Genomic DNA, 223,181 nt, shown 5'->3' with positions numbered 1-223,181 from the left:
ATATATACCTATCATCATTATTTATCAATCGCATAAATCTGGTTCTTTTAGGACTCCTCTGCCTGGCTAGAGCCAATCCCCTGTGCCCTGGATCCACGGCGGTATATGAAACTCCTGCAGCCACCACCGTCTGCGAAACTACGCCAAGCATCGGCGTTGGAGGTCTGGGAGGTCTGGGCGGCCTCGGCGGCCTCGGTGGTCTATGGGGATCTTGTGGACGTGGACGCGGCTTTGGTCTTGGAGCTACAACTGTTTGTGAATCGACACCGAATCTTGGTTTAGGTTATGGAGGCTTGGGTGGAGTTGGCAGTACAACCGTCTGTGAGACCACCACACCTAGTATTGGAATAGGAGTAGGGCCTATAGGTGTTGGCATGGGTGGTACTACAATATGTGAAACTACACCGAGTATGAGCTTTGGGTACGGGTATAATCCGTACGGTATAAGTGGTGTCGGTTTAGGAGGCATTGGGGGCACTACGATATGTGAGACTGTACCTAACATAGGCATAGGCTCCGTAGGGATTGGTGGTACAACGGTTTGTGAGACTACACCTAATCTAGGATTTGGAGTAGGTTTTGGGGGTATGGGCATAGGTGGGCTTGGTGGTACTACCCGCTGTGAAACCATTCCGAACGTAGGTATAGGAATGGGCTATGGTATGGGTGGGATTGGTGGTACTACCGTCTGTGAAACCATTCCAAACGTAGGCTTAGGAATGGGCTACGGTATGGGTGGTCTAGGTATGGGTGGGATTGGTGGCACCACAGTCTGTGAAACCATCCCGAGCTTTGGAATGGGCTACGGTATGGGTGGGATTGGTGGTACCACCGTCTGCGAAACCATCCCGAGCTTAGGCATGGGCTACGGTATGGGTGGGATTGGTGGAGCTACCGTCTGTGAAACCATCCCGAACGTAGGCTTTGCAATGGGCTACGGTGGTCTAGGTATGGGTGGTCTTGGAGGGTCTACAGTCTGCGAAACTATTCCGACTGTATCTTACGGTTGTAATGCAGGTTTAGGTTACCCGTATGCCTTGGGTGGTATGCGCCCTGGTTATGGATCTTTCGGTTACGGAGGCCTGGGTGGTTTAGGTATGAGTCCTTTTTTATAAATAGCTCTTCTTCCCACAATTCTTTGAAGGTGGGGGGGAGATGTCCGTACCTGGAATACAATCAGTCATCAAACGAATACCAGCATTTGTCTATTGGCCTTTGATTATTTGGTCTCATTGTTTGTTTAGAGTTGTTTGCTATATTGATATATTTTCCTGGTAATTCCTCATTGTACAGAGGTTATTGTGACGGCCACCTAGCCTTGTCGGTAGTTACCCTGCCTACGAAGTAGGAGGTCCCGGGTTCGAGTCCTTGTGTGTATATTACAAATATTTGTTTCAGAGTTATGGATATACCTATTTATGTATATCTATATATTTGTACATATCGTCTAGTACCCGCAACACAAGGCTTACTGTGGGACTACTGTCCGCGCGCGAATTCCGTGCACGGCTGAGGAATGTTAGGAATGTTGGGCGTCATGACAAAGTAGTGTCATTTTGTACGTACGGGCGCGGCGCACACCCTCCCACTTCCTCGACCTCCGAATGCACGGAATTGGCGCGCGGACAGTAGGTCGATCTATGTACAATTATCCTAAAATATAATAATCGAGGTTCTAATGAACATTCATATCAACAGCAATTCAGTTGATTAAGTATCCTTGAATCAGCTGTTTAATCTGTACGACCATTAAACCGTTATTGGCAATGCTCTAAATTCCTATTAAATATTAATTAGCGCAAAACAATATCTGAACATCAAATTTTAGTTTTAGTTCAAGAAGCATGTTGAAAATACTTCAGATATACATGCAAAACACATTTTTCTAGCCATTACTAAAACATCGTACCTACACCGCTTTGAAACAATTTGTTGGGCTGAATTCTTTTGTGTGAATATTAAGAAGTGATATAAAACTTATTTTCGTGACATAATTATTTTAAATTGTCTACAATTATTTTGCATGTGTATTTGGATTGAAAAAAAATATTACAAAAATTAACTGTATTTATTTCATTGGCTATTAAAATATATATTACGATTTTTGTTTTATAATTACTTACCCTTATAATCCTTTCTGTTATGTGGTTGATTACATATTTCACAGAAAAAAAACAATTGTATATTATGCTGTTTATACCCGTAATATATTCAATTGCATTCACACTTACAAAAGTAGCCTTAAAATAATATATACCAATATTTATATATTCCCTGTTACAACTAATATCTCAATTATAGAATACAATTTCAAACATTTAACAAACTTCGGTGAAGGTACCAATACATCGCAAGTAGCTCTTAGTTGGTCCCTGTAGACAACTTGGAAACAATTTAGGTCCATTTGCACCAATTGATGTATCTGCTAAGTCCACTATCTACAAAGCATATCTTGCAGTTGATGTATCCAGATACCATACAGAACGCAGAATATACTCTAGGGAGAAGATGATACAGTCAATTCGAATTCGAGGAATTTATTTTCGCACCTTGACAAAGTGACAATCAAAATGACTATTGCCACTGTGACAAGATACGTAATGGTACCAAAATTAACTTGCTGGTTTATGCTGAATTTAGTATTAATTGTTATAAAGCAATTAGCAGACGCCTTCTGAAGAACTTGTTAATTTTTATTTAGCGATGTTTGAACGTCTTCTCGGTTTTTAGTTAATGCTGTAGTCATCTTAGTTCATGCAGGGGCAAGGTGATGGGCAGGGGGACGGGCTAGGTAGGGGGCAGGGGGAAGGGCTAGGAGAAGGGAACCAAGGTTCAGGGCAGGGTGAAGGGCTAGATGAAGGGAACCAAGGGCTCGGAGACGGACATGGACCCTGATTCCGTAGTGACCTCACGTCAGCGCAGCCTATAGTCCTGAAGATCTGGGGTGGGTCAGGTTGGAAGACGATGGTGGGGGGACTGGCTACTAAGACTCTTGGAGGAACGATGACTAATGGTGTCGGTAGTGGCGGTTGAACTGGGCTTGGGATGACCTGAAAATATAATAAAAGATAAATAACTGACAGAAAAGATAACATCATATTTATTTTTAGGGTTCTTTTCCTTTGTTTAAAATATATTGAGACTATGGCTTTTTCTAGATAAAAAACCAACAAGGCTTTGAAGTTTGTAGCCTAGAGAGAGGGATAAATCAAAGCCAATTTTGACCGACTTCACTATTCAAATATGTATTTTAGTGCTTCATCCTACGAATATAATCTTAGCCAAAGTTTTAGAATGTCATTTGACTTTATCCTCGTTTTCTTTCAAAAACTTATGATTGAGAGCCTTCTTCGGCAATGCTTGCTCATGAATGTTCAAAACACTAAAATAAACCTGAAGTGGAAGTCCCGACGCATTTGAAATCTATCGATCCAATTATGAACTTTTATGAAGCAGAAACGTCTGCGAGTGTTAGGTACTCCAAATTTTTAAATTAAATGAAGAATGGAAAAATTTACACTTCCGGCGGACACAGTTGGCAGAAGCGATTCGACCGGTGTTCCAAAGGTTCGAGTCCTGCTGCAGGTGATCCAATTATGACTTTCATAAGCAAGCTGCAGAGTTAGGTCGTCGGACTCTACATGCTACTCGTAATGAACAGTTGCATGATTTAGATTTAGATTTATTTATTCTCATTGAAAATGAATTGGATGAAAAATTGAAAATAAATATGAATTGGAATCTATGGATAAGATGGAAAAAAATGAGTTTTAAACGTGCTTGTCCTCACTCAGAATGGAAGCTAACCCTTCAGTAGCCATTCGCACTGCATAGAAGGAACAATGCTTTTGTTTAACAACATTTGCTATAACTGCTCTCAGGTGAGAGCTCGATTTATGCACAGTCGCCATCAGATATATCGGAGTGGCCGAGGTGCTTAAAAATTTCTAAATGCTCACTCTAACGTCTTAACAATATTGGCGTGTTCAGATATTTGTGAGCACCTTGGCCGCTCCGATATATCTGATGGCGACAGTACAACAGTCAGTAAATAACTCACCTTGATAGGACTAGGGCAAGGTACAGGTACGGGCTGCGGTCTAACCCAAATCGGTGGCAGCGCAGGTGGCATCACCGGCGGCACTCTCACGGTGAACGGGGGCTGCTGCGGCGGCTGCACCGGCGGAGGCCTGACGGTAGGGTTGTCATATGAAAAATCGGAATATCCTGACAAAAAATCTGATGGAACCTTAAAAAGCTGCGTGGTCCGATAGTCTTATCGGACATGTCGACGGAGGAGGAGGGATTTTAAGTTTTCGCCTTCCACGAAGAATTCTTGACGACTGGTCTGGCCAAGTGGGTAGTGACCCTGCCCATGAATCCGATGGTCCTGGGTTCGAACCCCGGTAAGGGCATTTATTTGTGTGATGAGCACTGATATTTGTTCCTGAGTCATGGGTGTTTTCTATGTATTTAAATAAGTATTTGTGTATATTATTTATACCGTTGTCTGAGTACGCACAACACAAGCCTTCTAGATATTACTGTGGGGCTTAGTCAATTTGTGTAAGAATGTCCTATAATATTTATTATTATTATTTATTATTAATTCTAAAATTCCCCATAGTTCGAACATCGAAACACGAGTAATTCTAAAATTCCACTTAGCTTGATCATCGGACCACAAGGAATTATAAAATTTCACTTAGTTCGACCATGAATTCAATTTTCAATTTCATCTATGCATTAGCGAGATGGTGCCTGGGCGCTAGCTGTTGAGTTTTCAAAAAAATCCTGACACGTCAATCCTGACAAACAACCAAAAATCCTAACATCTTCTATGGCTTATCTGACGGTAATAGGCGCTGGGGCGGGGGGATATATTGACTGGGGCTTCATCCAGATGGGCTGGGGTGCGGCAGTGAGATGGGGCCGGGGCGCTAGCAGTAATCCTGGGGGTCCCTTTGTTTGACATAATTATTGAAAGTCATAATGTAATGATTGTCATATTATCATTAGTCATAATTCTGAAACGGCTAACTTTTCAGGAATTTCCTTAGGTTATCCTATAGATAGGTTAGGTTAGGTTTGTTTTATGGCAATCCTGAAAAGTTACGCGTTTCTGAGAAAAACCAAATTATGACTAACGAAAATGTGGACAAACAATACATTATGACTTGAAACTATCTGAGAAACAATAGAGACCCGTAATCCTGACATGGCCTATGGCGTACCTGATAGTGATAGGTGCAGGGGCGGGGGGATAGACTGGCCGCGGCTTCACCCATATGGGCTGGGGGAGCGGCAGCGAGATGGGGCCCGGGCGCACGACCATGGGCGGCTGCTGTGGGAAGCGGATCTGGCCTGGCTTCACGGTTATTATTCCTAGAACATTTTACATATTTTAAGCGATCGTGCTTTCTATGCATGTGTTTTTGGGCACCGGTGTGATGACAGTATTATACTTATTATGTCTGGCTGTTCTTAGAATCAAGAAGTCCTTTACAGAGAGGAGTTTTAAGGATGACTCCCGAAAGAACGGCCCGTGCCCGAGGCTTCCAACACTTCGTTTTCTATGACTGGTGATCGGTTGTTCGTTGCGTGAGTCATCCTTTACAGGTGATTTTTGGTGCTGAGAGTTTTTTAATAGAACCAGAAATGAAATGTGACGTTTTCAACCAAAAGGTACCACATTGTCGCTTGTCGATAAGGTTGATTTCTAATTGAAGCTGTATAGAAATAGCGCCTTACTGACAAGCGACAATAAGTACCCTTTTGGTTGAAAATGGCACAAATAATAAAGTAATGTGCTGTTGTTTATGCAAATCAGTGACTTGTCAGCATGTCACTTAATCCTTCGAGCGCGTTTGGCTCGTAGCTATTGGACCAGCGTGGAGACTATAGCCCTAGGCTTCTCGCGTATGAGAAGAGGCCTGTGCCTAGCAGTGGTTCGTGTAAATTGAAGAAAGAAAGAAAGAAAGAAAGAAAATGCATTTATATAACGCCACGACATAGTACATAAAAAAGAAAGGCATGCAGACAAAAAATACAGTTGGACGGTAAAAAGGAAACCTCAGCATAATGCCGCGGCAAAGCGTGGCGCTGGTTATCTGTGGGGTTATATAACGCCACAACATAGTACTTAAAAAAGAAAGGCATGCAGACAAAAAAATACATTTATACGCTAAAAAGGATAACGCCGGCAAACCGTGGCGCTGGTTTTCTGTGGTAACTTAAAATTAATGGCCACACGTACGCCAACAACACACAAATAAATTAACATTGACATTTGCGGGCCTCAAGAGCTGCAAGGGGTGACGTCGATCGCGTCATCACACAGGCTGGGATAGCTCGGACACGGATCGGGACAGGGGCAGGGCTGGTCCAGTCCAGATTATCGACACTGTACTGTAGTACCTGGCTGAGACTGTCCATAACCGTAGTTGACCTGCGGGCCGCAAGGGTTGCAGGGGGCGACGTTGATCGCGCCCCCGTCACATGGGCTGGGACAGCTCGGACAGGCGCCGGGACAGGGTTCCGAACAAGGGCAAGGCTGGTCCAGCTGCAGCTCCGGTGCCGGCAGCGGCTGCGAGAGCGCCGACCCGAGGAGAACTGAAACATTATTTTTCACACTTGCTCGGGAGTTATAGCTTTTTTTTTATCATGTCACTAACTCATACGAACCAAGTAAGTTTTAAGTAAAATTCAAGGTATAAAATGAGTTTTATTCTTAAAATACTTTTTAAAAATAGTTAATTTGATTATTTAATAGCCGTATTAAAATATATTTACACATTTTTCAATCGTGGCTGAATGCCGGTTTGCTCTGTGCCTTCGATGTTTAATAAATAAATAAAAAATCTAATGAATGGGCATAGCTGTGGTTAATATTTTTGTATCATCAGGATTGAATATGCTAATGATTCTGAGTTGAAAGAACTCAAAAACACCAGGATCTGTGAGAATCAGGTTTTCAATATTTATTTCAGAAAACGGCCAACTGAGACAGGCTCAATCATGCGCAGCAGTTGCAAAAAATGCGATTTGCACTCAGACTGTGATTTGCATAATATGCATAACACGTGTCTGGTGACAAATGAACGGTGATTACGGAACAGGCTATTTGTGCGACAGGCGTTTGAGTGTTATAGGTATTTATCCCCAACACGGATTGGCTGATTTAGTGAAGATTATCTCTTTTTGACATATCGGCGTTGGAGTTTTAACACTTTTAACTCATCAGATGATACTGCTATAAGTATTCAAGTTCAAGTTTTGGAGACCCTTTACGACTCTAAGGATAATTTGATGATCGTTTTTTTTTATTATATATATTTTACCTCTGAAACCTAGAGACTTTTACATCTCTAGATTATTTTAGTACTTCTGTTGTTTGTATATTTTTTATTATAGTATTTCTGTGTAATCCGACATTTAGAGACTGGATACATCTCAAACAAAGTATCTAATATTTCATTGATTCCATATTTGTAATTGTTTTTGTAATTTTTGTTTAATTTTATTTCTTGCAAAATTTGACATGTAAAAGTGCCCCTGTGGCCTATTTGCTGAATAAATGTTTGATGTTTTGATGTTTTTGATGCTTGATTTACAGTTTTGAATTTGTAGTAATTAATTTAAATAATCATACTAACTAAATCATTCCAATTTAAACTGTCGTCGTGGGTCATACTATTGGGGCCCACTGATTACCAGTCCGCCGGACGATATCAGCCTGTCAGTTAGAACAAAAAGTTGACAGTTCCGAACAACTAACAGGCTGATATCGTCCGGGGAACTGGTTATCAGTGGGCTCCTTAAAATTAAACTAGTTTAGGGCGAGTGTCTAAAAATACTTGAGTCAAAACGTAAAGTTTGCCTAATTCAGTTATGGTATAAGTCTACCACTTCTAAATAAACAATTGTAATTTTCTAAACCCTAGAGATTCTACTAACATGTAGAGAAAATTTTAACTTATTTACCAGATATCCAGAGAACTTTGCCCATCGCTATCATCCGGCCGTCTGATAGAAACCTACAAAAACATAACCTTAAATACAAAAAAAAAACAAGGAATAACCCGAGATTTCAAAACCGTAGCCATATTGAAACCAAATATGCTATTCGAAAAACATATTTATGCGAAAAGAAATAGAGTTGCTAATGTGCACAAGAATTGGGTTTTGTTTTTAAACGAGCCTGTACCGTGAACAATATTTTAAATATTTTTTTAAATGCTTGGCGGTTGATTCGTTTTATTAAACATTTTTATATACCTAATGATATCTTTTGAAATGGTTTTGATAATCAAACAATATTAATCGAAACTTGTTGTTAATTCATTTAGTAATATTTTATATAACTTTGATAACTTTGTAACGACCCATAAAGGAGTTAAAAAAACAATGTTATCCTTATCTTTGCGAGGTACATAGGTGTATATGTTGCGAGGTACATAGGTGTATATGTGGAGCCATGGTTCAGGAGGACGGTCACCATGGCCTTAGTTGTCAGAGGTGCGCTGGGCGTTTTTCGCGTCACCATGCGATAAATGAGGTAGTTCGCAGGGCTTTGGTCTCAGCCAATGTTCCCTGTGTCCTGGAGCCTCCGGGATTGTGCCGGGCTGATGGCAAAAGGCCAGATGGTCTTACATTGGTTCCTTGGCAGAAGGGTCGGTGCCTCTTATGGGACGCAACGTGTGTTAGCACCTTTGCCTCGTCCCATCTGAGTCACACCATCGGTGCTGCTGGTTCAGCTGCGGAGTATCTCCGGATCGTACCTGGTCCAACAGATCTCCTTGGCAATTCAACGGGGCAACGCAGCCAGTGTCATGGGGACGTTTGGGCCGGATACGGTCCGGGGTGGACCATAGCCTAAATAGTTTAATTTAGTGGTTAAGCTAGACAAAGCCTGTTGCGGATTACATCATTTGTAAGTCGATGACGAAGCCTGTTGCTGATTTGCTTTTGTGTCCACTTGACGAAGCCTGCGTTGCCGATCACGATCTATGCATTGATGTTATTTACTGTTTTATTTATTGTGACGTGAAAATAAATCCTTATCTTAAAAGACACATATAGTACTTCTACTTTAAAATTGTTCATACACGAAATATGTACTTATGTACTGTTATTGTCAAATTATAGTTTAAACCAGGGATCGTTACAGGTATAACTTAAAAACAAAATATCACGTAGCATTCGAAATATTTCTTTGATATTGTAGAATGGTATTTAGGTAAGGACAATGAGATCAGATTACCTAAATGAATTGGAAAAATATACAAAAACAACCTAAGATACGAGATACCGAAATTGAATACCGGTTAATTTGTATGAAAAATATACCGGTATTCGATCCCTGGTTTAAACTCACCTATTACCTCTTCTTACACATGTTATATTAGTTTCGTTTTATTTTATTTATGTGTGTGTGTATGTCTTAGTTAGCCTAAACCCAGCGCCATGAAACTTGATAATCATTGGCATAAGCTGAGTGGCATTCATTTTGATGTCATGTATTAGAATAAGACAGATGTATTAAGTTAAGCTTGTCTTCAACACCAAATGAACTATTTCTGTTTCTAACTTATAATAAAATATTCCATTTTTCGCTTTTTGTTGAAAAATCCGTGACTAACGTAACCATACCGTACTGTGAAGCCATATTGCGATATATACCTACGCTTCATTATATTCTTAAAAATCTCTGTCGAAATTGGTGCCATCGTTTCGATAAATATAAATAAATCGCGTATATTAAATTTATAATACATCCCGACATTTCCAACCCTTTACAGCGTTCGTGGTCAACGGGTGACTGAGGAAAAGCTACAATGTGCAAAAATACTCACATACAAAAATATAATCCGTTTTCATAGTTTTATTTCATGAGTAACTCAAAATTCAAAATTGTTTATTGCATTCAAAAACATTACAAATATTACAGTGGCTGGTGTCTCCCTTTAAGTTATTTACAAAATAACCTGTATAATAATAATAATAATAAATTACAATTATTTAGTATTATACTATTCTTAAAGCTATGTTTCTTTATTAATTTTGTGTGTGTGTGTGTGTGTGTGTGTGTGTGTGTGTGTGTGTGTGTGTGTGTGTGTGTGTGTGTGTGTGTGTGTGTGTGTGTGTGTGTGTGTGTGTGTGTGGCTAGGCTAGGCTACATATCCTAGTAAGTCTTCCACCTGATCGTAGTTTTTATCTTCCAACCAATTTGTTATTTTAACCGAAGAAAATATTATATATTACCTGTGTTAAGTAAATAAAAATGAAACATACGAGTATGACCTAATTTTAGACCTATAACGTAGCTAGGTACAGTCGAGTTTATAAATATGTATACATTTTTTCCCCTTATTGCAATGGATTAAGGTGAAGAAATGTATACATATTTATGAACTCGACTGTACAGTGTAGGTATCTTCGACTAGAAAATCTCAACGCAACTTCTTTACAAACCGCCTGGTAGATCTATAGTTCTCAATAAAGTTAAAGTGGAGCACGCTACAGATTGAAACTATTAGAGACCCCCCATCGTTTAACTAAATGTATGCGATAGATAACTTTAAATTGTCTGATTGGCCGAAACGGTATGTCTTTGGCTCGCATCCACGCAAGATAGCGCGAACATTGTTTCTTTTATCGCCTAATACAGTCGGCAACAATAGTTGGGAATAGTAGCGGATAAGACTACGCATCTAAATTATAAAGATAGTTTTGACCCATTGTTTAGTCGATTTCCGTCCCCGAACGTACCCCGTATACCTATACCTACTTAGATGTATAGCTTCTCATTAGTCACAATAAATAATATAAAGAGACCAGACGCGTTTGCTTCAAATCTTCACCTGCAATCGATATTGAACCCTATTCCGCAAAAAACATGGTCCTTCGAACCGGATTGAACCAGTGACCTATGGATTAAAATGAAATAAAACTTGTCAAATTAGAAATCTGCGTATATCTTTTAATAGGCAGTACCAGCCAATAATATATCACCTCCGTGTTTTTAGTTTCTTTTTTTTTGTGAGTGACTTCCACCTTATTTTAGGTAGTCTAGTAGTATTCCTTTTTACTAGCGATTAGAAAAATTGGTCTCATGTAGTGGTTTTTGCATAGTTTTTTTTTAATGTACTGTTAACTTCATTTTTTTATTAGAGGTTTTTTAGTAATATGCTGAGTATCCTATTGTAATTCACAGTATTTCATTGCAATATTCATCATATATTTATATAAAATGTTTAGTAAAATATGCAATCTACAAACTAACCTATACAAGCTTACTCTATACAAGCTCATACAAAGACACTCAAAGGTGATATATGGGGCATTTTCTATAAAAAGGGACCTTATTGTCGATGGCGCTTACGCCGCACAGCGTCGCGCGGCATTGTTTTTATATCGGAGCATCGTTCATAATGACGTAAGCGCCATCGACAATAAGGTCCCTTTTTATAGAAAATACCACATATATTATTGGCCGGTACTGTATAACTACGTACGAACTGTATAACTATTGTATTAATAGGAAGCTAAAACAAATTACTGTATGAAAATATTTTGATGTGTGTTATTTCTATAGTAGAAAATTAGAAATATTTGTATAAATTATAACAGGAAAGAAAAAGTGACCAAGGCATCGAATGCCCACAAAGTTATCTTCTGAGTACTGGAAGCTATTTTTTCTATCGTATATGGGGCATTTTCTATAAAAAGGAACCTTATTGTCGATGGCGCTTACGCCGCACAGCGTCCCGCGGCATTGTATTTATTTCGGAGCATCGTTCATAATGGCGTAAGCGCCATCGACAATAAGGTCCCTTTTTATAGAAAATACCACATATATTATGGGCCGGTACTGTATAACTACGTACGAACTGTATAACTATTGTATTAATAGGAAGCTAAAACAAATTACTGTATGAAAATATTTTGATGTGTGTTATTTCTATAGTAGAAAATTAGAAATATTTGTATAAATTATAACAGGAAAGAAAAAGTGACCAAGGCATCGAATGCCCACAAAGTTATCTTCTGAGTACTGGAAGCTATTTTTTCTATCGTATATGGGGCATTTTCTATAAAAAGGAACCTTATTGTCGATGGCGCTTACGCCGCACAGCGTCCCGCGGCATTGTATTTATTTCGGAGCATCGTTTATAATGGCGTAAGCGCCATCGACAATAAGGTCCCTTTTTATAGAAAATAGCACATGACATCTATTTCAGTTTATAATTTATACACTTGTGGCTTCACCTCGCGACTATTTTCGTAGAATGATGGTTTTTTTTTTTTCTTTTTTTTTATTTATTGGGAAACAAACAGCTTACAATCTTACACAATATGAATGAATATTAATAAAACACAAACCAAAACAGTTTCCACTAATTAATTAAGGCAGAAAAGCTCAAAGGGAACTTAATGAAATACAAAATGTAGAAAAGTAATTATTCAAAGCAATCAGGCAAACCAAAAGCTATTAACTTGAATTTTAGCTGAGACTTATGCTTGTCAACTTATGTTTCTGTGATAAATACTATCTTATACCCGTTGGGACTCACACTATCTCCAAAACATATTTCATATAAATCGGTTCAGCGGTTTAAGCGTGAAGAGGTAAAATACAGTTAGATTTACTATCGCATTTATTACTAGTTGATGCCCGCAACTTCATCTGCGTAGACTAAGTACCTCCATATCGCAATTCCATAGTAAATTCCACGCCCTTTTCACCCCTTTAAGGAATAATTTCAGGGATGAAATAGCTTGTCTTATCTTTTGACATTAAATATTATTTTTAGCTTTAAGTAACAAATATTGTACGCCATTAAGATGGTAGGCTATGGCTTTACCTATGAAATGTAACAACTTTTTTGTATACAGTCACAATATAGTATTTTGTGCAATCGTGATATAATAGAGAGCTTTTCAGTCGAGTACCGTGTTTAAGCAACGAAGCTTGCTGAGTTGCTTAACTAAGGTACGAGATTGAAAAGCTTGATTATATCACTATTGTATTCAATACTTTTTCTACGAGACAAAAATAATAATACTTTCAACTAGTAGAATCATACCACCAAACCAAACCGAAACCAAAAGTTTAGTATACAGCTAAGATACCTTCATACTCTCGTACGCGCGCCGGCCGCCGGGCCCGGCGCCCCTGGCGGGTTGGTCAACGACACCTCCTCGTAACTCATGAGGCCCTGGTACCTGCTCCGCGCTAAATTCAATTTTAAGACAGTTTTTTTTCTCGATTTTGGCCACCGTGGCCGATGGAGACTAACAAGCAACGCTAAGCGGTTTTCGTAGGGTATGGATGTTGCTATATGAAGGGTGTCACATGCGCGTTTCTGACTTATGAAGCAATTGTTTCTACTACAACATAAAATAAAATGTTTTTGTTGGCCAGCCATAGACCTAGCATTACATAGACCAGCTATACGCGTGCGCCCGTAAGGGATAGACATAGATGACGTCATAAACGTGGGGATACCGTATTGGTAAAAATTACCCCAATATTTGATATCACGTTGGGGCGATTACCCTGGAGGCAAAGTTAGCTTGTTTGACGGTATTAAAAAATTGTTAAATAAAATGTCAATGGGCCGTTCTTTTTAGGCGTATAAACAATGAAATACCTCCTATAATTCGCGAAGGTGGTACAAAACTAAACATGTTTAGTAAATAAAACGTAAAATAAAATGTATTATGGGTTTTAATTTAAAGAAATCACAAATCGCAATCATACCAATTAATGTACACCACATTTAATCTTCACAACATTTGTTTATTTATTTTTTGGAATTAGAAGTACGAAAAAACTTCGAGGTCAAAATTACCCATAAAATTATGATATTTTCATCTGGTATCCCTAACATGATTGTTATGCAGCTAAATTAAGAAGAAGTTTAAAAATGGCTGACCTTAGACTCCTACCTACCTACGTAATTTGGGCGGATAATTTTACAAATAATGTTTTGTTAATTTGCGTAAATAATTGTGATATTTTTTATTGAAATCGTTTGATTCTACATTGCTTTGAGTGTAACGTAATTTTACGATGTTATTCTCACATATTGCGTTAAGAGGAAGGTGTAAAATACCGTACTTACGTGTGAAAGGTTATGATCTCATATTTTTGCTCAGAGCGGCTATTACAGCCGATTACAGAACAATTCACCAGTATTTTATCAAAGTTCAAGCATTCAAAACGCTAACCATCACTATATTTCATAAGAGAAAGCACAATTTCATACAAAACAACGATAATTAAACAAGCAACGAACAAACATGACATGTCACGTACTTATTTGTTTGCCACAACCTCGGTTGTGGCAGCGGTGGAAAAGTGAAACTATGACAAGGACAAACAATAACAGCGCTTTCTCTGCTACTCCTACTGAAAGATACATAAGACTATCCCGTTCGGTCATTTTCCCCCACCCCTCATGACCGATCCAGTTATAATAGATTCATGTGGCCAGCCAATCACAAAGCAGATGCGACGCAGCAGCGTGTTTAAGTAGGCTAATTTGCATTGAATCGAGTCTCCTTAAACAAGAAATATTTTATCGAAATGTATGAAGTTCCATTTTCAAAATTTTTATAATTGACTAAACCGTATCGATAAAATTCTTATGCTTGAGTCGGAAGTGCCATAGACTATCCAACGTTGAAAAGAGTAAGGTTGTAGTGTTGCATGTGAAGTTGTAATACACAGATTATACTCGACGAGTAGAAAAAATATATTATGATTATGATTGTCCTTTCCTAGGACTCAAAATAACTCCATACCATATTTCATCTCAATTTAACGATTTAAACTTGAAGACAAACAACAGACATACAGACAGACAACAAACAGACAAAAAGAGCTAATTTCGCATTTATAATATTAGGAGGGATTTGGAATATTCAAAGGATGGCAAACATTATTGGCGTGTTCCATTTTCTGCTTTTGGACCTGACTGTACTGGGCTGGGCGCCATTTTAGCGGTCTAACTGCCGTCATAAAAGTGCCGCTGTTGTTACACAATGCAGTTAATTGTAAATAATAGTTTCATTTCACTTCAATGTAGTCTCTTAAACTTATCGTGGCTGCCATAAATGTAACTAAATAAAGTGTTTACATTTTTCTACTTAAGTACTGAGGCAGAGTTGGGCAAAAATTATCTATTTACGAATAACCGGGAAGATAACTAAATCATCTTTTATTTGAAATAACTAAATAATCCGTCATTTGTTATTTTGAATTTATCTAGATCAGTTTAATTTTTATCTAGATAAATTAGTTGGGATAATACAAATACCGATTTGGCAAAGAATCTAGTGAGATCGAGAGGCCACTTGGAAGATAGAACATATGGATGGTATAGAAAGGATGCCAATCTCCTATGGCAGAATTGTTCCAAAAGTGACCGCTTTCAGCTTTAAATAATAGTTCCTAATCTCTCCGGTGGCGCTAGTTAGGCTCTGGGACATGAGTATAACATGAACCATATAAGGCAACAAATAACCCGACCAAATTACGTAGGTTGTTTATGGTAGTATTTCGGTGTATGGTGGCGCCGCCTAATTACTGTTTTTTGATGGACACTTTTCATACATAGAGATTTGGCTCCTTTATATAGTCTCCATGATAGAACACATCAAGTAGTTTTATTATCTGTATGTCGCGTGACATACAGATAATAAAACTACGATTTTAATTATTAAATTAAAAATAAATCTCATGTTACATTTAAAACTTTCGCGTTTTGAACACATATTAAATTACATTTAAAATCGGGTCTATCGTGAATTTATTCTGTTACCTTTATTTACCGACGTTTCGACACAGGTTTCACTGGTCGTGGTCCCGATTTTAAATGTGATTTAATAAATCTCACGTTTTTATAACAGTATTAAACTCGTATTTCTTATGGTAAAAACTATATAAATAACATACTTTCATAATTTAATTTTAATAGATGAATTTCCCCTATTATAGACAGGTTTCGGAACTCTTGAAATCGTTGACCATTTTCCGTAGCTACCTCTTAGTTTAGTAGAATTTCTTCACCTATGTATAAATAAAGCCCCCTAGTCACGTGTTAGGCGGTTCGTTACATTTTGTTTGCGTTCGTGTCTGTATTAACCAAGGAGAAGGATTTCAGATCGAATCATATATTATATTGACGGAGCAGGAAACACCTTTCCATCTCTACTATGCGTGAGTCGTCAAGACGAACGCAGGTACTAGTAATACCTAGGCACAGGCTTGCAAAAACAGGTCCAAATTATAGGCCCACGCATCTATAACAGGTTACCGTCTGATATAAAGGATGTTGCATCAGAGCCCATTTTTATAAGAAAACTCAAGTGTTTCATGATCCAAAAGGCGTATTACTCGGTTAAGGAATTTCTGGAAGGCTAATTGGGATCACTCCTAACGTATTGGAACGGGGTATGATTATTTTATTGACAATTGAATTATTATTTTTATTTTTTGTTATTCTCTTTATTTATCTTTCATCTTAGGCTAGGTTTTTATAATATTTATTTTTTGTTATTATTGTTATTCTAATGTTTAATGAAACCCAATTTTAATTGCACATATTTCTGAAATATCTATTGTAAATAATAATATTAATAATGTAAATTACGCATCCATGACAATGTCACATACAAACTATAAGGCCGATGTTTATTCAAATTTAATTATAACCAAATACTTATTAATAAAAAGGCCCCGTGAAAAGGTAAAGTGACATTATTCTTCTTTCGTGTCGAGGTTCCCTTAAGCAGTGGATGCCCAGAAAGCAGCGGCACAGGGCGGACACGCCATATATCAAAAATCATTTGCGTTTCTATGCGTATTTTTTTTTACCTGTCTTGGGCTCTATTGCACTAGGGCACTTAGAGCGGTAGGACTGTGTGGGGGGATGGTAGCCTGGGAAAATCCAGGACCATTCCGCATCACACGAGACGGTTTTGCTACGCTGAGACGGTTTTGCTACGCTGATCTATGCGTGAACGGCACGTCTGTGCACGCGTCATGCGTCATTGTGTAAGTTGCTTAAAAAGTTAAAAACCGAACTGAGCGTTCGCCACAAACTCGTCAATCTGCTGTTGCGGGGGGAGGTAATTCGAATCGGGGCGGGGCGGTGCGTGGCCGTTCTGTATGATAATACTATTACTTATTCTGTGGCAGCGGTGCTGACACCCCTGATCGTGGCATCCCTCAGGTCAGATTCCGAGCACGCGGGGCATGCCAGCAGGCAGTATTGGCCGAAACGTTAATGCAATTAACCATTAACCAGTAAACATTACGGCTTACTTTTGCAATTGCAATTGCAATTAACGTTCGGCCAACACTGCCAGCAGGTGCGCCATGGCTTGCGGTGCTGTGTTGCAAGCGCATTGAGTAAGAGTAGCCGCGAAGCATTCCCCATCCGGCCATGTTGTTTACAATGGCTGACCTGGGACCTGAGCCTGTTCAGCGCCATTAAGGACAGTGAGATTAAGGAGCCAGATTTGAAAGAGCCGAGCCACGCATCAATTATGTCACCTTTTTTCCCCTATTAGGATCGAAAAAACTACTGATGCAGTAGAAATAACATAAAAATTGCAAAATTATTACTATTACTATTAAACAAATGTGCAATGCCTCAAATAACTAAGCGGCCGATTATTCCTAAATTAACCGAGGTAATTTACGAAATTTGCCAGGGAATTTTTTGCTAAATAGCGGCTCTTTTTTTCTCTCATTTATTTACATACAAGATATATACAGTGGTACTACGTAAACGAAATTAATAACTAGCTTAAATCTAAAATAGGCCCTTGAGGCATTGTACCAAGGATGCTGGCGGCATTTCCCCGCGGTATCGCAATGCTGATACGTTGTGCGTGAAAGCCGCCAGCTCTTCGGTCACCCCAGTTACGTCAACCAGACGCTTCGCGATTTCTGCAAACAACTTATGCGCGCTGGGACCCCATGGACCTAGAGTCTCAACTCCAAATGGAACGAAATGATACTCTTTAGTAGGATTTATCCTTATTACTGAATATTCACAATGAACATTTGTTTTGACTCTAAAAAGTCTTTTATTCAATTAGGCTTGTGTAAAAAACTTTTGGATTATTTAACTAAGATCAAACTTTTAGCGATCATGATCTTTTAGGAACTTAAATCTGAATTTCGGGGGCAAAAATTAATGACAGTAGACATTAAACTTCATTACCGATGCTTCTCTCATATACTAGATCACTCCAAGTTTTGTTTGTATAAATCTAATATACAGGATTTACAGGATTATTTACAGGATCGGTCGGAGTGGCGAGCCAGCAGTGGACGTCTATCGGCTGACATGATGATGATGATGAAATCTAATATAATTTTGTTCAAATTATAAACATGAAACAAAATAAAAACTCAATTCAGTTGTTCTTTATTTTTAAGGGTTTTTGAAACTTCACTCGCCATTTTTTTATTACAATAGTTCTAACAGGAATAGTTGTCGATATGTAATATGATTTGTTTATAGTATTTTTCAAACACGATGGGTAGGGTGACAGATGACATATCCATATAATTTATAACCTAAAAACGCCAAATATAGTTAACTAGTATTGAGATGACATCTGTCAACGTACCCATCGTGTTTGAAAATAACTATAATGCATTTGTGCAAACTACACTACATACAAGAGATTAGCAAAGTTTTTTTTTACTTACAAATAAAAAGTAGGGAACATAAATGAAACAACACGTTATTTATGCATACTACATAATATTATTTATTAGTTAGATACATACACATAATAAACATAAATAACATACTTTACAATAAGGACTACTTTAGCAAACACACTGTCACAATAGAATACGTACGGCACTACTTAATAAAAGGCATATCGGAACCAGAAACATAGCAAAACCATTTGACCTTAGGGCAAAGAATAAACCATAGACAGGAGCACTGTACAAATAAAGTTTAATATATAATGAACTTATTTTTGTAAACGTAAAAAGTGACCAAGGCCTCCAGTGTTCAGGGCTGGAATCGAACCAGCGTCCTCTGCATTCGCGGCAGATGCCTAGACCGCTCGGTCACCCGAGCCGGGGCGGCATGAGTCGAAACAACTTTTGTCTCTCTGCTTTACATCAATCAGACCCTAAGTTTTGAGATCTTTTGATTAATTAACATCATATTTAAAACGTTACATTGAAATTAGCTGATAGTTATAATGTACTACTTTAATCTGGGACCCAGTGACGCCAGTGACGTTCATTGGGAGGGTAGGGGAAGGGGCCCAGGTAGCAAAATGACGTAAAATGACGTCAGCGACGTCATAATGACGGCATTATTACGTCATTACGACGTCGCTGACGTCATTTGACGTCATTTTGCTACCTGGGGGGGAGGGCATTATTAAGTGTAACCAAAGAACACGAATCAGCAAACATATTAGGTGCAATTTTACTTGTAAAATGCTACGATTTCAGCAGAATAATCAAATTTTATTTAACACAGTAAATTTTTATTAATATTTTTAATTTACTGATCGTAAATTAGTACGGGAGCGGTTTATGTGTGGTGACCTCGATTGTCTTGTGCTCAATCTTGTAGTTGAGGTTGCTGTGATTCAAAGCATAAGTAACTTCATTAATTTCAACATCTACCATCGAACAGATTAATTCGCTAGATATTTCACTGTAATTTAAATATGCGTATAACTTAGCGTTTTAATATAATGGGGGGCATGAATTGCACGGATCACACGGGCCACACGGAGGGTCGCATGGGCTCGGGCATGGATTGCTCGGTTCGCACGGACTCAGGTCGCTCGGGCTCTGGCATGGATTGCTCGGATCACACGGACTCGGGTATGGATTGCTCGGGTCGCACGGACTCGGGTACGGATTGCACGGGTCGCACGGACTCGGGAATGAGTTGCTCGGATCACAAGGACTCTGACTTGGGTTGCACGGACTTGGGCATGGATTGCTCGGGTCACTAGGACTCGTGCTTGGGTTGCACGTATCGCATGGGCTAAACGGGATAAAACGGTTACACGGATTATTTGTAAAACCGCTGATCGGCACACTGATTAGTGGAGGCTGAAGCATCGGTAGTCGCGGTACTCTAATAACAAATGGCGGCGGACGAATATCAGGAAGCTGTGGTGGATTAACCCTGATGGATTCTGGCTGTATTGCAGCAGGCCTAGGTGGTCGAACTACAATAGGTGGGGGGGATATTGGCGGTGGCTGTGGTGGTCTCACAGTGATTGGCGGTGGGGTGATTGCCGGTAGCCGTGGTGGTCGAACGACCACTGGCGGTGGGGTGACGGGGGGCTGGCGTGGTGGCCTGACTACGATCGGTGGCGGCTGAATCGGGCTTAACGATGACGGTTGCACGAGGATGGGTGGCAGCTGGATCACCACATTAGGTGATGGCTGTAAATAAACATTAATAGTTAGGATAGCTAAGAAACGTAAATTGCCCTAGGATAAGAAAAAATAACCAAGCCCTCCAGTGGCGGAGGCCGGATTAGAACCGTCGTCCAGCTAACGGGGCAAACACCCTGGACCTTGTTTTGTTAGGGTTCCGTATCCAAAGGGTAAAAACGGGACCCTATTACTAAGACTCCGCTGTCCGTCTGTCCGTCTGTCCATCTGTCCATCTGTCCATCTGTCCATCTGTTTGTCTGTCACCAGGCTGTATCTCATGGACCGTGATAACTAGACAGTTGAAATTTTCACAGATGATGTATTTCTGTTGCCGCTATAACAACAAATACTAAAAAGTACTTTTTTTTCTTTTGACACCTATTCCAATATATAATTTATATATGGTAATGTGACTTTAAGAAAAAAACAGAAATAAAAATATTTCTCACCTTTACAAAGAACGTGCCCCCTGGAACCCTCATGGCGCTGAAGCCCGCACTCTGCAGGGAACTGGGCACCTCGCTGCGGGGACTCGTCGCCCTTATGGGACCATCACCACACCTGGCTAACACAACAAAATACAATTACAAATATGGAGTTAATGAAATATTAGATACTTTATGAGAGACCTTTATAGTCTCTAAATGTCTAAAACAAAAAAAAGTATAAAACAAAAGAAAAAAACAGAAATCCTAAAATTGTTAGAGATGTAAAAGTCTAAAGGGGCCCACTGACTATCAGTCCGCCGGACGATATCGGCCTGTCAGTTAGAACAAAAATTTGACAGCTCCGAACAACTGACAGGCCGATATCGTCCGGCGGACTGATAGTCAGTGGGCCCCTTAAGTGTCACAAATAAAATATATGTAATACAAAAACGATCATCAAATTATCCTTAGAGATGTAAAGGGCCTCCAAGACTTGAATTCTTATATAAGTATGTAATTAAAAGACAAGAAATTAAATAATTAAAAGACAAACAGGCAAGGACCGTATGAAGTGTCTCACGTTAATGCCACTCAAAAGTAGTTACATACTTATAACATGTAGCCCATGTAATATTATCATTATTATCATAATATTACAAATACTCTAGGCACGTTATTCTATTCGCTATACCTACATAATTTTATTATGATACAAACTATTACATTTATAAGTAATTATTACTACTCGACGATATACTATTCTAATAGAAGCAGGTATGTAAGTATACTAAGGAATCAGAATAAATTACCTATGCCTCTCACTCACGTATCAAGATCCAAACCTGGAATTGCTATACAAACAAAGATTTCATTTTAGTCCTCAAAGCACGACTGCACCTATGATATGATACCGATCGTAGATGCAGTCGCTTCGCGAAATTATATTTGCCAAGCACCTCAACGTCCTGTTTAAGTAGAGGGTGGTTTTTTAACCATTGCCATGCTCTGAAAACTTTTGCTATGAAACATTCACCTAAAATGTACGCATTATTTCAGCTATTCAGGGGCTCAATATGAAAAAAAAAACAAGTGCGAGTCGGACTCGCGCACCGAGGGTTCCGTACTTTTTAGTATTTGTTGTTGTAGCGGCAACAGAAATACATCATCTGTGAAAATTTCAATTTTCTATCTATCACGGTTCATGAGAGACAGCCTGGTGACAGACGGACAGACGGACAGCGGAGTCTTAGTAATAGGGTCCAGTTTTTACCCTTTGGGTACGGAACCCTAACAAGGTGTTCAGTGTTATGAAGATCCCTAAATATTAATTGTACTTGGATTTATAGTACAAATCTTGAAGATTTTATAACAACCCGACCGATACAACCTTCAAAGAAAGAACGTACTCCCATTTTAAAGGCCGGCAACGCAGTTGGTGTTGCAGGTGTCTATCGGTCATTGTAATTCTTCCTATTTCATAAAAAAGTTGAGTTCAAGATGTCGACACTTTATACACAACAGGAATACAGACAGAAATTAGAAATAAACGAATGATATGGCGCGCCGCGCCGCGCGAAACTTGCGACGGAAGATATGGATGAATTAATGAATATTTTTATTTCGTGTAACACAGGACAGATATTTTTATTAGTAGAACTTACAAGCGGGGTTAGTAGGTACAGCGAACTTAAATTAAAACATAACAACACTGATGGGGGAATGCAATCGCTCACAGTGCGACAAGTAGGGAAAGTCAACCCTGTCCGCTATCATTCGTAGGATGCTGTTGGGACTGCCACGCACCCGGCGCACCAGGACCGAGATATGGCCGTGGTGCGATTTTTCACTTTTATCTCAATTACTCTGAAAATATACTTCCGTTTCAAATGTCGCTCATCAGATTCGTCGGCTATACCACTAGCTGTTTTAAGGGGCCCACTGACTGTCAGTCCGCCGGACGATATCGGCCTGTCAGTTGTTCGGAACTGTCAAATTTTTGTTCTAACTGACAGGCCGATATCGTCCGGCGGACTGATAGTCAGTGGGCTCCTTTATTATGCCCAAATTAGTGCTATAGTATGCAGGGTAACGATATACAATTGAAAACAAATGAAAATTAGACATGTTTTCGTTATATTTTTCTATCTAGCCAACTTTAACCTTTTAAGGTTTCGGTTAAAGTCTGCCGTTGTAAATATACTTAGTCTAATTTCCGTGTAAATATTTTCATGAAATTACATGGCAAATCGTGTAAAAATTCAATATAATAACTATAGCGGTAGCTACCTCTTAAGCTTTACACGTTTAACCATTTTTTGGGTTCCGTACCCAAAGGGTAAAAACGGGACCCTATTACTAAGACTCCGCTGTCCGTCTATCTGTCAGCAGGCTGTATCTCATGAACCGTGATAGCTAGACAGTTGAACTTTTAACAGATAATGTATTTCTGTTGCCGCTATAACAACAAATACTAAAAGTACGGAACCCTCGGTAGGCGAGTCCGACTCGCACTTGGCCGGTTTTTTATTATGGCTGATTTCTATTTCACGTGACTAAACATATATTATCTTTTCAGGTACGCTCTCATTCGAAACTTATTCATCGGTACTTAAGCACCTACTTGAGACATCGTTTCATGTAAGTAAATCACTAGACAAATATTGGATATCAATAAATTTACCATTCTCTACGATAATACAAGAAAATTTGTTAAAATTACGGCATAATTCATGGATTACGTTTTTCTCAATTACGATACACTTTGTAGACCGAAATATTTTTTCCCAGAAACGTAGTTTCTCTAAGTTTATAACGAATCGTTCAGGATACAGAAAAAGTTTCTAGGTAAATTTTGCAATACGTCGGCTGGAAATACGTTTGTGTCATATGTGTCCAATTTTGGACAATATCATTTTTTATAGATTTCTAAAATTTAATGTGACATATCCACATTTTACTATAGGATAATACCTATAACACTGTTAAGAGAAAATTATCACAAATTGTGACATACTCGCACCAAAAAGGATATAATAAGATAGAGCGGTACTGTATATATATATATTTTAGAATTGTCCAAATTAAAATATTATTAAGTAATACTAACTCATTTTAGTTGTAGTATCTTAGTTTTTTAGTATTTAGTATTAATAATTTTAGTTTTAATTTTTAGTTAAGAACTTACTAACAATGCTATGGACCTATGAGTTGTCTGAAAATAAACGAATTTTATTTATTTATTTATTTATTTATTATATATTTTTAATTTATATATTATATACATATTTATTTATTTAATATTTATTTAGTACTTTATATTTATGTATGCTAGTACATATTTATTTTATTGCATAATGCTATTGATGTATTTTAGTTATTCGTAGACGTTAATATTGTAGTTTTTCTTTTTAAATATTATTGTACGTTCTGTAAGTTTGTCTATCTATCTAATTCGAATTTTCCACTCATTTACTCTAAGGTTAGCTGGAAGAGATCCCTTATAGGGATAAGCTCGCCTTTGTACCTAAATTTATATGAATTTCATGTTAACAATTTTTGTTTTGTACAATAAAGTGATTTACTACTACTACTACTACTACTGTCATAGTAAATTTTGTAACCACTGTAAATTCACTACCATCTATCGACATAAGTTAAAACTTAAAATGAAGATTTATAAAAATACGTTAAAATATATTTAAATATGGATAAATGATTTTTTTATTTGCTTTTTTTATTTTTATATGATTTTGACCCATGTTCTTTCACTGATATGCGTTAAAATTATAAATAACAAACGAAATCGTGAACGCCCTTTATACGAGAGTAGGCCAAAACTAGTGGCGCCATCTGATCGAGAATCAAATTTTCGTGATTTTATATCTATCTTTGCTCGCACCTATCCAAAATTTTGTGTCATCTCATACATTGTACGTTTAACATTTACTCATCAAAAACGGATATGGCAATAATAAAAATGCCTTTATTTCATGATTACCACATGGTACCGTAAATAGTAAACATGTGCCTAAATGATAAATAAGTTCAATATTCCAAAAAGTAAAACTTTTTGAAAAATATTTTTTTCTGTTTCTTTTCACTCAAACTAACTGTAAGTGGCGTGTGGCACAAACGTATTCTCACCCGACGGTTAGCCACCTCTTAAAAGCATCCTGTATATCATTATAATATTATATATATATTCCTCGACCGTTATTCCCATTTACTTGGGGTCGGCCCTCCTTGTCCATCTTCTCCATTGCAAGCAAATCGAAATCGAACGAAATCGAAAACGAAATCGTGCTTTATAACGAGATACATTAGTTGTTATTTATAATATTATAACGAGATACATTATTTGTTATTTATAATATTATAACGAGATACATTAGTTGTTATTTATAATATTATAACGAGATACATTATTTGTTATTTATAATATTATAACGAGATACATTAGTTGTTATTTATAATATGTATTATAACGAGATACATTATTTGTTATTTATAATATTATAACGAGATACATTAGTTGTTATTTATAATATTATAACGAGATATATTAGTTGTTATTTATAATATTATAACGAGATATATTATTTGTTATTTATAATATTATAACGAGATACATTATTTGTTATTTATAATATTATAACGAGATACATTATTTGTTATTTATAATATTATAACGAGATACATTATTTGTTATTTATAAAATTATCATTATAATATTATAAATAACAAATAATGTATCTCGTTATGAAGCACGAATTCGTTTGTTCTTTTGGCTTGTTAGCTACGTAAATTAGTTCATGAGTTTGCATCGACTAATGAGCTCTGAAATTATGCAAGTTTACTTCGTATGCATTATAAAACGAGAATAATAATATAAATGCACAATGTTGAGATAAAAGGTTTCTCTCTTTTACATTCTCCAAGCTAACAAATATGGCAATTTTTGACCGAGCGTTAGCGAAGGTCTCCGTCTCAGAGGCAAAAAAGCTTCCTTATGTCCGGATATTCTCCTCTAAGTGTCGCAATTCTCAACCGATTCTCGTGAAATTATGTGAGCAGGTTCGATGATTTTTAATTTTTAATTTTAAGTTGCAAGGACCTTACTCTGATAGAAAGCCACATATACCTAGACATTTGATAAAAATTGCTCATCTTTCGTCCATTGTGTGAGCATATTCAAAAAATCCCAAAATGCTAAATCCTAAAACACATTTAAATTCTTAATACGATTTACATTCACATTATAATTAACAGGATTAAACGGAATTTTGACAGGCAAGTGTCATTCCCATTCTAATTTAACCCTTGTCAGAGTCATGTGAAATTATTAAATTTCCAGTGAAATTTATAAAAGACACCGGATTAGGTCGACGGACAGCCATTCTGAATTAAAGTCGCAATTAAAAAACAAATGAGTTACATTGGTTCTACAGTTACTTTTTAGGGTTCCGTGCCCAAAGGGTAAAAACGGGACCCTATTACTAAGACGCCGCCGTCTGTCTGTCCGTCTGTCTGTCCGTCATGAACCGTGATAGCTAGACAGTTGAAATTATCACAGATAATGTATTTCTGTTGCCGCTATAACAACAAATGCTAAACACAGAATAAAATAAATATTTAAGGGTCCCATACAACAAACGTGATTTTTTTGGCGTTTTTATAGATAATGGTCCGGAACCCTTCGTGCGCGAGTCCGACTCTCACTTGGCCGATTTCTTAAAGCTAAGCTGCATTCATGTAGGTAACCGCAGAATGGATATAATATTCACATCCACTAATTAGATAACATGTTTCAACAGTAGATACTGGTAAACTACAGACTATTACTTGTATCACGGTATATATAGGCACGAATATACATACTATCACTATACAGCTTGTATTTTTGATACGATAGAATATTTGTTTTAAGATTTCAAACACGCACATGTAATATTCATGAAATAAAACTATTAAAACGGATTATAACGCGTATATTGAATTGATAATACATCCCGACGTTTCGTTTTCATAGTTTTATTTCATGAGTAACTATCGCGGTAACCGAAGACAATATTACAATGTAATATTGTAACTGAATAAAATGATGATGATGATATAATTGGGTACATAATATATTTATTTATATATGTATGTATGCATGTTTGCATGTAGGTATAATATTGCTAATATTTTTATATGTGTACGTGTATAAAAAGAATATTGTTTAGAATAACTTGATTTGTGTTTCATATTTCCTTTCGTTGTCTACAATCCTGTACTAACTACAAGTTTCTGTTTGACCCAATGGTTGCCTGAAAGGGAATGCCTTAAGGCATTAAGTCCGCCATTTGTACAAATTTATGTCATGCAATCAAGTTTAAATAAATATTCTACGAGTCGTTAGTTTAGGCCCTAATGAATTAACTTACATAATGTTTTATTTAAAAATATACTTTTATTTTCCTCACAAAATAATTCAGCACGCAATAAAGATCACTACTTTGCTTTTTATTCGAAACATTGCACTTACTGACGCGATGTCACAATTGTTACAAAATTAACTAACCTCTTTTAATGGACCCGGGTATGTCCTTAAACTACGTCCAAAAGAGAGGTATGGGCACTGTGAATGACATCTCGCTTTGTGTGGTAGGGCACAGGACAGCGGATGTCATTCCAGATCTAGAGCAGAGCCCAACTGGGGGGTACCTCCACCTTACAGAAAACCGCAGCCAAATAACACTAGACCCTACTAATAGTGTTGTGTTCCTGCCGGTGAGTAAGGTTGCCAGAGCTCGAGGGAGAGGAGTGTTAGCTCAACGAGGGACGCGCATGTAACTCCTCTGGAGTTGCAGGCGTACATAGGCTACGGAGAATGATTAACATCAGGCGGGCTGTATGCTTGTTTGCCACCGACGTAGTATAAAAAAAAACCAAAAAAACTCGGCCCAAGCCCTCCTACAACTACACCTACAACTCATCTGGGCAGCTCTACTGTGCTTCGTGCTGTACTTTCAAAAACAAATTTGGATTTGCTAGTCACGCTCGCGCCCATGCGCGTAATAGTTAATAAAATCCCTTTTAGAAATAATAATATTAATAATATACAAATAAAACGCTTGTCGGGATATCGCTGTCGACGGATACGTCTGGGAGGACATCACCATCATAAAAAAAAATTAGGGCAAACATCTTTTACAATTATTTTATAGCACTAAACCGAGCTTTCGTTTCATTTTGTGATTGTTTTAAAATACACGCTGTATTATATGTATTAATTGTGATAATAAGAAACCTACCCCTTATATAATTTTACGGTTAGGTTAACTGTAAGAGATCCCTCTTAGGGATAAGTTCGCCTTTTTACTAATTTTATCTGATGTAACCATGATTCCTTTCTTTTTTGTACAATAAAGTGTTTACTTACTTCTTACTTACTGTTTGACTTACATATTTATAATATTGTATTTGGTTACCGCGATAGCTACTCATGAAATAAAACTATGAAAACGGATTATATCGCGTATATTGAATTTATAATACATCACGACGACCCCTCCCCTTCCGTCCTACAATTAAAGTTTATAGTCTATGATGGTTCATTATTTTTTGTATGTGGGTATTTTTGCACTATGTAACTACAGTTTCCTGTATATATATATATACGCATATATATATATATATATATATATATATATCTTTACTTGAAAAATTGTAGTGTATAAGTAGCCTTATGAACCGATTTTGCATGTACAACCAGCCTTAAAGTTTATAGTCTATGATTGTTCATTATTTTTAGTATGTGGGTATTTTTGCACTTTGTAATTTTTCCTCAGTCACCCGTTGACCACGAACGCTGTAAAGGGTTCGAAACGTCCGGATGTATAAATTCAATATACGCGATATAATCCGTTTTCATAGTTTTATTTACATATTCATGCTAATTAGTCATATGACGAGAGCTGGAGACGCCACATGTTTTTCTTATGATATAGGAGGCAAACGACCAGACATATCGCCTGATGGTAAGCGGTTACCATCACCCATGGACACCCGCAACACCAGAGTGGTTACCGCCTTTAAGTTGGCAATAGCTTCTTGGTCATATCGGTCCGAAAATACCGCAATCGATAATTTATGTAGACAGATCTGTCACTCCTTTCGAAAGTTATACATGTTTCCTGTAACAGGAGCAATAAATTAAACTGCGGTGTCAGCATGGTTGCATTTTTATCACCTGTCACTATGCTTGTCACTTTCGCACTTACATACTTGTTAGAACGTGACAGCCGACAGCCGGGCTAGCACATGATTGGCGCGAGAGTATCTCGCCTCGACATAGACTACCCGTCCCCCTTTAATTCATACAGTTAGTAAAAGACGGGATACTGTCGCGTCAATCATGTGCTCGGCCTACTGGGTATGGTGCTGGGTAAGCCCGCTGGAGGCTGTATCTACGCCTCAAACTGACCAACATTTGTTCAGCAACTTTTGAAAATTATGATATTTTCAGATTATACCATTTTCATAATAACTAAATATATTATTTTCAAAGTATGTTGCCATCTGTGTGTTTGACGTTGCTTGTCACGTTGTCACCCTTTACACGTAACAAATTTTGCAATACATTGCGTCTTATAATAAACTTTAACGTGTTATGAAAATCAAAATTATTTTTTAAAGTTGCTGAACAAATGTTGGTCAGTTTGAGGAGTACAGCCTACAGCTTAATTTAATGCTCCTGTTACAGGAAACACCCGGTATAAGGTATTGATTTATTCTCTTTATGTATTCTTTTTCTTACGTTAGGTTTTTTATAATATGCATATAAAAGTAAAATATAAAAACACTTACAAAACAATACAAAATACATATAAACAAATTATAAAAAACCTAACCTAGGGTGCCGCCAGCAGCGGGGCAGGGCCCAAGCTGCCGGTGGTCAGGGCCGCAGAGAGAGGAACCGGCGGACTATTCGCGCCGTGTCCAAGATCACCGCCTTCTGCTTCTGACCCTTGATCCAACCACCCAGCGAGAGTCTCTCAAGGTGTTGGTTGAGACTCTTCGCTATGAGACCGTTCGCTGAAACGACTATCGGGACAATGATCGTCGAATCAACATCTCACATGGCGGTTATCTCGTGAGAGTCGTGAGCCAAGTCTAGGTACTTACTGGACTTGTCCTTCTCGGCTTTCACGAGATTCTCATCATGGGGGATGGTGATGTCGACGAGCACGGCCCGGCGCTGCGATCGATCTATTATCACAATGTCAGATTGATTGATTGATTATTATGTATTATTTTGTCACGTCTATGCTATATCATTCATTCAATTTAAAAATATATATAAAAGTACGGAAATCAATTTTTTTACATGCAGATACGTTTGCGAGCGATACTCCAAATTTTATATTAAAGGAAAAAATGGAAAAAGTTACACTTCCGGCAGGATTTGAACCCGCAACCTCCGCAATCCGTGCGTTGCTCTTAAACAATTGAGCTACGGAAGCCTACTTCAACCTTGCAAATCTTTCCATTCCTTCCCTTATGTACACACGCCTTTGGGGTGGCGTAAAGCGACATCTACCGTAAGACGATTACATCTTTAAAAAAAAATTCTTCTTCTATAAAACCTCTAAACCTCTCTCTTTCTTCTTCATCTTTTATAAAAGTACGGATTTATAAAACAAACTAATATTTTAGAGTGAATCTTAGCTTCTTATATTCAAACAGAAAGTCCTAAAATAACCGATTTAAATATCGCTACTTAATTTTTCAGACTTCAGGGTAAATAGGATTGCTTCGAGCTTATGCAAAGTAAAGCCTAGAGGGATCTATGAAATATTCTTAATACTTTATTATTTAAGTCTTTCTTTACATTAATATTCAATAGAAAATGCCCCTGGGCTCATATTTTAAATAGGTATTTCAAGTTAGATACATTTTAAAGACTTTATTAGTCTTTAATTACGTCGACAGTTCGACACATTTTAAGCAGTAAATCTCTAGCCGCCCAAAAGCCTTTTAAAAGTTATCACGTTCCATTGTATTTTGAACTAATTTAAATCTTCATTTTGGCAAGTCAAAATAGCATTTATCTTGACAAGTAAATATTTGTGGGCGTCAAGAGGATAAAACAGAGATTATATAGATTCCAGCTGTCTTTTGTTTTAAAACAAATAATAGTTATTTGTTTAACAAGGGAGCAAAGTTGTTGTTTAACTGTTCGCGCTAATATTGATACCCGAGCAAGCGAAAGATTCCAAAATTGAACTACGAGTGTAGCGAGTGATTAGAAAAGTGGAATCTGGAGCGTTGCGAGGGTTTCAAGGCACGAGGATTAAACAAATTTTGCCACCGAGTGACACACAACCTTTTTCACCACACCAACGCGAGGGAGATACAAACGAACTGTAAAACATTAAAGAAAATGAAACCAAATGAAATGAGCATTATTAAATATTTATCGTTCAAAATCAAAATTTAAAATTCAATTATATCAGCCAACATGAGCAACCGACACAAAATTTGCATCAGATTACTTTGCCTCACACGTGGATAAATTGCAACTTTCTTATCAGTTTTTGAAGTACAATTTTTTTTAACTTCCAAATAGGAAAAAAATAATGGTACCATTCGATTCCTTACATTTTTTTTAAAGAACACACAGCAACAATATACATAAACGCAATATTTCACCGACAAAAATTGCAATTTCCTTGTTTTCCATACATCGAAACGGCTTCTAAGCAACAGCGACGTTACATGCTGACGTCACGATGTATTGTCATTTTGTTAGAAGCGTTTCGTCAGTAAAGTGCGGGTGTCAGACTTTGACCATCATTTGTGACTTTTGTATTGCTTTAAGACAATCGGTCCCATACAGACATTTGATCCTGAAAACAAACCTGATCGACTGACACCATTAAAACAATTTGTTAAATACCCTATCAATCAATCAATCAATCAATCAATCAATCATTTATTTGCACATAAAACATAGTATATAATGCATGCAAATACACTTATAAGACACATTACTCTACCAGTAATGTCGAAATTAATTACACAATCTCAAAGGAAATACATTACAAAAAAAAATATATATATATATATATATATGGTCAAAATAATAATACTATTAGATTATATGTATATTATATGTCAGTCAATTCATATTCGCATCAATGTCAGATATTAATATTAATCTAAAGCTCTAGCAAAATATTCTTTGATGGAATAATAGGGCTTACTAATAAAATATTGTTTCAGTTTTATTTCAAATGTTTTTAGATCCTGGCATTCCTTTATATCTTTATCTAATTTATTATACACCCTTACTGCGGTGTTGTGTAAACTCTTGTCAAAATATCTAAAATTACTTTTAATTACTAACATGTTATCCTTAATTCTAAAATTCCTACGAACATTCTGTCTGGCTGTTATAAATTGGTCTTTATTTTTAAAAACATATAGGCATATAGAGTAAAGGTAGAGAGAAATAGCAGTTAAAATGTTATGCTCTACAAATATATGTCTATGCGTGTCAGGTACACCAGAACATCCTACAAGAAACCGTAGAGCTTTTTTCTGTTTTATGAGGACATCTTGTATATTTATGCCATTACCCCAGACTTCTATGCAATACCTCATAATACTCTCAAAATATGCATAATAAACCATTTTTAGAGTCTCACTATCTGCACAACTGGATAGGCTTTTTAAAGCATAACAAGCACTGGCCAGCCGGTTGGAGACTTTTTCAGTTTGTTTGTGCCATCTTAAAAATGGGTCTAATTCGACACCTAGAAATGTAATGCAGTCTGATTTTGTAATAGGAATGTTACAAATAGGATCTGGGCTATTAAACCCACGACGAAACATCATATAAAAACTTTTATCACAGTTCATTTTTAAACAGTTTGCCGAGAACCACTGACACAAATCCGACCAGCATTTCTGCATTTTCATATTTAATTCATGTTCAGTGTGAGCTTTAATAATGATGCTGGTATCGTCAGCATAAAGATACGGCGTTCCAGTGGTAATACAGTGTGGTAAATCATTAATGAATATAATAAAAAGTAGAGGGCCTAACACAGATCCTTGTGGAACGCCGTATTTTATGATAGTTTCATCCGATTGAATTATACTCTGAGCTTTTCCGATCTCAACATACTGGGAACGTTTAGTGAGGTAAGAATTAAACAGATTCCAAGCTGTACCACGTACACCGTATGATTCCAGTTTTGTGAGGAGTATTTCGTGATCAACACAATCAAATGCCTTGGTAAGATCACAGAATACCCCTCCACAGTAGTACCCGCCATTAAGTGCCAGCACTAATGAGTAGTTTTATTTAAGTTTGTTGCTTAATTCAGTTTTAATTTATTTTATATTGTATGTTGTATTTTTGAGTGGTTGTTTATATTTGTAAATATATTTTTTGATTCAATAGAACTTAAATGTTTTTAGAAAATAATGTTCAATACTTACTTGGTGTAGGTCCGCTCCACAGCGGATAGGTGGGCCCATATGGATTGCCCGGGTTGCTCGGGTTATACGGGTTGCCCGGGTTATACGGGCAAGGTGACTGGTTGCCCAGGTTATACGGGCAAGGTGACGGAGAAGGATCGTAAGGGCAAGGCGACGGGCTAGGATCGTACGGGCAAGGCTGGGACGGGCAAGCCGGGCAAGAATTGCACGGGCATGGTGGTTGTCCCGACGCCTCGCATGGGCACTGGGGTTGCGGGGTTGGTAGAGCGTATGTTGACGCTATTAGAGCTGCAAAATAGTTATACGGTATAGTTATGACAGATATAGATATTCATTTGTAATATTTTAAATGTAACAAGTTATTGAACAGTATTTCTAGAGGTCACATTTAGGCCACGAACGTTGCTGAGTGAGTGATGTCAATTTAATGGGCTAGACTGAGGAGAAAATAGACACCCTAATTTAAATACGGATAATTGTGTCTTAATGCTGTGTTCATATTATGGATGGTATAGAAAGGATCGCAATCTCTTATGGCAGAATTGTTATAAAAGTGACCGCGTTAAGCTTTAAATAATAGTTCCTAATCTCTCCGGTGGCGCTAGTTAGGCTCTGGGACATGAGTATAACATGAACCATATAAGGCAACAAATAACCCGACCAAATTACGTAGGTTGTTTTTGGTAGTATTTCGGTGTATGGTGGCGCCGCCCAATTACTGTTTTTGATGGACACTTTTCATACATAGAGATTTGGCTCCTTTATACAGTCTCCATGGTTCATATATTTGTATTAAATATTTTTATACTCAAAATAGCTGCTATACTTACATGTCAGCCTGTCTTTATTTCTATTTATAGATATCGAATGGAATCTTAATTGTTTAATAAGGTTGTATGTATACATAATACAAATTATTTTATAATATACGACTTTTAATATGTTACGCATAGCCAGTTGACGAAAGATTATTAATATTTTGATTTTGACACAAAGTAATTTACTTCCTATTTTCATTTGCATACTAATTTTCATTCACTCCCAAACCTACCGGTTCGTCTTGAGAGCGCGACGAGATTGCGGAGTGTAGTTCATATTTTTTTGTTATAAACTATCTTGTAACACTTTAAAGTTAAAGTCTCGCGTTTTGTACACATATTGAATGATATTTAATCATGGCTGACCTCATGAAATAAAACTATGAAAACGGATTATATCGCGTATATTGAATTTATAATACATCCCGACGTTTCGAACTCTTTACAGCGTTCGTGGTCAACGGGTGACTGAGGAAAAATTACAAAATGCAAAAATACCCACATACTAAAATAATGAACAATCATAGACTACAAACTTTAAGGCTGGTTGTACATGCAAAATCGGTTCATAAGGCTAGTTATACACTATAATTATTTTTCAAGTAAAGATATATATATATACGCGATAAAAAACTATGCCGGCTCCAACCCTACACCACGGACCCGAGAAGATTTAATTCCCTCCTAAATTGTAGGAGGGTATCCCAATATGGGACCGGCAACAAACTCGGCGGGACACATCTTTTCAAAACATCAGAATGTCCAGCATCATCCAACACTACGGTCTCACAGTCTATGTCTCGCTTGCTCCTTTATCAGGTGGACTACAGGATCCCAAGCTGGTGGTAGAGAAAAGCCATCTTCCCTATTAAAGTTTGGATATTTCTTAATCTCAATGGCCTCGGTTATATCTTTACTTGAAAAATAATTATAGTGTATAACTAGCCTTATGAACCGATTTTGCATGTACAACCAGCCTTAAAGTTTGTAGTCTATGATTGTTCATTATTTTAGTATGTGGGTATTTTTGCATTTTGTAATTTTTCCTCAGTCACCCGTTGACCACGAACGCTGTAAAGAGTTCGAAACGTCGGGATGTATTATAAATTCAATATACGCGATATAATCCGTTTTCATAGTTTTATTTCATGAGTAACTATCGCGGTAACCGAAGACAATATCATGGCTGACCTATTAATATCATTAAACTATCTTGTGTCTTAGATACGTCATACTGTCGTTATTGAAAAACATATGTGACATTTTCAACCAAAAGGTACCACATTGTCGCTAGTCGATAAGTTTGATTTCAAATTGACCACACAATAAGTACCATTTTGGTTGAGAATGGCACATATCTACTCATTATTATTCACAACGGCGGGACTTAATCGCATAAAATCGGAGGAGGTAAATTTAAAACTTATTTTACGCGATTCACGGGCAAATTCGAACAATGATCTGGATATCCACTAGATATGAAACTGAAACGATAACGAGATATTTAAAAAGTCATGTCAAATTTGACATTTCCGCGATTCCGAATGTCCTCTTGAACGATCGCTTTAAGATTTGCTTAAGATATTACTTAGACATCTAATGGATATCTAATGGATATCCCAAAACGTCACAATTATTCCAGCGTGAAATGTAAATTGGTTTCTCGAATCGAACTGCAAAAGGTAACTAGTATCTATTAGATCTCGTATTGTTCTCGTATCTAGTAATGACCACGATGAGTAAAAACCGTGAAAGTTTAAATCAATTTTTACTCGATTAAGTCCCGTCGTTGTAAATAATAATGAGTAAAAATCGTGAAAGTTTAAATCAGAGTTTAAATCAGTGTCTAACATATCTACTGACAGAAAACCCTTATACATAGGTATATAAATTTCCGCCAGTACAAAAATTTGTTTTCCCCTCACTAGCTCGGAAAGTTGCCTTTTAACCTTCAAAACAAGCGGGGAAAAACGCGTTTTATCCACTAGTGGGGAAAGTAATTTGACCTTGGATGGAGCGTGTTTAAGTAGCTTGACAGGATAACAAAACGTAAAACGCTCATGATAATGGCTCGTTCGATATTAATTATCATTAAATAAATGGTTTGAGAATCTAATAAAAAATATCAAATTTAGCTTTATTTAATGATTTTAAGTCATAAACCTTAAAATTCCATAAGAACCGTTTGTTTTTTTTATAATGATGTTAAATATAATTCTGAACGCACAAGTTGAGTCGATGCAATTTCAAAACGCATCGTTGACATTTCATACGTCAGAAATGTCAACATTGTCAACAAATTTTTTACTTAAAAACTTTTCTCACCGACTCGACTCCGTAAAAATACACAACTTCCAGAGTTTTCTGTTATAATATCGTAAAAAAAATGAGTGATTCCAGTGATGAAGATGATCTAATGCCTGTGGATGTTGCACTTTCCTCGCTATAGTGAGGGGAAAAGTTTTGTGTTACACACGGGTGCAAATGTATTTTACTTCTCGTGTGTTGAAGCACTCGCTACGCTCAGGATTCTATTTTAGAACTCGCTTCGCTCGTGGTTCAACTATAGAATCCTTTCGCTTGCACGTGTTTCAATTCTACACTCGCGGGTAAAATACAACTTTGCACCCTTGTATAACAAATAACTATTCTGCAATTAAGAGCAAATGAACAAATAATATAATATATTACTCTGCTACTATTACTATTTTGATAGTTTACTATTGTAAAATTAAGTTAAATTAATGCATGTCACGTTTGTGGTTTCAAATTCGCATTGTTTAGTTCTTTAGCACTAGATCTAGAGATAGTTTAATTGAATTGTACAAACAAGTCTTGTCTGAGCAACCATAATTATTTAATTTCAGTAGTGGAAACTGTTTTGGCTTATGTATGTATTTAAGTGTAATCTATATGTGTCATTTTTCGCTGTTTGTTTCCTATTATCAATAAATAAAAAATTAACTTACCTAATATACCCAGAGCCTTAGATCGCCCCATATTTTGCCCGTAACTGTCATCAAATCCATCTTATCCCATTATATATTCCCCATATTTGTTTAAAATCATAATTATCATCGCTATTGGATTTTAAATTGTGTCTTTCAACGTCGATGGAGCGTTACGGTAAATTTGATGCGCGTGAATTAATTTTGTCAATGTTTTATTACCATGCATCCAAAAACGTATGTTTTATTACACACGTTTTTGGATGCATGGTTGTGTAATGAAATTAGCGCTGTATATTTTGGAACGAATCAATTACTTCATAAAATTTCATTAAAAATCCTATAGTAGCAGTAGTAATAACCTCTTTATTGTACAAAATACATATTAAAAATTACATGGTACAAATAATAAGATGTACAAAGGCGAACTTATCCCTTTGAGGGATCTCTTCCAGTTAACCTTTGAGATGAGAGGAGAGAGTGAAAAGAGGGTGATATATGTAGCAAAATGTACAACAAGGTACCAGAAAGACAAAGGATATAAATACATACATAATTAATAGGATAAACATATATTATACAAAAAGGAATAGGGAAAATACACTAAAAATTGGAAAGAAGTAGAAAAGGAACTATACAATACAAATATAGGCAAATTAATCAGTCGGATAACCATAGCTTCTTTAACCTCTCTTTAGTTTTAAAAAATTGAAATATATGAGCGAGATTTGCTTTGATAAAAAGTAAAACCTCGTGGCATGTTCGGAAAAGTAATTTTCCCAAAAATGGACCTAGCTGCGGGTAGTATCCAGAATTTTATTGTGTAACGTAATAACAGTTTGTTTTTTTTTATACCACGTCGGTGGCAATCAAGCATACGGTCCGCCTGATGGTAAGCAGTTACCGTAGCCTATGGACGCCTGCAACACCGCAGATATTACACGCGCGTTGCCGACCCTTTAAAAACCTGTACACTCCTTTTTTGAAGAACCCCATACTGTAGCCCCTCGGGAGAACCGGGATTCTTTTTAATTTGGAAATCTCGCCTCGAGCTCCATATGGTTGAATGTGGAAAAAACCAACTTTTCAGTAGATCAAAACAAAGTTATCAAATTTGCTTCCCAATATTTCGTGAACTATGTGTGCTAAACAGACTATTCTTTTTTTAGGGTTCCGTACCCAAAGGGTAAAAACGGGACCCTGTTACTAAGACTCCACTGTCCCTCTGTCTCTCTGTCTGTCTGTCCATCTGTCTGTCACCAGGCTGTATCTCATGAACCGTTGATATATTTCTGTTGCCGGTATAACAACAAATACCAAAAAGTACGGAACCCTAGGTGGGCGAGTCCGACTCGCACTTGTCCGGTTTTTTTTATATTGAGCTAGGCCTTTTTGCCTTCTTGGATTTTTTTACCTGCCTACCTACCTTTTACCTACCAGGACTGAAAGATCCGAGTTTTTCCTTACATTCTAAACTTTAAATATATTAGGCCTCAAGTTATAATCCCATACGTAGTTATGTTACTAAATTTAAAATCATAATGCCGTATCTACTGATAGGTACACATCTCACAATACACCAGCATTTTAGATGCATAAAGTTTCAAGTCACTTACCGAAATCCACAAAAATTAAACATTTGAGAGGAAAAACTATGGGAAAGACGGATGTGAAAATAATACTTTATACTTCACGGAAATAAAGAGTCATCAAAAATTCACATCCGACGTTATGGAATTCGAGTCAAGAAACATATGTAAAAATGGAAATAGCAAATTGTAGAAAAATTAAAATAAAAGTAGGTACAAGTATAATAATTCTCTCAACTTGGGTTTAGCGTTTAACAACATTTATTTACATACAAGATATATACAGTGGTACTACGTAAACGAAATTAATAACTAGCTTAAATCTAAAATAGGCCCTTGAGGCATTGTACCAAGGATGCTGGCGGCATTTCCCCGCTGTATCGCAATGCTGATACGTTGTGCGAGAAAGCCGCCAGCTCTTCGGTCACCAGTTACGTCAACCAGACGCTTCGCGATTTCTGCAAACAACTTATGCGCGCTGGGACCCCATGGACCTAGAGTTTAGCGTTAGTTTTGGAAGTGTCAGATAATTCTTTAAAGCTTTTACAATTCCGCTCGATAATTTTTTGAATAAATAAGTGTTTTTGGAACATGTCTCCTCGAAATCCATTTGTCGATGTTAAAACAATGGCGTTTAAATCACCAGATGACCATTTGTTATAAAAAAGGCAGACAGGCCAAATTCCCGTTGTAACATTTCGATTTCTAGTTCATGAGCTGACCAACATAACGTGGTCTTCGTAGAATAGCTAATCACTATTATACCACTTAGGGTAGACCGAGGCCAATCGGATCAAGATGAAAAAAAAAATAAAAAATAAAAAAAAGATCTAAAAATAAATATCTTTTATCTTTAAAAATCCCTTGATATTTAAAATATTGCATTGATATGAGCGCACTCCAATTGCGCCGTACGACTCTCCTCTTAGCCTGTGACGTCAGTCATTAATATTTTAAATATCAACAGATTTTTAGCCTGATCCGATTCGTACTGTGATCCAATTGGCCTACTATAGATCTAATAATTATATTTAATATTTATTTATTTATTGGAAACAATGTAAGTTTACAGTTTAAAACCAATTCACTTACATGCTAGGAATACAGATATAAATAGGAACATACAAACTAACCTTAACATAAATACTTATAAAACCATGCGCATAAAAATGTCAAAACAAATTCTAATTGCAAATTTACTTACACGCTAGTAAACAAAAAAAATCGGGAATAATATGAAACAATGTTAATAAAATATACAAAATAAAATGTCATGAGTCAATTAAAATTATAAAAATTCAAAAATTGCCTAGCAGTTCTGCACAAATGATGATGATGGTTGGCAGGCCTTAACTATGCGCTCCTCCAGAAACTTACAGCCTCGCAGAGCTAAACTGTGGAATGAACTGACGCCCGCGGACCGCTACGACCTTCGAACTTTCAAGAAACGAGCGTTCTCCCATTTTAAAGGTCCCTATGGTGTTGCAGGTGCACATGGGCGACGGTAGTTACTTTCCATTAAGCGATTTGTTTGCATGTCTGCCTCCTATATCATATAAAAAACACGCTTGTAGTACGGATCCAAAAACGGCCATTAATAGAAGACCTTAATAGCTGAGGATATCGCCGCTATACTTACTCAACCTCGTATCTGCAACACTTATTTGATGACTAAAACACCCGTATTCCGAATGAAAGAAAAGCGATATTTCCATCAAATGATTGTTGCAGATATGAGGTTGAGTAAGTATAGCGGCGATATATTCGACTAGCTCATGTTATGAGCTTGGAGGATATAGAATATAGACAAACTGAGCAGCCATTGACAGGCGTTCCCCTCTGTCAAAACTCAATGACCGCTGGTAATACACATTGTATGGATTGACGTTTATCTGACATGACTATTTTACACACTTTATTTGGCTTCACTGCGTATATACCTTTGTATATATAGTGCTTCAAATCTTGTAATTAAAATGTGAACCACTTCCCGGTATCTGATTCAGTTGAAATTTGGAGTACTGTAGTAATTCCGGTGACAATTCAATAATATGCTAACATGGAGGTGTTCTGATGATGCAGCCGGTAAGTAGCCAAAGGAACTCCTCGATGGAAAAACACAAACACATCAAGTTTAGGCCCATTAGAAAGCTCTCAAGAAGTACTCGATAGATATGCAAATGAGAAGAAATACAGTCGGAAATTAAAGTGTGTCACAAAAAAATTTTTTTGACAGTTACTTGTTTACGTTACGTATACATTTGAAACCGCTCCCCCGCAAAAATCGGCAGATTGTTTTGTACAGAAAGTTGCAGACAAGTCGTCTCCATTTGGTTATATCCTCTAAGGCTATGTGCGATTGCAATAACACCTACCGCAATAAATCATCGCACTGCCAACAGCTCTCCATACCCGTCAGGCATTTTGACAGCGCCTGTCATTTCGAGCGTGTTGAATTTGGCGCGGCGACTGCATTGTTTTGCATACAATATAGATGGATGGTTTGTGGTAAAATAAAAAGCGCTGGGGCCCATTTCTCGAACGGTATTGGACTAATATTATGCCATGACAACACACCAATAATATTAGACTAATATCGTTCGAGAAATGGGTCCCTGGTGGCCTAGCCATAAGAGCGTGCGAATTTCAATCCGGAGGTTGCGGGTTCAAACCCCGGCTCGTACCAATGAGTTTTTCGGAACTTATGTACGAAATACCAGTCGCTTTTTTGGTGAAGGAAAACATAAAACATCGTGAGGAAACCGGACTAATCCCAATAACGTCTAGTTTACCCTCTGGGTTGGAAGGTCAGATGGCAGTCGCTTTCGTAAAAACTAGTGCCTACGCCAATTCTCGGGAATAGTTGCCAAGCGGGGACCCCAAGCTCAAAGGAGCCGTGGCAAAAATGCCGGGACAACGCGAGGAAGATGATGATGATGGTTTTGTTGTGGTAGATGGATCGTTGTAAAGCGCTTGAGATTGTACAATTATTGGTGAAATAGAGTTTGAATGTTTAATATCCCATACAACCATTTTCGGTCGCCGTTACGACACAAATGTGTCGACACCGTTTTTTCCGGTCACAATTCCGGACAGTGTCGTCGCCGTTACGACACCCAGAAATGGGGAAGAGTCGACACATTGTTACCAGTTTTTTTCGGTCACAATGTTTAGTTACTACACTACTTTGGTGATTTCTGCGACCGGAATGGTTATATGGGATTTATGAGACTGATGAGCTTTTTAAATATATTATAGACTTTTACTATGGGACCAACCACGAAATCGCGAAAATAAAATTTACCCTCCCATAGAAAATGGACCAGCCAAAATGTATGAAACAGCCAAATTTTTTTCGCGAATTCGGGGTTGGTCCCATAGTAAAAGTTGCTCAGTATAATCCCAAAACCTCCCTGGCAACGGGAATGTACTTATTTTTTTGCCACCCTGTATATCAAATCTGGGAAAATTTAGGATTCGGGCCAGGGCTAGATAACACAGTAATCCCTTGTCGTCACGGTTTCGGAAAAGCTAGGTCATAAATCAAACGTAGTTGTTGAGGTAAGCCTAGCCCTAGTTAATACCTATGAAGAGGGTCGAATCCGAGCCCTTGAATATAGCGTTCATACATTAATGTCTATGGTTTAATTGCTTTTGCGTTGGACCGGTCTGAGAAGCGAACCAAAGGGCCTACCGCGAAATCCGAAGTTCGCAAATTGCAGGGCATCATTCTCTTTTACTCCAATTAAGACGTAATTAGAGTGACAGAGAAGGATGCCCGCAATTTGCTAACTTCGGTGTTCGCGGTAGGCCCTCTGACGGGGTATTCTTACGGGCCAATTCGAACAATGATCTAGATATGAAACGGAAACGATAACGAGATATTTAAGTCATGTCAAATTTGACATTTCCGCTATTCCGAATGTCCTCTTGAACAATTTGCTTAAGATATTACTTAGACATCCAATGGATATCTAATGGATATCCCAAAACGTCACAATAATTGAAGTTGAAATTGGTTTCTTGAATCGAGCTGCGAAAGAAGTTGAGAAATAAACTATAACATATCTATTAGATCTCGTATTGTTCTCGTATCTAGTAATTATCACGTTGTTCGAATTGATCGGTTAGTCTAGCCATATGCAGCGACGCTCCGCAGGGTGCGCGACAGCCGCCACAGTCTCCTGACTATGGATGGTATAGAAAGGATGCCAATCTCTTATGGCAGAATTGCTGCAAAAGTGACCGCTTTCAGCTTTAAATAATAGTTCCTAATCTCTCCGGTGGCGCTAGTTAGGCTCTGGGACGTGAGTATAACATGTAAGGCAACAAATAACCCGACCAAATTACGTAGGTTGTTTTTGGTAGTATTTTGGTGTATGGTGGCGCCGCCTAATTACTGTTTTTTGATGGACACTTTTCATACATAAAGATTTGGCTCCTTTATATAGTCTCCATGCTCCTGACCGTCGTGGATGACAGATGGGACAGTGGCCTGATAAGACACTGGTCCTCTCTGCATTTATCTTTAGCACCTAAGATAGTTATTTAAGTTTATTTTTAAGTTAACCGTAGTTATAAGTTTTAATTAACAACTAACAAAATATTATGGACCATGTTTGTCTGAAATAAATGAATTTTATTTTATTTATTTTATTTATATGCACAAAATAATATAAAGAAACCTTGTGACTCAGTCAATGGGTTATTATGGGCTCATTAGATTGTTCTCAAAAGTACTTGATATACATAAAGAAGAAAAAGTACACTCAACTATATTTATAAAATTTGACAAATGTGAATACTTGTAATTTTAATTGTAATAATTGTAATTTTAATTATTATTGAATTTTATTTATTGAATTTTTAATTTAAATTATTTAATTTGAATTGTATTGAATTGTATTGTGTTGAGTTTTAATTATTTGTTGCATTTTCTACTCAAAAATGATGATAATTTGTGGTGATATGTTAGATTTATAAGGCTCATCCGGTGTGTCCTAGCCCTAAGTTAGCTCCTAGTCATTAGTTAATTTGCATGTTAATTTGTTTTGTAATAGCACTAACATTATTTTTATTAGCTATGTAAGTTACTAACACATATGGGTGTATTAGGCCTGAAATAAATGACAATTTAATTTAATTTAATTTTATAGTCATACTCATACTCATTTATTAATAATATTGTTACATATTACACATCAAAAATTGAATTTAATTACATTTAATTACATGAGATAGATTACATTATTTTAAAGTTTTGGGTTGTGTAGGTACAAATATGTCAATTAATTTTACAATTGTGAGCCTTATCATATTAATTAGTATTGTTACATTAAAATAATTTTTTGGATGTCAATTAAATTATATATTGTAGAAGTCATTCAGACTGTAAAAGGCATGGGAGTGGAGCCATTTCTTTAATTCACGCGCAAATGAGTTGGGCAATTCTATCGTGGTGATGACTTTTGGCAATTTGTTAAAAACTGGGGCCCAGCACCTGCATGGTCTATAGATTTTTATATAAAAAAAACGAAATTAATAACTAATTAGCTTAAATCTAGAATAGGCCCCTGAGGCATTGTACCAAGGATGCTGGCGGCATTTCCTCGCTGTATCGCAATGCTGATACGTTGTGCGAGGAAGCCGCCAGCTCTTCGGTCACCAGTTACGTCAACCAGACGCTTCGCGATTTCAATTGTATCAATATTACTTTAATCAAGCTTGAATTTTAAACATTAAAATCGTCTATCAAAGTTTTGTTACGCATCGTTGGCCATAAGGTAATGTATATTTTAGTTTCAACTATGTAAGGTATATAAATTTGCCGATTTTTAATAATATTCGACACACAGCTATGATGTTTGGCCGGTGCTTTTTGTTACTAGGTAAGTAACACGAAAATAGGCGGCACCATATAATCTAAATCTAAGCTAATACGCTCTTATTTAAAACGTTTAAATTCCTACATGTAACTTGGTAAACTTACGTAACGTCTGATACTAGTTGCTTAAAATTTTTATACAAAGAAAATAGAGCTAAAAGTTATAATGTATTAAAAACTGTAATAGATGTCATATATTAAAGAAAAAGTGACGAAGCCCTCCAGTGGTGAAGGCCGGATTCGAACCGGCGTCTTTAGCTATCGCGGCTAACGCCATGAACCCCGAGGAGGGCTTCGTCACTTTTTCTTTAATATATGACATCTATTACAGTTTTTAATTTGTATATAGTAGTGTGACTACTTAAAAAAACAAATCAAAATATTTAATAAAATAATTTGATTTGTTCCCAAACTTGTTATAATGTATGTTAAACTTACTGTTGGCGACAAACCCGCCGCCGCATCAAATTAACTCCACAGAACCAGTGATGACGTACACCGTCACGTTACCGGACCGGTTATCCGGTGACGGACCTGGAGGCCGGACCGTAGGAGGACGGTCAGAATCGAAATAACGGCTCGCGAAACGCACACATCGCGTCTAAATTAATCATAAATTATAAGATTATCTTTGTAACTACTGCAATTAAAATTAGTGTAGTTTTATTCAGCTGTCTAGATCTCCTGGATTTAATACTAATACAAACTAAGCACTAGACGCAACACTTCCACTCGCTCTAATTTTGTCGTATTACAATTTGTAGCAAAGAAATCTAGTCACCTGAAATAATATGTTATACAACGAAGGCCGCAAAATATCTGACACTATCTTATTTATAGCGCAATAAGAGCTTGTTATATATTTTTGCGGCCTTTGTTGTGTAACATATTATTGCAGGTGACTGTACCAGACATAGATATTATGTTACTTGAATGTTCATGTCAAATTTCGCGTTATTTCAGAATGTCGTTTAAAATCAGAGCGTACATTTTTTCTAAACAACATTAGTACCCATGTACCCAATAGACATAATTACCCCACATTTTCCGCCTGTTGTTTACCTCCGCTTTTGCTTGTGTTTTCTTTTGTATTGTTTTTTTATTATTGAGGTGTGCAATAAAGAGTATTTGTATTGTATTGTATTTGTTTCTAGCCCTAACCGCCATCGCCGCATCCGCCCCCGCGGACTCAGGCTGGCGCTGCACCGGCGGCCTTGGCTCGCCCACCGTCTGCCTGGGCCCGTCCGGCGCGCCCCGCTACAGCCCACCCTCCATACAAATATTACCGCCTTTACCCCCGTGCTCTGGGCCGGCGGTCGTGCTTACCCCGCCTCCCAGTCCGTGTCCCGGCCCGCAACCGTGCCCGCAGCCGTGCCACTTGCCGTACCCGTCGCCGTGCCCGCAACCGTTCTCATCGCCTTGTCAATATTATGATAACTAAACGACCAAGGGATAATTACGACTTAAGTAGTCGAAATTCTTCGCAAATTCCACTAATATTCTTGTAAGATTGCGAAGTTTCAAATTATATAAACGACATTTTATATAAATCATGTTTTTAATTAACCCATAGTCGCATTATTCTATAATAAGAATTACTGGTAAGTTGCAAGATTTGACCCGTACATACATAGGTACATTGCAAGTTAATAAAAAGCTTGTAATAAAAGACAAAACTCAGTTTGTGTCATTACACAAACCCACATTTAGTTAGGTAGCTATTTAGTGTAATGGTTTTCCTTTGAGCCGCGCCAAAAAGATTATTTACCCACTCCAACCTCACCGACGAGTGTGAAAATAGAGAAAATGAATTCAAAGCACACAGACTGCTTTACACCGTATATCTTCCTGGTCCATTCAAAAGTGGATTCTATTTCATTCATGACTAGTTTGCTTTTCCATCAGTTGAGAGCGAGCTTAGAAATAAAGTCGACAGAGGAATAATTGGATTTGTTCTTAACCAAAGGAATTAATTGCTACTGCCAGTGGCTAGTGTAGAAAAGACTGACATCCTGCATACCACGCCGCGTTCTCAGCGTGCCCCATCCTTGCTGTGGGTGATGCTATTTTTTGAAGTAAAACTTCTTTAGTCGCGACTAGAGTGTAACTCAAATGTTTTTTCTGACGGAAGTAACGCTCAGTAGTGTCACAAGTACAATAGGACACACGTCAGTGCCAACATAGCGATAAACGTCATCGTCAAAGAAGTTGTACTTCTATCGCGCGTAAAGATTACACGCACACACTTTTTTAATAATAGGACAGTATTACACCAATTGACTAAGTCCCACAGTAAGCTCATAAGGCTGGTGTCGTGGGTACTTAGACAACGATATACATAATATATAAATATGTATAAATACTTACATACATAGAAAACACTCATGACTCAGAAACAAATATCCGTGCTCACCCATCACACTAATAAATACCCTTACCAGGATTTGAACCCGGGACTATTCGGCTTCACTGCCAGAGAGGTCGTCATTTTTACTATTACCTATTCTATTAAATTTTATCTACGTTTCAAATACGCTTTAAAATACTGGCATAAATGCACAACGAAAGCATAACCTCTAGTGCCCCATCTACAATACAATACAAATCCTCTTTATTGACCTTAAAAATAGTTTAGTGCTTAAATTCAAAATTGTACAACATTCAGCAATTTAATAAACTACCGATAGAGTATAAACAGATCTCTGACTGTAAGGTATTCAAGCGCAAATTAAAGGCTTTTCTTGTAGAAAAATGTTACTACTCTATCAATGAATTTGTAAATGACATATTTTAATTTGTATCGCAATAGTAACCTTTTTTATTAAGATTAATAATTATGTTTTTTTATTGACTATTTTATGCATTGTGAATGACATACCTATAATATCAATTGTTGACATTATTATTATTATTGTATTCGTAGAAGTAATTAATTTAGTATTAGAATATTTTTTTGTTGTTTTTTTACTGTGAATTTACTATTTTTAATGTGATTATTTCAAGTGTTTAATGTATGTAATCATTTTATATGCATGAATTAATATTCGACACAATGTATATTGTTAAGAATTAAATAAAAAAAAATAAAAAATTGCACAACCTCAGAATAAATGTACATGGAAACACAAATAATACATGAAGACAGAGGTAAACAACAGGCGGCCTTATCGCTAAAAAGCGATCTGTTCCAGACAACCTTTAGTGGAAAAATGACACACATAAATTAACCAATTAGGAGGGATTATCTACCTAATACTAGTAGGTACAAATTACCTCCAATGAAATTTAAATCATTATTAAATGAAACGGAGTTGTTTTTGTTTTACTTCTATGTATGGATATTGTATGGGGGGCCACGAGAAGATAATTAAAGCTTTTATTGTACTCCAGCGTTTTATAACCTGTCAGTTAAATAGCTTATTGAAAAAACTTTACGAATATTGCCTATGATATTCTATAACTCGCTTTGCTCGTTTCATAAAACCACACTTGTATTGTGAGGCCTCTCATTATGTATAATTTGCATAATAACTACTAGGCTATATTTATATTAAATGACGCCATCTACTGAATTCTTTGGAAATATTGTAGAAAAAGTGAAAAAATAATGGCCCCTAAGTATTTGTAACCTCTCTCTAACAGCGGTAAAGATAAAATTAATATAATAAAATAAAAATAATAGAATAGATTAGTTTTTATTCGTAAATGTCATAAATACATTAAAAGAACATCATCATCATCATCATCATGTCAGCCGATAGACGTCCACTGCTGGACATAGGCCTCCCCCAAGGCTCGCCACTCCGACCGATCCTGTGCCGATCGTGTGCTGTGTGTGTGTGGTTCTGGAGTGGCGTCCGCGTACCGGAAGACGAACTGCCGGTAGGCCTCCAACGAGATGGAGCGACGACCTGGTGAAGGTCGCGGGAATTCGGTGGTTGCGAGCGGCACAGGATTAAAAGAACATAGTGAAAATAAAGTGTCACGAAATGGATTCACGAATAATCAACATCAAGTTTCAAAGTCAAAAATATTAGTAACAGTTTTGACTTTTGACAGACCAATGACTTATTTGTAAAAAAAAACACATTTAGCTCCATCTACAAGTATAATTATCTTGGAGTTCTATGAAGGTTGTCGATCTTTTTTATTGACTAGCCTTTGCTACTGCTAACTGTGTTCTGGTATTCGTTTTAGTGATGCTAAAAAGAGCAGGCGTTATAAAAACCACAATGAGTTTAAACATGTGACTTTGTTAGTGTTTGCCATTTATTTGGCACGCCTTAGCCCAGACGACTGGACGGTTTTTGACATATGAGGTGTTGTTGAATTCGTCCGAATTGTGGTAGTGACATAGGCTGAATACATTTTGAAAATGGCGCCTACTTATGAAAAAGGGGAGGACGGGGATTATTGTTATTTTCTTACTATAGCAATATGGGTACCGAATGAAAGCTAGTGAAAAGACCATTTCAACAATATATATGTAAACAATCAGGTTTTTTGTTTGTTTTAATAATAGTTGCAGTTTAAGTTTAATGTAACACAAAATTATACCTTTTTCAACTTGATGTACTTTCTTATTTTTTAACATTATATAGAAGATATTCACAGTCACTTGGTATGTATTTTCGAATAATCCATTCAGTCATTTCCAATTTAGAGCATTTCAAAGTCAACTGTGGATTGTGAAATTTTTGAACGTTTTAATTAACGTATTAATTAGACCAAGTAGTAAAAATGTTACAGTATGTTATATATTTGTGATCTACTCACAAAGCCCTTTCATTTCGTATCCCATACGGCACATGGTATGTTTAAAAGAACTTTGTACTGCCGACTTTATGACGTCGCAGCAACTACCTCCACCACTTTCGCGCTTGTCATCTCATATATTTGTGTTCAGGACATCATACTGAATGTGACTGATACCAAATATACCCATGTCCGAGACGACATGAGCGCAAAGTAACCTTAAGCCTGTTCGGCCACCCTACTAGATGTGGTCTTGCTATGTACGAAAGTGGGTGAGGGAATTAAAAGCGAAAAAACATGGACCTTTAATAAGAGTGACAATAACCCTCTATACTATCTATTCTCTTTGGTCAGTGCTTATTAGCGAGCTGTGCTCACGGCACGGGATGTACGATAACTAAAGAACATGATTGAAATAATCACTCTGATGTCAGTCTTTTTTTTTATACCACGTCGGTGGCAATCAAGCATACGGCCCGCCTGATGGTAAGCAGTTACCGTAGCCTATGGACGCCTGCAACACCGGAGATATTACACGCGCGTTGCCGACCCTTTAAAAACCTGTACACACCTTTTTTGAAGAACCCCATACTGTAGCCCCTCGGGAAAACCTCGGCAGGGAGCTCATTCCACAGCCGAAGCGTCCGCGGGAGGAAATTCCTCTTAAACCGCATAGTACGCGACCGTTTAGGTTCTCGGGTGTGAGGATGAACACCCTGCCGATGGCGAGCGGTGCGGTAGTATAGAAAGCGGCCGTTGGCATCATTTCAAACAATTATTCAGAGCACAGCTCATTGTACAAGCGGTAGAACACAGACAACTAGGCGAAGTCTCTCCTTAGACTTAAAGGTTCAATACCGTCGACGATTCGTACAGCGCGCCTGAGTCGAAGGGTCTACGTTTGAATTGACCTGAATGTTAAATACGTCAAATACGCCGTTGTTTGTACAGTAATCATCAACAAATTCACTCATTTTATAGGAAAGCTTATTACAAAACCAGCGTTTACTGTCCAAAGTCCATATCACTTGTTCCGCTCCGTTGAACGCAAAATTCAAATGCGTTTGTGACTTTAAAGTAAAAAGTTCGCGATATTTGACAGGCACGCCACGTTCTAGAAGACCAGTATTTCTTGGTCTTGAAAGCTGTACGAGATATGAGTGAACTGAGTGATTATGTACTGGTTTGTTAAGCAACCAACTGGATTTCTCTCGCTAGGAGGTTGGAATAACGGTTTACGACCACAGATGACTTTCATTTACAAAAAAACATTGATTTTATTTTGTGTGTAATGTCTAAAAAAAAGTGTCACCAAGTATTGACGCCATATGCTTGTGATGGCTGAATAGGGGATATTACTGCAATGTTCTACCACCAGAGTGCAGCACTAGCCTTTTTAGTAAACCATAGAGTAATTTACACATAATGTACTTTTAACAGGTCTTTGACAAGTTTTCAAAGATAATAAAATATGACATTGATGCATCAAGGCGGTTTGTTTACAGAGGACCTACCGGGAAACCCGAATCCGTATTTACGCTATCTGCCTCTTTATCGCTCGAATACGCAAGAGTGACAGAGATAACAAAACTCGATTTTCTTGTTTCGCGATAGACCCTCAGATTGTGGTAGTGGCGCCCCCTGCGCATTAATATTCCCTATTGTCAAACTTCAACATTTGACAACCAGAGTTAGATAGTTACCTAGTTTAGTAAACGCAGAGGACATAAGACAAAAAATTCAAAGCGTTCAATTCCGACGCCTTCCCGTGAAAGGTCTAGGCCGAGCTGCAGGTAACCAGAGAGCTTGGAACCGAACTCCATCTGAAATCTGAAGTAAATTCGCCATATTGAGGACCGTAGTGATCTGTGGTTTGAACTAAATATACTTGGACATTTGCCCCGGAACAAAGTTTATGGAATCTTGGAGTTCATCTGACTTGAGGGGATCCGGCGTATTTTTAAAAATTTCTTTGACGCTTAACGTTATAAGGCGATATAGTCAAGCGATTTCACTGTTGACATCTAAAAGTGACCTTGCTTTAAAGCCTAATTTAATAAAATTAGATTAAAAACTTTTAAATTTCGTTCGGAGTAGTTTGTTTCAATCCAAATCGCTCAACTTTCTTCTGAGCCCAAAGTGCGTTAACAAAATCGACGATCTCCTTTGTATGATGAAATTCTAAGAAGATGTATCCAAATCGTTAACTTTTGTAATATCCGCTGAAAGGACGCCGGCTTTCCCGGACATTTTTGACCCTTAGGCATACGTACATAGCTGTGACAATTTATAATTAAGTACGTACGTTACGTAGATATCTGTTTTTGAGGCGTATTGTATGTACTCGTACGTACATAGCTGTGACAATTTATAATTAAGTACGTACGTTACGTAGATATCGGTTTTTGAGGCGTTTGGGATTGAAACGCTGCGCTGGGGCCGTGAGGACCAAGCGCGCGTCAGCTTTACAAGAACCTAGCAACGCGCCTTATAGACGCCACAGGTAACCAGAGGGCTGGCCAGTATTTTGCTCAAAGGAAAAGCATTGCCATCCAACGTGGCAATGCGGCCAGTGTGCCCGGGCACACTGCCCATCGGCAGTGACTTGGGGGACGTTTTTTATTTATAAAGCCTTTAGTTTAAGGTTATTTGTTGTTTATAACAATATTATTTTTACTGTTATGTCCTGTGAAATCTGGTTCTTCATTTTATAAAAAACATTTTAATAATAATTGATTTCCATGTAATCGAAAGTTAGTATATTATTTAAACATTAATTTCTCATAATATTATTGTAAAATATTAAAAACAATAAAACTATAAAAACCGATAATTAAAACAATTTAACGTCCATTGAAAATCCATTATTAAGTATAACAATATTTTTTGATCTTAAATATAAATAACTTGAACGTTTTTAATAAATTTATAAATTATTTTATTTTTAAAAAAACTATGCTCGATTGGCTGTGAAAAATACTTTTAATTAAAGATAAATTTATGTTTATTTAAGAAAATAAACATAAATTTTGCCCCGGGTATATAATTGGCGTTCTCTTGTTCTTTATTCATACACTGGCAAGATGGTTAGGTTAGCGGCATTGGGACTGTTGGGTAATATTCTATTTTTAATAGTATTATGTCTTACGTGACTGCTACATAATGTAACTCCCTTTTAGCTCATTGCATAAACCCACACTCGTATTATAACGCCTAATTATGTACAGTTATATATACTGCTTTATCTAATATCTACAAACATATCATTAGCTCTCTATCATGTATTCAGGAATCGCATATTACGATCGTCATTATTACGGCATTTGATCGCACTGTTTGCAATTGCCATTAAGTAATTTCATTTCGAATAAAATGATGTCACATCAAATTCCTTGGTTTTTCAAATATTAATGTCATTCATTATTAAATCTATATAATTAACTTTATTAATAAGCAATAATAACATGAAGTACTTAACAAATTACTTTTTCAGTGTTCTTGGCTTCGTCGTACGCGTTACCGGCACCTAAGGCTGAGCCGGGCTGCTGGTGCCCCCGTGTCGAATGTAAAAACTGCTGGAACCCTTGCCCGCTTAGCCTGCCTTGCCCCTGTGTGGATCCACTGCCCGCACCCTGCCTTTGCCCACGCATTGAACCGATTAGCCAGCCATGCCCTCGTCCTTGCCCGTATGTTGAACCGTCTAACCCCACACCCAGTCCGTGCCCTCGCCCGTGCCCATATGTTCAACCGTTTAACCCCACACCTAGTCCGTGCCCTCGCCCGTGTCCGGATGTTGAACCTTTTAACCCCACGCCCAGTCCATGCCCATATGTTGAGCCGATTAACCCGCCATGCCCACGACCCTGCCCATATTTTGAACCGATTAACCCGCCATGCCCACGACCCTCCCCGTATGCAGAACCACTTTGCCCATACCCACAACCGTGTCCTGAGCCAATTTACCCACGTCCGTGCCCGCCGCTTTACTCACAATACACATTTATTAAACCATTTCCGCGCCCATGCCCTGCCCTGATTTCCGCGTGCGCATCACCCTGCCCTCGCCCCTACCCGTGTGTGGAACCGATTAGCCCACCATGCCCTCGTCCTGAACCGATCTGCCCGTGCCCCACTCCTTGCCCACTACGCCCCATATGGCAACCTTGCGGCTTACATCTTCGTTGCTCATGTCAGTAACTTTTTCGAAGCGAGGTGTTTCTATTTCTATTCCTGCTACCCTGGACTGTCCAAAAAATATCCCAAATATGGGAAACAAGCACGTGATATACAAAATTGCAGATGCAACTTGCTTGGTTCGTTGCAAAATATGTTTGGCATTCTTCAAATCTTAAAATAAATAAGACCCCGGAAAAGAAGCTAAATCTTTCCTTGGAGAAAAATCGAGAAGAAAATGTACATAAACAAAGAAAAGCCGATCGGGAAAACACTCAGAAGCGCTCTCTTCTTAAATTTTCTAACACTACGACCGCTGTCTACAATGGGATGCCAAAACAAGCTTTTAACATATGATTCTATATTTGTTTTAAAATTACACGATTGGTTTCATAATACAATATTCATAAATACATTATCGTAATTTCGGAAAAGAAATTTAATAAATTGCTTGTTGTTTTTCTGAAAGTTAACTACCATATATATTCTTCGTAGGTATACTTGGCATTTACCCTTGCGTGGATGCGTAGCGAGGATGTGGAACATCGTAAATGTTTCCACCAGAGATGTGCGAGGTAGCTTAGTAGCTACGCGGTGCGAGGATGCCTACCGAGGATGTGTAGCGGGCTCTTGTCAAATAAGCGAGCAGGGTGCGGTGAGGCGGAAGCGGAGCTTTTTAAAGTTTTTCGCTAGCGTCCGTATACTTGACAACACATCCCTCTTAAAACACATTCCTTGCTCACATCCTTTACTTGTTTTGTATGTACAAAAACCTCCGCTGACTGCGATGTTTCCACTAGACCTGCGCTCAGCGATGATAGGTGAATGAAGTGTTTCTATTGGTCAAACAAATCCCTCGCAACGCATCCTCGCATAGCTTTGGTGGAAACGCAGCCTTATAACTTACAAATTATCTCAGCGGTCGGCAACATGCGGCCCGCGAACCTCTTATTTGCGGCCCGCGAGCCTCCCTGGCTATTTTGTATGTAATATTAACAAACGACAATATCTAATAAGTCATAAATATTATCAAAGTGCGCTAGCCTTGGCTGCTAAATGGTTGCCGACCGCTGATTTAGCTAAATGCACGAAATCTTGCATGATTTACTACTTCCCATGAAATTTAACTGCTGCTATCAAACCTGCTATCTACAAGCATACGGCCCGCCTGACCACTTGCTGGTCATCATAGCTTGCAGTTACGCGGTGGCGGACGTCACTTAAGGCGGTTCTCTGAGCCAGAAGGCGAAAAATCTCCTTATATGATCATGTTTTTCTAAGAGGCGTTGATATTCGTAGACGTGGAAAAAATATATGTAGTTCTTGACTATATTATCTTTAACAACAAAGCTTCCGATACACGAATTATGACTCTTCGCTCGATACAATTAATTCCCAAAGTAACCTCTAACTCGGACTTTTAATCCTACTTTACTCGGTTATTTATTATGTGATACTATAAACAAAAAAAGAAGAAAAAACAATCTTAACGTAAATAGTGATTTCATAGCTTTAGAATTTCGATATTGTAAGGTAACGTTTTTAAAATAAATAAAAACCGACAAAAATCGATCAAAATTGACACTTGGCGCGTATGTTTTTTCCCGTTCTTTCTTGCGAAATGTGACAAAGACAGCGGCAAACCGATGGAACGGCCTTAAGAAAATTTACAGATATAGAGTAGCGGCAATAACAATTAAGGTAAAGTTGCTGCATCTGCAATAATGTGGCAACAGTAATGCAGCCACCCAAACGTCACCTTGCGGGTGAACACGACGGCGGTGGCAGGAAGCGGCCATTATAAGTGTCCCGGCCGAATTTCACCTTCCCATACAAACGGAGTATCGTTCTCATTTTAAAACTACATGTTGGATTGTAATGAAACTTTGTACATGCAATGGCATAAGATATATCTAGGTCTGTCATTAGTTTATACAGGGTGTTTGGCACATGACCCGTCCCTTTCCGTCCTGATGTTTTCATATATTCAATTTATTTGTAATAAAAGAGGCCCATGTGTTTATTTTGTGGTGTATTTGTAACAAAAAACTAGTATTTAGAAGAAAACAGACATAATGTAAGACAATGAAACAAATTATGCATTTAAAACCATACACAAAAAGAAGTTATGAGGCTTCGAATATCAGATTTTGGGTAATTTAGGAAAAACATTTAAAAAATCGTATCTCTAGAACCGTGGCTCCAAGGACCAAGGTTCCAAGGACGGAAAGGTAGGAAATGACACCACCTATATGAATTAATATGTTTATTACAATATACCCCAAAAATTTTTGACGGGTCATGTGCCAAACACCCTGTATAGATCTAGTATATAAAACAAACGAAACAGAGCAAAAACGAGTTTTGTATGAAAAGCTTAAATTCGCTGTATTTTTTTAACTATTGTATCTGAACCTACATAAGCTAATTACAGACCTAGATATACCTTATCCTATTGTAACTACAAAGTTTCAGAGCAATCTAGCTAGTCGTTTTAAAATGAGAGCGTAACTACGTTTGTGTGGAGAACCGAGCTTGCCGGGGACTTTATACATAAACGTACCGATAAATACATAAAAACAGAACCATGAAAATATGAATAACTGGATTTAATGTAGTGTAATGGTAGTTTGCGGGTAATTAGTCTGAAAGTGGTTGAAGCGATAGTCATTAAAAAAAGCTGCATTTTTAATGCGCCTGGCAAATTGAATTTGAGTGGTCGTTCATTTTCTGTTCTAAAGTAGATTGTGGTTTTCAAATATGGTTTTAGAATCGTTTTTAACTACCAACTTATCACCATACAACTCGTAAAGGTTTTCTTTATTCTTCAAAACTGATGAGAAAGTTTAATTTATATCAAATAGGGCGGCAAAGTAAGTTGATGCCAATTTAGTGATTTCCTTATGCTGGCTGGTAGAATTGACTTTTAGCTGATATACCGGGTGTTTCCTGTAACAGGAGCAATAAATTAAATTGGAGGCTGTACGCCTCAAAATGACCAACATTTGTTCAGCAGCTTTTTAAAATTATGAAATTTGTAGATTATATCTTTTTCATACTAATTAAATGTTATTTTCAATGTACGCATGTGTATGTGTCTGTGTGTTTGACGTTGCTTGTCACCCTTTAAACATAACAAATTTTGCAATACATTGCGTCTTAGAATAAACTTTAAAGTGTAATGAAAATCAAAACACAAGATATTTTTAAAAGTTGCTGAACAAATGTTGGTAAGTTTGAGGAGTACAGCCTACAGTTTAATTTAATGCTCCTGTTACAGAAAACACCCGGTAGTTGGGCTGATAAAGGTGATATTGGTTGTTATTAATTGTTGCATTTAATATTTAACAATACAAATTAGATGAAATCTTAAGGTATATTATTTTATTTATATTTATAATGATAGCATGCAGCAGAGAATTTGGGACGTACCGCCGTGGCCGGGTGGTCTAATATTTAGTCAGGACGTGAGCCGCGTAAGCTGAAGACGCGGGTTCGATTCCCGCCTCGGCCACCGGTGGACTTGGTCACTTTTTCTTTGGTGTATGATATCTATTTCAGTTTATAATACAAATTTGATTAAATCTTAAGGTAAAAAATTTTCAATATTTTTAAGCATTTCCATGGGTATCTTGAGTAATGACCCCATGCCAAACATTGGGTCAAAACTCTGTTGACTCGGTTGGGACTGTGGTAGTTGCTGGTAGTGTTGAGGTTGTTGGAAACGTTGAAATGGACCTTGTGGGGCGGCAGTTATTAGAGGCATGGACACTGGAAAAAAAGTTGACTTGGTTGTAAATCATCGGAATCGTGGTATAGAAATAAGGCCATAGAATTGACATAATGACAGTGCACTGTCAATATATTTATGAGAATATTCTGTATGTACATAAAAACATTGCCAGTTTTAAAAAAACTGTGACATACATAACATTAATACTAGAAATAAGCATAAGCTTGCAGTACCCTTCACTCGGCTCCATAAAATTAAAAAATCATTCATGGGTAACTGTGTAAGATTTTATAATAAACTTCCAAATATCATCACTGAATTATCTGTTAATAAATTTAAAAAATTTGTAAAACGTAAACTTATCTCTAAAGCCTATTATAGCACACAAGACTACATGAATGATGAAACACCGTGGGATTGTGATTGAAAATAATTAATTATTTATTATTGTGTTAATAATGATGAAATTGATAATTCAATGAATACCTAGGTATATTAGGTAATCCGTATTTTTTGACATTTAGATTTTTATTCTAGAAAGTTTCTAGACTAGTATTTTTTATACAATTTTGGTGTTTGACGATCCTTTTGTGAATTCTTATTATTAAGTTTGACATATCTATAATAATTCAATGTTTTTATGAATAATACTAACTGCATCAATAAATTGCTCTGATATTTAGATTAAGGTAATATTTAAAACTTGACAATTTAAAAGTGCTTGTTGCTAGGCCTATTTGAATAAAGAATATATTGAATATTGAATATAAGGGACGCTACTCTCAACAGTAGTGAAGGAACCTGCCTGATTTTTATTGCCAAACACGCCACTTGGTGCTGTTGCGGCAAGTATAATGGCACTGTGAGCTGTAAACCTCGTAAACACACATGTCAAATGAAATGGCTGGCGTAGCATATGCTGTAGCATGGAGACTATATAAAGGAGCCAAATCTCTATGTATGAAAAGTGTCCATCAAAAAACAGTAATAGGCGGCGCCACCATACACCGAAATACTACCAAAAACAACCTACGTAATTTGGTCGGGTTATTTGTTGCCTTATATGGTTCATGTTATACCCATGTCCCAGAGCCTAACTAGCGCCACCGGAGAGATTAGGAACTATTATTTAAAGCTGAAAGCGGTCACTTTTGCAACAATTCTGCCATAAGAGATTGGCATCTTTTCTATACCATCCATATGCTGTAGGCCTAGCTCATGATTGGCGCGACACTATCTCGCCGCGAGATAGACTACCCGTCTTTTACTAACTGTATGAATTAAAGGGGGACGGGTAGTCTATCTCGCGGCGAGATACTGTCGCGCCAATCATGTGCTAGCCCGGCTGATCCCGTTCCTTTTTCGCGCATGCCAATTGTTAATGTTATTTGTAAATATATTCCTGTAAACTCTCTTATTTTTGTGTATCAATAAATAAAATTTGCCATACTTATGAAATAAAACTATGAAAACGGATTATATCGCGTATATTGAATTTATAATACATCCCGACGTTTCGAACCCTTTACAGCGTAAGCGTAATTTAGGAGGGAATTAAATCTTCTCGGGTTCGTGGTGTAGGGTTGGAGCCGGCGTAGTTTTTATCGCGTATATATATATATATATCTTTACTTGAAAATAATTGTAGTGTAGAACTAGCCTTATGAACCGATTTTGCATGTACAACCAGCCTTAAAGTTTATAGTCTATGATTGTTCATTATTTTAGTATGTGGGTATTTTTGCATTTTGTAATTTTTCCTCAGTCACCCGTTGACCACGAACGCTGTAAAGGGTTCGAAACGTCGGGATGTATTATAAATTCAATATACGCGATATAATCCGTTTTCGTAGTTTTATTTCATGAGTAACTATCGCGGTAACCGAAGACAATATTTTGCCATACTTATTTATAACAAAATATAAAAACTTACTTATCAAGACCAATATTCCGATACGTTTCATGTTCTGCAAAAATGTGGAGCTAATGAACTAATATGTTTCATGGTTGACTATTTACGTAGAATGTTGAATAATTGACTTACGAGTAATTTTTCTTTACGTTTGTGTTTTAGTAATTTCACGTTTTATATTCTGATTTTTCATTTGTTTATTTTTAGGGTTCCGTACCCAAAGGGTAAAAACGGAACCCTATTACTAAGACTCCGCTGTCCGTCTGTCACCAGGCTGTATCTCATGAACCGTGATAGCTAGACAGTTGAAATTTTCACAGATTATTTTTATTTCTGTTGCCGCTATAACAACAAATACTAAAAAGTGCGGAACCCTCGGTGCGCGAGTCCGACTTGCACTTGGCCGGTTTTATAAAGTTATAATGCATCATTTGACTGCGTTAAAGCATACTTAGTAGAAGCTCAAAAAAATATTAGCTCTGCAACATAAAAAAAAATAGTTTAGAGGTCTTATTTTCGTCAAAAAAAAACAATATAATTATCAAATCTGCTCATCAAAATTCACGAAAACCGATTGAAAAATACGACCTGTAGACATATAAAGAATTCTTTGCCCGAAGCTGAAACTGAAACCTTCGCTTTCGCTCGGCCAATTATTATTTAATAAATTCGAAATAAAGCATTTTTACACCAATATCGACCTTGCAAGATATACTGCTAAATAAATAAATAAATATTGGACATTCTTAATAAGCTCAAGACGGCTTGTGTTATGGGTATTTAGACAACGGTAAAAAAACCGGACAAGTTCGAGTCAGACTCGCTCACCGAGGGTTCCGTATTTTTTAGTATTTGTTGTTATAGCGGCAACAGAAATACATCATCTGTGAAAATTTCAACTGTCTAGCTATCACGGTTCATGAGATACAGCCTCGTGACAGACAGACGGACAGACAGACAGAAGGACAGACGGACAGTGGAGTCTTAGTAATAGGGTCCCGTTTTTACCCTTTGGGTACGGAACCCTAAAAACAAGGGTAGACAAAACATACTGTAAGCTTACTAAATGATATTCAACATAAAATGCTACTACTACCGTAATTAAACAGTTTGCTTATTTTGAATTAATTAAAATACCCAATAACGATCAAATTGAACCAATTGAGCATTTTAAATTACGCTAGTAAATTGAAACATTGCGGTGGAGCCATGAGAATACTGGTTAAATCATTTCAATGCTAAATAATTTACGATGTCACTCTATTTTAATAAAAGGTTATTGCCAATTAATTAAAATGTTAAGTTTTGCTCCCTTTATATTGCCGGTAATATCCGCCGTTACTTGACTCTGGGGACTTTTAAAAGATGTTTAAGGCCGTTCCATCGGTTTGCCGCTGTCTCTGTAACATGCATTTAGAGTGCGCTTTTCTTTATGCATAGGCTACGGTAACTGCTTACCATCAGGCGGGCCGTATGCTTGATTGCCACCCACGTGGTATAAAAAAAAAAACATTTCTCAAGAAAGAACGGGAAAGAACATACGCGCCAAGTGTCAATTTTGATAGATTTTTGTCGATTTTTTATTTATTTTAAAAACGTTACCCTACAATATCGAAATTCGATAGCTATGAAATTACTATTTAAGCTAAGATTGTTTTTTCTTCATTTTTTGTTTATAGTATCACATAATAAATAACCGAGTAAAGTTGGATTAAAATTCCGAGTTAGAGGTTACTTTGGGAATTAATTGTATCGAGCGAAGTGTCATAATTCGTGTATCGGAAGCTATGATGTTAAAGATAATATAGTCAAGAACTACATATATTTTTTCCATGTCTACGAATATCAACGCCTCTTAGAATAACATGATCATATAAGGAGATTTTTCGCCTTCTGGCTCAGGGAACCGCCTTAATGGTATTTTATATACCAGTGGCGGTATATATGTAGACGAAGACGAAGACGAAAAACGGTCCATATGACTGACACTTATTCACTTAAACTTTTTTTTTTTCGCCCGAAATGGGCAAACTGGTGAACTTTTTTGTATATTGACATGCGATCTCACCACGATCTCACTGTACAAAGTTTTGACAATAAATGAATCTTATCTTATCTGACATCACTGAAAGTTATCCCTTCTCCATAATAATGTACAGTCACCTGCAAAAATATGTTACACAACGAAGGCCGCAAAAATATACTACACGCTCTTATGGCTCTACAAATAAGATCGTATCTGATATTTTTGCGGCCTTCGTTGTGTAATATATTATTGCAAGCGACTGTACCTCGCCCTCAACTTTGAATGTTGAAATATTTTATCGACAATTAAATATATCGATGTTGCTGTCAACATCTAGATGTTAATTCAACATAAATAAATATTATAATTTTATCTGGATTTAAAAATAAATACACCTAACAAATTAAAATGTGTATTTTTTTAAATTGATTTCATAGTGTGATTATTTTGATTAAAATTACATCGGTTTACTTTCGGACATATCGAACCTCTTTTTAGTAATCGAGGATTTTTCAGTGAGCACATATGTAAATATATATCGACAATTCGACATCTAATTTATCGACATCAAATCCCTAGAACGTGCCCCAACATAGCACAGGTATGCTTATGATATAAATAAAACATATGATATTTAAAATACCTACACTCATGGACAATTTAAGACGATGCAAAAAAAAAAAAATTACAAAATTTTAAATTACTTTAGGTGATGTAATCCATTAATTAAACCTTTTTTGCGTTCCTCTAAATTGGTCTATGAGTATACACAGGTATATACAGGTTGAAAAAGTAGTGTATTGCAATGTTATTTATCGCAATTAACATTACTGTTAATAACCATTTTCAGTTTTACACTTAAATGGGCTAATTTCGCATAACCAAATGAGTATCGATAAAAAGGTAACTATTTCGCAACTTATGAAATCACTAATGTGGGAAAAATTAACACCTATATTATGATTCCATCAAAATTGGACTAGGTAAGGTACAGTCCGCGCGCGAATTCCGTGCACGGCTGAGGAATGTTAGGAATGTTGGGCGTCATGACAGAGTGGTGTCATTTTGTAAGTACGGGCTCGGCGCACATACCCCCACTTCCTCGACCACGCACGAAATTGGCGCGCGGACAGTACTACCTCTGTTACTAGCCAAAACTACGTACAATTATAACAAATGCGTGTTTCCGCTACGGCAGACGATGAGGTGGAATATGTTCGCAAGAAGACCCGTTACGAGCTGATTTAGCTACGTTCACACGGCGACTATACGATTCGATATTTTCTCGCATGCGGTTTTACCGTATACGAGACGACCTTTCACACAGCGCGAGGTCCATTCAGTGTACGTAAGTGACGTCACAACTGCCAGACCGTGCGCGTCTCGTATACGAGAAACGAAGAAACCAGTCTGTTCGTGTGAACGAAACAACGTAAAAACAAGCGACATCTAGCATCGCATTCTATAAAATAATTTCGAGAATCTCGCATCCTCGGTGGCAAGACCCTACTATACGGTAAAAAATATGTCTCGAACATGAGATTTTCACGCATACACGCCGTGTGAACGATTTTCTAAGTTGCCATACAAATTTTGATGTCACTACGACATTCGATAAAATCTCGTATACGGTATACGAGAAAGATTACGTACGCCACGAACGAACGTAGCCAAAGTGTTCCAGCTGCAATCGCGCCATTACGCGCACTTCAGCTCGATCGTTTAAAATTTTATTGAGAACATAATACAAATAATATAAATATTATAAAAATAAGCTATAAATCATTATCATTCAAGAACAACCAAATTTTATTATTTGTAAAAAATAACACTTAATTTCGCACAGCGTAATATTAGTATCGCCAAACAGCGAGGAAATATGGCTAGCCTTCTGGGCACCTTGCCCGTTGACGGCGATCTGGGCATTTTTTTTATCTGTGGGTTTTTTTTAAAACTTATTTATGTTTTATTATGTTTATTTATTTCTTTATTTTTATGAATAATATCATTTATAAAATAAACACCTATGAATGATCTTAAATGGAAAATGCCACCCCGCCCAACACCCGGTGTGAAGACCGGCCTACATGACTGACACTTATCCGATACATATCACTGAAAGTTATCCCTTCTTCGTAAATATACCCCGCCCGCGTATTATAATATTTATACATACATACATACATATAATCACGCCTATTGCCCGGAGGGGCAGGCAGTGACCACGGATTTCCACTTGCTACGATCCTGACATACCTCTCGCTTCCTTCACTTTCATAACATTCCTCATACACGCTCGCCGGTTTAGGGTGCTCTTGACCTGGCCTTTCTTCAGGAAATATAATAATACCAATATAATATATATTTATATATAATATACGTTATATATAGTTAAAAATAATTTCAAATGGGAATAAACCAAATGGTTCAATCTGCATGACCAAAGGACCCTAAACCGGGCCCAGGGACTGAGCCAGGACTCAGTTTATCGTTGTTTGCTTAGGCTTGTTTACGGGCCTTCAAAAAATAATCATTTTTCATCCATCTTTATCCTGAGTTAAAAAAAATAACAGGAAAGGACAGGGGTTATTGAACCGGTGTAAGTAATACATCTAAATATATGCGGGAAGCGATTCTGATTTATCAATATGTTATGGTTTTGAATTTTGATCTTATTTTGATACAAGTGTGACACGTGTCACGCATGAGTGCGCGAGTGACATGTCTATTGACTTGATTTTTAGTGCTTTTAGAGTATTTCGCTCGCACCAGTCAGCATGAGCTCGTAATATAAAAACCGGCCAAGTGCGAGTCAGACTCGCACACCGAGGGTTCCGTACTTTTTAGTATTTGTTGTTATAGCGGCAACAGAAATACATCATCTGTGAAAATTTCAACTGTCTAGCTATCACGGTTCATGAGATACAGCCTGGTGACAGACAGACGGACGGACAGACGGACAGCGGAGTCTTTTAGTAATAGGGTCCCGTTGTTACCCTTTGGGTACGGAACCGTAAAAAACATCAAAAGCGTAACAAATTTTAAATCAGAATTGGCTTCAAAATGTCGCTTTCATTACGAAAGAGAACCTAAAAGCAATAATTCTAATAAACAATATTCTCAAAACCAATGATCCCAACGAATTGATAACCTACTCCTTCTAAATTTTGAATACGCTTTACATATACACTTCACAGTTACTTCTAAATTTGTACAAAAAGCGCTGGTGGCCTAGCGGTAAAAGAGCGTGCGACTTTCAATCCGGAGGTCGCGGGTTCAAACCCCGGCTCGTATCATTGTGTTTTTCGTAACGTATATACGAAATATCGTGAAGAAGTAGGTGAAGGAAAACATCGTAAGGAACCGGTCTAATCCCAACAGGGCCTAGTTTCCCCCCTGGGTTGGAAGGTCAGATTGCAGTCGCTTTTGTAAAAACTAGTGTCTACGTCAATTCTTGGGATTCGTTGTCAAGCAGACCCCAGGTTCCCATGTAGGGTTGACATACGTCCGGATTCGTCCGGACATGTCAGGATTTTTGAACCTATGTCCGGATTGCGGCCGGACTTGGCAAGTGTCCGGATTTTTAGGAAAGACCTCACGATACAGTACACCGCAGAGCGCAGCGCGTCGCCGGGGCGTCGTTCAAGCTACGCCAAATCTCTGTTACAATAAATGTCCGGATTTTTAGGGTGATGTCAGGATTTTTATCAGGACATTAAATTTTTCCATATGGCAACCCTACTCCCATGAGCCGTGGCAAAAATGCCAAGCTAACCCGAGGAAGAAGAATACTTGCAAATCTGTACATCAAACCAACTTTGCACACTTAAAATACCAAAGACCAGCTTTTCCCTCGAGGCCCGGACGATTTGCATAAGTCGAAACTTTTTTTATTTCAACTTTCCCTTTGGGATTCTTTTCCATTATCATATTAAGGTCGCTTTGTGTGAAGTTAGTGCGGTGTGAGTAATACGGGACCTTTGATATATGTATAAGTATAGCGATTTCGGAGGCGCTAAAATTATACGTTTGGTAGTCTATGTTTTAGGGACACTAATGACACTAGCGTTGGATATGGGAGTGATGCGTGTGACCTAGCGAAAGGAGAGCAGGCTCTATACCTCGTCTTGTTAGCATTAGAAAAAACCGCGGCCAAGTGCGAGCCAAGAGCTCCGTACCATTACGCATTAACGGCAAATAAAATCACGTTTGTTGTATGGGTGCCCCACTTAAATATTTATTTTATTATGTTTTTAGTATTTGTTGTGATAGCAGCAACAGAGATACATCATCTGTGAAAATTTTAACTATCTAGCTATCACGGTTCATGAGATACAGCCTGGTGACAGACGGACAGACAGATGGACAGACGAACGGACAGCGGAGTTCTAGTAATAGGGTCCCATTTTGACCCTTTGGGTACGGAACCCTAATAAAAAGGTAAACAATCTTGAAGTCTTTTTATTCAAAAACTAATAGAAAATTACTTATGAGCCCAAAATAATGTCAATGATCTTGATCACATATGCTATTGTTACAATGTTAACCGTGACTTATTAGGTTTCCGTACCTAAAGGGTAAAAACGGGACCCTATTACTAAGACTTCGCTGTCCGTCTGCCCGTCTGTCTGTCTGTAACCAGGCTGTATCTCATGAACCGTGATAGCTAGACAATTAAAATTTTCACAGATGTATTTCTGTTGCCGCTATAACAACAAATATTAAAAATTACGGAACCCTCGGTGCGCGAGTCCGACTCGCACTTGGCCGGTTCTTTCTAAAAGGGTTTTTCAATGAAAAGACACGTCGTCACTATTGTTTACCCTTTTTCTAATGCTATAAAAACGAAGTATAGCCATGATCACAATCGTTGATAGAAAACTCCAATCAAAAGTTAAATAATGTATGAATTATATATACAACAATTATATTTTACTTACATCACAATTTGTGGTATTTTCTATAAAAAGGGACCTTATTGTCGATGGCGCTTACGCCATTATTAACGATGCCCCGATATAAATACAATGCCGCGCGACGCTGTGCGGCGTAAGCGCCATCGACAATAAGGTCCATTTTCATAGAAAATGCCCCATTTTAAGACGGCAGCAAACGCTGGCTATTATCTAGCTAGCCTGACACCAAATTAACAAACCGCCAGTTTCGCAACTACGAACTAAACCACATCGTTACAGTCATATAAATAGCTAAAGCTCTAACATATCTAAATATAAATTGTATAAAGAATTAACTGAGTTCTATTCTTTTCCTTTTGTATAGGTAGGTATATACATATTTTTCATATTATTATCATTTCATATTATATGTATATTAGAAATGTGTAGGTAATGCTCGTAATATCACAAATAAGATCTCTCGAATGCGTAATATGGCATTACGTATCACTATAACGTACGTACGTATTCGTTATTTTTTATAATATTTATTGTTTTTAATTATTATTGCGAATTATCTTTCTGATCTTATTTATTATTTTTGTAATTGATTTGACTAATAAAGCATGAATACTTTAGACTTGTGCATGTTTCATTTAGTTTATACAGGCTGTTTATAAACACCCTGTATATAAACAAATTCGTACGCCTAGTGGCAAAATATAGCGTTCGCGATATACTTTAACTTTAAGACCAATACGTTAATAACGAATAAATACATTCTGATTCTTATATAAATATATACGCCTTTCCCAATTCTAGATCCTTACTAATATTATAAATGCAAAAGCAACTGTCTATCTGTCAGTCTGTTACCTCTTTACGCTTAAACCGCTGAACCGATTTAGATGATGTATGGAGATAGTTTGAGGGTCAAGCATCATCATCATCTCTTACAGAAGATGTCGCGGGCAGGTGCTAGTATTAATTGGTATTAGTATAAAACTGCAAAACTGCCGCATGCATCCAGACAGATGGGCTAGCATAGCCACCAAATGGATGCCAGAAGAGGGGCGAGGACCCGGCAGGCCCAGACGGAGATGGCGGGACGACCTAGACACCTTTCTCAACAACTGGCCGGAGGAGGCACTATATCGGGAGTCGCGGAAGACAAGGGGAGAGGCCTTTGCCCAGCAGTGGGACACCATAATGGGCTAGTAAAAAAAAAAAAAATTAGTATAAAACTAGTATTTTAGACAGGAATAAATGCTATCTAGCTAGCCCGACATCTAATTAAGAAACAGTTTCACAACTACGAACTAAACCGCATCGTTACATATAAACAGCTAATGCGCTAACTACCGTATATATTCGCAAGTTGAGTGCTAAGCACATTACATAAGACAAATGGTCGGCTGCGCCATCTATCAACGCCGAGCAAAAACTGGGGACATTAAGCTGACGGCTGCAGCCACAGATTAAATAAGAAACATTTAGGAAGCCTATTGACTATGGATGGTATAGAAAGGATGCCAATCTCTTATGGCAGAATTGTTGCAAAAGTGACCGCTTTCAGCTTTAAAATCTTTAAATAATATATTCCTAATCTCTCCGGTGGCGCTAGTTAGGCTCTGGGACATGAGTATAACATGAACCATATAAGGCAACAAATAACCCGACCAAATTACGTAGGTTGTTTTTGGTAGTATTTCGGTGTATGGTGGCGCTGCCTAATTACTGTTTTTTGATGGACACTTTTAATACATAGAGATTTGGCTCTTTTATACAGTCTCCATGCTATTGACGTTGCATATATTGTCCATTGAATATTTTAAGGGAGGTTTGTTTGATAAAAGGGAAATGTCAAAAGGAAAAGACTAAACGAACTCAATAGGCAAACCACGAAATTTCTAGAGTTAAACCAAGATAAGTCTGTAACGAGTTTGATAGCACACGCAGTGCAAGTGTTATTTTAAACGTCAAACTTCTATGAAATTATGACATATAAATAACACTTGCACTGCGTATGCTATCGAAAAACGTTGCAGATTTTTCTTGGTCTTCAATTAGATAGGTCTACTGAATAGGCTGTTTGACTGACAAGTTAAATCGGCTTAATGGGGTTGGCAACTGTCAAAGGTTTGCAGAGATGGCGCCATCATAGCTTGCCCCTTTCTATGAGATTTGGCTTAAAGGGCTGGCATCCAGGGCATTAAAAAAACAAAAATTTTACACCTCTAGGGATTGACAGGGCAAGCTATGCTGGCGCCATCTGCTAATTATTTCGACCGGCCAACCCCATTCTGTTACCGAACTGTCAAAACAATCAGTCACTGTAGAATTTATTATGAAACACACAGGTGACCTTATGTTATGTTCATGTTACCTATTTTTTATAGTTTTTTTTATTATTATTTGGAAATTATGTCAAAAAATGCGAACTGCGTTTTACGTTTTCCCTATGATTGGAAAATCTCATCCACACAGAGAAATCAAATTGCCAATTTGATCAGAAAGTAAAATTTTGCGTCAATCTCATCCAGCGTCCATAGAGCACAATTATTTAATCACCAATTTTCGATTTTTGGTGACAGTCAAACGTTCGAAATTCAAAAATTACTCTCAAACGCTTGTATACTAGCATCATCGTCGAATATTGGCATTTTGCGTCCGTACGTCTGATTTGATCGGTTACAATAAAATCAAGTAGGATTGGCGAGCTAAATGTTCTTGAATTTAGTTTTTGCTTTCGCACCACACATTTAAATTGACAATTTAATCAAATCGTGCGTAACATTTCCGGGACATTTCCCGTGTGGACGGGGTAGGTATTAGAAACGAAGTTTTTGGTGTCACAAAATGATAGAAATTTTGTAGGTACACTTTTTTTATTATATGACTAATTCATCTAGTCTTTTTAATTACTTAAAAAGTCACACACTTATGTCACATAATATTAAATGTATTAAATTTCTATCACAGCAAAACATGACATGACAAGAGAAAATTAAATTTTTCTTACACTGAAATGTCTCCATTTCATGTAACGCGATAATATTTAAACCTATTTTTCCCCAATTATAAATAATTGGTTACGTGTTCTAACATTTTATATCTTAACCAACCTGAACCTGTCTCCTATAATGTAATAACTCCTTAAAGAAGTAAAACTATCAAAAAGGATTATATCGCGTATATTGAATTTATAATACATCCCGACGTTTCGAACCCTTTACAGCGTTCGTGGTCAACGGGTGGCCCCCCGGGGGAGGGCATCCGTTTTTTATGATTTATTTCATGAGTAACTATCGCGATAACCGAAGACAATATTATGTAACTCCTTAAAGATTTCATCCCATATTAAGACGAAGCAAATGCTATACTTATCCAGTTATCATCAACACACTTTTTGTATGAAAACCCAAAAAAGTTCTATTTCCGGCGGAAACAGCAATAAAATGGCATCCGATTGAACCAACAAAGGTGGGATGGAATTTAATTACTTACTCTTCGAGGTGGTCGGGTGCTAGAGGAAATTACCTATTGAAATTGTATTACACTTCAGATAATAGAAATTGCACTTTCGTGAGAATAACAAGAAACAAAATGAGCAGCAGTTAAACAAAGATTATTTGATTCAGGCATATTTTATGTAAAAATATTATTGCTAAGATATAGGGTATTTGACTGTACTTAATGCCTGCATGTATGGATGGTATAGAAAGGATGTAAAAGTGACCGCGTTAAGCTTTAAATAATAGTTCCTAATCTCTCCGGTGGCGCTAGTTAGGCTCTGGGACATGAGTATAACATGAACCATATAAGGCAACAAATAACCCGACCAAATTACGTAGGTTGTTTTTGGTAGTATTTCGGTGTATGGTGGCGCCGCCTAATTACTGTTTTTTGATGGACACTTTTCATACATAGAGATTTGGCTCCTTTATACAGTCTCCATGCCTGCATGCATGAAACAAAGCACCAGAAGATTACTCAAACTCAAACTCAAAATATTCTTTATTCAAATAGGCCTAACAACAAGCACTTTTAAATTGTCAAGTTTTAAATTAATAGAGAAACGTAGACAACAGTTGTTTTTAGACACAATTTCTATTTTAAAACCGGTATGAAACTATAAAGAGTAGGTAATTTGATTGTGACGTCCGTTGCTAGTGTTTCATATAAATTCCATAGTAGCAAAATCGTTTTGACAGTTCGAAAAAAAAACCGGACAAGTGCGAGTCGGACTCGCCCACCGAGGGTTCCGTACTTTTTAGTGTTTGTTGTTGTAGCGGCAACAGAAATACATCATCTGTGAAAATGTCAACTTTCTAGCTATCACGGTTCATGAAATACAGCCTGGTGACAGACAGACGGACAGCGGAGTCTTAGTAATAGGGTCCCCTTTGGGTACGGAACCCTAAAAATAAACTGATTTGACACTAGTCAAATACCCTATTGAGCCGCTTAAAGAGTACCTACTTAAAGGTTAATTATAAAAACATTGAAGTATACTATCTATCTAAGTTTGTGGACTGTGTGAACCTACCTACGTAAGGTAGTTATTTGAAGCTGTGGTGTTCGAGTGGATATGACGGCCGACTTTCAATCCAGAAGTCGCGGGTTCAAATCCTGGCTCGTACAAATTTAATAAATAAGTGTTAGGAAATGTTCACAGAATATCGTTTGATATTTACCACTAGCTGTTAGGTGAAGGAAAAATATCGTGGAGAAACCTGCATACAACTGCGAAGAAATTCAAAGATGTATAGGTACGTCAAGTCCCTAATACCAGTAATACCATAGAGTAACTTATACTGGAGCGGTACTGTCATAGTAAATTTTGTAACCCCAGTAAATTCACTGCCATCTGTCGACACAATTTAAAACCTAAAATGATATAAATCTTCAATAAAATGTATTTAAATATGGATAAATGTTTTTTTTTTATTTGCATTTATCCCATGTTCTTTCACTGATATGCGTTAAAATTGTTATTTAACAATCGAAACCGTCAACACCATCTATACGACAGTAGGTCAAAGCTAGTAGCGCCCTCTGAACGAGAATCAAATTTTCTTGATTTTCGAGGTACGTTTTTTCCTTAGACTGTATCCATCTATTGCGGAGTTATATCTTTTTTTTCTAATACGTATAGGGCCATTTATTACGTACGGTATGCTAAGTAGGTATCAATTTTATTTCAAGCTTAATTTTCAATAGAACCAAACATCCAAATATCCAAAGTTTCACATCTATAATTTACTTGGCACGCAGCTGCACTTAAAGGCCGCCTCTGCATTTAAGTATTAGCTTAAAGTGCCAAACAGAGTAGATTGCACCTACCTGTTGAGTGCTAAACGTTTACTACTCTCGCACCCAGAAAGAAAGAGTAAGCTAACCTTTGCGAGCGTTTAGTTTTCAACCCCTGACGCAAAAAGAGGGGTTGTTACCTATATGCTTAACGCCAATGTTTGTCTGTCTGTATCAGGCATTGTATAGTATGAATTATCTCAGATGAGTTTTTCGGGCTCGGGCCCTTATCTGTCAATGTCAATGTAGATTGTTAACCAAGGGATGAAATGATGCCTTTTACCCGAGTTAAACACTCTACGTTTCATGTCGAATACGAGGAAAGTAAAATGCATGTTTTTTTTATTACTAAGTATACATTTTACAGTATTTCTTGAGGGAACTTTCAATTAACAATTTAGGCAAAAGTATCGTTGTTAATGGAATGGGGAGTCAAATATCAGAATGGAAATTGTATAACAAATCCATTTAAACTCAAAATTTCATTGATAATCGTAAAAAAAAAAAAACGTACTTCGAACGTAAAATGCTCTAGTGCAGACACGTATCATTTTCTGCACATCTTTTGGTTTGGTTCAAAAGTTCAAATTCATAAAAAACAGCCCATTCGGAGATAACACGTTTTGTTATCTCCAAAAAAAACCCAACCTTATTGTTCTTTGAATGAGCTGTCACATAAATTTGAACCTAAATACTATCACGATAGTTGCTTTTTAAACGACAGGGCTGCTTTGGCGCGTGCTGGAGACCGCTCTTAAAAGAAACAAAGACTTTTTTAACAGATTAAGCCCGAAAAACTTCAAAAAATAATCTGAGAAAATTCATACTAGCTGTAGTATGAATTTTCTCAGATGATTTTTTGAATCTCCAACCGATGGACCGATTGCGATACGGTTTTTTTTTTACGTGAAAGCGAGTTATCTTGCGGTGGTTTTAGCTATGTTTCATAGAAATCGATCTAACAGTTTATAGAGTATCACCTCTTTTCCAAAATAGGAGTCCTTTTAATTTAATACAAAGCCAGCAAAATGTCATTACAGCCGAGTCGTGTATAGTATTTATCTCAAAATGGTGTAAAAATAAAAATAATATCGAAACAGGCGAAATAGCCTGCAAAGGCTAAACAAGTCCGTATATAAGAGCAGCGGTACTCATCCTTTTCAATTTTACAACTTATATTAAAAGCTAACACCCTTGACCCCTCTTAATTAAAAACTGAAAAACGACGCGGAACTGGCTTAAAGGACTCGCATCCAGGCCATAATTGTAAAAAAAAAATGTCACCCTCAATGAGAACAAACCATTAAAACACCCTTTTCATCCGATTGAAAAGTATCAGTTTGAAAAACCCCAGTTTCAAATTAAAAGTCTTCTATGGCAAGCAAAGTTTGCGTGGAGTTTAATGAAATGAAAAACCTCTCTGTAGTTAACGAGACGTTTTTCAGTGGAATTAAAAGAACAAGTTTGCCTGTGAGGCGTTTTTTATCGAGCTCAAACAGCTCTGTGTACATAGTTGATAGAATTGAGCGTTCAGGATGTTTGAGTTAATAAAAACTAACGTAAGATGCAATTGCTTTTTAAGTAGGTAGCACAATAGGGATTGTAATATATAGTTTGTCAAAGGACTGTCTCATTTCAAACATAGACAGAGAGAATTATACCATCTTTTTTTACACTAGTACTAGCACCCAAAAGAAAAGGATGAGTATAGTTTTTTTGTTCTTATTTACTGACAATTTGGTTTGACCATCTATACTTAAGACGAAAGGGGACGACCGCCTTGAAACCGGTTTTCCATACAAACGTATTCTCCAGTTTCCCCTCTGAATAATTAACATTACTGAAAATATTTTTAAATTATTTGATGTATTTTAATTATAGCATACAGTAAATAATACTAGAGCGGTACTGTCATAGTAAATTTTGTAACCCCAGTAAATTCACTGCCATCTGTCGACACACTTTAAAACTAAAAATGAAGATTTATAAAAATACGATTAGGGCCTATTTTAGATTTAAGCTAGTTATTAATTTCGTTTACGTAGTACCACTGTATATATCTTGTATGTAAATAAATGTATAATATACGATAGAATGTATTTAAATATAGATAAATGATTTTTTTTATTTGCATTAATAATTTTTATGATTTTGACCCATGTTCTTTCACTGATATGCGTTAAAATTGTTAAATAACAAACGAAACCGTCAACGCCATATATACGACTGTAGGCCAAAACTAGTAGCGCCCTCTGAACGAGAATCAAATTTTCTTGATTTTCGAGGCACGTTTTTTCCTTAGACTGTATCCATCTATTACGGAGTTATATCTATCTTTGATTATAGCTATTGGAAAAAAAAACAAACGGTCCGACGGTTCGATTTTTTTCGATTTTTACTTTATCCAAGGAGGAAAATGAGGATTATATACGTTCGTATGGAGAATTGATCGCCACTATCCTCTTAACCAGTACTGGTTGATAGAATCATTCTACTTTACATTTACTGGGGTGAGGTGCATTGGGATTTGGGGTAGTTTCGAAAACGGGGTAATTTGAAAAATACTTTCATCTACTAAACCTTAGTCTAGTGCAACGCTTACGAAGTTACCAGTAACCAAGGTCACAGGGCGGACACGCTATACATCAAAAATCACTTGCGTTTCTATGTGTGAACGGCACGTCTGTACACACGGCATGCGTCATTGTGTGAGTAAGTTGTTTAAAAACAGTACTGAGCGGCCGGCAAACGGCCGTCAATTTGCTGTCGCGGGGCGAGGTAATTCGAGTCGGGGCGGTGCGTGGCCGTTCTGTATGATAATACTATTACTTATTCTGTGCCAAGACATCTTGTTAACTGTTGCTACTTGGTTGCTACCCTGGCCCCCCTCCGCCGTTTGCATTGACTACAGATTTTTAATAATATTGGTCATTGCATGAACTAGAGAGACAGACAGACAGACAGACGAATATGGAAATGCATGAGGGATTTTAGAAATTCAGGATACCACATAGTTGTCTTGTACGGCAGTTTAAATTTGAAATGATATTTTGCGACATATGATTTTTTTCGTGAAAATATTAATGAGATGATTATACATAAGTTCCTTTAACCAGTTGAACCCATAAAATTTTATGTCTGCCATAATTCAGTGCTAATATCAGTGAGGTTGGCTACTGTCATAGGATTTTATAGATCGCGCTAGCCAGGAGTCGTAGCACGGTACGCTTATCACCATGCCTGTCACGTTCTAACAAGTATGTGAGTGCGAAAGTGACGGACTTAGTGATAGGGGAAACCATGCTGCGCGGGCAGGAGTCGTAGCACGGTACGCTTATCACCATGCCTGTCACGTTCTAACAAGTATGTGAGTGCGAAAGTGACGGACTTAGTAATAGGGGAAACCATGCTACGCGGGCAGGTCTTACCTCTCTCTAGATTTGGATTACAGGGCTAGCTACCACCATACAATTCCAAAAGAAAACAAGAACTCACAGGATTGACAGGTAAAACCTATGCTGGCGCCATCTGTAAAATACTTCTACCGACCAACCCCATTCATTCACACTAACGTCAAATTACTCTATGTACTTACCTAATTCTGTATGTATGAAATACTGTATCACTATGAAATTCTGAAAAAGGACCACTGTCAAGTTGTTCATTTATATAATTCATTTATTAATAACAAGGTATTTAGGCATCAAATAATACTTAACCCATTCATTGCCGAAGACGCGAATTCATGTGTTCACCGTGACACCTTTTGTATATATTACCTACCACAGTCTATATCCCGGTCAATATAACTCTAGTGAAACTAACCGTGAATCATTCAAAACTCTAATAAATGTGTTAATTGCCGCTCTCATGTTGACAGAAAACAAAGCAGTTCTATAGCAGTATTAAAATCTGTATTGAAATTACATCGCGTAAACACGACTGGAGCTGAAAACTTCCAGAACAGCTCTCGAATGTGCTCGAGTAGTGATGTGATGAAATTGGGAATTTTCCCGACCATTGTTACCGTGTTTGGAATACATTGAAACTTCTTCTTGCCGTGCCTTATCCCTTTATTTGGGGTCGGCCCTCCTCGTTTTACGGCGCCAAGACTTGTTGTCTGCTTGTCTAGTTGAGCTCGGCATTAGCAACGGTTGTCCACCACGTGGCGCACGGTCGTCCTCTACCTCTTCTCTTATCCGGGATAGCTAGGGCCTTCTTTACAGCGTTGTTCTCGTCCCGTCGCATTAGATGGCCGTACCATCGCATACGACTTTCCACCATCTTATCCACGATGGGAGCAACTTTAAAAGAGCCTTTGGAATACATTGAAACAAATTTATAAATGACGTATTCATTCGTAACACACACACAGATACGAGTCATCATCATTCGCTTGCCCTTATCCCATTCATTTGGGATCGGCGCTGCATGTCTTTTTCTTCCATACCTCTTTCTCGCCCGTCATGATTTACTTGCGTTCGTTTCATATTATCTCTCACACAGTCCATCTACCTTTTCCTCGGTTTTCCTCTCCCGTTACTTCCCTCTACATTCATTCGTAATATTCTCGTCACATGACTTACACAACACCACAGAATAAGTAATAGTATTATCATACAGAACGGCCACGCACCGCCCCGCCCCGACTCGAATTACCTCGCCCCGCGACATAAATCTGGCGGACTTCTGGTGTACTCTCAGTTCGGTTAGCGACGCGATGACAGAACAAACAAATGCCGGTGTATTGTGCTATGTACCCCACGTCCATACTAATTTACAGAACTTTGTATGCAGGGGGGGTGCCTTTTCTCTGCAGCTGACTGTTCGTTGTGCTGCTTATGTTATCGTATGTTCTTATCAATTTTTGCTAGGCTATTACTGAAACAGCCAGCCCATTCCCGAACGCTCCCACGATGGAGGGTCTGCCGTCTTGTGGTTTGAATCGAAAACATAAACATGTACAAACAAAGCAAGAGCTACCATCTACCGTTCTCGTACGTTTTCTTATGCATAGGTTCTGCCATCTTGTGGGCTACATCGGAAGCATAAACTTCACATTTACGCCTCGCGCCTAATATCTGAAGGCTCCTATGCTGTGTCCTAGTTCATGTGCAGTCGCCATCAGATATATCGGAGCGGCCGAGGTGTTCACAATATCTGAACACGCACTCTAACGCCTTGACAATAGAGGCGTGTTCAGATACTTATGAGCACCTTGGCCGCTCCGATATGGCGACTGTACGCTCCCTATTGCCCCGCCCCTTCTGCTAAGCCAGATGAAGTCGCACAGACGCTTAGCCCCATCAACAACAGTTCTGCTGCGTGCTTAGGTGGTATCCGTCCTTAGTTACATCTGAGGGAACTCTCTTCTGGCTCTGCCGGCGACAACGGGCCACCTTTCCTATTAAGGCGCTTGAGAGGAAAGGGGACGGCCGTTTCTCCATACAAACGTAGTCCCCATTTTCCTCTCTGGATATTATGGAATATCTTTTTACATAATTGATTGGATGTATATTAACCATAGCTATGTCCCTGCGTTTGACTTTTTTTCTATTTTTTGACAATGGTAAAAATTAGGAGCGAAAAACCGATTTCAATACAGATTTTTAAATGCAACTCTTAAATTATAAAAAAAATCGAAGCTAGCTAGCTAGCTAGCTAGTCCGAAATATGAAAATTACGATTTTTAAAAACACGATGGAAGAAAATCACGAATGTGCTATTTCCGAAAATTTAAAATCCGATTGTCTTTTGACCGAAAGCTTAAAGTTCCGATTTAACTCTTTTCCGAAAAAAATGTTTTTCGAATTCTTAAATTCCAAAAAAACATTGTCCGATCGGAAATAAAATAATTCGGAATTCAGAAATTCGGTATTTTGTAAGGTCGGAAAAATTAATTTCGTGATATTCAAATGATTATTACGGGTGCCTGTCGTGCCGCATCACGTTAAATTCGGCATTCTAAAATTTGGCATAAAATATTTTTGGCATAAAAATTCGGCATAAATAAATTCGGCTGAACTGCGACCCCCAAGAAAATGAACTGTTGCCAGAAAAGTGGGTTAGGTTAGGTTAGAACTACGACGCTCAATATAACGAATTGTTGCTAGAAAAGTGCGTTAGATTAGAACTGCGACCCTCAAGAAAACGAACTGTCGCCAGAAAAGTGCAGGGTTAGGTTAGGTTAGAACGGCGACCCCCACTGAAAAGAATTGTTTTAAGAGAAGTATAGGTTTAGGTTAGTTTAGAACTGCAACCCCCCACAGAAGGGACCTGCTTACAGAAAATGGGTGTGACAAAATGATATGGATTTGAAGGCTACCTTATTACTAATGTTTAAAGCGCATAATTGTGTAAAAAAATTGTGTTTGTGAGTGTCCATCTATTATATTATGTAAAATAGGAAATGTTAAAAGGCATTACTGCTTACTTTAATGACGTAGGTAGTAGGTAGGTAAGGACGTAGGCAGCCGACGTAGCTGTTGGTTGGTATACAACAAAATGTGTCAAAATATTTTTAATAATGTTAATATCCAGAGAGGAAAAGGAGGAGTTCTTTCGTATGAACTTTCGTCATAACAAAACTCAGAATAATATAAATGGGAACGGGAATGTTCCCATCTCTATTCCCGACACACGCGGGATAACTAAACAAAAGCCGTTCAACTTTGCTATCAATTGAACTAAATCTGCTTCCAGCGGTTGCAAAGTTGGTATACTGTGGTTTTATACCAGCTCAGTCGAAAAAGTTGCTCGTTTTAGCCTGCAAGCTTATCGTGTGATAATGACAAGATCATATGTTTTTGCGAAACAAGTGCGAAAAATAAGAAATTCGAAACAAGTGGCGATAAAGTGAAACACGTGTTAAGGATGACTCACGTTAGACCGGGCCGTGTCCGGCGCTTCGTTTTCTATGGAAAGCATCACGTGATCACCTGTCATGTCATAGAAAAGTAAGCGCCGGACGCTCCGGTCCGTCCCGGTGTAACTGAGTCATCCTATAAAACGACACGAGTTGCGAATTACCTAAATTCGCACATGGATCGAACGCTTTACATTACATATGGCTCTTTAAATTTACGACATATTTAGTCACGTAATGTGCCAATGCCAAGTGCCAACTAGTGCGGTAAAGTAGCACCATATGTACTGTAATAGTAGATTGTTCACCAAGGGATGAAAGGCACTCATTTCTGTCAATAATCCGAGGCTGAAATGATGCCTTTCACCCAAGTTAAACACTACTTTTCATTTCGAATACGAGAAAAGTAAAATGTGTTTTTTTAAAACAATGACAGTATAAATTTTACAGTATTTCTTGAGATCACTTTCAATTAACAATTTAGGCAAAATTATCGTTATTTATGGAATGGGGAGTCAAATAGTGTGCCCTAACAGGGTGTCATGAATTTACTTACTTTATTTGTAACACCTTATTTTATGTATCATGACTGTGCAATAAATGAAATATGAAATATCAGAATGGAAATTGTATAACATTTTAAACTTTCGCGGTTTAAACACATATTAAATCACATTTAGAAACGGGTCTATCGCGAATTTATTTTGTTACCTTTACCAGGGACACCTGTGTCGAAACGTCGGTAAATAAACGTAACAAAATAAATTCGCGATAGACCCGTTTCTAAATGTGATTTAATATAATTGTATAACAACTCCATTTAAACTCAAAATTTAATTGCTTATCGTAAATAAAATAAAAAAATCATACTTCTAACATAAAATGCTCTAGTGCAAACACGTATCATTTTCTGCACACCTTTTAGAACAACAATGACCCTCTTTCAGAGCATGAGTAATAAAAAATAGTATTACGCACTTATTCATACTTTTTTTACATGTGACATGTGATAAAACCCGCGCAGCATGGTTTCCCCTATCACTAAGTCCGTCACTTTCGCACTCTACATACTTGTTAGAACGTGACAGGCATGGTGATAAGAGTACCGTGCTACGACTCCTGGTCTTCCGCGATACAGGCCTAGCCTAGTGCGGGGACTCCTGAAATCTCCAAATGTCAAGTCAATTATGCACCAACTCTTTTCAGAAACTTGTGTTATGTACTAAATCTGTATTCTTTCTGTGAAATGAAAACATTTTTTATCTTATCTTATCTTCAATCAATCTTTAAGTAGTATGGCTCCATCGGTACTGTCGATGATTTCGCCAACGTCAAAGTGGGATCCACGTGGGATCGAATTAATAATTCTAGATTTTCTTCAGCCAGTGTACGGTTAATAAAATTATGGGCCTCTAGGGCTCTAGCCTGACACGGTTAGAGGTAGAAATACCAAATGCCGATACAGGCCTAGCCTAGTGCGGGGACTCCTGAAATCTCCAAATGTCAAGTCAATTATGCACCAACTCTTTTCAGAAACTTGTGTTATGTACTAAATCTGTATTCTTTCTGTGCAATGAAAACATTTTTTATCTTATCTTATCTTCAATCAATCTTTAAGTAGTATGGCTCCATCGGTACTGTCGATGATTTCGCCAACGTCAAAGTGGGATCCACGTGGGATCGAATTAATAATTCTAGATTTTCTTCAGCCAGTATACGGTTAATAAAATTATGGGCCTCTTAGGGCTCTAGCCTGACACGGTTAGAGGTAGAAATACCAAATGCTCTTAGAGCACGACGTTGTTCGGTAGTTATTGTTGTTGTTGTCTCGTAAAACCGATAGCTGGATTTTACGAGAAGCACGTGGACTACCGGCCGTTGACTCCAAAATGGTGGTTAAACACGCTTTGAGATTAATTTTCCATTCACTGCACACTACCAAATTAGATTACTGTATAATAAAGCTATCGATATTACATTTTAAACACTATTAATGAACAAAAAATAAAGGAATTAATCACGAGGCTACTATCAAGATGGCGTTCGAACCGGAAGTCCCCTATCTTATCTTTATGTTGTCCCTTTGTAACAAGCAAAAATGTCGAAATGACAGATGAGGACAAATTATTACCAAGGGGTTGTTAGACTTGACAGACGTTATTAATTATAAAACGGGACTTAATCGCGGATAACAAAGTTTTTAAATTACCTCCGACGTTTCCGGTGTTCCGAGACCACGGGGACAACGCCGTCGAGACCTCGGAGGTAATTCTATAACTTATAATTATACGCGATTAATTCGAAGAGTAAATAATCGTTAAAGTTTAAATCAGTGTTTGACAGGCGCTAATGAATAGGGTTGGCAACTGTCAAAGGTTTGCAGAGATGGCGCCATCGTAGCTTGCCCCTTTTTCTATGAGATTTGGCTTAAAGGGCTGGCATCCAGGGCATTAAAAAAACAAAAATTTGACACATTTCTAGGGTTTGACAGGGCGAGCTATGCTGGCGCCATCTGCTAATTATTTCGACCGGCCAACCCCATTAACGCCATTAATTTCTCTGCCTTGCCTAAAGGTTGACTGGTAGGAGAATGCCTCATGACATTAAGTCAGCCTTTTGTACTGTAAGGTTTTCTTTTGTGCAATAAAGGTTAAATAAATAAATTAGGTTACGTAAATAATATACTCACTGCAATTGAGACAAATGTTTAATTCACAAGTCCCGTCTAGGTATAATGGCACAATATTAGGCAAGTAGAAAGCATGCAAACATTAAAAAAAACTAAAAACTAGATAAGTACTTGGTAGTTTTACTTACTAACTAAAAACTATGTCGTGGAGAGTTTTGGTCGATCACATGCAACCAGCGGGCTTAGCATGGCAGCATTTTTATCGCCTGTCGCCATGCCTGTCACGTTCTAACAAGTATGTAAGTGCGAGTGACAGACATAGTGACAGGTGATAAAAATGCAACCATGCTGACACCGCAGAACTCCTAGTGTAAATTACATTCGATAGCGTGACGAGAGTTCGGGTTATGTCTATTCTTGTATGGGATTTACAACAGCGCGCCAAGCGGGACGTTTCGGAAACTCAAAATGACACTTAACGCAAACGCGTAAGTCACGACACGCTATCAAATGATATTTACACTAGGGTTACAGAAATCAGACAAGCAACTGAAAAATGTCTGTTTTCGTATCCCCATTGACTAAAGACTAAGCTACGTTTTATCCCAGAATGACAGTTTACTTTATTCACGCTATCAAATGATATTGACACTAGGGGTACAGAAATCAGACAAGCAACTGAAAAATGTCTGTTTTCGTATCTCCATTGACTAAAGACTAAGCTACGTTTTATCCCAGAATGACAGTTTACTTTATTCACGCTATCAAATGATATTGACACTAGGGGTACAGAAATCAGACAAGCAACTGGAAAATGTCTGTTTTCGTATCTCCATTGACTAAAGACTAAGCTACGTTTTATCCCAGAATGACTGTTTACTTTATTTAATTTCTGTAATCGTCTTGCTACCCTATCTTTGTACAGTGAAAAAATATGGGTGCACACATCATACTCAAAAATGTCCCATAGCTCTTATGTCAGCGAATTAAGAACTATAGGCCATATTTTTGAGTAAGTTATATTTTACACTTGGCTGAACTAAAATGCTAGTTGGTTTGTTCAGATTGGTCAGCAGATTCAATCACACTGTCAATCTAGTATGTAATATAAAAAAACATCTTGAAATAAAACTATGCAAACGGATCATAAACGGATTATACCTCGTTTGAAGAATTTAAAATATATCCCTATAATCCGTTCTCTTAGTTTTGTATCATGAGTGAGTTGCGGTAATCATTGAAGTATAACTACGGATACGGCACAGAGAACCATTATTTAAAGCAAACCCGTGTCATAGAAGCGGAGCATGAATCGCGTAAGCGCCATGATTTTTACGGCGCTTACGACGTTTTGGTCGCTTGGCACGGGTTGCGATTTCTACAATTTCATTGTTTGGTATTGCTTTTTTATAGTAGTAACCGAAGACAATATTAGTTTACTGTTGAACCTGGAACGTATAATCCCCCTCCATCATAGCTATATCCATTCCTGTAACCGCATTTTCTATTTTAAAATTAGAAGGCAATTTCTTGACCATTAACAGGCAAGAATGAGGAAATTCAGGGGTGTACTGTACATGTTTATGACGCTGGTACATTAATATTTGGTTATCGTTGGTTGGAAAGGTTTGAACAACGATCTTCTCGTAGTAAGGAGTGGTTTTGCAGGGGCACGTCGTACGATTTAAGCCGCCAGGGACCTCCACTTCTTCGGTTGTCAACTCGCAGCCTTTCACCTCTGATTTGTCGTCTTCGTTTACCTGGAAAAGTAATGACATCAGTGGCATAACATACTAAAGATACATAATTATTAATTATTTATTATTATTATTTTTTAATTTTTAATTTAGTTTTTTTTATTTAATTTTTTTTTTCATTTAGTTTAATTTTTTTTTTTTTTTAAGTTTCATTAATATTATTAATTAATTGAATCCCTAACTACGCTCAGGATTCAATGTACGCCCTCGCCGTAAACATGTCATTTTGCTCCCTTGTGACACAATCTAGTATTATTTACATACCACGATGGGGTACGTCCGGGCGACTTGTATTTTGCAATGACACTTGAACAGCGTTCCCTGCAGAATAGACGGTTTTTCGAACGTGACCCGGCGTGGCGGCGGCGGGGTCGGATTCGGCGGCCAGCTGTATACCACTTGCCATGCGCCGTAGATTGTACTCTAGAAAAAAATGTCATAGCGTGTGTATTCTCGAAGTTTTGCTTGAAGTTTACGTACAGAGGGCCTGGACAAGCCAATCGTCTGCGCCGTAAAAAAAAATAGTACATTTTACAACTAGTGTGAAAAGAATGTCTTTTTACCACTAGTATCGAGGTATCTTGCCACGAGCTGAAAGCGAGTGGCAAGACTCGGTACGAGTGGTAAAAAGACATTTCACACGTGTTGTAAACGACGTTTTTTAATACAATTGCGAAAAAATAATAAATTAATATATCATTAGTAGAATCATACCACCAAACCAAACCAAAACCAAAAGTACCTATACAGCTAAGATACGCGAGCTGCCGCAGCCCGCGATACCTTCATACTCGTGCGCGCCCCGGCCGCCACTACCACCACAGTACCACTTTTTGAGCAACTGTATTAAAAAAAATTTTTTAATACAGTTGCTCAAAAAGTGGTACTTTTTGTGGCTGCGTAGCGTGCGAGAAGCTCAATTTCTCGAACTAGTCCTTTTTACTTTTTAGTTCCAAACTATACTTTCGAAACGCAGTTAAAATGTAATTTAGCGCGGACCAGGTACCAGGGCCTCATGAGTTACTCGGAGGTGTCGTTGACCAACCCGCGCCGGGCCCGCGGCGGCCGCGGCCGGGGCGCGCACGAGTATGAAGGTATCGCGGGCTGCGGCAGCTCAAGTATCAAGGGCTGTATACGTACTTTTGGTTTTGGTTTGGTGGTATGATTCTACTAATGATATATTAATTTATTATTTTTTCGCAATTGTATTAAAAAACGTCGTTTACAACACGTGTGAAATGTCTTTTTACACTAGTTGTAAAATGTACTATTTTGTGTGATAGAGACATTAATCATTTCGTTCGCTACGGCGGCGACTATACGCGGCCACAGGGCGGATACGCTATACATCAAAAACCACTCGCGTTTCCATGTGTGAACGGCACGTCCGTACACGCGTCATGCGTCATAGTGAGTAAATTGCTTAAAAATAGTACTGAGAGCACGCCAGAAGTCCGCCAGATTTCTGTCGCGGGTCGAGGTAATTCGAGTCGGGGCGCCGGTGCGTGGCCGTTCTGTATGATAATATTACTTATTCTGTGACGCGGCTATATGGAATAAGGGCTTATAAGATCCACACTTTCGCCGGGTACTTGTGATCGGGACCCGGTGTCGGGCCCGATGACCTGCAAGAGTCGTTTTCCGTTTCACAAAACATCGGGACATCGTTAACAATGTTTGGAATGTAAAAAACCGGCCGTGCGAGTCGGACTCGCGTTCCAAAATTGTGTAATGTACGGATACATTACACAATTTTTAACAATGTATTTTTTTATGTGAAACGCGAGTTTTTAAAAACCCATAGGGTCGGATCAAAGCGGCAGCGCTGGTGGCCTAGCGGTAAGAGCGTGCGGCAGCGCTGGTGGCCTAGCGGTAAGAGCGTGCGACTTTCAATCCGGAGGTCGCGGGTTCAAACCCCGGCTCGTACCAATGAGTTTTTCGGAACTTATGTACGAAATATCATTTGATATTTACCAGTCGCTTTTCGGTGAAGGAAAACATCGTGAGGAAACCGGACTGATCCTAACAAGGCCTAGTTCCCCCTCTGGGTTGAAAGGTCAGATGGCAGTCGCTTTCGTAAAAACTAGTGCCTACGTCGATTCTTAGGATTAGTTGTCAAGCGGACCCCAGGCTCCCAGGAGCCGTGGTAAAATGCCGGGATAACGCGAGGAAGAAGAAGAGGGTCGGATCAAAAACCAAGTAATTAAGTCCGACTCACGCTTAACTGCATATTTCTAAAAGTTTAGACCCAGTAGTTTCGGAGATAGAGGGAATGGTATTTTGTTGGCTATTATCTTAAATAATTTCTAAACTGTTTATTTTAAAATTACAAAAAACATATTTGCGATTATCAAAATGAGCTCTTTTATTTGATATGTAACACGATATAGTTTGAAAAACTTTATCTTTTAATTTTCCCATTTACCCCCCAAAACTGGTCCCCATGTTGAAAATTCATTTGTTTACGTTACATGTCTGTCTTTGGGTTACAAACTTACATATGTGTACCAAATTTTAACTTAATTGGTCCAGTAGTTTTGGAGAAAATGGGCTGTGACAGACAAACAGTCAGACAGACGCACGAGTGATCCTATAAGGGTTCCGTTTTTTCCTATTGAGCACGAAACCATGAAAAAAAATTAATATTGTTTTTAATGTTGTTTTTATTATTGTTTTTACATAACAGCAACTTTTCTGGCACTTTTTATTAACACACCTTTAATGTTATTAACGATTCAAATCGATAATTCATATACATACTTTCAAATTAAATGTTTTAATGTTTAGGTTTACATAAATTTAATTAAGGAAACTGTAAGTACAATATTACTAACTACCCTTGTACCTAATGTTACATATACGACTGTTTGTTTCTTAATAAATAAAATAAAAATAAAATTAAAATAAAATACTTTATTTCAAATATTATTAACGATGTGCTGATATTTCATGAAACGGAAAACAAGTTTCGCATAATTATGACGTTTAAATAACACTCGCGCCGTCTGGGCTATCAAAATCGCTGCCAACTTAGCTTGGTCAAACTAACCGCTATGTCCGCTATAGTGCTACAGAGGGGTCTATATTTCTGAAAAAATATTTTTAAAAAAACCTAACCTAACCTATTCTACACAAACTATGCAAAATATTTACGAAAATACTTTTTGTTTCAGCTGGAGAAAAATTATGGGAAAAGAGTTTTATGCGTAACATTAAATTAGGACAAGGGACCTTATTGTCGATGGCGCTTACGCCGCGCAGCGTCGCGCGGCATTGTATTTATATCGGAGCATCGTTGATAATGGCGTAAGCGCCATCGACAATAAGGTCCCTTTTTTATAGAAAATACCAAATTTGTACTTCTTCTACTCATCATCATCTCAGCCGAAAGACGTTACGTCCACTGCTAGACAAAGGCCTTCCCCAAGGATCTCCACAACGAACGGTCATTCGCCGCCCTCAGGGGCGTAGCTAGAAGATATGGCGGCGCCAGTCACCAAATTTGCGCCCCCTGACGGCTGACAAAATTTTCCCTGCTGCTGCCTTTTGCCAATTTCCCCCCCCCCCCCCTCTTGGATGGCGACCGGGGCACTTACCCCCTCCCCCCCACCCCTAGTTACGCCTGGGTGCCCTCAACCAACGATTTCCCGCGACTTGAACTCGATCGTCGGTCCATCTAGTCTGGGGCCTTCCCACGCTGCGTCTTCTACGTGGTCGCTACTCGAGAACCTTTCTGCCCCATCGGCCATCGGTTCTGCGAGCAATGTGGCCCGCCTACTGCCACTACTTCTTCTACTATTAAAACAGAAGTGAACGACCATGGCGGAACGCTTTTCCATCCAAACTTAGTCCCCATTTTCCTCGTCGCAGTCCACATACGTATGGAGAAGCGGTCGCCCATTATCCTCTTAATATTTTTATTTCATATTTCATATTTGTATATATATTCATAATAATTCATATTACATGTCGTTTTTTATAATTACATTAAAAATTAAATAAAAAAATAAAAAATTACAATTTACATTAAAAGGAAATCGGGAGTCGTGGAAATCAAGGGGAGAGGCCTTTGCCCAGCAGTGGGACACTTAGTAGGCTTAAAAAAAAAATTAAATTAGAACTAGCGTTATCAATATGTCAAATAAAAGTATACCTACAATAACATTAGGTAATTACTTATTTAATAAAATCTGCAAAACTGTAGAAAGTGTGCTCGATGAGCCATGGTTTTAGCCTGGATTTAAAACTGTTTAGTGACGGCGCTTCTGTGACGTGTGGTGGCAGAATAATAGGTGCTTTACTAGTAAATAATAGTGTAAATAATACTCACAGTAGTGTTTTCAGGGTCATCGGTATAATTATCATTCAGTGTTGTGGGGAAGGAGACCGAAGGACCGGACGGGTTCATAGCTCTGAAAAATTATAACCATTATTTAAGAATAATCATCTTGAAACACAGGTTTCTTTTTTAAGTTTCGTGAGGTGAATATGTACTAAATGTAGGTCATACTGAGCAATTAAACTGAGGGCCTTCGTTTAACCTTCAGGGTTGGAAATGGATTTTGGTAAAAATAATTCAATTTGGAAGTAGGTAGATATGATATTTCATTTTATATAAGTACCTAAAATAGGACTAGCCGAACGGAGTAAGGAACTATGAAAAAAAAACTTAAAACCTTCTGTTTGTCATCAATCATCATAGTTCAATAGAAATCATTATCAGTTGAATAGAAAAAAATTAAACTGTTATTTTTCAACTACCTACAATACTTACCTAGTTAAGAAATATTTAAATATCATTTAAAAGAAAATAATATTTAGTATTATCAAATATGTTCTTAAAATTAGAAATATTTGGTTCAGTTAATCTTCAGACGGCTCACAAATTAATGACGTTATTCATAAACGCGTTACTTGCCTGAATTATTATAGCGTTTGTCTTTATCTGCATTATGACTAATGTATTTGTAAGAAAACATAATTTAAATAAATCGGGCCCGTAAATTTTTTTACAGTACATATGTTGCAATTTTCTCGCCCTAGTGCGTAAAGAGCACTTTTCGTGCATATGTCGAAAGTTTAAAGGAACATATGTACTGTAAAACATTATGAATAATCTCCTACCTGCACCTATTTGCATAGATATTTGCTAAAACTGTTTTTTACCTTTTTTGAATAATCATTTTGAAATTTCAATTGCTCAACTGCATACTGTCGACAGAAATACTTATTTTAATTATAATTTTCCATAAAGTCAAACCTTACAGTTCACTACATACCTGTACAAGTACATTATAATTTGCAAAGTCATTGTAAGAATTTACATTCTTATCCAAAAATATAATAAATATCATTTCTATTACCATAAACACATACATTTTGGATTATTTTTAGGTATTTATGATCACAAATCTGTATGTTCTTACCTGATTATAAATTAAAATTTTCAACACGACACCACGTATTCGCAATGAATTGTGAAAGAGAGATTTGAATTGGAAACGAAAGCAGGTAGTTTATGAAGAATTATTCTACCCTCTTTACCAAAGAGAATATATCCACTACGTTTAAAGAGACGGGACCTTCTTACTGGCCAATGGATTCAATTATGCACACGTCTAGTGACACACGCACAATAGGACGTCAAACGTCAAAGTTGAGTCAAGCAACGTGAGTGCCAACATAGCGAAACGAATAGTGCTGTACGCACGCATTCCCACTATTTATCAATTAATTATCCGTGGTACCTCTCGGATTATACATTAGAAGTTAGTTGGTCAAGCAAATCCTGTCAGTAGGAAAGGCGTCAAATTAAAAAAAATTAGGCGCAAATTATCCTCCCATAGATAAAAATATTTTCACGCCTTTTTCTACCGACAAGATTAGTTTGACCAACTATATCGTATTTATCGATAAAAATAAAACAAATAACCTTGCAGTCTAAGTATTTTATTAAGAAAAATTACAAACATTACAAAGCCGATTTTGCTTTGCCACCTTTCTCGGACTTTTTTTAATAAATTGGCAGTGTTATCTTCTCCAGAGAAAATGAGTTATTTTATCTACTACATTCATTGCGTAAAACAGAAAACATAATATAATTTGTGCCACTCTTGCAGATTATATTTGTCGCTCTTTCTTGTATGCTCATCGGCTTGAAATGCCGAACAGAATGTGTTGCAAGCGACACCGTTTCACCAACTGTCCGTAAATAAAAATTACAGTCGCCATCAGATATATCGGAGCGGCCGAGGCTCTCACAAATATCTGAACACGCCTCTATTGTCAAGCCGTTAGAGTGCGTGTTCAGATATTTTTGAGCACCTTGGCCGCTTCGATATATCTGATGGCGACTGTACCTAATTATCGATAGTTACCAAGAGCAGCACTAGTGTTACGAACAAACAATTTTTCCAATTTATTAACGAATAAAGCATACAGATATACAGATCTTTATTGGTAAAATAAAGTACATTTTACAAGTCACTCAATTCTTAAAAATAAAATAAAAATAAAATTTCATACATCAATACAATCGTGCTTTCATGTTACACGGGACACGGGACTAAATATATTATCCAATTTCTTGCTTACCGGCAAAGATAGATATAACTCCGTAATAGATGGATACAGTCTAAGGAAAAAACGTGCCTCGAAAATCAAGAAAATTTGATTCTCGTTCAGAGGGAGCTACTAGTTTTGGCCTACAGTCGTATAGATGGCGTTGACGGTTTCGTTTGTTATTTAACAATTTTAACGCATATCAGTGAAAGAACATGGGTCAAAATCATAAAAATAATTAATGCAAATAAAAAAAATCATTTATCTATATTTAAATACATTCTATCGTATTTTTATAAATCTTCATTTTTAGTTTTAAAGTGTGTCGACAGATGGCAGTGAATTTACTGGGGTTACAAAATTTACTATGACAGTACCGCTCTAGTATAAGTTACTCTATGCTTACCGGTCAGGATCCAAAGGCAATCTTGCCATAAATTTCCTTTCTTTATTTTCAGATCGGTGCGCAAGAATTCCACAAATAGCACAAGTTCTATATTGTTTCCTTGGTCGTATTTTTATTAATATGCACAATCCGTTTTAGTAAATGATTTTTATATAATGATAACACGAATTAAAACCAAAAATACGACGAAAAGCTCGAAAACTAACAGAAAAAAATTCTAAACACAATATGGCGACAGAGTAGATAAAAATGGCGACTATCCGATGAAGTAAGATGGATAAACTGAGAGAATGAGAGGGCAATATCCGCCATTAGTATTTTGCACAATTCCATGCATATTGTATTTTTGTTCCTACTTGCGCCAGGCTGCTCTTTACTTTTATTAGACTGTTTGAGAAATAATTATAAACACTATTTGTAAGCATGTTTAAAACTAATTTAGGTATACCTTAGTATATAGTATATGATATTGTAATCATGAAATAATTCTTTATAATGTATTTTTAATTTAATGAACATAATGTTTTATTGTAACTTTAATTCTAGACATAATTTGTTTTCATTCTCAATTATGTGATGATAATAATTTATTTTCTGATGTTTGACATGTAATATTTTAAGAATATTATCAAAGAGGATATAATAAGATAGAGCGGTACTGTCATAGTAAATTTTGTATCCGCTGTAAATTCACTGCCATCTATCGACATATTTTAAAACTAAAATTGAAGATTTATAAAAATACGTTAAAATATATTTAAATATGGATAAATGATTTTTTTTATTTGCATTAATTATTTTTATATGATTTTGAGCCATGATATGCGTTAAAATTATAAATAACAAACGAAACCGTCAACGCCCTCTATACGAGAGTAGGCCAAAACTAGTGGCGCCCTCTGATCGAGAATCAAATTTTAGTAATTTTCGAGGCACGTTTTTTCTTTAGACTGTATCCATCTATTACGGAGTTACGAGTTAATCTATCTTTGATATTATGGATAAATGAGTATGAGTATATAAAATATTTTAAACGAGTAAAAGGCTTCACTTACATTACAATATATTGCATGCTATTTAAGATATTTGATATAGTTGGTTGGTTGGTTGGTATAAAATAAAAATAAGATGTAAATATGTATAATAAAATTAACATTTAACTTTTGTTATGAATAAAGAAACTGAAACTGAAACTTAATGGTCAGTAAATAAGAACAAAAAACTATATAGGTAGTCATCTTTTTCTTTTGAGTGCCAGTACTATAGTGTAAGACAAAGATAGTATGATTCTCTCTGTCTGTTTGAAATGAGACAGCCCTTAGACAAACTATAGATAAGCAGGTGCAACGCAATACATTAGATTATTTTGCTTGTTTCAGATAACAGTAACAATCACAAAACCCACACCGGGAGAAATAATGAGGTAAAGTACATTTTCAACTATATTTCCCGAGAGCAATTATTTCTGTGTAATGTCTCAGATCATATTACAATAGGGAATATTACGCGAAACTGCGCAGGGGGCGCCACTACCACAATTTGAGGGTCAATCGCAAAATAAGAAAATTGAAATTTCGTTATCTAACATATCTGTCACTCTTGCATAATCGAGCGATACAGAGGCAGATAGCGAAATTTCGAATTCGCGTTTCCCGGTAGGTTCTCTGTAAACAAACCGCCTTGATGCATCAATGTCATATTGTATTATCTCTGAAAAGTCAAAAACCTGTTAAAGGAACAGTATGTATAAGTTACTCTATGGTTTACTAAAAAGTGCTGCACTCTAGTGGCAGAACATTGCAGTAATATCCCCTATTGTCTGCGCGTAAAGACAAACGTTGGGGCTTGATGGCCAGCATAGAGTAACTTATACTAGAGCGGTACTGTCATAGTAAATTTTATAACCCCAGTAAATTCACTGCCATCTGTCGACACACTTTAAAACTAAAAATAAATATTTATAAAAATACGATAAAATGTATTTAAATATGGATAAATGATTTTTTTAACAAACGAAACCGTCAACGCCCTCTATACGAGTGTAGGCCAAAACTAGTGGCACCCTCTGATCGAGAATCAACTTTTCTTGATTTTCGAGGCACGTTTTTTCCTTAGACTGTATCCATCTATTACGGAGTTATATCTATCTTTGATGGCCAGATTTAGCGCTGATGTGGATGGCAGGTTGATGAAATGACGAAGGCAACAGGTTCTTCGAATTAACTACATTTAATTTGGTATTTTTACATTGTTTTTAGGGTTCCGTATCCAAAGGGTAAAAACGGGACCCTATTACTAAGACTCCGCTGTCCGTCTGTCCGTCTGTCTGTCACCAGGCTGTATCTCATGAACCGTGATAGCTAGACAGTTGAAATTTTCACAGATGATGTATTTCTGTTGCCGCTATAACAACAAACACTAAAAACAGAATAAAATAAATATTTAAGTGGGGCTCCCATACGACAAACGTGATTTTTTGCCGTTTTTTGCGTAATGGTACGGAGCCCTTCGTGCGCGAGTCCGACTCGCACTTGGCCGTATTTTTACTTAATTAACTTTATATAAAAAAATTGCAAAACTGAAGTAGGTATAGGCTACGTGGTAGTTCGGTGAGAGATCAAATTGTAAGTGTCATCCTCTGTATGGTTTGCACGACGGATCCGAAATGTATGGAAAGATCCGCGGATCTGGATCCAGATCCGGATAATTTCATACATTTCGGATCCGGATTGCAAACCCTAATCCTCTGTCTTCATTGGTGCGCGAAGGGATGACGAGCCGCTACACCATTGGCTGCCGATCACGACATATCTGATGTATGCCTCTCATTGGCTGCTGCCTCATATGTGTGTGACGTCATGGTACTCGTGGTAGGTGCATCGCAGCCGGGGATGAGCGCGCGGGTGGCTACTGGCTAGGCGCATAGAGTAACTTATACTAGAGCGGTACTGTCATAGTAAATTTTGTAACCCCAGTAAATTCACTGCCATCTGTCGACACACTTTAAAACTAAAAATAAATATTTATAAAAATACGATAAAATGTATTTAAATATGGATAAATGATTTTTTTATTTGCATTAATTATTTTTATATGATTTTGACCCATGTTCTTTCACTGGTATGCGTTAAAATTATAAATAACAAACGAAACAGTCAACGCCCTCTATACGAGTGTAGGCCAAAACTAGTGGCGCCATCTGATCGAGAATCAAATTTTCGTGATTTTTCGAGGCACGTTTTTTCCTTAGACTGTATCCATCTATTACGGAGTTATATCTATCTTTGCTAGGCGCGAGCCGGGCGGTCACGGGCCGCCGCCAGTTTCTAATGTTTCTATGCGCTTTAGGTTTTGCCATAACAACAATCATGTGGTCGGAGGCTTTCTTATTTATTAGCCGAGGTGTATAGTGTAGGTATACTATTTTCATTTCTTATGCTCTGAAAGAGGGTCATTGTCAGTTTTGTAACGCATTTTCACATACATTTTGTATGAACCGTTACAAAACTGACACCCAAAATTTGTATGAAAAACTGGGGACACTTTTTTTCTTTGTCTCATTCAATAGTACCTACTCGTGATTGAGTCTAAATAACCCAAAAGTTGATTTTTCGAAAAAAAGTAAATGGTACCATTTTTTCTGAAAACCCCCATAAATAAATATAAATAGAAAAATACTTATCAATAGAAACTTTGTCCGTCTGCTACCTCTTCACGCTTAAGCTGTACCGCTGACCCGCTGTTGATGAAATTTGATATTGGAGAAAGTTTGGGTTTCGGTCAAGTATATACACTACCGCTCATAACTATTTAGGCACTCATAATTTTTTCCATACAATTGTATACAAAATCGACTTTCAGAATTATACCGCTAAGTCGCAGTCACGTAACAGTTTTTTTTGTGCAGTTTACTTTTTTTAATTCAACAGACATATCGAGCTTCAAAATGATGTGCAGAATATTCGTGTACATTGCCTTTTTACCAAATGGCAAGCGTAAAAAAATCCATAAATCGTTTTATTTTGTATGAACTAGTACATAAAAGTTTTTTAAATCGTTGCATATAGTAAACACGAAATTTTAAAGAATGTCTTTGGCAACAATTTGAGGCTCAATATATTTACCTAAATAAAAATACAATCCAACATGTAAGAGAGTCATTTGCGATCGAACAGTATGATTTTGAAAATAATTTTTGTATACAATTGCATGGTGAAAATTGCGGGTGCCTAAATACTTTTGAGCGGTAGTGTACTTATATCGAATCGTTTTTTTCACGAAAATCTTCATTCTACACGGGTGATGTCGCGGGCAGATGCTAGTACATATGTTACATTCCTTGGGTTAAGCTGTAATCGAATGCCTAAGGTTATTTATTAATGAAAATTCTTCAAACGCACTCCGCTTACCCTCAGTTCAAACAAATAATTTGTGATATCATCTACTATAAGGGATCTTGTTGTCAATGGCGCTTACTTACGCATTTCGCATATGTATGACTTTGTATTCCAGAATCTACACGGGTCTCTTTCCATTGTTTTGCAGTTTTATAGCATACTAGCTATTGCCCGCGACTTCGTCTGCGTGGAGTTAGTAATTTGAGTAGCTTATTTTTTATCCAATATGCTTTTTATCGATTTCCCATACAAACTTCCACCCCCATTTTCACCCCCTTAAAGGATGACTTCTGGGATAATAACTACTCTTTGTCCTTCCTCGGGACTCAAACTATCTCTATACCAAATTTCAACTAAATCGGTTCAGTGGTTTAAGCGTGAAGAGGTAACAGACAGTCAGACACTCTCATTTATAAAATTAATATGGATTATTGTGTCAGTTGTCGTTGTCAATTACATTAACTTGTTTATGTCAAGCTGATAAAATAGATAGAATAAATACATTACTTTTACGAGAACACTTTTCGTATTTTAATTTTCACAAAATAACGTGAATTTTTTTTTTACAAAATTCAGTAAAAATATTTATATCCATGGCTGACCAAATTTGAAAGTATAATTTGAAAAAAATCCCTCAACATGCATGCATGCAGTAACATGAGTTAAGCTGCAGTAAAAAAATTACCTGTGCACGTTCTTAATAAAGCCGTAAGCGCCATAAATACCAAGGTCCCTTTCGTAAAAGCTAGAAAACATTACATTTGTGTTAGGAATCTATTAGACAACACCCAGGAGACGTACAGCGGAGGGAGGAACCCTCCGTGAGGGTTACCTGATCCAAGTAATATGCTTTTTATACCGCAAAAAATGCCAGTTTTTACCCTGCAACTTGTCCGTCCGCCGTTCGTTCCTGCAACTTGTTTTCATACATTTTTCACTGTTAATACGTTTTTCACCTCAGCAGCTCGAACAAGCCTACTTTCGTCACTCCCTGGAGTGAGGAAACTGTGACTTTCCTCACTCCAAGGAGTGACGAAAGTGCGACTTTCCTCACTCCAGGGAGTGAAACAATGAAACAAAGTCGCTTATTATTTAGTGAACGCCATGAACTGCCACTTCATACTTCTATTACGTATTCGTTTTTTTTTGTTTCTCTGTATAATCTGTGTAATTCGAAATACATTTTAACCTTTAATATGTTCTCACTACTGAGGTGAAAAATTATATGTGCAACACGAAAGCAAAGTTATTACATCTCGTGTTTTTAAGTCCCCCGCTACGCTCAAGATTCTAACTTAAAATCTAGGTACGTTATAGGTAATGGATGATAATAGTGCATCCGAATCAATTCTAGTGTGTAACTTTGTATAAATTTAAAAAGTCGTACATCTTACGACGAGCTTCTAGTGTGGGGTGTGGGGATATTGAACTTGATTAGTCGACTAGTATACGATCTGTATGTACGTCCCAGTTTAAATCTAAACGCAAGAACTTTCAAAAATAGCTTCAGTACCGCCTCTATAGCGATGCTGTGTACACAGTAATGCGGGGTCCATATAGGGCAACCATACTCCAGTACACTCCTCACCAGGCTGAATTGACAGCTTTGTCCTTCGACTCGCTCGAATTTGTATAGCGATCGTAAAGACTGGCGTCCATTAAAGCCGAATCGCGTCGAATCGAGCCTCGTTGAATCGAGTCGCATTTTTTCCGTGTGCGTTCATCACAGACGAATCGAAGCGAGTCGAAGTCACGGGCGCCTGTGCTGAGGTCGTGCTTGTACAGTTTGTCTATGATGGATAGTTCGGACGAAGAAATGCTATTGTTTCAAATTCTTCTTGAAGAAGAAGAGTGCGAGAGAGTGCACAAACACTGGGTACACGATATAAACAAGAAGCGGAATATCTACCACCCCTATTCCTTTGCGTGCAGTACCCTCCTGCCCTTGGCATTGGTCGGACGCACCGCACAGCACCCTGCCTTTGTTCGTAATCTGGTATTTTTCTCGTTAATACTGATAGAAATATTTCTATAACAGTATCAAATTATTGGGACTTGCGAACTATGTGTTACCTGTTGAATCGGTTTTAGGATATTGAGCAAAAATTATTTGTTTAATACTTAAGTTTCGGCTAATATTTTTTTTCTATGAGTCTACTACATTTGAACCCAGTTTTTATTAAGATTAAAACTGTGCCTGCTACCACTTTATTTATTATTTATATGTCAATTATGTGACAAAGTTTTGGGACACTTTTGTGACTTTAAAATGCTAAATTCAATTCGAATTTTTGTTAGTTTCGTTTAATAATAAAGTTATAAGTTTTTGGAACTGAAGACTTTAAAAGTTAGTGAAGTGTTGTGAGTGAACTAAATACGAACGGATTTTTCAAATTTCGACTTTGTTGGGTAAGTTGGATTGTTGAATAGTTAAATAAGTATTTGTGCCTCGAGAGAGCAAAGTTTATTTTTGACTCGAGTGAGCGCGATAATGATAAGCGAAATATTCATAGGTGGCAATAACTTTTCACTTCATTACGAAGAATAAACACTAACTACTAATAACTTTAACTTTAATTAGTATAACTTTTTTTTTGGTTCTATTTCTCGTTATAATTTATGAATCTATCCTGCACCAAATGGTTTGACCTAATGGTTGACTGCTAGAGAATGCCTTTTGGCATTAAGTCCGCCATTTGTACATTTTTCTTTGCTTGTGCAATAAAGTTTAAATAAGTAAATAAAATAAATAAATAAACAACATTAAATAAAAGCACCTTTTTAGGGTTCCGTATCCAAAGGGTAAAAACGGGACCCTATTATAAGGTTCCACTGTCCGTTTGTCTGTCACCAGGCTGTATCTCATGAACCGTGAAAGCTAGACAGTTGAAATTTAAACAGATGATGTATTTCTGTTGCCGCTATAAAAACAAATACTAAAAATTTAATTTGTACTGAACCCTCGGTGGGCGAGTCCAACTCGCACTTGTCCATAGAGGAGGTGAACATATCAAAAGTCCCCGGCTGTAGCCCTGGTGACGGGGGTGAGAGGGAGGTTTGAAGGTCCCATTTTTCGCAGAATTAAAGCAGAAATGCTCAAAGGGAACTTAATTAAATTAAATTAAATTAAATTAAACTATGAAAACGGATTATATCGCGTATATTGAATTTATAATACACCGAACCGAACCGAACCGTAACCAACGTAACCGTAATCGTGTTGTAACCGAAGACAATATTAAATTAAATTAAATTTATTTAAGACCAACAAAGGATCAATTTGGTTAGTAACACATTTTAATCTTACAACTAATGTTAGTAGGTACACACACAAACTTATTAACTATCTACATATTTACATATCTATTTACTTAAAGCACATGTGGAGTGCACTACAGTGGTTCAGGTATGCCCCATCTAACCTGTCAGCATTCATGGCCAGGATGCTGTTGGTGCTGTCCCTCAAGCAACCATGAAGCGGCTCTTTTGCTCATGATGGCAGCAAAACTATCCACGCGCGCCTCCGCAAACATTGTTGATGCGCTGCAGTAGCGAGGGAGCCCCATCAGCACCCTAAACGAATTATTATACTGTACTCGCAGGGCGCTGTACTGTCTTTGCGTGTAGTTCACCCACAGGCTGCTGGTGTAAAAAGATGTACAAAAGGCTCGGAATAATGTTACCTTCACTGTCGGTGAGCTAGAATATATATCTAGCTTATAATAGCTTAATGAAATACAAAATATAAAAAGTATTATCCAAAGCAATAAAGTAAACCGAAAGTTATTTAACTGGTATTTTAGCTGACACTTATGTTTGATAAGTCGAGAGAAAAAAAGGTACAATACAATACTTACATAAGTGTGTTAGGTAGGTTGTTATTAAGTGCTAAGTTAGGGAGTTTTATTTAGGGGGTAAATAAACTAGTTTGTTAAGTTTTTATTAAAGACTCCATTCGTTTTTAGGGTTCCGTACCCAAAGGGTAAAAACGGGACCCTATTACTAAGGCTCCGCTGTCCGTCTGTCTGTCTGTCACAAGGCTGTATCTCATGAACCGTAATAGCTAGACAGTTGAAATTTTCACAGATGATGTATTTCTGTTGCCGCTATAACAACTATAATATAAATATTTAAATGGAGCTCCCATACAACAAACGTGATTTTTTTGCTGTTTTTTTCGTAATGGTACGGAACCCTTCGTGCGCGAGTCCGACTCGCACTTGGCCGGTTTTTTTTTTATGTCAAAGGATAGTTAATGTTTTCCCTACAGTTTATACAAATCAACATAAAACAATATCTGGCTCATTTTTAAGAGGTCATAAAATATCTGTTTTATGAGTTATGCCGTTTTAATACACCGTCGTCTTTCCGATTTTTTTATGATCTATTCTTTTACGAGTTAACAAGACGCGTTAAAATTATATGTCTACAACACAAAGTAGGTTAAGTTTAGTGTGGTCAAAGAGGATATAATATTATAGAGAGGTACTGTCATAGTAAATTCACTGCCATCTATCGACACACTTTAAAACTAAAAATGAAGATTTATAAAAACACGATAAAATGTATTTAAATATGGGTAAATGATTTTTTTAATTTGCATTAATTATTTTTATGATTTTGACCCATGTTCTTTCACTGATATGCGTTAAAATTGTTAAATAACAAACGTCAACGCCCTCTATACGAGAGTAGGCCAAAGGTACTGGCGCCATCTGATCGAAAGTCAAATTTTCGTGATTTTCGAGGCACGTTTTTTCCTTAAACTGTATCCATCTATTACGGAGTTATATCTATCTTTGGTGTTGTTAAGCAACATTTTAAGTGCTAAGAAATAAAAACAGTTTTTTTTTTATCAGATATACAGTTTTAAGATTCTTTTAAATTACATGTTTAAATTATATGAAGCTCGGTATGACCATTAACAGGGAGGTTCTGGGATTATATTGAGCAACTTTTACTATGGGACCAACCACGAAATCGCGAAAAAAAAATGACCGTCCCATAGAACATGGACCAGCCAAAATGTATGAAACAGCCAAATTTTTTTTCGCGATTACGGGGTTGGTCTCATAGTTAAAAGTTGCTCAGTATAATCCCAGAACCTCCCTGGCAACGGGAATGCACTTATTTTTTAACCACCGTGTAAATCTATGTCTGGTACAGTCGCCATCAGATATATTGGAGCGGCCGAGGCGCTCACAAATATCTGAACACGCCTCTATTGTCAAGGCGTTAGTGCGTGTTCAGATATTGTGACCACCTTGGCCGCTCCGATATATCTGATGGCGACTGTACACGCTATCCCTGTTTAAACTACTGACACTAAAATTATATCCGTGGCATATCCGAATTGTGGCACTATTAGTATGTTAAAATATCAATTATAATATTTAATGGCCTCCAAGTTATGGCGTCGGAGTTCGTAACTAGTTTGATTGAATTTTAATTAAAATTGCGGACGATATGATTGAATGCGTTAATTAGTATATAACGCCCGTGTTTAGCTTTACATTAGCTGTTGTAAATAGTATAATATGTTTAACGTGTTGAACTATAACAAGTTTTTTTTTAATGATGAATAGACAGGCGTTTGACACATGTTCTGCGATTTTGGCGGTCTCTCCAGTTTTGCTGCCATAGAACTCGATAGCGTTACATTGCCGGTCTGCTCCGACTTCAAGTACCTCGGTTCGCTCCTACAGTGCGATGGCGATATTGACCGTGACGTGAAAAACCGGATTAGCACAGGATGGATGAAATGGCGACAGGTTACGGGAACCATTTGTGACGCCCGTATGCCCCTTCGGTTGAAGGGTAAAATTTATAAAACGATCATAAGACCTGTCGTCATGTATGAATCAGAGTGTTGGGCCCTAAAGGTGAGGGATGAAAAGAGATTGCATGTAGCGGAGATGAGAATGTTAAGGTGGATGTGTGGCGTGACGAGAATGGATAGGATAAGGAATGAGTATATAAGAGGAAGCCTGAAAGTTGCACCCATAACAGAAAAAGTAAGGGCAAATCGCCTAACATGGTACGGGCATGTGATGCGGAGGGATGAAAGTCATGTGACAAGAAAGGTATTAAGAATGAATGTGGAGGGAAGTACGAGGAGAGGAAAACCGAGGAAAAGGTGGATGGACTGTGTGAAAGATGATATGAAACTAACGCAAGTGAATGATGAGATGACGGGTGACAGAAATGTATGGAAGAAAAAGACATGCTGCGCCGACCCCAAGTGAATGGGACAAGGGCAAGCGAATGATGATGAGACAGGCGTTTGACCACGATCCCATCTGATGGTAAGTGATAATGCGGTCTACGGTGGAGCACGCTTACCTATGAGATACCTATTAACTCTTGCCTTGAAGAGCCCCAGATTGTACTCATGCGGAAACACAGACTCGGGCAGGGCGTTCCACTCCTTGGCAGTTCGCATAAGAAATGTGGAAGCAAAACGCTTCGTGCGTATTTTTGTATTTTTGGAGTTCCTACCATGAAGCGATGCCGGAGTGCCGTTTGTCTTGTGGTGTGAGTTTTTTAATATTTATAATAATATGTCTTTAAAAGACAGTCTTTTAATATTTATAATAATGCGTCTAAAAGCGAGCTCTTGCAATTTAAATCAGGCAATAAAAGTTACCAAATTCAAGAGGTTAAACTTAATTACAAAAGTACCTTTAAACCAGTAAGATTTGTCTCGATATTCTTTCACCACAATAAACAATTACCGGTAAAACTAATATAGTCGCAACAGCGACCATCTGATACGAGTGACGTTGACAAATCGCAGCTCATTCTGCGATAATTAATTTATTTTTAATTTATTCGTGCGCTCCGGAATAGTGCCTGACTAACGGGACAGGGGCTAGTAAATATGAGACTGACAACCTTCACAGAACGTATGCCCCAACATGTGCCTCATTGTTACTTACCAGGATTCGCCCTGCTACGTAAGGAGGGACACTACCTCCTGGGCTAGGAGGCCGTTTTTTATTTATTTATATGGGGCTTATTTTTTTAAATGATACAAGATATATTTATTTATTTAATCTTTATTGCACAAAAGAAAATACAATCGTACAAAAGGCGGACTTAATGCTATGAGGCATTCTCTACCAGTCAACCTTCGGGCAAAGCAGATAATTTGTAGGCGGTGCAACATAGTGATTACATATATACAAGTATAGTTAAATAATGGATAGGCATAGACATACATACATATATCTGTATATATAATATTCATATAAATACATACAATATACATAAATACAAATACATAAGATATCAGATGAAACTTTCAAAACAGAAACACTAAGAATTCATCGTTCTGCCAGCAAAGTACTCACGTAAGGATTTTTTAAATGCAAATCTATTCGGACACTGTCTAATTTTAACAGGGAGACTATTCCAAAGGCGAGCTGCCTGAATAGAGAAAGAATAGGACATGAAACCTGTTCGGTGAGATGGTATGGACAAAGAAAGGTTGCCAGTAGAGCGAAGTTGACGGACACGAGAAACACCATAGTAGTTGAAGAAAGATTTGAGATATTCGGGAGATTGGGGATCATTAATAACAGAAAAGAGGGTGCAAAGCATGCGAATATTTCGACGAACACGTATAGGAAACCAGCCGAGTTTAGAGCGGAAAGAGGAGACATGGTCGTATTTACGAAGACAGAAAATGAAACGAATGCAGTTATTTAGTAAACGATCTAACTTGTTCAAGAGCTCTTCATTTAAGTCTGGGTAACACACATCACCGTAGTCAATTATGGGTAGGATTAATGTCTGTGCTAATAATATTTTTGTTTTAACGGGTAAAAAGTGTTTAAGTCTGTTAAGGGCATGTAGAGATCCAGTGACTTTTCGGCAAATTTCAGCTACCTGTATCTTCCAACTCAGGGTGCTGTCTAAATAGACGCCTAGGTCTTTTACACTCTGGCTGTAAGGAATCGGAGTGCCATATATATATATAGACTAATCCATTCAGCCATTTTCAATTTAGAGCAGTTCAAAATCAACTCAGGATGTTAGACTATGTTACATATTTGTAATCTACTCACAATGCCCTTTCATTTGGTACCCCACATGGTATGTTTAAAAGAAAAAAGTTAAAAACTGCCGATTTTGTGACGTCACATTTATCCCCCCCACACTCTTAGAAAATGACAAGTTCTTATTTCGTACTCTGTAGAGTCTACCGAACACAACGATACCACTTGTCGGTAGTATACTGTACAGTCACATCGAATAGTGTTTAAGGCCATCTGGCCGCTGTACTAATAGTAAAAGTTGAACATAGCAATGAGTTCAATGGCGTACATATTTTGTATAACCTAAAAATGTCATAGCAATGAGAACGGTCACGGACTTTAATTGTTGAGCCATTAAGGACCCACTTTACATTGGCCATTTCATACCGTTAGTATTGATAAATAAAGCGCAGGTGGTCCAGCGGTAAGAGTGTGCGCCTTTCAATACGGAGGTCGCGGGTTCAAACCCCGGCTCGTCCCAATGAGTTTTTCGGAACTTATGTACGAAATATCAATTGATATTTACCAGTCGCTTTTCGGTAAAGGAAAACATCGTGAGGAAACCGTAGTAATCCCAATAAGGCCTTAGTTTCCCCTCTGGGTTGGAAGGTCAGATGGCAGTCGCTTTCGTAAAAACTAGTGCCTACGCCAATTCTTAGGATTACTTGTCCCATGAGCCGTGGCAAAATGCCGGGATAACGCGAGGAAGATGATGAGTATTGACAACCAAATTAGATGGATAAGCAATTCAAGTCTGTGACCATACAATGGCGTACATATCTATGTCTTGTAAGAGCGAAGCGTATCACTGAGATGTGACCCTTCTGTACTGCTGCAACGCACACAGTTTGTACACAATTTTACACCATTTCTGTCTCATTTTTATTATGGTATTTTCGTTATAATTTTATTTATTTGTTAGTGTAAGTAGTAATTATTTTGTTTTTCGTTTCTGATGTGTTTGTAAATTTATACTGTGTGTAATTGCAGCTGCCAAATTAATCATTTATCTATATATCTATCTATCTATCTTGTATCGCTTAAAAATGTCACTGCAGTATTTTATATCGCCACCTACAACAATGACATAAAACTCGGCGTTGTATGGAGGTTAGCAGTCTTGATTATTTTACTACTCTCTGGTTCGGAAGTACTGTTCATAGTGTTCATTAATCTAACCATCGAGCATGTCTGAATTAACTCTAGCGTTTTTAGGGTTCCGTACCCGAAGGGTAAAAACGGGACCCTATTATTAAGACTCTGCTGTCCGTCTGTCTGTCTGTCACCAGGCTGTATCTCATGAACCGTGATAGCTAGACAGTTGAAATTTTCACAGATGATGTATTTCTGTTGCCGCTATAGCAACAAATACTATAAAGTACGGAACCGTCGGTGCGCGAGTTTGGCCGGTTTTTTTAAATAGATATTTTTATTTTACAAAATTAACCTTCCTTTTAAATTAAAGGCATAATTCATTGCTTATGGGCAAGATTCGAATTTGCGTCCTTTGGGAAACCGGTCCAATCGCTCTCAACCAGCTGAGCTACCGATGTAGTGTATAATTGTTCTCAATCGTATTTTTGTCTAATTATTGTTTTCGTAAAATTTCGATAAAATTTAGTCGGTAGATTTTGTTTCCTATGCTGTTATATATACGAAAACGTTGGGTGTTTGGGAGATTAGCGATTCAGGAGGTCTCAGGAACAGCAGGCGGGGCTCTTCAATGACGGCTTCTTATTTTGATTTTACAAAATTGTTTTTATTTTAAATTAATTAAATGCAAATTTACAGTGGTTGAAAGTAAGGCGATTTTTATATAAAAATGCAAATAATCGCGTGAGCGGCTTGTGTGTCGTGCCGTGTAGATGGTAAAGTGTGTGGCTATCGCCGCGCTCCCGCGCGGCCGTGGTTGGAACTCCGCCTCTTCTTGGGAAGCCCGCTAGGTGGCGTTAGGCTCGCGAACATGCCCCCGGCCTTGAAAGCACCCGCTTTCAAAGTGATTGTGGTGATGTGGATGGGGCTGGCGCAGCTTCACTCTCTGGCGGCATCAAGAGAGGGCAAAGCTTGGTAAATGCCCTGCGTATGACCCCGCTCGCTGTTTTTACGTCAGCGACGCGGGAAACTCTGTCGTGGCCTGTGAACAGAGCTACCACTCGTCCCAAACGCCATTTGAGGGGTGGTAGATTATCTTCTTTGACCAGAACTAAGGAGTTGTGAACGATATCCTGGCCGTGCGTCTGCCATTTCGTTCTGGTCTGCAGCTCAGAAATGTATTGTTTCGACCATCTCTGCCAAAAGTGTTGTCGCATTTTCTCCAGCATCTCGTAGCGTGGGAGCCGGCCCGTCTCTGCCGTCAAGTCCTTGTAGGGCGGCGCTGTCAGCGGTCGGCCAATAAGGAAATGAGCTGGGGTTAATGCGGAAAGGTCGTTTGGGTCTGTGGAAAGAGGATGCATGGGTCTGGAATTCAGTAGGGCCTCGGACTGAGCCAAAATCGTGCTAAATTCCTCAAAAGTTAAATTCGCGTTGCCAATAACGCGCTTCAGGTAATATTTGCAAGACTGTACAGCTCTCATACACAAACCTGACATATGTGGAGCATAAGGGGGGTTAAAATGCAAATTAATGTTATCATTAGCGGCACACTCAATGATATTATCCGCGTTGCCTTGTAGGAACGATGAAAGTTCTTTCATTGCCCCTACAAAGCACCGGCCATTGTCCGAATATATGACGTTAGGCTTACCACGGCGCGAAATAAAGCGTTTAAGTGCGAGTAGGTATCCTTCGGTACTAAGACTTGTGACCAAATCAAGATAAACCGCGCGCGTCGTGAAGCATACTATCAGACAGATGTAAGCCTTTTGAGGCTTCGCTCCCCTACCCCTACGGTTAAGTACATATACTGGCCCCGCGTAGTCTACCCCGCAGCTCATAAATGCGAACCCGGGTTCCAAACGTAGTGAAGGTAAGTTACCCATAATAGGCGCGAACGTCTTCGCCTTCATGCGAATGCAGGTTACACAGGTGCGTACCACTCGCTTTGCTAAATTAGTGCCTCCGAGAGGCCACCAGCAGTCTTTGATAGTAGCAAGCAGGAGACTAGGAGGCGCATGCAGTAATCGTATGTGCTCACTTTGAAACAATAGCTGTGTGAAACGATGTTTCGAACAAAGCAAAATCGGATGTTTTTTGTCGTATGAAAAACTAGTCGCATTACTAATACGACCACCGACCCTTATTAGTTTATCTGTGTCTAAAAAGACATTTAATTTATTGATCCCGCGCGTGTGTTTAACAGGTAAGTTATTTATCATCTTATCATACTCAACAGGAAAAGATTTCATTTGCGAAAGACGCGCCAGATGTTGCATTGATGCATTCAATTCGTCAACAGTCAGCGGGCCAGTTTTACGATTTATTTTGTTTGTAATGCGTGTGTTGTTTATAAATCGCAAAACATAAGCACCCGCGCGCCGTAAGCGGTTAAAAGACGAAAACCTGTCGAATTCGAATACATCGGTGTTAATTTGGCTTGTCATACTAATTGTATTTGTTTTTATTTCAGGTAAATCGTCCGGTATTATTTGGGAAGTGCGAGATAAAGTACTAGGTAACCAGTCGGATTCCGGTTCATGCAAAAAGGGCGGTCCATTGAACCAGAACGAATTATCAATAAGCGCGTCAAGTTCAAGGCCGCGGCTAACTAAATCAGCTGCGTTATTTTTGCTACTTACATGTAACCACTGCGCGCTCCCGGTTAACTCGTTTATCTCCGACACTCTGTTTTGAACAAAAGTTTTAAGCGTGTGGGGTGACATTCGGACCCACCCAAGAACAATTGTGCTATCACACCAAAAATACACAGAATCGAACTTCACTTTAAGCGATTTAATTACTTTCGAGTACAGCCTAGCAGCTAACAGCGCGCTTAATAATTCAAGTTTCGCGATACTGACGGATTTCAAGGGAGCGACCTTACTCTTCGAACACAACAGATGCACTGTTATGACCTCATTATTATTTCCCGAAAGCGTACGTACATATGCACAGGCTCCATAGGCCGCTTGACTAGCATCACAAAAAAAGTGCAGCTGTGTGCAATGCGCAGACGCATTCATTACATAACGAGGAATGCGGAGGCTATGTATGTGTTGTGTATGTATGAGTATGTATCTACGCCAGGCTGATGCGACATCCTCAGGTACTTCCGAGTCCCAATCTAAGCGGCAAAGCCATAGTTTTTGAAGTAAAATTTTGGCAATAATTATGGCCGGCGAAAGTAGCCCGAGAGGATCATACATTTGTGAAATTACAGATAATATTTTGCGTTTTGTTATCGGTTCGTTATTATTATCCATTTGTATTTTTGCCGTGTAATAAAATTCGTCAGTGTTGTTAGTCCATCCTAAGCCGAGTGTTTTACTTTGACAGTTGTCGCCTAAACATAATTCGCGTGACGTAATTTTTGACGAGGAAAATTCCGAAACGTCAAAGTTAAACACCCATTTTCGGAGTGGGAAACAACCTGACTGCAGTACGTCGGTGACCTTTTCACAGATATCAATTAAAGCGTGTTTATCATTATTTCCTGTAATTAGGTCATCCACGTAACAGTCTTCCAATATAGTGCGAGAGACCGCTTCGTCTGCACATTCCTTTGCCAGCTGATTGAGACAACGGATGGCTAAAAAGGCCCCAGAAGAAGTACCGAAAGTTACCGTATTAAGTTGGTAAACATTTAGCGGCGCCGAAGGGTTCTCTCGCCACAATATTAGTTGAAGGTTCCGTTGGTCGGGTTGAATAAGGACTTGTCTATACATTTTCGCCACGTCTGCGCAGGCGACGTATTTATGTTCGCGAAAACGTAACAATATAGAAAAAATATCGTTTTGTATGGTCGGCCCGACTAATTGCAAATCGTTCAGGGATTTCCCAGAACTAGTGGGCATTGATCCATTAAATACAACCCTTAAGCGTGTAGTGAGACTATCCTTTAATACAGAGTGGTGTACAAGAAAGCAGTAAGGCTTTGTGTATGTGTGTATAAGTGACATGTGCCCTAGCTCAATGTATTCACGCATAAAATCGGAGTACATCTTTTTGTGCTCGGGGAACCGCTCGAGTTTGCGTTCTAAAGATAAGAACCTACTCCTAGCTACATCGTAGGTATCGCCGAGCGCATCAGCTGATTCCTTTAGGGGTAAACGTACTAAAAAACGACCATGTTTATCGCGTTGCGTAGTCGAAGCGAACAGCTGTTCACAGGCGCGTTCGTCGTCTGTCAGTCCGTCTCCTATCTTCGAAACCTCCTCGAGCTCCCAAAACTGTTTTAATTGCGTGTCTAAAGTTTGCGTGAAATGACAAGTAGTCTTATTTAATTTAATGCGTTTATTATTTATCGGACCCACGACGATCCAACCAAGTTTAGTATCTTGTAAATAAGGCCCTTCTGCGAGAGGAAATCTATCCTTATTTAACAAGCCCCAGAAATAATCACCGCCTAACAATATATCAATATCTGATGATTTGAAATAATTAGGGTCCGCGAGTTGAATATTGTCTGGAATGCGAATGGAATGCGCGCTTATCACTGCTGACGGCAGTGGTTCCGTTAAGACAGGGAGTACCATGCAATTGATGCGTGTATGGTAGTCACCTTTAATAGAATGTAGAATAAGCTGACACGAGTGTGTGGTTTGCGTGACTAATTTACCTAACCCTGAAATATTGCAAGTGGACTGTACCAAAGGCGTATTTAATTTATCTATGAAAGATTGCGTGACATAACTGTGTTCTGAGCCATTATCGAGAAAAACTCTAGCCCTATGTAATTTATTGTTGCTATCGGCAACTTCTGCTATTGCAGTACTCATTAATACCGGTTTTAAAGGCGGTGAGAGTGTGTGCGAATTAAGTGTGAGAGTGTGATAAGTCGAGGTGGCGGGGACGGCACTCGCCGGTGGCTTATTGTTTACATTGCCAGCCGTAGCGGATGCACCGTCACTGTCACTACTCAGGCTATGGATCAAGCTATTATGTTTTTTCTGGCAGATCCTACACGGGCCAAAAAAGCAGTTGTCAACTGTGTGACCAGCGCGAAGACAATTGTGACATAGTTTCTTATCTTCAATTAATTTTACTCGATCGGGAACAGTTAAATCAAGGAAACTATTACACGAATAAAGCGGATGATTAGCGCTACACATTTGACAAATGCGAGGCGAAGTGCGTTTGGAACTGGATTTGTTTGTGTGTGATTGTGAAACCGTGGAGCTAGACGCATAACTATGCGTTGCGTGTAAATTGTGTGATTGCGACTGATTTGATGACTTTTTATTTTCATGCGTATTTGAGTGCGTATTTTTGGAATGATTAGCCGCAATAGATTCCAACATATCTGCACGGTTTTGTAAAAAAGTAATCAAATCAGTTAGCTTAATACGAGAGGTAGAATCCTGCCGATTAGAGTTGATCGAGCCCTTGTGTTCCTCCCACTCGCGCTCCGTAGCCGCGTCTAGTTTCGTGACAATTAAATAAATGACTAGCGTGTCCCAGGAGTCCGTAGGTTCTCCTAGGGTCTTCAGGGCACGAAGGGAACGGAACACCGAGTCAATCAGCTTTCTAATCTGTGTAGCAGATTCTTTGTTTAATGATTGCGTGTTGAAAAGTGACTTTACGTAATTGTGTGTTAGTAACCTATGATTATTGAAACGGTTTTCGAGAATCTCCCATGCGATCGTATAGTTCTCTGCTGAAAATTCCAAGGACTTGATTACTTCCAAAGCGGTACCGGTTAGGGCTGCGCGTAGGTAATGGAACTTTTGTATGGCACCCAGGTCCTTAGAATCGTGTATCAGAGAAGTATACGTGTCCCTAAACCCTAACCAATGCTCGTACGAACCGTCGAAGGTGGGGAGTGATATCGTAGGTAATTTAACCTTATAACCTACGGAATCTGCGCTGGCAGGGGCAGCGGCGCTGCCGTTAGCAACAGCGGGACTGTTGCCAACGTTAGCTAATTCGGACGCTGCGGCCACTGTCTGATAATATTTCCCCTCAAACTCTTCGCGGTATTCTAAATGGTTAAGGAGGTCACTCGACTCTGCTAACTCCTCGATTCTAGTTTGAACGACATCGAAATCTTGATAATAACTCGCGGCATTATTTATGCGTAATTGCAACTCGACTTTTTGAATATTCGTTAAATTAGCCTTATTAAGCGTAGCGACATATTTAGCGAACAACGTGAGTTTACCCTTGAGTGTGCCTCGTCTTTGCGTCAAGATACGCGGATCGTTTAAATCAATAGTTAAAGAAATTGGAGTCACTGATTTAGGAGTAGCCATGGTGTGTGAGAGAGAATGTAAAGCACTTACAGTTTATTCCCGAAACTCGTTGTCGGCACGTAATGGCGGCCGCGTGCACCACGCGACACGTGCTCGACGCTGGAAGGTTACAAATAGACACGATATTAGCACAATGCCGATTGAAGGGAAGAAGATGAAGAATGGATGGCCTGACCGTTTCTTGCTGATCCTGGCGCTGGTTGATAGCATCCGGTTCGAAGGACCAATGTTTGGGAGATTAGCGATTCAGGAGGTCTCAGGAACAGCAGGCGGGGCTCTTCAATGACGGCTTCTTATTTTGATTTTACAAAATTGTTTTTATTTTAAATTAATTAAATGCAAATTTACAGTGGTTGAAAGTAAGGCGATTTTTATATAAAAATGCAAATAATCGCGTGAGCGGCTTGTGTGTCGTGCCGTGTAGATGGTAAAGTGTGTGGCTATCGCCGCGCTCCCGCGCGGCCGTGGTTGGAACTCCGCCTCTTCTTGGGAAGCCCGCTAGGTGGCGTTAGGCTCGCGAACATTGGGTATTTACATAAATCACACATTTTGTTGTTATACAAATTGAGATTTTGTATGTATTTCGCCCAGAATGTAAAACATAATAAATAAGTCCTATAACCCGCCAAATACTATCAAAATTTAACGAAAACAAATCTACAACAAAATAAATATCACCAGGAATAATCATTTCATTTTTAGGGTTCCGTACTCAAAGGGTAAAAACGGGTCCCTATTACTAAGATTCCACTGTCCGTCTGTCTGTCCGTCGTGTCTGTCTCCAGCCGTGATAGCTAGACAGTTGGAATTCTCAGATGATGTATTTCTGTTGCCGCTATAACAACAAATACTAAAAAGTACGGAACCCTAGGTGGGCGAGTCCGACTCGCACTTGGCCGGTTTTTTATATATTTGCTATGTGTATAACTGTGACGCCGCTCTAGGATATATATCTACCTATATATAGGATATATTATTAAGAGTCACATGAACCTACCCGCCACTACACAATCGATGTCAGCCTCTGCTTCTTATTCAATTATTTAACTATTTTTTAGAGGCCCAATACTACTAGGTGGGCGAGTCCGACTCGCACTAGTCCGGTTTTTTTTTAGTTATACAAATACTTTAGTAGACTGTTAAATACGAGTACGTGGGCGTTAAATTCTTCTAACTAACTAACTTCTAACTTACTTAGCAATCTGAACGATGCAGCACTCCCTAACAATGCAGAATTAGGCAAACTTACCAACTTAGGCGAATTCTTCCTAACTCCGTGTTGATTTACGGTTTCGTAGATACGGAGGAATTTCTATATTAAAATCGCGAACTATTCGGGATGATAAATTTTAAGAGTTAAGTTAGGGCACGATGGAACATATTTTGAGTTATGGGGCCTTTTAAAACATTTATCGATGAGTAGGTGCTTAAGTCTCCGTTTGGTACTTAAGAGGATAACAGACGACAGGTTACCTATACAAACGTAGATGTCATTTTCCTCTCTGCATCTTGACATTATGGAAAATATCACAACGCAATCTACACAATTTGATGTATATTAGCTATTAACCACACATGCTATTGGGCCCAGGAAGAAAAATAGGATTTAATGCGTTTATTTTTTCACTAGCTTCTGTCCGCGACCGTTTGCGTGGAATGATGATGATAATAAAATAAATATCTTCTTTCTTCTTTTCTTGATGGACTTGAGGGCGGTGTTGCCCGTAGCCAATGTCACGTAAAAGGGTAGGAACAAAATAAATGCTCTTAGAGCACGACGCTGTTCGGTGGTTGTTGTAGTTGTCTCGTAAAACCGATAGCTGGATTTTACGAGAAGCACGTGGACTACCGGCCGTTGACTCCAAAATGGTGGTTAAACACGCTTTGAGATTAATTCTCCATTCACTGCACACTACCACATTAGATTATTGTATAATAAAGCTATCGATATTACACTTTAAACAATATTAATGAGCAAAAAACAAAGGAATTAATCACGAGGCTACTACCAAGATGGCGTTCGAACCGGAAGTCCAAAATAAATATCATTTATTTCAAATAACTACAGATACAGACTCATATTTTATGGTTAGTGTGTAGGTACTTACAGCTATGTTAGAATCTACATTTTGATAGAAATAAATAATTACTATGGCAATGTTTCTAGAAGTACCTCCTAAATAGTTGATAGTAGGTAATAATGATCGATAAATACCATCCTACCCTTCCTCAGGCTTAAACTATCTCTTTAAAAAAATAATAAGTTCATCTAAATCGGTTCAGCAGTTTAAACGTGAAGCGGTAACAGACAGACTGACAGAGTTACTTTCGCATTTATAATATTAGTAGGGTTGTCTACAGGTAAGGTGCATAACTTTTTTCGTAACGGTACGAAACGGAACCCTTCGTGTGCGACTCGAACTTGGCCGGTTTTTATTTTAAACATACCCATTATTGCAATATTTATCCCACGAATCACAAAATAAACGAACAGACTTTACTTGTACAAATAAAATTAACCCTTCCAAAAACAAATTGCAAAAAGTATCATTCGTACCCGTGGGAACTTTGAACCCGAAACTACCAACTAATAGGGCCGGCCAATTGCCCATTTATCAAGTCAAATAATCACTTAAACATACACCAAAACAAACCACCCTTATCACCATATCGTAACGACTATTTTCGTATAAAAATTCATGTTAACAAAGCTAACCTTTGATGCTTTAACACACTACACGCTCTTAAGCTTCGACCTGACTTACGTTTTTCTACCGAAAAATTATATCAATCTAAATTGCACTTTAAAACAATCACTTAAAGCACATTTTTACTTAACGGTTAATAACAATTGACAAACGTCAGTCACGATCGCGATTTAATCCCCAAAAAAGAATACTAAACGAATTTGTACCTTATTAGTAGTAACTAAGGTTGGTTTTATATTATCGTGTATAACAGTAGGGTGGGCACGATAACAATGGACACGCGACCGTCTCGTGCGCAGCGTTGGTCACGCGTGCGTGGGGTGACAAGGATATGGGGAATTGATGCAGTCGGCCGTTAAAGCGGATGGATTTCGGCTGTCGGAAGCGCAGTGATAAGAAAAAAATTAGGGTGACAGTTGTGATTATTATTTTCAGCGTTAGGTTGGTTTGATAATTAACGAGGATTAATGCTATATTCGTCAATGTCCATTGTAATCTCAGTAAAAATTAAGACCTTTAAACTACTACGGCCTACTTACACTTACATCTACAATAAAACATTTAAACATAAACCCGTAATAAATAAAATAAAAACCTGACTGGATATGGATATAAAATACTTTAGGTACGGTAAACTCGGGTAATAAACTTTACTAACTTTGTAATAGGGTCCCGTTTTTACCCTTTGAGTACGGAACCCTAAAAAGAGTATTGGGCCTCTAAAAAATAGTTAAATAATTGAATAAGAAGCAGAGGCTGACATCGATTGTGTAGTGGCGGTTAAGTTCATGTTACTCTTAATAATCTATCCTATATACCCGCAAGAGCGGCGTCACAGTTATACACACAGCAAATATATAAAAAACCGGCCAAGTGCGAGTCGGACTCGCCCACCGAGGGTTCCGTACTTTTTAGTATTTATTGTTATAGCGGCAACAGAAATAGATCATCTGTGAAAATTTCAACTGTCTAGCTATCACGGTTCATGAGATACAGCCTGGTGACAGACAGACGGACAGCGGAGTCTTAGTAATAGGGTCCCGTTTTTACCCTTTGGGTACGGAACCCTAAAAATACAAGCGACTCGCCCCGGCGTCGCACGAGTTACACAAACCTTAACAAATTTTACACCAACCTTTCTCAAGAATCACTACTTATTGATTAGTGAAAATCGCATGAAAATCCGTTCAGTAGTTTTTGGTTTATCGCGAACATACAGACACACAAACAGACAGACGCGGCGGAAGACTTTTTTTGTAAGGTGTAGTGCTGAAATCTAAATAAGTACCTACAAGAAATATAATCGATACACTAATTAGATGTCTCCCTTGGGGCCTGGGTCCCATCACATGACGTTTGATCTATGGGCCACGTGCCGGATATACCAGTCCCGAGGGATGTATACCAGTCGCGAGGGATGTATACCAGTCGCGAGGGGGGTAGGAAGATCTTTATATATAAAAAAAATAACAATACCATGCAGATATTTTTACTTAACGAAATAAGAAGAAATAAAATCATGGATATGGAACAACATTTGTTAAAAATATAACCCCCGCTCCGGGTCGTTCCTGGCGCAGAGGTTGTCCATCGCGGTTCAGCGCGGAAACGCGGCTAGCGTGATGGGCACCTTTTCGCCGGGAGCGATGCGGGGTGGGTTATTCGATTAGTTTTTAAAGATTAATTTAGTTTTAGTTTTATTAGTAGTACCTAAATTTCTTAGTTCTTAGGATTCTTGTTAGATTGTATAATTCTTAGATTTAAGGACCTAGATTTAAGGAACTTAGCATATAAGTAGAACAAACAATATATAAAAATAAATAGATGTCATATAAAGAACCCCCTTATAGGGATAAGTTCGCCCTTGTACCTCTATTTCTGTAAATTTTATGTAAACCTGTGTAAAGTGATTACTACTACTAGATACTTACTACCATAGAGTATAGAGTAACTTATACTAGAGCGGTACTGTCATAGTAAATTTTGTAACCCCAGTAAATTCACTGCCATCTGTCGACACACTTTAAAACTAAAAATAAATATTTATAAAAATACGATAAAATGTATTTAAATATGGATAAATGATTTTTTTTATTTGCATTAATTATTTTTATGATTTTGACCCATGTTCTTTCACTGATATGCGTTAAAATTATAAATAACAAACGAAACCGTCAACGCCCTCTATACGAGTGTAAGCCAAAACTAGTGGCGCCCTCTGATCGAGAATCAAATTTTCGTAATTTTCGAGGCACGTTTTTTCCTTAGACTGTATCCATCTATTACGGAGTTATATCTATCTTTGTTACTACTAAAAAGTGACCAAGCGATCCAGTGACGGAGACTGGCTCTCTCTCTCTTCCAAGCTATATAATATATCCCACATGGTGATGGGGTCAGCTTTCCTAATCTTTCTATTTCACTTCGCCCTATCCTCGACGTCGTCCTCGGACACTGCACCCAATCATATCTTTTAGCACTACGTCTTTGCATCTTGTTTTCGGTTTACCTTTGCCTCTTTTACTCTTCTTCTTTCTCCGTGCCTCTTCCCATTTACTTGGGGTCGGCCCTCTGAATATGTTTTCGCCATTTGGCTCTGTCAAAGTAGGTTGCTGGTATTTTTTGCGATTTCTTCTCTAGGTTTCTCCACCAGGTGGCTTTTGGGCGTCCTGGTCCTTTGCCTCTTTTACTGGGGATGGAAAATCGTAGTGCTAAATTTCCAACGTAGTCTGGTGGTCTCCTGATGACGACGGGTCTCCTGATGACGGAGACTGGCTATATATATATATATAAAGGGACCAGGCTGAAAATCAGCGCTGGATATATGTACACAAGTTACACAACATATCTAGCACAGGCTGAGACTGGTACCCATTGCCTATAACGGTATGAAATTTAAATGAATGTACCTACCTACTATGTTTAAGATCTACTTCTTCGTATTGTTATTACTTAATTAAGGTTTAAGGAATGTAAGATTTCTAGTTATGGCAATAAACTTTTTTTATCATTTTTATCTTTATCTTTTAAAAACAAAAAACAAAATATTGAATAAAATACAATATTATAATTTGATCTGTTCCCTAAGCTGTAGATCAAACAATTTATTGTTTTACAGACCCTCCGAAAACAAGTATTATGAGCGTACGTCATGTTTAATTCAATTTAGGTCCATTTCAAATACTTAACTCCGAAATATGTGACCCGGGCGGATACAATACGAACATTTATTTTAATAAAACGGTTTCAACAGATTATATGGCTTGTTTTGTTACATTTTTACAACCCATTACCACATAATATCAACGTTGCCGGTAAATATGACAGAATTATTAAGGAGCTACACGAAGACCTGATTATTAAATGAGTATGAGACCTCGGCGGACTTTCTCTGATCAGATCGGAGAAATCCTGAAGAAAGGCCAGGTCAAGAGCACCCTTAACCGGCGAGCGTGTATGAGGAATCTTATGAAAGTGAAGGAAGCGAAAGAGGTATGTCAGGATCGTAGCAAGTGGAAATCCGTGGTCTCTGCCTACCCCTCCGGGAAATAGACGTGATTATATGTATGTATGTATGTACACGAACATAGCCACAGCCATACAATCGATTTTATGCTCTCATTTTGAAAAGACATGCTATAAAATCATTAAACTTGGCATTAACATTTGTAAGATGTGTAGATATTTTCCGTTAATTTTGTGATATTTTCGTTTTGTTGATTATTTAAATTAAATAAAACCAGCATTTTAGATTTAGTTTCCACGCACTAACAAAGGCGAACTTATCCCTTAAAGGGATAAGTTCGCCTTTGTAATGCCTATTTCTGTGCCATATTTGTGTTCTATGTCTTTGTACAATAAAGAGTTTATACATACATACATACTTAATGTCGCTGCTTTGATTTTGTCGAGGATTGTTAATGTCAAAGATTATAAATAAAAGTTAATGTAAATAGATTAAAACAAGATGAATTAGTCAATGAATCATGTAATTATGTTTTCAAAAAGTATGAGTTTAAATTAAAGGTAAACTAGTTTTTTCTGTGTTACATACACTTTTTTAACTTTTATCGGTTAATGTTGAAGTGTATCTAGTAATAAAATGGAGGTCACTAGTTGCTCCATCATAATAATGTTGTAGATGGAGTCTTAATTTATTATGATAAGATATCAAAATGTTCCGCTTTTCAGTCCACCACAGAAAAGATAATCGTTAAAGTTTTTACATAAATTATTAATATTATACAAAATTAACTGTACGTCGTTACGTTGCCTCCAATTTTGGCGAATTTCCAAAATAAGATCGATTTTAAGATGTCGGATGCCAACAAATAGATTTGTTTTAAAATCAGAATGAGCAAGACTATGCGCTAAAACCCGCAACTAACCCCATAACCGCATAAACCGCATAAGAACTAGCAACCCGCCCCGGCTTCGCGCGGGTGCAATGCTTATGTAGGTAATATACATATAAACCTTCCTCTTGAATCACTATATCTATTTAAAAAACCGACCAATTGCGAGTCGGACTCGCGCACGAAGGGTTCCGTACCATTACGGAAAAAAACAGCAAAAAAATCACGTTTGTTGTATGGGAGCCCCATTTAAATATTTATATTATTCTGTTTTTAGTATTTGTTGTTATAGCGGCAACAGAAATACATCATCTGTGAAAATTTCAACTGTCTAGCTATCACGGCTCATGAGATACAGCCTGGTGACAGACAGACAGACGGACAGACGGACAGACGGACGGACAGACGGACAGCGGTTCCGTTTTTACCTTTGGGTACGGAACCCTAAAAACTGCATCAAAATCCGTTTTACAGATCTAAGCACATATAGGGACAGACATCCATCCAGACAGCAGAAAGCGATTTTATTTTATACTATGCGCACGCATGTTTGTTTTATTGTACGCAGTGCTATATTTGTCTACCGTTCTTCATCAATTCTCATCTACTCAAAGGTTAACTGGAAGAAATCCCTTAAAGGGATAAGTTCGCCTTTGTACTGCCTATTTCTGTGCCATATTTGTGTTCTGTGTTTTGTACAGTCAGCTGCAGAGAAAAGGCACCCCCCTGCATACAAAGTTCTGTAAATTAGTATAGACGTGGGGTACCTTTTCTCTGCAGCTGACTGTACAATAAAGAGTTTATACATACATACATATTATGTAGCGATAATACAAATTTCAAAATTCGCCTATCAATACTTATCGTTAAATTAAAACTTCTTAGACACATTACAATAATGAGATTTGCAGTATACCTTGATAACCTACTAGGAACATCAAAAACCGAAATTTCGTCATCTGCCTCTGTGTAGTCAAAGTCTTAAATATCGAATCAGAAATAGGAATAAAATATGTGAACACGAACCTTGTTTTCATGTACAAATGGGCGTAAGTGGTTATCATAGAGTAACTTATACTAGAGCGGTACTGTCATAGTAAATTTTGTAACCCCAGTAAATTCACTGCCATCTGTCGACACACTTTAAAACTAAAAATGAAGATTTATAAAAATACGATAGAATGTATTTAAATATAGATAAATGATTTTTTTTATTTGCATTAATTATTTTTATGATTTTGACCCATGTTCTTTCACTGATATGCGTTAAAATTGTTAAATAACAAACGAAACCGTCAACGCCATCTATACGACTGTAGGCCAAAACTAGTAGCGCCCTCTGAACGAGAATCAAATTTTCTTGATTTTCGAGGCACGTTTTTTCCTTAGACTGTATCTATCTATTACGGAGTTATATCTCTCTATCTATGGTGGTTATATATAAGTTTGTCCCTTCGGTGACGTGGTAGTTTCCCTTTTTAGGGTTCCGTACCCAAAGGGTAAAAACGGGACCCTATTACTAAGACTCCGCTGTCTGTCTGTCTGTCCGTCTGTCACCAGGCTGTATCTCATGAACCGTGATAGCTAGACAGTTAATTTTTTTTACAGATTATGTATTTATGTTGCCGGTATAACAAATACTAAAAACAGAATAAAATAAATATTTAAGTGGGGCTCCCATACAACAAACGTGATTTTGAGAGAGATGCCGTTTTTTGTGTAATGGTACTTCGTGCGCGAGTCGGACTCGCACTTGGCCGGTTTTTAGGGTTCGTACCTCAAAAGGAAAAAACGGAACCCTTATAGGATCACTCGTGCGTCTGTCTGTCTGTCTGTCTGTCCGTCCGTCTGTCACAGCCTATTTTCTCCGAAACTACTGACTTTGTGACCCAAAGACGGACATGTAACGTAAATAAATGAATTTTAAACACGGGGGCCACTTTTGGAGGGTAAATGAGAAAATAAAAAAATTAAGTTTTTCAAACTATATCGTGTTACATACAAAAAGAAAGAGCTCATTATGAGAAACCCAAATATATATATTTTTTTATAATTTTAGAATAAGCAGTTTAGAAGTTATTCAAGAAAATAGACAAAAAATTACCTTTCCCTCCCCCTTTATCTCCGAAACTATTGGGTCTAAAATTTTGAAAAAAATACACAAAATAGTTCTTTACCTATAGATTACAGGAACCCTACGGGTTTTTTAAAGACATTTCACTCACGCTTCACATAAAAAATACAATCAAAAGTCAAAAGTCAAAAACATTTATTTGTTCAACATAGGTATATATGTACATAAGTACAGGTCTCACAAACATTATCATTGTATCACTATGTTGTGCCGTAAGGCGTACAATTTTCCATTTAATTTTCCACATTGCTTAAATTGTGTAATGTACGGAGCCCTTGGAACGCGAGTCCGGCTCGCACTGGGCCGGTTTTTATTTTTTTAATGAATTATTTATTAAAATACAAACAAAGAAAAAATACAAATGGCGGACATAAACAATACAACATTCAAGAAAATAGCGCACTTGTAACCCCTCTGGTGTTGCAGGTGTCCATTGGCGATGGTAATCGCTTACCATTAGGCGACTGGTCTGCTCATTTGCCTCCTATATCATAACAAAAACACAAATTTCTAAATTGTGAATATTTTGATTGATAAAAAAATATTTAAATGAAATTCTTATTTATCCGCGATTCCGCGTTCACCACCCCACCAAACCTTGTTATTCATTTGATGTAAATAAATACCTACTTATTAACTCAAACATGTTAACACGCTAAATTATTAACACCCTATTGCATCTTACTTTTTTATACTTTTTTGTCAAAATCACGACCTTATTCTCTCTACAAGAGCGTACTTTTTAACTATTTACTACAATTAGTACATTCAGGAACCAGCGTAATATATTTATTTAAAGAAAAAGGTCTTAAGGATATCCCATATACGTTGCAGTTACGCCCTTTTAAAACAAACAGTTTGTATAACATATAAAGACGTAAGTGCAAAGGCAATTGACGTAATGTATGACTTTTTGCCCCGAGCGAAGCGAGGACGTATTGCGTGCAGTTCAAACGTCAAATTACTCGCCCTACGAGCCTTCGGGGCGTGATGGAGAATAAACGAAGCGTTTCCATTGTGTGTGACGAGACGAGAAACGAGAAGCTTAAATACATACTGGATATTTCATGTAAAAGTAAAATCGATTACGATTGACGTTTTCTTCAGGACGATTATCTTGAAATTAGGCACTACTGTAGACATTGTGACTTAAAAAAAAACCGGCTAAGCGCGAGTCGGACTCGCGCACGAAGGGTTCCGTACCATTACGAAAAAAAAACAGTAAAAAAATCACGTTTGTTGTATGGGAGCCCCATTTAAATATTTATATTATTCTGTTTTTAGTATTTGTTGTTATAGCGGCAACAGAAATACATCATCTGTGAAAATTTCAACTGTCTAGCTATTACGGTTCATGAGATACAGCCTTGTGACAGACAGACAGACGGACATCGGAGTCTTAGTAATAGGGTCCCGTTTTTACCCTTTGGGTACGGAACCCTAAAAAGTGAGTGTATCTCAGCTATCCCTACTTAATATCAAGCGAAAAATAAAGAAAAAGTAAATCTGTCTGTCTATTACCTCTTCACGCTTAAACCGCTAAACCGATTAAGATGAAATTTAATATGGAGATAGTTTTGCAATCATCATCATCATCCTTTCATGCTGAATTCACGGTGAGAAAATGTAGTCTTGAAATAAGGCACTAATATAGACTTCGTGACTGTTTAATAAATATATATCTCAACATCATCTTCCACGCGTTATCCCGGCATTTTGCCACGGCTATGGGAGCCTGGGGTCCGCTTGACAACTAATCCTAAGAATTGACGTAGGCACAAGTTTTTACGAAAGCGACTCCCATCTGACCTTCCAACCCAGAGGGGAACTAGGCCTTGTTAGGATTAGTCCGGTTTTCTCACGATGTTTACCTTCACCGAAAAGCGACTGGTAAATATCAAATGGTATTTCGTATACAAGTTCCGAAAAACTCATTGGTACGAGCCGGGGTTTAAACCCGCTACCTCCGGATTGAAACTCGCACGCTCTTACCGCTAGGCCACCAGCGCTTCCTTAAAAGATCTCAACAAGTAATATTAAAAATGCTGAAATAACTGTTTTCATTTCTCATGCTCTGAAAGAGGGTCATTGTTGTTCTAAAAGGTGTGCAGAAAATGATACATGTCTGCACTAGAGCATTTTACGTTCGAAGTACGATTTTGTGAATTTTATTGCGATAAGCAATTGAAATTTAAGTTTAAATGGATTTGTTATACAATTTCCATTCTGATATTTGACTCTCCATTCCATAAATAGAGACACTTTTGCCTAAATTGTTAACTGAAGGTACCCTTAAAAAATACTATTAAAATTATACTTGGTCATGTTTTAAAAAAACACATGCATTTTACTTTCCTCGTATTCGAAATGAAAAGTAGAGTGTTCAACTCGGGTGAAAGGCATCATTTCAGCCTCGGACTATTGGCGCTCTCACTGCGTTCTAGCGCCAAAATACCTCTGCAGAAATGAGTGCCTTTCATCCCTTGGTTAACAATCTACTATTGTCTGTTAACTACCTCTTCGTGTATAAATTGCTAAGCCGTGAAGGAGACAGTTTGAGGCCCGAGAAATGACATAGCCTCCCAAGTTTTTTTTAAACGTCATAGTCCTAGAGGCCTCTTGTTCATTTTTTTGCACATAATAAATATTTGTTGTCAGTCAGACTATTTACAACTCTATGGACTGTCAAAATACTCCGCGCGAGCATTCAAATTTGAAAGTGGGGGGCATCTAAACATTTTGTACCGAAATATTTACTATCGGTGTTTATTACTATAGTACTTTATTTATTGCTGGGACTGAAGGGTGACTTTTATTATGTACAAAATTTGGTACCGTAGGACTTAGGAGGATAGGGTAGTTTTTGTTACATATAAAAAGGAACCCTTATTTATGACTGTCCTCTGTCTGTCTATCATATTGCTAAATACCTTTTTTTATCATCTCAATTAATTATCTCTTAGCCCAGTTGAACGGAAACGCGCCCTCCCCTAACAAATGAGTCAACCCCTGTTTATTGTTTTACCTTTTACCGACTTGTCACAGAAGAGCGCTTAAGGGTCTATTAGACTAGCGTTGCTGCTAAAACAATAGTTTATGTTATAGTGCTATTTAGAAAGCGGCTTCTCAAAGTACGCATTAAGATTATTCCGTGTTGCATTTCAAAGAGGCTTAATCAAAGTGTTGGTTAATATTACTGCTAATAAATAGAATTTAAACAAACCCCTACTCATTATGCCAAAAAAACCGGCCATGTGCGAGTCGGACTCGCGCACAAAGGGTTCCCTGCCATTACGCAAAAACCGGCCAAAAAATCACGTTTGTTGTATGGTAGCCCCACTTAAATATTTATTTTATTCTGTTTTTAGTATTCGTTGTTATAGCGGTAACAGAAGCACATCATCTGTGAAAATTTCAACTGTCTAGCTATCACGGTGCATGAGATACAGCCTGGTGATAGACAGACGGACAGACGGACAGTGGAGTCTTAGTTTTTACCCTTTTACTCGGTTTAAGAGTGAAAAGGTAACAGACAGACAGATAGACAGACAGACAGACTCGCATTTATAATATTAGTAGATATAGATATGTATTATATTTTTAACCCCCGCCGCATAAACCCCTGTGTTATATGTTTCACGCCAATATCTGTCTGTCTATCTGTCTGTCTGTAGCGACGTAGCTCTCAAATGGATGGACCGATTTGGATGCGGTGTTTTACCGTGAAAGCGACTTTCCTTGCGATGGTTCTTAGCTATGTTTAACCTAAGCGATCTAGTAGTTTGAAGAATAGATCAGCTCTTTTCCAAAATAATGCAATAAATTGGATTTTTTAGGGTTCCGTACCCAAAAGGTAAAAACGGGACCCTATTACTAAGACTCTACTGTCCGTCTGTCCGTCTGTTCGTCTGTCTGTCTGTCGGTCTGTCTGTCATCAGGCTGTATCTCATGAACCGTGATAGCTATCACAGATGTATTTCTGTTGCCGCTATAACAACAAATACTAAAAAGTACGGAACCCTCGGTGGGCGAGTCCGACTCGCACTTGTCCGGTTTTTTTTAAATAATTAAGTTAAAACTTAAAAGCTAACTGTTCAACAAATTGTATATTATCTGGGAAGACATTATTTCTCGCTAAAGCTTTTTAAAACTACACATAAAATTACTATCGTAGCAAAGAGTATATAATAAGATAGAGCGGTACTGTCATAGTAAATTTTGTAACCACTGTAAATTCACTGCCATCTATCGACATACTTTGAAACTAAAAATGAAGATTTATAAAAATACGTTAAAATGTATTTAAATATAGATAAATGATTTTTTTATTCGCATTAATTATTTTTATATGATTTTGACCCATGTTCTTTCACTGATATGCGTTAAAATTATAAATAACAAACGAAACCGTCAACGCCCTCTATACGAGAGAAGGCCAAAACTAGTGGCGCCATCTGATCGAGAATAAAACTTTTGTGATTTTCGAGGCACGTTTTTTCCCTAGACTGTATCCATCTATTACGGAGTTATATCTATCTTTGATCGTAGGTACCAAATTAAATCGCGAATTAAAAAAGTAAACGTTTCTCACGCTAAAATTAAAAACGGGATTATCCTCCATAAATAAGCATTGTTCCCTTAAATATGGCCACCCTACAAATCCCCGGATTAAGGATGCAATTGACAAGGGAGTATGCAAATTCATTATTTTGGGGGCGTGATTTTAAATCTTTATGGTGTTGTGACCGTGATTTAATTACTTTTTAATTACATGTAATCTTTTTTATCCGCTAGTCTCTGTGTATGTGCCACAATTACTAATTTTTAGGGTTCCGTACCTCATCAGGAAAAAACGGAACCCTTATGGGATCACTCGTGCGTCTGTCTGTCTGTGTGTCTGTCCGTCTGTCACAGCCTATTGTCTCCGAAACTACTGGACCAATTTAGTTGAAATTTGGTACACATACGTAAGTTTGTGAAGAAAAAGGTAGCAAGGTGCCTCAGTAAAAACTATTATTTAAGATTTTTTTAGTCAAAATTAGTTGTTACTAAAAATTGACACTACTCATAGTGTTGTATTCCTGCCGGTAAGTAAGGTTGCCAGAGCTCAACGAGGGAGAGAGGAGTGTTAGGGTCGGCAACGCGCATGTAACTCCTCTGGAGTTGCAGGCGTACATAGGCTACGGAGACTGCTTAATATCAGGCGGGCCGTATGCTTGTTTGCCACCGACGTAGTATAAAAAAAAATCCAAATTTTTTGAGAAAATTAAACTAGTTTTCACGGCATTCTGCCTGAGACAAAAGACCACCTAAGCGTTTCGGAATACTAGTTTTGACTATACCTGGTTTTCTATTGGCATTAAAAAAAACCGGCCAAGTGCGAGTCGGACTCGCCCACCGAGAGTTCCGTACTTTTTAGTATTTGTTGTTATAGCGGCAATAGAAATACATCATCTGTGAAAATTTCAAGTGTCTATCACGGTCCATGAGATACAGCCTGCTGACAGACAGAAGGACAGCGGAGCGGAGTCTTAGTAATAGGGTCCCGTTTTTACCCTTTGGGTACGGATATTATGACATACAAATTTAATATGTAATATACTTATAGGTTTATGTATACTGTATTGTTTCAAATTTTAAGTAACCTTGACCTGTAACCTAATAATATTACTAAAATTTCTGTCTGTAACCAGGCTGTAGCTCATGAACCGTGATAGCTAGACAGTTGAAATTTTCACAGATGATGTATTTCTGTTGCCGCTATAACAACAAATACTAAGAAGTACGGAACCCTCGGTGGGCGAGTCCGACTCGCACTTGTCCGGTTTTATTATACTATGTAGTATGTAGTGATATTCCGTCGCTGATTTTAACCCTATATCATGTTGTGCTTCCAAAGCTGCAAAGGCCCGATAAAAAGGTGTACAGTACGGGGCGACAAGGACTAGTTTAATAAATTTGGGGCGGATGGAACAGGTGCCCGGGACGACTATAAATTGACAAATGTTGGGTACATACGAATCGGAATAGGGGTTATACACGCCGTGATTCTAATCTAACGCATGGAGCTTATGTCACAAGAACCGAGACTCCGCCATATTTCTTCTTTTTTCTTTATTTATTCACTAGCGACCCGCCCCGGCTTCGCACGGGTGCAATGCTAATGTATTATACTTATAAACCTTCCTCTTGAATCACACTATCCATTAAAAAAAACCGCATCAAAATCCGTTGCGTAGTTTTAAAGATCTAAGCATACATAGGAACAGACATCCATCCAGACAGCAGGAAGCGACTGTTTTATACTATGTAGTGATAACAATAAATTATTGTGTTTAAGATAAGCTTAAAATAAAAAAACCGGCCAAGTGCGAGTCGGACTCGGCAAAAAAATCACGTTTGTTGTATGGGTGCCCCACTTAAACATTTATTTTATTCTGTTTTTAGTATTTGTTGTTATAGCGGCAACAGAAATACATCACCTGTGAAAATTTCAACTGTGCTTTCACGGTTCATGAGATACAGCCTGGTGACAGACGAACAGACAGGCAGATAGACAGACAGCGGAGTTTTAGTAATAGGGTCCCGTTTTTACCCTTTGGATGAAATTAAAGTTTAATTAATGAGTGATCCCAAGCTGATACAATCAAGTTACGCTCTCATTTCACAACGACTTGTTGAAATTAGATATTTATTTCGGGTACTAGGTTTCGTTGCTAGAAATTTTAATACAAAAAAATTAGAGCCTGTATAAGTTTGACATAGATAAAGTATTTTATGTTAGCCAATCAAAACTTTTAATGATCAATCACAACTTTTTTTAATAGCGGGAAATTGAGTAATTATTGTGTAAACTCTGATTTATAATTAAATTCCAATAATCTAACCTCACTTTTTCTCTTTTCCGTATGTTTTAAGAAACTAAACAAAGCTAAAAGGATACATCTATATTTATTTTAAATGCTAGAGTAATAAAGAGTATGCAAAATGGAACTTTGAGTTTACTTCTTTACATATTTTCCATTATTACGAAAGAAAAAGGATCTGAGTGAGGTTAGTTATTTGGAATTTAATTACAAATCAGAGTATAATGTTCAAAGCTACAGGCTGGGTATGAATATTTCCATAAATATATTATATACCCAACAACAAAGGATAACTTTCAGTGACATAGGTATGTCAGAAAAAGGCTTCCTCTACTTATATATTCTGTCGCTTGTACACACAAGCATTTTGAACTTTCCTTCATCGCGTTGCTAACCGACATGAGATTTGATCAAATCAATGTGTGTAGATATCCATTCGGAGCGGAGCCGGGGTGTCCATTCTGCATGAAATACTATTATTTATCCCTGAGCTTGAGGTATGAAATATGGCCTTAAGTGACATTAAACGTTATTGTTCCGTCCTTTTAGGAGCTGGAGAAAAAAACCGGCCAAGTGCGAGTCGGACTCGCGCACCGAGGGTTCCGTACTTTTTAGTATTTGTTGTTATAGCGGCAACAGAAATACATCATCTGTGAAAATTTCAACTGGTTTTCAACAGACGGACAGCGGAGTCTTAGTAATAAGGTCCCGTGTTTACCCTTTGGGTACGGAACCCTAAAAAACGTGAGTTGTAAATACGAGAGTGTCGTAAATACTAGAAAATTAGCTTATTTAACATTCAAGGAACATATAATTTATCTCTGCTATTATTATTCGTTATTAGAAATTAATACACGTAACACGTAAGGCTTTTTTTTTGTAATTTGATCATTCACCCTGTCTGATTCTGTGCAATTTCCGTATAAAATAATACCGTACGCCATGAGAGATTGGAAATATGGGTAGTATATTTGAAGCAGCTTATTTTTTAGGGTTCCGTACCTCAAAGGAACAGAACTCCGTCTGTATGGGAAGGTGAAATTCGGCCGAGCTTGCTGGGGACTTCTACGATAACCACATCGTCCGTACGCATTTTTAAACCCCGTGTGTTTCCGCATTTCTCAATTTTAGCATACATTGCGGTGAACTACGTGATTTAGGGCGCGTGTAGTGCCTACATGATGTGCGAGTTTGGGGTTACTCGCGCTATTCATATATTTATGTACAAATATGTATATGTACATATATATTTGTACAAGGTGTGGCGATCGATACGGATCAAACCAAAGACTATGTCAAATAGCAAATAGATATTATAAACATATTAATAATGGTTCACTCACGTATCTTAAGTCGAAAACGCTCGACATGTCACCGTCGACGCAAGCTCCTGATGACGCTCCTCGGTACGGAGTGAAACATGTCGAGCGTTTTCGACTTAAAATACGTGAGTGACCCGTTATTAATATGTTTAATATGTCTGTGTCTCACGAAAGTTTTGTTATTAAAATAGATATTATAGTTTAGATGTAAGGTCTAAAAAAATGTGCCCCTGAGTTTGACAACTGAAGAATATGGCGTGGCGTTCCGCTCGTGCTGACGCGGGTGATCTGTTATATCCTCGTGAGTCTAAATGTACATATTCATTGCAATCTAATTTGAACCTTTTGATGAAACAAATAGAGTAGCATTTCTTTTGTTTCACTGTGTTGTAAAACAAACGAAATTCGTTCCAATTTACTTACAGAATAAGGTTCAAATTAAAAATTGAAAAACTTTATATGGTGGGTCTTACGAGGTTAAGTCTTAGCCGAATTTCACCTTCCCATACAAACGAAGTTCCGTTTTCGTTTTAAAATTACGTGTTGGATTGTAATGAAACTTTGCACATACAATGTCATGAGGTATATCTAGGTCTGAAATTAGTTTATATGCTCCAGTTTATAAAACAAACGAAATAGAGCAAAAACACGTTTTATATGAAAAACGTAAATTCTCTGTATTTTTTTAACTATAGTATCTGAAGCTACATAAACTAATTACAGACATAGATATACCTTATCCTATTGTAAGTACAATGTTTCAGAGCAAACTAGCTACTCTAAGCTACTTTTAATCCAACTTTACTCGGTTATTTATTATGTGAGACTATAAACAAAAAAAGAAGAAAAAACAATCTTAACTTAAATAGTAATTTCATAGCTTTCGAATTTCGATATTACGTTACGGTAACGTTTTTAAAATAAATAAAAATCGACAAAATTCGATCAAAATTTACACTTGGCGTGCATTATCTTTCCCGTTCTTTCTTGCGAAATGTGACAGTGACAGCGACAAACCGATGGAACGACCTTAAAATGAGAGCGGAACTATGTTTGTATGGAGAACCGAGCTTGCCGGAGACCATTAACCGCCCGGCCACGACATCGCGCGGCGGCGGCAGCGGCGAGCGGCGGCCATAGGTTGGAGCGAGACACAGCGATCGGACCTTTCGTTCCCACCTATGGCCGCCGCTCGCCGCTGCCGCCGCCCCGCGATGTCGTGGCCGGGCCGTAATATAATCTGTAGACCTAGTGAAAAACGGAGACCCTTAATATAATCTGTAGACCTAGTGAAAAAAGGTACACGTCTCGCGCAACTTAAGTGTGAAAGGGCATAAGTGTAACTTGGAACCTTTACCTTTTACACCTACGCTGAACGAGACTTATACAGGGCCACAGATATATATTATTTATGTTTTAATTGCTAAGCCCCCAGAGGTGTTACACACACGTTGTCGTCCCTTTAAAAACTATGATTCATCACACTACCAATCTAAACACGATGCATTTATTGATTGCAAAATTGCACAAACAAGCATACGGGTAAGTGCATAACCAGATGCATTTTGCTACGAACGCACCCCTTCATCCCCCCTCGCCCCCAACTGCGCTAAAAACTACACAAATCCGTTTAACCAAGGCAAAACCAATTTCACTCGACAATTCAATCGCAGTAATCCAATAGAGAAAGATTTTTATTCCAGCCGACTTGCTCCCCTCAAGAGTGTTGCCTAAATACACGAGAGCGTACGCCTCAACAAAATAGGAAGGCTGGTGAAAACTGGGTAATGTTGGTAGGAGTTGTATGGGCTGCTAGTGTCACATCACATACACCAATTGTATTACTGTTGGTTGCTTGACATAATGATAACTCACAATATTGCCGAAAATAAACACTTTATTGCTACTAAAATACTTTTAACTATAAAGGCGCGATATTATTAATGATATTGCTAATGAGGACACGCGTGATAGGTTCTAATGAACGTGTATTGACTCGTATTTTATTGCTTTACGCAATTGTAAGTAATTTCCCTGATATGGCAATGTGCGGTATGTAGACCTGAGTCTTGTGTAGAGTCTTTCTAATTTAAACTCAAAAGTTCGAGTGTGAACTCGAATCAATGAGTCTAAATTTGACTCGTTTTTACGAGACTCGGCACTTAACAAACTTCTAAATCTTTTAAGTCGCGAATCGAAGCCTAGTACTAGTACGATTCCCACCGAACGGGCGGAGTCAGCGCGCATTTCACATTTTTTGTACGGTTTTGATTTGTGTAATATAATAAAACACTTTCTTTTTTAAGGACATCGTTATCACGTTTCATTGTATACTGGTTTGCAAGAGACGAATGCTTTGAAAGAAAACAATAGCAAAGGAAAAAGTAGAACTGCAATCGGAATTTGACCGGTAGCGGTAAACTTCAAAAGAAAACTCCTTTTATGGTTATCTGGGCTATAACCGCGAAAATCGAAATTCGCAAATTGCGGGCATTTTTCTCTGTCAGTCTAATTACGCCTTCATTGGAGTAAAAGAGAAAGATCCCCACTCCCCGCCCCACTCATACTGAAATGACCTTTTGTTTGTCTGTTTAACCGTTTACGGCGAGGACAAAAGGTAGGTTATTATTTAAGCAGTCTGCGGATATATACCTTTATACTCAAAGGCGGATACAGGTTATTTTTCGATAAATAAATAAAAACCGGCCAAGTGCGAGTTGGACTTGCGTACCGAGGGTTCCGTACTTTTCAGTATTTTTTTATTTTTTTTTTTATTTATTTAAACTTTATTGCACAAGCAAAGAAAAATGTACAAATGGCGGACTTAATGCCAAAAGGCATTCTCTACCAGTCAACCATTAGGTCAAACAGAGACATAAATGTTGGTGCAGGATAGATTCATAAATTATAACGAGAAATAGAACCAAAAAAAAATCAAATATTATGTATATATATATAAACATAATAACGTAAACTAACAAAATTATGATTAAATACTAATACTTATATGATATACTAAAGATAAACTAATACATATTAGTACATACAAGATGGAGAACATTATTTAAATTCTTCTGACAGAAGATGCTTGCGGAGTAGACGCTTAAAAACAGGCTTGCTTGGGGCTTGTCGAATCGAGAGAGGGAGGGAATTCCAGAGACGGATTGCCTCAACGGCGAAAGAGTTGGACATAAAACCAGTACGGTGAGAAGGGATGGAGAGTTTGAGTGAGCGGGAGGAACGCAGTTCACAGCCTGGACGGGGGGCGACAAAAGTGAATTTACATTTAAGATATCCTGGTGTAGAAGGCTCGAACAAGATGGAAAATAATATACTCAGGATTCGAAGGGACCTACGCCGACGGATGGAAAGCCAGTTGAGCTGACGTCGATAAAAAGAAACATGGTCGTATTTGCGAAGGCCGAAAATAAAACGTATGCCATTATTAATGAGACGGTCAAGTTTATTGAGGTACTCCTGCGAGATATTAGTCATGCATACGTCCGCATAGTCAATGACTGGCAAAACTAGAGCCTGCACTAGGAGTTTTTTGGTACCTACTGGGAGAAAATTCTTAAATTTGTAGAGATTACGCAGCGTCCAACAGACTTTCCGACTAACTTCTGAGATTTGGTAACTCCAGGTAAGGCTTGGATCTAAAACAAGGCCGAGATCTTTCACTTGTTTAGATACTGGAATGATGGTGCCATCAAACAAGATCGACGCGATAGAAACCGCACCAAGCTTCACTAGTTGTTGTTGGCTTCCCAGAATAATAGCCTGACATTTCGATGGATTGACACTAATGCCAAAGCTACTGGACCATTCAGCTATGTGGACTAGGTCATCGTTGATGAGGGAAATGGCAGAATCTATATTTTCGACATAGTATTTGTTGTCATAGCGGCAACAGGAATACATCATCTGTGAAAATTTCAACTGTCTAGCTATCACGGTTCATGAGATAGAGCCTGGTGACAGACAGACAGACGGACAGCGGAGTCTTAGTAATAGGGTCTCGTTTTTACCCTTTGGGTACTGAACCGTGAATCCTAAAAACGGCCAAGAGCTTGTCGGGCCATGCTCAGTGTAGGGTTCCGTAGTTACCCGGCCGTAATAATTGAAGCCAAAAACGGGGGATATTTGTGGGTATAACAAGCAAAATGAAGTACCTTAGCAGCTCTTTTACTCAGAAGGGAAGGCTTTTGCAAAAACTCAAAAATAACCGATCATGTTCCTATAATTTTCATTGAAAGTATTTACTAAGGTTTACTTGTAAGTTTTTTTTATTTTTTTTTGGACCCATGGTTCAAAAGTTAGACTGGGGGATGTGGGTAGGCTTATGTATGAGATGTGGGTAGGGCAGATTATCAATAAACAGTCTTAGCTATGCACTCATTGCCTAAATACATCACCCGGCCCAAATAAGTACTTTACAGGGGGGGGGGGCACGTTTTTTTTTCGTAGTGATTATTTCCGAAAATATAATTATCAAATAAATATTTTTTGATGACCCCTATTCATTTTGAAAGACCTATCCAAAGACACACGCTAGGGCTGGAGCGAAAAAAAAATTCATCCCCACTGTACCCTAAAAAATTTTTTTTACTTTTATTTTACCACTCGCATTTATTTATTTATATATATATTCATGTCAAAATACAGCGTTCTAGCACTAACGACCAAGGAGCAAACAGACAGACAGACAGACAGACGGACATGGCAATACTATAAGGGTTGACTACGGAACCCTAAAAATTTACTCCCATAGAAACCATATACATCTCAGCCAAAATGTATTGAATCACCCTATTTTTTGTAATAAGTACCTGTAATTAATTATTCAATTTCAATAATAGAAAGTAAAGTAGAATAGATATTGTGGTAAAAAACTGGGAAATTTGAAAAGCTCGTTCTCAGAACTTCTAAAAGTTCCCTATCATTAGAAAATCCGAGGCAGGAAAGAAGCAAGAACACGCGCTTAATAAAAAAGATATTAAATTCTATTATGTGTCTGTGTATATCCTCTTTCCTTTATATCGATACGTCAAAGAGGATATAATAGGATAGAGCGGTACTGTCATAGTAAATTTTGTAGCCACAGTAAATTCAGTACCACTACTAATAATTTGACAAGTTAATTTAATCAGACATTAATATATCGGTTGCTATTGTTGAAGTTACTAAATTAATTTATGAGACTAACTAATAGGTTACTAAACCACTGATACGCTAATATGTTAATTTTATTATGTTACCTTAATTACAATACGTAGATTAGAATTAATAGAATAAGAAAAACTGTATTATTGTGTGCCCTTACAGGGTGTCATAAACTGGCTATATAAAATCAAAGATAGATATAACTCCGTAATAGATGTTTACAGTCTAAGGAAAAAACGTGCCTCGAAAATCAAGAAAATTTGATTCTCGTTCAGAGGGCGCCACTAGTTTTGGCCCACTGTCGTATAGATGGCGTTGACTGTTTCGTTTGTTATTTAACAATTTTAACGCATATATTGTGAAAGAACATGGGTCAAAATCATAAAAATAATTAATGCATTAAAAAAAATCATTTATCTATATTTAAATACATTTTATCGTATTTTTATAAATCTTAATTTTTAGTTTTAAAGTGTGTCGACAGATGGCAGTGAATTTACTGGGGTTACAAAATTTACTAAGAGAGTACCGCTCTAGTATAAGTTACTCTATGATAAAATGTAACACCTAATTATGTACATGACAATGCAATATTGAATAAATGACTAAATGACTGCCATCTATCGACACACGATTAAAAGTAAAAATTAAGATGTATAAAAATACCATAAAATGTAATTTATATATGGATATTTTTTATTTTATTTGCATTAATTATTTTTATATAATTTTGACCCATGTTCTTTCACTGTTATGCGTTAAAATTGTTAAATAACAAACGAAACCGTCAACGCTATCTATCCGAGAGTAGGCCAAAGGTAGTGGCGCCATCTGTTTGAGAATCAAATTTTCTTGATTTTCGTGGCACGTTTTTTCCTTATACTGTATCCATCTATTACGGAGTTATATCTATCTTTGCTTATACTGTATCCATCTATTACGGAGTTATATCTATCTTTGCTTATACTGTATCCATCTATTACGGAGTTATATCTATCTTTGCTTATACTGTATCCATCTATTACGGAGTTATATCTATCTTTGCTTATACTGTATCCATCTATTACGGAGTTATATCTATCTTTGCTTATACTGTATCCATCTATTACGGAGTTATATCTATCTTTGCTTATACTGTATCCATCTATTACGGAGTTATATCTATCTTTGCTTATACTGTATCCATCTATTACGGAGTTATATCTATCTTTGCTTATACTGTATCCATCTATTACGGAGTTATATCTATCTTTACTTATACTGTATCCATCTATTACGGAGTTATATCTATCTTTGCTTATACTGTATCCATCTATTACGGAGTTATATCTATCTTTGCTTATACTGTATCCATCTATTACGGAGTTATATCTATCTTTGCTTATACTGTATCCATCTATTACGGAGTTATATCTATCTTTGATACGTTACATACCTTTTTGTGAGAAGTTTTTTTGTCTTACAAATCGGCCTCCTCCTACCAAGCTCCTATTTCACCACAGATATAATGTTTTTTTTTAATGAGGGCTAACGCGTATGAATTCGCCGCTAGGGGCGCTAGTGTAGATGGTGGTCTTTTCCATAGTTCGAAATGTCAAATGTCACTTGTCACTTCAATGACTGACAGCTGTTCTTTAGTCTTTTGGACCACCATCAACAGAGGTGCCAACTGGTGAGCAAAAAAACGATAGCCCTCATTAAAATGTTGATGGCAAACAAGCACGCCACCCGTCCGATGGTAAGCGGTTAACGTAGCCTATGGAGACCTGTGACGTCAGCAACAGCAGGCGTACCTCAATCCACGATTTCGTCGCGTCGCTACAAGTACCTGCGGCCGCCTCAATTTTGAGGTTTTGCCATAGTAATTGCCGCACACCGCTATTGAACGGATGCCTGCACGCGCTTGCGCCGCCTTGCGCGTAGTAGTCGCGTTTTGTTAGGGAGTGAATCTTCTGTAACTAGTACTATTATATATTCTGTGGTAACAGTTATGTCGACGATTGTCGCACCTGTCACTTTGGTGAAATAGGGGCCAGTTTGACACTGACATATTCGCTAGCGTGTGCGTAACTAACTTTTTATGCATCTCACTCATATTAGTGCGAGCGAGATGTATAGGAAGTGATTTACGCAGACGCTAGCGAACATTATGTCAATTTGAACGTTAATTGCAATTAACCATTAACCAGTACAAATTAACGTAACGTAACCGTAACGGACGTTTACAGTTTACGGTCCTTTTAAAAGTACATCGGGACTAGAAAGTTAACTAAAATGTACTAAAATTATTTACCGTCCGCTCACGAACGTTGCTTTTTAGGGTTCCGTACCTCAAAAGGAAAAAACGGAACCCTTATAGGATCACTCGTGCGTCTGTCTGTCTGTCTGTCCGTCTGTCACAGCCTATTTTCTCCGAAACTTCACGACCAATTAAGTTTAAATTTGGTACACATATGTAAGTTTGTGACCCAAAGATGGACATGTAACGTAAACAAATTAATTTTAAACACGGGGGCCACTTTTGGGGGGTACATGAGATAATTAAAAAATAAAGTTTGTCAAAGTATATCATGTTACATATCAAATGAAAGAGCTCATTGTGAGAACCTCAAATATATTTTTTTTATAATTTTAAGATAAATAGTTTAGAAGTTATTCAAGAAAATAGGCAAAAAATTACCTTTCCCCCCTTTATCTCCGAAACTACTAGGTCAAAATTTTTGAATAAAATACACAAAATAGATCTTTACCGGAAAACCTATTAGAAATTTACAGTCAAGCGTGAGTCGGACTTAATTACTTAGTTTTTGATCCGACCCCTACGGGTTTTTTAAAGACATTTCACATAATTAATACATTGTTTAAATTGTGTAATATACGGAACCCTTGGAACGCGAGTCCGACTCGCACTTGGCCGGTTTTTTGATTATTATTTTGGCTCGGGCGAAAAATGCTAACTTTTGTTCTTTTGAAATAATCCAGAGCACAAAGTTTATCGCATGTGTTAGTTTTCAAAAAGTTACTGCATAGCGCGTGCTCGAAGTTTTCGTTTCGAATTACGGCAATATTCGACAACGATAGGAGACAGATTCCTGCACGTAATACAGGTCCTTTTCTAAATATTATCTGTCAAGGGCGGATCCGGCTTTATGGTCAGAGAAGGGGGGGGAATGAAACATTGCAACCTATTTATTGTAGACCCAGCCCAGGGGTCTACACACATATCGTTAACCCCCTGTGTGGTGTTCAAAAACCACAAATTACGGGCCAGTTTAGAGAGAAACTGTTTTGTTACAACAAATTTCTTATCTACGATAAGGTTATTATTGCGTAATAATAACATCGATTCCTAATTTAATGATGATATGAAATTAATATCGAACCTCGTGATGACGTTTTATTGAGTGTGTGATTAAATGCCACAATGGCGGTCGTGATATGCGGTTCCTGAACACATCATAGAGATCTTATACTATGTGTGTAGATAAATAAATGTATGTAATTAGACATTAAACCACTTGTGTGATATTTTTATGAAACTCGCTTTCAACTCGTTTCATAAACTCGTATTTTAATGCTATGTAGCAGTCACATAAACTACTATTTTGATGCAATCCTTTTGACCTTACGACTAAGAGTATAGACATCCCAACAGTTGTTCCACTTTGAATAGAGGCATAGACATCTGTCGGTCTAGCCCCGGGCTGAGGGGATAGTACAGAGGTTAGATCAATTGATACAACACAATGGGTAGTACAAGCATAACAAGCCGTTTGTGGCCATGATAATTAAGATGTCAGAATAGGGGGAGATCGGGAAACTTGCCCAGGCACTTGAACTAACCAAAACAGTGTTAAAATCAAAATATTAATCTTTTGGCGTTCATGTTGTAATTCATGTGGTCTCGTCAGACTTGTATGGTATTGGAGTGCTGAAATAGCTATTTATGCAACAAGTGCGGAAAGTGTATGATTTCCGACAAGTGGAATTTTATTCACGAGCGAGCAAAGCGAGCGAGTGTATAAAGGAATACGAGTCGGAAATCATCTTTACGCACGTGTATCATACAATGTTTTACTATGCATTGTGCGAGTAAAAAAAAACATATCATGGCAAATAAGTTTAATTATTAAAAGGAGTGTTTTAGACACGAGTTGCAAATTACCTATTCGCACGTGTATCGTACAACGTTTTACAGTACATATGGCCCTTTAAAATTTCGACATATGCACGAAAAGTGCTCTTTTCCGCATTAGTGCGAGAAAGTAGCACCATATGTACTGTAAAAAAAAATGAAAACAAAAAGCACTAGTGCGGAAAAGTAGTACTTTCCGCATGATATGGCTCCGTAGGAAACGCACTTTTCGAGCACATGCATTGTAAAAAATATTATATATATTAATATGTACTTTGTGTTAAGTCTCCCGTATCGTCTTAGAATCTTGATGGATAATAGATAGATATCGATACTAATACTATAAATGCGAAAGTGTGTCTGTCTGTTACCTCTTCACGCTTAAACCGCTGAACCAATTTAGTTGAAATTTGGTATAGAGATTTTGAGTCTCGGGCAATATATTACTTACCCCAAAAAATGTACGGCTCGACTAAACTAAAGACGGATCTTTTATTCAGCTAACGTGTTTATTGGCGGGATGATCTCGCTTACTCAGCAGATTTGTTCAGCTTTATAAACAGTGTTCCAATAAGGTTTTAAGACATTCTCATTTATCAAGATAAAGATTAAACGGCGAGTTTACTTAGATTAACGGGTTTTAACTCAGCCGGAGTGGGGTGTAAACATAATGAGGGCTATCGTTTTTTTGCTCACCAGTTGGCGCCTCTGTTGATGGTGGTCCAAAAGACTAAAGAACAGCTGTCAGTCATTGAAGTGACAAGTGACATTTGACATTTCGAACTATGGAAAAGACCTCCATCTACACTAGCGCCCCTAGCGGCGAATTCATACGCGTTAGCCCTCATTCGATTCTTACCGGCTTGCCAAATTTAAAGATCAAAATGCCGGTGACTTGCGCCTATGAGTGCTTGTAAATTCCAAGTAAATACATTATGTAGTGCATAATCATCAGTGATCGGAATATACATACATACATATAATCACGCCTATTTCCCGGAGGGGTAGGCAGAGACCACGGATTTCCACTTGCTACGATCCTGACATACTTCTTACGCTTCCTTCACTTTCATAACATTCCTCATACACGCTCGCCGGTTTAGGGTGATCGGAATATGCAGAGTATAAATACCTAAACTTGGTATAGAACAAAGTCATAAAGGGGAGACAGACTTGCGATAACATTTTTTTTTCGGGATTTAAGTCCCGGAAATGTCCTAAGTAAATAATGTTGTTATAAGTACAGTAAAAACAATGCATTCCTCGTTTTTGTCCAATACAATTAATAGGCGTAAAATAAAACAACCAATTTTTTTGTAACGTTCTATATATACTGCTCAAATGTAAATAGGGGCCACTAAGCGTTTTGAATTGAACGTTACCTACACTACCAAACTACCACTACGTTGCCAAAAAGAATTAAGTACAAATCGTTTATTTACCAATACAAATCGTTTATTTACCAAATATTTTACAAATTGACATCACAGGTTGAACTTAACAAAAAAAAATTAGATTTTACAATTAAGCTAATATCCATCGGCCCCAAACTAGGCGCAGCCTGTATCTCGGGAACCGGGTAAAAACAATTTACTGAGAAATTTTAACAATACTGAGTATGATGGCCGACGTTGTTTGAACGAGAGATAGCAAAGTAGTTGTTTTATTTAACGGCTATTGATTGTATTAGACAAAAACAATGAATGCATTGTTTTTTATCGTTTATATAACGATATTAGTACGTTTCCGAGAGCACTACAGTACACCTACTAAAAAACCGAATTTCAAATACAATGTCCCATGATTTATTGATAAATCCGACGAAAGCTCCCTTCATAAATGAATTTATTTACAAGTATTTTAACACGTTTTTTCGTCTCGGTCCACGAATTTGTATAATCCTAATCAATCATTCGGAAACAAGATATTAGGGTGGCATCACATCATCATTTATTTATTTATTTACGGAGGGTCGAGGGGCGTGGATTACCACGTATAGACTCCGTGTTATGTAGGATATCATCGGGTGACAACGACAACCAGAACTCACCTATCCCAAAAAAGGTATTAATTATTTACCTATTTATTTATTTTCAAACACATATCCGGCTCACAGCGGGGGCCAAACGCCAGGAGCAAAAATCAACCTACTTTTGGTACACTGTATCCAGAATAGTTTGAATTAGAATTAAAGTTATTTTATTCGTAAACACAAACAAACGAGACATTACATTAATATAAAAGGAAACATAGAATAAGATTAAAGTGCCACTTAATTACCTCAACGAAACGAATTGGTTTGCTTGGAGGTGAAAACTTTTCTCGGGGAGTCTTTTCTTCTACTCTGATTCACTTTTAAAATATTAAGAATCCTAAGAAAAAAAACTATAAATAAGCTTAAAAATAAAATACGAACTAGGTATAAATAAGCTTAAAATAAAGGCCCTATAAATAAAACACGTCCTCCAAGTCACTCCCGCAGTGGCCGCATTGCCACGTTGAATGGCAATCCTAATGCGTCGAGCAAAATACTGTCCAGCCTTGAAGCTCCCTTGTGGCGTCTATAAGGCCCGCCGCTAAATCCTTGTATATCCGGCGCGCGCTTGGTCCCCACGGCCCAGCGTTTCGACCCCAAACGCCTCAAAAATACAACTACTACCAAGGGTGGCATATTTTGCTGGAAATTTCAAAATTATCGGAAGAATTAGTATATGCTTATAAATTTTGATTTGTAATTTTAAAATATTTGAATTTTAATCCTTTTAATTTTTTTTTTTTTTTTTTATTTTTTTTTTTTTTTTTTTATTTTTTTTTTTTTTTTTTTTGATATAATTGTTCGTTTATTTATATTTATATTTTTTGACTTGGTTTATGAATTTTGTGATTGATTATTTTTAATTATTTTTAATTCTACTTGTAAATAGTGTGTAGGTACATAATATGGACTATTTGTCTGCAATAAACGATTACGATACGATACGATATTTATCTAGTAATTAGTGAGTTTTGGTTGTCACATGACGATGTGATCATTTCACGACAAGAGAGATGTCCGATGCACCATTTTATTACGTATTGCTTTTATTCATAATGCACATTGAATTTTAAATTACGTCTATTTAAGTGTTATTATTACCCCTACGTAAATATGTTAACCAAAGATAGATATAACTCCGTAATAGATGGATACAGTCTAAGGAAAAAACGTGCCTCGAAAATCACGAAAATTTGATTCTCGATCAGATGGCGCCACTAGTTTTGGCCTACTCTCGTATAGAGGGCGTTGACGGTTTCGTTTGTTATTTATAATTTTAACGCATACCAGTGAAAGAACATGGGTCAAAATCATATAAAAATAATTAATGCGAATAAAGAAATCATTTATCCATATTTAAATACATTTTAACGTATTTTTATACATCTTCATTTTTAGTTTTAAAGTATGTCGATAGATGGCAGTGAATTTACAGTGGTTACAAAATTTACTATGACAGTACCGCTCTATCTTATTATATCCTCTTTGATGTTAACCAATACCAATATTTTAATAATAATAATAAAATCACATCGTGACTCACATAACTATTTCATTGAATCGGTGTATCCCAGGACTAAGAAATGGATATGGATATTAACCAGTATTTCTTCGAGACAACAAGTGTCATTTTCAAGCTTAGTAACAATACTCCATCTATGTGTAAGTAATCTGGGAATGAGGGGCTTTGGGATTATTTCGGCGTTCTTGCACATTCAATAAAGGGAAAGAAACACTTCAAGAATGCATGGACTTCGGGGAGTTTGATAGTTTGTTTTTAGTTTGCAAGTTTTAGAGAACTGAACCTTTTTAGTGTTGCAAAGAACAGTGCGGCATTTGAGGTTTAAAACTACCAAAGAGAATATATGGGATAGAGGAGTACTGTCATAGTAAATTTTGTAGTCACAGTAAATTTACTGCCATTTATATGATTTTGACGCATGTTCTTTGACTGATATGTATTAAAATTGTCAAATAACAAACGAAACCGTCAACGCCATCTAGCCAAGAATAGGCCAAAGGTTGGTAGCGCCATCTGTGCGAGAATCAAATTATCTTGATTTCCGACGCACGTTTTTTCCTTAGACTGTATTCATCTTATGCGGAGTTACATAGGTCTGAAACTAATACTTACCTAAAAATTTACGATATATAAAGTTAAAATAAGTTAAATGGGTGGGACACGTCTGCTGTATGCCAGATGTTCTGTGGGCCAAAACAGCCACCCGTTGGGTCCCACAAATTGTAAGGTGTCACGGTAGACCTCGTCGGAGATGGCGGGACGAGCTTGACGCCTTTGACAGAGACTGGTGGGACACTTCAGGGGATAGGGATACGTGGAGAAAAAAAACCGGCCAAATGCGAGTCGGGCTCGCGTGCCAAGGTACATTACACAGTTTTTATATTCTACACCAATCCAGACGACGCAACGGAGCCACGCTGTTATGTTGTCGCCCAAATCTTAAATACTTAAATTTTTGTGTTTTCTCGTGATCTCGTATCTTTGTATTTTTATTTGTTTTGTAGTTCGCAGTGCCTTGGTAGTAATACTATAATGCTGTGTAACTAATTTGAATAATAAAATAAAATAAAATAAAAATGACAATGCATTTTTTATGTGAAACGTGAGTGGAATTGTCATTAAAAAACCCGTAGGGGTCGGATTAAAAACTTAGTAATTAAGTCCGACTCACGCTTGACTGCACATTTCGAATAGATTTTCCTGTCATCTATAGATAAAGAACTATTTTGTGTATTTTTTTTTTCAAAATTTTAGACCCAGTAGTTTCGGAGATAAAGGGGGAATGGTCATTTTTTGCCTATTTTCTTGAATAACTTCTAAACTGTCTATCCAAAAATTATAAAAAAAATATATTTGAGATACTCACAATAAGCTCTTTCATTTGATATGTAACACGATATACCTAATCGCACTTAAACTATCGTGAGACATATTTCAAAATATTTATCAGTACGGTTTTTACTCACTATTATTTTTAGTCGCTTTTGGCGACATGTTTCGGATTCTTTGGGAATCCATCCTCAGGCACGAGTGTCCGCGGCGGTCGTTCGTCGTGCACTGCCCGCGCCGCCCGCCTCGTCGCTCGTTGCGCACGCGCTGATAGTGAGTGCAGTGTGCTTGACTTCGTTCGATACAGCCGCCCTACCAGACCTTCACTTGACGACTCCATCTGCGGACTGCCCCGCGCCCCCCGCCCCCGCCCCATCAGCGCGTGCGCAACGAGCGACGAGGCGGGCGGCGCGGGCAGTGCACGACGAACAACCGCCGCGGACACTCGTGCCTGAGGATGGATTCCCAAAGAATCCGAAACATGTCGCCAAAAGCGACTAAAAATAATAGTGAGTAAAAACCGTACTGATAAATATTTTACGATATACCTAGTTTGATAAACTTTTTTTTCTTCATTTACCCCCCAAAAAAAGTGGCCCCAATTTTTAAAATTTATTTGTTTAGGTAACATGTACAGTCAGCTGCAGAGAAAAGGTACCCCACGTCAATACCAATTTACAGAACTTTGGGTCACAAACTTACATATGTGTACCTAATTTCAACTTAATTGGTCCAGTAGTTTCGGAGAAAATAGGATGTGACAGACAGACAGGCGCACAAGTGATCCTGTAAGGGTTCCGTTTTTTTCTTTTGAGGTACGGAACCCTTATAAGAGGGAGGCCTTTGCCCAGCAGTGGGACAATATGGGCTCATAATAATAATAATAATAATAATAATGTTGTGTTCCTGCCGGTGAGTACGGTTGCCAGAGCTCAACGAGGGAGAGGAGTGTTAGGGTCGGCAACGCGCATGTAACTCCTCTGGAGTTGCAGGCGTAGGCTACGGAGACTGCTTAACATCAGGCGGGCCGTAAGCTTGTTTGCCACCGACGTAGTATTAAAAAAATAAATCACAGATGATGTATTTCGGTTGCCGCTATTCATTCATTCATTCATTTATTCCTTAACAACAAATACTAAAAACAGAATAAAATAGAGATTTAAGTGTGGCTCCCATACAACAAACGTGATTTTTGACCGAGGTTAAGCAACGTCGGGCGGGGTCAGTACTTGGATGGGTGACCATTTTTATAGATAATGGTACGGAACCCTTCGTATGCGAGTCCGACTCGCACTTGGCCGGTTTTTTATAACATCATAATGATATTATTACGCGAAAATAACTAAAGCATTTCAAAAGAAGTTCCATAACTCATACCTGTGATAAACTACCAACAAATTGGCCAATGGCATTACAAAAATGAGATATCATCTTCAATGAATAAAATTGCGATAACGCCGACTCACACTTTACCAATTTCTCCACCAATTTCCCGCCATAAGTGATACCCGTCGATAATAGGTTTTACTGCCTGCAAATAGTGCATTTCATCCCCCTAACTATAGATTATATGTGTATGTATGTGTGTATGTATGAGTTACGCAGGGGAAGCGTAATGACGTCATATCGATGGTGATGGCGCGTGGCGTGTGGCTAGAATATACAAGATTGCACGTCAAACATTTACTATCAAAATGATCAAACTTCAAACTTCAAATATCAGATTTACTTGGAATTTTATACATACATAAGCATATACAATTTAATCTTATACATAAGCAAACATATACTTAGTTATAATTTATTTTGCTTAGCCAAATGTAATTATGTTAATATAGGTACTAATTATTATTATCTTTTGACAATAAATATTATTTTTAGCTTTAAGCATAGAGTAACTTATACTAGAGCGGTACTGTCATAGTAAATTTTGTAACCCCAGTAAATTCACTGCCATCTGTCGACACACTTTAAAACTAAAAATGAAGATTTATAAAAATACGATAAAATGTATTTAAATATGGATAAATGACTTTTTTTATTTGCATTAATTATTTTTATGATTTTGACCCATGTTCTTTCACTGATATGCGTTTAAATTGTTAAATAACAAACAAAACCGTCAACGCCATCTATCACGAGAATCAAATTTTCTTGATTTTCGAGGCACGTTTTTTCCTTAGACTGTATCCATCTATTACGGAGTTATATCTATCTTTGCTTTAAGTAACAAATATTGTACGCCATTAAGATGGTAGGCTATGGCTTTAGTACCTATGAAATGTAACACCTTTTTTGTATACCTATAGTAATCATAAATGTATTATATGATTACATAAGCACTGCACTGACATTCGAATAAAATTATTCATTAAAATGAATCAATAATAGTATTGTACAGTTTCAACTACTAGAATTTATTCAAAAGTGTGACCAAAAACGGAATGATGTCAAGTGTCCTTAGAAATCAGAAATAAGTATGTGATTCTAAATTTTTTTTTTAACAGTTAGGTACCTATACAATACCGAGATAAAATCGCGGCCGACTCCATAACACTGCGGGGTTATGTACATCGCAACCATAATGTGATTTGTAGTGTAGTGTAATTTTTTTTTCAACACACTTGCTCAAAACGACGTTTTTATTCCACCGATTTTTGGCTCATAATCCTAAATATTAACACGCGTGCTCTTTCAGTGTATTATTCCACTCGTGCTTTTTCATTATATTATCCGACTGAGTTAAGAAGGTAACTGATTGCTAATAATATGCATGGAAAGGGAGCCTTCTTTAATTGGTCGGACTGGCGGGCACCGGCGCGCCCGACCGCCTGCGCGGTGCGCGGCCCGCGGCCGGGGCGAGGGGCGGCCGGCAGTATGACAGATGCAACACACAATACTAACTGTTTTAACTAGATTAAAATTTGATTAATATGAGTTTCTTTTTTTTTCTTGCAAGTGTGTTGAAAAACGTCGTATGAAACGCGTGTGCATTGGTCATTACACACATCGGCTTTCTTATTGCGCGCTCGCTTACAGCTCGCGCCTATCGCCTCGTGTGTAATGACCAACTTAGCACACTTGTATCATAATGTACTATTACAATGCATGTGCTCGAAAAGTGCGTTTCCTACGGAGCCATATCATGCGGATAGTACTACTTTTTTCGCACTAGTGCTTTTTGTTTTAATTTTTTTTTTACAGTACATATGGTGCTACTTTCTCGCACTAGTGCGGAAAAGAGCACTTTTCGTGCATATGTCGAAAGTTTAAAGGGCCATATGTACTGTAAAATGTTGTACGAGACACGTGCGAATAGGTAATTTGCAACTCGTGTCGATTTAAAACACTCCTTTTAATGATTAAACGTATTTGCCATGATATGTTTTTTTATTTACTCGCACAATGCATAATAAAACATTGTATGATACACGTGCGTAAAGATGATTTCCGCACTTGTTGCATAATAGGTATTTACGATACAAGTGCGGAAAAGAGGAAATTCGAAACGAATGGCGATAAATTAAAACACGACCACAGGGAGTGTTTTAAATCGACACGAGTTGCGAATTACCTATTCGTACAACGTTTTACAGTACATATGGCCCTTTAAACTTTCGACATATGCACGAAAGGTGCTATTTGACGCACTAGTGCGAGAAAGTAGCACCATATGTACTGTAAATAGCTATTATACGTCAAAGTTTATACCTTATTTAAAGTTAACAAATATAAAAAAACATTAAAACTACATACAAAATAAACAAATTAAAACTAAAGACACTTCAAATGTGAAAATATCAAAAATATGACACAAGCTTTATTGAGTTTATTGTAGGTTGATTTTTGTTAATTGCCCTATAATATTCATTTGATAGTATAATAGTTATTTACGATACAAGTGCGGAAAAGAGGAAATTCGAAACGAGTGGCGACTGGCGATAAAAACACGACCGCAGGGAGTGTTTTAAATCGACACGAGTTGCGAATTACCTATTCGCACGTGTATCGTACAACGTTTTACAGTACATATGGCCCTTTAAACTTTCGACATATGCACGAAAGGTGCTATTTGACGAAATAGTGCGAGAAAGTAGCACCGTATGTACTGTAAATAGATAAATTACATCATTTATATCAACTAAAAGCGAAGGAATCAATTATCCTTCCATGTTGACTTTTTATCGTAATCTTCGTTGAAAAACTCGTTCTATTGTCAACCTTATCGTTATGCAATAAATTCCAAATTTGGGGATAATTCTAACACACACCCCTCACTCCCTATTCCCCGACCACAATATCCCCGCAACTCACGCGTGATATTTCAAGTATTTTTTCCCAATTAACATTTTCCACCCTCACTATTGCGTTCCGCAAAATCTATTTCTTCATGCCCCTCGATTGCACCCGAGCGATGATCGACTAACAAGGGTGGAACGCAAACATATAATATAGAAAGACTACGCATGTGCACCAAGTTTAGTTGCAGGCCACAATTTTAATAGTTATGATATCGCTTCTGTTTATTTCTGATGGGCGACTTTGTGTTTCTATACAGGGTTATTTTTTACCCCTAGCCATATTCCCCAAGCACATGTGTATTTCATAGTATCACAGATTATATAATTAGTATTAAACTACTGTTAGTTAGAAAACCATGAAATACTCCAAAAATTTGCTGTCCAATCCAATATTGTTTAAAACTGCACTTTTTTTAGGGTTCCGTACCCAAAGGATAAAACGGGACTGTAGACTCTAGTTCTTCATAACGTGAAATAAGAATTGAAACGCCGATTTGCAACACAATTATATTATTAATAAATTAATCGCGTATACATGTTATTTCTTTGAAGGATATTGCAAAAGTAAAAAAGCTTGACAATGACCGCGCTTATATAGGTCGCAGGAAACCCGTAGCGCGCGATATGTACAGCGCAGCGCCATCTACCATGAAATTGAGTATGCTTTCTTGCTTGCCGCAACAGGGACCCCTATTACTAAGACTCCGCTGGTCTGTCTGTCTACCTGTCCGTCTGTAACCAGGCTGTTATCTCATGAACAGCTAGTCCGTGATAGCTAGACAGTTGAAATTTTCACAGACTTGTAGTCCCCAACCCGCATTGTGCCGCAATGGACCAACGAGGCCTGTGGCCAGCAGTGGGCAAATTTAGGCAGAATTATTCTTATTTCAAACAAAGCTAAAATATCGTTATTTTACATTAGAGTGTGCACTGTGTCCAGTAAAGTGTATTTGTATTGCATTATATTAGTGTAGTGTGCGCTACGTACGTTACACACACCTTCACACTTTGTCTCTATATATTATTATTATTATGTGTATCTCCGTTTTAAAACTCTCGGGTCTTTCGATCCCGGTCATTTATAAGGCGTGCGTGGGGATATAGAGCCAACACGTAGAGGCCGTTTGGAGAGATTTGATGTCATGTAGAACGCCTGCTGGAACCCATTCATGGGTACATCAATAGATACCCGTGAACCGGTTTCAGCAGGCATTGGAAGCTATTGTAGAGAATATGGACAGAGTACTGGTCTATGGTTTAAGTTTGGGTGGAAAAAAGACTGGGCTATTGCAAAGAAGTCCGGACACCTGCCATAACATTGCTTGCACAAGTTATCGAGGCAGGCGGTGACTCGCCACTCGTTAGATGGGCACCTGATGTGCCATCGTAAAGACGGCCAGGCGCAACACCGGCGTGAGCGGCTCAGGGGTGTCGAGAGGTGTGCTGCGCTTTCTCCGAAGTTACTCGCGGCGTTATGCCCTTTAACACTTCCAACCCTGGAGCATATAGCTCTTACGACTCCCCTCTGGACATCCAATGAAGGCAAGCCAGAGCTGAGAGTCCTGCGGGTCCCCTTGGGGTCCACTCCGACCGACGAAGACACGCCGGAGACGGAGACCCTGACCGACTCTCTGGAGCACTCGGGTCCGTGGGGTCGTCACTCCCCAACAGCTCGCCACAAGCTGCCCTGCGAGCTTATTATTATTATTTGTAATGCAGGCAGGCAGTTTAAACAACTGATAATGCCTGTATCCAGAGTCATAAACCAAGTTCTCAGTGTTGAGTAGTAAACTTAAACTATACTTGCAACCAACAAGTTCTCAATTGACGCCACACCGCACATGGCGACCCTGCCAACCAATTATAAAATTAACTCGCTAAAGTATGTTGTACATTTGTACAATCATAGATTCCCATCATATTGGCTGAATGCTCGGCGTCGAAATGCAAGAATCCACACTAATTTTCGCCGAAATTTGCCTATCCCAAACAAATGCTAATTATCGCCGAAATATTCCTCTATCCCAAACAAATGCTTTCGCTAATCGCAATCAAATATTCTCTCATTACTGATACTTGCTTCTAAAAGGGTTTAAGGACCAATAGTGCCTATTTACTAAACGTTTAATAAATTTGCAATATTACGGAAAGTGGTCTTCACCGCGTTATCTTTTATTTGAAAATACTCTATTAAGAAGTGATTAAAGAGTCCCCGGCAAGCTCGGTTCTCCATACAAACGTAGTTACGCTCTCATTTTAAAACGACTAGCTAGATTGCTCTGAAACTTTGTACTTATCTATGTCTGTAATTAGTTTATGTAGCTTCAGATACCATAGTAAAAAAAACAGCAAATTTTAGTTTTTCATACAAAACTTGTTTTTGGCCTATTTCGTTTGTTTTATAAACTGGAGCTATATAAACTAATTACAGACCTAGATATACCTCATGTCATTGTATATGCAGTTTCGTTACAATCCAACACGTAAAATGAGAACAAAACCCGACCCGGATATGTCCTTAAACTACGTCAAAAAGAGAGGTATGGGCACTGTGAATGACATCTCGCTTTGTGTGGTAGGGCACAGGACAGCGGATGTCATTCCAAATCTAGAGCAGAGCCCAACTGGGGAAGTACCTCCACCTTACAGAAAACCAAATAACACTAGACCCTAATCATAGTGTTGTGTTCCTGCCGGTGAGTAGGGTTGCCAGAGCTCGAGGGAGAGGAGTGTTAGGGTCGGCAACGCGCGTGTAATATCTCCGGTGTTGCAGGCGTCCATATGCTACGGTAACTGCTTACCATCAGACGGGCCGTATGCTAGATTGCCACCGACGTGGTATAAAAAAAACTGTATGGGAAAGCGAAATTCGGCCGAGCTTGCTGGGGAATTCCACGATTGTAATGCTACACAACACATTGCACACATTCGTCTGCGGTCGCGGAACGTCATTCCAGAATTCTTAGATCAAGTTTGCCATACATTTACTACAGGCTTTTTAGTATTCGAACTTCAAATCCTTGTGATGTACCTACTTACGTCCATATAGAAGCACGGCAGTTCGTTATTAAAACGGATAACGCTTGGTATTCGATCATTCGTCGGTCTGTGCAGCTATTTGCTTATTATTAATTAATCAAATTATCTAACGGAAGAATTCGATGCATTAATGTAAAGCATTTGCACTAAAAGGACCTACTTACCTATTAGATGAGATTAGATTAGATGATTTATTTCATGAAAGACAATTTACATAATAAGTTTGCATTAATGTCAAAAATATAAGAATTTCTATCATGATCGTCAAAATAAAAATAAAAATGAAAATAATAACAATACTAATGCAGGGCAGCTTGTGGCGAGCTGTTGGGGAGTAACGACCCACGGACCCGAGTGCTCCCGAGAGTCGGTCAGGCTCTCCGTCTCCGGCGTGTCTTCGTCGGTCGGAGTGGACCCCAAGGGGACCCGCAGGACTCTCAGCTCTGGCTTGCCTTCATTGGCCGTCCAGAGGGGAGTCGTAAGAGCTATATGCTCCAGGGGTGGAAGTGAAAGATGCATAAGACGCGAGTTGGCACAGTGGCTGATAACAGCCACTGGGTAGAAAGCGGCGCACACCTCTCGACACCCCTGAGCCGCTCACACCGGTGTTGCTCCTGGTCGTCTTCACGACGGCAGTTTCAGGGGCCCATCTAGTCAGCGGCAAGTCACCACCTGCCTCGATAACGTGTTTTAACATTGTTATGGCAGGTGTCCGGAGTTCTTTACAATAGCCCAGTCTCATTGTCCACCCAAACTTCAATCCATAGACCGGTATACTGTTCACTTTTTCTGCAATAGTCCCAATGCCTGCTGCGACCGGTTCATGGGTGTCTATTGTTGTGCCTGTGAACGGGTTCCAGCAGGCGTTCTACATGACATTAAAGCTCTCCAAGGGGCCTCTACGTGTTGGATCTATATCCCCACGCAAGCCTATCAAAAGACCGGGATTTATAGGCCCGTGATATCGAAGGAGATACTAATGAAAATAAAATTATAGCTCCAATAAGGATTGTCAACATAATTACAATAAGAGTAAGTAGATAAATACTTACAAATCCAAAATATAAGTAAATTTACAATGTCAAAACTTACACTAAAACAATAAAAACACAACACACAAGAACAATAAAAGTAGAAACAATAAATAAATAAATAATATTATGTAATTAATATTATGCTTTGCTATATAACCTTTAAAACTTTTGCGTTTTGAACACATATTTATCGGGTCGGGTATTTTGTTACCTATATTTACCTGTGTCGAAACGTCGGTAAATAATGATAACAAAATAAATTCGCGATAGACCCGATTGTAAATGTGATTTAGTATTATCGCCTCGGTCAGTGGTATACGAAGGCTGCTCAATGTGTGCGAGGCTTATGCTGCCAATCACGGTCTGAAATATAATGTAAAAAACCGGCCAAGTGCGAGTCGGACTCGCGCACCGAGGGTTCCGTACATTACACAATTTAAACAATGTATTTTTTATGTGAAACGTGAGTGAAAGGTAAATTGAGGTTTATGATTTATGACGTATTAAAAAAACTACTTACTAGATCTCGTTCAAACCAATTTTTGGTGGAAGTTTGCATGGTAATGTACATCATATAATTTTTTTTAGTTTTATCATTCTCTTATTTTGGAAGTTACAGGGTTACACATTTTACCACTTTGTAAGTGTCTCTCGCGCAAACTATTCAGTTTAGAAAAAAATTATATTAGAAACCTCAATATCATTTTTGAACTCGTATCCATAGACGTATGGGTTTGATGAAAAAACAATTTTTGAGTTTCAGTTCTAAGACTTCCAAGTATGCGGAACCCCCAAAATTTATTGGTTTTTTTTCTATTTTTGTGTGAAAATCTTAATGCGGTTCACAGAATACATCTACTCACCAAGTTTCAACATTATAATTTTTATAGTTTCGGAAAAAAGTGGCTGTGATATACGGACGGACAGACAGACAGACAGACAGACAGACAGAGATGACGAATCCATAAGGGTTCCGTTTTTTGCCATTTGGCTACGGAACCCTAAAAACTGAACTGAACTTCCGATGTAGCCCACAAGATGGCAGGACCTACTATGCACATGAAAATGTACGAGAACAGTAGATGGTAGCACTTGCTTTGGCAATGTACATGTTTATAATTCCGATTCAGGCCACAAAATGGCTGACTCTCCAACGCGCACGGTCACTATACCTACCGATCTTCTTGGTGCTGTTTGAACAGTTGAAAAAAATATTCTCTGGACGACTTCGCCATTTTGAATTTCAACCGATAATCCGAGACCTTACTCCATCCAGGAAATTAACAGTGACTGCTGCAGTTGCCACGCAAGTTGAAAATGTTACATAATAATGAGAGATCCTTTTGTATACTAGTTCCAGGCGCCTGGCAGATGTTCATCGCTGGAGGAGATTTTGATTATTCATTGATTGGTGTTACTAACTTATGTATTACCAACTATCTGTTAGCTCATTTGGTATGAAGATAGTTTGAGGCCCGGGAAAGAACATAGGATAGTTAGATGAAGTCGCGGGCAGATGCTTGTTATAAAATCTAAAATCAGTGTAGTGTTTATACTTATGTGTTGTCTGTTTGTCCCCAGATGAGGCGTTGGGCGAGGCGGCGTGGCTGAGCGCGATGGAAGGCAGCTATCTCGTTCTCGCCGCGCTGCTCATCGCGGCGCGCGCGCAGAACACCAGAAGTAAGTTCAGACCCAAGGCCCCGTCTAGTAATACTGAATGAGGCATTGACTTAGATATAAAGACGGGCCTTACGGGCACTAAGAATGCTGCTAGTTCAGCAATCGTGCAGTGTAACGCAACCAGTTGCGACCAATCGCGCGCGTGATGCGAACTCATCAACCGGGTGCCATTGTAGGTAAAATCCATCGCACGCTCCATCCGTTGCTCATATTTGCAACAACGCCACCTAGTGGACGCCGTAACATAGGTAACGTACCATACATACACTGACATATGTCTTCTAACAGACAAGTCAGTAAAGGTTCTAGTTTATGACAGAACTATAAAAACGGGTAGGGCGACAATTTTTATCTAATTTCGATGGCCACAATAATGTATGTATGTATTTTAAATATCGTTCCGTTAACGAACACTAGTTTGCCATAGCCCGTTTCTATCTTAATATCGAGGATAAAATAGAATTTCTGTAATATGCGAATTAGATTTTAGACGATTTTATTCATTACTAAACTCAAATCCCGAGCCCCGTTTTTAGGCAAGGGAATTTTAAATCATTTATTTTATTCATTAAACGCTATTAATATAGATGTAATATGTCTTTCAGCGTTATTTAGGTCATATATCGTTGAAAAATTACAACTCCGTACATCTACCTCAATCTACCTACATTCTTTCACAAAGACTATCGAGCGATGACGTCACCGCCGCCATCTTGGCCGGAAGCGCCGCCGGCGACCGGAAGCAGTGTAAACGCGCTAGTGTTGCCAGTACGTGTCGGTATTATGTTGTTTTGTTATTAGGCCCGTTTCCGGTGTAGTTTTTGGTACGGGAAATGATTTCAGGGTTTCGCACATCTCGCTTGCCTATTGTGTATTTTTTATGAGCTTTTGCTGTCAATAGGGTTGTTGACACATGTTGAATTTTATAACTGAATCTATATAGTTAAATAGATAGAAAATGAGGAATTTATTACAATGAATTTGAAACTTAAAAAATATATGGAAAAATAAAAAATACAACTGTTTCAAAAGAAATTTTTTTAACAAAATAATTATGTTACCATTTAATTCCTTCAATTTTCTTTAAAAATATATATTGTTTAGAATAATTTGATTTGTGTTTCATATTTCCTCTCGCTTTCTACGATCCTGCACTAACTACACGTTTCTGTTTGACCCAATGGTTGACTGGTAGAGAATGCCTTAAAGCATTAAGTCCGCCTTTTGTACAATTTTATATCGTGCAATAAAGTTTAAATAAATAAAAAAATAAAAAAAATGTGTGGCAACTATACCTATATACATAAACGCAATATTTCACCGACATAATCGCAATTTCCTTGTTTTCCATACATCGTAACGGCTTCTGTTACATGCTGACGTCACGATGTATTGCCATTTTGTTAGGACCGTTTCGTCAGGTCAGTAAAGTGCGGGTGCCAGACTTTGACCATCATTTGTGACTTTTGTATTGCTTTAAGACAATGGGTCCCATACAGACATTTGATCGTAACAAACCTGATCGATTGATACCATTAATAATAGTTTATCAACTACTCTATTTTGCCTTATGGCACTGTTTGTCCGTCGAGAAAATATTGTTTAGTTTGTGATTCTTTATCTATTAGACTGTCCTTACTACCTATTGTTTGTGTCATTACCTGTTTTTACCCTTTTCATTATTAACATAAAGAATCCTAAACGCATCGTAATTAGTTATCTATGGGAGGCGGAGTTTAGCTCGCTCGTAAGAATCGAGGTAAAAAAATCTGAAGTGGTTCACCGGGAGTGTCCCCGATTGTACCTACGAGCTAGACGCTCTGCCAGTAATATCTAATCGATTTCAAATCAAGTTGGAATTTTTAAAGCTCGAATATGGTTGATAGACAATTACTCCGCGTTAAGGCCGTTCCGTCGGTTTGCCACTGTCTCTGTCACATTTCGCAAGAAAGAACGGGAAAAATCATGCGCGCCAAGTGTAAATTTTGATCGAATTTTGTCGATTTTTATTTATTTTAAAAACGTTACCCTACAATATCGAAATTCGAAAGCTATGAAATTATTATTTAAGTTAAGATTGTTTTTTCTTCTTTTTTTATTTATAGTATCACATAATAAATAACCGAGTAAAGTTGGATTAAAAGTCCGAGTTAGAGGTTACTTTGGGAATTAATTGTATCGAGCGAAGTGTCATAATTCGTGTATCGGAAGCTATGATATTAAAGATAATATAGTCAAGAACTACATATATTTTTTCCACGTCTACGAATATCAACGCCTCTTAGAAAAACAGGATCATATAAGGAGATTTTTCACCTTCTGGCTCAGGGAACCGCCTTAAATAAGTTAAACAAAATGGCGGCCGGCGCCTCACTTCCGGTGGCGGCCATATTTATTACTTCCGCATTGTCTGTCTCACGCTACAGAAGATAAGGGGTCCTGATATAATGCAGATTAAATACTTTTTCTGTACGTAATGGTGTAAGATCCGTTATATACGATCTACCCACATCTGTGATTTTATTTGATTCAAACCAAAAATTAGAGGTAAAGGCTGGCGTCCACTAGACTCGCCGAGGCGAATCGAATCGAATCGCAATGATTCGCCTCCTATATTTTCTAATGTAACTGCGTCCATTGGCGAAGAGCCGCGGCGCGCCCGTCAATGGACGCAGTTGCATTAGAAAATAATATAGGAGGCAAATTATTGCGATTCGATTCGATTCGATTCGCCTCGGCGAGTCTAGTGGACGCCAGCCTTAAAACTCACACAACAACCAGGCCCAAACAGGTGTCTGGCTTGGCCATGTATTAAGAATGGATGAGGTTCGCGGCGCTAAAAGGGTATATCTGGGACGCTCGGTAGGGCGAAGGCCGATCGGGCGTCCTAGGTATCGAATATCGATGGGGTTGAAGCGGACTTGCGTGATCTTTAAGCCGATAACTGGCGGGAGATTGCGCAGGATCGGGACAATTGGCGTTAACTCGTGTCGGAGGCCAAGACTCATTTTGGGTCGCTGCGCCATTAAGTTGTAGTAGTAGTAAAACTCACAATGAAATGCTCATGAATAAAAAGAGAGGTTTTATGAATAACGCTATAAATTGTTAAACTTGAATGTTTTGTTACAGATGACGGTCCTCGTTTTCTGTCACGCGGGCACTCGTTCCGGACGGTGGTGGGAGACACGTTACTGCTGCCATGTCAAGTGCAAAACCTAGGTTAGTATTCAATTTGTGCGAACTGTAGTCTAAAGTCGTCGTCACAACGGCCAAGACAAATAATGTAAACAGAGCATTTTACTTTCATTACTTAGTAATCTCGCTCTTTACAAGGACAACCATGACCTTATCAACAGTCTATATACTTTAATATTTTATTAATATAAATTTTTAGTTAAATTAAATGTTAATTATTAATATTTCAGGGAAAATAACCTTCGTAAAAATGTTATGCTATGTGTCGAACGCTAACAAAATCTGTCATATTTGTTTACATTATTGACGACGACTTTATCGAATAAATTAAGGCCGCCTGTTGTTTACCTATGTGTTCATGTATTATTTGTGTTTCCATATACAATTATTCAGAGGTTGTGCAATAAAGAGAATTTGTATTGTATTGTATTTCAGTCTCCTGGCCGTCGTGGCAGGGAGATGGGACAGTGCACTTATTAGGCACTGGACCTCCCAACATCTTAGTTTAGGTACTAACATAGTAATTTAAGTATATTTCGGTAGCGGTGGAAACGGCTGGGCCGTGTTGTTCGGAGGCAAAGAGGTCGGTTAGAGACTTGGGGCGGCGTCTACGTGACAGAGGGTGCGATCCCCGTTCAGGCTCCTACTTGGTCCAACAGATATCGCTTGCCATCCAGCACGGTAATGCCGCTAGCATATTTGGCACTTTTGGGCTGGGTGGGGGTCGGAATGGGGCTGATAGTATAAGTAGGATAGTATATATAGTAGTTTTAGTGTCTTTTATGTTTTTTTATGTGCATACGTTTGTGTTTTAGATTAATGTTTGCTAACTTGTAAAGTTTTGTTATAGTAAGTATTTTTTTAACTAGGTTACAAGTATATTTGTAACTAACAAAATATGGATTGTATTATCGTCCGAAATAAATGTTTATTTTTTATTTATTATATTGTAAACTTAGAGTACCATACTCAGTAAACCGGTATGTACTCGTACTTGCTAGCCAAACTATATCAGAGTCTCAAAAGGGTTTGATTTTTTTTTTCATTTAACAATGTCTCCAGGTTCCCTGGTGCTCCTCTGGCGGCGAGGACCAGCTGTCCTGACAGCAGCGAGCCTTATGGTCACCCGGGACGAGAGGTTCCGTCTCGTCGATGGCTATAATCTGCAAATCACCGATGTGGGACCGCAGGTACAGATACATGGACACCCTACATTAGCGAGGACTAGTCCTGAGTACTGATACTACTGATAGCTTTATGGTCACCCGTCAATGGTTGCAATAACATGTGGTACCGCCAGTATGTCACATGCAAGATGCTTTATTGATATTTTTAAGGCTTAGTTCATTTGAGGAAACTAAAAGCCTAGTTAGAATTTGTTAATTGTTTTCTTGTTTGTCTCATACTTAATAATTAAACGTTGTAAAACCAATTTCAATAACAACCAAAACTAAACCATAACTAATATTTATCACAAACCTTCTTCATAGGATAACAAGCGCCACATGCACATATGATATGATATGATATTTATTTATTTCATAATATTACATTACATTATAAATTATTATGTCAATATAGATATAAGAATTAATATTATGATCGTCAAGAGTACATTATAAAATACGAGATATTAAAACAATAGGACATACATTTGAAAATAATATATATGATGTGACTCCTTTATTGTGTGTTCTAATAGTTAATATCTAGGTGACCGAGTTTTACTCGGAAAACATATTTATAAAAACTTTTTAAAAAATTTTCGTCTCTGAAAACCCCTATACATATGTATAGCAAATTTCATCAAAATCGTTAGAACCGTTTTCGAGATCCCCGAAATATATAAAAAAATAAGAATGGCTCGTTTAAAGGTATAAGATTTACGATACAAGTGCCAAAAATAGGAAATCCGCAACGAGTTGCGAATTACCGCACGTGTATCGTACAACGTTTTATACACATGGCCCTAAATTTTCGACTTAGTTTCGTAATGTGCTTATTACAACACAGGGTGTCGTAATGGAGCACCAGATGTACTGTAAAAATAAACATAAGCCTAGGTACTGTCCGCGCGCCAATTCCGTGCATTCGGAGGTCGAGGAAGTGGGGGGTGTGCGCCGCGCCCGTACTTACAAAATGACACCAGTCACCATCACCAAAGAAGATATAATAAGAAAGCTAGTGGCGCCATCTGATCGAGAATCAAATTTTCGTGATTTTCGAGGCACGTTTTTTCCTTAGACTGTATCCATCTATTACGGAGTTATATCTATCTTTGCTTTAAGTAACAAATATTGTACGCCATTAAGATGGTAGGCTATGGCTTTAGTACCTATGAAATGTGACACCTTTTTTGTATACCTATAGTAACCATAAATATATTATATGATTACATAAGCACTGCACTGACATTCGAATAAAACTATTCATTAAAATTAATTAATAATAGTATTGTACAGTTTCAACTACTACAATTTATTCAAAAGTGTGACCAAAAACGGAATGATGTCAAATGTCCTTAGAAATCAGAAATAAGTATGTGATTCTAAGGACTGTATCCATGTATTACGGAGTTATATCTATCTTTGCCATTACTTTGTCATGACGCCCAACATTCCTAACATTCCTCAGCCGTGCACGGAATTCGCGCGCGGACAGTACTAGGCGCGGATCCAGCCTCCAAAAAAGGTTGTGGTCACAGCCACACGAAAATCGGCAAGTACGAGTCAGAGTACGAACTCGCTCATGAACAATCATGACTCTTAAACGATCATCCCGATCTCAATAGACCGTATAAGTGTGACGTCACATGTGTTGTGTATTAGGGGTACCCCCCTAATGATTCCCCTACCAATGTTTTGCAGAAAGGAAATTGTACTAATATTTGTGAATGTTTAAGATTTATAAGACCCATAACTCCCATAAGCTAAAAATAATTGCCCCTGTTAGTAAATAATCTATATTCTTGCAAATAATTAGGACTCTGTGGCCAGCTGATATTCTCTCTCTCTCTGTGGTCGCTCCCTCATGACTGAGGATCGTGATCATCAGTGGATGTGGATGCTCTAAATCCGCGTATCAATATTATGCCAACTTGCGTGTACGAAAAATCGGCGTAATTTTACTCGGGAACTCAATTAGGGTTGTGGGCATGCCCATCGTGCCCACAACGGTGGATCCGCGCCTGGACAGTACTAGGTATTAGTATACGAGTAAAGTAGTATAATGATCCCGTGCCATATAATATCTCTCATAAACTTGACACCTCAATTTTTCAAGGCATCGCAGCGTCCGGTGCGAAATTGGGCACTTTATTCAAAGCTTTATTTAAATGAGCCATACATCAAGAAGGCGGCGAACCGTCTCAAATTTTCATACAAATGGATCGTCTCTTCCATGTTTCCGCTGGGTGTCATTTTGAAACCCTTCCAAACAACGCGACGAAGTTCTTATTTCTTACTAAACCTATAAGAGATTTAAGTAATATTTAATATCTGAGAGCAGCCACTAAAGAAGACATAAGTATTGTCTTCGGTTACCGCAATAGTTACTCATGAAATAAAACTATGAAAACGGATTATATCGCGTATATTGAATTTATAATACATCCCGACGTTTCGAACCCTTTACAGCGTTCGTGGTCAACGGGTGACTGAGGAAAAACTACAAAATAGAAAAATACCCGCATACTAAAAATAATGAACCACCATAGACTATAAACTGTAAGGCTGGTTGTACATGCAAAATCGGTTCATAAGGCTAGTTATACACTACAATTATTTTCAAGTAAAGATATATATATACGCAATAAAAACTACGCCGGCTCCAACCCTACACCTCAGACCCGAGAAGATTTAAATCCCTCCTAAATTGTAGGAGGGTATCCCAATATGGGACCGGCAACAAACTCGGCGGGACACATCTTTTCAAAACATATTATACTCGGAACATATTGACCACGAACGCTGTAAAGAGTTCGAAACGTCGGGATGTATTATAAATTCAATATACGCGATATAATCCGTTTTCATAGTTTTATTCCAAGACATAAGTAATTATAAAACTATTAGATTTAAAAAAAAAACCCTACGCTAAATACCGCTGAATCGATTTTTAACTAACATAGCAAAGAAACTCGCATACACGTAAAAAACCGCATAGGTTCATCCGTTTGATAGCTACGATGCAACAGACAGACACAGGTATTAAAAATAAATACCTAATTACATACATATAATCACGCCTATTTCCCGGAGGGGTATACCTAATTAATTGACAAATAATAGTACATTTCGATGCTAGTGCGGAAAGTATGTAGTTTTTTAATACAGTTGCGAAAAAATAATAAAAACAACAAGTAAGGAATAAAAACTTTGGAAACTTGAAACGTAGGAAGTATAAGTAAGAAAAAACGCCTTCTTTGACAGGCGTTTCGGCAGCTATTCCGTTCCATTCAGACAACTTATTAAGAACGGTTTTTCAATATACAATATTAAAAAATAAACGTGTTATAATGATGATGAGGTAAGTAATTAAATTATAAAATATGTATTTTTTTCGTATTCTTACATTAACAGTAGGTTTTTATGTTGATTACGACGTTTAAAGGAAACTAATATTAACACTCATCAATAAGTAGTCATGAATTGGAACAAATATAAATTTAAATAAATGGGAAAAGTAAAAAGCACTAGTTACCAGTCGCTTTTCGGTGAAGGAAAACATCGTCGTGAGGAAACCGGACTAATCCCAACAAGGCCTAGTTTCCCCTCTGGGTGGGAAGGTCAGGTGGTAGTCGCTTTCCTAAAAACTAGTGCCTACGCCAATTCTTGGGATTAGTTGCCAAGCGGACCCCAGGCTCCCATGAGCCGGGACAACGCGAGGAAGATGATGATGGCAGCCGCGTTTACGCGTTGAACCGCGATGGACTACCTAATGCCCATAATTAATTATTATTGGCCTAATTAATAAGCCACATTATAACAGCACTAGCTTTTGCCCGCAACTTCGTTTGCGTGGAATCAGTAACAGCAGCTAGAGTAAGTTTAGCGCCTGGATAAAGTGTAATAGCAATCATTCAATTTGAGCATAAGCTTGACATCAATTATCAGGCAATTCGTGAAATCTCTCAGTTTCACCCCCCTTTTCACTCTCTTTAGGGATGATTTCCGACATAAAAACTATCCTATGTCCTTCCCTGACTCAAACTATCTCTATGCCAAACTTCAACTAAATCGGTTCAGCGGTTTAAGCGTGGAGAGGTAACACACAAACAGACTCGTATTTATAATATTACTAGCTTGTGCCCGCAACTTCGTCTGCGTGGAATTATTAATTTGGTTTCATAATTGTTAAACAAATCTGCTTTCAAATCCATCCTTTTTTTTCACCCCCAAATTGGTCCACTATAAATTTCCACCCCATTTTTACACCCTTAAGTGGTTTCGGGGATAAAAATTATTCTATATCCTTCCCCACAGCTCAAACTATCCCCATACCAAGTTTCATCTAAATCGGTTCAGCGGTTATTGATTCCCCATACAAATTTCCACCCCCCTTTTCACCCCCTTGAAGGGTGAGTTCTGGGATAAAAAGTATCCTATGTCCTTCCCCGGGACTCAAACCATCTCTATGCCAAATTTCAACTAAATCTGTTCAGCGGTTTAAGCGTGAAGAGGTAACACACAGACAGACAGACAGACTTTCGTATTTATTACTAGCTTTTGCCCGCGACTTCGTCTGCGTGGAATTAGTAATTTGGGTACCTTAATTCTTAAACAAATCTGCTTTTTAATACATCCTTTTTTCATCCCCAAATTGGTCCACACTATACATTTCCACCCCATTTTTTACACCCTTAAGGGATGATTTCGGGGATAAAAGTTATTCTATATCCTTTCCCACAGCTCAAACTATCCCTATACCAAGTTTCATCTAATCGATTCAGCGGTTATTGATTCCCCATACAAATTTCCACCCCCCTTTTCACCCCCTTGAGGGGTGACTTCTGGGATAAAAAGTATCCTATGTCCTTCCCCGGGACTCAAACTATCTGTATACCAAATTTCAACTAAATCGGTTCAGCTGTTTAAGCGTGAAGAGGTAACACACAGACTGACAGACAGACTTTCGTACTTATAATATTAGTATGGATTATCCATTAATTAACGAAGTGCCTGCTAATTTGTGTGCATAATATGCTCAAATTTAGATTGCTATGAGAATTTTTCCAGGCGCTATACTTACTTTAGCTGCTGTTACTAAGTCCGCGCAGATGAAGTCGTGGGCAAAAGCTAGTATGGATTATAATATACTAAGCCCTAGACAAACATTCGCACTTTCGTCGTGACCAACAATAACAAACTAAGTAGTTGATTGAGCCTGCATTCAAATGAGGCATAGCATATGTCACGCGGGCGTCGAACCGCCTTCATACATATGGAACGTCAGTTTCATAAGTATAACGACGCCGTTAGAAGGGTTGACTTTCTTATTGTTGCGTTGTTAATAGCTAGGGATATAACATACAGATGGTCAGACAGAAGACGCACAAACTTATACACTTAAGTCTAGCAGATGTATTGTGTCTGGTGGACAAATCTGTCAGCATGTCGGTATTGACCAAGTCAGTTATCGGCGAAGTTAAGACATTGTCGGAAAACTGATATCATCCCGCCAACGTATTTAATATTTTAATGGTAAAATCATTAAAAAAATCAAGTATAATAAACAGTACAACCGTTTCTTCATAAAGTCTAAGTTCTGAAAACAAACCCTAATCAATCAATCTTTAGGTAGTATGGCTCCATCGATACTGTCGATGATTTCGCCAACGTCAAAGTGGGATCCACGTGGGATCGAATTAATATTTCAGCCAGTGTACGGTAAATAATAAAATAATGGGCTTCTAGGGCTCTAGCCAGACACGGTTAGAGGTAGAAATACCAAATGCTCTTAGAGCACGACGTTGTTCGGTAGTTATTATTTGTAGTTGACTCGTAAAACCGATAGCTGGATTTTACGAGAAGCACGTGGACTACCGGCCGTTGACTCCAAAATGGTGGTTAAACACGCTTTGAGATTAATTCTCCATTCACTGCACACTACTACATTAGATTACTGTATAATAAAGCTATCGATATTACACTTTAAACAATATTAATGAGCAAAAAACAAAGTAATTTATCACGAGGCTACTATCAAGATGGCGAACCGGAAGAACAAACCCTAATAAAAAGTTAATTAAATCAACAACGTCAAACGTCAACTATAACCTTAAAAACAAAATGTCACAACTCGGTACCCACCCAGGCACCCAGGGACTTCCAAAACAAACGCACGTTTTTTTATAGCTTAAAAAATGCAAAGCAGACATCTAAACGGTAATTGTCAGGCAAAAATATGATAATCGCCACATAAAAACCTTTGTGGTGCTCCGTCGCTCGTTATTTTTTATGTGTGGCAACACTGAGGTACGATTTTCCGCAATTTTGGCCCGCCATCTTTTTGTACAGCGAAATTGTCTTTTTATTATGTTTTCTTCGATAATTTGATGGTTTTGACGTTTTATTGGGCTTATTTATGAGCTGCAGAGTCATTTCGCTCCACAGGTGTATAAAGTCAAGTATTTGCAGTCACCAAAACCTCACCTCACAATGTGCACTAATTGAAATCGGTTTAAAACTGTTCTTATTATTATTACCTACCATAATTTCTAGATCTCTAAACGGGATGGACTCCTAGAAAGCCTAGTTTTATTTCTCAAAATACCACATTCACACAATACATCTACCTAAACTTCAAATCGACGTGGTGTCAATCATAATACCTAAATCTCAAATTACCTACGTTAATGGGGGCTATAAATAGCCGTCTTTAGTTCCAGAAGGCTGTTTTGTAGGGTTCCGTACCCAAAGGGTAAAAACGAGACCCTATTACTAAGACTCCGCTGTCCGTCTATCTGTCTGTTACCAGGCTGTAACTCATGAACCGTGATAGCTAGACAGTTGAAATTTTCTCAGATGATGTATTTCTGTTGCCGCTATAACAACAAATACTAAAAAGTACGGAACCCTCGGTGGGCGAGTCCGACTCGCACTTGGCCGGTTTTTAACATTAGGGTTAATTTAAATGCAAATACAAATCTTTACAGTACCTAATAATATTCATCAAATCGTTTTTTACCTTTGTAGGTATACCACAATATAAGTCCAAAAAATCGTTAACCGTTGAAGGTTTAAATGATTCGAATCAAATTCCCTTCCATCAGCCATCTTGATCTCATTTCAGATTGTACGCTCAAAGGAAAATCATTTTTTAGTTTATGGCCGTCGCGGGGCCGAATCAATTTATTTAATGGCAAATAAAAGTAAAAATACACCTTTGATTAACAGCACCAGTCGTGGTCACGCACACTGTGTCATGTTACTTATGTTCCTAAAGACATGTTGTTGTTATTTTATCTTAATGTTGACATGTAATTAAATATAACCAAATAAAATGAATATGAATATGAATATAAAGCGAGAATAAAGCGATGTTTAGACTAGCAAGAACTTGCATGCAATTTTCGTTACATCGCGGTATCTGATAAACATTTTGAATGCAGTTTACCTTAGTAGTCGGCAATGTAACGTAAATTGCATGCAAGTTCTTGCTAGTCTAAACCTCGCTTTAAACTAATAAGAACTTGCATGCAATTTTCTTTACATCGCGGTATCTGATAAACATTTTGAATGCAGTTTACCTTAGTAGTCGGCAATGTAACGTAAATTGCATGCAAGTTCATGCTAGTCTAAACCTCGCTTTAAACTAATAAGAACTTGCATGCAATTTTCGTTACATCGCGGTATCTGATAAACATTTTGAATGCAGTTTACCTTAGTAGTCGGCAATGTAACGTAAATTGCATGCAAGTTCTTGCTAGTCTAAACCTCGCTTTAAACTAATAAGAACTTGCATCCAATTTCAATTAGATACATTGCGCAAAGACCCGATATAACACCGTATAAGATGAAAGTCTAAGGAAGAAACGTGCCTCGGAAATCAAGAAAATATGAATCTCGCACAGATGACGCTACCACCAATACCAACCTTTGGCCTATTCTCGTTTAGATGGCGTTGACGGTTTCGTTTGTTATTGAACAATTTTAACACATATCAGTGAAAGAACATGGGTCAAAATCATATAAAAATAATAAATACAAATTAAAAAAATATTTATCCATATATATATACACATAGTCACATACACATTACACATGATACACATTTTAGAACTTTCAAAAGTACAAGAGCTGCTTGTGTATCAAAATAAATAATAATAATAATATATATATTTTTGATACCTATGTAAAATTTTAGTTTTAATCGTATGTCGATAGATGGTAGTAAATTTACTGTGACTACAAAATGTACTATGACAGTACCCCTCTATCGTATATATTCTCTTTGCATTGCGGTATCTGATCAAACTTTTGAATGCAGTTTACCCACTTTACCTTAGTAGTCGGCAATGTAACGTAAATTGCATGCAAGTTTTTGCTAGTCTACGCCTCGCTTAATATGTATAGTAGTTTTCAAACAGGAAGGATACGGTGCGCTGAAAGATGTCATGTGAAATAATGTCCAATGTAAAGTAGGTTCCCTAAATGGCTCAACAATTAATAGTTATTTATTATACAAGGGTGCAAAGTTGTATTTTACCCGCGAGTGTGGTATTGAAACACGAGCAAGCGAAAGGATTCTATAGTTGAACCACGAGCGAAGCGAGTGGTTCTAAAATATAATCCTGAGCGTAGCGAGTGTTTTAACACACGAGAAGTAAAATACATTTGCACCCGTGTGTAACACAAAACTTTTCCCCTCACTATAGCGAGGAAAGTGCAACATCCACAGGCGTTAGATCATCTTCATCAACTGGAATCACTCATTTTTTTACGATATTATAAAAAACTGGAAATTCTGTACTTTTACGTAAGAAGTTTTTAAGTAAAATTTTTGTTGACAATGTTGACACTTCTGACGTATGAAATGTCAATGATGCGTTTTGAAATTGCATCGACTCAACTTGTCCGTTCAGAATTATGATCAACATCATTTATAAAAGAACAAAGGTTTTTATGGAATTTTAAAATTTATGACAAAATAATTAAATAAAGCTAAATTTGGTATTTTTTATTAAATACTCAAACCATTTATTTAATGATAATTAATATCGAACAAACCATTATAATGAGCGTTTTACGTTTTGTTATCTGTCAAAAGCTACTTAAACATGCTCCATCCAAGGTCAAATTACTTTCCCCACTAGTGGATAAAATGCGTTTTTCCCCGCTTGTTTTAAAGGATAAAAGACGGCTTTCCGAGCTAGTGAGGGGAAAAGTCCATTACTGTACACTACATAGTTATAAACCTAGCTGTGTGTGTAATCATTCACCTCAATTCTCCGGCCAGCGCATACCCATACTAGGTATCTATTCTGTTTCTGGGGCGACATTTCCGTTCACTCGAAAAAGCTCTTTAATAAAGAAAAAAAAACTGTTTCTGTATTTACGCATTAATTCCGAGTTTATCGGAATTCGATATAACACCGTTTATGAATTATTAGCTTTTATCTGCATGATAAAAGTATTGTGAAACGTAGCCCGCGGGAACCATGTATTTTTAGATAAACATCTAAATTACGCCGATCCATTGCCCCATTTTTTCGTGACCCGTGTAAAACCACAGCTTTTACGGTTTTATTACAAAATAAATATAACACATGTACATGAAAAGTAGGTACACGAAATCCGTAACATGAGTGAGGAACATATATGTATTATACAGATACCTTCTCCTTTAAAAAATTGTATGATAAAATAAGTCTTAAAAAGTGTATCTAAATCGTACTTCCCGTTAACCTAGAAATATGAAATTTGGCAAGTAATATCATCTTACACTACAGGTACAGGGAAAAATTTAAAACCTATAAATTTGTAAAAAAAAGTTAATTATAAACTGCTGTGCAAAAGACGTCATATAATTAAAGAAAAAGTGACGAAGCCCTCCAGTCATCCGGCCTTTACCACTTCTTCACTTTTCCTTTTTCGACACAATATATGTCATTTTTACAGTTTTATAATTAATATATTATAGTAGTGTAAACACAAATCAAAATATTTAATAAAATAATTTGATATTTTCCCAAAGTTGTTCATAAAAGCTAAATTTGTAGGAACCCTCGGTGGGCGAGTCCGACTCGCACTTGGTCCGGTTTTTTTTAATAGTAGCACGTCTTCCACAGGACGCAGGTGACTACGTGTGTCAGATATCGGACCGCGTGGCGCGCGACCAGGTGCACACGGTGGAGGTGCTGGTGCCGCCGAGCGTGCGGCCGGCGCCGGAGTCGCGGCACGCGGCGGCGCGGCGCGGCGGCGCGGCCGTGCTCGAGTGCCGCGCCGCCGGCAATCCGGTGCCCAGCGTCATGTGGCATAAACTGGTAACTTCATCATTGAAAACTTAAACTATGGATGGTATTGAAAGGATGTCAATCGCTTATGGCAGAATTGTTGCAAAAGTGACCAGCTTTAAGCTGTAAATAATAGTTCCTTATCTCTCCGGTGGCGCTAGGTAGGCTCTGAGATCAAAGAGTATTGTAATATATAGGAGACTCTGTGACATGAACCATAGAGGTATAATAATGTAGAGATCATGGAGACTGTATAAAGGAGCCAAATCTCTATGTATGAAAAGTGTCCATCAAAAACAGTAATTAGGCGGCGCCACCATACACCGAAATACTACCAAAAACAACCTACGTAATTTGGTCGGGTTATTTGTTGCCTTATATGGTTCATGTTATACTCATGTCCCAGAGCCTAACTAGCGCCACCGGAGAGATTAGGAACTATTATTTAAAGCTTAACGCGGTCACTTTTACAACAATTCTGCCATAAGAGATTGCGATCCTTTCTATACCATCCATAGTAGAGATGAAATGGGGGAGGGGCAGCAAATAACCCGACCAAATTACGTAGGTTGTTTCTGGTATGTTATCAGGAATGTTAAAACGTGTTTTTAATTTTGACGCGTTGCATATGTTCTGTCCCTCACGGTCGTACGGGTGCACATCTATATAAAATACTAGGTGTATGGTCCAGGAACATCAGTGTATGGTGGCGCCGCCTATTTACTGTTTTTTACGGTCACTTTTTCATACATGAAGATTCATTTCCTTACCTCTACCTTCCATAACTTAAACTCTTTCTTTGAAAGGGGATCTTCGAAGCGAGACGCAGTAGTGATATCTCCTTCGCTCTAAACTGAACGCGCGAACCGCATATAGCGATCAGCGGCGGGCTGAGCACGGTCGCATTTTTATCGCCTGTCGCCATGTCTGTCACGTTCTAACAAGTATGTAAGTGCGAAAGTAACAGGCGATAAAAATGCAACCATGCTGCCACCGCAGAACGCGAGCGGCAGTGCTGTCTGTGTCACTAATATTGTCTTCGGTTACCGCGATAAATACTCATGAAATAAAACTATGAAAACGGATTATATCGCGTATATTGAATTTGTAATACATCCCGACGTCACCCGTTGACCACGAACGCTGTAAAGGGTTCGAAACGTCAGGATGTATTATAAATTCAATATATTCATAGTTTTATTTCATGTCTCTGTCACTCTTAATTTAGAATAAGAATAATTTCATTTATTCAATTTCATACAAACGTATTACAAAAAACCGGCCAAGTGCGAGTCGGACTCGCCCACCGAGGGTTCCGTACTTTTTAGTATTTGTTGTTATAGCGGCAACAGAAATACATCATCTGTGAAAATTTCAACTGTCTAGCTATCACGGTTCATGAGATACAGCCTGGTGACAGACAGATAGACAGACGGACAGACGGACAGCTGAGTCTTAGTAATAGGGTCCCGTTTTTACCCTTTGGGTACGGAACCCTAAAAACAAAACTTAAAAAATAAACTGTAGGATTGCTGTGTGCGTTGCAGCAAAAGGGCGGCGACGAAAAGTGATCATCATTTTCCTCATCCTTCGTGGCATTGAAAGGGCTTATATACCATTGACTTTGCCTTGTTGTTGCCAATGTTAATCTTCGTGTCTGATTCAGCCCCACACCGCGCAGAACGCGACAGCGCGACTCGGCGAGGGCCCACAACTGCAGCTGGCTCGATTAGAACGCAGACATTCGGGACGGTACGCCTGCACTGTCGACAACGGCGTTGGCCCGCCTATCGTCACCGAGTTCCAGCTACAAGTGCTATGTAAGAAGTCTTCTGTGCCTCATTAAGTGCCTCGAACTGGAAGCAATGGTCATTTGTTCGAGCAAAATGTATGAAAGAAAATGGGGCAGTTTCTATGAAAAGGGACCTTATTGTCGATGGCGCTTACGCCGCACAGCGTCGCGCGGCATGGTATTTATATCGGAGCATCGTTAATAATGACGTAAGCGCCATCGACAATAAGGTCCCTTTTTATAGAAAATACCACATATGTTTATTCTCGAAACATGCTTACAAACTAACGCAGCGTACTATACGTAGTACGCGAACAACACGCAAACGCGAAGCGGCGCAGAGCGGAATGAATCTATCCTTTGATACCTATAGTGTCCTACGTGGGCGATCTCGTTGCGAACGCGAACGCCCTGGGCCCGCCGCGCCGCGCCGCTTCGCTTCGCTTCGTGTTCGCCTACGTAAGACGCAGCGTAATTACACTAGTAGTTCTGCCAAACCACAAGCCTTAATTTGCTGTAGCACCATCTCATCCATCGTTACGCAGATCTGAATAATGTTTCTTTTAAAGCATGTGTCTCAGTACTAAACTTATAAGAGGCCAGCCTGAAGTTAATAGGAATATAAGTCTAAGACTAAGAACTTAATTTTTTTCAGTGGCTGTGATACCCCTTTATAATCATTTAATATACTGAGATATATAGAATACATTTATAACTCAGAAAACATGCATGATGAAATTTTCTTTTTTTCTTTCCATTTTAACGATATCCGCTGTTCTGTATCTCTGTCCTCAATGTATTTCAACACAGTTCTAATAATTTACATTACATTTCAGATCCTCCAGAGATCACGGTGGAGAGATCCTGGGTGCACACAGGGGAAGGGTTCCGAGCGGAACTGCTGTGCACCGTGCTGGCGGACCCTCCGGCAGAGGTGGGCTTTCACTATGATTTAGTTTACCTTCCAGATCCTCCAGACACAGTGGAGCGATCCTGGGTGCACACAGGGGAAGGGTTCCGAGCGGAACCGCTGTGCACCGTGCTGGCCGACCCTCAGGTAGCGGTGGGCTGTCACTGATTTTGTTTCCCTTCCAGATCCTACAGAGATCACAGTGAAGAGATCCTGGGTGCACACAGGGGAAGGGTTCCGAGCGGAACTGCTATGCAGCACGCTGGCCGACCCTCCGGCAGAGGTGGCCTTCCACTCTGAATGATTTAGTTAGCCTTCCAGATCCTCCAGAGACAACAGTAGAGAGATCCTGGGTACACACCGGGGAAGGGTTTAGAGCGGAGCTGCTGTACACCGTGCTGGCCGACCCTCCGGCAGAGGTGGGCTTCCACTCTCAATCAGCTCCATTAGTCTTATTTTTAAATAATAAATATGCTCGCACAATTTAAGGCGAGGCTTGTTTTTCTGTCATACAATACAGCATTTTTTTATACCTCATCTGTGGCAAACAAGCATACGGCCCGCCTGAAGGTACGCAGTCACCGTAGCCTATGGACGCCTAGCATTTTCGGCATTAGCACAAAATCATGTAATGACAGCGAGATTTTGGAATTAGTGTTCTTTTTTCGTACTTATAGCAGGTTGAACCACCAACTGCAAGATGGTCAAAAAAGTTGCTTCTTCGTGCGCTTAAGTCATACTCTTACTCTGTAATCTGTATACCTATGTAATCATTCAGCTCGATGATTAAATACAGCTATGGCTAGAAGTTTATACGAGTTGTTCGACCCCGTAATGTACATCCATACCACGACAGATGGCGCTGAAACGAGAACGGCTACGATATAAATCGCAAAATTTAATTTTAAAATTGAACTCTTTTCCAGGTATCCTGGTACCAGAACTCGTTCCCGCTGAGCGCGTCGGAGCGGGTGACGATGGCGGCCCGCGGGAACAACCACACGCTTCTCATCGCCAACGTGCAACCAGAGGACTTCGGGAACTACAGGTGCGTTAGCAAATAGCCAGCTGTATCATGGGGTTTTCAGATAAATGTGTAAATTTACTTATTTTCAAAAACAATCAACACTCGACTCAGAATCACGGAGACCTTTGAAGAAAGTTTCACAAAATGTATGTGAAAATCAGCAGTGAACTATTGAATTGAAACTCCCGTTCCTGAAATAAAATTTACCGAACGTTTTAACGGTGACGTCGGTAACAGACTGAATAATGTCACTCAGCAGCGAACGATGAAAATCGCCACGAGGCCAAGACGCCTCGTACATCGTACAAACGTCAACCGAAAAAAAATGCTACGATGCTTTGTGTTCTGTCCCCACGAGTTATTGATTTTGTCCTAATTAACCTCTAACAAAGAAAATTAAGAAGACATAGTGTTCACTCAATACATCCGATTTTGTTACCAAAAAGACTATTATTTTCGTAGTCTAGCTATCATCAAGTAGCGAAACAATCAGTACTGCTACTCGACAAAAGATGTCACACGTGTCGTGACGAAAAGTGTATTGCTCAACAATTTATAACTATAATATTATAAGCAGAAGGAGTTTAAAATAGAGTTCCGGTTAATCCGGTTATAATATTCGCTGAAAATTGCTAACATTGAGCTTTCTCTATTTCTAAAGATGTATTGTCGAGTGGCGGTACTGAGAGTTCCGCTACTTGACGCTAGATGTAGACTACGAAAAAAATAGTATTTTTGGTATGGAGTGAGCACTCTATGTCTTCTTAATTCTCTTTGCCTCTAACATGTAGCAATCTGATTTCAGTTGCGTGGCGGACAACAGCCTGGGCCGCGCGCGGCAGCACGTGGAGGTGTCGGGGCGGCCGGGGCCCGCGCGCTTCACGTCGCCGCCGCTCGCGCGCGCACCGCGCGTCTACACGCTCGCCTTCAGCGTGGACAGCTACCCGCCGCTCGACGAGCTGCGGCTGCTGTACCGACAGCTCGCGGTCAGTATCTGCACCTGCCAGCAGTGTTGCCAGATCGTACCTTTTAGTACGATTTTACGTACTTTTTGAACAGGATGCGTACTTAAAACGAACCCCGTACCAAACACGTACTTTTTGGCCAAACCGTATATTTTAGTACGATTTTACGTACTTTCGTATGAGCGGTTCAAAAATATGTTAAAATGGCGTAAAAATAATAGTGACAGACCAAAAAAGCACGATTTATTTGCGTAAAAGATTGTGACCTTTTTTGGATTGGTATTTTTGTACCTTACTATTTTGCGTACTAATTTAGTTTTCGTGGATAATCAGTTAAAAAAGTCGGCCAAGTGCGAGTCGGACTCACGCAAGAAGGGTTCCGTACCATTACGGAAAAAACAGCAAAAAAATCACGTTTGTTGTATGGGAGCCCCATTTAAATATTTATATTATTCTGTTTTTAGTATTTGTTGTTATAGCGGCAACAGAAATACATCATCTGTGAAAATTTCAACTGTCTAGCTATCACAGTTCATGAGATACAGCCTGGTGAAAGACAGACGGACAGACGGACGGATAGACGGACAGCGGAGTCTTAGTAATAGGGTCCCGTTTTTACTCTTTGGGCACGGAACCCTAAAAATCACCAGTTTCTAAAACACTTCTGCTGTTTATATCGTTTTTTGGAACAAAAAATGAAATTGTACTTTTTTTGGTAATATAATATAGATCGGGGTCGTATTTTAGTTTTCAGTGCTCTGGCATCACTGCCTGCCAGGGCCTATTATACAAGCCTGAGTGGACGCTCGAGTTGAGCGTGCAGCGGGGCGGGGCGTGCGGCGTGCATGTTAAACAAATGCAAACGTATAGGAGCCCGACGCCACGCTGCACGCCCCGCCGAGCGAGCATCCACTCAGGCCTTACACTTATTGAACTTACTGTGGGACTATGTCGATTTGTGTAAAATTGACCTATAATATTTATTTATTGCAGATAAACGAGTCATTCCAGCAGCCAGGGCGATGGCACGACGTGGTGCTGCCCGCGCCGGCGCCGGCCGGCTCGCTGACGCACCGCGTGTCGCACGAGCTCAAGGCGCTGCAGCCCGCCGCCGTCTACGAGGCCATCGTGCAGGCCAAGAACCGATACGGGTGGAATGAGGTATACTTTAAATCATTTCAACCAGTGTTGCCAGATCGTACCTTTTAGTACGATTTTACGTACTTTTTGAACAGCATGCGTACTTAAAACGTACCTCGCCCAAAACCGTACTAAACACGTACTTTTTGGCCTAACCGTACATTTTAGTACGATTTTACGTACTTTTCGTATGTTAGGTTCAAAAATATGTTCAAATGGCGTAGAAATAATAGTGACAGACCAAAATAGCACGATTTATTTGCGTAAAAATTTGTGACCTTTTTACAAAGGTACAAAAGTACCAATCCAACCAAAAAACTATTGATGGCTATTTTGCGTACTAATTTCGTTTTCGTGGATAATCAGTGAAAAAAATCACCCGTTTATTTCTGCTGTTTATATCGTTTTTTGGAACAAAAAATGAAATTGTACTTTTTTTGGTAACATAGATCGGGGTCGTATTTTAGTTTTCAGTGCTCTGGCATCACTGATTTCAACTGAGTTCATTCACTTACCTGTACTAACAATGGCATTGTATTATTACAATACTAATTATTAATAAAACATATTATTGTTTCAGGTTAGCGACATATTCCAATTCCACACACTGGGAGGCCCTCATACGGCGCACGCAGACGAGCTCACGCCCATGTACTCGTCAGCTCACGTCAGCAAACACATGGCATGGTCACTGTCACTTCTCGCCTCCTTCTACACCCTACGCGCTTGATCTGACAGCCTTACGATTGGCTAACGCCAGCCAACCAGCGTCGAGCGTTGACCGTTCGATTTTTGAATTTTGTAACCGTTATTCGGGGTTAGTGATAGTTTTTTTTTTGTTTTTAAGGCAATCGTGACTCGTAAAGTGAAGTTTACATACGTAAAAGTAACAAAATGACTATTATTTGTAATATAAAAAAGCCTTAAGCGATTTGTCAAGGACAAAATTCTTAATATAATGAGGTGTGTCCTTTTTTATTGCCATTACGTGACATCAATATATGTAATACAAATGATTTTATAGTCTTATGCCAACTGCATGAAGCTCATTTTGACATCACTACAAAAACAAAGTCGCTTTCCGCTGTCTGTCAGTCTGTCCCTATGTATGCTTAGATCTTTAAAACTACGCAACGGATTTTGATGCCGTTTTTTTTAATAGATAATGTTTCAAGAGAAAGGTTTATATGTATAATTTGTAAAGGTTTTGTGTAAATTAGCTGAACTACTCGTGCGAAGCCGGGGCGGGTCGCTAGTTTCGATATTTAAAATGTTCAGAAGCTTAGTTTTTTTTTGTCTCTGGCTTTGTAAATTAGGCCTATTAATTTGAAGGAGCACTGCCTATGATCAGTTTCCTATCAAAAGTTTCTCCATAAAATACTTAACTATACCTACTCAGATATTAAAAATTAACATTAATTTACATATACAGATGAACAAGTTGCGGAAATGTTTCTGAAACGTTGGAAAGGATCTCAAATTTTTTCTTAACAAAAAAACAAAATGGAAATTTTCATTTCTCATACATTATTTTTAGAATTTTCAAATTTTGGAGCCATCATCATTTACGTCTGTACCTTACCTTATTTAGTTTGGCTTGTTCATAACGTTCCTAGTATTTCGCACAAAATATTTCGCACAATGCGTGACTGTTATGAATTGTTAAGGTATGGAAATAGTTATCAAACTAAAAAAAACCTGATTAATCACACAATTTTGATGTCGAAAAATAAACAACAAAGCATTTTATGAAATCCCTATCACTCATGATGTTTAAGTGCAGAATCATTGTAGTACCTAATTTTTAAGATTTTTTGCGCTTAAAATGACTGATTTTTTAAAGTAGTTTATTAGTTATATTTTTTGGAATCTTAGGAATTGCGTAGGAGTAAATGTAAATATTTTAATATTCGTGAAGGTTTCTTATCGTCGATCTGTCTGTCATAACAAATATGTACACTGTATTTAATTATTTCATTTCAAAGCTAACACTACCCAATGAGGGCTATCGTTTTTTTGCTCACCAGTTGGCGCCTCTGTTGATGGTGGTCCAAAAGACTAAATAACAGCTGTCAGTCATTGAAGTGACAAGTGACATTTGACATTTCGAACTATGGAAAAGACCACCATCTACACTAGCGCCCCTAGCGGCGAATTCATACGCGTTAGCCCTCTAACCCCTTATTCATAAAACTACGGGCCTGATTTAGTTAAATGTTTTATTCCTGTCTTACAAATACATATGTCAAAATGACAGATTCATAGCTAATTCAGGCCAGTAACTCATTTATGAATAGCGCCATAAATGTATACTTACAGTAATGATTTGAAGATTTATATCATAAAGCGCTTATTACATCTACACGGTCTCTGGGGACTTTTTGTAGGAAGGCCGGTCAACCTCCCTACAAAAAGTGCCCGGCAACCGTGTAATAAACTCTTAAGGGGTTATTACGTCAGCCTTTCGAAGAACTCTTAAGAGGCCGTAGTCGATTTTGGAGCAAAAATGTAAAATTGATAGATTTAGTCGTTGAAATTATACACGTTTTGTTGCGTAATATCTAAATAACAAGTATTGATTTCTATTAGCACGTCTTCTCATCTTGCATTTTAATAATGAGGTAGCGAGCGTGCGTCACCGGTAATGCATGAAGAGAAGGGGCAGTTTTTAAAAATTCATCAAAAAATCATGGTGGCAAATTATACAAATTGATGTATAAGAATAGTTTCAGCAAATGTTGTAGATTGTTTAAGTATCAAAATTACGTTGAAATTAAGTCGATTTTCAGAGAAATTGTCACTTGTTTTGAAGTAATTTCTGGAGAAAATTGATTTCGTCTAACTTTCATTCACACTACTTCAAAGTCATAATAATAAAAATGTAGTCTGATAAACGTCAAGTACAGGATATGTGTAATACAAAATTACAATGTTTAGCAGTCCAAAATTTACGAAATTTACAAATAAGAGCGACAAAATCATTGCTTTACGCGCGTTTACCTAAACGTCCATCAGAAAAGCAAACATTTAGTGAGTCTGTTTTCAAAAAATTGATCTGATAAAAGGTAAGATAAGAAGATGTGCTAATAGAAACCAGTACTTGTTATTTCAATTAGGTAACAAAAGGTGTACTATTTCACGGACTAAATCTATCAATTTTACATTTTTGCGACTAAAATCGACACCGGCCTCTTAAGGAGTAATGTATTCACGAAAGGTTAGTTTACCAATACCAATGAATTTTAAATTTAAATAAAAAAGGCCAGCAAAAACCGTTTTTTTGCTGGGTAACAGTGTAAAAAAAAGTTTTTTTTCACCTTTGTATAGATTATGTTATTTGAATTTAAACTGTTGTGAGACATACTAACATTAAATATGTCGCGCGAGTGACTAAAACAAGTGAGTCTAAACCGTGAAATTATGGGATTGTTTAATTATGTTATTTGTAACGATAGTTCGATAATTTAGGAAACGTTATACTTGACTCCGTCAAAAGGATTCTTGTGATAACCCCTACCTATTCTGATAAATACATAATATTTTACTAATATTTTCTGATAAAACTAAACGATATTATTCACTGATGACTTGATTTAATTTAAATAATATGTAACAATTTGAAAACATTGAAATATACAATTTCACTGCATTTAGGCTTATAAAAGTAATCTTCAAAATATTTTTGAAGTGAAACTTCTTATGCGACTTCCAACTGACAGCGTTAAAGTCTAACGCTATGAAGTTAGCTGCATAGCTTGTATTTAACGCTATGAATTTAGCTGCATAGCTAACTTATTATGAAGTATCACTTCTTCTGCGCGGAGGGACTCCACGCACTGTTTTTTTTTTTATATAGTTATCCTTAGTATTACCACATCCATATAAATGAATTTATTAATATGTAGTAATATTATATTATAATTAAGCAATAAAGAGTGTTAGTGATATCGCTACTTTAGATTTAATGTGTATTAAAAAAAGTCTAGTTTCTATATAAATGTTTTCTTTTTAGTGCAATATTAATTTAAAAGAAATTTATAAGCAATATTGGTACACATCATTAGGATCCTACTTTAATATTTTATAAGAATAGTACATTATTTTGTAGTAGACCTAACTGATGGTAAAAATCACTGCCGACTTTTTTTTTTCATTAAAATGGGGCAGCTTCTATGAAAAGGGACCTTATTGTCGCACAGCGTCGCGCGGCATTGTATTTATATCGGAGCATCGTTAATAATGGCGTAAGCGTCATCGACAATATGGTCCCTTTTTACAGAAAATACCACAAATGTTTTATAGAATAAAATATTTCCAAATACTTCGGCCATTAAAGTGAAAATTAAACTAGTCGTAATTTTTTCTAGATATTATTGGAGAAGTAAAGACAATGTAAATTGTTGGGCTGTAGAAATGCCTTTTTTTTGTAATATTTTAATTTATTTAAAAAACAAAGATTCTGTAAGTAGATAATAAACGTGTAAGTTTATTATAAGGTCGCCTTTTTATTTTTTAATCCTTGCAGTATTATAATCTATTTTTATAGTAGGTACAGTACTTTTTGCCCGCGACTTCGTGTGAGTATGTGTGTGATGTGCTGATGTGTGAGTAAAACCGTAGTTATCTAAATATTTTGAAATATGTCACGATAGTTTAATTTCGATAAAAACTAAAAATCATCTTCAACGAAAAACTATTACAATATATTCTTTAAAGATGCGTAAACAGAGGTAATGTGAATTTATAAAAAAAATCAACACGGTTTAGCCTCCAAATGCTATACCAATCAGTCAAAACCGCAACCGCATACGAAATACAAAACTATCGCAAAGCAAAACAAAAACAAGTCATGGGTCATGGAACAAACTATGGATAGTATAGAAAGGATGCCAATCTCTTAAGGCAGAATTGTTGCAAAAGTGATCGCTTATAGCTTTAAATAATAGTTCCTAATCTCTCCGGTGGCGCTAGTTAGGCTCTGGGACATAAGGCAACAAATAACCCGACCAAATTACGGATGTTTTTTTTTTTTTGGTAGTATTTCGGTGTATGGTGGCGCCGCCTAATTACTGTTTTTTAATGAATACTTTTCATACATAGAGATTTGGCTCCTTTATATAGTCTCCATGGAACAAACTAACAAAGTGACAGCTGACAATGTCAAATCATGAAGTCAAACCATAGACCTAGCATTACATAGACAAGCTATACGCGTGCGCCCGTAAGGGATAGACATAGATGACGTCATAAACGTGGGGATACCATATTGGTAAAAATTACCCCAATATTTGATATCACGTTGGGGCGATTACCCTGGAGGCAAAGTTAGCTTGTTTGACGGTATTAAAAAATTGTTAAATAAAATGTCAATGGGCCGTCCTTTTTAGGCGTATAAACAATGAAATACCTCCTATAATTCGCGCAGGTGGTACAAAACTAAACATGTTTAGTAAATAAAACGTAAAATAAAATGTATTATGGGTTTTAATTTAAAGAAATCACAAATCGCAATCACACCAATTAATGTACACCACATTTAATCTTCAAACCCTTTTGTTTATTTATTTTTTGGAATTAGAAGTACGAAAAAACTTCGAGGTCAAAATTACCCATAAAATTATGATATTTTCATCTGGTATCCCTAACATGATTGTTATGCAGCTAAATTAAGAAGAAGTTTAAAAATGGCTGACCTCAGACTCCTACCTACCTACGTAATTTGGGCGGATAATTTTACAAATAATGTTTTGTTAATTTGCGTAAATAATTGTGATATTTTTATTGAAATCGTTTGATTCTACATTGCTTTGAGTGTAACGTAATTTTACGATGTTATTCTCACATATTGCGTTAAGAGGAAGGTGTAAAATACCGTACTTACGTGTGAAAGATTATGATCTCATATTTTTGCTCAGAGCGGCTATTACAGCCGATTACAGAACAATTCACCAGTATTTTATCAAAGTTCAAGCATTCAAAACGCTAACCATCACTATATTTCATAAGAGAAAGCACAATTTCATACAAAACAACGATAATTAAACAAGCAACGAACAAACATGACATGTCACGTACTTATTTGTTTGCCACAACCTCGGTTGTGGCAGCGGTGGAAAAGTGAAACTATGACAAGGACAAACAATAACAGCGCTTTCTCTGCTACTCCTACGGAAAGATACATAAGACTATCCCGTTCGTTCATTTTCACCCACTCCTCATGACCGATCCAGTTATACTAGATTCATGAGTCAAACCCGATGTCTATTATGGTCTATGGTCTATGTCGAGCGACGTAGATATAGGGCCCTCCACACTCGTGTGCGAATCGCGGCGCGAAGCTGCAAACGCGAGTGTGGAGTCTAGTTCGCTAATCAGCGAAATCGACTCCACACTCGCGTTCGCGGCGCGAAGCCTGGTAGTTAGGAGCGAACTTAATTAAGGCTGGCTACGCACGGTTATCTGATCATCCTAGGAGGATATAACCAAACGGAGTAGCCATTAACAGGCATTCCCCAAGTAACTAGTTAATAATCTGTGCATTCCCCCAAGTCGACCAATTGATCATACGCAATGTATGGACTGAGGTTTTTCTGACATGGCTATTTTGACATTTGACGTTCCCCTCTCCCGCAAAAATTACAAACTTTTTTGTACAGCAAATTACAGACGTGGCGGCTCCGTTTGGTTATATCCTTCTAGTGATCAGCCTCGTTTGGGAGCATTTTTTTTATTTCGAGCGCTCAAATCTCAGCATAAATTTTAAGGGCCCTCCACACTCATGCGCGAATCGCGGCGCGAAGCCGCGAACGCGAGTATGGAGTCTAGTTCGCTAATCAGCGAAATCGACTCCACACTCCTTAAGAGAGAGCGAGAAAGAGATGTGCTGACCGGACTGATGGGGTGAGGCTAAGCAGAGGGCAATGTTATGAATAGAGCACAACGGATGAATCTTCAATGAATATATTTAGTAAATTAGTTACCACAATTAATCTAAATATAATATTAATAATAACAGCACAGACTGTTTTTATCGAATGACAATTCATTGACTTGACAGATCAATTCTATATTATATATTTGAAATATGTTCTAAGTGGCCTGTAGCTTGCAACCTTATTTCAACACTCCTCCTTAATATAGAAAACTGTCATCAAAACATTCAATCACCTTGCATGCCCATTAACTTGTTTGTACACCATACAAACTTTCCTTTCGGCAAAGGTTTAGTTAGTGCATCGGCAATCATACGATCTGTCTGGACATACGTAACAGTTATCTGCTCATTCATGATCGCTTCTCTCACAAAGTGATAACGTACGTCTATGTGCTTCGTCCGCTGATGATGCACTGGATTGTCTGCAATCGCTATTGCGGATTGACTATCACTGAGGATAGGAATCAGTTCCTCGTCCTTCCTGGTGATTTCCGCAATTAACCTTCTGAGGAATATTGCCTCTCTTGCAGCTTCTGACATAGCTACGTATTCTGCCTCTGCAGTAGATAGTGCTATTGTCTTCTGCTTGATGCTTTGCCAGCAGACAGCTGCCCCTTGAGCTATAAAGGTGTAGCCTGTCCATGATTTTCTATCTTCATCACCTCCGTGACTTGCATCTGAATATCCTTGGATGAATCTGTCAGCACTGTATCTTTTGGAGTACACTATTCCACGAGATTTTGTTCCTTTTAGGTAGCGGAGCACACGCTTTGCTGCTACCCAGTGTTCTTCTGTATAGCAAGTATTAAATTGGCTCAGAGTACTGACTACATGCGTTATGTCTGGCCTCGTACATACTGCTAAATACATCAGAGATCCTATAAGATTCTGATATGGGATCCTGTCATCAGACTTGTGATCTGATTTCTTTAAGTGAGACCCAGCAACTGCCGGAGTTGCTACTGTCTTGCAGTCCTCCATTCCAAAAATCTTGAGAAGTTTCTCAATGTACCTCTCCTGATCAACTTTGATGACATCCTTTGTTTGAGTTATCTGCATTCCTAAAATTAATGCAGCTTTTCCAAGATCCTTCATTTCAAATTTGGACATGAGGTCACTCTTGACCTTACGAAGCTCGTCTTCATCATTCCAAAAAATTAACAAATCATCCACATAAACTGCTAAAATGATGATCTTGTTTCCTTTTGATCTTGTGTAAATGCATGGTTCATTTTTGGACTGTTGAAATTGAAGTTTCTTCAATTCACTGTCAAGCTTATTGTTCCACGCTCGAGGTGCTTGCTTTAATCCGTAAAGCGAACGATTAAGTTGACATACATAGTCCCTCTTCTCTTTGACTTCGAAGCCTTCAGGTTGCTTCATATAAACAGTTTCGCTCAGATTTCAAACCTTTGTCTTCGAAGGTATCTTTCAACACTTGCCACGCCTCTTTAGCTGTCTTCACGTGTTTGACGTGCACTAGGCAATGCGGTTTTATCATCAAGCAAATCTTAGCTTTTGCTTTTTGATCCTTTCTCGTACCTGGTAAATCGGTAATCGCGGGAGTAACGCTCGTGTATTCCCATAAGTCTGTATCTATTAGATATAGTTCCATCTGGAATTTCCATGTTGAATAGTTCGAGCAGCCGTCCAGTTTATCGAAGAGCATCGTACTATTCATAATTCCAGTACCTCTGTTATTATCCACCTCACTAGAAGAATCGCCAGAGCCCGTTGACATTTTTCATGCTTGTGCTGAATAATGTTCGCCCATAACCCTGATGGGGTGAGGCTAAGCAGAGGGCAATGTTATGAATAGAGCACAACGGATGAATCTTCAATGAATATATTTAGTAAATTAGTTACCACAATTAATCTAAATATAATATTAATAATAACAGCACAGACTGTTTTTATCGAATGACAATAGACAAATTTTACCTAAAAATAAAATTTATATTAAGTTACTTACCTTGTTCCAAGCCTTCAAATTGAGATGGCAACATTCGTTTCTTACTGGCAACACCACAGTTCCGATGACGTCAGGCGCAATACCGGCTTTTATGGCGGGTTTTTTCCATGTTTTTTACGAATCCAGCTGGCAGGCTGCGCGCCAATGCTCAGACCATTGGACTCTCAATTTGATTACCTTGACCTACCGTCCAATATGATGGTGGACGGTAGGTAGCCACTGTAGATAGACTGGTGGCAAAATAGCCACTGTGGGTAGACAGGTGGCGACGTTTTATTATGTAAACAAACACAGTATTCAGCGCAGCTGTAGGTACTTGTTTTGTTTACTGAGGTAGCACGGTATTTCATTGACATAGCTGAAAAGACAAGCTTAAAACTAAACCCTACTGCTGAAATAAAAGCTTTAATAAACAATACTTACTTTTGCTGAAATATAAGTATTATGAATATGATAAAATGTGTATGTGAATGAAATTAATCGTGTAAGTATAAAAAACCTAAAATTTTACAAATTGCCAGCAGGCAGCAATGGAATCAGGCTTGGAACAAGGTAAGTAACTTAATATAAATTTTATTTTTAGGTAAAATTTGTCTATTAAGTTGACTGTACCTTGTTCCAAGCCTTCAAATTGAGAAGTGTTTGTTATCGACTGCTGGATGAGTGAGGATTGGTAATATTCAATAGATCGCCAATGTGAATAAAATAATAGATAGACTTATAAGGAAATCTGTATTGCATTAAAATAAAAATCAACTTTTACACATAATTGGTATATGACATATGACCTTATATTAACATTGATTAGAATGCGTGAATCATATCGTATTAAAACATCTATCTAAAGGATTAGAATGTGAATTATGAGTGCTAATTGTTTTTCTATAAAACTTGTGAAATGTATTAGCACTTTGCCAATTGCCTCTTTCCAAGATATCATTAATATTATGATTATCAAGCCAGCCAGACGAAGCAACTGCGGAACGGACACTACCCGCACTACTGTTTATATTAGCGTCTTTAAGGACTGCCTTTATCCATCCACCAATGATGGTTCGTGAAGCTGGCTTCACAGGACCACATATAGAAATAAATAGATTATTTATATTCCCTCTTCGGTTCTGAGACAAGGAAATTAATAATTTTATCCAATAAACGGGATCAATATTTTTATTGTAATCACATGTTAACAATTTCCAACCAGATTGTCTGCGCGATGCAGTGTCTGTCTTGGAACCGAACTCGGGCCAAAATATAATACAGTCAGAATCAATCTTACAACTGGAATTATTTATACTCAATAACGTCAGATCATGTACGCGTCGCCCTGAACAAAGCAATAACAAAATCGCACATCTCTTAGACACCTCAAATAAACTGGTTTGTAGAGGTTCGTTATTCTCTAAATAAGTACATAAATCTCTAACATCCCATATACTCTCCTTACGAGACATTGGTTTACTCAAAGCTATAGCTTTCAAAGCCTGGCGAACAACTATATGCGAGCTAAGCGGTGGGCCTGAACGTACGGGACAAAAAGTTGAGACAACCGATTTGTGTAAGCAAATTGTACTATGCGATAACTTTTCTACCAGGTGCAAGTCTGTAATAAATCTTGCCAAATCTTGTGGTTCTGGATTGTCTCTGGCGACATGATGGGCAGTACACCATCTGCACCATCTTAGCCACGCTGGCTTGTAAGAAGCTAACGAGGATTTTCGCCAACCGCTTGCAAGTAAATCCTTTTGCTTATCGTTCCACGTACCTAACAATGCGGCCCACCCTGTATCAGCCAGACTTCTAAAGCTATCCGCTTGACATCGATTGGAGGTCTCAGAGTCTGTGTGTCTACTAACCGGTTCTCCAGGTCCCAAATTTCTCTTGGAGGGGCCAGGGATCGGCTCTTCAGGTCGCTGCGCCAGAACACCTTCTCCCAATTCGGCACGATCAATAGGTACATACCCTCTGCGTCGTTCAGGTGACCGAGAACTCTCGGGATTAGACACGGGGGAGGAAATATCCACGCCAGTTGATACTCCCATCTCCGACTAAACGCATCGACGAAGGACGCATCTGGATCCGTCTGGTCTAGAGTCGCATATGTCGGTACCACATGAGCTCTCCTCGATGCGAAAAGGTCTATTTGAGGAGTACCCCAAACCTGGAATATCTGGTGCGTCGCTGGAGACAGCAGGTGCCACTCCGACTGACCGCGAAACCTTGAAAGTCTGTCTGCTTCCGTGTTGTATCTGCCGGGAATGAACTGGATTGTCATGTGAATGTGATAGCGGTCCAATGCATCCAGCACCCGGTAAGTCATCTCCATCATCTGCTGTGACCTCGTACCGCCTTCGTTGCGCAGATATGACACAACCGTTCGATTGTCCGACATAATCATTAGAGACGATTGCGTCAGTAAGCGGCTCTGTGATGTTATTACCTTCTGCACTGCCATCATCTCTAGGAGATTTGAATGTTGACGCGCCTCCCACTGCGACCATTGGCCAGCTAACTGCTTGTTGTTGAGCAGAGCGCCCCAGCCCTGGCCTGACGCATCCGTAGTCAAAAAGAATTGGGGCGCTGGAGGATGAAGAGGAGATGTGGCAGCTACGTGGTTGATCCACCAATCCAGCTCGGTGTATAGGACTACTGGAAGCTTTACCTTCGCTCTTGGAGACATGTGCAGCAGCTGGTTGCAAAACGTCATCAACAGCCTGCTGTTGAGTCGACCCCGCGGAACAACGAAGCTTGCGAAGTTCACTAGACCCAGTAAAGATTGGACCTGCTTTAATGAAGCGCACCTGCGATTTACCATCATCCGGCATTTCTGCACAACATTTTGAATCTTGGCCTCTGGAAGACACTTCAGGTTGCTCCAAGGGTCCCAACGAATACCCAGGAACTCCATGGACTTCTGGGGATTTAACACGGACTTTCCGTAATTTACAGTCCAGCCTAGACCCTCGAGGATCTGAAGGGTGAGTCTTACTTGATTCTGAAGCAATGAACGGCTCTGGGATGCAAGAAGAAAGTCGTCCAAATATACGATGACCCTGATACCGCGAGATCTCAGCACTTCCGCAATCCAATTTGTGACTAGAGCAAATGTCCGCGGAGAAGATGCGAGGCCGAACGGCAAGGAGGTCACCTGCCAAAGCCGGTGCTGAAACATTACTCTCAGGAATCTCCGGTGTGAGGGCTTGACCGGAATATGAAAGTATGCGTTGTGGAGATCGAGCTTTACGAGCCAATCTCTTGGTTGAAGAAAGTCTGGGACCTTGTACATATTGATGAGGTGAAATTTGGCCACATATACGTACTTGTTTAGTTGTCTTAGGTTGAAGACTGGGCGTACGCTCCCACCTTTCTTTGGAACCAGAAACATGTTCGATACAAAACTTGGGGTCAACGAAGCCGGCTCTAGCACACCCTGTTCTATCATGCCTTTCATTTGAACGATCATTTCCGGACTTTCCTTCGTGGATAATTTTGACGAAAGTCTGGAGGGGTGAACTAGAGGCGGTTTTTTGACAAAGGGTATCTGGTACCCAGACAAAATTTTGATTATGTAGTCTGGAGCCCCCATGGCTTTCCATTGATTTATAAATAGCTCCAGTTGACCCGCTTGGAAGCTGTGATAGTCAGTCGTAGCGCCTGCGAGATCGCTTACCTTGCCTGTTCCTGTAATATTTGTCGCTTCGCTGATTGGATCGAAATGGCTCGGCTTTTCGCTTTCTGTCCTGAGGAGCCCGGGCGGGAGCAGCAGAGGGCCCAGAATACACGCGGAAACTAGAATAGTCCGCAGCCTTCTTGCTCTGCTCCGGCTGTGAGACTCCTTGCGCAGGAGCTCGTTTGCTAGCAACTCCTTGCGCAGGAGTGCGTGGACAGAAAAATACCTTGTCAATTCCGCCATTCTTCGTTATACAGTCAGAAAACCGCTTATCATCGAAGAGGTGCTCCTGTGTTGGAGGGATCTTTCGAAGAGATTCCTTCATGTAGCGATCCTTGACGAAGTTCAATACTCCATCTCTCCGTTGCTGGATAATGTCTGCTCGACGGCCACAGACCATCTGCAAGAGGTCCAGGTGAATGCGAGAATAGTCACCCTCCGAGAACACCTCGTTGATTTTGTCTGCTACCGCCTCAACCGTGCAATCACCCTGCGAACTTATCCAAGACACGAAGGTTTCAAAGCCAGCTTTCAATTTCTCATTTTGTATGATGAGAGCATGAGACACAGCGGCTAGAGTCTTTTCCGTAACGGCGAGGGCACGGTTACGATCAAAAGACTTTATCATGTCATTACTCTCCAAATCAGTAAAGCCAGGAGATGACACGTACGTATTTTGAGCATCTATGTACCGTACCTGTGACCAGTCGTTTGAATTGAAATGCTGCAACTTGTCCAAAATATCAGCATGCTCCTTTGAGGTTATCGCGCCCGACGACTTGAGGGTAGTCTCAAGTTTAAAACTAATATCCTTTGCAGGCCCCGGGACAGGCGCCGGAGGAGCCTCTGGAATTTCCAGATCCTCAGGCGAGACAATTGATAGCACGTCTGAATCACTGGAGTATTCCCGCGGGCGAGTAGAAAAATTGTCACGTAAAGACCTTACCTCGTGGGCTAATTTGGACACTACATCCTCTAACCTGGCCATGCGCTCGTGCTCAGTTAAAGCCGATGCGCCCGGATCATGTTGAACACTATCAGGATTTGAACTATTCATATTAGAACTGAATTTATTTAGAAAATACTTCGAAAATTTTCTAAGCTAATTTATAGGTGTTTCCTCTGCCAGAAACAAATCGCCAATGGTCTGAGCATTGGCGCGCAGCCTGCCAGCTGGATTCGTAAAAAACATGGAAAAAACCCGCCATAAAAGCCGGTATTGCGCCTGACGTCATCGGAACTGTGGTGTTGCCAGTAAGAAACGAATGTTGCCATCTCAATTTGAAGGCTTGGAACAAGGTACAGTCAACTTAATTCATTGACTTGACAGATCAATTCTATATTATATATTTGAAATATGTTCTAAGTGGCCTGTAGCTTGCAACCTTATTTCAACACGGACCATAGTCGTAGTCCGGTACGCTCGTCTGTTAGAATAAAAAAACTAATCAACTGTGTGGAACATTATGGATATTTGAACGCTCGCCATTGCTTTGGAAATGCCAATGCCAAATTTGACAATGACATTAATATTAATATATTCTGAACTTTGTTTTTTTCCTACAAATTTTATTTTATCGTAGCTTTTAAAATGATATGTTAAGATTCTTTGAATATGTTTTGTACGTATTTGAAACAATATGTTAACAAAGATTCTAACTGTTAACTTGACGTTTACGTTAAGACTGTCCCGGAAAGTGGTTAATATATTTGAAGATGGAGTCGTCAACGTTACAGGGCACAATTAGTGTTAGCGTGAAGACTGAGCCCTGTGAGGATGTGTGTATTCCAGATGAGCCCACGTTTGAAGGAGTGTATGTGAAAGCAGAGCCTTTAGTGAATACTGTCTGTGTAAAAGACGAGCCCAGGTGCGAGGGTGTGTGGATAAAAGCCGAGCCTTCGTGTTCAGATGTGTGTGTAAAAGACGAATCGCTCGGCGTGAGCGCGGCGGCGGAGCTGTACACTGACCACGCCGTGAAAGATGAGACCGAGCTATCATCAGGTCAGTTATGGACTTGACTAACTTAATTTTATCCACAGAATAAATAATAGTACTACCGTACAGAAATGAAACTTCCTACGAAACCGATCTTTGACAGCGGTTCAGGGTCGAATCATGCTGTCCCTTTCATATATATGGCACTATCCCTTTCGGCTATTTAGGGTTGTAAAAATTCAAGCCATTATCTGTTGTGCACGCAAAGGGAGGTCAAGTTGTGCCAACCCAAATAATTGCTCGGAGCAATGCTAAGCCAAACGGAGCTGAGTTTGCCCCAAGCGAGGAGTTTCAAACCCCTGCTTTAACTATGAATTGTATTATGGTGTATAAACATTAGGGCTTGAAAATATAGTTGCTTTGTAAAATCATTTAATCAGCAAAGAAAGACAACAAAACAAAGACAATGAACATAATCACCATACATAGTCTCGTAAGGGTCCTACCTATAGTATTTCTTCAGTACGATGAAATTTAAGCCACATTCACTCAGAACAGAGTTGCATTTCTTTTGTTTCGTAAAATTTTCAAACAACTAAAAATCAACTCTATTCCCTGCACTATAGGTTCAAATTTCAGTGGCAAACTTTGGGTTTTTCATTTGTATGGCAGGGCAGAGGAATAGGGGTTTTTGGTGTAGTAATGTTGTAGCCTGTAAAAACCGGTAGTATTTTAACATTTCTAAGCACATTTGGAGCTTAATACCTAATTTTATTTCATAGTTTGGTAATTATTTTACAATAAACAATAGTACATTACTACAGAGGCCGGGGAGGAAGGGGTTGCCAGCCGAATAGAATATAGGCCGGATAGTTATGAAGCCGACAACCCCTTTTCACGCCGAAGTATGTATAGTGCTTTTCTCAAACGTTTAATAAATCATCTTCAATCATACTATCTTTGTCTTACACTAGTACTAACACCCAAAAGAAAAGGATGAGTTTAGTTTTTTTTTTGTTCTTATTTACTGACAAGATTTGCTTGACCAAATATATATATAAATCAAATATCGTTTATTGTTTTTTTTAATAGGCGTATTGGCAGAATGTCATAAACGAACCAAAAAGCAAATATTGCTTATAGTTTTTTTTTCATGGCTGAATGCCATGATGCTGTGTCACAATTATATGTGAAATAGAAATTAAAAAAGAGCCACTTCCCGGCCTAGGCCTGCAACTTTGTATGAAATTTCATTACAGGCCCCTCGTCTAGCCGCGCCGGAGACGTGATACTTCCCAGCCTATTATAAAGAACGTAATATCAATATTACATAGCATGTTTGAGAAAAGTTATAAATACACGAAATCATTCCCGCACCAAAAACCCCGATGTATAGAAATTGGGTGTTTTATAAAAAAATGTTGGACAAATTGAAAATGTTATTGTTATCCAAGTATACTGTAACACCACACTGTATTTTTCATCGTACTGTTATAACAATCCACTCAATCGTTTTTAATCTAGAGCTGTTCAAAGTCAACTCTGCATTGTGAAATATGTTGTAGTTTTCTAATAGTTTGTTAGACCAAGTAGTGAAAATTTTATATATTTGTAATCTACTCACAAATTCCTTTTATTTGATACCCCACATGGTATGTTTAAAAGAAAAAAAAATGTATTGCCGACTTTATGACGTCACAGGACACGGTTACTACCCTCACCATTTTCGCGCTTGTCATCTCATCTCATATCATGTCAGTCATAGTTAGTTAGTTAGTTTTGCTGGGCATTTTCCGCAACTCGACATCCAATGTGCCTATTTTGCGTGAAACGAGGTAGCGCTACTCTAACCACCCCAGCTCCTCCACGAAGCCTAGCAAGGTCTTCAGGTTGCTAGTTGCTTCCTTTAGTGTGCATGGATTCCCTAGGTATTTGCTCCTATATACTTCTACCTGTTTACAGTCTAGGAGAATATGTTTTGTTGTTTCTTCTTCTGCCATGCACGCTCTGCACATGGGGCTGTCCGTTTTACCCATAATATGTAGGTGTTTGTTTAGTGTGTTACGTAGTTGGCTTCTTGGTGTTTTCAGTAATATTTTGGTAAGTTTGTGGTTCAGTTCCGGTAGAATTTCTTTGGTTTGCCTGCATGTCTTCATTTCATTCCAGTACTTGTTGTGCAGTTGTCTGTGATGTTGTTCTAGCTGGTTGTGTATGTAGGATATTGGTAGGGGCATGATTGGCTCGGGTCCATATGCCGGTGTTTCTGAACCTTTACTGGCCAGTTCATCCGCTGCATCGTTTCCTCTTGATCCACTATGCCCCTTTATCCATTGTACTGTTACTTTGTTGCCTTCTTTGCTCACTTCAGTGAGGCTTCGATGACATTCAAGTATAAGCTCTGAAGTAAGTTTGTCGCTGCATAGCGCTTGTAGTACCAATTTACTGTCTGACAGTATTAGTATGGTTTCGTGTTTCACTTGTCGTCTTGTAATAGCATTGCAAGCTTCTATTATTCCTAAACATTCAGCTTGGAATACCGTATTGTGTTCACCAAGGGACTTTGTGATGTGTATGTTCAGGTCCTCTGAGAAGACACCACATCCTGTCCCTTCGTTTGTCTTTGAGCCATCTGTGAATATTCTTAGGTTTATTTGGTTAAGTCCTTCTTTCGGATCTTCTGTTAACGATATGGCGTAATCTTTCCAGAAGATCATAGTTTTTGGTATTTTGTCGATGGGCGCTTCCAGCATGGGCAGTTTTAAGATCGTATTTTCATAGATCTTTTTGTGCGATGAGCTGAAAGATGTCCATAGGTTTAGATTTTTCAAACGAAGAGCTGTGGCAGCCGCTTCTTTCTGTATGTATATGTGTAGTGGCAGGAGTCCTAGCATTATTTCTAGAGCCGCAGTCGGAGTAGTTCTCATGCAGCCCGTTGCAGCCACACATGCTAGTCTTTGTGTTTTATTTAGTTTGTCTATTACTGTAGTTAGCTGGGTGCGGGGCCACCATACCACCGCGCCGTAGCTGATCATTGGCATTATTACCATTTTGTACAGCCACAGTATAATGTGAGGGGCAAGTCCCCATCTTTTTCCCACCATCCTCCGGCATTGCCAAAAGGCTACTGTTGCTTTGTTCAGTTTATTGTCCAGGTGTTTGTTCCAGTTCAGTTTATCGTCCAGGATTATGCCTAGATACTTTACGTCCTTTGAAAGTGTCAGTTTTGTGCCAAAAAGTGTTGGCATTGCATATGTACCCAGTTTTCGTTTGTGTGTGAAGAGAATTGTGTCGGTCTTTTTTGGGTTTACCGATAGGTCATTCTCCTTGCACCATTTCTCTACTGTTCTCAGTGCTGTCTGTGTGAGATCGCACAGTGTGCTTATTACTAGGCCGCTGATTAGTATTACTAAGTCATCTGCGTACCCTATAGTCATAAAGTGTTTGTTGTTTAGTTTTGTTATCAAATCGTTTACAACCAGGTTCCAAAGCAATGGTGAGAGTACTCCTCCCTGGGGGCATCCTCTCATGACTAGTGCCTGGTGATTTTGATTTTCGGTTAGTCTTATTATTCTCTGTCTTAGCATATTCATTATCCATTCGATTATGAGCGGATTGGTTCCATGTCTATGTAATGCTTGTTGAATGCTGCTGAAATTGGTCTTGTCAAAGGCTCCCTCTATGTCGATGAAGGTGCCTAGACAGGAGTTTTTCCTCGCTAACGCATTCTCTATGTTGCTTACTACAGCATGGAGAGCTGAGTCAGTTGATTTACCTTGACTGTAGGCGTGTTGGCTTGGATGGATTGCTATGTTTTTTAGAGCCGTGTCCTTCAGTTCTCTGTCATGTCATCTCATATAAATATTATAGGACATTCTTACACAGATTAACTAAGTCCCAGTCCCACAGTAAGCTCAAGAAGGCTTGTGTTATGGGTACTCGACAATGATATATACAATAATATACAAATACATAAATACATAGAAAACATCCCAGACTCAGGAACAAATATCTGTGCTCATCACACAAATAAATGCCCTTACCGGGATTCAAACCCAGGACCATCTGCTTCACAGGCAGGGTCACTACCCACTAGGCCAGACCGGTTGTCAGATTTACCCTACTATGAAGGTGGCCTGTCCATAATACATTTCATGGTCTCCATTGCGGCCTGAAAAGCAAGAATATAATAATATCAAAGAGGATATAATAAGATAGAGCGGTACTGTCATAGTAAATTTTGTAACCACTCTAAATTCACTGCCATCTATCAACATACTTTAAAACTAAAAATGAAGATTTATAAGAATACGTTAAAATGTATTTAAATATGGATAAATGATTTTTTTATTTGCATTTATTATTTTTATATTATTTTGACCCATGTTTTTTAACGGATCTTTAGGCCAAAGGTAGTGGCGCCATCTGAACGAGAATCAAATTTTCGTGATTTTCGAGGCTCGTTTTTTCCTTAGACTGTATCCATCTATTACGGAGTTATATCTATCTTTGATAATATGAATAAAACTATTTAGCTTCAACCATAGCATATACTTGAGGTAGTTGTTAAACAAGGAAGGAAGGAGGAGTTTTGGCTGAAGGGTGTCAAGTTCCGGCGGTTCCGGGGCCAGTTCCCTGAAACTGCGTGGTTGCGTAATACAACGCAACCATGGTGTGTTTTGCAATTTTTAGGGTTCCGTACCCAAGGGGTAAAAACGGGACCCTATTACTAAGACTCCGCTGTCCGTCTGTCTGTCTGTCTGTCACCAGGCTGTATCTCATCAACCATGATAGCTAGACAGTTGAAATTTTCACAGATAATGTATTCTGTTGCCACTATAACAACAAATACTAAAAAAAGAATAAAATAAATATATAAGTGGGGCTCCCATACAACAAAAGTGATTTTTGTGCCATTTTTTTGCGTAATGGTACGGAACCCTTTGTGCGCGAGCCTGACTCGCACTTGGCCGGTTTTTTTAGCATTAGAAAAATGGTCAACAATCTTGGCATGTCTATTTATTGAAAAAAGCTTAAAAACAAATAGTAACTATTATTTATGAAAGTAAAATAATGTAAATGAAAATGATCATAATAATTACATATATGCTGTAATATAATTGTTACATATTTGCTGTAACTTATTTTTCAAAAGCGTATATTCAATAAAAAGATACAATCAAGATTGTTTACCATTTTTCTAATGCTAAAAAAACGAAGTATATCATTAAGGATTAACATGTGCCTAAAATCAAAATGCAGTTCAGTAACATGTTTAGTGTAATTGAGTAACATAAAACTTTCTTGTTGCAGGGCAAACTCCAAATGAACCAACCAATAAAAGTTATCAATGTGCCTACTGTGGGTATGCATCAGCTATAAAGTTATGCTTAGATAGGCATTTGAGGAGGCACACTAATGAGAAGCCATACAGATGTAACCACTGTACCTATGCTAGCAGCCGAAAAGACGCTTTGGGAGTTCATGTAAGGAAACACACTGGCGAAAAACCATACAAGTGTGACCAATGCAATTTCGCCACTGCCCACAAAAGTACTTTGCAACTTCATGCAAGGGTACATAAGATGCATGTAAGGAATCACACATGTGAAAAACCTTACAAGTGTGATCAGTGTAGTTATGCTAGTGCCCACAAACGTGATTTACAAAGACATAAAATGGTACACACTGGCGACACTGGTAGATATATTTATAAATGTGACCAGTGTACTTATGCTAGCAAACGTAAAATTAATGTGCAACTTCATGCAAGGGTACATAGGATTGCTGAAAATAAGCCGTACAAGATGTTACATCTCTATTTTCAAGGGGGTAAACCCTAAGGTTATTTACGAAAAAATGTAAACTTCCAGGAATATGTAATAAAATGTTTTTTTACGATACCTTTTTTAAAGAGGATATGAGAAAGAAAGGAGTGAGTGCTGAGGTGACGAAAGATAGAGGAGAATGGAAGAGAAAAACATGTTGTGCCGACCCCACATAACGTGGGATAAGGGCAGAAACAAGACATTTTTTTTATATAACTAGATAATAATCACCTAGAAACATCTCTTTGATAGAAATAAACTTAAAATAAGAGGCTTATAAATAAAAAAAACTTCCTCCAAATTGCTGCCATTGCCATTTTTAGGGTTCCGTACCCAAGGGGTAAAAACGGGACCCTATTACTAAGATTCCGCTGTCCGTCTGTCTGTCACCAGGCTTTATCTCAACCGTGATAGCTAGACAGTTGAAATTTTCACATATGATGTATTTCTGTTGCCACTATAGGTAACAACAAATACTAAAAACAGAATAAAATAAATATTTAAGTGGGGCTCCCATACAACAAACGTGATTTTTTGCCGTTTTTTGCGTAATGGTACGGAACCCTTCGTGCGCGAGTCCGACTCGCACTTGGCCGGTTTTTATTATATATTTAATACACATTATTGCATTAAAAAGCGCTGGTGGCCTAGCGGTAAGGGCGTTCAAACCCCGGCTCGTACCAATGAGTTTTTCGAAACTTATGTACGAAATATCATTTGATATTTACGTCGCTTTTCGGTGAAAACATCGCGAGGAAACCGGACTAATCCTAACAAGGCCTAGTTCCCCCTCTGGGTTACAAGGTCAGATGGCAGTCGCTTTTGTAAAAACTAGTGCCCACGTCAATTCCTGGGATTAGTTGCCAAGCGGACCCAAGGCTCCCATGAGCCGTGGCAAAATGCCGGGACAACGCGAAGATTATGACACATTGCTTAATTCGTACTTACCGACTAGATTTTTTTTTACCTCTTTTCGTTTTCGACCAAAAGGTACCACATTGTCACTTGCCATAAAGACGCTCTGACAGGTTTTGCGTATAAAGATACAAGCAATTTTCGTCCTTATGGTAAGCGACAATGTGGTACCTTTTGATTAAAAACGTCACATAGTTTAGGAGTACAAGAAATGAAGTTGGGGCTGCTGTCGAGCATCTCTGCAGCTATCCCTACCGGATTCCAATATATTCCAACTTTTTCAGCAAACAAGAGACTGGAAAAAACACGACTTTATTCTCAAATTAGTAAATTTAGCCTAGTTTAATACCAGCAAAGATAGATATAACTTCGTAATAGATGGATACAGTCTAAGGAAAAAACGTGCCTCGAAAATCAAGAAAGTTTGATTTTCGATCAGATGGCGCCACTACCTTTGGCCTACTCTCGGATAGATGGCGTTGACGGTTTCGTTTGTTATTTAACAATTTTAAAGCATATCAGTGAAAGAAAATGGATCAAAATCATATAAAAATAATTAATGCAAATTAAAAAAATAATTTATCCATTATTGGTGTTTTTATACATCTTCATTTTTAGTTTTAATCGTGTGTCGATAGATGGATAAAACAAACACTCGAGATTACACTTAATTATTAGGGGAAAGTGATCCGACCACAATACGACCAACAAACCAACGGGTATTCATTTTTAGGGTTCCGTACCCAAAGGGTAAAAACGGGATCCTCTTACCAAGACTCCACTGTCCGTCTGTCTGTCAGCAGGCTGTATCTCATGAACCTATATAACTAGACAGATGATGTATTTCTGTTGCCGCTATAACAACAAATACTAAAAAGTACGGAACCCTCGGTGCGCGAGTCCGACTCGCACTTCGTCGGTTTTTTCCTTTACATTCTTACGTAATACAAGTTGGAGGGGGTTGGCCTATTCTTATTTTTTCTTACATAGGTCTGGGTGGGGTCAAAATAAATGAATGGCGCCTCTTTGTGTTATTAGGGCTTTAGTACAGTCTGGCAAAATTCAAATTCAAATTCAAATCGTTTATTTACCAAATATTTTACAAGTTGACATCACAGGTTGAACAAAAAATAATAAATTAGATTTTACAATTAAGTTAATATCCATCGGCCCCAAACTAGGCGCAGCCTGTATCTCGGGAACCGGGTAAATACAATTTACTGAGAAATTTTAACAATACTGAGTATGATGGCCGTTGATTGAACGAGAGATATCAAATATGAACTATAAATTAATTGAACTACAAAAAAGTGCATGCAGGAAAATATATGCAAACAAAAAAAAAAATACAATCAAAATAAAGCATTCAGGAGAGACATGCGTGAGGGGATTTTTTTTTTTTTTAGGCGTGGTGTGTGTGTGTGTGTGTGTGTGTGTGAGTGTGTGTGTGTGTGTGTATACGCTACCTAAGTATGAATAATTTCTTCTGTCTGATTGTAAGACTGAGAAAGAAGCCATTTCTTAGTTTTCGATTTTAAGATAGAGAAAGAGAAGTCATCAAAGTTACATAATTTAGAAACCCTATTGTAGACTGTAGGGTGTAGGAAGAATGGAAAGCGTTTAGCGAAAGCAGTATTAACTCGAGGACAACAGACAGTCAGGTGATTAAGACGTTTTTGTCGTCGTCTTACGTGGTCTACTGAAGCTACAGCAGTTCGATGAGATTCAGTAACAGCTTTTACTACGAAAAGTTGACGAACTCTGAGAACTGATGATTCTCCGTACAACTCGTCGGTGGGATAACGGAAAGGTTTCCTCAGCATTACCTTCAGTACAGCTCGCTGCGCCCGTTCAACCTCTATCATTGCAGTTTTGGCAGCGCCACCCCAGGCCGCAATACAATACTGAATAATAGATTGGCAGAGTGCAAAATATACTAACTTTAAAATATCTCGGGATGCCCGTCCCGTTGTCCCGTTTTTCTTAGATTGATTTGAAAGAGACGACACTACAGTGTTGCCACTTTTTCATTTCTACTCTTTTTTGCCAGACTGTATAGTAATGCGATTGTTTGGGCTAAGGGTGTTATAATTATGAGTAGTGTTGTCAAATTATAAATATGCGGTATTTTCTATAAAAAGGTACCTTATTGTCGATGGCTTACGCTATTATTAACGATGCTCCGATATAAATACAATGCCGCGCGACGCTGTGCGGCGTAAGCGCCATCGACAATAAGGTCCCTTTTCATAGAAAATGCCTCATATAGTCAAACTTGTGTAAGTGAGCTGAGAACTGGGTAAGCGAAAAAATTAGTGAATTTGCCAGGTCCCGTCATTTTATCCTCCCAAAACCTCTATAAGTGAAAAATATAAACCGTATTAGTGAGTCATTTCTTCACTCTGTAACCTCTATAAGTTAGTGAGATTGCTACGTGCCAAAACCTCCGTATGCGACAGTTAAACGTATTTAATTGTTAAACATTTTCCATTTTCCAAATGACCAAACGTGCAGCTGTTATTGTTTTTTAGTTTTTTAGGAACTTTCTCTTTGATTGACCAAATGTGCAACACACTGATTTAAACTTTCACGATTTTTACTCATTATTATTCACAACGACGGGACTTTATCGCGTAATAGTTATTTGTTATACAAGGGTGCAAAGTTGTATTTTACCCGCGAGTGTTTCAACACACGAGAAGTAAAATACATTTGCACCCGTGTGTAATACAAAACTTTTCCTCTCACTATAGCGAGGAAAGTGCAACATCCACAGGCGTTAGATCATCTTCATCACTGGAATCACTTATTTTGTACGATATTATAACAGAAAACCATAGACCTAGCATTACATAGATGCGGCCTACCGCGTGCGCCCGTAAGGGATAGACATAGATGACGTCATAAACGTGGGGATACCATATTGGTAAAAATTACCCCAATATTTGATATCACGTTGGGGCGATTACCCTGGAGGCAAAGTTTGACGGTATTAAAATTGTTGAATAAAATGTCAATGGGCCGTTCTTTTTAGGCGTATGAACAATGAAATACCTCCTATAATTCGCGCAGGTGGTACAAAACTAAACATGTTTAGTAAATAAAATGTATTATGAGTTTTAATTTTATGAAATCACAAATCACATTATTCACACCAATTAATGTACACCACATTTAATCTTCACAACATTTGTTATTTTATTTTTTGGAATTAGAAATACGAAAAAACTTCGAGGTCAAAATTACCCATAAAATTATGATATTTTCATCTGGTATCCCTAACATGATTGTTATGCAGCTAAATTAAGAAGAAGATTAAAAACGGGTGACCTCCATAGATCTAGTATATTTCTATAGATGCGGCCTACCGCGTGCGCCCGTAAGGGATAGACATAGATGACGTAATAAACGTGGGGATACCATATTGGTAAAAATTACCCCAATATTTGATATCACGTTGGGGCGATTACCCTGGAGGCAAAGTTAGCATGTTTGACGGTATTAAAAAATTGTTAAATAAAATGTCAATGGGCCGTTCTTTTTAGGCGTATGAACAATGAAATACCTCCTATAATTCGCGCAGGTGGTACAAAACTAAACATGTTTAGTAAATAAAACGTAAAATAAAATGTATTATGGGTTTTAATTTAAAGAAATCACAAATCGCAATCACACTAATTAATGTACACCACATTTAATCTTCACATTTGTTTTTTTTTTTTGGAATTAGAAGTACGAAAAAACTTCGAGGTCAAAATTACCCATAAAATTATGATATTTTCATCTGGTATCCCTAACATGATTGTTATGCAGCTAAATTAAGAAGAAGTTTAAAAATGGCTGACCTCACACTCCTACCTACCTACGTAATTTGGGCGGATAATTTTACAAAATATGTATTGTTAATTTGCGTAAATAATTGTGATATTTTTATTGAAATCGTTTGATTCTACATTGCTTTGAGTGTAACGTAATTTTACGATGTTATTCTCACATATTGCGTTAAGAGGAAGGTGTAAAATACCGTACTTACGTGTGTATCTCATATTTTTGCTCAGAGCGGCTATTACAGCCGATTACAGAACAGTTCACCATTATTTTATCAAAGTTCAAGCATTCAAAACGCTAACCATCACTATATTTCATAAGAGAAAGCACAATTTCATACAAAACAACAATAATTAAACAAGCAACGAACAAACATGACATGTCACGTACTTATTTGTTTGCCACAACCTCGGTTGTGGCAGCGGTGGAAAAGTGAAACTATGACAAGGACAAACAATAACAGCGCTTTCTCTGCTACTCCTACTGAAATATACATAAGACTATCCCGTTCGGTCATTTTCCCCCACCCATCATGACCGATCCAGTTATACTAGATTCATGGTGACCTCAGACTCGTCTGAGTAACTGACATATTACCACAAACAACCTACGTAATTTGAGCGGATAATTTTACAAATAATGTTTTGTTAATTTGCGTAAATAATTGTGATATTTTTATTGAAATCGTTTGATTCTACATTGCTTTGAGTGTAACGTAATTTTACTGTTAGTCTCACATATTGCGTTAAGAGGAAGGTGTAAAATACCGTACTTACGTGTGAAAGGTCTGTTCTCATATTTTTGCTCAGAGCGGCTATTACAGCCGATTACAGAACAATTCACCATTATTTTATCAATTCAAAACGCTAACCATCACTATGTTTTATAAGAAAAAGCACAATTTCATAGAAAACAACAATAATTAAACAAGCAACGGACGAGCATGACATGTCACGTACTTATTTGTTTGCCACAATTTCGGTTGTGGCAGCGGTGGAAAAGTGAAACTATGACAAAGACAAAAAGTAATATATTGCTCTCTGTCACTACTACTGAAAGATACATAAGACTATCCCTTTCGGTCATTTCGCCCCACCCCTCATGACCGATCCATGTTATACTAGATTCATGCAGAAAACACTGGAAATTCTGATTCTTACGTGAGTCGGTGAGAAGTGTATTTAAGTAAAAAAAATGTTAACAATGTTGACATTTCTGTTCTGACGTATGAAATGTCAACGATGCGGTTTGAAATTGCAGTCGATGCATGCAACTTGTGCGTTCAGAATTATATTTAACATCATTATAAAAAATCTAACGTTTCTTATGGAATTTTAAGGTTTATGACTTAAAATTATTAAATAAAGCTAAATTTGTTATTTTTTATTAGATTCTCAAACCATTTATTTAATGATATTAATATCGAACGAACCATTATTATGAGCGTTTTACGTTTTGTTATCTGTCAAGCTACTTAAACACGCTCCATTCAAGGTCAAATTACTTTCCCCACTAGTGGATAAAATGCGATTTTCCCCGCTTGTTTTAAAGGATAAAAGACGGCTTTCCGAACTAGTGAGGGGAAAAATAAGTTTTAAATTTACCTCCGACGTTTGGAGGACGGCGTAAATAACCGGAGTCGGAGGTAAATTTAAAACTTATTTTACGCGATTAAGTCCCGTCGTTGTAAATAATAATGATGAAATGTGCGTCAGTCATTGTTTTATTATAGTTTGAGGACCTCACATTTTTTTAAATAATAGTCAAACGTGCGTACGAACATTTCAAGGTCTGTGGGGCTAACGCGTATGAATTCACCGCTAGGGGCGCTAGTGTAGATGGTGGTCTTTTCCATAGTTCGAAATGTCACTTGTCACTTCAATGACTGACAGCGGTTCTTCAGTCTATGGATGGTATAGAAAAGGACGCCAATCTCTTATGGCAGAATTGTTGCAAAAGTGACCGCTTTCAGCTTTAAATAATAGTTCCTAATCTCTCCGGTGGCGCTAGTTAGGGTCTGGGACATGAGTATAACATGAACCAACAAATAATCCGACCAAATTACGTAGGTTGTTTTTGGTAGTATTTCGGTATATGGTGGCGCCGCCTAATTACTGTTTTTTGATGGACACTTTTCATACATAGAGATGAGTGACTGGTGAGCAAAAAAACGATAGCCCTCATTGCAAAAAGGAAGTTCTTTACTCATAATGTCCAAACGATAAACCTCGGTTATTCGTCACATTATATTTGACAAAATTTACGAACTGGAAAAACATACAGAGAATACACACAGTAACGTAAAAGGACGTTAACGGATTTTTTAAAAGTTTTATCAGTTTTTTTTATGAACATTTATTTCCAGCTATTAGTTAAATTAAATAACACTTTTACACACACGTAGTTTGTACCTAATTGTATTCACCTCTATAAGTGAGACAGACAGAGTAATATTATAGTATTAAGTTACGTGCTCAATTTGCAGTGCCCTTACAGGGTTCATAGCTAGATCACCATTTTAATTTAAGACCTTATTGTACCTATGAAAGCAATAAATTACTGATTACTGACCTCTCCTGTCCGGTACCGTCTTCTTTTCTTTTCTTGATGGACTTGAGGGCGGTGCTGCCCGTAGCCAATGTCACGTAAAAGGGTAGGAACAAAATAAATGCTCTTAGAGCACGACGCTGTTCGGTGGTTGTTGTAGTTGTCTCGTAAAACCGATAGCTGGATTTTACGAGAAGCACGTGGACTACCGGCCGTTGACTCCAAAATGGTGGTTAAACACGCTTTGAGATTAATTCTCCATTCACTGCACACTACCACATTAGATTATTGTATAATAAAGCTATCGATATTACACTTTAAACAATATTAATGAGCAAAAAACAAAGGAATTAATCACGAGGCTACTATCATGTTGCACAGAATTGATCGTACCAAACAAAGAGTATATAAAGGATCCTCCACACTCATGCGCGAATCACGGCGCGAAGCTGCGATTCGCGCATGAGTGTGGAGGGCCCTTAACCACAACGTTTGTACCAAAGAATATTAAGTGCTCCAGACTACGCGGCAGGAAGGCTGGTTAGCGAACTAGACTGCACACTCACGTTCGCGGCTCTCCACGCTCATGCGCGAATCGCATCATGCGCGAATTCGCGGCTTCGCGCCGTGATTTGCGCATGAGTGTGGAGGGCCCTGTACATACATGGGGACCGAACACCATTGCTTCGAAAAAGTTGGCTTAAAGAACTCGCATCCAGGCGATAATTCTTTAAAAAAAACAATTGGTGAACAGTCAAAATTGTTTGACAATGACATTAGATAGAAAATAGTAATTTATCAAGAAAAAATATATTGTATGGATTTAAAACAATATCCCACAATTGAAAAAGTAACATTTACATTTCGTGACTTGCTATCAATAATATTGAAGTGTTAAATGGAGTCGTCAGCATTACAGGGCGCAGAGAATGTCTGCGTGAAGACTGAGCCCCATGAGGATGTGTGTATAACGTATGAACCCACGTTCGAGGGACTGTCTGTGAAAGATGAGCCTTTGCTGGATGATGTGTGTGTAAAAGACGAGCCCAGGTGCGAGGGTGTGTCGATAAAAGCCGAGCCATCGTGTTCAGATGTGTGTGTAAAAGACGAGTCGCTCGGCGTGAGCGCGGCGGCGGAGCTGTACACCGACCACGCCGTGAAAGATGAGCTCGTGCTCGGCCCCGTGCTTGTGGAAAGGCGCTGCGTGCGCCACGCACCAACAGGTCAGTTGTGGACTCTAAAGCTGAGCATTTGAGCGGCTCAGACCGAGGCATGCTCGCCCCTAGCGGCGAGATGCGCGTGATGATGTGTTTATGTTTGGGTGAGGCAACGCGAGCTGACTTTGTGCGCCGCACAAAATGGCGTCGGACGCGATAACAGCTGCTGCTGCGTTTATTATAATTCATGGAATAATTAATAAAAAGTAGAACATTTTTTCTTGGTGGTGGATGAAACAGTTATATAAAAATCATGTGGTCATACGTGCCGTGAGCACTGATAAGTCTGAACTTGTCACCGCGCGCGCCGCACACTAATTTAGTCGAAGCATGCACACCGAGGCGCCTTTGAGCATGGTCAAAAGACCGACTCCAGCCGGCTCACTGCGAGCCACTCTCTCGCTGCTTGTGCACGTGAGGCGCGTACGGATTTGAGCAAACAGGCAAGCCGTGCTTGCCTCGACCCGAGGCTGCCTAAAATTACGCACCTTAACTTTAACCATGAATTAAATGAAGCTGTAAAATCATTAGGGCTTGGGAAATACGGGTTGGCAAACTCATTTACTCAGTAAAGAATTCTGAAAGAAGAAACAAAATCGAGTCTAAATTAACTTTGGGCCAACTTAATTGGAACAAAGTGAGTTAGTGTAATTTTTACTGCTTTTCAGTCTTTTTTACTGCTGTCTTTTTTGTCACTGGTGGTTGAAAATACCGTGAGACATGCGCGCGCACTGCTAGGTCCCGGCAGAATACCATGCTGCAGCACATGCTGAGTAAGCACCTTTTAGTGACGAAAAAAAACCTAGTGGTTAGTAATTAGTTTAGTATAGTAAATATATATTAATAATGGGTCACTCACGTATTTTAAGTTTCCCTCCCCCCCCTCTTGCCCCCCTGCCGCAAAGTTGATTTGTTAAATGTTGTTAATATCAGAGGGTGGTTTCAGCTTTCATGAAGTCATCAGTGAAGCAGTCATATGAGATTGTCCCCTGGAGACCCTATCTACGGGACTGCTGTGTGAGGCTGGAGCGCCTTGATGTGGACACACTGCTCATCGTCACTCGGAGCATAGACCGGAACAGCCCGATACATGTTTATGAAGCTGGGAGTCAACACAAAAACATCACAGTTGGGAACCTTGAAGAAAACGATAGAGGTGAGAGATCTGTGTGCTTGTGTGGTATTTTTGCCTTAAGGCCCATTTAGATTATGCAAGTTTCTTGTACGAGAATCTGCAAATAATTGTGTCTCAATAATAGTATTCAAGAATTGCACCAAAAGAGTTTACAGATAGGCAATATTCACAATTATTGAAGACAGCTATTGCCAGGAAATTAGACCACCACCCTCACATCTCCCAAAAGCCCAAGACAGGGATGAGTGGAGAAAAAGTGAGGAGGCTTTCACCCAGCAGATGGGATCTGCAGTCAGCCCCAAAACAAAGTTAAAATAAAGAAAAACAAAAATAATAATAACCTGACTGTAGAACAAATAAAGCTTTAATAATAATGATAATAATGATATTGGCCGTCCAGAGGGGAGTCGTAAGAGTTATATGCTCCAGGGGTGGAAGTGTTAAAGGGCATAACGCCGCGAGTAACTTCGGAGAAAGCGCAGCACACCTCTCGACACCCCTGAGCCGCTCACTCCGGTGTTGCGTCTGGCCATCTTTACGATGGCGCATCAGGTGCCCATCTAACGAGTGGCGAGTCACCGCCTGCCTCGATAACTTGTGCAAGCAATGTTATGGCAGGTGTCCGGACTTCTTTGTAATAGCCCAGTCTTTTAACCACCCAAACTTAAACCATAGATCAGTACTCTGTCCATACTCTCTACAATAGTTTCCAATGCCTGCTGAAACCGGTTCACGGATATCTATTGATGTACCCGTGAATGGGTTCCACCAGGCGTTCTACATGACATCAAATCTCTCCAAACGGCCTCTACGTGTTGGATCTATATCCCCACGCACGCCTTATAAATGACCGGGCTCGAAAGACCCGAGAGTTTTAAAACGGAGATACACATAATAATTATAATTATTATTATTATTTGTAATGCAGGCAGGCAGTTTAAACAACTGATAATGCCTGTATCCAGAGTCATAAACTAACTCAGTGTTGAGTAGAATTTGCTTTGTGCTTATCTAATTTATTCTTAAACTCATTGACACTTTGGGCCGCTACTACATCCTCTGGGAGTTTAATCGAATTTAAACTGTTGTGAGGACACAGAACAGGATGCCGGGTGGACCTCGGCGATTCCAACGAAATATTTATAAACATTGTGTACCTTTAGTGTACCTCAGTGTACCTTTAATAAAAACCAGTGTACCTCTCCCTAAAATGAGATATTTAACAAAAAATGTCCATCCGCCATTCTGATGTCAAGATGGCGGGTGGACCTATGAAATCTTGCATTATACCGCACTAAAAGTATGCAGTTATATTGTACCTTCAGTGTACCTGTGTAAACTTTCATTAGAAATCAGTATATCTATCCCTCAAACGAGCTAGGCACAAAACAAGGTCCACCCGCCAAACTGACGTCAGGATGGCGGGTGGACCTATGAAATCTTGCATTATACCGCACTAAAAGTATGCAGTTATATTGTACCTTCAGTGTACCTGTGTAAACTTTCATTAGAAATCAGTATATCTATCCCTCAAACGAGCTAGGCACAAAACAAGGTCCACCCGCCAAACTGACGTCAGGTTGGCGGGTGGACCTATGAAATCTTGCATTATACCGCACTAAAAGTATGCAGTTATATTGTACCTTCAGTGTACCTGTGTAAACTTTCATTAGAAATCAGTATATCTATCCCTCAAACGAGCTAGGCACAAAACAAGGTCCACCCGCCAAACTGACGTCAGGTTGGCGGGTGGACCTATGAAATCTTGCATTATTTCACGCGAAATTTATGTAAGTATTTGTAGTAAAAAGAAACCAAAGATAAAAGAAAAAAGATCTTTGTGTATAGAATTATGATTTTATGATTTAGTGTACCTTCAGTGTCCACCGTAAACTTTTATTAGAAATCGGCATGTCTACACCTAAAACACCATCCACCGTCCACATTTTGGACGATTAAAAACAACGTCTGTCTGTCTATCTGTCTGTCCGTCTGTCACCAGGCTGTATCTCACGAACCGTGATAGCTAGACAGTTGAAATTTTCACAGATGATGTATTTCTGTTGCCGCTATAATAAAAAAATACTAAAAACAGAATAAAATAAATATTTAAGTGGGGTTTCCATACAACAAACGTGATTTTTTTGCCGTGTTTTTGCGTAATGGTACGGAACCCTTCGTGCGCGAGTCCGACTCTTACTTGGCCGGTTTTTTATTTCTTACTTATTTATAGTTTTGAGATTTTTCCCTGTACTTGTAGTATAAGAAAGAAAATATTACTTGCCAAATTTCATAGTTCTAGGTCAACGGGAAGTACCCTATGAATTTTGATTCCCATGAGTGTGTCAAAATATTAGAACGTTTATTATTGAAATGTTCTTTGGGGCATAAACGACCGTATCTTTTTTTAAGTTAACTTAGAAGTTTAATTTTTTCACAGCTTTAAGGGACTGTAGACCTGAGTTTTAATTTCAATTTGAGACCTCGCGTTCACGAGATAAAGGGTCTAGACAGACAGACGGACGGACGGACAACAAAGTGATCCTATAAGTATAAGGGTTCCGTTTTTTTCCTTTTGAGGTACGGAACCCCAAAAATCTGTTATAGTACTAAAAAAGTCCAGAAACATTTGACAATGACAGTTACTCCATTACAAAAATCATAGACATAGTATATACAAGTAGTTATAGACATGAAACCGAGCGACCAGGGGTAAGAGAAAGACATATTCATGTATTGACAGTTTCATGTATGGCAGCATTCGGTATTTCGCCATCGCCTCCTTGCTATGATGCTATAACCCGACCATGAAAAAATGCCCGGTCGGTGATAAAGATAAAGCGTGGCACTATTTTCTCTTTCCTCTTGTAGGAATCGCAATAAGACTATCTTTCTCTAGCAAAGAGTGTCAGGCTCTTGACAAAAATGAGCTGTCATAATGATCATGAATTCATCATTGGCCGCGTCAAGTCTACAGTCAAGGGCATAAATATATATACATTTCCAAAGTTGCAAAAATATATGTACGCTCTTACACCTTAGACACTAAAGTCGTGTTCACATATTTTTGAGCCATTTGTCTGGATCGATATTTTTGCCTTCGACTGTACATAGGCCAACGTGTCATATTAAATTTGTATAATAAAAACAATCTTGTTGCAGGGCAAACTTCACAGAAGAAACCGACCGAAAATTATCAATGTGCCCACTGTAAATACACAACAGCTATTAAGTTACGGTTAATACCGCATTTGAGGAAACATACCAATGAGAAAACATACAGATGTGATCATTGTAGCTATGCTAGCAACCACAAAGGTCATTTTACAGTGCATGTAAGGAAACACACTGGTCAAAAGCCATACAAGTGTGTTCACTGTAGCTATGCTAGCGGCCACAAAGGTAATTTGAGAGACCATGTAAGGATACACACTGGTGAAAGGCCATACAAATGTGTTCAGTGTAATTATGCTAGCAGCCAGAAAAGTTATTTGGAAGTTCATTTAAGGACACACACTGGTGAAAAGCCGTACAAGTGTGACCAGTGCAGTTATGCTTGTGCCCAAAAATATTATTTGCAAGTTCATGTAAAGAAACACACTGGAGAAAAGCCTTACAAATGTGACCAGTGTAATTTTTGTAGTATCCAAAAAAGTGGTTTACTGACTCATAAACGGAAACACGTAGATGAGAAGCCGTACAAATGTGACCAGTGCAGTTATGCTAGTAAACATAAAAACGGTCTGCGAGTCCATATGAAACAACACACTGGTGAAAAGCCTTACAGATGTGATCAGTGTAGTTACGCTAGTTCCCAGAAATATTATTTGCAAGCTCACGTAATGAAACACACTGGTGAAAAGCCGTACAAGTGTGATCAGTGCAGTTATGCTAGTGTCCAAAAACGTGCTTTACAAAGTCACAAACAAAGACACGCAGTTGAAAAGCCTCACAAATGTGGACATTGCAATTATGCTGCGAATTATAAAAGTAGTCTGCTACTACATTTATATAAACACATTGATGAAAATGACTTAAAAATTGGGCCAGATTAGTTCCGATAGTGCCTCAAAATGTCATTTGCAAAACCAAGTATGGAAACACACTGGAAAATAGTTCAAAAGTAAAACGCCATGCACATGGACAGTAGATGTGCCGTTGGGCTAATTTACTTATTTAAGTTATAGTTTTAGTTTAATTTAAGTTAGTGTAATATAATGTAGCTATGGGCTGATGTTCGAAATAAATAAAGTTATTATTATTCCTTTATTGTTAATTAATTTCTCCTCTTAGGTTAGTTTTTTTAGGATTCCGTACCCAAAGAGTAAAAACGAGACCCTATTACTAAGACTCCGCTGTCTGTCTGCCTGTCTGTCTGTCTGTCCGTCTGTCACCAGGCTGTTTCTTACGAACTGTGATAGCTACAGTTAAAATTTTCACAGATGATGTATTCCTGTTGCCGCTATAACAAATATTAAAAACAAAATAAAATTAATATTTAAGTGGGGCTCCCAAACAACAAACATGATTTTTTTGCGTAAACTGAAATCAAAGAGGATTTAATAGGATAGAGCGGTACTGTCATAGTAAATTTTGTAGCCACAGTAAATTCACTACCATCTATCGACACACGATAAAAACTAAAAATGAAAATGTATTTATATACGGATAAATGTGACGCTTTCAACCAAAAGGTACCACATCGATAAGGTTGATTTCAAATTGCAACTATCTGGAAATAGCGCCTTATTGACAACCGACAATAAGTACCCTTTTGGTTGAGAATGGCACAAATGATTTTTTTTATTTGCATTAATTATTTTTATATGATTTTGACCCATTTTCTTTCACTGATATGCGTTAAAATTGTTAAATAACAAACGAAACCGTCAACGCCATCTATCCGAGAGTAGGCCAAAGGCACTACGTTTGGCCTACTCTCGGATAGATGGCGTTGACGGTTTCGTATATTCAAAGATAGATATAACTCCGTAATAGATGAATGCAGTCTAAGGAAAAAACGTGCCTCGAAAATCAAGAAAATTTTATTATCGAGCAGATGGCGCCACTACCTTTGGCCTACTCTCGAATAGAAGGCTGTGACGGTTTCGTTTTTTATTTAACAATTTTAACGCATATCAGTGAAAGAACATGGGTCAAAATCATAAAAATAATTAATGCAAATAAAAAATCATGTATCCATATGTAAATACATTTTATGGTATTTTTATACATCTTCATTTTTAGTTTTAATCGTGTGTCGATAGATGGCAGTGATATTACTGTGGCTACAAAATTTACTATGACAGTACCGCTCTATCCTATTATATCCTCTTTGGTATATTGAATTTATAATACATCCCGACGTTTCGAACCCCCGTCACCCATGCTCAGTCACCCGTTGACCACGAACGCTGTAAAGGTCTTATACAGATCAACCTACCTCCAAACTAAGCAAAGCTTGTACTATGGGTGCTAGGCGACGATATACATACTTATATATTTAAATACATACTTATATACATAGAAAACAGCACCCATGACTCAGGAACAAATATTTGTGTTCACAACACAAATAAATGCCCTTGCCTGGATTCAAACCCAGGACCATCGGCTTCACAGGCAGGGTCACTACCCACTAGGCCAGACCGGTCGTCAAAACTTCTTCGAGCAACACCGGCTTCCGACACGTCGGAAGGGAGGAGCCTAACGGTATCTTGGGAGAGCGAGGGGCAGGCTGAAGGTCGATGGAAATTATAACACAACTTTTATTACGTACAATAAGAGCACGGTTTACAATAGTCCAATAAATAAACATATACTGTACGAGGTTACATGCTACTGTAACCTCCTGCGATCTCGGTGCGGTCGAAATATCTCTTTCTCGCTCTTACTAATAGATGCGACCTTAACCCTTAACGGCCGTACGGCGGCCCACCTTACACACGATCGAACGTGCGCCGGACGGCGGTGCGTTCGTCTGTAGACACTATTATGGCTGAGAAGGCTGGCCCCCCTGCATTCACCTGGGTCTCTGAACTCTGCAGCTTACTATACTTAAACATCAATCAGTTTCTTATTGATAAGGTCATTGACATAATAGCCTTAAGTCTTTATGCTTAAAAAGTACGCTTATGACAATATTTATTAACACTATATCTGATTACTTATATGAATTGGTTAGCACCATCCTTGTAAGGAATTCTCAAGGTACCCTGCATATATATTTTCGAATTGTGTAAATTTGTAAAAGCGCACCCTGATTTATATTCGAAACTTGGAGATATGCCCCGACGATTCGAATCTCGCTTCAAAAATAATTTGACACAAACCTCCTCAAAATTAGTTATTCATAAAAATGGTCCCTACCCGATGTCAATTAGAATTTTTAATAAGCTACCTAACCATGTTAAAAATGAGCTAAATGATAATAAGTTTCTGAAGAATTTAAAGGCATTCCTCGTAGACAAAGCATTCTACTCTGTAAATGAATATCTGGACTCCTGCGATAATGCTTAATATTTACTCGTGTCGTCCTCTCTGCCACCCTTATATGTATATACGGCAGGCCATTACATGTAAACATAAGTATTTAATAATTTAAGTAGTTGATTAGTTTGTAATTTTATTGCAGTGCCCTTACAGGGTTGTGTTGAAACATAATTATAATCTTAAGATCTTTTTGTACACACAAAGCAATGATTAAATGAGTATGAGTAAGGTTTAACAGCGCCAAATATTGTAATGCCGCGCAAGAGGTTTGACGTATAGATTTTCTTAGCTAATCAATCGTAGAGAGGGAGCGCAGGGCACTATCAGTGAGAAGCAACATGTTGATCCGCAGGTTTGCAAAATGCACAACAAGTGTTAAATTAACCTTGTTCAGATCATATTGCCAAACTTTTCACACTTGCAGCCTGTGGATCAACTGCACGAAGAAAGCTTATAGTGCGCTGCGCGTCCTCTACAATAACGCGTTCAGGATGCTGATGGGGCTGCCGCGGTACTGCACTCTGCAGTGCTTCGAGGATGTTCGCGGTTCGCGGAGGCACACACGGACGACTTCCACGCCATTATGCGCAAACGCGTCGCGTCCCTGATGCGCCGTGCGCGCGGCAGCACCAACGGGCTCCTGAGCGCGGTCGCAGGGGCCAATGACAGCCCGATATTTGGCCACTGGGCGAAATCGCACGCGCCACATGCCCACTATGACTAAATGTAACTTTTAGATATGCAAGTTAGTTTTAATTTTTTTTAATACAATTATTCACCAATATTTTTAATAGCAAGAAATTGTGTATTGGTTAATATTCAAGGCTGGCGGGGTACATTTATGGAGAAGGGATAGCTGCCAGCGCAGACTCTCGCCGCGCTAGTGGTCGTACTAGGCGTCGCGCGCGTCGCTGTGCGCGAGCGCGGTCCTACTGCACCTGCGAGATGTAGAAGTAAGTAAATACCAAAGACTTTAGCTAGCTACTAGTGAAAATAAATCAAAACAATGAATTTTTTGACAATTTGCATCCCAACTAGCTTGATGGATATCATCATCATTTTCCTAGCGTTATCACAGCTTATGCCAGCCTAGGGCAGGGCTATGGAACTCTCCGCGCGAGCTCGGATTTATTTTATTTTATTCATTTTAGGGATAACAAACAACTATACAATATGATGTTACATTTAGTAGTAGTATTCAATATACGCGATATAATCCGTTTTCATAGTTTTATTTCATGAGTAACTATCGCGGTAACCGAAGACAATATTTAGTAGTACAGTTAAAATTAACCAACGACATTATCCACAAATTACAACAAAATTATGCTATGGTTGGCACAAAAAAAGTACAGTTAATTATTCGATGTAGGTATACTAAGGTATTTAAACAGGGAGAAATTATATGCTAAGTTAATTACGTCATGCCTTGAATAACAAATAGGTAATGAAAAGAAATGTTGGCTTCGATAAGTATATGCACTCCTGGAACATTAATGTCAATTTCAGATGCAGATACAAAGCTTTAACTTAAACTAATAAACTAAATCTGAATTTCAATTAATGCCTACGAATTCCGTACCGCCGGCGGTACAAACGCCAGCTAGATGGTTGCCACAAGGGGTCCATACAAATGAAAGTCATATCATTCACACGCATAACCACTTGTGTCATAATCATCATTGCGCATACAAATCAAAAGTCATATTATATTGTGTCATACATTTTTAACCATAATATTTGATGCCATACTCAGCAGTTATCACACTTTTTGGTCATTATACATTTTAATTATAATGAATCAAATGTCATACAAACTAAAAGCATATCGATACTTATAAATGTAATAACATATAACGTTTTGTACCATAATTATTTAAGGCATACTAACTTATTGATAGCCGTACATACACCCACCTCCATAACGTGTGATAACGTCTAAAAGAAAATGATAAGCAACACAAGAAACCCCTTGAAATAAATCTTTTCCCTAACTCCGTCCAAACACTTAATTCGACGGATCCCCCTCACGCGGGGCTCCTATTTCTGCGTAGTTTGTCCTTCGGACAAGTAAAGAAACCTAACGAACCTAACCTACCTACTATTTAAATAAATCTATATCTATGATTAGTTTCTTTTATAAAACCGTTACTCCTACTAGAGGGGGCTCATCTCCTTCGATCTCCTCTTTTAAACGGTTTTTGTGTGGTTATAATTATGACTATAGTAATATTTGCTTCATGGGTTCCTCACAACCATACATATTCATTATTCATGCTTTGTAACATTTATGAAAAAAACATATTATGACCACTAAATATACGACTAAATTTTTTATGTTAATAGTGCACTGCAATACTTCGAACGAAAAACAATTACCAAGCATATGAGAAAATTTTATGCGAATTAAATTAATGACTAAAAAAATTATGACATAACTCATTTATGAAGAAAAACCAGTTATACTCAGGAATAATTCTGACTAAAGATTTTTATGACTTACAATTTTATGCATAAATTGTTATGAATATGACAAGTTATTATGCGACCAGAGGGCGGCCCTGCCACAAGCGCTCACGCACGCACGTCACCGCGTGCTATGCCAAAGAAATGTCTGCGTCGCGAACAAATAACACAGCTTGTAGTGTAAATAAAAATATATTATTTTTTCCTCTTTCGACAGATGAGGAAAAGTAAGTAGACATTCTTAGTATAGGTTACACCTACTGTTATTATTATTACGATAGTTACAAGCTACGTAGGTACTATTAAATGGTTTTAAATATATAGGTAATGCTTTTACGACACATTTAAACTTAGATATCTACCTAAGACATTTTTTTATACTACGTCGGTAGCAAACACGTCGGTGGCTCGCCTGATGTTAAGCAGTCTCCGTAGCCTATGTACGCCTGCAACTCTAGAGGAGTTACATGCGCGTTGCCGACCCCTAACACTCCGCATCCTCGTTGAGCTCAATGAGATATGCATTCAACGTAAGATTTTTAATATTTACCTTTATAATGTCAAACATCAAACATTTATTCAGCAAATAGGCCACAGGGGCACTTTTACATGTCAATTTTTACAAACAATAAAATTAACCCAAAATTACAAAAAAACAATTACATAAATATAATTTAAAACACAAGGAAAAAAAACTAATAAAAACTATACAAATAACAGAAGTACTAAAATTGTTTAGAGATGAAAAGTCTCTAGGTGTCAGAGATAAAATGTATATAATAATAAAAAAAAACATCAAATTATCCAGAGATGTAAAGGGTCTCCAAGACTTGAATTGTTATATAATTCATAAAATGTCCTTGAAGATCTGGTTAACAAATCTTTGTACTTGTAAGGTCACACTTCTAAAGTGTCTCATTAGTATGTTTGCTTTTATGGATTTTGCAAAAATTACCAAAACTACACTGGTCACATTTGTAACGCTTCTCTCCAGTGTGTTTCCTTACATGTCTTTGCAATTGAATTTTTTGGGCACTAGCAAAACTACACTGTCCACATTTGTAAGGCTTTTCCCCAGTGTGTATTCTTACATGTCTTTGCAAATTAGATTTATCGGCACTAGCGAAACTACACTGGTCACATCTGTAAGGTTTTTCCCCAGTATGTATCCTTTCATGTCCTCGCAATGGATTTTTTTGGGCACTAGCATAACTACACTGTCCACATTTGTAAGGCTTTTCCCCAGTGTGTATTCTTACATGTTTTTGCAAATTAGATTTATCGGCACTAGCGAAACTACACTGGTCACATCTGTAAGGTTTTTCTCCATTATGTATCCTTTCATGTCCTCGCAATTGAATTTTTTGGGCACTAGCGAAACTACACTGTCCACATTTGTAAGGCTTTTCCCCAGTGTGTATTCTTACATGTTTTTGCAAATTAGATTTTAGGACACTAGCGAAACTACACTGTCCACATTTGTAAGGCTTTTCCCCTGTGTGTATCCTTACATGTTTTTGCAAATTAGATTTTTCGGCACTAGCGAAACTACACTGGTCACATCTGTAAGGTTTTTCCCCAGTATGTATCCTTTCATGTCCTCGCAATTGATTTTTTTGGGCACTAGCGAAACTACACTGTCCACATTTGTAAGGCTTTTCCCCAGTGTGTATTCTTACATGTTTTTGCAAATTCGATTTTTGGACACTAGCGAAACTACACTGTCCACATTTGTAAGGCTTTTCCCCAGTGTGTATCCTTACATGTTTTTGCAAATTAGATTTTTCGGCACTAGCGAAACTCCACTGGTCACATCTGTAAGGTTTTTCCCCAGTATGTATCCTTTCATGTCCTCGCAATTGATTTTTTTGGGCACTAGCGAAACTACACTGGCCATATCTGTATGGCTTCTCATTGGTATGTTTCCTCAATTGCCTTATTAAACATGACTTCACAGCTGTTGTATATTCACAGTGGGCACATTGGTGAGTTTTGGTGTTGCCGCTCGGTTTCTTCTGTGAAGTTTGCCCTGCAACGAAAATGTTTTATTTTACTAAATAATATATTAAACATGTCGCGATTATTACATAGACAGAGCTTGTCTATGCTAACTTTGCAGCTCCTAGAAATTTGACATTAATGATGACATTGAAACACTTTGTCATCTCATTGCCAATGCCATGCAGCGTTAGCCTGGTCCAACTTTACTGATTCGTTAACACAACACTGACGTTACACGTTTGCCTCTTGGTTGGCACACTGTCGCTGCGTCACTTTCGTTTGGCATATTGAAGAAAGGGATGCAACTAACGCAACTCGATATAACCTCCAAGTGAATCCTTTTTTTATGGTATAGGAGAGATGATCAGACAAATCGCCTTATGGTAAGTAATTACCATCGCTAATGGACACCTGCAACATCAGAGGGGCTACAAGTGCATTGCGCCTTTAAGATGGGAGTACGCTCTTTCTTTTGAGTGCAGACCTACATAGACTTGAAATAATAAAATAAATAAGTCACTTTTTCATACACAACAGAATCAGAATCGGAACGTTTATATGTGAGGAATTGGGTATACATAATAATATTTACAAAATATGTTACATGTTACAACAATTATAAAAATTTATAGCATAATTAGGTACATTATTCGTTAGGTACATGGTCCTTGGTTTTATGTGTAGGTTGTAGAACATGGTTTATTTTTCAACAAGTCTAATTTTATTTATAGTCAACAACAACAATTTTACCTGATTAATTAATTATAGTATACAGATAAAATATGAATGAATATTTCTTCATTAAAATTTCATTTAATTTATTTCATGCAAAAACCATGGTAATTAAAGGTGTTACATAGAGATTTTATACATGGTCACCCTGCAAGGGCGTAGCACTGTCTTATAAACTAGTTAAACCTAAAAATTTAATTTATACAAAATAAGATATGTTTAAATTGGTACTATCAATGGAAATATAATAATAATCAATACGTTGTAAATATAAACATTGGTGAATTATCGTCAAGAAATAATTTATATAATTGTAACAAATTAGAATGTTAATAAATTAAATACTAAAAAAATATATAGTTAAATGTCAAGTCGTTAGAATTAGAATTATATAGTTAAATTGTAATCAAATTACTCAGTTATTGTATAGTAGCATTTTGAGACAAGTCATTGTTTTAGACGTCTTATGAAAGTAGAGTATAGTTCTTCATTTCGAAGTTCGTCTGGTAATTTATTGAAATTTTTTATTGCCATAACGTGTGTGCTTTTTGAATGCATTTCCAATGTTGATAAGGGCAGCATAAGCATATTTCTGTGCCTGACTGAGTGAGTTCTAGATAAGACCTCTTCTCGTTTTTTAAACATACCAATATCTCAATTTTCTAAATGTTTTCTATTTATGAGAAATGGGTATCGCTGTTCAAATAGACAGTGTGAATTACAATTAATGTGAGTGCCAAAATGTAAAATATAATTTATTATTATTATTATTATTTTATTATCCTTTATTTCAGACAGTAAAGCAAATTTCATATTTTTACAGTTCTAGCATATTTTATTGCTGTCTGTGTGCCACTTATTGGCAAAAGGCCTCCTCCAACCTTCTCCATTCCTCTCTATCCTTGGCAACTCTCGTCCATGTGTTTCCTGCTATGGCTTTGATGTCGTCCACCCATCTTCTAAATGGTCTACCTCTTTTTCTTTTCTTATGGCCTGTGAACCAGTTCATTATCGATTTCGACCATTTTTCTTTGCCTCTAATTGTATGTCCTGACCATTTCCATTTCAACTTTTTTATTGTTTTTGTGACATCTTTTGTTTTGGTGAGCTTCTTTAATGGATTCTATTCTTATCTTATCCGATAGTATTTTCCCCAGCATACTTCTCTCCATGGAGTTTTGGCAAGTTTCTAGCTTTCTAATGTGTGTTTTAGTGAGAGCCCAGGTTTGGCAGCCGTAAGTGAGTACAGGAAGTATGCTGGTATCAAAGAGTTTCCGCTTGATAGTTACATTGATATCTTTATTTTTCATTATTTCCTTTAGGCTCCAATATGTCTTCCAAGCATTTCCAATACGTCTATCTATTTCTTTTGAGGTTAGATCTACCGGAGAGATTATCTGGCCTAAATAGATGTACTCATTGACATATTCGATTGGGTTATTATTGATGAGAATACTTTCTTGTTTGTCGTTAGTCATAGCCTTGGTCTTTAGTGTGTTCATAACCAATCCCACCTTCTCACTTTCTCTTACCAGGTCATTCAGCATTGTTTGCAATCCTTCGCTTGATGATGAGAGTATTATCAGGTCATCTGCAAATCTCAAATGTGAAAGGTTTTCACCGTTAATAGATAGTCCACATTTCTCCCAGTCTAATTGACGAAAGACTTCTTCTAGAACGGCTGTGAAGAGTTTCGGCGATAGTGGATCCCCTTGACGTGACGACCTCTTTCTATTCTGATTTCTTTGCCTTTGCCTTGCTGTTGTTGTAATTGTTTTTTAGTATTCTGATGTATTTATTTTCGATACCTTGGTTTTTGAGTGCCTGCCAGATTTTCTCGTGCTCTATTGTATCGAAAGCTTTAATGTAATGACTAATGATAATATGACAATAATTACATTATGACTTTCAATAATTATTTATTTATTTATTGAAAACACATTTACATGACATTACAGTATAAAACTAATGCGCCATGAAAGTTAATTACATTTAAATTACAACTAGTACTATGGTTTATGTACAACACTAAATTACTACAGTTGAGCACCTATCATCCATCCTCTCACAAAACCTCAGACATTCACTGCACACAGCCGTCCATCGCCACGCAAAATTCAATAGTGTGAGAGAACGAAGAAGTGGCGAGTTCTTAAGCGACACAGTGCGAGCCGCCGGCACTGCCAATAAGTCGCGTCGGCGGGGCCTGAGAGCCATCCTGGGAACGTCAGGGACAAAAAGTCGTACCTGGCGGCACACCAGCTCTGGGCAGTCTGACTCGCCACGCAGGACCCGTAAAGCCGTAGTCAATAAAGAAAAGTTTCGCCTGACCTCTAACGAGTTGTAACCGAGGGTCCCTAACAAGAATTTGGTTGGGTACAGAAACGGGTAATACCCGTACATTTTCTTGTACAAGGATCTTAAAAAGGCTTTTTGAACTTTCTCGAGTAACAAGGCATACGTTGACTCGTGTGGGTGCCACACGACCGACGAGGCCTCCAACTTACTTCTAACCAAGGCGTTATAGACCAGTTTCAGTGCGAATGGCTCTTTAAAGTCACGCATGTTGCGAATCAGAAAGCCCAGTCTTCGGTAGCAGTCCTTAGCAAGTGATGACAGGTGCTCGTGAAACGTGAGGCGCGTATCGAAGACAACTCCAAGATCCATAACCGAGAAGACACGAGTTATGGGCTCGGGTCCCAGCTCGTAATTCGCAATTATTGGATCACGCGCACGGCTAAAACTACAAACACAGCATTTGGCAGAGTTAAAAAGAAGTTTGTTTTGTATACTCCATTATGTCAAACAATAGAGACCCGTATAATGACATTTTAAGCCATTTTAAGAAGAAAACAATTTGACATTTAGGTATTTTGAGACTAAGTTGTTTTTACATATAAAGATTTAGTACATATAAAGACAATGGCATTATGATTAGACCTGTACATCAATAAACTAAATATCGGAAGGAAGTCACTAGCGTTACCTTGTATGTGCTAGAAAAATCTCTAGGTCTAATTATGATAATTAGGTGTAATGAAACCGAAGCAAAAATACCAACCTGACCAACCTGAGTCAATATAAAAAACGCGCCGACTCAGCGTGCACGCTACGGAATCCTAACCAACTTCTCCCGGTAAAACGTAGACTAGCAAGGTCCAATAAGCTGACCCACATAATGGGTCCTACTGTATGTAATAGGTTGCCGGAGACATTCACCTCATCACCGTCGCTGCAATGTTTTAAAGCTAGCCTGAAGGCTTGGCTTCTCGAGCACAAATTCTACAACTATGACGAATTTGGAATTTTTGAATGTTAAGCTTTAGTATTAATTGTATTATTACATTATTGTTATAGTTTTTTACGAATGTACCTAAATATTATTATTCTTTTACAATAATTATACAATCTATTAATATAAAAATGACTCTCTCTCTATTTCTCTCTCTCTCTCTCTCTCTCTTAAGCCTTTTTACATAAAAATGACATGTAATATTATAAATATTGTAAATAAAATATGAATATGAATACCCCACGCCTACACAAATGTCTCACCTCCAATGTTTCCTTTAAGATTCCCAACTGTGGTGTCTCTGTGTTGACTTCCAGCTTCATGAACTTGGTTCGGGCTGTCCCGGTCTGTGCTCCGAGTGCCAGTGAGCAGCGTGTCCACAACAAGGCGCTCCAGTCTAACACAGCAGTCCCTCAGAGAGGGTCTCCCAGAGACAATCTCATATGACTGCTTCGCTTCTAAAACCAGGTTGGAAGCTGAAACCACCCTCAGATGTGAACAACATTTTTACTATAAATAAATTATATATTTTACAAACTGTGATGTTAGATACTATGAAGAACCAGAACTACAACTAAGCCTGATAAAAACAATTGTACCTAACTTGATAAGGAAAATGTATAGAAATGACGAAACAAAGCTATTTGAGTACTGTAAAATAATTAATGTCTATGATAAGTTTAAAATGATGCTAGTATGTGATGAAATCGCTAACTTACCTTACCTTAAAAATAGATCTAGGTCACAAAAATTAAGAAATATTAATATACCAAAGTATGTATTACCAACAAAACTTCCGTGAGACATAGACATATTAAATATATTAATAACGGGTCACTCACGTGTTTTAAGTCGAAAACGCTTGACACCGTCACCGTCGACGCAAGCTCCTGATGACGCTCCTCGGTACGGAGTGAAACATGTCGAGCGTTTTCGACTTAAAACACGTGAGTGACCCGTTATTAATATATTTAATATGTATTACCACCTTACAAGAATACCTATGGAAAAAGAACCTGGCAATTTCTGTTACCCGATACACTAAACTCATGGCCTAATGATGTTAACCAAAATATACTTAATAACACACATAAGACTAAAATAATTTTAAAAAATATGTTGTTATCAAGTACAGGTGCGCGCCCAAGTTGTTTATCAACATCTCGGGCAAACTAAATGCTGATTACCTAACTTACCAGTATTTCCTTAATATTAAATTTAGAAATAAAACTATGAAAACGGATTATATCGCGTATATTGAATTTATAATACATCCCGACGTTTCGAACTCTTTACAGCGTTCGTGGTCAACGGGTGACTGAGGAAAAATTACAAAGTGCAAAAATACCCACATACTAAAATAATGAACAATCATAGACTACAAACTTTAAGGCTGGTTGTACATGCAAAATCGGTTCATAAGGCTAGTTATACACTATAATTATTTTTCAAGTAAAGATATATATATATACGCGATAAAAACTATGCCGGCTCCAACCCTACACCACGGACCCGAGAAGATTTAATTCCCTCCTAAATTGTAGGAGGGTATCCCAATATGGGACCGGCAACAAACTCGGCGGGACACATCTTTTCAAAACATCAGAATGTCCAGCATCATCCAACACTAAGGTCTCACAGTCTATGTCTCGCTTGCTCCTTTATCAGGTGGACTACAGGATCCCAAGCTGGTGGTAGAGAAAAGCCATCTTCCCTATTAAAGTTTGGATATTTCTTAATCTCAATGGCCTCGCGCAGCATTCTGGGTATGTAACGCTTCTCCTTGGCAAGAACCAGAGGCTTATCAAACTTGATTGAGTGATTGGCTTTATCCATGACATGCTCACAGACAGCAGACCTAGGTCGACGGTGCTTGACATCAGCTATGTGTTCCTTCACCCGAGTGGAAATGCTCCGTTTCGTCTGCCCGACATATGATAGGCCACACTCACAGTCCAGCCTGTACACTCCTGCAGTCTGTAGAGGGGTATTGCATTTTACAGGCCTCAGGAATTGTGACATCTTCTTCATTGGCTTGAAATATGTTTTTATAGAAGCACGCTTCAAGATGTGGCCGATCCTGTCCGTGACCCCCCTGACAAAAGGCAGAATGGCAGGCCTGCGCTCGACTGTGGGGATCTTAATGTGGGACCTCTGGTTGACCCGCGGTATCCTGAGCTCATTTGCCTGGAGCGCGCGCCTGGCATGCTGGAGCTCCGCGGCCAGATGCTGGTCATCACATATCCTCTGGGCTCTCTGAAACAAAGATTTGCCTACTGTAACAAGTTGACTGGGATGGTGATGCGATTTGCCATTTAAGTACCTATCAGTATGAGTAGGTTTCCTATACACAGTGCGACCTAGGGTGTTATCAGGATTTCTTTTTACCAATACATCTAAGAAGGGGGTTTCCCTTTCTTAGATGTATTGGTAAAAAGAAGGGGGTTTCCCTTTCTTAGATGTATTGGTAAAAAGAAATCCTGATAACACCCTAGGTCGCACTGTGTATAGGAAACCTACTCATACTGATAGGTACTTAAATGGCAAATCGCATCACCATCCCAGTCAACTTGTTACAGTAGGCAAATCTTTGTTTCAGAGAAGAAAGGGAAACCCCCTTCTTAGATGTATTGGTAAAAAGAAATCCTGATAACACCCTAGGTCGCACTGTGTATAGGAAACCTACTCATACTGATAGGTACTTAAATGGCAAATCGCATCACCATCCCAGTCAACTTGTTACAGTAGGCAAATCTTTGTTTCAGAGAGCCCAGAGGATATGTGATGACCAGCATCTGGCCGCGGAGCTCCAGCATGCCAGGCGCGCGCTCCAGGCAAATGAGCTCAGGATACCGCGGGTCAACCAGAGGTCCCACATTAAGATCCCCACAGTCGAGCGCAGGCCTGCCATTCTGCCTTTTGTCAGGGGGGTCACGGACAGGATCGGCCACATCTTGAAGCGTGCTTCTATAAAAACATATTTCAAGCCAATGAAGAAGATGTCACAATTCCTGAGGCCTGTAAAATGCAATACCCCTCTACAGACTGCAGGAGTGTACAGGCTGGACTGTGAGTGTGGCCTATCATATGTCGGGCAGACGAAACGGAGCATTTCCACTCGGGTGAAGGAACACATAGCTGATGTCAAGCACCGTCGACCTAGGTCTGCTGTCTGTGAGCATGTCATGGATAAAGCCAATCACTCAATCAAGTTTGATAAGCCTCTGGTTCTTGCCAAGGAGAAGCGTTACATACCCAGAATGCTGCGCGAGGCCATTGAGATTAAGAAATATCCAAACTTTAATAGGGAAGATGGCTTTTCTCTACCACCAGCTTGGGATCCTGTAGTCCACCTGATAAAGGAGCAAGCGAGACATAGACTGTGAGACCTTAGTGTTGGATGATGCTGGACATTCTGATGTTTTGAAAAGATGTGTCCCGCCGAGTTTGTTGCCGGTCCCATATTGGGATACCCTCCTACAATTTAGGAGGGAATTAAATCTTCTCGGGTCCGTGGTGTAGGGTTGGAGCCGGCATAGTTTTTATCGCGTATATATATATATCTTTACTTGAAAAATAATTATAGTGTATAACTAGCCTTATGAACCGATTTTGCATGTACAACCAGCCTTAAAGTTTGTAGTCTATGATTGTTCATTATTTTAGTATGTGGGTATTTTTGCACTTTGTAATTTTTCCTCAGTCACCCGTTGACCACGAACGCTGTAAAGAGTTCGAAACGTCGGGATGTATTATAAATTCAATATACGCGATATAATCCGTTTTCATAGTTTTATTTCATGAGTAACTATCGCGGTAACCGAAGACAATATTATTAAATTTAGATTTTAGATAGATACCTAACCGGATAACCGGAATGTAAACGAGCGACAATGGCGGCAGATAAACCGTACGCGGTTTTCGCTCGCTGTTTCCAAATGTACATAGTATTTTAAGATTGTTTTGGATAAATAAATAAAAAATAAAAAAAAGATAAATGTGTTTTCTTTCTTCTTCTAAACTTCTTTGCTATGTAAATGGTTTTCAAACTATATTTCCCAAGCCCTAATGATTTAAACAGCTTTATTTTATTCATGGTTAGAGTTAGAACCCGAAACTGACCTGTTGTTGCGTGGCGCACGCGCTGCTCCACTATCACGGGGCCGAGCACGAGCTCATCCTTCACCACGTGGTCGGTGTACAGCCCCGCCGCCGCGCTCACACCGAGCGACTCGTCCTTAACACACACATCTAAGCACGAAGGCTTCACTTTTATAGAAACACCTTCGCCCCTGGGCTCGTCTTCTACACACACATCATCCAGCAAAGGCTCAGCTTTCACAGACACTCCCTCGAACGTAGGCTCATCTGTTTTACACACATCCTCACAGGGCTCAGCCTTCACGAAAACACTCTCTGTGGAGTCTGTGGCCTGTAACATTGACGAGTCCATCTTCAACTGTATAACTTTTCGATATAGTCTCAACGTAAACGTCAGTTGCGTCAAGTAAACAACGGGAGGATATGTATTCAAATAGGATATTGTTTCAAATCCGTACACAATATATTGAAAGACAGTTCATAGCTCCCAAAGCAAAAATTCTAGGTCTAGGTAAATTCATGAGAATCATGGGCAAACTGAATATTTAAATGTCATTGTCAAATTTGGCATTTGGTGAAAGCAATGGCGTGCGTTCAAATATCCATTATGTATCGATCAGTCGAAATGTTTCTTTAAAGGTCCCTCCACACTCATGCGCGAATCGCGGCGCTGAGCCGCGAACGCGAGTGTGGAGTCTAGTTCGCAAATCAGCGAAATCGACTCCATACTCGCGTTTAAATCCAGGAGAAATGATCAAATTGACTAATTTGACCAGAAAACGTCGTCGTCAATCATCTCTACAAGTCAAAGCGTCCACAAGTCCCAATTTAATCACCAATTTTAAGGTCCCTCCACACTCATGCGCGAATCGCGGCGCGAATCGCGGCGCGAAGCCGCGAACGTAACACTATTTTGACTCGTATGTGGCAAGATAAATAATAATTATATTATATAAAGCGGCTATATTTTACGGTTTTACAACAAAACAAAATGGAAAAATAGCTAAATCATGTATGATGCCATAGATAACTAGCAGTTAAACTCGATCAGCTAATGCTTTTCCGCCATCTTGGCGCGAACCAAACTGCGAAATCGCCGTGAAGTTTGCGAGTGTAGAGTCATTCGTCAACGTTGCGACATGTTCTCTCCCCGAGGTCGCGCCGCGATTCACGCACATAGTCAGCAGGGACCTTTACGAAACGCCAAATTTGACAATGACATCATGACATGACATTAGGCCCTAGGCAGGACATACCCATATATTTTATTTTAGCAATTAGCATACTTACCGACATTGGCAAATTCACCCCGTGCAAAATTGCGGGGAGTAAAAGCCAGATAGGATAAAAATTAGCATACTTGTATCCTCTTGTATTGCTTTTGAAGCTGTGAAACGTCTCTAAATACATTTTGTACGGATTTAAACCATTATTCTACTTGAACAAAGCTCTTACCTCTGTGTTTGTTAAGACTGTTCCGAATCCGAAAAGTGATTATTTATACATAGTTGAAGATGGAGTCGTCAGCGTTACAGGGTACAGAGAGTGTTTGCGTGAAGACTGAACCCCATGAGGATGTGTGTGTAACGGATGAACCCACGGTCGAGGGAGTGTCTATGAAAGATGAGCCCTTGCTGGATGATGCGTCTATAAAAGCCGAACCTTCGTGCTCAGATGTACGTGTAAAAGACGAGTCGCTCGGCGTGAGCGAGGCGGCGGGGCTGTACACCGACCACGTGGTGAAAGATGAGCTCGTGCTCGGCCCCGAGCTAGTGGAGCGGCGCGTGCGCCACGCAACAACAGGTCAGTTGCGGGTTCTAACCAGGGCTTGTTAACGGGGAGGAAGTCAAGTCATAGGGAAGTCAAGTCAGTTCGCGTCCGAGTGCTTGATCGACTGCTGTGTCCCTATGGGGATACTGCGGTAGTACCACTCACGTACCTCCCGGGTGATGCTAAAGGAACTGCACATGGGTTTTGTTCAGCCTAACGGACATAACCCGTAAAACTGCTGTTGAGTCAGCTTACCCCAGGTTAGGTCTGGCCTGGTCTGGGCAACGGTTGAACCGCTGCCAGTAAACAAGAAAGGCAGAGCGTCAGCACTTCTGGCCTCGACCGGTACCCGTTCGCGGAGCCAAGATAAATCTTGTGCAAACACGGTACCACGGGAGGATGGGAGCCCCACTGGGTTGGTTAGCAGTGCTCATCCTATATGGTGTCGGACTCGTGGTGGTTGTGGTCTCTGCCGGGCAAGACGTGGTTGGTGGGAATCTTGTGTCCATTTGTGGGTGTGCATGTCCACAAGAGGGCAAGGCAGGGTGACCTGATATGGGTTCGCAGTCACCCTGACCTTGGCCATCGGTTCCATGTCCTTGCAGCTGTTTTACAGAGGCTTGGAGGGACTGGTGGTGCTTGACGCCTGAGCAAGATCCAGGCGAAATGCGTGACATAGTTACGGGTTGTGAAGGTAGCCGCTGGCCTCGAGTAACATGATGGTCCGGGGCCTGCTGGCCTGCGATCCGGTGAAGCTTGTAATGTGGGAACCACACGGTTCGTGTTATCAGTCTGGCGTGTGTTTACACCGGTTACCGTA

The 223,181-nt window shown here is 38.3% G+C and overlaps 9 protein-coding genes across 10 annotated transcripts in view; 5 read left to right on the top strand and 4 right to left on the bottom strand.

Annotated features, from left to right (window-relative positions):
* Window positions 1-1,316, top strand: part of LOC134753033 (shematrin-like protein 2) — a 2,820-nt gene extending 1,504 nt beyond the window's left edge. Inside the window, exons 2-5 of the mRNA XM_063688794.1 lie at window positions 52-642; window positions 712-789; window positions 916-1,095; window positions 1,294-1,316. Coding sequence (XP_063544864.1) covers window positions 52-642; window positions 712-789; window positions 916-1,095; window positions 1,294-1,316 — 872 coding nt within the window. The remainder of the gene's footprint in view (window positions 1-51; window positions 643-711; window positions 790-915; window positions 1,096-1,293) is intronic.
* A 1,397-nt stretch (window positions 1,317-2,713) lies between these two features.
* Window positions 2,714-15,005, bottom strand: LOC134753032 (uncharacterized). Its single transcript, XM_063688793.1, has 5 exons — window positions 14,981-15,005; window positions 6,418-6,636; window positions 5,235-5,385; window positions 4,061-4,190; window positions 2,714-3,050 (listed from the first exon to the last, which is right to left on the bottom strand). Exons 1-5 carry the CDS (start codon window positions 15,003-15,005, stop codon window positions 2,748-2,750), a joined length of 828 nt encoding a protein of 275 aa, XP_063544863.1. The 3' UTR covers window positions 2,714-2,747.
* A 4,568-nt stretch (window positions 15,006-19,573) lies between these two features.
* Window positions 19,574-37,193, bottom strand: LOC134753031 (uncharacterized). Its single transcript, XM_063688792.1, has 5 exons — window positions 37,163-37,193; window positions 33,376-33,663; window positions 20,905-21,020; window positions 19,836-20,461; window positions 19,574-19,715 (listed from the first exon to the last, which is right to left on the bottom strand). Exons 1-5 carry the CDS (start codon window positions 37,191-37,193, stop codon window positions 19,574-19,576), a joined length of 1,203 nt encoding a protein of 400 aa, XP_063544862.1.
* Window positions 37,194-44,581: 7,388 nt separating this feature from the next.
* On the top strand, window positions 44,582-46,096 carry LOC134753381 (uncharacterized). The gene is made up of 2 exons (XM_063689266.1): window positions 44,582-44,618; window positions 45,769-46,096. Exons 1-2 carry the CDS (start codon window positions 44,588-44,590, stop codon window positions 46,053-46,055), a joined length of 318 nt encoding a protein of 105 aa, XP_063545336.1. The 5' UTR covers window positions 44,582-44,587; the 3' UTR covers window positions 46,056-46,096.
* Window positions 46,097-80,975: 34,879 nt separating this feature from the next.
* LOC134753215 (uncharacterized) lies at window positions 80,976-88,263 on the bottom strand. Its single transcript, XM_063689015.1, has 4 exons — window positions 88,099-88,263; window positions 87,003-87,084; window positions 82,937-83,095; window positions 80,976-82,675 (listed from the first exon to the last, which is right to left on the bottom strand). Exons 2-4 carry the CDS (start codon window positions 87,078-87,080, stop codon window positions 82,352-82,354), a joined length of 561 nt encoding a protein of 186 aa, XP_063545085.1. The 5' UTR covers window positions 87,081-87,084; window positions 88,099-88,263; the 3' UTR covers window positions 80,976-82,351.
* Window positions 88,264-91,019: 2,756 nt separating this feature from the next.
* Window positions 91,020-172,370, top strand: LOC134753189 (limbic system-associated membrane protein-like). Of its 2 annotated transcripts, none has more exons than XM_063688990.1 (11): window positions 91,020-91,062; window positions 150,946-151,044; window positions 154,174-154,263; window positions 155,302-155,429; window positions 165,530-165,724; window positions 167,361-167,514; window positions 168,323-168,420; window positions 169,323-169,444; window positions 170,229-170,409; window positions 171,382-171,549; window positions 172,109-172,370. In XM_063688990.1, the coding sequence occupies exons 2-11, from the start codon at window positions 150,981-150,983 to the stop codon at window positions 172,256-172,258; spliced, it is 1,350 nt and encodes a 449-aa protein (XP_063545060.1). In that variant the 5' UTR covers window positions 91,020-91,062; window positions 150,946-150,980; the 3' UTR covers window positions 172,259-172,370. The 2 variants fall into 2 exon arrangements, with proteins under 2 accessions (XP_063545060.1, XP_063545059.1); XM_063688989.1 differs by lacking the exon at window positions 91,020-91,062 and adding an exon at window positions 96,277-96,445.
* LOC134753029 (zinc finger protein 431-like) lies at window positions 129,271-220,943 on the bottom strand. The gene is made up of 6 exons (XM_063688789.1): window positions 220,613-220,943; window positions 216,754-216,966; window positions 214,655-214,789; window positions 214,080-214,191; window positions 210,835-212,505; window positions 129,271-129,314 (listed from the first exon to the last, which is right to left on the bottom strand). The coding sequence occupies exons 1-5, from the start codon at window positions 220,941-220,943 to the stop codon at window positions 211,371-211,373; spliced, it is 1,926 nt and encodes a 641-aa protein (XP_063544859.1). The 3' UTR covers window positions 129,271-129,314; window positions 210,835-211,370.
* Window positions 185,653-191,938, top strand: LOC134753195 (zinc finger protein 782-like). The gene is made up of 2 exons (XM_063688998.1): window positions 185,653-186,106; window positions 191,351-191,938. Exons 1-2 carry the CDS (start codon window positions 185,821-185,823, stop codon window positions 191,878-191,880), a joined length of 816 nt encoding a protein of 271 aa, XP_063545068.1. The 5' UTR covers window positions 185,653-185,820; the 3' UTR covers window positions 191,881-191,938.
* LOC134753185 (zinc finger protein 664-like) lies at window positions 199,930-205,747 on the top strand. Its single transcript, XM_063688984.1, has 3 exons — window positions 199,930-200,378; window positions 201,319-201,528; window positions 204,670-205,747. The coding sequence occupies exons 1-3, from the start codon at window positions 200,054-200,056 to the stop codon at window positions 205,560-205,562; spliced, it is 1,428 nt and encodes a 475-aa protein (XP_063545054.1). The 5' UTR covers window positions 199,930-200,053; the 3' UTR covers window positions 205,563-205,747.
* Window positions 220,944-223,181: the final 2,238 nt, after the last annotated feature.

The sequence above is a fragment of the Cydia strobilella genome, chromosome 26 (genome assembly GCF_947568885.1).
Source record: "Cydia strobilella chromosome 26, ilCydStro3.1, whole genome shotgun sequence".
Lineage (NCBI taxonomy): Eukaryota > Metazoa > Arthropoda > Insecta > Lepidoptera > Tortricidae > Cydia > Cydia strobilella.
The sequence above is the reverse complement of the archived record's forward strand: the minus strand, read 5'-3'. Positions and strand labels throughout refer to the sequence as shown.

Bases quoted from the DNA above. Each gene is read 5' to 3' on its own strand.
- LOC134753031 (XM_063688792.1), bottom strand. From the start codon at position 37,193: ATGGGGCGATCTAAGGCTCTGGGTATATTAG. The intron at 20,462-20,904 runs GTGAGAAATATT...GTTTATTTACAG, and splicing joins GGGGCACGTTCTTTGTAAAG to CCATCACCTAATGTGGTGAT. The intron at 19,716-19,835 runs GTGCGAACCGAG...TTTAAATTACAG, and splicing joins AGCCCGAGCGACCTGAGTCC to TGAAATATCTAGCGAATTAA.
- LOC134753189 (XM_063688990.1), top strand. From the start codon at position 150,981: ATGGAAGGCAGCTATCTCGTTCTCGCCGCGCTGCTCATCGCGGCGCGC. The intron at 151,045-154,173 runs GTAAGTTCAGAC...GTTTTGTTACAG, and splicing joins GCGCGCGCAGAACACCAGAA to ATGACGGTCCTCGTTTTCTG. The intron at 170,410-171,381 runs GTCAGTATCTGC...TATTTATTGCAG, and splicing joins TGCTGTACCGACAGCTCGCG to ATAAACGAGTCATTCCAGCA.
- LOC134753195 (XM_063688998.1), top strand. From the start codon at position 185,821: ATGGAGTCGTCAACGTTACAGGGCACAATTAGTGTTAGCGTGAAGACT. The intron at 186,107-191,350 runs GTCAGTTATGGA...TTCTTGTTGCAG, and splicing joins TGAGACCGAGCTATCATCAG to GGCAAACTCCAAATGAACCA.
- LOC134753381 (XM_063689266.1), top strand. From the start codon at position 44,588: ATGATGTTTGGCCGGTGCTTTTTGTTACTAG. The intron at 44,619-45,768 runs GTAAGTAACACG...ATTTGTTTCTAG, and splicing joins CCGGTGCTTTTTGTTACTAG to CCCTAACCGCCATCGCCGCA.
- LOC134753185 (XM_063688984.1), top strand. From the start codon at position 200,054: ATGGAGTCGTCAGCATTACAGGGCGCAGAGAATGTCTGCGTGAAGACT. The intron at 200,379-201,318 runs GTCAGTTGTGGA...GGGTGGTTTCAG, and splicing joins CGTGCGCCACGCACCAACAG to CTTTCATGAAGTCATCAGTG. The intron at 201,529-204,669 runs GTGAGAGATCTG...ATCTTGTTGCAG, and splicing joins CCTTGAAGAAAACGATAGAG to GGCAAACTTCACAGAAGAAA.
- LOC134753215 (XM_063689015.1), bottom strand. From the start codon at position 87,080: ATGAACCCGTCCGGTCCTTCGGTCTCCTTCCCCACAACACTGAATGAT. The intron at 83,096-87,002 runs GTGAGTATTATT...ATTTTTTTCTAG, and splicing joins ATGACCCTGAAAACACTACT to AGTACAATCTACGGCGCATG. The intron at 82,676-82,936 runs GTATGTAAATAA...TTACTTTTCCAG, and splicing joins CCCGGACGTACCCCATCGTG to GTAAACGAAGACGACAAATC.
- LOC134753029 (XM_063688789.1), bottom strand. From the start codon at position 220,943: ATGGACTCGTCAATGTTACAGGCCACAGACTCCACAGAGAGTGTTTTC. The intron at 216,967-220,612 runs GTCAGTTTCGGG...GGGTGGTTTCAG, and splicing joins CGTGCGCCACGCAACAACAG to CTTCCAACCTGGTTTTAGAA. The intron at 214,790-216,753 runs GTGAGACATTTG...TGAGATTTGCAG, and splicing joins TCTTAAAGGAAACATTGGAG to ATGACCTGATAATACTCTCA.
- LOC134753032 (XM_063688793.1), bottom strand. From the start codon at position 15,005: ATGGCGCCCAGCCCAGTACAGTCAG. The intron at 6,637-14,980 runs GTCCAAAAGCAG...ATAACTCCCGAG, and splicing joins GCCCAGCCCAGTACAGTCAG to CAAGTGTGAAAAATAATGTT. The intron at 5,386-6,417 runs GTACTACAGTAC...AAAATGTTCTAG, and splicing joins TTATGGACAGTCTCAGCCAG to GAATAATAACCGTGAAGCCA.